At 43.9% G+C, this 288,358-nt stretch overlaps 1 protein-coding gene and 1 pseudogene across 3 annotated transcripts; both read left to right on the top strand.

Moving 5' to 3' along the window:
- The first annotated feature begins 144,280 nt into the window (after positions 1-144,280).
- SERTAD2 (SERTA domain containing 2) lies at positions 144,281-267,478 on the top strand. 3 transcript variants are annotated; one of them, XM_064268656.1, is made up of 3 exons: positions 242,606-242,823; positions 252,522-252,569; positions 262,199-267,478. In XM_064268656.1, exons 1-3 carry the CDS (start codon positions 242,819-242,821, stop codon positions 263,142-263,144), a joined length of 999 nt encoding a protein of 332 aa, XP_064124726.1. In that variant the 5' UTR covers positions 242,606-242,818; the 3' UTR covers positions 263,145-267,478. The 3 variants fall into 3 exon arrangements, with proteins under 3 accessions (XP_003413686.1, XP_064124726.1, XP_064124727.1); XM_003413638.4 differs by lacking the exons at positions 242,606-242,823; positions 252,522-252,569 and adding an exon at positions 144,281-144,865; XM_064268657.1 differs by lacking the exon at positions 252,522-252,569.
- Positions 253,897-262,192, top strand: LOC111751567 (suppressor of SWI4 1 homolog; annotated as a pseudogene).
- Positions 267,479-288,358: the final 20,880 nt, after the last annotated feature.

The raw sequence follows: 288,358 nt of genomic DNA, 5'->3' as shown, positions 1-288,358 counted from the left end.
AGATTCAGAGGTAGATGATTAGATTTACTGCTAATAAAAGCAGATGTAATTGGTAAATGTTGTTATTTACATATTTCTACAATCGAAAGAAAAAGATTATTGAGACTTGGCAATGAAAAATAAAAGTAGATAGAAGTTATTAACAGTAAAAATAATAAATGTGACTGTATTTGAGTCATGTGTCATGCTCTGGGGCCTTCCCTAGAACAGAGCACAGAACATGGGCAGAGAGTGTTTCAGGTCACTGTCTTTCCTGGGCCACTGGCTGTGCTGGGTGCTGTCTCCCAGAACTTCTCCGGCTCCACTTACAGGCTGACTCCTGGGCCATGTGGTCCCAGAAGGGCCAGGGCAGAGACTCAAAAGGCAGCTGTTCAAGGAAGAATCGACCCTACAAAGCTGCCCCTAGGTCTCCAACTGATGAAATTATTTTCAAAATAATGAAAATGCAGTTAGTGTAACTTGCCTGCTAGTTCCTCCCAAACTGTGACTTGGTTTAGTAAGTCTGTGGTTAGTTGTCAAACTCCTGGCAGGAAAGCCCATTTCTCTGTAATCAGATTGTAGAGGCCATGGGGGTGCTTCTGAAACAGGAAACAAACTCATTTCTGAGTGTTAATTTTATTTGTTGCACAGTTTAGCAGATCAAGCACCCGGGGGTGAGAGTTCTAAATATTTCTTCTGCGGGCCAAAAGGATTATTTTAATAAAGCCAAATTATTTATATAAAGTGTCTCCAGAGCTTTGGCTGATGAACCCCTCAAACACCAGCACGTGGCTCACTATTGCTGGCAGCCCGTCTTTACACATGGGGGTACTGGGGAGAGAGAGGAGTCCCTGAGCGCTGCAAACGGTTAATGTACTCTACGGCTAACTCAAAGGTTGGAGGTTCAAATCCACCCAGTGGTGCCTCAGAAGAGGGGCCTGGTGATCCGCTTCAAACAAATCAGCCATTGAAAGCCCTGAGGAGCACAGCTGTACTCTGACACAGATGGGGTTGCCATAAGTTGGAGGTGGAAATCGGCGCTGGTGGTAGTAGTAGGGCAAAAGAGCCAACAACAGCACAGGGGTCCCAAACCACGACCCTCAGACTGAACTGGCCCTCAGATGGGTTTTGTGTGGACATTTCACAAGGAAATTCAGGTTTCTGGCTCCTTTTGAAAAAAATGGGTAATCTGGCATCAGTGGGCACCCAACCCCACATGGCAACAAAGAGTAGCTGCTTCTGAGGGCTTTGCCAAAGTTGCCAACACCCCATTGTCTTATACTAGCCCACTTCACTTGTTTATGTTACTTGCCTGCCCCCCCACCATGAGGATTTGAATCTGTTCCCCCCGAAGTGGTGTGAGTCTCCCCCACAGAGTGCAAGATCCTGCAAATCGGAATGGTGTCCATTTCATTTCCTGCTCTATCCCTAGCAGTGGGTCCTCAAAAAACCCAAACCCAGTGCCGTCTAGTTGCTTCCAACTCCTAGCGACCCTATTGGACGGAGTAGAACTGCTTTATAAGGTTTCCAAGGAGTGGCTGGTGGATCGGAACTGCTGACCTTTTGATTAGCAGCTGAACTTTTAACCACTGCATAACCAGGGCTCCTTTTTCTTCCCTCATCTACTTTCCTCTTATGCGGCAGCGGCTCGAGCACCTCCTTCCTCAAGCCATCTTCTCTCTCCTAGGCAACCTGGTTTTCTTTTCTCCTCTTCTTCCTTATTCTCTCACATGGTCTTTATTACTAGGTCTGCTAATCCTCTTAAAGATAGTTGAGGAGGAGAGAAGAGAAACTGGGAAAGCTTGGTGAGCTGGGGGCAAGTAGGAAGTCTATAGATTTGACCACATTCATCATTTCAGTTAAGGTCCTTAGGTGGTACAAGTGGTTTGTGATCTGCTACTAACCTAAAGGTTTGTGGTTTGAACCTCCCCAGCAGTACCACAGAAGAAAGGCCTGGTGATCTGCTTTCATAAAGATCACAGCCCAGAAAACCGTTAGGGCAGTTCTACTGTCACATCGGGCTGCCGTGAGTCAGAGTCAACTAAACAGCAATGCGTTTGGGTTTTTTTTACATCATTTCAGTTGGGTCCACCTATACTAAGAAATTAAGAGGAAGCCTGTCTCCATCCCCTTTTTAGTTGTCAAATATATGTTATCTTCTCTTTGGTGCACTTCTGTTTTCTGTTTCATTCTCATCTTGACTCAACCCTCAGAAGCCTCAGCTCTAATCTCCAGCCACCCAGGAACCATGAAGAGGGCCGTCTGGGAGGCGGAGTTGCAGCTGAAGTTGGGGCAAGAAGAGCCTCCCAGCAGGTCACACATACCCCCAAAGACAGCCACAAGGAAATGAGGAGTGTTTCAAAAGCCCCTGCTACCACAGCTACCCAAGGGCCCAGACATCTGTGCTGACCCAGTGAGCACCCCTCTGCTTGTGGTTTGGGACTGAGCTTAGACATTGCCTAAACCCAAAGGATTCAGTACATTAGATGCAGTGGTGTGCTGCTGGTAAACTATTAATTAAAAAAAAAAAAAGAAGAAGAATTAAAAGCTTTGATATCTAGTGTTTGTCAATGACCGTGGTGTAAATATCTCAACCATGGTCAAACTCAAGCTACCAGTGTGAAGTCGCTGAACCCAGAAGTGGAAAGAGACACACATAATAGAAGGCATAGCTATTGGGTGTTATAAAGAATGCTGCCAAACTGCATGTACCCTGGGGCCCAAGAAACCAGGTGCTGGTCAGGACTAACCTTTATGGTCCTCCAGGAGGAGGCCGAGGTCTGTGTATCACCATTCAATTTTGCAAGTAGCACACACCAAGCCTTTTCCCAATGAATCTGTGACATTTTTTAAATGTCTTATTCAGCAAACCAGCTAATTTGTTTTTCTGAGAGCTATAAAAGAACTAAGCACCTATTATGGCCTATCCTCCTCCAGGATCATTCAGTGAAGGACCAAAAGAGGGGTCACTCAGCAATCCCACTCCTAGGTATATCCTCAAAAGAATGAAAAGCAGGGACACAAAGAGATACTTGCACACGAACGTTCACTGCAGCATTATTCACAATAGCCAAAAGGTGATGGGCACCCAGGTGTCCATCAGCTGATGCCTGGATAAACGAAATGTGGTATATCCATACAATGGAATATTATTCAGCCATAAAGAGAAATGAAGTCCTGACATATGTTACAACGTGGATGAACCTTGAAAACGTTGTTATTAGGTCATTTCCGACTCAGAGTGACCCTGTGTACGACAGACCAAAACACTGCCTGGTCTTGCACCACCCTCACAGTCATTGCTGTGCTTGAGTCCCTCGTTACAGCCACTGTGTCAATCCATCTCATTGAGGGTATTCCTCTCTTTCGCTGACCCTCTGCTTTACCAAGCACGATGTCCTTCGCCAGGGAATGGTCCCTTCTGATAACATGTCAAAAGTATGTGAGACAAAGTCTCGCCATCATCGCTTCTAAGGAGCATTCTTGTTTTACTTCTTCCAAGACAGATTTGTTCCTTCTGGCAGCTCATGGTGTAGTCAACATTCTTCACCGACACCATAATTCAAAGGCATCAATTCTTCTTCAGCCTTCCGTCTTCATTGTCCAGCTTTTATATGCACATGAGGTGACTGAAAAGGCCACGGCTTGGGTGAGGCGCACCTTAGTCCTCAAAGTAACATCTCTTTTTTTTTTTAACACTTTAAAGAGGTCTTTTGCAGCAGATTTGTCCAATGCACTATGTCATTTGATTTCTTGACTGCCTCCATGGGGGTTCACTGTGGAGCCAAGAAAAACGAAATCCTTGACAACTTCAATCTTTTAATTCTTTTTTATTATTGTACTTTAGATGAAGGTTTACAGAACAAGCTAGTTTCTCATTAAACAATTAGTACGATATTGTTTTGTGACATTGGTTACCAATCTCATGACATGTCAACACTCTAGCTTCTTGAACCTGGGTTCCCTATTACCAGCTTTCCTGTCCCCTCCTGACTTCTAGTCCTTCCTTGCCCCTGGTCTCGTGTGCCCTTTTAGTCTCATTTTGTACAAGTTCGATCTTTTCTCCATTTATCATGACTTTACTTATTGGTCCAGTTGTGAGAATTTTTGTTTTCTTTATGTTGAGGTGTAATCCATACTGAAGGCTGTGGTCTTTGATCTTCATCAGTAAGTGCTTCAAGTCCTCTTTGCTTTCAGCAAGCAAGGTTGTGTCATCTGCATATCACAGGCTGTTAATGAGTCTTCCTCCAAACCTGATGCCGAGTTCTTCTTCATATAGTCCAGCTACTCAGGTTATTTGCTCAGCATACAGGTTGAATAAGTGTGGTGAAAGGATACAACCCTGACGTATAACTTCCTTATTTTAAACTGCACAATATCTCATTGTTATGTTTGAACCTACCTCTTGGTCTATGTACAGGTTCCTCATGAGCACAATTAAGTGTTCTGGAATTCCCATTCTTTACAATGTTATTGATCATTTGTTATGATATACAGAGTGAAATGTCTTTGCGTTGTCAATAAAACACAGGTAAACAAACATCTTTCTGGTATTCTCTGCTTTCAGACAAGATCCATCTGACATCAGCAATGATGTCCCATGTTCCACATCCTCTTCTGAATCCAGCTTGAATTTCTGGCAGTTCCCTGTCAGTGTACTGCTGCAACCCCTTTTGAATTATTTTCAGAAATATTTTACTTGCATGTGATATTAATGATATTGTTTGATAATTTCCACATTCTGTTGGATCACCTTTCTTTGGAACGGACACGAATACGGACCTCGTCCAGTTGGTTGGCCAGGTAGCCGTCCTTCAAATTTCTTAGCATAGATGAGAGAGCACCTCCAGTGCTGCATCCGTTTGTTGAAACATCTCAATTGGTATTCCATCAATTTCTGGAGCCTTGTTTTTTGCCTTCAGTGCAGCTTGACCTTCTTCCTTCAGTATCGTTGGTTCTCGATCATATGCTACGTCCTGAAATGATCGAACATCAATCAGTTCTTTTTGGTACTGTGATTCTGTGTATTCCATCCATCTTCTTTTGATGCTCCCTGTGTCATTCAATATTTTGCCCATAGAATCCTTCAGTATTGCAACTTGAGGCTTGAATATTTTCTTCAGTTCTTTCAGCTTGAGAAATGCCAAGCATGTTCTTCCCTTTTGATTTTCTAACTCCAAGTCTTTGCACATTTCATTATAATACTTTGTCTTCTCGAGCCACCCTTTGAAATTTTCTGTTCAGCTCTTTTACTTCATTTCTTCCATTCACTTTAGCTGCTTTATATTCAAGGGCAAGTTTCAGAGTCTCTTCTGACATTCATTTTGGTCTTTTCTTTCTTCCTTGTCTTTTTAGTGATTTTTGCCATCTTCGTGTATGATTTCCTTGATGTCATTTCACAACACTGCATTGAGTGAAATAAGCCAGTCACAAGAAGGACAAATTCTGTATGACCCCACTTATATATAAAGTATCTAAAATAGGCAAATGCATAGAAACCAAAGTTTATTCATGGTTACCAGGGATGGGAGAGGAAAGGAAAGGGACAGCCTTAGCTTATGGGGCACTGAGTTTCTGTTATGGTGATGGAATAGTCTGGAAATGGGCAGTGGTGATGGTTGCATAACATGATGAATATAAGCAATGTCACTGAATCGTACATGTAAAAAATATTGAATTGCAACTGTCTTGCCATATATATTTTTATCACAATAAAATAACAAATGGGGTCACTTTTAGAAATCTGGGCCATAGTTGTATGTGTCATAATATTATCCACCCACATTTATCACCTGACTCCTCTGCACATGCCCTGTGCCGTTTCACATGGTCCTGTCCAGTCCTCTCAGCAGCCCCACACTGTAGCAAGTAGGTACCTGGATTTCATCACTGATTGTGCACTCAGCTACTAACTGAAAGGTTGACAGTTCAAATCCACCTAGAGGCACCTCAGAAGAAAGGCCTGGTGATCTACTTCCAAAATCAGCCATTGAAAACCCTATGGAGCACAGGCCTACTCTACAGGTATGGAATCGCCGTGAATTGGAATTGACTTAATGGCAATTTTCTTTTTTTTTAAGAAAGAAAAAAATGCTGGTTAGTTGACACAAGGATTTCTTAGCACTTAAAGAGTTTTTATTTTATACTTATTAAAAGAGCTCTTTCAGATTTATTTAAACATAGATGTTTGCCATGTATCACTCTTGTGCATTAAAAAAAAAAAAAATCAAACCTGTTGCCATCGAGTCTATTCCAACCCATAGTGACCCTACAGAACGGAGTAGAACTGCCCTATAGGGTTTCCAAGGAGTGCCTGGTGGATTCAAACTGCTGACCTTTTGGTTAGCAGCTGTAGCTCTTGACTACTACATCACCAGGGTTTCCCTCTTGTGCATAGATAGAAAGAAAATACACGTGAAATAAATTGGTTAAGGTATGCCTCCAAATGTCCCCACATTAGGGCCACCCTTCTGATCACGCTTTGGCTCCCAGTCATTGAGGCCCGTGTTCCCCCAACAATGTTGACAAGAGTCTTGGTGATGCAGCATTTCTGAAGGACGGCTCTGAGGTTTCTCCCAGGCTGCTGACACTCGGGCTGCAAGTGTGAGTGTGCGTGTCCAGGCAATGACAACAAAGGCACAAGTGACATCTGCCTGACATACCTTTTTAACCCAATTTAGAGATGTTAGCATGTGAAAGAGGTGTATCTTATAACTGTTGTAGTACAGTAGCACTCACTCGAATTATTCCCACGTTAGAGATGAGGCTCAGGAAGGTTTGGTAATTTTTCCAAGGTCACTCTAGCTCATAAGTGGCAGAATAGGGATTTGAACTTGACACGCTTGACTCCCTGTAGCCACCTTGCTGTACAGAGAGTCCTGGGTCGGGAGGAAGCCTCCAGGCCAGCACAGGTTACCCACTGCCTATGGACAGAATAGGGGAAGGAGGACCGCAGACTGCCTCATGTTGACCCAACGCACAGAGAATCCATATAGTTCATCACAAAGAGCAAGGACAAGAGGATGGCCATTTTCACCGCTCAAGAATAGATATAACACCATCTGTTGTTGTTATCAGGATACCCTGCCCTGGTGGTGTAGTGGTTAAGAGCTATGGCTGTTAACCAAAAGGTCAGCAGTTCAATTCCATCAGGTGCTCCTTGGAAACCATATGGGGCAGTTCTACTCTGTCCTATAGGGTCACTATGAGTCAGAATCAACTTGATGGCAACGGGTTTGGTTTTTTTTTTAGGTTGTTATTGTGTGCCATTGAGTCGATTTTTCGCTTATAGCAACCCCACGTGACACAGTAGGACTGTCCTATAGGGCTTTCTAGGCTGGGTAGTCTTTACTGAAGCAGGTCACCAGGTCTTCCTCATATGGAGCCTCTGGGTGGATTTGAACTGCCAGTCTTTTGATTAGTGGCCGAGCGCTTAACCGTTGCCACCAGGGCTCCTTTCAAACCCTCTAGGGTGTGTTTCTTGGTTTGGCTAGGATGGCTATCACTAAAAATAAAATTTTTAAAAAGACAAAAAATGAACAAGTGTCGATGAGGATGTAGAGAAATTGGAATCCTTGAATATTGCCGGTAGGAATGCAAAATGGTGCAGCCGCTTTGGAAAACAATCTGGCGGTTTGTCAAAAAGTTAGACATAGAACTACCGTGTGACCCAGTTGTCCCACTTCTAAGGACTCCTGGTGGTGTGACGGTTAAGTGCTCGGGTGCTAACTGAAATGTCAGTGGTTTGAACCTGCCAGTGACTCCGAGGGAGAAAGACTTGGTGATCTGCTCCCAGAAAGATTACAGCCTAGGGAACCCTACAGGACAGTTCTATTCTGTCACGTAGGGTCACTAGGAGTCAGAATCGACTCCATGCCATCTAACAGCAACAACGTCTCACTCCTAGAGGACAGAGAATAGCTGAGCAAAGTGAAAACATATTCATGCAAAAACTGGTACGTGAATGTTCACGCCAGCATTATTCGTAGTACCGAAATGTTCGTCCACTGATAAATGGGTAAACAAATGTGATATATTCGTACAATGGAATATTATTCACCCATAAAAAGGAACGGATACTAATAGATACTGTAACATGGATGAACCCTGAAAACGTTCTGCTAAGTGAAAGAAGCCAGTCACAAAAGACCAGGTGTTGTATGATCCCACTGACATCTTTTGTTGTCAGGTGCCATGGAGGCTGTTCCAACTCACAGCGACCCTATGCACAGCAGAAAGAAACACCGCCTGGTCCCGCACCATCTTCACAATCGTTATGCTTGAGCCCATTGTTGCGGACACTCTGTCAATCCCTCTCCTTGAGAGTCTTCCTCTTTTTCCCTGACCCTCTACTTTACCAAGCATGGTGTCCTTCTCCTGGGACTGGTCCCTCCTGACATGTCCAAATTACATGAAACAAAGTCTTACCATTCTTGCTTCTAAGGAGCATTCTGGCTGTACTTCTTCCAAGACAGATGTGTTCATTTTTCTGGCAGTCCAATATTCTTCACCAGCACCAGAACTCAAATGCATCAATTCTTGTTTGTTCTTTCCTATTCATTGTCCAGCTTTCACATGCCCCTGAGGCAATTGAAAATAGCCTGGCTTGGGTCAGGCACACCTTAGTCCTCAAAGTGACGTTTTTGCTTTTTAACACTTTAAAGAGGTCTTTTTGAGCAGATTTGCCCAATGCAATACGTCATTTGAGTTCTTGACTGCTATTTCCAAGGGTGTTGATTGTGGATTCAAGTAAGATGAAATCCTTGACAACTTCAGTGTTTTCTCCGTGATGTTGCTCATTGGTCCAGTTGTGAGGATTTTTGTTTTCTTTATGTTGAGGTGTAATCTATACTGAAGGCTGTGGTCTTTGATCTTCATGAGTAAGTGCTTCAAGTCCTCTTCACTTTCAGCAAGCAAGGCTGTGCATCTGCATAACACAAATTGTTAATGAGTCTTGCTGCAATCCTGATGCCCCGTTCTTCATAGAGCCCGGAATTGGCAAATCCATAGAGAAAGAAGGTAGATCGGTTGTTGCCCGGGGCTGGGAGTGTGCATCAGGGGAAGAGATGGTAACTGACTACTAATGGGTACTATTGTTGTCGCCTGCTGTCAAGTCGATTCCAACTCATAGCAACCCTACAGATCAGCGTAGAACTGCCCCATAGGGTTTCTTAGTCTGTAGTCTTTATGGAAGCAGATAGCCAGGTCTTTTCTCCCATGGAGCTGCTGGTGGGTTCCAATACCTGACCTTTCAGTTAGCAGCTGTGAGCTTAACCATTGAGCACTGGGGGGTTTCTTTTTGGGATGATGAAAATGTTCTAGAATTAGATAGTGGTGATGGTTCGTACAACGTAGCAAACGTACTAAAAACCACTAAATTGCACACTTTAACATGGTTAATTTTATGTTATGAGATTTATATGTCAATAAAAACATACTAAAAGAAAAAGGAGCAGATTCATTTCTGCCTCCACTCCCCTGTGGGATGTGGAATGTGTGATGGCGAACACCAACATGGGTTGGCCCCCGCTGGCAGGGGAGTTTCAACATTCAGCTTCCGTGTGACCTGCAAGGATCTCGTGAAAGCAGTGTTTGTTTCCCTTTCCGCACCTCCAGTCCTTTGCCATATTTTGATGTTGCTCTAAATTACAGGACCCAGAACTGGTCCTTAATTACAGAGTGCTTTCACAGGACTTGCTGGCAAATACTATGGAATTAAGGGGGCCGCTGATGAAATACACCATCGTTTTGTCTGTTCTCAGGTGGCAGCTTTTAAAATGCAATTAGTACCATGCAAGATATTTATTTGGGATTTTATCTCATTTATCCATTTCATCTCCAAATAAGTGTTGTACTGCCAGCTGCTTTTTACTCCTTCTCACGGGTATTTTCTCATTTTCAATCGACTCTTTTCTTCCCCCTTAGACTCCGGGTAGCCAGGATGCTGTGGCCTGGGGTACTATTAAGGGAAGCAAACAACTTAAAGATTTTCACCATCTCCCCCAACTCCCCAGCCCAGCTCTCCCCTCGCCAGGACAGAGGGAGGATTGAACACAGAAGAACCACGTCACGCCCTGAGCTAAAACTCTTGCGTGGAGCCCAAACATTGCCCTTCAGGAAAAAAGCCCAAATCCTTGGCAAGGCATGAAAAGTGCTCCACATCGTGGCTTCTCCCCTGCCGATGCTGGCTCCAGGCAGCTTTCTTTGCTAACCACTCCCCACTCTTGGAGAGGGCCTGGCATTTCCACTAGTAAAACCAGTTTCCACTTGAGTAACTTCCAATGCAGAGCAACCTCATATGTGTGTCAGAGTAGAACTGTGCTCCAGAGGGTTTTCGATGGCTGATTTTTCAGACACAGATCACCAGGGCTTTTTTCTGAGGCACCTCTCGGTAGGCTTGAATCTCCAACCTTTTGGTTGGTGGCTGAGTGCATTAACCATTCGCACCACCCAGGGACTCCAGGCGCTTCCACATCCCTCCACTTTTGCCTCAAATTCCTGCTTGAGTGTCACATCCCTCTATGAAGTCCTTCCTTGACTTCTCCCATCACCCCACCCACCTTCCCACCCCGAAACGGAGTCCATCATGGTAGTGGAATGATTCAGGAAAGGGTAGCAACAAAGGTTGTACAACATAAAGAATGGAGTCAATGTCACTGAATTGTACACGTGGAAATTGTTGAATAGGTGACGTTTTGTTGTGTATAATTTCATCGCATGTAAAAAAAAAAAATCAGAATTCATTCCTCCTGGGATCCCTTCTTCCATAGAGTGACACCCATCATGGTGCTCTGCATGGCTCTCAGCAGTGAGTGTGTGTCCCCCGAGTGGTGGGATCCGTGAGGGCAGAGGGATGGTGCCATTTTTGTATGGCCCAACACCACACCCTACATGCTGCGCAGAGTAAATCCTCCACACTTTTTGCTCAGTGAAATCACATCAAGGTAATTCTAAGTCTTTGCTATGCAAAGGAGCCATCAAAGAATCAGTGTCCCTTAAGCCTCTCCTTCTGCCTGAGAAAAACACTTAAGATTTAGGTGTCCAGGCTGTTTCTGAACAAGTAGAGATTGGCATCAGTTTAATAAGGTGCTAGGAGCAGTGGGTGTTGCAGCCTGGTCCCTGCCCTCAAAGACTTTATTATCCAGTAGTGGAAGATAAGACAAGCACCCGCACATTTATCACAGGATGTTGTTAGTTGCTGTCGCGTTGGCTCTGACCCATGGTGCCCTTGTGTGTAGCAGAATGAAACATTGCCCAGTCCTTGGCCGTCTTCATCATTGTTGATATGTTTGAGGCCATTGTTGCAGCTATTTCATTGTTGAGTGCCTTCCAACCTGGGGGGCTCATTATCCAGCACTAAAGTGGATAATACTCTGTTATGATCCATAAGGCTCTCACTGGCTAATTCTTGGAAGTATATTGCCAGGCCTTTGTTCCTAGTCTTTTTTAGCCTGGAAGATCCACTGAAACTTGTCCACCATGAGTGACCCTGCTGGTATTTGAAATACCAATGGCATAGCTTCAGCAGCACAGAAACACTCAAGGCGCCACAGCACAACAAAATGACATATGGGTGGTGGTATCATAGGATTACCAGTTGCCGTCGAGTCAGTTCCAACTCATCTCAACTCCGTGTATACCAGAGTAGAACTGAGCTCCACAGGATTTTTCAATGACTCAGTTTTTGGAAGTAGATCACCAGACCTTTGTTCCCAGGTACCTTTGGGTGGATTCAAACCTCCGACCTTTTGGTTAGCAGGCTGAATGTGTTAACCATTTGCACCACTCGGGGACTCCAGTATCACAGGATAGCAAGGACGAGAAGCTGAGTGTTTACGACCCACCTGCCTCCTAAGCTGAGCAGACTGTGTCCAGTGGAAGCCCTTGGCTGTTCTGAGTTCGTTGGTGGAAGCAGATATACAAGTTTAGGGAAAGGAATTGGAGAAACTGAATTTTCCTCCACCACTAAGGGAGAAAAATGTGGAGCTCCTCAAGTCATCCAGGAGGGAGGCCATCAAGGGCAGAATTGGAAGAAGGAGAAAGGAAAGCAAGTGGGCAAGGTGGCAGAAGGCTCAGTGGAATGACCCCATCCCTTAATCCCCACAGCACCAGTAGTCCATTTAACCAGGAGCTGTTTGTGTGGGGGGCTTTTTTTGTGGAAACCAGTGGAAGACCAAATTTCATATCTGATGTGACTTGTCAGAAAAAATTTAACTGCTCTTAGAAGTGGGAGCCTAAGGGGCATAAAGGGCCCTAAGAAATGAAACCACTTCCCTGCCCCCAGGAATCAGTAGAAATGGGGGTGAAGTGGGGGAGGGCTTTGGGATTGCCTTTGGAATCTATGCGTGTGTGAGGAGGGATATCGAGGTGATATTTATCTAGATCTCAAGGGAAAAGGAGCCTTCACCTGATATTTGAGTTATAATATAAAACAGAGTAAGATAAGTGTGAAAGGCCTTTTTCAGTATAGTCCCTTAGCACATTGAAACTGCTACAATGATGGTGATGATGATGATGATGATGGTGATGGCGATAAAGGCACACACGGGGAACTATGCCCTGCCCTTCCTCCCACCTCCCCTCTGTAGTCTTAGTGCTGAATTGACTTTTGGAGTCTCCTATATAGAGTGTCTTAGTCATCTAGTGCTGCTATAACAGAAATACCACAAGTGGATGGCTTTAACAAGCAAAAATTTGTTCTCTCACAGTTTAGGAGGCTAGAAGTCCAAATTCAGGGTGCCAGTTCCAGGGCAAGAGTTCTTTCCCTGTCAGCTCTGGGGGAAGGTCCTTATCGTCAATCTTCCCCTAGTCTAGGAGTTCTCAGCACAAAGACCCTGGGTCCAAAGGATATGCTCCGCTCCCAGCTTTTCTTTTTTGATGGTAATGAGGTCCCTCATTAAGGTACAACCTAATCCTGTAGATTGCAAAGCGCTGCCTCATTAACATAACTACCTCTAATCCTGCCTCATTGACATCATAGAGGTTAGGATTTATAACACATAGGAATATCAGATCACAAAATGGAGGACAACCACACAATACTGGGAATCATGGCCTAGCCAAGTTGACACACATTTTTGGGGGCCACAATTCAATCCATAACACTGAGGGATACTATAGGGTAGTGCTTAAGGAAACTCCTCTTTGTGGCCACTGGAAGGATGTTGTTGCGGACATTGGTTAGCCCTGTGTGTTGATGAGCAGAGCCATGATGAAGAACTAAGTCCCCATGGAAATGACTTGAAAGCAACAGGTTTTTTTTTTGTTTTTTTGTTTTTTTTTTAATTGGTTATGTGCATATTAGAACTGATCCAGGGCACAGTCGGGGCTGTATTCTCTAGTTGTATTCCTTCCGAGGAGGTAGAGCACACGGGGTGGCTCTACTCTCTCCTCTTTCCGGGTGGCCGTAGGACAAGCCAACGCCTCCTCTGAGCAGGCTCATTTGTGTCTTCTTTCTGAGTGGACTTCCTCTATCCTGGCAGCAGGCTACAAATGCAGTCTCCAAGGAATCCTAGGCCAGGCGGGCCCCAGGCACTGAAGGAAGCAGGCAGTCTCTTCCCCTGGCCCTAGTGGGAGTCCATTAGACCCTGATCCTGATCACAGGATAAGATCAGAATCTTATGTTGGGGTGCTGGACTGTGAAATTAGAGCACACTTCACAGGCCGCTTAGATCAGAGGTTATTTAGGCCTAACTGATTTAGGAAAGGGGGGCTGTACTAGGAACCAAACCCAGCTTCCTAGAGCTCTCTACAGTGGCCTTCGGGCCCGGCCCCAGATAATAGCATTACCTCTCATTTGCTCATTAGAGCCTTCTTGGCACATATATTCCTTGGGAACCTCATGGAGACAAACTGCTTGGGTTCAAATACCACTTACTAGCTGGATGTGTGGCCTTGGACAAATTACTCACACTTGCAGTACCTCACTTTTCTCATCTGTAAAATGAGAATATGTTGTTGCGTTAATGAGCTTACGCAGGTAAAGCACTTGTACCTCACTTGGTTCACACTATTATGGACTGAATTGTGTCCCCCTGAAATATGCGTTGTAAATCCTAACCCCTCGGAATCGACTCAATGGCAACCAGTTTTGGTATAGTGGTTATAATTCCATTTGGGAATGGGTTTTCTTTGTTACATTAATGAAGCAGTGTAAGTATTATCTTAAGTCAATATTTTTTGAGATATGATAGGAGTCCTGGTGGTGCAGTGGTTAAAACACTGGGCACTAACCAAAAGATCAGCAGTTTGAATCCACTAGCTGCTCCTGGTGACAAAGATGTGGCAGTCTGCTTCCATAGATTTACAGTCTCGGAAACCTTATGGGACAGTTCTACTCTGTCCTATAGGGTCTCTATGAGTCAGAATTGACTCCATGACAGTGCGTGGGTTTTGAGATATAAAAAAGCAGGATAAGAAAGCATCAACCAGGCAGAGATGGGAGAAGATGGATACCACACCACATGAAGACCAGTCACCAAGGAACCAAGAAACAAGAACCTTCCTCCTGAGCCCATAGAGAGAAAAAGCCTTCCCCTAGAGCCAGTGCCCTGAATTCGGATTTCTAGCCTCCTAAACTGTGAGAAAATAAGTTTCTGTTTGTTAAAGCCACCTACTTGTGGTGTTTCTGTTATAGCAGCACTAGATAACCAAGACACATGGTGCTATAACAGAAACACCACAAGTGGGTGGCTTTAATGAAGTGAAATCTATTCTCTCACAGTCTAGTAGGCTACAAGTCCAAATTCAGGACGTCAGCTCCAGAGAAGGGCTTTCTCTGGCAGCTCTGGAGGAAGGTCCGTGTCATCAATCTTTCCCTGGACTAGGAGCTTCTCTAAGCAAGAACCTCAGGTCCAAAGGACATGCTCTGCTCCCGGCACTGCTGTCTTGGTGGTATGAGGTCCCCATGTCTCTTTCCTCCTTCTCTCTTTTATATCTCAAAAGAGATTGGCTTAAGACACTATCTAATTTTGTAGATCTCATCAATATAACTGCCACTAATCCATCTCATTACCTCATAGTGATAGGATTTACCACACATAGGAAAATCTCATCAGATGACAAAATGTTAGACACTCACACAGTACTGGGAATCACGACCTAGCCAAATTGATAGATATCTTGTGAGACACAATTCAATCCATGGCACGTGGCTAGCACTCAGTTAATGTTAGCTGTAGTTTCTCCCTCCAGAACCCTGGCCCTGTCAGTGTTTAACCTCCTCCCCTCAGTGACTGCCCTGTCACAGTGGGTAGCACCCCCATTCAACCAGCTGAGTAAGCCATAACCCTAGCGGTCATGCTTGACACCCCCCCTCCCCCAAAACCATCATCAAGGCTCGACATCAACATCTCTTCCCTTGCTCCTTTCCATAACCTCTCACCAGAACTTGCTCAGTAGCCCCCCAACTGCAATACCCCAGCTCCCCACTAAACCCATTTTCACTCTGCAGCCAGAGTGACACTTTGAGATGCAAATCTGGTCATGTTATCTCCTCCCTGGACTCTCTCTGCTTAAACCCCATAATGCCTTCCCACTGTTCTTGGGTAAAGACCAAAATTCTAATGCTGGGCCTGACCGGATTTGTTACGGTGCTTTTGGCCTTGAGGATCAGAAAGCTCTACCAAAATGGGCTGAAAATATAAGGCAATTTACAAAGAATAACACACATAATTCAACCACGTATGAGATTAAATGGGCACACCAGCCCAAAAGCAAAGACAAGAAGCCTAGAGGTGACAGGAAAACTGGACAAATGGAAATGGGGAACCCGAGGTAGAGAAGGGGAAAGTGTTGACACATCATGGGGCTGGCAACCAATGTCAAAAACAATGTGCATATTAATAATTTAATGAGAAACCAATTTGCTCTGTAAACTTTCACCTAAAGCACAATAAAAAAAAAAATAATAAATATAAGGCAATTTATTACCTCCCTAACAGATTGATCAGGCATTGCATGACCGGGACTCTGGCGCCATTTTCTGCTAGCTCCTCTGCACTGCCTTCTTCCGTAGCTGTCAGCTTTACTCACAACCCAGCTTCCTTTTGACCAGCACCAAATGGAACAACACTTCCAGAGAGAAAAAAAGGAGAACGTCTTGCTTAGTTATGATTTGAAATTCCTTCCCTTCAGGCTGAATGAGCTAACTGAGCCCACGTGCCCATTCCTGATCCAAAATGATTCCTAGTTACGTACTTTGCACCAAGTCCCTCCATCCTCTGCACCTGGTGGAAAGGGGTCCTCAGTAAAATAACACATTGGAATCATGTTAAGGATACAACTACTGTTAAAAGCAGAAAGTTTTGCCTTAATGGTGATCAACTCTGAAGACTATGAAAGGGTTAACCATCAACCTTAAAGCTCCCCAGTGCCCTTGAGGAGGGATCTGGGAACAGTGGCCCCCAGGGCCTTGACCTGACAGTAATGGACAGCCAGAGCAGAGGGCTGGAATACATGGGGCTTCCCTCTTGGCCTCACCTGAGACAGACTCTGAACGGAGGGGATGGAAAAGGTAAGCAAATGGTGCTGTAGCACCTTCTGCACCCTGGGGGGGGTCTCAACTGGCTGATTGTTTCCTTCTGAAAATGGACTTCAGCAGCTCCTGTTTGCAGACACTGAAGGCACAGCAGAGGGGTGACAGAAGATTCTCAGAGAATTAGTGTTGATCAATGAGTAGTTGTAGGTTAAAGACACACTTTCAGGATCCACTTTCATTTTGTTCCCACTGCAGTGGTGGTGGTAGGGAGGATGATGGTGATGACGAGGAGGCTTGCCCGTAGACAGAGTGAACCCCTCCTGTCCCTGCACTAACTAATCTCCCCCTACACCCAGGTGCTCTGAATCACCACCAGGCTCATGAGCTGGGCGAGCTTCCTGCTCTGCCAGGAGGAAGCTAGAGGGTGGCCCAGGGGAGAGGTGGAGCGGGAGATCTCCTACCAGGCAGGAAAATAGCACGAGGTAGCTGAACAGTCCCTACCGTTTGAATGGAAAACATCTCTGTTGGACCTTGCTGTTGAGAGTCATCCCCTCCCCACCTCGTCCTGCCAGGAGGACGATGGTACAGCTGTTGCCAGTTGGGTCTGACTCATTGATTTATCATCTCTCCCCACCCCTTTCCCCAACCCACTCCCTCCAAACCCACCCACCCTGAAAATGCCTGAGCACAGTCGACTATTTTAAGAACTGAATTCCCTGTCGGCATGGCAACTTCCATAGCTGTACCTCTTGTCAGTTGCTGCCTGGGTGAAGAAAAGCCACCTTTCACCAGGCGTCCCAGCCAGACCCATGGCAGGGGCCATTTAGGATCCAGCAGGGCCAGAGAGTGGACCTCTATGTCACATACCTTCTTTGTGTGTCTGCTTGTTTTACAACCTTTAAAAAATGTAAAAAAAAAAAAAAAAAAAATCCTTAACTTGCCGGCCATGCAAAAAAACAGGCTACAGCCAGAATTGGCCCAAAGGCCATAGTTTGCTCAGCCCTGCTTGTAGGACCTTAGCAGGAGTGTTTCACACTGGCTGATTTCTCACTGCAGAAGTTTGAAAGGTTGGGAACAGGAAGAGGGCTGCTGGGAAGACATGGGAGGGGGTGTTGGAAGAAAGACAATGTGATTGAACTATGGTTTTCCAATATTTCCCCTTAAATATATACATTTTATTACACTTTAAAGGTTAATTTATTTTCTTCAAGGGCTTCAAAGTGAAAGTCTTAGGATAGGCCATCTTCTCCATATCCCCTCAAAAAAGATTGAGGATTACAATTTATGATTTCCATTTATACAAAAGGGTGTTTATCTGATAACCTCCCCCATATTCTTTGCAAACACCAGGTTTTCTCCAGAAATGTTAAAAAAAAAAAAAAAAAGAATGTTTTGAATGTTCCTTTATTTTTCCTTTCTTCTTTAATTTTTTTAATTATAGACAAATTCAAGCATAGTCATAAGTAGAAAAGAATAAATAAGCGGACCCCCATTCACCTGATATTACTGATTTCCTTTTAAGGGGTGTTTCTGTGTAAATTGGAGAAGTGTTTTGTCCTTTTTAAAAAAATTAATTGAGGCAGGAAAAATAAATAAAACAATACATTTGCAATTGGTGTTCTTACGGAATCCAGTTCTAGGTCATGCCTGAAAGTGACTGGTGAGGTAGCAGTGGGAGGGACATCTGTGGGAAAGAAAAGGGGGACACTCTTTGATGGTTACCATGGAAACCACTGAGTTAAGATGGTTGAGTTTGCTTCTGGGGCAGCCAGGTTCCTGCTAATGGACTGTGGGTCAGAACTACAGGAGAACCCTCAGGCTGGTCCCCATGGAGGCCCTTTATCCTTGCTGTCTCTATACTATAATTAGTCTGAGGATATTCTCATGCTGAATTTCTAGGGTTTGATTAAAAGAGAGACATTTTGTTACTCCATTTTAGGACTTCATTTTGTGTTGGGTAGGCCAAAGTGGTAATTTGCATATTCACTGAAGAGTTCTGGGATTTTAGAGCAGATAGCAACAATGCCAGAGCCCTGAGTGGAAGAACAACCAGAAGGACTTGTGCAGGTCTCAGGGTGCTGGTCCCCACATCAAAAGGCCCAAAGTTTAACCAGTGACAGGCACCCCAGCAGAGAAGAATCCTGTCTAAGCCAATAAGACTCAGCAAGCAGGGACTCACATTCCCTCTCCTGAAGGAAATAGACCCTGACATAGAACTTCCCCCGATTGCCCATGTCCAAGGCTTGATTATTTGCTGTAGATTATTTGTATATCAGTAAGAAGGTTCCCTGGATTTAGGTCCAACTACTCTACATTTTTTTTTTTTACTCTACATACCATTCCTTCTGTGACTACTCTCTGTAGCACTGACTGATGAGGTTGTGTGGAAGGCGTAAACAAGGTGCCATCACCCATAAAGGGTGTGCACGGTGGCAGAGGCGTGGCTGGAATTCATCACTGAGGGAGAAGCGTGTGCAAAGGGGCAGGAAGAAAGCAGCTGAGGACCAAGGGTCCTCCGGGTGCTGAGGCCCCAGCTCTGGGATCCCCAGGCTTTGGTCCCACCTGGGTGCGCTGCCTGTGCTCTGAAGGAAGACGGCGCAGGCTAGGAGTGGCCGCCAGGGGGCAGGAGCGGCCAGAATATCAAGAACCTGGGCTGTAAAAAACCAAACCAAACCCCTTGCTTTAGAGTCGATTTCGACTCATAGAGACCCTATAGGACAGAGTAGAACTGCCCCACAGAGTTTCCAAGGCGCTGCTGAGAACTGCCGACCATTTGGTTAGCAGCCGTAGCAGTTAACCACTACGTCACCAGGATTTCCAAGGTGTTACTTAAACCCACTGCCGACGAGTCGATTCCGACTCACAGAGTCCCGATAGGACAGAGTAGAACTGCCCCATAGGTGTTACTTAGCAAATGGTAACTACAGATACCCGGTGCGTAGCAGCTTACCTGTGGGTTGGTGGTGGTGGTAGCTCCTGTTGAGTCCCCCAAAGGAACCAGACACAGCTCTGTCCTGTGCCATCCCCATGATCGGTTGCACCTGGGAGTGTTGTGATCCATAAGGTTTTCACTGGCTGATTTGTGGCAGTAGGTCACAAGGTCTTTCTTCCTAGTCCGTCTCAGTCTGGTAGCTCCAGTGAAACCCGTTCAGCATCACGCGAGCCTCCAGTGACAGAAAGGTGGTGGCTAAGCACGAGGCGCCTTGGCTGGGAGTCGCATGGAAGGTGGATTCCAACCCTGAACCACCGTTGCTCCCACAACCGTTTGCTCTCACAAAATCAGAAGTTCCTTGAGGGCAGTGACTGTGTTTTAGTCCCTCTGCTTCCCGAGAGCGAGCGCCCAAACAACTTTGCTCCTATCCCAGGTTGGCTGAGCCCAGTCAAGCAAACACATTCTCCCTCTGGCAGGCGGGAAAGGAGAACCAGGAGGAGGGCTGTGGGCGCTGTGGGGACCCTCTAGAGAGCTGCTCTGGGAAGGAGTGGGAGAGCTTATATCCTCACCAAGGTGGAGCCCAAATGTTGAGAGGGAACTTGAACATGACCGACACGTGGAAACTCTGGAGTGAGGCCTAAGGGACAATTTAGGATTTGGTGAAGAAATAAGGCAGCAGTTCTCAAATTTCTCAGGACCTCTTTATACACTTAAATGTTATTGATGACCTCAAAGAGTTTTCTTGTGTGTAGGTTATACCTATCAATATTTACCATATTACAAATTACAACTGAGAATTATATATAAAAAAAATACTAATTAATTTAAAATTATGATAATAAACCTATTACCTGTTAACATCTGCCACACTTCTGTCAGTTTGTTGTATTGCGGTGACTTGCCTGTTGCTGTGATACTGGAAGCTGTGCCACCGGTATTTCAAACACTAGCAGGGTTGCCCATGACAGGCAGGTTTCAATGGAGCTTCCAGACTAAGACTAGGAAGAAGAACCTGGTGGCCTGCTTCTGAAAAAAGCTGGCCAGTGAAAAACCTTATGGATAGCCACAGAACGTTGTCTAATATACCGTCAGAACATGAGCCCTTCAGGCTAGAAAGCACTCAAAAGACAATTGAGGAAGAGCTGCCTCCTCAAAGTAGAGTCAACCTTAACGATATGGATGCACTCAGGTTTTCAGACCTTCATTTGCTCATGTGCCACGACTCAAAATTAGAAGAAATAGCTGCAACCATCCATTAATAATCAGAACATGGAATGTATGATGTATGAATGTAGGAAAACTAGAAGTTGTCAAAAATGAAAAGGAACATTTGAAGATAGATATCCTAAGCATTTTTTTTTTTTTTTTATCCTAAGCATTAGGGAGCTGGAATGGACTGGTATTGGCTATTTTGAATCAGACAATCACATGGTCTACTATGCCGGGAATGACAAATAGAAGAGGAATGGCATAGCATTCATTGTCAAAAAGAACATTTCAAGATCTGTTTTGAAGTCCAACAGAAGATTTCAAAGGGTGGCTCAAGAAGACAAAGTAAAGTATTATGATGAAATGTACAAAGACCTGGAGTTAGCAAACTAAAAGGGAACAACACGTTCGGCATTTCTCAAGCTGAAAGAGCTGAAGAAAGAATTCAAGCCTTGAGTAGCAATTTGGAAAGATTCTATGAGCAAAATATTCTAATGACACAAGAAGCATCAAAAGAAGATGGAAGGAACACACAGAGTCCCTGTACCAAGTAGAACTGGTCGATGTTCAATGATTTCAGGACGTAGCCTATGATCAAGAACCAACAGTACTGTAGGAAGGAGTCCAAGCTGCACCGAAGGCATTGGCCAAAAACAAGGATCCAGAGATGGACACAATACCAATTGCAGTGTTTCAACAAACAGTGCAGCACTGGAGGTGCTCACTCACCTACGACAAGAAATTTGGAAGAAGCTACCTAGCCAACTGGGTAGGTGAGTGAGCATTTTGTGCCATTCCAAAGACAGGTGATCCAACAGAACACAGAAATTATCCAACAATACCATTAATATAACAAAACCCACTGCTGTCGAGTCAATTCCAACTCATAGCGACCCTATAGAACAGAGTAGAACTGCCCCATAAAGTTTACAAGGAGTGGCTGGTGGATTTGAACTGCTGACCTTTTGGTTAGCAGCCAAACGCTTGACCACTGCACCACCGGGGCTCCTGTAATATCACACACAAGTAAAATTTTGTTGAAGATAATTCAAAAAAGGTTGCAGCAGTACATTGACAGGGAATTACCAGAATTTCAAGCTGGATTCAGAAGAGGATGTAGAACTAAGGATATCATTGCTGACGCCAGATGTATCTTGGCTGAAGGCAGAGAATACCAGAAAGATGTTTACCTGTGTTTTATTGACGATGCAAAGGCATTCAACTATGTGGATCATAACAAATTGTGGATAACACTGCAAAGAATAGAAATTCCAGAGCACTTAATTGTGCTCTTGGGAAGCCTGTACATAGACCAACAGGCAATCATTGGAACAAAATGACAGGATACTTCGTGGTTTAAAGTCAGGAAAGGTATGCATCAGGGTCGTATCCTTTCACCATATTTATTCAGTGTGCATGCTTAGCAAATTATGTGAGAAGCTGGACTATATGAAGAAGAATGTGGCATCAGGATTGGTGGATCACTCATTAACAACTTGTGATATGTAGATGACACAGCCTTGCTTGCTGAAAGCAAAAAGGACTTGAAACACTTACTGATAAAGATCAAAGACTACATCCTTCACCATGGATTGCACCTCAACACAAAGAAAACAAAAATCCTCACAACTGAACTGTCACGGATTGAATTATATCCCCCCCCCCCCCCAAAAAATGTGTGTATTCACTTGGTTAGGCCATGATTCCCAGTATTCTGTGGCTGTCCTCCATTTTGTGATTATAATTTTATGTTAAGAGGATTAGGGTAGGATTGTAACATTGTCCTTACTTGGGTCACCTCCCTAATCCAGTGCAAAGGGAGTTTCCCTCAGATGTGGCCTGCACCACCTTTTATCTCTCAGGAGATAAAAGGAAAAAGAAGCAAGCAGAGAGTTGGGGACCTCATACCACCAAGAAAGCAGCACCGGGAGCAGGGCATGTCCTTTGGACCTGGGGTCCCTACACCTGAGAAACCCCTTGACCAGGGGAAGACTGATGACAAGGAATCTTTCTCCAGAGCAGACAGAGAAACCCTGCCCCTGGAGCTGACACCCTGAATTTGGACTTGTAACCTACAAGACTGTGAGAGAATAAATTTCTCTTTGTTAAAGTCATCCACTTGTGGTATTTCTGTTATAGCCGAACTAGATGACTAAGACATAGACCAATAAACAACATCATGATAAATTAAGAAAAGATTAAAGTTGTCAGGTATTTCATTTTACTTGGATCCACAATCAATGCCCATGCAGGCAGCAGTCAAATCAAATGACATATTACATTGGGAAAATATGCTGCAAAAGACCTCTTTAAAGTGTTAAAAAGCAAAGATGTCACTTTGAGGACTAAGGTGCACGTAACCCAAGCCATGGCATTTTCAATTGCTTCGTATGCATGTGAAAGCCAGACAATGCATAAGGAAGACAGAAGAAGAATTGATGCCTTTGAATTGTGGTGTTGATGAAGAATATTGAATATAACATGGACTTCCAGAAGAAGGAACAAATCTGTCTTGGAAGAAATACAGCCAGAGTGCACCTTGGAAGCGAGGATGGCAAGACTTCATCTCACGTACTTTGGACATGTTATCAGGAGGGACCAGACCCTGGAGGAGGACGTCACACCTGGTAAAGTAGAGGGTCAGTGAAAAAGAGGAAGACCCTCACCGAGGTGGACTGACACAGTGGCTGCAACAATGGGATTAAACATAGCAACTGTTGCGAGGGTGTCACAGGATCGGGCAGTGTTTTGTTCTGTTGTACATAAGGTCACTATGAGTCGGAACTGACTCAACGGCACCTAACAACAACAACAACATGATAACATAAATAAATATTTTTTAAATAACTAGTTTTCAAAATGAAAAATGTTAGTGACATGTGTGACACTATTTTACATTTATGCAGTTTTTTAAATGTCTGATTTAATAAAGACAGGTGATGTCTCATATCTGCTTCTGCATTTGGTCTGTTTTGATATCAGACTGAGTTTTTCCAAAGCATGTAGCTTTGTATACTCATGAGAGAATGAGAATGACAGCCAAATAACATCTTAGGATCTGTTATGGATTGAATAGTGTCCACCAAAAATGTGTGTCACCTTGCCTATGCCATGATTTCCAGTGTTGAGTGGTTGCAAGATTAGAGGCAGTTATGTTAATGAGACAGGAGACAATCTACAGGATTAGGTTGTATCTTGAGTCAATCTCTTTTGAGATATAAAAGAGAGAATCGAGCAGAGAGGAGAGGGACCTCATTATCACCAAACAAGAAGAGTCAGGAGCAAAGCGTGTCCTTTGAACCCAGGGTCCCTGGGCTGAGAAGCTCCTATACCGGGGAAGATTGATGCCAAGGACCTTCCCCCAGAGCCAACTGAGAGAGAAAGCCTTCCCCTGGAGCTGGCACCCAGAATTCGGACGTCTGGCCTCCTAGACTGTGAGAGAATAAATTTCTGTTTGTTAAAGCCATCCACTTGTGGTATTTTTGTTATAGCAGCACTAGATGACTAAGACAACATCTATGAAAGTAATTTCAACCTTGCCAGCACTCTGCCCATTTTGATGTTAAGTAGCATATGAATTATATACAGTGTTATTTTTGGGTAAGGTTTGGGGTGCTTTTTGTAAAAGAAAGGTGCCTATGGATGAGGGCTGAGGGCCAAGTTGCCCTCAAGCTCACCCACTGGCAAAGACATGGGCTCCACAGCTAGCGGTGCTGGGAAGCAGAGCATCGCCTGGTGTAGATGTGCACGTGTGGTGTCTACCTGCAGCGTGTGAGTGATAGAACCATATTACAGCTGACTCCTCACTGCCTGCTGTCCTGGACTGCAGCCACTGAGTGGTGGCCAGATTCCCTCCCTTGAGACCACAAACATACCAGAAGGTTGATTTTCCCTCGGAGAAGTTCTTGTTTTTTCTGATTCAGATATTTTGCTGACTTTGAACCCATTTCAGTGGGTTCTTATAGATCAAAAAAATAATTCAACCCAGTGGTCTCTGAATTTCTATGGCCCTGAGGGAAGAACCCAGTGGTCAGAACTAATAGGTAATGTGAGGAGACCTCAAGTCCTAGTCACAGGTCAGGAAAGTTCCTTCCCAGTTAATTCCCTCCAAGGGCACCAAGCCTGAGTGATTATGGTGATCATCTGAGGAATGTCTTAAGAATCCTGATCCCAGAGCCCACCTCAGGTTGACCAGGAGCACAGCCCAGCTTCTAAAGCTCCCAGGTGATCCTGATACCCCCAGGTTTAGGTGCCACTTGTTTCCGCTATCCCATCTAACAACTCCACATCCTTAAAAAAAAATCAGAAACCAAAACATTTGCCTTTCAGTCAATTTCAACTCATGGTGACCCCATGTGTGTCAGAGTAGAACTGTGCTCCTTGGGTTTTCAGCGGCTGATTTTTCATCTCTGGTGGACTTGAACCACCAACCTTTTGGTTAGCAGCCGAGCATTTAGCTGTGCACTACCCAGTACCCTCTCCATTCTTTGGTGCCTTGGAATCACCTGCGAAACTTATTCAAAAATTTTAACTCCCCAGGCCCAGCTCCCAGAGTCTTGGTAGACCTGGGGTGAGGCCCAGGAATGTGTTTTTAACAAGCCACCCTGATGTAAATGGACAAGGACCACCCCTACGGCAACCTTAAGGGATGTAGCCTTAGCAGGCTTATTGCAGTTGTGTGCTACAAGTCACGCCACAGAGTGGCTTCATGGCCCAACCCAGGATCTATACAGCCTTAGGCTTACTCTCCTTATCAAGTGAGCAGACACATCTTAAGTGCCTACATTTAAACTCTTGGGTTTACAAATCCCATTTGTTGAAGGTGACACTCTTACTCCTACCCCAGAGCTATGTACTCCAAGAAGAGCCCTTTCTCCTCGAACTCCAACCTGCTTGCGGGCCTGCCTGAGCCTGGCTATGCCCACATTCCCCCACTTGCCCTCTCCACACTTTTCTACCAGCCTTTGGGCCAATGTGGTTGTGGATGTACACACGCATCTTCAAAGAGCCAACATAAAGCTGCAACAGGAACAAAGGCAGACTTATGAACTCAGCTTTCTCCATAGCAGGAGCCCATTCCCCCTTCTACCTCCTAATTTTGTAGATGAGACTTCAGTCCCACCATCACAGAGAGGACCCACACCCAAAACCACCAGTGTAAACAGCCACCTGTCTGACCAGCATGGATTTTTCTAACAGGACAGCTGGAGCTCTGACCTCCATGGGAACCCTCAGAGGAATTGGGGTCCTTCACTGTCAGCTTTAGAAGACTTAGTGCTGGGAGAGATGCCATGAAAATGATAAACATGCACAAATCTGGAGTCTCCCTAGTCAGAATACCTAGTCTTCTCCCGTGCCAATTATATCCCAATCCCTGGGCCCTGGGATTGCAGTCAGCAGCAAGGCTGAGGAGCACTGCCCTATTCCTAGTTCTTAGGAACACCTTCCCTTTGGCCCTAGTGGGTTGACTTGGTTTGGAAATCATCCAGAAGTTGGTCTCACCCATGAAAAAGAAAATCTATTGAAATGAAGTACTTATCCATTTGTTTGTTCATCAAACATTTATTGAGCACCTACCATGCTAGGCCCCGTGCTAAATTTTAGACATTAAAAAAAAAAAAGTTGCCTTCAGAGCTGATTCCAACTCATGGCAACCCCATGTGTATCAAAGTAGAACTGTGCTCCACAGGATTTTTAATGCCTGATTTTTTGGAAGTAGACTGCCAAGCGTTTCTTCCCAGGTCCCTCTTGGGTGGACTCGAACGTCCAACATTTTGGTTAGCAGCTGAGCACATTAACCATGTGCATCACCCAGGGAATCCCCAAGTTTTGGAGATACTAGATTGAAGATAAAGCGTAGGTGCTGGCCTCAGGATGAGTAGCGGGATGAGATAGGTAAACTAACAAGTATAGGGAGAGCTCAGTTTGATCCCCAGGATCCAGGCCCATCCTGGTGGACAGGGGCAGGAAGGGCTTCGGGAGTGACTGAGGGCATTTCGGGGCAACAAGTATTCATCCAAGGCAATTTATCAGCACCTACGGGAGGTGCAATTCAAGTACAACACAGGTTCTATGGCCTGTGAGTGCCAGCACTTTTAAGCACAAGCTGTTAAGTTCCTCACATTCTGCTTTACAGGCTCTGTGGGAGGCATGGAAACCCTGGTGGAGTAGTGGGTAAGTGCTACGGCTGCTAACCAAGAGGTCAGCAGTTCAAATCCGCCAGCCAGCTCCTTGGAAACTCTGTGGGGCAGTTCTACTCTGTCCTATAGGGTCGCTATGAGTCAGAATCAACTGGACGGCAGTGGGTTTGGTTTGGTTTTGGTGGAAGGCACGGCTATGACTCCCGTTTTAAAGATGAAGAAACAAACTCAGAGAGTTGAATTTGCTTGTGTGAGTCTGTCTGACTTCACTACCCTGACCCAGTGCTAGAGAGACGGGCTTCAATGAAGGAGCTGGAAAAAACCAGAAAGGGCCATTTTACTGACAGCTCAGTTGGGGCACTGTAAACGCCAGGTGCCATCACCACAGCAGGCAGCTGAGGCCTGGCAGTGACAGCAGTGGTAGGCAGGGGCTGTGAGACAGCTGCAGGAGATGGTGCTGGTGGCCTCGGTAGTCATGGTGGGCAACCAGCAATCGCCTCATGGGCATTAAAGCTGATATTTACTGGGCACTTGGAGTCTCTGCATGGCACTAATGGTTAAGTACCGGATAGCTAGCCAAAAGATTGGTGGTTTAAACCCACCCAGAACTAAGGCCTGGTGATCTGCTTCCGAAAGGTCACAGCCTTGTAAACCCTATGGAGCAGTTCTACTCTGTACACGTGGAGCCGCCATGAGATCAAACCGACTTGATAGCAACTAACAACATCGGGCACTTGCTGTGTTCCATTCACTGCCTAAGCACTTGATATGAATTAGCTTATTTGATACTCACAACAACCCTCAGTTTTATACATTAGGAAATTGAGGCACGGAGAGGTCAAAATGACTTACCTAGGGTCACATACCTGGCCAATGTCAAGCTGCGATTTGAACCTGGGCACTTTGACTACTGAGCTTGTACACCTAAGCACTATGCTAGGCTGCCTGTCTTTGTTGTGTATAAGAGCTATAATACTTTTTCATGTCTTTTATTGGTAACGTTACCCCGCAAAGAAGAGAGTGTGGCAGATTGCAACAATGGCCACAATACCTTGAAGCTCTTTCCATCAGAATGTTGATTACCCCAGTCCTTGAGTTTGGCCAGGCCTTATGACTTGCTTTGAACCAATAGGATGCAGCAGAAGTCAGGATGTGGCAGCTCCAAGCCTAGGCCTCAAGAGGTCTTGTAGCTTCAGCTCTTGCCCTCCCACCATGGGAACAGGCCAGGGCTAGGCTATCCTGTTAGATGAGAGGCACTTGGCCTAGTCATGCCTTCACCCCAGCGGACAGCCTGCCAAAGCATCAGATGAGACCATCCTAAGCCATCCAGCCCCCAGTCAACTTACCACCTCATCATGACACACAAGCGAGGTCAGCAAAGATTAGCCCAGCTGGCTCTGGCCAGAAGAACCACCCAGCTGACCCACAGAGTCCTGAGCAAACAAGTGTTCATTGTTTTAAGCCACTAAGTTTTGGGATGCCTTGTTATGTAACAATAGATACCTGATGCAGCAGGAAACAGCTCAAAGAGAAGGAAGATGTGAAGTTGGGGGAACTCTCACCAGATAGTACAGATAAGCAGACACCCTTCAGGCAGTAAAAAGAGGATTCAGAGGAAAGAGTGAAGTGGGGGCAGGGCCGGATCACCAAAAAGGTTTACTTGTGCATGTTAACTAATCTGTAGTGAACAATTTCACCTGTGAAATTGTGAAACCCATGTGAAATTGTTCAGTATAGATTAGTAAAACCACGAGTACCTTGCTTAATGTAGACTGGCACATGCCTTGCTTACTGGTTAGTCTGCCCCTGGGTCGGGGCAAAAGCTTTTCTGTGTTCTTCAGAGACCCAGGTCCCCCACCTCCTACAGCTTCAGCCAGCGGGAGGAGTGGTAAAAGGAGAGACACTCCACATAGACAGGAAGCTGAAAGCAGGGGTACTCTGCTGGCTTCTCATAGGGGACTTGGGAAGAAAGTACTCAACCAGCATAGGGTGACCTTCTCTTGACAGATACAGTGGTGTCTCATGTTGGGCAAAGAGAGGCCTTGAGAGAACCCCCTTGAATCTTCCTGGGGTCCTGTGTGCCATGGAAGAGGTACAAATATTTCCAGTGGCCCACCGCAGTAATCCAGACAATAAGATGTTTTGAGCCTAAATTTAAGCAGTGGCCGTGAGGATGAGAAGTGGAAAGACTGGAGAAATGTTAGAATGTACAAGGGGCCAGGAAGACTTGGAAACAACTGAAATGGAGAGTATGGCTGCTGGAGGTGGGCCACCCTAAAATAACACTGCTATTTAGAGCACCAAAGGATGCCCTGGGCAACTGTTCTTGCTGCTGTGTGCCCTTGAGTGGATTCCACTCATAGTGACCCTATAGGACAGAGTAGAATTGCCCCATAGGGTTCCCTAGGCTGGAATTTTATGGAGCAGATCACCAGGTCCTTTATCCTGAGGAGCGACTGGTACCAATAATCAGAGAAAAAAAATATTAGACATTACTTATTAAATATCATCACTCAATATAATGGGTTAATATAATATGTACATAGTATTTACGGTATAATCTCAGCTTTTTGTTGATGATATTGGTGATTTTCTAAAAAGGATAATAGCTAGCTTTTATTGACAGATTGTTGTTGTTGTTAGGTGCTGCTGAGTTGGTTCCAACACATGGTGATCCTATGAACAACAGAATGAAACAGTGCCCAGTCCGACACCATCCCCAAAGTCATTGTTATGCTTGAGCCCATTGTTGCAGCCACTGTGTCAATCCATCTCGTTGAGGTCTTCCTCTTTTTCACTGACCCTCTACTTCACCAAGTATGATGTCCTTCTCCAGGGACCCATCCCTCCTGATAACATGTCCAAAGTATGTGAGACATAGTCTCACCATCTCTGCTTCTAAGGAACATTCTGGTTGTACTTCTTCCAAGACAGATTTGTTTGTTCTCTTTGCAGTCCATGGTTTATTCAATATTCTTCACCAATACCACAATTCAAGGGCATCAGTGATTCTTCAGTCTTCCTTATTCATTGTCCAGCTTTTATATGCGTATGAAGTGACTGAAAATACCATGGCTTGGGTCAGGTGCAACTTAGTCTTTAGGGTAACATCTTTGCTTTTAACATTTTAAAGAGGTATTTTGCAGCAGATATGCCTAACGCAATATCTTATTTGATTTCTTGACCGCTGCTTCCATGGGTGTTGATTGGGGATCCAAGTAAAATGAAATCCTTGACAACTTTAATCTTTTCTCCATTTATCATAATGTTGCTTATTGGCCCTGTTATGAGAATTTGTGTTTCTGTACGCTGAGGTATACTCCGTACTGAAGGCTGTGGTCTTTGATCTTCATCAGTAAGTGCTTCAAATCATCTTTACTTTCAGCAACCAAGGTTGTCTCATCTGCAAAATGCAGGTTGTTAATGAGTCTTCCTCCAGGCCTGATGCCCAGTTCTTCTTCATATAGTCCTGCTTCTCAGATTATTTGCTCAGCGTACAGATCAAATAAGTATGGTGAAAGGATACAACCCTGGCACACACCTTTCCTGAATTTAAGCCACACAGTATCCCCTTGTTTTGTTCGAACTACTACCTCTTGGTCTATGTACAGGTTCCTCATGATGTTATAGGGAAAAAAATCACAAAGTTTAGTAAAGCAAAAGGAAAGTTTTATTTGGCATATATTCAAAAAGGCAAAAGTGGGAAGCGGACAAGTGTGTTGCCAGAGCTAATGTCTGCCTGAATCCAAGGAAATATTACAGAACAGACAAAAGTGGGCACATGGACAAGCATGCTGTCCCAGCCACGTCTGCCCGAGTCCGGGGAGGTTACAGCCTCATCAGCGTATATTAACATCACAGAATGGGTAGAATCATTGAAAGCTTCATCTTTTCACTGATTGGCTAAAAGCTGCTAGATCAATGTTATTCTACATTTTGAATCATCTTTCTTAATAATCATTGGTACAGGTTTCAGTAACAACAGTCAGGAGGGTCTTCATTTGTCTAACAATTTTCTATTCGCTAAATGCTAACAGAAAAAGATGAGTGAAAAGTCTTTGGTGTTCTGTTTGATCGGCTTAGGTGAAAAGTTCCCTAAAAGATATTTTTCTGCCCGAAATGATAATTTCCAAGATTATCCTAGCTATTGTCTTTATCTCAGGGCCCAGTTGATGGATCCTTGTGAGTCCTGTGAGCCCAGCTCCAGCTCGGTCACATTCTCTCTGCTCAAGGCAGGGAACAATGATTTCAATATTATTTCCTAAATCAATGAGCACAAATAAGTGTTCTGGGATTCCCATTCTTCAAAACGTTATCTATAATTTGTTATAATCCACGTAGTTATATGCCTTTGTATAGTTATTAAAACACAGGTAAACATCTTTCTGGCGTTCTCTGCTTTCAGCCAGAATCCACCTGACGTCAGCAATGATATTCCTTGTTCCACATCCTCTTCTGAATCTGGCTTGAATTTCTGGCAGTTCCTAGTCGATATACTGCTGCAGCCGCTTTTGCATGATCTTCAGCAAAATTTTACCTGGTGTGATATTAATGACAACAAAACAAAACCAAAACCACTGCTATCGAGTCAATTCCAACTCATAGCAACCCTATAAGACAGAGTAGAACTGCCCCACAGGGTTTCCAAGGAGCACCTGGTGCATTCTATCGTTCGGTAATTTCCGCATTCAGTTGGATCACCTTTCTTGAGAATAGGCATACATATGGATCTCTTCCAGTCAGTTGGCCAGGTAGCTGTCTTCCAAATTTCTTAGCATAAACGAGTGAACACTTCCAGTGCTGCATCCGTTTGTTGAAATATCTCGGTATTCCGTCAATTTCTGGAGCCTTGTTTTTCGCCAAGACCTTCAGTGCAGCTTGGACTTCTCCCCTCGGTATCACTGGTTCTTTATCATGTGCTACTTGCTGAAATGGTTGAACGTTGACTAACACTTTTTGGTACAGTGACTCTGTGTATTCCTTCTACCTTCTTTTGATGCTTCCTGCGTCGTTTCCTATTTTCCCCCTTGGAATCCTTCAATATTGCAACTCGAAGCTTGACTTTTTCCTTCAGTTCTTTCAGCTTGAGAAATGCCAAGGGTGTTCTTCCCTTTTGGTTTTCTAACTCCAGGTCTTTGCACGTTTCATTATAATACTTTAGTCTTCTCTAGCCACCCTTTTGAAATCTTCTGTTCAGTACTTTTACTTCATCATGTCTTCCTTTTGCTTTAGCTATTGGACATTACAAGACCAAGTTTCAGAGTCTCTTCTGACATTCATTTTGGTCTTTTCTTTCTTTCCTGTGTTTTTAATGACCTCTTGCTTTCTTCATGTATGACGTCCTTGATGCTATTCTACAACTCATCTGGTCTTCCGTCATTAGAGTTCAACGCGTCAGATCTATTCTTATGATGGTCTCTAAATTCAGGTGGGATATACTCAAGTTGGTACTTTGGTTCTCATGACCATTCTAATTCTCTTCAGTTTCAACTTGAACTTGCATATAAGCAGTTGATGGTCTGTTCCTCAGTTGGCCCCTGGCCTTGTTCTGACTGATGATATTGGGCTTTTCCATTGTCTGTTTCCACAGATATAGTCAATTTGATTCCTGTGTATTCTATCTGGCGGTGTCCACGTGTATAGTTGACGTTTATTGTTGGTGAAAAAAAGTAATTTGAGAGATTACTGTATGCTTCTGCTAGGCTCTATTCTAAGTACTTAACAACAGTGTATCTAGTCTTCACAACAATCCAGTGAAGTGGGTACTGTTATTCTCCTAATTTCACAGATGAAGGTGGTGACTAGATAGACAGATGATGGGTAGATAGAGAGATGGCCATTTGCCTTTATTTTAAAGGGTTACCCTTCCTTGAGACATTTTAATTTTAAGAAGAATCAAAGCCTACAGATAAAGGGATGAATCTTTATTTATAGAATTTCAGGTATCCATTGAAAGTGGAACTAAGATTTTTCTTTTAAGCTGTCCCCTTCCCTGGCCTCTTGGCCTAGCCACCAGTCAGGAAACCCAGACAGCGTTCCCCAGGACTTTGGCGTTGCGCATCTTTAATGCCTTTCCTCCAAACTTGTCCCAGGGTTTCTCAGACTTGAGGGGAGCGGGTCTCCCCAGGCTCTCTCTCCGGCTCTGGAGGATGGGGGAGCGGTGGAGCCCCGCGCGGCCGCCAGAGGGCGCTGCGCCGTCGCCCGGCACCCCGCGGCCGCCTGGGCGTGTGGCCTGGCGTGGGCATTTTTATGTTGCTTAAATGCCAGCGTTTACAGTTCACTGCTTTCCCAAACATGTTTCTAATTTTCCCGGTATCTTTCCTACGTGAAAAACTTAACGGAGGGGTTGGGAGGCGGAGGAAGGCCCGAACTGTAGAGTGCGAATTCCATCCGCATGCGTATTTTCCTTTAGTTCCAGGGTAGGCAAAAGGGATTTTGACACCAAAGGCAGTTTTGTTTCAGAATCCAGAAACCTTTGGAACTGGGGCAGAGCAACCAGCAAGGGACCCCAGGCCCCACTCTGTTTAGGACAGAGGCACACAGGAACGAGCACCGGAACGTAGCCGCCCTGAAAGTAATTCTCTTGCTAAAACCCAACGAGCCCGCGGGCTTCGCTTCCGGCCAGCCAGGCTTGGTGTCTGGGGCGGAGCAGAAGGACAAAGTCGCGCAGGACCGGCGGGCGCTCAGCGGGGGACCCACACCCGGGCCGAGCCGGCGGCCGCGCCCTGCGCGCGTGCGGCGCCTCCTGGGAGCGGAGACGCGTGGGCGGGGGCTCCCCAGAGTGACAGTGGGTGGGGGCAGGGGCCGGGCGCTCCGGGCCGCTGTGCCGGGCAGAGAGCGGGGTGGGGGGTGGGGGTGGGGGTGGGGGAGCAGGGGGCAGGGGGCAGCGGAGAGGGAGCGTCCCATCCGATGGGGAGGGTGGAGGGGGGCGCGGTTCCTCGTGCTTGGATCGGGTGGGAGCTAACCTGAGGTCACCAACAGGGGTAATCAGGGAAAAGACCTAAAGACATTTAGCAGCTGGGAGAGGCAGCTCCTGATCACCGGAGTGGGGGCTGTGGTGGGCTCCTTGGGATGGTGTCTGATTGGCCGCTAGGTTTCTGTTTTTCAGACAAGAAAAAAAAAAAAAAAAAAGCCCTGTCGCCTGGGGTGATTTCCCAGTCACTTCTCTCCAGCAGGAAGCTGCTTCTAGTCAAGCCTCCTGGGATTGGCAGAGTTAAAATCCTTTAACCCAGGATGCCTTGGGCCTTTTGTTCAGCCCTGACAATGGGATTGGGCGGAGGGGGCTGGGAAGGCAAGTAGCTGGGTCTGGGTGTCTCTGTGGGGTGGGGGTTTGTGAAGCTTGTGTTCAGTCACTGGGTGAATGAAAGCAATTTAATGGGGGGGGGAGATATAAGGAAGCCCAAGGGCACGGGGGCCCCAGGTCCTTAACACATGTATATGCCTGCCTGCTGTGCGCTCAGCAAATCCTTAATTACCCAGGGAGACCTTCTGAAACTGGGAACTCAATATTGGTCCCTAAAAGGTTAAAAAAGGTTAGGTAATGGGTTTTTCTTGCGTCTGAAATCCAAGAGGACCAATCTCTACCTCCCCTGGGCTCCCAGGTTCTAGATGTCTTTGTCTTCTAAAATTCTGGGCTCTCAGGGGAGAGCACTTAGTTAAGAACACTCAAAAATGCATACCCTTCAACCATATTACCCGCTGCCTTCGAGTCAGTTCTGACTCATAGCGACCCTACAGGACAGAGCAGAATTGCCCCACAGGGTTTCCAAGGAGCGCCTGGCGGATTTGAACTCCTGACCTTTTGGTTAGCAGCTGTAGCACTTAACCACTACACCACCAGGGTTTCCATTAACCATATTAATCACCCTATTAATCAGCCATATTAATCAACCATATTAATCACCCTAAAACCATTGCTTTGAATATGTCTTGTCCTTGATCATAATCCCCCACAGCACCCTGGTAACTCCTATGACGTGGAGTGACATTCAAGTACTCCCACCACACAGAATTTTCTCCCCCTACTCCCTTTTTTTTACTCCCTATGTGAATTCTCCTCTCTAGCCAGCCTGGCCCCTCACAGTCTTGGATATTGCTTGAGCTCTCCAGCCTCCGTGTCTCTAGTGGCTCCAGTCACATTTCTAGGACACCCCCTACCCTCTCCGTCTTTGAGATCTAGCCAGTCACATCCCTTCTCCATTCAGTCCTGGCGTCAGTCAGCCAGCATGCATTTGTTGAGAGCCCACTATGTGTAAGGCATGATCTGGGCCCTGGGAATGCATTAAAGGGCAAGACAAAGACTTGCCCTTAAAGATTGTATATTCTAACAGGGAACAGAAAGCAGATGAAGCCAATTTCACGTGCTGATCGGTGCTACAAAAAAAGCTAACCTAGAGTAATGTGATAGAGTTGAGGTGTGTGCTGGGCTTGTGGGTGCTGCTTTATTTAGCTAGGAAAGGCCTCTTTGAGGCGGTGACATTTGAGACCTTATGGGTGGGAAGGAAGCAACCATGTGATGATCTGGGGAAGAGTGCTCCAAGCAGAAGGGGTAAAAACAGTGACCGTCAACTCAATTCCAACTCATGGTGACCCATTGTGTGTCAGAGCAGAACTTTGTTCCACAGGGTTTTCAATGTCTGATTTTTCCGAAGTAGATCACCAGCTCTTTCTTCTAAGGCACAACTGGGTGGGCTGGAACTGAAAACCTTTTGTTAGCAGCTTGAGTGTGTTAATTGCACCACCTAGGACTCCAGCTGAAGGGATAGTAAGTGCAAAAGCCCTGAGGCAGAAATGTACTTGTTATGTTCAAGAGACAGTATGAAGGCCAGTGGGGCTGTGAACAAGGGGACTAGAGGAGCTCTGGGGATGTAGGCAGGGGCCAGATCATCTAAGCCTCATGGGCCAAGGTAAGAAGTGGGGGTTTGTCTTAGTTATCTAGTGCTGCTATAACAGAAATACCACAAATTGATAGCTTTAACAAAGAGAAATTTATTCTTTCATAGTCTAAGAGGCTAGAAGTCTGAATTCAGGGCACCTGTTCCAGGGGAAGTTTTTCTCTCTGTGGACTCTGAGGGAAGGTCATTGTCATCAATATTCCCCAGTCCAGGAGCTTCTCAGTACAGGGAACTCAGGTCCCAAGGATGTGCTTTCCTCCTGGTTCTTCATTCTTCATGGAATGAGGTCCCCCTCTCTCCCTGCTGGCTTCTCTCTCTCAAGAGAGATTGACTCAAATCACAGCCTAATCTTGTAGATTGAGTCCTGCCTCATTAACATAACTGCCTCTAATCCTGCCTCATTAACATCATAGAGGCAGGATTTACAACGCAAAGGAAAATCACATTAGATGACAAAATGGCGGACAATCACACAATACTGGCAATCATGGCCTAGCCAAGTTGATGCACATTTTTGGGGGACACAATTCAATCCATTGGGTTTTATTTTGGTTGCAGTGGTGGAGTAAATAGGTCTCATCTACCCTTTAGAACGAACATTCTTGCTGCAGTGCAGAGCATGGCTAGGAGCTGAGGAGGACAGCAAAGACACTGTTGCAGAAGTTCCGACAAGAGGACATAGGATCATGGTTGTGGCAATGGAGATGTCGAGGTGTGGTCCTGGTTTCTGGATGTACTTTGGACGGGGAGTAGACAGGACTTCCTGATGATCTAATTTAGTATGAAAGAACAGAGTCAATGATGACACCTCCACTTTTAGGCTGACTGGGTGGAGGGCATGGAAACCCTGGTGACATAGTGGTTAAATGCTATGGCTGCTAACCAAAAGGTCGCCAGTTCGAATCCACCAGGCGCTCCTTGGAAACCCTATGGGGCAGTTCTACTCTGTACTATAGGGTCGCTATGAGTCGGAATCGACTTGACGGCAACTGATTTGGGTTTTTTTGGTTTGCGTGGATGGCAGGTTCATGTTACGGGATCAGTGGTTGGGATTTGGCCATGCCAAATCAGGCATCAGGTGAAGATGTATAGACAGATCTGAGTCTGGAATTCCGGGGTATCTCACCCTCAGATTTAAATTTGAGAACCAGCATGTAGATGGTATTCAAAGCTATGGGCCTAGGTAATTCCACCTACAGATAGCGAGAATAGAAGAGAGCAGAGGGCTGAGACTGGAGCCACTCCAGCATTTAGAAATCTGGTGGAAGAAAATTCAGCAAAAGAGACTGAGAAAGAGCAGCCTGTTGAAGAAAAATCAAAAGATTGTGGTTACTAGGAAACTGAGCAAAGAAAGTATTTCAGAAGAAGGCTGTATCAGTCTGCTATTGCTGGGTAACAAACAAGCACTAAAATCCCAAAGGCATACAATAGTAAATATTTATTTTACTCATGCCTCTGGGGGTCAGCTAGACTAGGTGGGCCTTGGTTAGGCAGCTCTAAGCTGCAGTTGTATCTGAGTCAACTCTACATACATGTCCTTCACTCTCCTCAGGCCAGCAGGCCAGCTAGAGCGTGTTTTGCCCATGGTGATAACATAGGCACAAGCGATGCCTCCTTAGGCCCAGACTTGGAACTGGCACGTTACTTCCTCCCACATTCCATTGGCCAAAACAGGTCACACACCGAAGCCCAAGTCAAGGGCCAAGCAAATATACTCTGCCTCTAGTGGGAGGTTTTTTTTTTTTTTTTAGTGGGAGGGACTGCAAAGTCACATGGGAAGGGACATAGGGACAAGAAGGAGTCACAAAATTTGGGACCAATAATTAAGTCTGCCACAGAGGGAGTGGTCAAATGTGTTCAGTGTCACTCAGAGGCCAGATGAGGTGAGTACAGTGAACTGGCCAGAGATCTAGGCAAGATGTAGTTCCCTGGTGTGTTTGGTAAGATCTGTTGGCAGTCTGAATCCACCCAGAGGCAAAGGAAGAAAGGCCTGGTGGTCTGCCTACGAGAGATCACCAAAACAAAAGTTTTTGCTGTCGAGTCAATTCTGACTCATAGCAACCCTATAGGACACAGTGGAACTGCCCCACAGAGTTCCAAGGAGCTGCTGGTGGATTCAAACTGCTGACCTTTTGATTAGCAGCTGGATGCATAACCACTGTACCACCAGGACTCCCAAAAGGTCATAGCCATTGGGAACCATAGGGTCCTACTCTCAAATACACGGGGTTGCTATGAGTTGGAATCAACTTGATGGCAATAGGCTGTTTTGTTTTTAAGTCCTGTTTTATCTCAATGGGAAAGATGTAGTAGAGAGGGAGAAACTGATGATGCGGGAAAGAAGAAATCATTTCATTGGTGAAAGGGGATGGGTCTAGGCCACAGGTAGAAAGGTTGGCCACAAATCGGCGGAGGAAATACAGAGCTGCAGTCATTCTGTTGGCTTTGGTACGAAGATGAAGAAGTTGATCTGATTGTATCTGTTTTCTCTATGAAGGATAATCTGAGTTCAGACTGAGAGTGAAAGAGGAAGAGGTGTTGAAAATATATGGAGAGAGGAGAAAGTGTGAAATCATTGCAACATAGAAAGGGAAAATGAATTTTCTAAGAAACTATACTGGGATTGTCCGCAGTTCCAATGCCCATTTGAGATTTCTGGCCATAAATTTGAAGTGAGTCCATTCAGAGTGGCTGTGTGATCTTCTTCAATGGTGCTTCAGTGCAGATGCGAAGTAAACAGTTCGATTTAACCACAGTTGGGGTTGTACCAAGTGAATATAATGGAGAGAGAACAGTGTATGGAAGTTAAGAGTGTTTGCAAGAGAGAGTTCGTATGTTGGATCATGGACTCTAAGAAGTGAAGTGAAGACCTGAGGGGGGACAAGTAATGAAAAAGGTGAATTGCACTGGAGGTATCAGGTGGCAGAACTGCTAGAGTCGAAGAACTAGAATTCACAAGCTAGAGGGTTGGCAGATGATGGGATCTTTAAAATTTTTAGAGAAGATGTCATGTTTTAAGGTCTAGGGTATGACCAGAAGGCTGAGGTGGGCCAGAAGGAATATATTGCTAGGGCTATGGAAGTCAAAGGAGCCCTGGTGGCACAATGGTTAAGCAGCTTGTCTGCTAACCAAAAGGTTGGCCATTTGAACCCAGCCAGTGGCTCCATGGGAGAAAGACCTGGCAATCTCCCTAGAAAACCCTAGAAAATCACACAGGGTCACTATGAGGCAAAGATATACTCAACGGCACCTAACCACAAGATAGAAGTCAAGAGACTTATGGGCCAGGGTGTTGGGCGGGTCATCAACATAGATGTTGAGGTCACCAAGAATAATGACAGTGGAGAAAAAAGAACCTGGTAGTAAAGTCATCATGGGACGAGGGAAGTGACTAAGAAAATGATAGGTGACACTAACTGGGAGGAGTGGTGGGTGGTAAGCTCTGATGACATGCATTCCAAGGGAGCTGGGGTTTTGGAGGCAGCAGAAACAGGTTGGAAGCTTCAGTGGCCAGTGAGGAGGGTGTCTCCAGGCCCTGAGGTACATAGCCTGAGGGAGAAAAGCACCCTGTCTGGAAGGGCTATAGGGCTATATGGAGCCCTGGTGGTGCAGTGGTTAAGAGCTCAGGCTGCTAACCAAAAGGCTGGCAATTTGAATCCACCAGCTGCTCCTTGGAAGCTCTATGGGGCAGTTCTACTCTGTTCTATAGGGTTGCTATGAGTCGGAATCTACTGGACAACAGGGTTTACAGGCACAGCAGTGCCCTCAGGAAACAGATGGGTTTCAGGAAGAAGAAAGTGAGGGGTCTGGTCTTGGAGGAGACTGACAGTGGAGGAGGGCATACTTAGGGTTTGGGAGGGTAGGGAGGGGTGGAAATAGGATTGGCTACAGGATGTTCAGCAGTGTGGCTTGGATGATGCCTGGGATGTGAGTTGGCCATGAGGCATGATAGGACTGCTCTCCCTGATTATTTAAGACCTCAGGGCAGGTGACAGGCCCCAAAGGTGTCAAAGCAGCCACTTTCTGGGAAGCTTTCCAGATTGGGGTGATGGGGGAGGACTGAAAGAGAGGGGTTAAAAAGAAACTTCCTTTTCCAGGAACCCCTGCAACTTTGATTGGTCAGTATTCTCAGTTAGGCCTCAACAACTACTTCTGGGTGTCTGCCGCTATCTGCTTCCGCATGGATTTATTTCCTCAGTGAGATGTAAGTTTCAGGCAGGAATCCCAGGTATACCATTTTGTGCCCCTTCAGGTCCGACACAGCACCTGACAATGAGGGTTTACAAATGTTTGTTGATCGAAATGGATACAAATGAGGCTCTGGCTTCCCTTCACAGCCAAGAATCAGGCCCGCCTGTTCAGACGGGAGAGGGAGGCCTGCCAAGGCCCCCACCCTGGCCAGACGCCGCGCAGCCGCCGTCCCTGCAGCCCGAGGGACTCCGCTTCGCTCGGTCCGGAGCGTGTAACCGGATCCCTTCGCCCCCACCTCTCGCGGCCCGGCTCGGAGCGGCCAATGGCCGCGGGCCAGAGCTCGGCCGGCAGCAGGGCCCTCCCACCCCGCCTGCCGGGCTGGCCCCGGGGCAGTGGGGTCGAGGGGCCTGCCCAGCTCGGCTCTCCGCCCCTACGTGCTGTGCTGTTCCAGCCTCCGGGCCCTGCCCAGACACATCCCGGCTCTCCTCCTCAAAGCCAGCGAGGCCAGAGCCGCTGCTCCAGGGGACCCGGGAATCTACACTTTGCGGCACCCAGAGCGCCAGGCCAGGAGTCAGGACACCTGGGTTCTAGCCCGTGCCCCACCGTCTTACCGCCTGAGAAACCTTGAACGCTCGTTGAATCTCTAAGCCACAGTTTCCTCATCTAAGTCGAGGCTGGCATCTGTCCACCTCATGCATGGGGTGACGTGAGGACCCGTAGGAGTGATGGCTTTGAAAGTCCCCCAGTGCTACCTAGAAAAGGAGGGGCAAACCCCGGTTAGAGTGACTGCCCTGAGGCTAGCGCCCGTCCTGCAACAAAGAACTGAAGATCCTCCCATTGGGACCCTGCCCGAGAAGCCGTTTCTAGCTGAGGAAGCCCTAGTGCAGCCACGGCAACCCACCATCCAGGGAATTCCCTGGGCCCAAAGGAAGAGTCTAATTACTTTATCTTTCCTTAACACCCCCAGGATGGGGCATTTCCTGTAGCTCCTCACGCCCAGTGCAGAAATCAGCTGTTGGGTTTTAGTAATTCTAGGGGCGGGTGGTTGGAAAGATGTCCTGGGCTCCTGGGGTGGAGCACAAGCCAGTACCTTTTCACCTCTGTCTTCTGTACACTTACTAGAGGGTAAGGGCGTAAAGGGCAGCTGGGTGGTACAAATGGCTAAGTGCTCAAAAGGTTGGCCATTTGAACCCACCCAGAGGCACCTAAGACAGGCCTGACAATCTGCTTCTGAAAGGTCACACTGGAAAATTCTGTGGAACAGTTCTACTCTGCACACGTGAGGCTGCCATGGTCGGAATTGACTTGACGTCAACAAGCAACAACAACAAGCATAGAGGAAACCTTTATCGACAATGCCTTTTTCCTGCTCAGATGGTTACAGCTACTCGCTCCTGATCCAGTTACCTTCCAGAGCCTACAAATACCTGGATATTAATCCATAGCTTTGGTCATAAAAAAAAAAAAATTTTTTTTTTTTGGTCATGGAACTGAAAAGCAAAGCAAAGGAGAATTTAGGAAATAGATTATAGTCTAAAAGAGGAGAGAAGAGGGAAGTCTTTATCAGGATGCATTATTTTAACATTCACACCTGCCCCCCCAAACACCATCCTGCCCCCACCTCTGCCCCGGGATGGTCAGGCATGGGCCGTCTAGGGCAATGAAGACACATTTGGGGTTCTCCGATCCTTCACACCTGTGCCCATGTCCTCAACAGGCTCCAAGTTGGCACCTGGAACCTGCAGTCTTGGCTCATACCCACCTTTTCTCCGCAATGGGCTGGCAACCTTTGGGCATCCTGCCTGGGGCGCACTGTCATAAAGATAAACTGTTCTATATTCCCTGGGGCTTGGATACCAGAGCCTGGAAGCCCCTTGAGGACCCCTGTCTCTCCACTCCTTGCCGCCTTATTAATCCTGAGGCTGGAAGTGACTAGGGAGTTCACCAAGGGGGTCCCTGCACGGGAAGGGAGAAGCGCCCACCAGCTCAGGCCTGATGTGGTGCAGGTCCCCTGAATTCTTTCGCTTCCAGACTTTTTCAGCCTAGCCAAGCCCTGTGTGGAAAGATCAGGACAGCTGGAAATTTCTACCAGAAAAGTGCCAGGTGCTAAGCAGGTCCCAGTCTGACTTAGAAACAGTCGGGCCAGCGCCGTTTGGGGTTGGCATTCTTGGCCTTGCTTGGCCTAGCAGGCAGTGCAAACTGTTTGCTCTTGGAAGGCAGTGCCGCCACTGCTGGGCTGCAGCTGAAGTAAACTGAGGGCACAGGCTGGGGATGGAAACTGGCAGCCGCCTCCCTCTCTCCCAAGCACCAGGACAACACAAAGGCCTCTGCCGGCAGAGCAGGCGGGATGGGCTGACCGGGAGGGCCTGGGACTGTCACCAGTGCAGAGCTAGGCAGCTGCAAATGAAACCCAGGCTCAGACAGGCATTCCCTCTTTCCAGGGCCAAGAAATCCTGGCTACAAACCTGTCTACAGAGCAAGGAGAGGCACCGGGAAATACTTGAAACCAGGCAAGACCCCTGGTAATGTTGGACTCCTGACAAACAAGGAGGGGAGCCAAATGCTTTCTTCCCCCTCCCGGCCTGGCCCCAACACAGAAACTGAGTTGGCCAGAGAAGACCTGAGGGGGTGGCAGAGGATGCTGGGAGGGGGCCAGCAGGAAGAGGGAGGAAGGCAGGCAGGCAGCGGGTGGGTTTTACCCTGCTCAGACCTCAGAGCTTTAACACATGGCCAAGGCCACTCAGACCTGCAGGAGGCTCACACAAGGGGCTGTGGAAACGCCAGCGTGGCAGCATGGCCCTAGCTGAACCCCAGTGGCCAAGCAGAACGGGCCAACTTCCACTGGAGGAGGTGGAGTATGCAGGGAGGCTACAGGGGGCGATCAGCCCCCGCCCCGCATTGACCCCCACAGCGAGCTCAGTCCCTGCAGTTAGAGCTCAGCTTGCTTTATTTTAAATGACGTTGCACAGTCGCATGCTATGTGTAAAATTTATAAGCCTCCAAAAGAATATTCTTTTATTCATATTACTTATAATGTGTGGAGGGGTGTTACTTTAAAAAAAAATTCTAAAATTAAAAAGAGAAGTCATTCTGTTTTGAGGATGGGTTCAGTGTCTCAATTCTCTTTATCCTTTGCTAGATCTTGAGGGAAAAAAAGGAATAAAAGAAATATACCACAGTATGATGGCTTCTTCTTAAAAAAAAAGAGCGTTTTTTCTGAATATCAAAGTAGAAGCTACTCTATGAAAAGAAATTTAGACAAGAGGTATAAAGAAGGGAGCAAAAATCACCCATAATTCCACCACCCAGTGATCTCTCTGAGATAATTTTTATATATTTTTCTGTACTATTTTCTATGAAATCAGATGCGTTTTTACGTGAGACAAGATTGTTAACCTAAGAGCACTCTTAGCCTTCTTCCTTTTTCCTGCCCACTGAAGAAAATCCTGAATTTGCCTATTTGGTTTCTCTTCACTCCTTTCTTGCAGAGAGAGAAAGCCCTATTGCTAAGAAGAGCTAAGTTGTTCTGTGTGATAAAGGGATGGAATGGGGCAGAGACATTGTCCAGAGTGTGGAAAAGCCTTATGGACTGGAGTTTAGCAGGGTTTTTGGATCTGTCCCATTCAAGGCTCTGGAGCAGCTACGGGGTGGTAGGAAATTGGGCAGGGAGAGAGGGGCTTCTGAGAAGTGCTAAGGTGGTTGGGATCTGGAGCCCCTTTAATGTTCTTCCAGAGAAGTGATTAAAAAAAAACAAAAACACGAAAACCAGTTATTGTAGAGTCAACTCCAATTCATGGCAACCCCATTTGTGTCAGAGCAGAACTGGGCCCCATTGTTGTTAGGTGCCGTCAAGTCGCCTCCAGCTCATAGCAACCCTGTGCACAACAGAAAGAAACTGCCCAGTCCTGCGCCATCCTCACAATTGTTGCTGTGCTTGAGCCCCTTGTTGCAGCCACTTTGTCAGTCCATCTCATTAAGGGTCTTCCTCTTTTTTGCTGACCTTCTATTTTACCAAGCATGACATCCTTCTCCAGGGACTGATTCCTCCTGACAACATGTCCAAAGTAGGTGAGACGTAGTCTCGCCATCCTTGCTTCTAAGGAGCATTCTGGTTGTACTTCTTCCAAGACAGATGTATTCGTTCTTCTGGCAGTCCATGGTATATTCAATATTCTTCGCCAACACCACAATTCAAAGGCCACAATTCTTCTTTGGTCTTCCTTTTTCATCGTCCAGCTCTCACATACATATGAAGTGATTGAAAATACCATGGCTTGGGTCAGGCACACCTTAGTCCTCAAGGTAACATCTTTTGCTTTTCAACACTTTAAAGAGGTCTTTTGCAGGCTATTTGCCCAATGTGATGTGTCTTTTGATTTCTTGACACAGCTTCCGTGGGTGTTGATTGTGGATCCAAGTAAAATGAAATCCTTGACAGCCTCAATATTTTCTCCATTTATCATGATATTGCTTATTGGTCCAGTTGTGAGGATTTTTGTTTTATGTTGAGGTATAATCCATACTGAAGGCTGTAGTCTTTATCTTCATCAGTAAGTGCTTCAAGTCTCTTTCACTTTCAACAAGCAAGGTTGTGTCATCTGCATAACGCAGGTTGTTAATGGGTCTTCCTCCAATTCTGATGCCACTTTCTTCTTCATATAGTCCAGCTTCTCGGGTTATTTTTCTTTTTCTTTTTACTTTAATAACATTTTGTTTAACCCAGTTATAGGGTTTTCAATGACTGATTTTTTGGAAGTAAATCTCCACGCCTTTCTTCCAAGGCACCTCAAGATGGACTCGAACCTCCAGGCTTTCGATTAGCATTTATCTAGTCAGTTCTGACTCATAGTGACCCTCTAGGACAGAGTACAACTGCCCCATAGGGTTTCCAAGGCTATAAGCTTTACAGAAGCAGACTGTCACTTCTTTCTCTCACAGGGCAACTAGTGAGTTTGAACCACCAACCTTTGTTAGCAACGAAGTGCTTTAACCACGGCACCACCAGGGTTCCTTGTCCCCTTTCCATAGTAATCCCACAACTCTGGGTGGTGCTGACTTCATGCCTTCTCCTCCAACCCATCCTGGGTAACCACATGACTCATCAGAGGGCTCTGTACCCCTGGCTCAATAGGCACATGACCTAAGCCAGAGAGAAGTCTCCTGTCTTGCTCGCTATCCATCATGTAACACCAGAACTGGCAGTGGCTGTCTTCTCCCACTGCGTGGGGGCCCCTGAGAGGACAACCTCACTGAGCCCCAGGATGTAGCCATGTCTGAGCCCAGCAGCATTCATCCCCGAATTTTCAGTTACATAAACCCATACACCTTTCTCCCTCCTTTTTTTCTGAATTGTCCTTAGATTTTCCTTTTAGTTTTTTTAATTGAGGTAAAATTTACATAACATAAACTTGATCATTAACCTTTTTAAAGCCTACAATTCAGTGACATTTAGTACATTCGGAATGCCGTGTAGCCACTACCCATATCTAGTTCCAAGACATTTCGTTACCCCAGAGGAGACCCCATACTCATTAAGCAGTCACTCCCTGTCTTAGTCATCTAGTGCTGCCATACAGAAATACCAAAAGTGGATGGCTTTAACAAAGAGAAATTTATCTCCTCACAGTAAAAAAAATAAAGTAGGCTAAAAGTCCAAATTCAGGGCGTCAGCTCCAGGCGAAGGCTTTCTCTCTCTGTAGGCCTTCTCATTGCTCTTCCCCCAGACTAGGAGCTTCTCTGCGCAGGAATCCTGCGTCCAAAGGACACACTCAGCCCGTGGCACTGCTTTCTTGGTGGTATGAGGTACTGCTGTCTCTCTGCTCACTTCTTTTTTTTATATCTCGAGAGATTGCCTGAAGACACAATCCAATCCTGTAGGTTGAGTCCTGCCTCACTAACACAACTGCTGCCTATCCTCCCTCATTAACATCACAGAGGCAGGATTTACAACACAGAGGAAAATCACACAATACCAGGAATCATGGCCCAGCCAAAGTGATACACTTGTTTTGCGGTGGTGGAGGGGGGTGCATAATTCAATCCATGACGCTCCCCATTCCTTTCTCCCCACCCTCGGGCAACCACTTAGCTCTCTATGAATTTACCTATTCTGGAAGTTTCATATAAGTGGAATCATATACTATACGGCCTTTTGTGTCCGGCTTCTTTCACTTAGCATAATGTTTTCAAGGTTCATCCATGTGTTGTAGGGTAAAAATATCACAAAGTTTGGTAAAGCAAAAAAAGTTTTATTCTCCATCCAGGGCAACTGCAATCCATGTTTCTGCTTACTCTGAGAGCGTGTGGCCTGAGAGTCTTCTGGGTCAGCGTCGCTACCCCCGTGGGGTGGACTATGGATGCGGGAATATTCTATTCCATTCTATTCATGTGTACTGAGAGCCTTCTGTGTGTGTTGTGCACGGCAAGGTCCTAGGCAAGGCAGGAGGAGGAGATAGGAACATGGGTGATGAGGTGGAGGGCGAGAAAAATGAGTGAGACAAGACTCCTGGCCAGAGGAGCATGCAGCCCCGTGGGGAAGATACACTGGTACCCAGAGGAGGCAGGTGGGAGCATCAAGGAGAGTAGAAAAACAACAAAGGCAGAGACATTTGGTTTTCCAGTCTCCCCTTCCCCCACTTCTTTCCTTTCTGGAGCTCTTGCCCCATGCCCCCAGATTGGCTCCCAACTAGCTCCCCTTCTCCAGAAATATTTGCATTTTAAAATATTTATTTACTTATTTCAACATCTATTTTACAGTGTTAATCAAAGCCATATCTTTACATACCTTAAAAAGCCACCTAGCATACACAACGTTTGTAACAAACAGCTGCAGGTCCACGCCCACCCCTTCCTGCTCTGCCCTCCAGAGACAACTAATTTCAACTCTTTTAACTAGGTCTTTGGGCATTTACCTACATTTTTTGAATAGTGAGCATATGTTGCTACTTTTTGATTTATTGATTTTAGACATTATCAACTGATTTATTATGATCAATGATAACTTCTCTCTTAAACCCCCTCATCATCTCAATAACTATTTCACAATTTTTGGTTCAGCCAAATACTTTGTGTTTATGTTATCACAACTATGTAAATATTGTTGACTGATGAGCCAAATAGTGTACTATAATCACATTGCCTTTCTCTCGTGTAACTGTTTTTATTGGAATGAATGATTGCCTTGTTTTTGTTTTCTTTGGCTTAGTTTCTAGGTATTTATTGCTAATTCTACCCAAATGATCCAAGGGAGCTGTAAAGTTCCTCTCAATACTACACAGTCAAATGCATCAGATAATCCACCCCTGCCATGTTTCCCTCCTGGAAATTCCCTTTGCGGGGTCTTCTGCCCTCCTGCTCCACTGGGACTGGGTGCACTCAGGCCTTACCTGTCTTTTTGAGGTCTCCCTTTGCTGCTCCCCTGGCTGAAATCCTCAGTTTCTTAGATCTTTTGTGTTCCTTTTTTCTTGCTTTACTCTCTTATGTTGGTGAAGTGCATTCTGCAATAACTTTCTGATAAACGATGTATAAAAATGACACGATGGCATCAGACCAGATCATCTAGCTTCACAAGGGGGAGGAGACAGAATCAAGATCAACAGCAACAGCCCAAGAGTACGGCCCCCGGACACCCTTTTAACTCAGTACTGAAGTCATCCTGAGGTTCACTCTTCAGCGGAAGGTTAGACAGGCCCATTAAACAAACGATAACAGGAGTAGCTCCACCATGTATACAAGACTAAATGGGCACACCAGCCCAAAAGCAAAGAAGGAAGGCAGGAGGGGACTGGAAATCTGACTGAATGGATATGGGAACCTGAGTTCCAACAAGGGAAGAGTGTTGACACCTCGACTTCAATCTCACGAGAAACCCTGAACCAGAACCATCAAGCTAAGCTATTCCTGAACTCCTGACCCACAGAAACTGTGTGAGATAATAAACATTTATTATTATTTTAAGTGCTATTTTGGGGGTAATTTATTACACAATAGAGAAGTAACACATATTACTTACTATTACTTTCTTGGGGGGGTATCCCTGAGCAAACAAGCTGGAGCAGGAGATGCCCTGCCCAGCTGTGCTGTGGACAGACGCCCAGCTATGCTGTGGACAGGGCAATGCCCAAGGACCACCTTATTCCTTTGTTGTCTTAGTTTCTCAGGGCCGCTGTGAGAGAAATACTTCAAGTGGGTGGCTTTAAAGAACGGAAATTTATGTTCTCACAGTTTAGGAGCCTTAAAGGCCAAATTTAGGCACTGGTTCTAGTGGAAGGCCCTCTCGTTGTCATCTCTAGGGAAAAGTTCCTTGTCTCAGCTTCTGTAGCCCCAGAAATCCTCCGTTCCTTGGCTGTCTTCATGTGGCAGCCATCTTCCCCCCCGTTTGTGCTTACACGTTCGTGTGTCTACGCTGCGCCTTATAACCCTGGAAGTGATTAGGTTTGGGACACATTTTACACTGATGGGGCCTCATTAGCATAACAAAAATCCTTATTTCCAGACAGAATTACATCCTTAGGTATAGGGGTTAGTATTCCAACACATATTTTGAGGGGACACAATTCAACCCATACCAGTTGTATATACTATGGTAGACTAAAGATCGTCCGGCAGAGTTACAACACTTCCTGTGAAATGAATTCCAGTCCAATCTGCAGTGTTCTTCCAAGCCAGTGGTCCAGGGAGAATATTTCTGGGCTAGCAGACTCGTTCACCAACGACCTCAAGTGCTCAGGTGACAAACATCAGAACTATGGGGCTATTGACCTAATGCAGTTCCCACGGTTAGCAATTGATTGAGCATTTTCATTAGAAAAAGCAGGTCCCAACCGAAGGTTCATTTGGGTCAGGTTGCCAGCCTGTGGAAGCCCAGCCCTTCCAGTGAAAACACCATGACAGCCTCTGCAGTATTTCCCAGCAAATTGGCTTCTTTCCCTGGCCCCAGGAGCTAGAAGGAGCAGCGGGTACATGACAGCTGCATTTCATCAGCCAATGTGATCTCACCTTCAATAAGTCCCCACGAGGGGCAGGATAACCAGTAAGCAAGGTACGCCTGGGCTAACAGTATGCCAGGTAGGCATGGGCTTACCTGTGCCTACTTACTAGTCTGTAGCGCACAAATTCACAAGGGTTCATCAAAGATATGGCGAAACTCATGTGAAATTATGCACTACAGATTAGTAAGTAGGCACAATAAGTCCGTGCCTACCTTGCTCCCCACACTCTCCTTCTCTCTGTACCTGAGATTCTGGGAAATTGGCTCTATTTTTAGCCTCTGGGTTTTCCTTGTCATTACAAGCACTGAGCTCCTCAGAAACAGGTGGCCACAGGGAAGCTGAAAAAGAGGAAGTGGAAACTAGACCCACAGAGCCCCAAGGAGACAGCACTCAAACTGAAGACTCTGGAAACTTAGCACAAATCCTCTTCACAGTCCCGCCTTGAAGATATCAACTGTGAATACATTTGTAGCTTCTCTCAGGGACTGAACTGTCAAGCCACCTGAGCCTCCTTCCTTGAGAGAAGGTTTGCCCTAAAACATTTTAAAAGATTGTTTTAGGGGGAGCACTGAGCGTCTGTGAAGGGCGATGAAAAATTTGGAAACGGATAGTGGCGACTGATGTCACAGAACTGTACATGTAAAAAACGTTGAAATGGCAGGTGTTTTGTCATATATACTCACAACAATAAAAAAAAAAAAAAGAAGAAGAAGAAGAAAAGGCTTTAACCCTCTAGCATTTTTTTTTTTTTTTTTGGCTGTTCTTTCTTTCTTTTTTGATTTTGTTGTTTACCTGCTGCTTAGACACAGATCTTAAATTCAGTAATATCTGTCTCAGCACAGATATAAAAGGAATCGGTTGAGAAATGACCATATTCAACCAGCACATGTCCCTTGGGTTTTGAACTTTCTAAGGCCCGAGGTGTTTAGAAGTCGCCCCTCCTCCAGTTGAGGCCCATAGATAGCAAAGGAAACACACCCAGGCAACCTGGCCAGTTGGTTCCTTACAAGCCTTCCTTTAGCATTTGAGGAAGGGTATCTTTTGGATTAACCATTAAAATTGACTTCTTATTCCCAAAGGAAATGGAACATCCCCATGCACTGCCCAGAGTATAAATGAAGAAACTAATGATGCGCAGGTTAAATCTGGGTTTTTGGATATAACCCCAGTTTGCGTGGATGGGAGGGCTCCTTCAGTGTCTCTTTCTTGGCCTCTGCTCATGTCCTCCTTGAGTGGACGGTATCAGTGCACAGCTGAAGGGTCAATGGTGTGTGAATAAGGTTTCTCTGGTAGCAACTTTCGGCAAAGTTGGCAACAAAAGAAAAGCAGAAGTGAAATCGAAGTAAAATACTGCCGATGCTTTTATTGCAATTTGCATTGCATTACCCATAATGATTTGTAATTTTACTTTGAAAGCTATTATCTTTTGGCAGCCATCTTGACTTTAAATAAGTGTGTGTTACCCCGGGGGGCTGCAGCGAACTGTGTCTCGGATCTCACGACAGGATCCAGAGTGTGGCTATCCAGGCAGGCAGCACCCCAGCCTGAGTTTGCCCCTTCTTCCTTGGCACGAGGCTGCCCTAGGTTGGCACTTGTTTCGGTCACTACTTTAGTGACTGTCACCCTGCCAAGGCCTTTAGCTACCACCTTCGAGCTACTCCCATTTCTTCCTGCAGAGAAAGAATCTGGAATCTTGCTTTCACACCCTTGGGGTCCTAGGACTGTCTGGTGAGTGCACTAAAGGATCATCCCTCGGTCCCCGACATCTAGGAACCTACCTGTGCTTAAAAGCAGCAGAACAATCTCGAAAGAACTGCTCATGGAAGGATTTCAACTAGAATGCTCAGTGCCACCTCTCCAACCCCACACACCCTTAAGGGACAAGAGACTGAGGAGCATTGTGAGATTAGGACAAAATATCTGGTCCCTTTGTCAGAGCCTAAAAGCTCCTTGGAACAAATGACTAGACAGAAATTTGGTCAGAATGGAAGAACAGACAGTGCAAACTGAGGGGTCGGTTGGGAGCTATTTTTGCCCGGAACACATACTGAACACACTGATAGGTATTGTTATGGATTGAATTGTGTCCCCCAAAATATGTGTTGTAAATCCTGACCTCTATGCCTGTGGTTATAATCCCGTGTGGGAGTAATTTCTCTGTTAGGTTAATGAGGCAGTGTAGTGTGTGTCTTGAGTCAATCTCTTACACCATATAAAAGGAAGACATTAAGCAAGCTGAGAAGGGCAGGGGAGATAGATGCCAAGCCACAAGGAGACCTCCAGGAACCAGGAAACAGAAGTTGAAGAGATAAGGGCTTTCCCCCAGAGCTGAAACAGAGAGAAAGCCTGTCCCCAGAGCTGGTGCCTGAATTAGGACTTTTAGCCTCCTAAACTGTGAGAAAATAATGTTCTGTTTGTTAAAGCCATCCACTTGTGGTATTTCTGTTATAACCCAGTGCCGTCGAGTCGATTCTGACTCATAGCGACCCTATAGAACAAAGTAGAACTGCTCCATAGAGCTTCCAAGGAGCACCTGGTGGATTCAAACTGCCGACCCTCTGGTTAGCAGCTGTAGCACTTAACCACTATGCCACCAGGGTTTCCATTTCTGTTATAGCAGCACTAAATAACTAAGACAGGGACTAATATAGTTAAAAGATATAAGACAATTATATAAAGCATGGATGATTCAGTGGTAGGATTCTTGCCCTCCGAGAAGGAGACCTGCGTTTGACTCCCGGCCGATGCATCTCAGGCCCAGCCACCGTCTGTCTGTGAGCGGAGGTTTGCGTGTTGCTAGGATGCTGAACAGGTTTCAGCCGCGCTTCCAGCCTAAGATGAACTAAGAAGAAAGGCCTGGCAATGTACTTTCAAAAATCAGTCAGTGAAAACCCTGAAACCCTGTGGATCACAACCGCCTCATCCACAACTGATCGTGGGGATGGCGCAGGACCCAGCGGCGTTTCATCCCATTGTGCGTAAGGTCTCCATGAGTCCAGGACCAACTTCACCAAGCTAACAACAACTACACTTAGCCAGTGTCTGGTGCATAGCAGCTGTATTAGCTAGCTTTTTCTGTTCAACAAACCACACCAAAACTTAGTGGCTTAAAACTACAATTCTGCAGTTTGGCAATTTGGGCTCCACGGGCCTGGACATTTCTTCTGGTCTTGGCTGGGCTCGTTCCTGCTCTGAGGTCAACTGCTGGGTTGGGTGGGGACTAGCTGGGCTAGAATGGCCTCTGCTGGGACAGCTCCAGCTCCGCGAAGTCCCTCGTCCTCCAGCAGGCTAGCCCAGGCCTATTCACATGAGTTCCCAGAGAGAGAGAGATTGGAAGTGGGCAAACCCTCTTGAGGCCAGTGCTCAGAACTGTACAGTGAATGTCCCCTGCATTCTGTTGGCCAAAGCAAGTCAGTAGGGGCAGAGAACTAGCTGCACCCTCTGATGGGAGGAACTGCAGGTCATCTTGCAGAGGAGTGAGTGTTTGGGAGCAAGGAAAGACTGTGGCCATTTACAGCTAAACTACTGTATAATTTTTCAACCATTTACAAAAGGAATTATGTTGACATATCAGTTGACAAGCCTAACATGAAAAGATAGGACGGAAAGCAAGACCATAAGGCAGTCAGAGAAGGTGGTCAAAGGTGGCACATTTGTAATTTAATGTGCTTGCTTTCCCAAAAGCCCACCCCATAAAAGCCCCTCCTCTGGCCCAGGCTCATGCCCACCTTGATGTGGAGACCAGACCTGAGCCCTGTCCTCAGGACACTGTGGTTGTTAGCTGCCAATCTCTCCTCACAGCCATCCCATGCACAACTGAATGAAACACTGCCCAGTCCTGCACCATCCCTGTGATCGACCGAGGATCAGACCGTTGTGATCCACGGGATGTTCACTGGGTGATTTTTGGAAGGTTGTTGCCAGGCCTTTATTCCTAGTCCATCTTAGTCTGCAAGCTCCGCTGAAACCTCTTCAGGATAGCAGCAATACACAAGCCCCCACTGACAGGCAGGTGGTGCATGTGAGGTGCCTTGGCTGGGAATTGAAGCTGGGTCTCCAGCATGGAAGGTGAGAATTCTACCACTGAACCACTGCTGCCTTTCTCAGTACACTAGCATCCGATTAAGAGACTTTCTCCATCCTCTGTCTCCCAGTCCTGCGAGCCAATTGTCTTCTCAATGGAGTCATTTCAATCTCTTTAGGAGGAATCAAAGCTCTTCTCTGGGAGTGGGGGTTCCATTACCCTGATTTGGGGTGTTTATTTTCCTCTTATTCGGAAGTCAGCAAATGGCTAATAACATATGGCCAGTGTCAATGAGATCATCCCATTCTTCAAGCTATGGCTATTTGGGGACAAGTGTGAAGATACCCAGGCTTTGTCTCAATGTGGGCTGACTGGCTTCTGTCGCATTTTCAGGAAATCTATTTAGTGATTTCCCCTCAGGAATAGGAACTGTGCCTTGGGTTCCTTCTGATTCCTATGACCACTGCCATTACACATAGCCACTCACTGGGGCATTTGTTAGGAAAGCATTGTATTTCCTTAGCACAGCAGACACTGTTGGCTTCCCACCTTCATTCACAACCCCTTCCCCATAGTTACCTTCCAGCTAGAGGAGAGAAAGCCTGAAACACAACGCTGACCTACAAGATGTAGGCGAGTCAGCCAAGTGAGACTTCTGGCATGCCTTCCATTTTCTTCCTGACTGGAACATGCATGTGAGGCCAGGAAGTGCAGCAGCCATTTTGTGACACTGAGGATGGTATAGCAAATCCATAGAAAAAGCCTGGGTACTTGATGACTTATCTGAGCAGCTGTACCAGCCCTTCCATGGTGGTGTAGTGGTTAAGTGCTATGGCTTGCTAACCAAAAGGTCAGTAGTTCAAATCCACCAGGTGCTCCTTGGGAACTCTATGGGGCAGTTCTACTCTGTCCTAATGAGTCGAAATCAACACGATGCCAACGGTTTGGTTTTTTACCAGCCCTCAGGCTATATAATTTAGTGTAAGCCACTGTTGTTCAGATTTTCTTTTATTTGCACCTAATTTGCACCCACCCATACAGGCAGGATCCTTGGTGGTTTCAAAGGAAAGTGGATTCACAGAAATGTAACTGAGAGAGCTGAGTATTTCTAAAGATGTCCCAGGAATAAACTAGTCAGAGAAAGCATTGTCCGCTTCAGGCTGGGGCTTACTGTGACTTGCCTAGAAGGAAAATAAATCGGCATCAAGGAGGTCAGGATGCCATTACCTGAATCATATCACTGAGTTTGTTAAATCTCAGATGCCATTATTGTAAGGTGAAGCATTATTTTATGTATCACTAATAAAAAAAAATGCTGTCAAGATATAACACTGATTATAAGATGTATCCACCCTGATTTTAGAGCTGTTAAAAGGGGGGGGGATGGGCATCTTAGAATTCATGAAATATGACATACACTCGTCTACTTCCTTGATTACTGATTGCCTGCCATCCCCATCAGGTCAGAGCCCTCATCTGCCTTGCTTTCTGCCTAGTCCTCCATACTTAGAGTTGGGTCTGGTAGAGTGGGCTCCATAAATACTAGGTAAGAAATAAATCAGGGTTCTAGTCCTCGCTTTTCCACTAACTTCCTGTGCTACCTGGCTGAGCAACGTATTTCCCTCTCTTTGTGCCTCACGTCTCCAGAACGCAGTTCACCTGAACCTCACCAGAACACAAGAAATAAAAAACCCCATGTAAGTGCCGTGTTGACCCAGTCTCTGCATCACCATGGCGATGCCTCCCAGGGCCTCAGGGAGGCCTCGTTCTCCACCATCCCTGGAAATTTCTTTCTCCAGAGCCCAGCTCCTTCTAAAGCCCTGGGCTTAATCCTCCCCTGCCAAGCCTTTTCTAACACTCTGCCTGGGTTACTAAATGTCCTCCCTGCCAGTGGATTAGGGCCAAGGAAATGTGTAAGACCTTTTCAGTAAAGAGGTGGTGTTTTGTAACTTCCCTCTGCTTCTCCAGGAGGCCAGCATGCCCGTATGTCACCTCTCCAGAGCATTCTTAAGTAATATCAACCTACATCTCTCAGAAAGCCTTGCCTAACCAAAGTCACTGAGCTGGTGAGGAGCAGGGCTGTCTATGTGGCTGTGCCTGCTTGCTACACTAGCATATTATTCAGAGAAAACACAGATAATAATATTAGTGCGCAAACAGTGAATGACAAGCCCTTTGCATATGTTCCCTGATTTTATCCCCTCCAGAACTTTATAGGATAGGAAGTATTGTTACCTTTTTTTTTTTTGCAGGTAGGGAAACTGAGACACACAGATGTAAAGTCACAGTAGGTAGTGGAGCCTGGCTTTGAACTCCACTGGGATAACACCAGAGTCTGTGCTCTCAACAATTATACTTTACTGCCTTGTGTCTGCCTTACCCCAGACACTGAGGTCATGCCAGGCTCTGTGCTTGGCACTGAGGCACAGACAAGAACAAAGCCCAGGTCCTGCCCTGAAAGAGTCCATGCTGTAGTGGAGAAGACAGACCTGCTGGCAGAGATGGAGACACCAAGTGCCAGAGGAACACGAAAGAAAAAACAAAAAAGGCTGGTGCCTCTGGGCAATCAAGGAAGGCTTCTCAGGGGAGGTGGTGGCTTTGAGCAGGGCACTGAAGGGAAAGTAGAACCTTGTTAGGTAGGCAAAGGGGGACAGGGCATCCTAGGGAGCAGAAGCTTCATGGAGGCTGGATGTGGGGAAAAGGAGGAAGCGGAGGAACCAGCAGAAGGCAGGGTTGAACATAAGGGAAGGGGTCCCACAGGGAAGGAATTTACCTGCTGTGGTCAGGGAGCCCAAGAAGGACTCCAACGGTGGAAGGACACTTGCTTTGCATTTTAGAAAGAGCTCTCAGAGAGTTGCAGAGGGAGTGACGACAGGTGGGGAGAAAAAGAGAACTCTATTCTGAATGGACTATGAGTTTTGCACTCTGTATTAAGCTGACTTACCACCAATGAGGATGACATTGAAATGAAGAGTCCACAGACAGTCTTGGTCCCAAGAGTAGGAGGAAGTGAACAACTGTACCTACAAAAATCTCACTCAAATTGGGTAGGCCTCTCGTGTCTTCATGTGGAGGGTGAAGCGTCTTTGGCAAAGTCTCTACCCCCATTTCTAAAATACCAGAAAATCTCTGGAATGCCTGAAATTTCACCTCTGGAAATTATTCCTCTTCGTTAATGAGTCGGAATCTGCTTGACAGTAGTGGGCTTGTTTTTTTGTTTGTTTGTTTGGAAGCACTGATCTCTCCTTTCAAGAGTTTCTCTTTGCTTTTTCTGAAATGGTTCTTTTATTAATTTTAAAAAAATGTTTTTTTTTTTCAAATGTGACACATCCTTCTTACAGAAGAAGAAACCATAATAACATCTAGAAATGTCCTTTATCTCCTTCCTGCCCGTGGCTGAATTTCTGTGTGTCCCTCAATACCCATCTTCCCCTTCTTTTTCGGTAGCAGAACTTTGATTATATTCTGGGTGGCAGTGTACCACACACAAACAAAATGATTGTCATTTCCCAGCCTTTCTTGCATCGAGATGTGACAATATAACTAGATTCTGGCAATGATGTAAGTGGAAAGGTAGATTCCTGCTAAGGCTGCTTAGAGGGAACTGACTCAGCAGGGAGGGGGGCCCCTTTAGTCTTTCTTCCTTTCCACCCTCCAGCCTGCAACTCAATGTGATGTGATGACTGGTGCTTCAGCAGCCATTTTGGGCAATGAGATGACCTTGAGGATGGAAGTCACATACGGGGATAATGATCAAGAGGTTGCTATACCAGTCCTGAACTGCTTACCTCATACATGGGAAATAAATTTCTGGTTTGCTAAGCCAGTATTATTTTGGGTGTTCTGTCACATGTAGCTGAATTAATTCCTGCATCACATAACAACCACCTTCATCTTTTTAGAGAAACTGTACAAAGTGGCAACACTATGTACCTGTGACTCCCATCTCCCTTTAGTCATTTTCCTAAGTGGAAGAAGTGAAGGAGATGGCTAGCAGCTAACATGAGATTTAGGGGAGAGGGTGTTAAAGGTATGGGAAGTGGTTATGAAAAAGGGGATGAGACTAAGTCAGAAGCAGACCTGGTTGACCTCACAATTTAACTTAGGCCAAGACTAGTATGCAGAAACCTCTCACTACCCTTCAGTCTGCTAGGGGCTGGCTATAAAATTCCTGGAGATAGTTGTTCCAGAGGACAGGGTTACAACACAAAAGGTAAAGAATTAGCTGCAAATTTAGTATATTCAGACCAGGGTCTGTGATTCATAACTAATTCTGCAAAAATCCCAAGACTAATGTTTTGCTCTATCTAAAAGAGTACAAGGAGCCCTGGCGGCGCAGTTGTTAAAGCACTTGGCTGCTAACCAAAAGTTGGCAGTTTGAACCCACCAGCCACTTCAAGGGAGAAAGATGTAGAGTCTGCTTCCGTAAAGATTACAGCCTTGGAAACCCTACGGGGCAGTTCTACTCTGTCCTATAGGGTCGCTATGAGTTGGAATCGGCTCGACAGTGGTGGGTTTGGTTTGGTTAAGAAAGTATGGGGTTTCTTTATTCCATTGTACCAAAAACTTGCCACCCCACTCCTGAGTGGTTCCTCCCATCTTCCTATATTCCAGATGATAAGCTGCTAATTAATAGGAACGAAAACCAACATTCTTAGTTACTCACCAAAACAAGTAGCTTTTTAGATGGCTGGTTTTCAAGAAGAGCATCTCAAACACCTACACTCTTCAAGAGCCTCCAACAGCGAGTGCTGAAGCCAAATTTTTATTTACTCGTACTTATTTACACCCTTTTGCATTCCACAAAGGATCCCAGGAGGCTGCCAACTTTATGTGTCATCAGCATCATTACTCCAAACACACAATGAGCACTGGCTATGTGCATGGGGCTAGAAATACAACAAAGGCTAACACAAATGGACTGCTTACTATAGGCAAGGCCTTGTGCTACGTGATTGTTATGGATGGAATTGGGTCCCCCAAGATTTGTGTTGATATCCTAACTCCTGTACCTGGAAACATAACTCTACGCGGAAATCGGGATTTTTCTTTTGTTATGTTAATGAGGTCATGCCAGTGTAGTTGTTGGTATTCACCCTTGAGTCCATTCTGACTTATGGCAACTCCATGTGTGCAGAGTCGAACTGTTCAACAGGGTTATCAAGGCTGTAATCTTTTAGAAGAAGATGGTCAGGCTTGCCTGCCGAGGCGCCCCTGGGTGAATTCAAACCACTAACCTTTCAGCAGTAGAGGAGCACTTAATTGTTTGTACCATCCAGGGACGTCCCACTGTAGGGTAGAACCTAAAGCTAATAACTTCCGAGTTATACAAAGACCAGAATAGATACAGAGACACACAGGGGAAGACAGAGGACATATGAGGACCTGTCTACAAGATAAGGAACGTCAAGGATCACCAGCAGACACCAGAAACTAGGAGAGGCTCACAGAAGGAATCAACATGGCCAAGACCCTGATTTGGGCTTTTAGCTCCAGAATTGTGAGAAAATAAATGTCTATTATTTAAAGACACCCACGTGTGGTGTTTCTGTTAAGGCAGCACTGGGTGACTAAGACAGTGATCTACATAGATTGACTCACTTGACCCGTGAAGCGGTACTACCATGTGTCAGCAAATCAAAATTGTAAGTTGCACCATTATTTTACATACTTTGAAGATAGGGAAAAAAATCCTGTCAATTAACTGAAGATGCAGTACTAGTCAGGATAGGCTGGATTGTGCTGCCAAAAAAAAAAAAAAAAAGACCCCAAATCTCAATGGCTAAAAGAAGAAAAGTTATGGCTCTCCCCTTAAATGCCCACTGGCTGCAGTTTCTCCTTGGGATCCAGGCTGATGAAGCAGCCTCCATCTAGAGCTCTGCTGATCATTAGGGCGGATGAAAAAGAACCACAAGCTGCCTTTTAAAACTCCAGCCTGGAAGTAATGCATGTCACTTCCCTTCACACACCATTGGTCAGAGCAAGTCACATGGCCACATGCCTGAGGGCAACAGGTGGGATAAAAGCACCTCCTGCAGGCAGGGGCACTGCAACAAACAGTGATAACATGTAAAAAACCGTGTGTCCCAGAATGGAGGAAACAGGGAACTATCATCCCCACAGCATATAGGTGAGGAACCAAGGCCTAAGTGTTACCCGAAATCTTAGAGTGTTCAATATCTTAGACTGGCGGAGCTGGGGCTTGAACACAGGTATCACGGGCTTCACCTTTAACCACTTCTCATGTGTGGTAGGAATGAGCCCTCACTGAGGTGCCGTGATCTGTCAGGTGCTGGGCCCCCCGCCAAAATCACTCTTTATTTTAATTATATTGTGGTGAAATACATATAACAAAACATTTGCCGTTTCAGCCATTTTTATAAGTACAATTCAGTGACGTTAATTAAGTTCACCACGCTGGGCAACTATCACTACTATCTGTTTCCCAGTTTTTTCATCACCCTCAGTTGAAACTTAAATCCCCTTAAGCAGTAAGTCCTCCTTACTCCTGCCACCTACCCTTGGTAAGCACTGATCAACTTTGTGGTCTATACGTTTGCCTATTCTAGATATTTCATATAAACGGAATCATACAATATTTGTCCTCTTATGTCTGACTTAAGTATTTTAGTCAGCACGGTCTCAATGTTCAACCATGTAGCCAGTATCAGGGCTTTTTCTTTAGGGCTGAATAATATTCCATTGTCTGTATATAGCACGTTTTGTTTACCCATTCATCTGTTGATGGGCACTTCCACTTTTTCATCCACCCTAATGATCAGCAGAGTTCTAGATAGAGGCTTTGATAGAGTTATTCCCACCTTTTGGCTATTGTGAATAGTGCTACCATGAACATTGTTGTACAAGTGTCTGTTTGAGACTCTGCTTTCGAGTCTTTTGGGTTTATACCAAGGAGTGGAATTTCTGGGTCCTATGATAGTTCTGGAAACCCTAGTGATTAAGTGCAACAGCTGTGAACCAAAGGGTCAGCAGTTCAAATCCACCAGGCACTCCTTGGAAACTCTATGGGGCAGTTCTACTCTGTCCCATAGGGTCACTATGAGTTGGAATCGTCTCGACGGCACTGGGTTTGGTTTTTGGGTATGATAGTTCTATGTTTAACTTTCTGAGAAACCACTAAACTGTTTTCCAGAAGGGCTACACCATTTTACAATTCCACCAGCAATGGATAAGGATTTTTTTCTACACCTTTGCCAACACTTGTTTTCCATTTTTCTGATAATAGCTCTCCTAAGTTTTTTTTAAGTAAAAAGATTAAATAAAGTGGTGCCTCATTGTGGTTTTGATTTGCCCCTTTTTTTTTTTTTTTTTTAACTCTTTTATTGAACAGGGATTGAGCAAGCACAGTGCTAGGTACCACACGGTAGAATATGCCTCTAGTTCCCTTAAAGAAGGGTCAGCCACAGGTCAAAATGAAAGATTCACAGAGGTTAGTCATTAGCTTTGGCTTAGCAGCAAAATGTGAAGAGAGAGGAGTGCACTCAGGGTAAGATACACGTGACCCCTTCCAATACTGGGCTGGCCCTTGTCGTAAATCGTCCCATAAAGAGACAACTATTTACTTTAGGCAGAGGCCTGGTTGTTGTGAGTTCAGAGCCAAGCGGCGAGTGAGCTGGCCATTGGAATGTGCGTGTGGGTGAGTGGGTGGAAGTGGCCGCCAGCCTCCACTGAGTCACAGAGGGCGGCGGAGGGGAGGGCAGCAGGCTCCACCTGGGGTGGCAGGAAGAGCAAGGTCAGCAGGAGTCAGGGGCTGGGTGGGGCAGGCAAGAGAGGAGGGCTGTCTCAGGGCGGTGGCTGATCCCTGCAAACAGGCCCTTCATGCAAACATTGCCCAAAACAAACCACCCAGGCTCCAGTTGATGATCCAGAATGCTCCTTCATGGATGTGGATAGGGTTGCCATGAGAACTGCCTTTGGTTTGAAATTGAGAAGCTGTTGGCTGGGGAATCAAGTCCTGGTTCTGAAAAATAGAGATTTGAGGTCCTTTAGCTGCCACCCTTCCTCCCCAGACTGAGGGTCTCAACAGTGAGCAAGTTTTCAGACACTTTAAAGACAAGAAATAAGAGAAGAAAAAGGTTGGGGGAAGGATGCAGGAAGAACAGAACGGGTGCAAGGGAGATGCGAGCAAAGTAAAAAGATTAAATAAAGCCAGCTACAGGATGGCATCCCTGGTTAGTCCTGGTGAATCTGAGCGCACAGTCCAGGCTCTGCTTTGTAAGGTGGAAAAGGATTACCATCTGAGGCCGAAGTGTGCCTGAGGCCAGTGCGTGGGTCAGGCAGCTGCTGAGCTGGGCTCCAAGGCCAGGTTGTGGGTGCAGGGTCCCTAAAACTGTGGGCCCTGCCCCCATCAGCAGAAGCCCAAGCTCTGCTCCCAGGGATCCCTGGAGAGAAGGTTTACTCAGGGCGCTCCGCCCAGCTGCCCCCCAACCTCTGTATCCAACCTCCCACACCCACCCTTGGGCCTGTCTGGCCACCGCCCCCTCCTTATGTCTAACTAGAGACTTCCTTCATGTCCTCCTCCTTATCTGGGATCCCTCCCTCCTCTCCTTGGCCATCCTTCAAGGCCACGCTTCTGAATTACTTCAGCCCTCAGGTCTCCTTTAACTTCATGGGAGGGAATACTGACTTGAAGTAGCTAAAAGGAAAAGGGAGGGAATTTATTGGCTCATGTAACCATCTGAGGCACGTGGCAAGCTAGAGCTGTCCTTGGAGAGCCCTGGCAGACCAGGGTCTTAAACTCCATCTGTCTGTCCCTGCCTGGCTCTCCCGAGTGTGTTTTTATCTTTATGTTAGTTTTTCTCTTTCTGTTAGTTTCATTCTCTGAAGCTGGCTACCTCCAAGGCGGGAACATGGCCCCGGGCTGCTGGTTTCTCCCCTTGCAACCAGAGAGAGGAGCTCTGGTTAAGAGTTTGGGTGTTAACCAAAAAGGTTGTGAGTTTGAATCTACCAGCCACTCCTTGGAAACCCAATGGGGCAGTTCTACTCTGTCCTATGAGGTCATTATGACTGGGAATTGACTTGACAGCAATGGACTTGTTTGTTTGTTTAACCAGGGAGAAGCTACCTCTTTTTCTCTGGCTTTAGAGAGGATCATCTCAGGGAGGGACTCTAACTGTCTTGGCCTGAAGCACACCTCCACCCTGCTGGCTGGAGTGGTGAAGCCTTTGAGGAGAAGAATTTGGAGGGTACTGGTGCTGAGGTCCCTGGGTGGTGCAAATGGTTTGCACTTGACTGCTAACCTAAAGGTTGGAGGTTCTAAGCCATCCAGAGGCTCCTCGGAAGAAGAGCCTGGCGATCTGCTTTGATAAAGATGACAGCCAACGCATCCCTGTGGAGCAGTCCTACCTTGAAACACATGGGGTCATTGTGAGTGGGAACCACCTCAATGGCAACAAGTTTTTTTTTTTGTTTGTTTTGGGTGCTTGGAATACCAGAGCAGTCTGAGCCACAGAGATAAATATTGCCATACCATTTGCTAATCATTGCAAGTGGTAACCTTGGGGCCTCAACTGCAGTGTAAATCCTCACAAACAGGGATTGTCTCCTATGCTTGTTCTGGTGTCTCCCAGTAAGCCGACTTATGAACTCTCAAGATAAACAGACTGGTCAGAACATCTTCTCACTTAAAGAAACGACTAATCAGGGAGGCTCAGAGTGAATCCAGGGATCTTCAGATTCTTTCAGGATCTTCGGAAATCAAAGTAACCTGGGGGAATCCAGTCCCCTGGTGCTGCTGCGGATGCCAACAGCCAGCTCTCACCACCGCCCCAGCCTTCCCCTCCCAGTCCTCCCAGGACAGGGAAAGGCAGCTTTTGCAGGGAGGTCTCTGTGCAGTGCTCTAAGGATCCCTTGTTTTTTCCCCTCCGCACCAGAGATCCTGACCTTCGGGGCTGGGATAAAAATTGCCAGTGATGGGGGTGGAAGCAGACACTTTAGCAGAGATGATACTAAAAGTGTATCTTAGAAGACAGCCAAAGGGTTGTAATTTGTCATTTAAGGTGTCCGTTTGAGGGGTGATAATTTCAGTGCCTTTCAACGATATAAATGCTCTTGTTTCCCACCCCGAGACATCCTGGGGTTGCCCAGCAGTGCCTCTGTAGTTCAGATCAGCCTCCTCCTGAACATTCCTCTAGTCTGTCTGCAGACTCAAAAGTAGGGTGGGTTGTGCTCACTTGTCAGTCTGCGGAAATTTATTGATTAATCCATCCCTCAATAAGTACTTAGTGAGCATCTGTTGTGCGTATCAGTCATTGTGCTGGGGTCCGAGAAGACTCCTGAGAAGCGTAAAACTGGGGGCACTCCCAAACAGCTTGTGCCTGTGTGGGAACATCCCTGAAGAGAGATGAAACAAGACTGATGGTCTTGAAGGTTCTTTGAGGCACTAATATTACGTGGTTATACGCTGAAAATTGGATTTGGGCAAGGCCCTAATAGATGGATAGGGTGTGGATACCTGTTAGAAGGGGGATAACATTCCAAGAAGAGGGAGAGGTGAGGATGTGGGAAAGTTCAAGGTGTGTTCTTGGGTCGGGGGCATCATGTTTGGCCAAAGTGGAGTATTTTTGTGAAGAAATGATAGACGATCTACTGCAACATTGTTTAGAGTTAATGAGTATATAACGTATGCCATAGCCAAAAGAGACCCGGTGAAACAACAAAAAGAATTGCAAGAAGGAGTGCAGACAGAAGCCTCTACACCAGTGCTCACTGCAGCACTATTCATAATTGCCAAAAGGTGGAAACAACTGAAATGCCTATCAGCAGATGAATGGATAAACAAAATGTGGTGTATCCATAGAACGGACTATTACTCAGCCATGAAGAGAGTTGAAGCCCTGACACATGCTACAACATGGATGAACCTTGAAAACATTATATGCTGAGTGAGATAAGTCAATCGCAGAAAGACAAAGGTTGTATGACCCCAGTTATATGAAATCACCAAATGTATAGGAAGAACAAAGTTTATTATTGTTTTCCAGGGGTGGGGAGTGGTAGGGAAAGGAGGAATCATTGCTTAAGGTGCACTGAATTTCTGTTAATAGCTTCGGGATAATTTGGAAAAGATAGTGGCCATGGTGACACAACATGATGAACATGACTGATGCCACTGAATTGTGCGTGTCAGAGTTGTTGAATTGGCAAATGTTTTGTTATATATAGTTTTACCACAATTCAAGAGAGAGAGAGGAATTTTTGAGCAAGTAAGAATCTAAAGTTGAATAGTTTTTGTAATAACATCCTTCTTGCCCAGTGCCACCTCTCTGATGAACACTATTGTGACTTGGCAACCGTTCCCCACTACTCTCTTCATAACAGAGCTCCAATTTTGTTTCAGATCCACTCCTCCTCCATGCAGCTATGTGCCTCACAGGAAGCTCGTCACACTGCTTACTCCAGGAGTGGGTCTAATTGGTCTATCTCGCCAATAATTGGTTTTAGAGTGCGCAGTCCTGGTCAACGAAAAGTGAGGGGAAATCTACTAAGGGACTTCTGAGGAAGTATTTTTGTTTCTAAGGGTCACTCACAAAAAAAGGTGGTCTTTCTTCTTACTCTGAACACCATCATGTCTGGAGGTGGCCATTTTATCACCAATCTGAGGATGAAGCCAACATTGAATGTGGCAGATCAGAGAAATGAAAATAACTCGATTCTCTGATTACATTGTTGAGCCACTGAATCAGCCACTCTGAAACGTGCACTTCCTGTTATGCAACATAATATTCTTCCAAATTGTTTAAGTTAGAGTCAGGCTTTTTTGTTACTTGCAGCCCACAGCATCCTTACTGTTTTCCTCTTCACTCTTGAAATCCTTTTCCCCTTAAGCCCACTGTTATCCCACCAAAATATGTGTTGTAAATCCTAACCCCTATACCTATGGCTATACTCCCATTTGGGAATGGGTTTTCTTTGTTATGTTAATGAGGTAGTATTAGTATAAGTCCACCTCTTTTGAGATACAAAAAGAGGAGGTTGAGCAAGCAAGCATGGATCAGGGAAGATAGATGGTATGTTACATGAGATCTCCAAGGAACCGAGAAACAAGCTGAAAAGAGACAAGGACTTTCCCACAGAGCCGGTAGAGAGAGAAAGCCTTCCCCTAAAACTAGTGCCCTGAATCCAGACATTTAGGCTTCTAAACTGTGAGAAAATAAATTTGTTGTTAAAGCCACCCACATGTAGTATTTCTATTATAGCAGCGTTAGATAACTAAGATACCCACTCTTCACCACTGGGAACCTAATTCCATTATTCTTCCTGTTTCTTTAGTTCTATGCACTCTGTCCTGTCGTTACTATATTTCATGTCATCCCAGAATCCTTGCATAGTCATTCACCTTCACCCCTCTCTTCCCAGCTCCCTCCAAGCCTCACTCCTCACTCCCCCTTCCCAGCACGCTCATCTACTAAATCCCCAGTCATGGATCAATCCAACTCTGCCTTTGCTGATCCAACCCCTGAGCTGCCTTTGCTGCTTCTACACCTGGGCTAGGGTAACCAACTGTCTGGGTATACCTGGGTCTGAGGGGTTTCCTGGGACTTGGGACATGTAGTGCTAAAAATAAGAACCCCAAACCCAAAATACCCACTACCATCAAGTTGATTCCAACTCATCCAACTCATAGGATTTCCAAGGCTGTAAATCTCTACAGAAGCAGACTGCCACATCTTTCTCCCACACAGCTGCTGGTGGTTTTGAACCTCCACTTTCCAGTTAGCAGTCAATTGTTTTAACCACTGCACCACCAGGGCTCCTCAAAACTGGGACAATCCTGGGTAAATGGGGATGGTAGATCACCCTACCCTCGGCTGGTGAGGCTGCTGGGGAAAATCACTCAACCATGTAATCAGTGCTTGTCATTACCAACACCTCGTTTCCAATATTCACCAGGGCTTACCCCTGCATAAGGATTCCTGGTGGTGCAGTGGTTAAATCACTCAGCTACTAACTGAAATGTAGGTGCAAACTCACCAGCCACTCTGTGAAAGAAAGATATGACAGTCTGCTTCCATAAAGATTACAGCCTGGAAACCCTGTGGGGCAGTTCTTCTCTGTCCTGTAGAGTTGTTATGAGACCGAATTGTTTGTTTTCGGTTACCCCTGCTTGGCAGTCCTATTACCAACTCCTGGCTGGCCTGGCACCATTAGTGCCCTTCACCTTAGTGGTAGTATCATATCTTCACCATGGCCATTCAGCTGCCTACCCAGCTCCCACCTGACCCCTTTTGCATTTAACTTACTTCCAATTCCACAGAGAAAATAGAGGCTATGGGCCATAAATCCTGTGTCAACAAGTAAGAACACATACTCCATTAAAAATAAAAGCAAGAAGATTTATTGAAGGTTCAAGACAGTTTGACCACCGCAGGGTGTCGTGGATTGAATTGTGTCCTTCCAAAAATGTGTCAACTTGGTTAAGCAGTTAATTCCCAGTATTGTGTGGTTGTCTTCCATTTTGTGATTATAATTTTATGTTAAGGAGATTAGGGTGGGATTGTAACACCACCCTTACTCAGGTCATCTCCCTGATCCAGTGTAAAGGGAGCTTCCCTGGGGTGTGGCCTGCTCCACCTTTTATCTCTCAGGAGATAAAAGGAAAGGGAAGCAAGCTAAGAGTTGGGGACCTCATACCGCCAAGAAAGCAGCACTAGGAGCAGAGCACATCCTTTGGACACAGGGTCCCTGTGCCTGAGAAGCTTCTCAACCATGGCAAGATTGAGGACAAGGACCTTCTTCTGGAGCCGACAGAGAGAAAAGGCCTTTCCATAGAGCTAACACCATGAATTCGGACTTGTAACCTACTAGACTGTGAAAGAATAAATTTCTCTTTGTTAAAGCCATCCACTTGTGGTATTTCTGTTACAGCAGAGATGACTAACACACAGGGGAAATCCTTTGTTATATACTTAAGTCTAACAAAGAGTTTGACGATTGCAGAGGAAATAAGCAAAAGCTAAGATGGAGTCAGGCTCAGACCTGGGTTGATCATTCTGATACGAGTCAGATGCCTCAATTCTGGAACTCTCAGACATTCTCTCCTTTTGATTAAGGATTTTATTAGCATTGTTTGATCACCATTATGTGAATGCCTTCTTCTGCAGGGGCTTGCGATGATGACATGTGATTCCTTAGATTGGTGCTTACTTAGGTAAATCCTTAAGGCCCCTGACACTACTGTTTAGTAGTCAGGTGCCATCTGACCTCTTTGCCCTGTCATGGCTTAGCATTCAGCTTCTGTGATCTGATGAAGTTCTGCATGGAGTAAAGCCACATTTTAGAGGAACAGCTTGACTGTTGAAAAGACTGGCTCAGGGTGTGAGCTGGAGTGCATTTGGGAAATGGATCTCATCTATGTACACAATTGTCTTCATAATTCTTTCTCATAGGAGAATGATCTCATACTCATCAACAACACCACTGTGGAATCATCCAGTCTTTGCTTCAAACTCTCTTCCCCTACTTCTCAGCACCCTTCATTCTTGCTTTACATTCTCTTTGACCCTTTGAATGTCCCTCAAACCCTGTGGCATGGTTTCACCTACTTCTTGTACCTCGTATTTAGTGTTTCCTTTCTCCTTTCTGGATCCTTAGGAGACTGGGGAGCCATTCAGGAAACTTAGAGGTGGCTTAGGGTAGCTCTGCCCTTTTCAGACAGGGAAAGGGGTGCTGTGCTGAGGGCCACCCTACAGATGAACTCTATACTCTCTCTTTCTGCCATTAAGCAGCTACTTGAGTAGACATCACTTAAGTTTTTTTCTCTCTTCATTGGTATTCATTAGATATTTTTAAGTGTCTAATTGCGAGAGCGCCTTCTAAGAAGCTTGAATTTTCATGCCGAGGCATGAATTAGTGTCCTGTAACTCAGAGTCTGTCGGCTTCACTACTTAATTTAGAGATACGCTGGTTGGTGCAAGGCTTCTGGTGCCAAAAAATCTTTTATTTCTGAAGCCTCCTAGTCAAGCTCAATGAAAAATATGGCCATAAATACTCATTCCAACGACTCCCCAGACCATAGTCACAAAGCTTTTACACTGCATTCACCCAGGGCTCCCCAGCCAAAACCATCTCGCTCAATTCTTTTCCGCGGTTGTTGGAACGGTCCGTGTCCTCCCACCACCTGCCTAGCTGTGCATTCCCTTGCTTGTATTGCCCGGCCTGCAGTCCCTGCATCTAGATGCCAGGCTCAGGCTGTAGGCCCTATATTTTTTGTGGTTGCCGACCTCTGGCTCCTCAGCTCACCACATGGTGAGGATGCTCTGGCCAGAGACGATGAAGGTTGAAGCCTTGGGCTTTCGACTCTCATTATGGGAGGTGCCTCAGCTGAAGGGCCTTGCCACTAGGGTTTAGGTGTCTCAGGCATAACTGATGGATCATGAGCTGGTGGTCTGCAGGGTGGATTTACACAGCTGATTTGTATGGAGAAGGGAAAGTCTTGGAAAGGTAGAGACGGGAAGAAAGAGTGCTCACAAATCATAATGTCTCTCTTCTCTACCCCACAAATTGCCTAATTACCCCTAGGGTTCACTTAGTCCATGGAGTCCAGACCTGCTTCCAAAGGCCAAGTATCAACCAGAAAGACATAGTCAGTTTAGACCAGCCCAGATGCTTCCACCTATAAACCTTACTTAACTGGTATTTTTCAAACCCACATTCTTTTGAGATGTCATCATCGTAAAGCCAAGAATCCTTGCAGCTATTGTAAATGAAAGAAAGAACATATGACCCAATCACAATTTTACACCTCCGTCCCCCCGACTTCAAAAGGACCTGCCTTTGCTTAAATGGCAACTTTCCGGAACCTATTCCTTTTTCCCAATTGTCTTCCTCCAAGCTTCTTATAAAAATAAATCACTATCTTTCTCAAACTGAAGTCCCTGGCATCTCCTCTTGAGTACCAGACTTCCTTGCTGCAGCAATTCAGTTTACTCCCAAAGAAAATCTTTAATTTTTATAACTCAACTCCAGAATCTGACATTTAACACAGGGATAGAGCAGTCACTAGCCAGCCCCTATACAGACGTGCTGCAAGGTCCCCACTTGAGTTGATCACCTCTGGTCACACACTAAAGCTAACTGGAAAGCTTTAAAAATTACTGATGCTTAAAAATTAGGGAAAAGAAATCAAATACTTGGAAACTGAACAATACCCTGCTAAAAAAAGACTGGGTTATAGAAGACATTAAGGAGGGAATAAAGAAATTCATAGAATGCAATGAGAATGAAAATACTTCCTATCAAAACCTCTGGGACACAGCAAAAGCAGTGCTCAGAGGTCAATTTATATCCATAAATGCACACATACAAAAAGAAGAAAGAGCCAAAATCAGAGAACTGTCCCTATAACTTGAAGAAATAGAAAGCGAGCAACAAAAGAATCCATCAGGCACCAGAAGAAAACAAATAATAAAAATTAGAGCTGAACTAAATGAATTAGAGAACCGAAAAACAGTTGAAAGAATTAACAAAGCCAAAAGCTGGTTCTTTGAAAAAATTAACAAAATTGATAAACCATTGGCCAGACTTACTAAAGAAATACAAGAAAGGAAACAAATGACCCGAATAAGAAACGAGATGGGCCACATCACAACAGACCCAACTGAAATTAAAAGAATCATATCAGATTATTATGAAAAATTGTACTCTAACAAATTTGCAAACCTAGAAGAAATGGATGAATTTCTAGAAAAACACTACCTACTTAAACTAACACAATCAGAAGTAGAACAACTAAATAGACCCACAAGAAAAAAAGAGATTGAAACGGTAATTAAAAAACTCCCAAGAAAAAAAAGCCCTGGCCCAGATGGCTTTACTGCAGAGTTCTAGCAAACTTTCAGAGAAGAGTTAACACCACTACTACTAAAGGTATTTCAAAGCATAGAAAATGACAGAATACTGCCTAACTCATTCTATGAAGTCACCATATCCCTGATTCCAAAACCAGGTAAAGACTTCACAAAAAAAGAAAATTACAGACCTATATCCCTCCTGAACATAGAGGCAAAAATCCTCAACAAAATTCTAGCCAATAGAATTCAACAACATATCAAAAAAATAATCCACCACGACCAAGTGGGATTTATACCAGGTATGCAATGCTGGTTTAATATTAGAAAAACCGTTAACGTAATCCACCATATAAATAAAACAAAGGACTAAAACCACACGATCTTATCAATTGATGCAGAAAAGGCATTTGACAAAGTCCAACACCCATTTATGACAAAAACCCTCAGCAAAATAGGAATTGAAGGAAAATTCCTCAACATAATAAAGGGCATCTCTACAAAACCAACAGCTAACATCAGTCTAAATGGAGAGAGCCTGAAAGCATTTCCCTTGAGAACGGGAACCAGACAAGGATGCCCTTTATCACCACTCTTATTCAACATTGTGCTAGAGGTCCTAGCCAGAGCAATTAGGCTAGACAAAGAAATAAAGGGCATCCGGATTAGCAAGGAGGAAGTAAAATTATCTCTATTTGCAGATGACATGATCGTATACACAGAAAACCCTAAGGAATCCTCCAGAAAACTACTGAAACTAATAGAAGAGTTTGGCAGAGTCTCAGGTTATAAGATAAACATACAAAAATCACTTGGATTCCTCTACATCAACAAAAAGAACATCGAAGAGGAAATCACCAAATCAATACCATTCACAGTAGCCCCCAAGAAGATAAAATACTTAGGAATAAATCTTACCAAAGATGTAAAAGACCTATAGAAAGAAAACTACAAAGTACTACTACAAGAAACTAAAAAGGACCTACTTAAGTGGAAAAACATAACTTGCTCATGGATAGGAAGACATAGTAAAAATGTCTGTTCTACCAAAAGCCATCTATACATACAATGCACTTGTGATCCAAATTCCAAGACGTTTTTTAATGTGATGGAGAAACAAATCACCAACTTCATATGGAAGGGAAAGAAGCTCCAGATAAGTAAAGCATTACTGAAAAAGAAGAAGAAAGTGGGAGGCCTCACTCTTCCTGATTTCAGAACCTATTATACAGCCACAGTAGTCAAAACAGCCTGGTATTGGTACAACAACAGGCACATAGACCAATGGAACAGAATTGAGAACCCAGATATAAATCCATCCACATATGAGCAGCTGACATTTGACAAAGGCCCAGCGTCAGTTAATTGGGGAAAAGATAGTCTTTTTAACAAATGGTGCTGGCATAACTGGATATCCATTTGCAAAAAAATGAAACAGGACCCATACCTCACACCATGCACAAAAACTAACTCCAAGTGGATCAAAGACCTAAACATAAAGACTAAAAGGGTAAAGATCATGGAAGAAAAAATAGGCACAACGTTAGGAGCCCTAATACAAGGCATAAACAGAATACAAAACATTACCAAAAATGACGAAGAGAAACCAGATAACTGGGAACTCCTAAAAATCAAACACCTATGCTCATCTAAAGACTTCACCAAAAGCGTAAAAAGACCACCTACAGATTGGGAAAAAATTTTCAGCTATGACATCTCCAACCAGCGCCTGATCTCTAAAATCTATATGATTCTGTTAAAACTCAACCACAAAAAGACAAACAACCCAATCAAGAAGTGGGCAAAGGATATGAACACACACTTCACTAAAGAAGATATTCAGGCGGCTAACAGATACATGAGAAAATGCTCTCGATCATTAGCCATTAGAGAAATGCAAATTAAAACTACGATGAGATTCCATCTCACTCCAACAAGGCTGGCATTAATCCAAAAAACACAAAATAATAAATGTTGGAGAGGCTGCGGAGAGACTGGAACTCTTATACACTGCTGGTGGGAATGTCAATAATACAACCACTTTGGAAATCTATCTGGCGTTTTCTTAAAAAGTTAGAAATAGAACAACCATACAACCCAGAAATCCCACTCCTCGGAAAATACCCTAGAGAAATAAGAGCCTTCACACGAACAGATATATGCACACCCATGTTTATTGCAGCTCTGTTTACAATAGCAAAAAGGTGGAAGCAACCAAGGTGTCCATCAACGGATGAATGGTTAAATAAATTGTGGTATATTCACACAATGGAATACCATGCATCGATAAAGAACAGTGAGGAATCTGTGAAACATTTCATAACATGGAGGAACCTGGAAGGCATTATGCTGAGCGAAATTAGTCAGAGGCAAAAGGACAAATATTGTATAAGACCACTATTACATGTTCTCAAGAAATAGTATAAACTGAGAAGAACGCATACTTTTGTGGTTACGAGGTGGGGAGGGAGGGAGGGTGGGAGAAGGTTATTTACTGATTAGTTAGTAGATAAGAACTACTTTAGGTGAAGGGAAGGACAATACTCAATACACAGAAGGTCAGCTCAGCTGGACTGGACCAAAAGCAAAGAAGTTTCCTGGATAAACTGAATGCTTCAAAGGTCAGCGGAGCAAGGGCGGGGGTTTGGGGACTATGGCTTAAGGGGACTTCTAAGTCAATTGGCAAAATAATTCTATTATGAAAACATTCTGCATCCCACTTTGAAATGTGGCATCTGGGGTCTTAAATGCTAACAAGCGGCCATCTAAGATGCATCAGTGGGTCTCAATCCACCTGGATCAAAGGAGAATGAAGAACACCAAGGTCACACGATAACTAAGAGCCCAAGAGACAGAAAGAGCCACATGAAGCAGAGACTTACATCATCCTGAGACCAGAAGAACTAGATGGTGCCCGGCCACAAGTGATGACTGCCCTGACAGGAGCACAACAGAGAACCCCTGAGGGAGCAGGAGATCAGTGGGATGCAGACCCCAAATTCTCATAAAAAGACCAGACTTAATGGCCTGACTGAGACTAGAGGAATCCCGGCGGTCATGGTCCCCAAACCTTCTGTTGGCCCAGGATAGGAACCATTCCCGAAAACAACTCATCAGACATGGAAGGGACTGGACAATGGGTAGGAGAGAGATGCTGATGAAGAGTGAGCTACTTGTATCAAGTGGACACTTGAGACTGTGTTGGCATCTCCTGTCTGGAGGGGAGATAGGAGGGTAGAGAGGGTTAGAAACTGGCAAAGTTGTCACGAAAGGATAGACTGCAAGGGCTGACTCATTAGGGGGAGAGTAAGTGGGAGTATGGAGTAAGGTGTATATAAGCTTATATGTGACAGACTGACTTGATGTGTAAAAGTTCACTTAAAGCTCAATAAAAATTACTAAAAAAAAAAAAAAAATTACTGATACTTGAACTCCACTCCAAAAAAAAGATCAAACCTGTAGCCTTCTAGTTCATTCTGATACAAGAACCCCATGTATTACAGTAGGAGAGGGCCCTGCTGGAACCCTTTTGTTAAGTATCTGATGTTTTCCTCTTCTAAGAACTGTCTGCCTCCCTGAGAGCCACAAAAACAGTTTAGAACCAGTCTTGGCCAGTCCCAGGGCCCTCTTGGTGACCTATAGAGCATTAAGTGCCTCATGCATATTAACTCCTCTGCAACTAGGTGGAGTTTAGCTGCCATTTTTGGACATGTGACCTATTTAATAGCGCATAGCCCCCACTGCACCTGCGTAATATGACCCAGAATGTTGTTAATGTGAGTTACATGATCTTTTTCTTTGTCAGCCCTATAAAAGTAGCTTGTTCATGGAATACTACGCATCGATAAAGAACAGTGATGAATCTGTGAAACATTTCATAACATGAAGGAACCTGAAATTAGTCAGATGCAAAAGGACAAATATTGCAGAGGACCACTATTATAAGATCTTCAGAAATAGTTTAAACTGAGAAGAACACATTCTTTTGTGGTTATGGGGGGGAGGGTGGGAGAGGGTTATTTACTGATTAGATAGTAGATAAGAACTACTTTAGGTGAAGGGAAGGACAATACTCAATACACGGAAGGTCAGCTCAGCTGGACTGGACCAAAAGCAAAGAAGTTTCCTGGATAAACTAAATGCTTCGAAGGTCAGCAGAGCAAGGGCAGGGGTTTGGGGGCTATGGCTTCAGGAGACATCTAAGTCAATTGGCAAAATAAATTCTATTAAGAAAACATTCTGCATCCCACTTTGAAGTGTGGCGTCTGGGGTCTTAAATACTAACAAGTGGCCATCTAAGATGCATCAATGGGTCTCAACCCACCTGGATCAAAGGAGAATGAAGAACACCAAGGTCACAAGATAATTATGAGCCCAAGAGACAGAAAGAGCCACATGAACTAGAGACTTACATCATCCTGAGACCAGAAGAACTAGATGGTGCCCGGCCACAACCGATGACTGCCCTGACAGGGAGCACAACAGAGAACCCCTGAGGGAGCAGAAGAATAGTGGGATGCAGACCCCAAATTCTCATAAAAGGACCAGACTTAATGGTCTGACTGAGACTAGAAGAATCCCAGTGGTCACAGTCCCCAAACCTTCTGTTGGCCCAGGATAGGAACCATTCCCAAAGACAACTCATCAGACATGGAATGGACTGGACAATGGGTTGGAGAGAGATGCTGATGAGGAGTGAGCTACTTGTATCAGGTGGACACTTGAGACTGTGTTGGCATCTCCTGTCTGGAGGGGAGATGGGAGGGTAGAGAGGGTTAGAAACTGGCAAAGTTGTCACGAAAGGAGTGACTGGAAGCAGGGAGTGGGGTAACTCATTGGGGGAGAGTAAATGGGAGTATGTACTAAGGTATATATAAGTTTATATGTGAGAGACTGATTTGATTTGTAAACTTTCACTTAAAGCACAGTAAAAATTATTTAAAAAAAAATTAGCTTGTTCACTAGCCCTCGCAGAGCAGTATTGGAGACACTAGCCCCGAGTGTTTCTTTCCTTGCACAACAAAATAAAAGGCACCTTTCTGATCTCCCACCTCGGCCTCTTGTTTATTGGTTATGATGAGTCACACCGAGCAAAACCTGGGGTTCCCCACCCTGGGAACAACAGAGTAGAATTGCTCCATAGGGTTTTCTTGGCTGTAATCTTTATGTAGATCATCAGGCCTTTCTTGTCCAGTACCCTATGTGGGTTTGAACCACCAACTCTTAGGTTAGTAGTCAAGCACAAACGTTTTGTGCCACCAGGGAACCTTGAACCCCACTCTAAATCATTTCGTTGTAGAATCTCTTGGGGGTAAGTTCGGCTATTGGCATTATCCAATTTAGGTATGTTGAAGTGTAAAACATCACAAAGTTTCGTAAAGCAAAAAGAAAATTTTATTTGGTATATATTCAAAAAGGCAAAAGTAGGAAACGGACAAGCGTGCTGCTAAAGCAACTTCTGTCCGAGTCCAAGAAATATTACAGAATAGGCAAGGATGGGAAAATGGACACGCACGCTGCCACAGCCACGTCTGCCCCAGTCCGAGGAAGATTACAAAATCATCAGTGTAAATTAACGTTACAGAAGGGCAAAACCATTGAAAGCTTTACCTTTTCACAGACTGCCTAAAAACTGCTAGATCAACGTGATTCTACATTTTGAATCATCTTTCTTAATAATCATTGATACGGGTTTCAGTAAAGACAGTCAGGGGGGTCTTCATTGGTCTAACAAATCTTACTATTCACTAAAGGCTGATCAAAAAAAAGATAAACGTGGAAAGTATGTGGGCCTTTTGTGCTCTGTTTATGATTTGTTTATATGAAAAGTTCCCTAAAAGATGTTTTCTAAGATTGTCCTAGCTACTGTATTTATACCTCAGGGTTCAGTTGATGTGTCTTTGTGAGTCCTTATGAGTCCAGCTCCAGCTGGTTCACATTTTAGGACAGTGAATAATGGCTCCAGTATTATCTCCTAAATCAGGTATAACTTAAGATATATTGTTGCTGTTGTTGTTAGTTGCTGTCAAGTCGAGTCTGACTCATGGTCATCCGATGTGTTACAGAGTAGATCAGCTCCATAGGGTTCTCTTGGCCTCCTCCTGCCCCAACCTTAGCAGGCCCTAGAGGTACCCATGAGCTCATTGAGATCCGGGCCCTTGCAGCCAAAGCAAGCATAGGTATTGCCACTTCTACCAAAGCCTATAAAGGAGCTGAGATCCCAGCGAAGGCTGCTAGCCCTGGAGATGCCAGCTGCACTGCCTTTCTCCCCTGAGGCACCCCCCTTCCCTCCCCAAGAACCATGCGGTGTACCCCTTGGAGTGTCACATGGACCTCTCTCCAGTCCATGCACTACTTGAGGCCCACGTCCCACAGAGCCCCAAATCAGAACAGTATCCAGCCTCTGAAGTTCCAATCCCAGGCCTTTTCACATAGTGGTTGCCTGCCTAAGCAAAACAGATGTGTCTAAGCCAGGGAAGCGGCAATTTAAAGGTTTCCAACTGCTTTCTGGGCTTGGTGGAAGCAGGAAGTCATCTTGGAGCTGATTTTCTTTGTTCTGGGATTGGTATCAATACCAAATCAATACCAATACCAATCAATATCAAAACCAAGAGTGGCCCCTTTGGTTTTGTAAATGTAAAGACTAGGACATGCTCAGGGCCCTGGGGAAAGTCTGTAGCAAGGTCTTTTGGGGAACACAAAGGCCTATCCACCACCCTTAATATGCAAAGCTGTTCTCAGGGAAAAAAAAAAAAAAATTTTGCTAAGAGGTCCAAGAACTTCCTGGAGCTCGGGGATACTGGAGTGATTGATTAGAAAGTATGACTGAAACTTACACTGGAGCCCACCTCAAGAGAGGTAGCACTGGACAGTGACCTGCCTGGGCTTAATCAGGAGGTCTATAGGGCATGAGGGGTCATCTGATTCTGCTGCCTCACAGCTTCCCCAGCTGCTCTTCGAGGAGCCCTGGCTTTGAGAACAGGGACACAGGGCATGAGCCCCAGACCAACACTGCTGCTTGTTAGAATCAGCACAGACTGTCCGAAAGATATGGGTGCTGCATGAAGGAACCTTGGGACGGGCTGGAAGTGTGTTACACGGTTGGTTAAATAGGTGGATACACATGCAAACATTTGTTAAGCCTGTGAAAGAGCACTCTAAAACTGAGATGCTTGGTATGACTAAATGGCTGACACAGGTCTGAATCAGACTCCATTTGTTTTAAACTCCTACTACTGCTTGTAAAGTATGAGTACCGCTTCCTAGTAAACAAGTCTTGTTTTGCAAACAAGTTATGCTTGTTTGACTGTGATTTCAGGAAGTACGTGCAGATTGTTCTCATAAAAAATGTTTGTCCTCAGGTAGAAAGTGTTTGAAAATAGATTAACTGATATGAAGAAAGGTCAGTTTGTGGTTACATTCCTTTGTGAACGTTGGAGCATTTTGTAATTTCACTCAGTGCTGCCCAACTCAAGTTGTATTCTTCAATAAAACTTTATAATTTCTCTTCATACAGAGTTAGTGTTTTTTACACTTTTGACAAGCCATGTATCTATGGGGCAGCTGTACCCTGTCTTATAAAGTTGCTGTAAGTCAGAATCGACTCAATGGCAATGGTTTTTTTTTTTGGGGGGGGGGTGGGGGTAGTTTAGTAATCTTTATGGGAGCAGATCACTAGGTCTTTATCCTGCAGAGTCACTGGGAGGGTTGGATCTGCAAACCTTTTGGTTAGCATCCAAGTGTTTAACCGTTGCACCACCAGGGCTCCTTTGCAGTCTCTATAAAGGTCCATAAATGCAAAGTCAATCTTATGAAAACAAAAGTAAAGAGGAGGATCTACCCTATCAAACTCAGAGACTCTTCAGCATCCTCTCTGGGCTCAAATGACACATTTTTTCATTATGACTGTTCTTAGTGCTAACTTCAATGACCTGGGTTCTCTAAGGTTTTCTTCTCATCTGCTGGAGGTAATAGGGCTTTTTTAATGCACGTAAAGTCTTTCTTCAGTGTCTTGTTTTCAGATCAAATAATATTAACGGTAGCTAGTTTATTGAATAAGCTGTGTTGGCTCAGAGTTTAAAGTGCTCAGCTGCTAACCAAAAGATCGGCAGTTCAAACCCACCAGCCACTCCCACAGGAGAAAGATGTGGCAGTCTGCTTCTGTAAAGATTATTGTTTCCATTAAGTGCTGTGATGGTTAAGGTTGTATGATGGTTAAACTTGGCTGGGCCATGATGCTCAGTGGTTTGGCAGTTATAATATAGTCTGTAGCTATGTATTGATATAATCACCTCCATAATGAGATCTGATATAATGTGATCGCCTCCATGATGAAATCTGTTATGAGCAGCCAATCAGTTGAAAGGAAGTTTCCTTGGGGGGTGTGTCCTGCACCTAATATATGGATTTTCTGGCAAAGCTTGTGGGCTTTTGCTTGCTCTGGATCCTGCAGCTGAACCTGTTCAACCCACCTCCAGTTCTTGGGACTTGAGCTAGCAGCTTACCTGCCGATCTTGGGGTTTGTCAGCCTCCTCAGCCTGTGAGCCAGAGGCCTGCTGTCTGACCTGCTGATCTTGGGTTTGCCGACCCCTGCCATTTATGTGAGTCAGGAGAAACCTCCATCCTGACCTGTGGGCCTGGAACTTTCTAGCCTCTGCAGCTACGTAAGCCATTTCCTTATTATAAATCTCTCTATATACACATTATACGCTTCACTGGTTTTGCTTCTCTACAGAATTCAGCCTAAGATAGGTGCTGTCATGTCAGTTCCAACTCATAGTGACCCTGTGTACAACAGAACGAAACACTGCCTGGTCCTGTGCCGTCCTCACAATTGTTGCTGTGCTTGAGTCCATCATTGCAGCCATTGTGTTAATCCATCTCACTGAGGGTCTTCCTCTTTTCACTGACCCTCTGCTTTACCAAGCATAATGTCCTCATCCCAGCTGATAACATGTCCAAAGTACATGAGATGAAGTCTTTATCCTCGCTTCTAAGGAGCATTCTGGCTCTCCTTCTTCCAAGACACATTAGTTTGTACCTCTGGCAAAAAAAAAAAAAAAGCAGTCCATGGTATATTCCACATTCTTCATCAACATCGTAATTCGAAGGTATCAGTTTTTCTTTTGTCTTCATTATTCATTGTCCACTTTTCACATGCATATGAGGTGATTGAAAAGACCCTGGCTTGGGTCAGGTGCACCTTAGTCCTCAAAGTGACATTTTTGCTTTTTAACACTTGAAAGAGGACTTTTGCAGCAGATTTGCCCAATACAAAACTTAGTTTGATTTCGTGACTGCTGCTTCCATGGGCATTGATTGCGGATCCGCCATAAAGATTACAGCCTTGAAAACCCCAGTGGGCAGTTTTACTCTGTCCTATAGGGTCGCTATGAGTTGGAATCAGCTCAATGGCAATGGGTTTGGTTTAATTTAGTATTTACTGAGCATGTGTTATATACCAGGCACTTAAGTGCGTTATTTTAGAGTGGGGCAAATGTCAAGGCCTGGATGAAATGTGTGAAATTCAGCAATAATGCAATAATACACAGAGAACAAGCCCCAATCAGGTAGCTACCAAAGCCTGATGCTCTCATCTCCTGGCTCTGACCTTTCTGCCTGAGCCTCCTGGGAAAACAATTCCTCTGCCCTGGAGTCACATGACACCAGTCCCCTCTGCTCTCCCATCACTCACCGCCCCACCTCCCTGGGGAGTGGGGCAGGCTGCAGGCCTCTTTCTCAGAGACTCAACCAATGTTCCCCTTCCCCTCTGCTTCTTGTCTCCTCCCATAAACCAAACCCAAAACAAACCCATTGCCGTTGAGTCGATTCCAACTCATAGTGACTCTGTAGGACAGAGTAGAACTGCCCCATAGAGTTTCCAAGGAGCGCTGGTGGATTCGAACTGCCAACCTTCTAGTTAGCAGCCGCGGCACTTAACCACTAGGCCACCAGATTTTCCCTCCCACAGTCTCACTAATTCTTGTATGTGTAGATATAGGGACATCTGTTCTCAGTTTTTCCAATTCTACTATTTATGGCACAAACTTGATGCCTTCAGTTATTCAAAGCTTAAACTTTTGCAGTGCCAAAGCCCTCGTTCTTACCACTCCTATTTTACTGCTCTTCTGCCTTATCACTCCTCCCCTGAGGCAATAAATGCTACTGGCTGAAAGACGAAAAGAAAATATTATAGACTGAATGGGGAGAAAGGCAAAGGGCACTAGTAAATAAACATGTTGTATTTAGTTGCCAGGGAGTGGATTCCGACTCGTGGGGATACCAAGTGCAGAGGAGAACTGCTCCACAGGGTTTTTAAGGCTGTGAGCTTTCAAGAGCAAATCGCCAGGCCTGTCTTCTGAGGCGACTCTGAGTGGGTTCGAACTGCCAACTTTTTGGCTAGTAGTCCAGTGCTTAACCATCTGTGCCACGCAGAAAAAACCCAGTGCCACCCAGGGACTCCAATAAATGTAGGATTAAAGAAAAACTTTGAAAATTTCTCCAAATATTATCCTGTCACAATCTTATTTTATTCTCAAGGATCACTCTATGATACATTAAATATCTCTATGTGACAGATGAAGAAACTAAGCTATATTCTTCAAATTCTTTGCCAGGATACTTTTCAGTGTACTGTGGGCTGTTGAAGGAGCCCTGGTGGCACAGTATTTAAGCACTCGGCTGCTAACTGAAAGGTCAGCAACTTGAACCCACCAGCCCCTCCTCGGGAGAAGGATGTGGCAGCCTGCTTCCCTAAAGATTACAGCCTTGGAAACCCTAGGGGGCAGTTCTACTCTGTCCTATAAAGTCGCCGTAAGTCAGAATCAACTCAATGACAGCAGGTTTGGTGGGTTGTTTTTGTTAGGTGCCATCGAGCCGATTTCAACACATAGCAAACCCGCGTGACAGAGAAGAACTGCTCCATAGGCTTTAATCGTTACAAAAGCAGACGCCAGATCTTTCTTCCGCAGAGCGGCTGGGTGGGTTTGAACAGCCAGCCTTTCAGTTAGCAGCTGAGTGCTAAACCGTTTGCCACCAGGGGTAGAAGTAGTAAAAATCAATTTGAATTGATAAAAACTTAGAAAGAGGGATGATTATTTAAAAGACATTCATTATTATTATTTTTAAGCACTCACACAATATGAAATCTTGTCTAATGGAAGTCCTTTAACAAATAAGCAAGGCACACCTGAAATTTGTAAGTAAGCCTATCATTTAGAAATGCATAAAATAAAAGGTTTGAAAGCTATCCTCTTAATTAAGCTAAATTCCCTCTTGCAATCTCTTCCAATGATTAGCTTATTAGAAAAATCCTTTTGCTTACCAACAGTGTGAATGTCAGGCTTGCTTAATCATTCAATCAGTACTGATTGAGGCCATTTTGAGGCCCGTGTCTAAAAAATAATCAGGCTTTTTCCCCCCAGAGGGAGTTTTAATAATTTATTTCATTGTTGTTCTTGTTGTTGAGAATATACACAGCAAAACAAACACCGATCCAACAGTTTCTACATGGACACTTCAGTGACATTGCTTACATTCTTTGAGTTGTGCAACCATTCTCACGCTTTTTTTTCTGAGTTGCTCCTCCTCCATTAACATAAACTCACTGCCCCCTAAGGTTCTGTTTTTTTTTTAAATAATTTTTATTGAGCTTTAAGTGAACGTTTACAAATCTAGTCAGTCTGTCACATATAAGCTTATATACACCTTACTCCATACTCCCACTTACTCTCCCCCTAATGAGTCAGCCCTTCCGGTCTCTCCTTTTGTGACTATTTTGCCAGTTTCTAACCTTCTCTACCCTCCTATCTCCCCTCCAGACAGGAGATGCCAACGCAGTCTCAAGTGTCCACCTGATACAAGTAGCTCACTCTTCATCAGCATCTCTCTCCTACCCATTGTCCAGTCCCTTCCATGTCTGATGAGTTGTCTTTGGGAATGGTTTCTGTCCTGGGCCAACAGAAGATTTGGGGACCATGACCACCGGGATTCTTCTAGTCTCAGTCAGACCATTAAGTCTGGTCTTTTTATGAGAATTTGGGGTCTGCATCCCACTGATCTCCTGCTCCCTCAGGGGTTCTCTGTTGTGCTCCCTGCCAGGGCAGTCATCGGTTGTGGCCAGGCACCATCTAGTTCTTCTGGTCTCAGGATGATGTAAGTCTCTGCTTCATGTGGCCCTTTCTGTCTCTTGGGCTCATAGTTATCGTGTGACCTTGGTGTTCTTCTAAGGTTCTTATCTAATCTTTTGAGTTGCTGTTATCAATTTGATCCCATATAGATAGTTCTCAAAAGAGCAGAATGCTCAAGACAGACATCATTTACTAGTTAAGCTAAAGTACCGTTTGGTTTTAATTTGCAGCGTTAAGATTCTTTAAGCTGGCTTCTCCCCTCAAATTTAAAATCTTTCTCCAAAATTTAAGAGTGAAGTGTCTTTACTGGAGTATACTTGGTGCCAGGCACTGTGTGGGCACCGGGGAGGCAGGAAGTTCTGCTTTGGACGTGGGGTCTTGGAGTTTCACAGTGGAGAGAAGGTAGACTAGGCCAGGGAAGAGGCAGAGTGAGCAGGGGGCCAAAGTAGAGGCTGGCATGGGGCAGGCACCAATGAAATGTTTGGTGAATGAACGAAAGCTGCAGTGGCTGCTAAAAGAATGAAACACCCTCTCCAGACTGTCTTGGGAGCATAACTCAACTTTCATAGAACAGTCCTTCACTGTCCTCTCTTGACGGAACCTCGGTGCCCCACAATAGATGATAGGACTCTTCTTATGCCCCAGTGAACCATTCACACCTTAGTCTCAAAGCCCCTGCCAACACAGCTGCAGAAAGATTGGGGAAGCGGAGGACACACCAGCAGAGATGAACCAGACAAGAGAGTGCAGATTCCTCCTTGGGGAGGTTGGGTTCCTATAGAGGCAGCTGGTGGTGGCCGAGGCTGGGTGGCAGGTAAACATGGCTGGGGCCCTCATTTCTAAAAGTTATTTTTGAAGCTCACAGACCTTTGCTCAAAATTCCAAATAGCATTTATTAGAGACCCTCCAGAAAACTCCTAGCCTAGTTATCCCAGGGGCAGTTTCAACCAGGTTCCATCATGTTATAGTGGAAGAATCAGTCACTTCCCAAGAACTGATGCCTTCCAGGTTGAGTTGGTGACACCTCAGAAGTTTTGCAGGCATTGGGCTCAATGGATCCCAAGATGCTCACCTTTTGCTAGAAAAGATGACAACTTCCAGTGGGTAGTGAGATTGGGGCTCTTCTTGGGAGAACTTGGTGTACCCTGTGCCTGGACTCTTTATTAAGAGGTATCTAAGTGGTGTTGATATCCCTACTTATCTTCCTTTTCAAACACCTGAATCAGTAATGGTCATTTTCTAATGGTCGGGCAGGTTCATAATTAAGGTTGGAGGGGGTTGTAAAAGAAGGAATCAAGCAGATCTGGATTCCAACCCTGGCTTCCCTACTTTGTAGGTGCAGTAGATTAAAGATGGCTGCAAATTCTTTGCTACTCCTCCCATTGAGAGGGGAGTCTATCTCTCCTACCCTAACCCTCTAATCTGGGCTGGGCTTGTGATTCACTTTGACTGGTAGGCTGTAGCAGAAGTGGTGCTAGGACATACTAAGACTTGCAGCTTCTGGGTCTCTTAGGATGTTTGTTCTTGGGACACTCTCTCAGAGCACAACGGCCACATGGAGAGGCCACACGTAGGCATTCTGAATGACAACCTCTGTCAGCGTCTGTTCAACAAAGCTGTGCCACCAGGTGAGTGAACCTTCTTGGACATCCAGCTCAGCGTAACTTTCAGATGAGCGTAGCCACAGACAATATCTAACTGCACCTGTGTGGGAGACCCCAAGCAAGAGCCACCCAGCTGAGCCCTGTCGACCACACAATCATGATTGTTGCTTTAAGACACTATATTTGGGGTATGAACAGCATATTACCCCAGTTGAGATACTTAACCACTCTGAGGTTTAGCTCCCTTCTGCAAAACGGGCAAAATAATATCTACTTCATAGGCATTGTGATACAAATGTAATAATGGTAGAACTGCCTGGCATTGTGCCTGGCATACAGTAGGCCTTAAATAAGTGCCAGGCTCCTTCCTTCATCTTCCCTGAGAAGTTATATATCCCAGGTAAGAGTGAACCTTGGCCACTGCTCTCAACTCCCTGGGCAAACACCCAACTTTCCTTAAAAGGAATGCCTAGGATCAAATTTGAAAATGGGGTTGGAGAGTATTTGATATTTCTTTTTGGGGCAACATGTAACCCCTTCCTACTTTATATCAGAAAAATTGTATGTTGTTTTTTTTTTTTCTCAATTAAAGGGGTCAAGGAATTAAGTCTTCGCCTCTTTTTTTGTACAAGATATACGATTGCTCACGTTGAAAAGTACTGGCATGAAATGAAACAACTTCCCTTCTGTTTTCCAGTCAGCAGGCTCCCTTCAGCACCCCAGCCCTGAGAGCTGCAGAAGCACGGTGGTCAGACGTTGGGACAGATGAACAACTGCGGCTTAATCTGTTTCAAACCAAAAAAAATCCTGAAGCAATTGACAAACCAGAGGCTGAGGGCGGCGTGAGGAAAGAGTAAATGAGGCCAGATTGGGAAACGTTGAAATGGAAACCTCTTTGATCCCCTGTCCTGAATTGGGCATGTGAGTGATAAATCCGTTGCTGTCAAGTCGATTCCAACTCGTAGCGACCCTATAGGACAGAGTAGAACTGCCCTGTAGAGTATTCAAGAAGCTCCTGGTGGATTCCAACTGCCGACCTTTTGGTTAGCAGCTGCAACACTTAACCTCTATACCACCAGGGTTTCCACGTGAGTAATAGTCGGGACTAATCCTGCTGGGAATGGGTTGGAGGACCTCTTGGATGGCCTGGTATCTGGACTTAGGTTTTTATTATTATTGTTCAAAATTATGTCCCTTTTGAAATTTTGCGGGGGCATAACATATACATAGAAAAGTACACAACTTGTAAGTAGAGATGAATGAGCTTTTACAAACTGGACACATCCTGTAACCAGCACCCAGGTCAAGAAATAGAACATTAGCCATACCCTAGAGGCCTCCGTGTGGTGCCTTTCAGTTATCATCCCCCTCAGGGACAGTCACTCTCCTGACTTATAAGCTTGTTATTATTGTGTGTGCGTGTGGCAAAACACTTGCTATTTCAACCATCTTCACATTCGATGACATTAAACATGACCATCATGTTGTTCAACCTTCACCATATTGTTTTGTAATATCATATTGTTTTGTAACAGAGCACACAAATTCATGTGTGTTCCTCTAGAGACATTCCAGGCATATACAAGGATACACATGTGTTATGGATTGAATTGTGTCACCCAAAAATATGTGTTGTAAATCCTAACCTCTATGCCTGTGATTATAATCCCATTTGGGAATGGATTGTCTTTGTTATGTTAATGAGACATGGTTATTGTAGGATCTATCTTGAGTCAATCTCTTTTGAGATAGAAAAGAGATTAAACAACAGAGCAGAAGCAGAGATGGGGGAAGAGAGATGCCAAGCCACGTGAAGACCACCCAGGAACAAAAGCTCAAAGAGACAAGGACCTTCCCACAGAGCCCACAGAGACAGACAGCCTTCCCTCAGGGCCGGCACCCTGAATTCAGACTTCTAGCCTCCTAAACTGTGAGAAAATAAATTTCTGTTGATTAAAGACACCCACGTGTAGTATTTCTGTTATACCAGCTCTAGATCACTAAGACACACATGTTACTGGTTTACACTAATGTAGTAAAAGATATTTCATACCATATGTAGCATATTACCTAGACTGTTCTGCCTCTTGCTTTTTTTTCACATTTGTCTTGGTGATCACTCCATAGCAGAACATATAAAGCCACCAGGTTTCTTTAGTGATTACATACTTTTCCATCGTCTGCATGTACTATAATTTATTTAATTTTATTTGAAGGTGGAGAGGTAATGTCCAATCTTTTTGGAACTAGCTTAAAAAAGAAAGTAATTCTTGTGGTACCTTTATCGTCCTTTAGATTTGAGGTGGCAGCTGTGTACTGCTCTCTGGAGTCCCTTACTCCATTCTGAAATGCGTTGGGCGTGGTACCTCCTCCGGTGGTCGCCTGTTTTATTGCCTTGTCCTGTTAGGACTCAGTTGTTCCATGTTTGCATATGTAACCAGGAAGTGGAAATAATGTCCCTGACACCCCCACTTCCTTTTCTGGCAAATCAGTGTCCGGTAAAGCAATCCAATTACTCTCACCCACCCGCTTCCTTGCACAGCTGCTTGTCCGGCCTTGTCCCAGCTGAAATCTGGAGATTTCCAAAGGTGGACCTCAGGAGCTCTTCCGGACAGGACTAGTTGGAGGAACTATTGTTCATCTGATTAAATCAAGCCTTCCCTTTCTGCCTGCTTTTTCCTCCTTCTGTGGGGTCTTCTCCTGGCCTGCGTCCACCCCCAGTCCCAGCCCCTGTCTCTCCCTGTGCAGATTTCAGCTCTGAGAGTCATTTAGTCTGAGCGTGAGTTCTAGTCCGTGCCTACTTCTTTCTTCTGGTGGGATTTACTCTTTAAATCTCATATCTTCCATGATTATAGAACAAAAGGCTTTGTCTCCTTAAAGCATTTTGATTCCCCGCCAGCAGGAACAGTGACGTGGTTAGGGACTGGTGCCATCCGTCACCTCCCTCCTTTGCTATCAGAATCAAGCCTGTTCTTCCCACCCTCAGGGGTCAGGCCTGCAGGGGCAGGCCTGGCTGGTTCAGGACTGCAGGCAAGGCTGGAGTACCTCAGGGTCTGCTGCCTGCAGCAGAAGTGGAACGCCACAGGCTTGTGCAAAAGGGTGTTGAGTCAGAGCTACGGAAGCACCACCTGCATTGGCAGTGCCACAGGCAGGAATCAGGGGCCGCAGTGGCCCTAACTCAGTGCAAGAGGGGCTCGGCAAGGGGTGCGAAAGCCAGGCGCACTGGGAGGCCCCTTGGAACTGGCCTGAGAGAAGGTAATAATAGTAGCTGCTGTAGAGTTGTAATAAAGATTGCATGAGTTGATAAAAAAAAAAAAAAAATAGCCATGGTAAAAAAAAAAAAAAATTTTTTTTTTTTAGCAGTCTATAAACGTTAGCTGTCTTATCTGAGGTGGCCCTGACACAGCAGCTCCAGTTCCTGTTACCAGTGGCCAGGCTGGCTATCACTGCTCCATTTTCTCCTCCTCCTCTGACTTGCCTGCTCTCCCAACTTGGCCCCAGTGAACGGTTTCAAGCTCTTCCCACCTGAGCCATTTTCCTAGTCCCCGCAGACCCCTTTAACACCCCATTCTCGTGCCTTCTGCTCTAGCTAGGAAAGCCTCAAGTTCCCACTCCTCCTTCACAGAATCATCACTGCCTCACCCTTCCTTCCTCATGAGGAGGAAACTGTCCACAGCTCATCAGATAGAAAGCCAATCTTTTCCCTAGTGTTTGTGTGAGTCTTTCTGCTCCTAGTTTTTACATTGTCCAGGGGTCCCTGGGTGCCAGGCTTAAGCAATTGACTACTAGCCAAAAGGTTGGTGGTTCAAATCTACCCAGAGGCACTTCAGAAGACAGGTCTGGCAATTTGCTTCTGAAAGGTCACAGCTTTGAAAGCCCTGTGGAGCTGTTCTACCCTGGACACATGGGGTCGTCATGAGTTGGAATTGACTTGATGGCGGTAACAACTTTACCTTCTCCAGTCTCCTTCCAACCTCCCAACTCCAGTGTCTCTGCCCCACGCTTTCACATGTGCTGAGGACAAAGATTGGTGGTAGAAAAGGACTCTCCTGAGACCAATGATAGCTATATATCTCTACCTATGGCACCAGGCAGTGTTTCATTCTGTTGTACATGGTGTCACTATGAGTTGGAACCAACTCAACGGCACCTACAACAAAAATGGCACCTATATCTATGCAGGAAGGTAAAGGCAATGGAATTTAACACATCAACACTCGTCAAGACCCACCATGGACCTTGCTTGCTCCTAGGCATTTTACACTATTCTCTCGTTTAATTCTCATGGGAACCGCCTGACGTAGGTATTATTATCTCCACTCTACAGATTTTCAAACTGAGGCCAGAGCAGGTTCATATCAAGGTCCCATAGCTAATAAGTAGCAGAAATGGGATTTGAACCCAGGTCTGTCTGATCCAGAGCCCATGTATGTTAAAGAAAACTTGAGCCGCTAGAACTTCAGATAATAACATCTCCTATTCTATGTTATATTTGGGTCAACCGTTCCAGAAGCAATGTTTTCTACATTTAAACTTGGCATGCCCACTGTCTTAGCCCAGAATTGCAAGCTTTGTCTTGTCTGCACATAGATCTGATTTTGCAATAGCTAAATTGTAGCCATCCAAAACTAGCTCTGCCAAGACTCACATGACGTATTTTGTTTTCTCAAACTTCTGAAATACATTCTACTAAAAATAAACCTCCCAGAAGGTGAACAAGAATTAGCAAAGTGGTGTCCAGGGGCTCCCCACCTCCAGGCCAGGGGCTCAGCAGGACAGTAGTACTCTGGCCGGAAAACCAGTTGGTCGGAAATGATGCTACACCTGGTGAGCTTCTACAATGGCTTGAGTCTTTTATTCAAAGTGAGCAATTCTCACCTTCATGGTTGACCTAGAACAATAGCATCCAAAAGTGTTCGTTGGTAGCTCCAAAATTGCCAGAGATTTATGAAAGGGCATTGTTGTTGTTTTGGGGTGCCATTGAGTCGATTCTGACTCATAGTATCCCCATATGACAGAGTAGAACTGCCCCACAGGGTTTTCAAGGCTATAATCTTGACGAGACCAGAACCCCAGGCCTTTCTTCCCACAGAGTGGCTGGCGGGTTCAAACCTCTGAGCTTTTGGTTAGCAGCCTAGTGCTTAACCATTGTGCCACCAAAGCGCCTTACAGAAGGCTGTAGTGGAGGTTAAGTATTACCTTCTCCCTGATGTCTTCTCAACCTGTTCCCCTCAAGGATTAAATGATTCCTCCTCTGAATTTTTGCTTGAAGTCCTCAATTAAGCATAGTTTGCCTAATGATATCTCCAGTTTTTGAGTATTAAACAGAGGCACATTCACCTGGCTCTTTAAAAAGAGCTTCTTTTATTAATAACATTACTATGGTTTTTTTAAAATAATATTTTATCAAAATGTTATTTTTAATTCAATTTTAAATGTAATTTTTAATAACATTTCCATGTCTTGTCTTGAAATGAGGATCTCTGGACCTCAGTTTCCTCATCTAAGGATCACGTGAGGCATTAGTGGTCCAGTGGTAGAATTCTCACCTCCCATGAGGGAGATCCAGGTTTGATTCCCAGCAAATACACCTCATGCGTAGCCACCATCCATCGGTGGAGGTGTGTGTGTTGCTATGATGCTGAATAGGTTTCAGCAGAACTTCCAGACTAAGATAGACTAGGAAAAAAGGCCTGGCAACCTACTTCCAAAAGTCAGCCAACAAAAACCATCTGGATCACAAAGGTCCCATCCTCAGTGGATCATGGGGATGGCACAGGAACAAGCAGCCATTTCATTCCATTGTGTATGGAGGCTGAGTCAGGGCTGACTTGATGGTAGCCAACAACAACAAAAGATTGTGTATCAGGCAGTGATTAGTGCATCACAGTCCACCCCACTACTCAGTGGCATCAAGCAACGAGCATGTGGGTTGGCTGGGGGCTCTGCTCCATGTCTCTTGCTCTTCTGGGACCTACAGTCCTTCGTCCTCTTATGGCAACAGAAAACCCAAGTGGGGAAGTCTGAATGAGTCAGCACATTTAAAGCCTCTGCATGTGTTATGTCTGCTAACATATTTTTCGCTGAACCAAGTCACAAGGCCAAGTCCAACATCAATGGCAAATCACAGTGGGCGGGGAAAGGAGTGGAACAATAATCCCAACTATTTTTTTTTTTTTTATTACAGTTGGGGGAAACCCTGGTGGCGTAGTGGTTAAGTGGTACGGCTGCTAACCAAGAGGTCAGCAGTTCAAATCTGCCAGGTGCTCCTTGGAAACTCTATGGGGTAGCTCTACTCTGTCCTGCAGGGTCGCTATGAGTTGAAATCGACTCGACGACAGTGGGTTTGGTTTTTTTTTTTTTTGCTTTTACAGTTGGGATGATATCCACCTACAAGAGCTATTAAGAAGTTGATGTATGTATAACTAAACAAGTATAATAATTATGAACATTTCTCTTTTTATTGTACTTTAGATGAAGGTTTACAGAGCAAACTAGTTTCTCATTAAACAATTAACACACATATTGTTTTGTGACATGGGTTGCCAACCCCACGACATGTCAACACTCTTCCCTTCTTGACCTTGGTTTCCCCATTATCAGCTTTCCTGTCCCCTCTTGTCTTCTTACCATTGCCCCTGGGCTGGTGTGCCCATTTAGTTTCATTTTGTTTTATGGGCCTGTCTGATCTTTGGCTGAAGGGTGACCCTCAGGAGTGACCTCATTACTGAGCTATAAGGGTGTCTGGGGACCATACCCTTGGGGTTTCTCCAGTCTGTGTCAGGCCAGTAAGTTTGGTCTTTTTTTTAATTCTCAACATTTCTTGAATGCTTATTATATGGCAAAGTGCCTGGGCAGTGTAAACGGTTAATGTACTTGGCCGCTACCCTGAAAGGTTGGCGGTTCAAGTCCACCTAAAGGTACCTCAGAAGAGAGGCCTGGCAATCTACTTCTGAAAAATCAGGATCACAGCAGCACACAAGCCACCACAGTATGACAAACTGACAGATGGGTGGTAGACCCCTAGTGTACAGGCCGTGAAACTGTTGATTATTGAAGAAGAGGTTAGAGACCCTAGGAACCAGAGTCAAAGTAGGTGGAAGACGATGGCGGTGAGGAATTTAGAGAAAACAGAGACACTGGACACGAGGAACACAAAAGGCAAGGTTCACATTCATAATTGTTACTGCCATCCTGTCCCTTCATATCTGAGACAGCCATAGAGACAGAGTTAGGGATCTTATGAATGACAGGAAACCAGGTGCTAACATCATAGTCTCTAAAACAACATTTGTCTAACTTTTAAAAATTCAATTTGAAGCTTAACGAAACTACAGTAAAAGCTGTATTTTTCTGGCCATTATTAACTGGAAATCTCTGCTTTATGACACAGCCCTGGTGGCACAGTGGTTAAAGCACTCAGCTGCTAACTGGAACATCGGCCATTGGAACCCACCAGCCACTGCTACAATGGAGAAAGTTGTAGCAGTCTGCTTCAATGAAGATTGGAGCCTTGGAAATCCTATGAGGCAGTTCTACTCTGTCCTACAGGGTCGCTGTGAGTCGGAATCAATTCAACGGCAGTGAGTTTGGTTTTTGGCATTATTTTCCATGAGGATAAATTGTTCCTGGTGATGACCTGAGGCACTAATAGATTCTGAAGTGCTTTCCTGCTCTTCTCAGACTGCCTGAGTTCCAGGGCCACCAAAATGGGGTGTGAAGTACACATCGCCATGTATAAAGTCTTCAAAGAGTTGATCTTCATCAACCCAAATAATTGATGAACCTGAACATTCTCTAATCATGCCAGATAACAAACATTGATCATTTTTGGTGGTCAGGCTCAAATAGGAGGGATGAAAATGGAGAGAGAAAATTTCTGCCTCCCACTGCCCAAGTAAACCTTCATGCCGAATAAATCTCCCCAGGGCGGACTTCAGGTAAGTGATGTTAAAGCCAAAGCAAAGAGATGACCCTCCATAAAAACATATGGCCCTTTTCTATATACATTCATAGATGGATGTCTCAGGGAACTCAAGGAAATGCCCTCCTTTTTTTTTCCTCCCAAATACCAACTCCCCTACAATTTGTGGGCACTTCAGAATCAGTGTGCACTGCAGAGACTGAATTAAATTACTTCAGATGTATAGAAAACTGTACGCAAGCCTATCTCAGTATCAGCTTGTCTGATATTCAGGATTGTCCCAGCCGTGCAATAAATGATAGTTTATCCTTCCGGACATCACAGAGAGGCTAAATCCAGAGCCAATGTCCACCCAGAAGTTCTGAGTTTATTTGAATAACATTTTCATGTCGACAGGGAAATGAATGTCCGTGGTGAATGGACGTGTAGGAAATTGTTAAATGTTGGGGGGCCAGCTGCAGGATGGTGTAGTTGTTGTTGTTAGGTGCCATTGAGTCGGTTCTGACTCATAGCGACCCTATGTACAACAGAACTGAACCTTGCTAAAAACCAAACCAAACCCAGTGCCATCGAGTCGATTCTGACTCATAGCTGGAGGATAGTAGGGAGAAAAATGAAAAAAACCTCAACAAACAAGGAAGTCATCTCAGAGAATTAAGAAATCCAAATCTTTTCTTTTATAAGCCTCGAATCTTTCCGGGATTCCGTCCAACTTTTGTTTCTAACCCCTTGTCTTCTAGCAAAGGGTATAAAGACAGTTTTAAAGCTAAATTTGAGTCCTCTGGAAAAAGGCTAAATAAAGGACCTCTCTTCCCTTCTTTAGTCTGGTAGCAGAATTTTCATTTGCGCTATCAAAAATTGTGCGGCCACCTTTTCTCCCAAAACACACGGGGCTGCTGCATAACCCTTTTCCAAATAATTCATCTTTCCAGTGGAATCTTTCAAAGCCTCACGTTTCCTGTTATTTTATACAGCTGCAATTTGTAACTGGAGCTCCTGCCCAGTGTTCCATGGGCAAAATGCCAAATCCACCACACCTCACCTACCGAGGTGCCCCACACAAATCATCCTGAACCACAAGCTAAACAGTTAGGTCCTAAAAGAAAAGCCCAAGGAACAAAAGGCTTTTACCATATTGCAGTGTTGACGTTTTTGTGGATGCTCACAGCAGTTTGTTTCCTAGGATTGACATTTGGAAGTGTCACCCTGAGGCCGCAATAATAGAAGGTTTTTCGAAAACGCATTGTGTCCTGTGTTAAGCTAATATTTGTGAGTCATAAAAATAACCCCTTCTTAGTTATCTGGCAGCCAAAAAAATGGGAGTTGCTGTTTGTCAGACACACTTCATTTGCTTCTTTGTCAACATACTGAAAGACCAGAGGCAAGATTGGCTGGAGGGTAAGCAGAAAAAAAAAAAAGCAGAGGAGGTGGGATTTAAGGGGTAGGCATGTGACCCACCTGCTTCCGCCCCCCCCCCCCCATTTCCCCATCCCTCCACCTAAGTCTCTCTCCTCCAAGCTGCCCACGGACTGAAGTTCCCTCAGGACCTTGTGAAGTGGGGAGGTTCTGTTCTTCTCAAGAAGTATTGTGAGCCCTCTGCACTCCCTTAAACACCTCCTTACCCCACCACACGTATCTGCAGATGGCCTGCCTCCTACTTTTCAAAAATCGAGGCCATTGAACCAGATCCTCAACTTTCTGCTACAGCCCTCCTGCATCCTCCTTCCTTTCCTTCAGCCCCTTGGGGGGTGCTTTCTGCCCCACGGTCGGGCCTTTCTCCCCTTGGAAGCTCTGGTTGCACAGTGATTAAAAGCTTGGCTGCTAACTAAAAGATTGGCAGTTCCAATCCACTAGCTGCTCCAAGAGAGAAAGAGGTGGCAGTTTGCTTCCATAGAGATGACAGCCTTGGAAACCCTACGGGGCAGCTGCACTCTGTCCTATAGAGTCGCTATTAGTTGGAATCGACTTGATGGCCACGGGTACTTCTCCCCCTTAGTACTGCTCTGAGGTACAGTTTTCTGTGTAAACTTTCCGGAGAAGTCACGGAAACACACCTGATAACCAACTAGATTTTTTTTTTTTTTTTGCAGGTATGGGGTGCTGTGATGCAGTGACCAGAGTGGTAACATATAGTATTGCATTGCTTCACATCTTTCCTTTCCTCACTTCCTTTTTTCCTCACCCTCAGTGTCCTAGGCTTTCACCTCCCAAAGAAGTATCACCCTCAGTCTTTAGCTTGGAATTTACTTCTTAGAGGTCCCAGGCAAGACAAATGCTTAGGATAAAAACCAAAATTTTATCCAGCACTCTTTGTGGATTGGTTCCTGTCTACTTGTTTAGCCTTGTCTCACCTCCTACCTCTTTCCTGTCATTTTCACATCTCTAGATATGCTAGAGTGTTCTCTGTTCACACCAAGTCCTCACATGCCAGGAAATTTGTCTGGAAAACCTTTCCTCTCCACTCACCCCCTAGCTTCACCTGGCTAACTCCTCCTTCCCCACAAGATCTCAACTTCCATGGCATTTCCTTCACTTCTTTTGGAAGTGAACCCCCACGTGTCTGTCAGTTTGTCGTACTGTGGGGGCTTGTGTGTTGCTGTGATGCTGGAAGCTATGCCACCGGTATTCAGATACCAGCAGGGTCACCCATGGAGGACAGGTTTCAGCTGAGCTTCCAGACTAAGACAGAGTACGAAGAAGGGCCTGGCAGTCTACTTCTGAAAAGCATTAGCCAGTGAAAACCTTATGAATAGCAGCGGAACATTGTCTGAAATAGTGCTGGAAGATGAGCCCCCCAGGTTGGAAGGCACTCAAAAGATGACTGGGGAAGAGCTGCCTCCTCAAAGTAGAGTCGACCTTAATGACGTGGACGGAGTAAAGCTTTCGGGACCTTCATTTGCTGATGTGGCATGACTCAAAATGTGAAGAAACAGATGCAAACATCCATTAATAATCAGAACCTGGAATGTATGAAGTATGAATCTAGGAAAATTGGGAATCATCAAAAATGAAATGGAACTCATAAACATCGATATCCTAGGCATTAGTGAGCTGAAATGGACTGGTATTGGCCATTTTGAATTGGGACAACCATATAGTCTACTATGCTGGGAATGACAACTTGAAGAGGAATGGTGTTGCATTCATCATCAAAAAGAATGTTTCGAGATCTATCCTGAAGTATAACGCTGTCAGTGATAGGATAATATCCATACACCTACATGGAAGACCAGTTAATGCGACTATTATTCAAATTTATGCACCAACCACTAGGGCCAAAGATGAAGAAATAGAAGATTTTTATCAGCTGCTACAGTCTGAAATTGATCGAACATGCAATCAAGATGCATTGATAATTACTGGTGATTGGAATGCAAAAGTTGGAAACAAAGAAGAAGGATCAGTAGTTGGAAAATATGGCCTTGGTGATAGAAACAATGCTGGAGATCAAATGATAGAATTTTGCAAGACCAACAACTTCTTCATTGCAAATACCTTCTTTCACCAACATAAATGGCGACTATAAACACGGACCTCACCAGATGGAACACACAGAAATCAAATTGACTACATCTGTGGAAAGAGACGATGGAAAAACTCAATATCATCAGTCAGAACAAGGCCAGGGGCTGACTGTGGAACAGACCATCAATTGCTCATATGCAAGTTCAACCTGAAACTGAGGAAAATCAAAGCAAGTCCACGAGAGCCAAAATATGACCTTGAGTATATTCCACCTGAATTTAGAGACCATCTCAAGAATAGATTTGATGCATTGAACACTACTGACCGAAGACCAGACGAGTTGTGGAATGACATCAAGGACATCATCCATGAAGAAAGCAAGAGGTCACTGAAAAGACAGGAAAGAAAGAAGAGACCAAGGTGGATGTCAGAGGAGACTCTGAAACTTGCTCTTGAGCATCGAGCAGCTAAAGCAAAAGGAAGAATTGATGAAGTAAAAGAACTGAACAGAAGATTTCAAAGGGCCTCTCGAGAAGACAAAATAAAGTATTATAATAACATGTGCAAAGACCTGGAGATGGAAAACCAAAAGGGAAGAACACGCTCAGCATTTCTCAAGCTGAAAGAACTGAAGAAAAAAATTCAAGCCTCGAGTTGCAATAGTGAAGGATTCCATGGGGGAAAATATTAAACAATGCAGAAAGCATCAAAAGAAGATGGAAGGAATACACAGAGTCATTATACCAAAAAGAATTAGTCAATATTCAACCATTTCAAGAGGTGGCAATGGTACTGAAGGAAGAAGTCCAAGCTGCTCTGAAGGAATTGGTGAAAAACAAGGCTCCAGGAATTGGTGGAATATCAATTGAGCTGTTTCAACAAACAATTGCAGCGCTGGAGGTGCTCACTCATCTGTGCCAAGAAATATGGAAGACAGCTAGCTTCCTGGCCAACAGACTGGAAGAGATCCATATTTATGCCTATTCCCAAGAAAGGTGATCCAACTGAATGTGGAAATTATAGAACAATATCATTAATATCACACGCAAGCAAAATTTTGCTGAAGATCATTCAAAAGCGGCTGCAGCAGTATGTCGACAGGAAACTGCCAGAAATTCAGGCTGGTTTCAGAAGAGGACGTGGAACCAGGGATATCATTGCTGATGTCAGATGGATCCTGGCTGAAAGCAGAGAATACCAGAAGGATGTTTACCTGTGTTTTATTGACTATGCAAAGGCATTTGACTGTGTGGATCATAACAAACTATGGATAACACTGCGAAGAATGAGAATTCCAGAACACTTAATTGTGCTCATGAGGAACCTTTACATAGATCAAGAGGCAGTTGTTCAGACAGAACAAGGGGATACTGATTGGTTTAAAGTCAGGAAAGGTGTGCATCAGGGTTTTATTCTTTCACCACACCTATTTAATCTGTATGCTGAACAAATAATATGAGAAGCTGGACTATATGAAGAAGAATGGGGCATCAAGATTGGAGGGAGACTCCATTAACAACCTGCGTTATACAGATGACTCAACCTTGCTTGCTGAAAGTGAAGAGAGCTTGAAGCACTTACTAATGAAGAGCAAAGACCACAGCCTTCAGTGTGGATTATACCTCGACATAAAGAAAACAAAAATCCTCACAAATGGACCAATCAGCAACATCATGATAAACGGAGAAAAGATTGAAGTTGTCAAGGATTTCATTTTATTTGGATCCACAATCAACAGCCATGGAAGCAGCAGTTAAGAAATCAAAAGACGCATTGCATTGGGCAAATCTGCTGCAAAGGACCTCTTCAAAGTGTTGAAGAGCAAAGATGTCACCCTGAAGACTAAGTTGTGCCTGACCCAAGCCGTGGTATTTTCAGTCGCATCACATGCATGTGAAAGCTGGACAATGAATAAGGAAGACTGAAGAAGAGTTGATGCCTTTGAATGGTGGTGTTGGCGAAGAATATTGAATATACCATGGACTGCCAAAAGAACAAATAAATCTGCCTTGGAAGAAGTGCAGCCAGAATGCTCCTTAGAAGCAAGGATGGCGAGACTGCGTCTTACATACTTTGGACATGTTGTCAGGAGGGATCAGTTCCTGGAGAAGAACATCATGCTTGGCAGAGTATAGGGTCAGCAGAAAAGAGAAAGACCCTCAACGAGGTGGATTGACACAGTGGCTGCAACAATGAGCTCAAGCATAACAACGATTGTAAGGATGGCGCAGGACCGGGCAGTGTTTCGTTCTGTTGTGCATAGGGCTGCTATGAGTCGGCACCGACTTGATGGTACCTAACAACAACAACAACCTTCGGAAATCTTTCCTGCCTCTCTGCTTTCTCTTCCACATCTTCTACGTCCCTTTGTTAGGGACTCTCAATGATCTCTGCCTTGTTTCTTTAGAACTGGTAGCAATTCTAAGTGCAGTAATGTAATCATCTTAATAGTGTCTGCCCCTCCTCGCACTAGATTGTAAACTCCATGACAGCAGAGACTGTGTCTTCTTTTGCTCTCTGTTGCATTCCCAGCACCCAGCTCAGAGCCTAACACTCACTAAACATGTTGTTGTTAGCTGCCCTGGAGTTGTCTGGACTCACGGCGACCCCATGCACAATGGGAGGAAATGTTGCCCTGTCCTGCACCAACCCCATGATCACTTGCAGATCAGACAATGTTCTGCCATGATTCACAGGGTTTTCGTTGGCTGGTTTTCAGTAGTAGATTGCCAGGCCTTTCTTCCTAGCCCATCTCAGCCTGAAAACTCCACTGAAATCTATTCAGCATCATAGCGACACACCAGCATCCACTGAGGGAGTGTGGTGGGCTGTATATGAGGTGCATTGGCCAGCAATCAAATTTGGGTCTCCCACATGGAAGGCAAGACCTTTACCACTGAAGCACCACCACCCCCATCTATAAACATACACCGAATAAATGAACTCACAGGATCCAACATTGTGGTTAGTTGGAGAAACTAAGATCAAAGAGCTCCAGAGGTTCGTTCAAGATCAGACAGCCAGCTAGTAAGTGCTAGAGCTCAATTGTACCTTCTACCTTCTTTTTAAATTATGAATCATCCTTCTCATTTCTGAAAAAGACAGATAACAGGCAGATGAATGAAACGGAATGGAGGCTCCAGAAATAGACCTAAATATCTACTTCAACATATAAAAAGTGCTTAGCCTCATTCATAATGAAAAGAAATGCAAATTAAAAATAAGAAATGTCAAGTTTAAACTTTTGGATTGGCGAGATTCACAAAATTTGGTAATTTCCTCCCTCGATGAGACACTCAACAGTGAGGCGCCAAGTGTATGTCTGAGAGTGTTTATGGGAGCCTTAAATCGCATTCCTTCGTGGAGGGCACTTTGGCAATAGGTATTCGATTGCAACAGCTACCAAATCTCAAGTGCTTGTGTTCTCTGCAATTCAACCCCACAATTCAGTTTTTAGGTATTTATCCTACAGCTGTGCTTACACAGGTGGGAAATGATCAATGTACAAAGTTATTCATTACAGCACTATTTGTAATAGAAAAAATTTAATGTGCATCATTTAGGGACTGGTTATGTGCATAATTATAGTATTTTCATACAATGGACTATTACGTAGGTGGTAACAAAGAATGAAAAAATTTCAAAAGAGCACTGATGGTTGCATGAATTCTGAATGAAATTAATGTCATTGAGTTGTATGGTTCAAATGGCAAATTTTATGTTATATTTATTTACTACAAAAAAAAAGAATGAAGCAATTCTATTGCTATATATTCTAATATGGTACTCTCTCCAAAATTAATTAAGTAAAAAAGCAAAGTGCACAGTGGTTCTATAGCATGCCACAATTTGGGTTAAAAAAGAACAAAAACTGCAAATAAAACCAAGCAGATTGTAAAAGAAACTTAGTGAGGGCAGTTCCCTTCATATTTTGTCTTTCTCACATTGCACAGCAGATACACAATATGGTGCAATGGATCACTTTTGTGTGGAGTTGTAAGTGTGAAAGAGTAGGCTAAGGTGGAGGCACCGCTGGACTGGAGTACAGTGGCTGAACCTAAAGTCCCTTAAAAGTTTTGCTATGCTGATACCTCGTGAGGCTCAGAGTAAGGGAGCAATCTCCTCTCAGCTAAATCTTATCAGACACCAGAAAGGGTGAAGCCAAGATGACTTTTGGAGACACTGACAAGATCAGATGGATACCTGCAACAGGCCTGAATGGCTGCTACCTGAGTAATCTCTCCCTTAGGACTCTTTTCCACTTCAATGACTGTTTTGGACTGGTAAAATGATTGGGAGGGGCAAGTTATCCTCCAAATATGAAAGAACCATGGTTAGAAAAGCCAAGGTGTGGCCTGCGGTGCAATGGATCACTTCTGTGTGGCCTTTCTAGCCATGGTCTTATAACTCCCACCGAGCGATTGGTGGGACTGTGTGATAGGGTTATTGTGGTCCATCAAAGGGTTTGGTCAGTTTTGCCATCCCGCTGGGCTTGAAATGAGCCACCCAAGAGTTGGGAAAGAAGAGAGAATTCCAAATCACCACCAAGGAAGTTCAGAAGCCAGCATGTTCTTTGGACCCAGGATCCCTATGCTGAGAAGCTCCTGGAAGCAGGAGACTGAGAAAACAGAGAGCTCGAGAAGTGGTGGCAGAGACTCAGCAGCAGGATACTGTGTGTTGGGCTTCCTGGCCCACAGAGAGAGAAAGCTGAGTGTCTTTGGGCAGAGGCCTTGGGCCAGGGAGAGGAGTGTCTGCGAGTATGGCTGAGGAGAGGCTGTCCTGATAGAAGAACTGTATCCTTGAGTGTTCCTGAGCCTGCATTGTCAACTGTAACTTCCCTGATAAACCTTGTAATTGTGAGTATGGTCTGTGAGTTCTGTGTGGCCATTGCAATGAATTATCAAACCCAGCAGAGAAGTAGAGAATGCCGTGAGAGAAACTGTTGGTATCAGAATTGGTAAAGATGGCGGAGAGAGAAGACCTGTCTGACCTCCACCTCATAGGAATCAGCCTTGGCTGTTGATCTGGATTCTCCTTTCCCCTTGGGAAGTTAGAGCAGGTCAGACACTACCCCCATACCGTTTTTACACACAATAAATATTTGTCGATGAATTTCAGTATGAAGAAACGTCCTAAGTGATAAGCGACAAAGGAAAAATACTCAAGTAATCACTCTCTGTACTTGTTAGCCAGCTAGGTAAAATTTCTTCAAAGGAGAAAGTAGAATTTGAGAGTCAATATAATGGCTTTAGATCATCTGTGGATTTTTTGTTGTTGTTATTCTCCATGGATTAGTTAGCCATTCCTGTGAGAATTTAAGAGTTGTGTGTTCTTGATTGTATCAACTTCTTTCTGCCTCCACTAGAAAAGATGCTGTAAAGCATTGCCTCCCAAAAGCTGGTTCAGATCAGGTCTCTGTGATTTGCATGTCCTCACTACTCGATTAACCTGATTTCTCACTGTTATATCACATCAGGAAAATCAAATCAAAAGGTGCTCATGAATTGGCTGAGAGCTTTGCTCATGGTAAAGAAACAGGTATAATTTGATTAAAGCCAGCATTTCATATTGCTGCCTGCATGGTCTTTTGGAAGAAGCACGACTAGACAGCTCAGACCTGGGAAGTACTAACTGTGAAATCTTGCTGTTGCCAAAGGAAATATCTGCATGTTTTCCTGTCAAAATACTTAGTGCATGTGCTCGCTGTGCCTCAGTGGGGATGGCGCTGCTGCGTAGGAACTCCTGCTGTTTCTCCTTGATTTCAAGGCTTTTTTTCCCTCTAAATAATGTTAAACTGCATCAATACAGAAGTTGATTTCTAGTATGGCAAAGGCCCAATGATATCTATAACATAAGGAAGCTACTGTTTTCTTATCCTAAATTCACAATATTAAAGTCAATGAGAGTCTTGTCCACTCAGTAGAGAGTGGGCAATGGATGGACTCCTTGAAGGATTAGTCTTGACCCTTTGACCTCATCTCAAATATGACAAACAAACAAAAAAGAAAAAAACACACAAAAAAAAGCTACAACAGCATGGCCTTAACTAAGAAGAGCTATAGAATAAATACTATGTTTCACAGCCTCTCTTGCAGCTAGGTGTGTCTGAGCAACGATATGTAAGTGATATTGTTTTATGGGGTTTTCAAGAACCTAAAGGGAGATGGGCCTGCTGGGATCACTCCCTTTTCATCTTTTTGGGCTTGATGGCCTGTGTTAAGATGTTGGTGTCGTATAGAGAGAATAAGATATGGTCCTTATCCTCAAGATATTTACAATGAGTCATTCATTACACTAGAGGTATGTAGAAGAAAAAGGAATGAGTTCTGAGTGAAGAAAATTCAGACGGTTTCACGAAGAGGATAGTAACTAAGCTAGTCCTTAAACAATGAATTATAATAATAATAGTAACTAAGATTATTGAGAATTTATCATGTACCAGGCAGCGTGTGAAATGCTTTACAGGCATTATTTCATTTATTCTATATGATAATTCTATATTCTATGAGGTAGGTACTATTATCCCCATTTTACAGATGAAGGAACTGAGGGGCAAAGAGGTTAAATGATTTGCCTGGGATTAGAGAGCTAGTACGTGGCTGAGCCAAGTGCTGACCCTCAGCCCACCTGACCTCCCTGAAGCTGAAGTTCAACCACAGTGCTCGATGCTGAGGACTGCAATAGAGAGAGAGATGGGAAGCAATGTTTAAGCTACTCACTTTGATGATGCAGTCAAACAGTGGTCAGCAGACAATTCAATTCAAACTGATTGTTAGAACTTAAGCCAGGGTTTCCTAAAGTGTGTTAGTGTGTTGGCAGAAGGTTAATCTTTTGAGATGGCCTGGAAAAAAAATTAAAAGATGCACATACGTGCTCATACATAGACCTTCTAAAAAGGTCTATGGTATTAAAGCCAAGTTTTTCAAACTTATTTGACCACAACACACTTTTTTTTTTTAAGCTTTGTATTATAAAAAGTTTTTGAACCTAAATAACAGTGGAAAATATAAAAACATTTATGTACTCATCACCCTGATTCAACAACCCTCAATATTCGTTTCTACTTGTTAAATCTAACTCTGTCTTTTTGTTTCCTTTCCTTTTTTGCTGCAGTATTTGAAAGAAAGTTCCAGACAGCACATTATTCCACCCCTAAATACTTTAATGTGCATCTCCCAAAAAAGTAGCGATTATTTTACAGAAAATGTAATTATCACACCTAACAAGATTAAAATAATTCCTTAATATAATCTGATATCCAGTTCATATCCACTGTCCCTGATAATCTAAAATATCAGGATTTTTTTTTTTTAGTAAGGACCATTGGAACTCTTTGCTTATTATATTGATCCATTTTTACAACCAAGTACCGGTACCAAATAGTCACGCATTAGAAAAACTGGCAACAGTGATAGTTACTTTCTAGGACACTAGTATAAAGAGCTAAATTCCTGCTAATAATTCGGCCTGGAAAATACAAGGTGGAATACGTACAGTCCGACAACCACAAGGTGCCTCTTAACTAGTGAAGAGAATAATAACTTGGTCGTACGTTCCCCGCTCCCCGCCCCTTTTTTCCATTTGACTATCCAAACAGAAACAAAATAGAATTCATTTAACATCCCAGGAACGAGTGCTATGATGAATATGTTTTGAGAAACCTTTATTTAGACCAAGTAATCAGTGGACAGAAAACTTCACTGATGTGACACTTTGGGTGTTTGATGGTGATGGCTTTGGACTCAGCAAGCGTAGGTTTTTCTTTTTTAAAAAGCCATTACATTCTAGAAAGAAGTGCTTATCCATCCTGTTTGTGACTCCGAGCACATCTGTGATATTCATGCACACGTAAACACACGCACATGTGCACGCGTGCGCACACACCCACACATACAAAATACCGCAAGTCTTGAAACAATAAAGTAGAGTGGCTGTGAAGTTAAAATCAGGTCAAAACCATCTGAGGCAAACAACTAGGGTGATTCAAGATCTGTTTTAAGGAGCCTAATCTAAAAGAGATGTTTGTGGTCTGAATCTGCAAAGTGACGAAGTAATAAGCCATTCAGCCCAATAGCAATCTGGTTTCCCATCTACGATAGCAGCTAAAATAAACACTTTGTCCAAGGACGCCGCCAACCGTATCTTCTAAATTAAAGAACAGAAGAGATGATTTCATTAACGGATCCTTCAACGGCTAGCTAAATATTTATACACCCCACAAGCACTGTACTCAAAATTTACAGTAGCAAAGCAGCCTGAAGCAACCAAAATATTGATTGAGTCATAAAAACTCAAGGTTATTAACCCAAATATCTTCTTGCTTTGTATAAAGCTAATTGCTCGGCCAGGGAAGGCAATTTCTGAGACAATTACGAGGAATGGGGGCTTTAAGGACTTTGTCTTATTGTTTTGCATAAATAAATAGGAGCTGCCTGATCCAGGATACTGCATGAGTTTCCTTCTGCGTCTCGGAGTTAATCTAAAGCATCCCTTACCACGGCCCCAGGTGATTCTTTACCTGAGGTTATATCAGTGCACATTCCAAATTTAAAATCTGTGTTCCTGAAGCAGCGCGTGTCCTCTGGCAAACATCGGCACTCAATGACACATTATCAGTCGTAAAGTTGTGTGAAGGAAAACAAACATAAATGTAAGCCATCGAAGAATGAAATGTGTCTCTATCACCAACTCCCTACGGTAGTCATTTGCTAGTTTGACACTTCAAGCAGAAAGTAGAGTCAGCTTCTGGAGTTAGCTCTGGGAAGGAGTCTGGGGAGACTTTGTACTTCCGTGCTGTGTTTCCTGCCGGGAACTGGGCAACCCTTTCCCCACATACCTCAGGACATAGCCGGGCGTGGCTGAGTTCACTGCGGTAGGACGGGACGGACCAGGAGGAGTCAGGGCCTAGAAGCTAGCTTTCCACCTCCAGTGGGCAGGCCCTAGGAAGATAAAGCCAGCTGAAGGGGCAGTGACAGTAGAGCTTAGTATCTGGAGGGCATAATGACAGGCAAACTTTGGTAGTGCCAACAATAGTCGGCATTAAGGCAGTACCACACAGCAGTGAGGGTGTCCCAACAGGCAGGCAAAGTATGGCCATTGGTATTTCTGGACTTGGTGATATTCTGAAATCCAGATGTAGAATAATCATCTACAATGGGAAGGTTGATCAGCAGGAGCCAGGACCCAGGCATAGGCTGTGGGAAAGATTTACAGGTAGATAGATGCCCAGATCATCGAAACAAAAGAAGCCCAATGTTTCAGTTAGGATATAGAAGCAGTAGTTATGAAGTCAATTTCAACTCATGGCTACCCTATGTGTGTAAGAGTAGAACTGTGCTCCACAGGGTTTTCAATGGCTGAGCTTTCAAAAGTAGGCTGCCAGGCCTTTCTTACATGGTGCCTCTTGGTGAACTTGAACCTCCAACCTTTTGGTTAGCAGCCAAGTGAGTTGACCATTTGTACCACCAGGGACTCCAGTCTGGATATAAGCTACCTGCTATAAGAAGAGCTGACACAATGTGGTTGAAATCAGAAAGAACAGTAGGTATTCCTCTCTTATGTAGTACAGCAGGACAGGAGGGACACCCCCTGCTTTCATCTTTGTGTCTAGGTTATTGTCCTCTCCTCTTGGCCACAGCTGGCTGTGAGTTCCAGTTTGTGGGAAGGGGGAAAATAGCATAGAGAGCAAGAAACTTGACTTTGAAACTCAGGAAGCAGAAGTTAACACACATCCCTTCTACTCATTGGCTAAACATAGTCACATGGCTACTCCTAGCTTTAGGGGATGCTGGGAAACGTAGTCTGTCATATTTCCAGCTAAAAATTTAGGAAGGGGGCTTGTATTAGTTTCCTGTGGCTGCTATAACAAATCACAAACCTGTGAGAGCCAGAACTCAATGGGACTGCCTTGTTTTTCTGGATCACTCACAACTTTTCTGCTTTTGACAGGGTGCAGGCTTACCACTTTTCTATTGTTCTCTATTAGTAGAACGTATTTGAATTTTCCTTCTCTGACAGCTTTCTGCCTTACACATGTTCCGGCTTTTGCAGGTTTTACTGTACCACAAACTTTGTGGTGTAAAACAACAGAAATTTATTCTCTCACAGTTCTGGAGGCCAAAAGGTCAAAATCAGTATTAGGGAGCCGAAACCAAGAGTCAGCAAGGCCACACTCTCTCCTGAGACTGTGGGAGAGGATTTTTTCTATGCCCCTTCCAGCTTCTGGAAACTCAAGATATTTCTTGGTTTATAGCCAGATCACTCCAATCTCTGCCCAAACCCCCTCCCTTGCTCTGCTGACCTTCGAAGCCTTCAGTTTATCCCGGAAACTTCTTTGCTTTTGGTCCAGTCCAGATGAGCTGACCTTTCCTGTGTTGAGTATTGGCCTTCCCTTCACCTAAAGTAGTTCTTATCTACTAACTAATCAGTAAGTGGCTCCCTTTTGTAAGGATGTTTGTGATAAGACTCACTCGGATAATGCAGGATGGACTCCCCAACTCAAGATCCTTAACTTTTATGAGACCAAGTGGGCAACACCTGCCCAAAAGCAAAGACAAGAAGATAGGAAGGGACAGGAAACCTGGATGAAGGGACATGGGGAACGTGGGGTGCAAAGGGAAATGGGAAGAGTGCTGACACATTGCAAGGATTGCAACCAATGTCACAAAACAATATGTGTATAAATTTCTGAAAGAGAAACTAATTTGCGCTATGAATTTTCATCTAAAGCACAATAAAATAATGATGATGATAAAAATATTCTTAACTTAATTCTACTGCAAAGACTCTTTTTTCAAATAAAGTTAACACTTATAGTTTCCAAAGGAGCCTTGGTGGCACAGTGCTTAAGCACTTGGCTGCTAACCAAAAGGTCAGCAGTTCATACCCACCAGCCACTCCGTGGAAGAAAGATGTGGCAGTCTGCTTCCATAAAAATTAACAGCCTTGGAAACCCTATGGGGCAGTTTTACTCCGTCCTATGGGGTCACTATAAGTCAGAATTGACTCCCCGACAGTGGTTTTTTGGGTTATAGTTTCCAGGGATTCATACTTGGTATCTTTGGGGGCCATTATTCAGCCCACTACCCACCAAAACCCACTCCTGTCGAGTCGATTCCGACTCACAGAGACCTTACAGGACAGAGTAGAACTGCCCCATAGGGTTTCCAAGCCTGTACATATTTACAGAAGCAGACCGCCACATCTCACCGGCTGATGGGTTTGAACTGCTGACCTTTGGGTAAGCAACTGAGTGCTTTAACCATCGTACCACTAGGGCTCTTCAGCCTACTATACTCATTGCCATCAACTCAATTCTGACTCATACAAACCCTATAAGACAGAGTAGAGCTGCCCAACAGGGTTTCCAAGGAGTGGCTAGTGGATTCCAACTGCCGACATTTTGGTTCGTAGCCCAGTGCTTAACCCATCCGCCACCAGGGCTCCAGGCTCCGAGCTTACTATACAGGTGCTCAATTACTAAAGGAAGAAGGGGAAAATGGTCTCTACTGCATCCCGCAATCAGAATTAGGCAGCACACCTCACTTAGTTCTGACTACCAAAGAATTTGTTTCCAGTGCTTCAGATTTTCCCCGCCTGGGCTCTATGAGTCAGAATCAACTCAATGACAACAAGTGTGGTTTTTTGTTTGGGGTTCTGAATTCGCATGGCGCCTGGGGCAGAGCTATGCCCTGGCTGGGGCAGAATCGAGCAGTCAGCCCTGGCCATGGGGAAAGGAGGGCCATGGTGAGAAGGAGCCAGGCGGCCAAGCAGTCTGTGCCTGTGTACAGTACCACCCACAAGGCAAAGCTCAGTAAGTGTTACCCAGGACCCCCAGGACACTCTTGGACCAATAAGTAAGTACTAAGGTCTTAGCTATCCATGATCATGAGGATGGCGCAGGACCAGGCAGTGTTTCGTTCTATTATAGGTAATGTCACCATGAGTCAGAGCCACCTCCGTGGCACCTGACAACAACAGCAAGGCCTTGTGAAGCCCGATTTGCAAGTCACAGCCTCTTAAGACAGAAAGGATGCCCTGACCCCAAGTCTTTACCCTCCTTGCTACCCACCAAAAACAACAGCGCACATGCACACACACACATACAAACCCAGGCAAGCTAGTTAGTGAAATGGAGCGACCCTCTTTCATTGACTTCCCCAGTTTCACTCCCCAGTGCTAACCACGGTTAAAAGCTTGACCCTTGTGGACTTTTCTTTGTGTGTATAAAAGCACAGAGGGAAATATAGCAATTCTTCTTTACATAAATGGAATCATGCCATACATGTGTTTTATATTTTCACTTAATATGTCAGAGACATCATTGCCTGCTATAATAATCATAAATTTTGTGCCCACAATATGCCCAGAAGAATGCTGAACACATTGCAGGTTATCATCTCATTTCACACTCACAACTACCTTCTTAGGTAGGTACTATTATTTTCCACTTTTAACCATGACCAACAGTCACAGAGAACTTCATTGACTTGCCCAAGGTCACGTGGCTGGGGAGTGGCAGAGCTAGGATTTGAACACTGATTGCTGCTACATGGACTTCAATCTTTGCTAACACCCTTTTTTGCTATAGACATCTTTATAAGTCTCGTCGCACAGCTCTTCCACAGGGGACCTTGTCAGCTGTCGCACCACAAAAGCTCAGCTTTTACATCACCATCTCTTAGACTCCCCTGGACACCCACGTGGTCACCCTGGTTACTGAGCTGCCTGCTGCCTGCTGCCTGCTGCCTCGGTAGAGCCCTTGGCTTCAGCTGCCCCAGCTGCCTTGTGCTGGGAGGGAGCCCTCAATTCCATTCCAGAGGTTGCACCTGTTTTGGTCCCAACCCGTTGCCTAAGCTTTTCTTTGCCTCTAAATTTGTGCTCTTAAGCCCAATGAGTTTGGCCCAGCATCTACGGTCTCTGCTCAGATAAGCTGGCCTTGGCTGGCATCTTCTGCCTGAAAATCTAAAGTCATTAATGGTGGGTTTTGATTCCTCCCTGAGCTCCACCTGGACACTGCTCCCTTCTGCTCCTACAGCAAACACACAATCCTTGTAATTGTCATGGTCCAGTGTCAACATTTCCTCCAGGGTCTCCACATTTCCTCCGGGGTCTCCCCCTTGGCCTAGAGCAGTACCAGTGAGGGCCTGGTACCACTGAGACCTTTGTTCCCCTCTGGGTGTTGCCATGGAAACAGATACCACAGAGGGGCTGCATCCCCCTTCCTGTCTGCTCAGAGCCTTTTACCCTCTCCCATTCCCCAGGCAAAGTCCCTGGGCGATGCAAACGGTTAGAGCCCTCAGCTGCTAACTGAAAGGTTGGGGGTTCGAGTCCATCCAGAAGTGCCTTGGAGGAAATGCCAGGTGGTCTACTTCACAAACTCACACACTGAGAACTCTATGGAGCACGGTTCTACTCTGACACACCTGGGGTCACCATGAGTGGGAATGGACTCGTGGCAACTGGTTGTTTTATTCCCCAGGTGCCCACTTTTCTGAGTGGCTCTGTCCCTCCCCACCCTCTACTAGCCTACATTCCCATCATTAAAACCTTCTCTTAGGCACATGCAGGAGAAAAGGCTGGTAATGGGGGACTCTGAGGCCATAGCCTTCAGTCTCCCTCAAGAGAATGAGTACTCTGATGTGAGGGAGATGCTGGGGGTTCCTAGCAGATATGGGGAAGTTCCCTCCAGGGAATCCAGGGCTGGTATGTCCCATCCTGACTCTTTAGAGGCTAAAGACTCTTCCCCCAGGCAGGACCAAATGAACAGTTCTGAAGTACCAGAAGAGAAGACCTCAGCTGCCTCCCTGGTACAGCCCCTTTTGGTGAACATTGTTCTGGGTGCCGTGCTCCCCAAAGCTGCCTCCTGGTTTGTCACAGTGCAGCCTTCACTCCCCCACCCAATTGCAAAGGGAGATTTCCCAGGCCCCACCAGCCTGGGAGCAGAAAACACAGGGATTTCATCAACACTGTCCACAAAGGGACACCACAGTCTTGGACAAAGCCCAGACAGAGGCTCTAGGTGGTTCTTCTCGGGCCTACTGGCCCTGCTCACTGCTCCCTGGGTGAGCCTGGGCCCTGCTCCAGGCTCTGTAAGCCCCAGCGCCTGTCTCTCTCCGTGTCTTGGCAGAGAAGCTGTGAGCTGCAGGCAGCAAGCTTGAATGTCTCTGTGCCCTTGCTTTGTGGTGCTACCCACCCAGGCTGGACACCTCACTTATCCTGCTTGCTGCTCCGGGACCAGTGCACCTTTCAGGCAGGTGTGCTCCACTGCAGAGTAGGGAGGGGCCGCCCCTCAGCACTGAGGACACTGTCCTCGCCCTGCCGGGCCTCTATTGGGCCAGTGGGCACTTGACTTAAGCCCTCACCTGTACACTAGGCAAGTCCAAAGCCTGTGCCTGGATTGCCAGGAGCCTCTTGGGACTTAGGAAGTAGACTTAGATTCTCTCCACTTCTGGTTCTTGTGGCCCCTGCCTGTGTTTCAAACGCTTGGTCAAACCAGACATAAAGTTCTGAACCTTCACCCCATCTACAGGGGCTGCTTACCTCAAGCAGTTTGTGAATCTAGTCAACGTTCATGAAGGTGCAGGAGCCGTGAGCAGGGGTCACATGTTGAAGCCTTTTGGCCTCTCAGCAGTTCTTCTCGCTCGTTTACTTCCCTATTTATCAGTCCCTCCCAGATCAAGACCAGTCCCTCTCCTTGTTGCAGATAAGTGGTTTAGTATCCACTTTTGCTAACTGGAAACCCTGGTGGTGTAGTGGTTAAAGTGCTACAGCTGCTAACCATGAGGTCAGCAGTTCAAATCTGCCAGGTGCTCCTTGGAAACTCTGTGGGGCAGTTCTACTCTGTCCTATAGGGTCACTATGAGTCAGAATCAACTTGACGGCAGCGGGTTTGGTTTTTTGCTAACTGGCAAGTGCTCCTGGAGCCACTCTTCACTCCAAGATTTATCAGAGTACAGTAGTCCCCGTTTTCCTCGAGGAATACATTCGAAGGCCGCAGATAGTATCAAAACCTATATATGCTACATTTTATCCTATAGGTACAAACCTGTGATAAGGTTTAACTTATAAATTACACACAGTAAGTGATTAACAACAATAACTAATAATAAAATAGAACATTATAACAATGTACTGTAATAAAAGTTATGTGAATGACCAAGCGCGACGGCGAGAGATTTCATCACTCTACATACTCATTTAACATTTTTGGACCATGGCTGACTGCAGGTAACTGAAACCGCAGAAAGCGATATCGCAGATAAGGGGGCCTGCTATATTTCTTCCAAAGAAACACCGAGCTTTCCTTAGGAATTCTGATGAATAAAAATTTCTGTACTTCAATACAACTCCCGTTCCTGGACCTCCGAGATGGGGAGAAGCAAGGAAGATTTTATTCCTTCTTCCCAGCACTGTGGGCTCCCTGTCACAGTCCTCTAGATCAATGGTTCTCAAAGTGTGGTCCCCAGACCAGCAGCTTCAAAGTCATCTAGGAACTTGTGAGAAATGCAGATTCTCGGGCCCTGCTCCGGACCTCCTGAATCAGAGAACCACTATGCTAGACTTCTGATTCTCTCTCCCCTAGGAAGGAGCAGGCTCACCTCCCACCCCTCACAAGACTACTGTCATTTGAAGAAAGGCCGAGAAAACTAAAAGGCCTTTGGTAGGAGCTGCATGGTCTTGCTGGCTCTCTTGAAACCACCCCGTGGTGAGGAGGAAGGGTCCAGACTGTATAGTGCCTCACGTGTACATGCCACTCATCCTGAAGTCAGCCTTCTGTTAGCCGCAACCTTCCAGAACGCAGACGGGGTGGGAGTGGGAGTGGAAGCCAGGGGCCAGGTCATGAAGAGCCTTGAAAGCCATTTCTAAATGTTGAGCTTTATCCTGGAACAGTGAGCAAGCTGTGGAAGGCTTTTAGGTGTGAGAGTGCTGTGCTCAGACTGGAATGTAGGAGACAGCTGTGGCTTCCTCGCAAAGAATGAATTGGAGTAGGGCAGGGGTGAGGGGCAGAGACTATGAATGCCCTGAAACCAGCTAGGGGCACAGGTGAGAGATAATGGGGCACTGGAAGTTGGGGAAAGAAGCAGACTGACTGTCCTGATATTAAATATGGAGGGGAGGGGGAGGAGAAGAAAACACATAGCACCTGGCATGTGCCAGGCACTGTTGTAGGCACTTTACATTTAAAACTTATAATGGCAACTTTATGAGGTCTGACTATATTTTTAAAACTGTGGTAAATATATATGTAACAACACATTTGCCGTGGCAAGAATCTTCACATGTACAGTTCGGTGACAATAAATATGTCCATCATGTTGTTCAACCCTTACCCTTTCCCAAATTTTTCTACCACCCTTAACAGAAGCTCAGTGTCCCCTAGACATCTGTACTATTAGAATCCTCACTTTACAGATGAGGAAACTGAGGCACAAAGAAGGTAAATACCATGCCTGCCAATGAGTGGATGAGGGTGTGAGAGAGGGAAACAGGAGTAAAGGATGACGCCTGGGCTTCTGACATGAGAACTGGGTAAGTGTTGGTGCCATTTCTTGAAGTGGGGCCACAGGAGGAGAAGGAGGTTTTGGGGGAAGGAGATAATGAGTTTCCCCACGGATTTGTTGGGTTTGAAGGTGGAGATATCCAACTATTATCTCCTTAATATTCTCTTTTAAGACATCAGTACAATGCAATTTAGATGTTTTTATCAGGAGGGCTTGTGATGAAAAAATATTCAGGTGTTAGGAGGGGGTGAGCTTCAGGGGTCTGGATTCTTTTTAGGGCTCTAGGGTTTAGCCTAAGCATTGGGATTTTTATTCCTAAATCACGACAGATAAAGCTTTGTCTTTTCCTTAGTAGCCATTACCTCAGAGCATTGAATTCTCTGACTTTGCATGTAAAGCCACTTCTTTGGAAAAGAATTCTTCACCCAAGAGACCAGAAGGAATCAAGTAAATATATATTTAGGCAGTTTCTAAAAATCTGTAGTTTAACCCAAGAGGCCAGAAAGGTTCTGGCCTCCTAGGTAAACAGCAATTAAACAGTGTATTAAAATGAATATTATGTGCCCGGTTGGTCCATGGGGTAATTATGTATTTTAGGAATACTTGAACCCTTTCGTGTTTATGGGTTCCTCTAGGGTCCAAGTGCTTTTTCTGCCTCTGAAGGTTTATTTTACTATACTGTTGACAGTGCATGCAGCCGCAAGAAAAAATACAAAACCCATTGCTGTCAAGTTGATTCCAACTTTAAGCAACCCTATAGGACAAATAGAACTACCCCATGGGGTTTTCAAGGAGCAGCTGTAGCTCACCATAGCTCTTAAGCACTGTACCACCAGGGGTCTTGCAAGGCAGGGGCCTTTATGACTATTTGAAACCAGAGAAAACGGTGTATGCTGCAAATTACTGTTTTTACAGGGTATTGTATGAGGTTCTGAATTTTTCATAGGAAAAAGAAATTTTGAAAATTTTTATTTGTTACACAGATGTACCAATGGGCCCTGGTAGGGGCTCTGGGGTATAATGAGTGGTACTTCATATGTACCACTAAACACTTAGGATAAGCTTGTGGAAGGGGGCGAGAAAAAAAAGTCCACACTACCTACCAAAAACTCAGACACACTCAATGATTCAGCATACTTCCATTAATGAAAACACATGGTATAGACAGAAAATTCAAAGCAGAAAATAATTGGCTCACGAAAGGGTTAAAACATGTGTTGCACATATTTCAGCACCGTTTCAGTCCATCAAGTAACTGTATAGTTACAACATGTGTTCTGCATAGTAAGAATCCTTTCGCAAACCCCTCATTAAAGGGAACTAAACTAAAAGATATCAACTGCAGCCCATTTTTCGAAAGTGTTTATGCCAACCAGAAGTTGCCGTTGTTGTTGTTGTTGTTAGGTGCCGTCGAGTCGGTTCCGACGCATAGCGACCCTATGCACAACAGAACGAAACACTGCCCGGTCCTGAGCCATCCTTAAAATCGTTGTTAATGCTTGTGCTCATTGTTGCAGCCACTGTGTCAATCCACCTCGTTGAGGGTCTTCCTCTTTTCCGCTGACCCTATACTCTGCCAAGCATGATGTCCTTCTCCAGGGACTGATCCTTCCTGACAACATGTCCAAAGTATGTAAGACGCAGTCTCGCCATCCTTGTATCTAAGCAGCATTCTGGTTGTACTTCCTCCAAGACAGATTTGTTTTTTCTACCAAAAGTAGAAATGGAAAACAAAACCATAGAGACAGTCTTCCATCATGGACACCACGTCATTGACTGTGTGGTAACTCGGGGTGATGCTGGACCATATAGTCGACTTCAGGCTCATGTGGACGCCGTCTATAGTTAGACTGTGGTTTCTGTTAGCCATCGCCTGGATGGCCCCTGACTCATGGCAACCCCATGCACAACGGAATGAAACACTGCCCAGGCTTGTGCCATTCCCATGATCAATTGTGGACTGAACCACTGTGGTCCGTGGGGTTTTCATGGGTTGATTGTCAGAAGCCAGGTCTTTCTTCCTTTTTCATTTTAGTCTAGAACCTCTGCTGAATCCCACTCAACATCAAGGCAACACGCAAGCCTCCACTGACAGATGGGTGGCGGCTGCGTGTGAGGTGCATTGGCTGGGAATCGAAACCGGGTCTCCCACATGAAAGGCAAGAATTCTACCACTGAACCACCACTGCCCCCATAGTCAGACTAGAACACTTTAAAGTAAAGATTGGAGAGATGGGAGGCAGCAAAGGTTTTAGTCTGAAGGAAAAAATGATCACTTCCCCTAAAGAGAATGAAAAGAAGTTTTTTCTTTGCAGGTTTGCAATTAATAAGTAGCAGGCCAGGGTCCCAATGTCTTCTAATGTGTGGTGTTTGCCAAGGGAGAGCTACAGGGGAAGAGGTGAGCGGAGTTGGACTCTAGGGGTTCACAAGAGGAGGAGGGATGGCAGGACCCCCTAACAAACCTCAGAGAGGGTGTGTGTGTGGCTGTGACCATGGGCTAATGGGTTCTCCTGGGCAACCTGCAGTGGGTTGTCAACACCTGCCCAGCCTTCTGAACTCCCTTGGCCTTACCACCATTCTCAGTGAGACAGCTGCAGACAAGGCAATTCATTTTCCCTGATAGTTCAGTCTCCCTAAGGGGCCCTGGTGGTGCAGTGGTCAACCACTCAGCTACTGACCAAAAGGTCAGCAGTTCGAATCCACCAGCCGCTTCTTGGAAACCTTATGGGGCAGTTCTACTCTGTCCTATAGGGTCGCTGTCAGTCAGAATCGACTCAACGGCACCTAACAACAACAATCTTAAAAGGTTGCTGGGTGGTGCAAACTATTTGCACTCGGCTGCTACCCTGAAGGTTGGTGGTTTGAACCCACCCTGCAGTGCCTTGGAAGAGAGGCCTAGAGATTTGCTTCGGTAAAGATTGTTATTGTGGTTGTTGTTAGTTGCCATCAAGTTGATTCCAACTCATAACAACCCCACGTCGGAGCAGAACTGCCCCGAAGGATTTTCGAGGCTGTGATCTTTCAGAAACAGATGGCCAGGCCTCTGGGTGAGTTTTTAAATGCTAACCTTTCAGCTAATACTTGTGTGCGTAACTGTTTGCACCACCCAGGGACTCCTCCATAAAGATTACAGCCAACAAGGCCCTATGGAGCAGTTCTACGCTATATAACACATGGGGTCACCATGAGTCTGAATCAGCTCGACAGTGGCTGGTGAATTTGAACTGCCAAACTTTTGGTTAGCGGTCTGAGCTCTTAGCCACTGCGCCACCAGGGCTCCACTAAGCATGCCTTTATCCTAGTCCAAGAGTTTCCCTAAGCCCTTGGCCATGAAATAGAAGGAACAAAAAACCCAACCCATTGCTGTTGAGTCGATTCCAACTCATAGTGACCGTATAGGACAGGGTAGAACTGCCCCATAGAGTTTCCAAGGAGTGCCTGGTGGATTCAAACTGCTGACCTCCAGGTTAGCAGCCATAGCTCTTAACCATTATGCCACCAGGGCTTCCACTGAGGCTGCTTCTAAATATAGTGTTAAAGGGAGGTTAGGAGCTTCCTGAGCCGGGGTGCATGGACTGTATCTTAAGAGCCAGAAAAACGTGCAGGAGACAAGTTACTTAGCAAGTTAAGATCCCACGCAGAAGGACCAGGAGGCCGGAGAAGAAATAAAGTGATTCACAAAAGGCTAAACACACGAGGAAAAGAGAAAAGAAGAAGGAGAAAATAGCAGGGGAACAGGAAGGTGAATAATAGGGAGGAGTTAGAGGAAGTAATAACTGGAGGGGAGATTTTGGAATGCAAAGGGGAGGGAAGGAAAAGTAAAAAAATTCAGAGGGCAAGCCAGGCAGTGTCAAAATAGGAGCTTGCATGGGCTTGATCAATGATTTGCTTAGTTATTAAGTTTACCAGTGGTAGAGAAAATTTTTCCCCCATGTATGATACAGGAGAATTCACCCTGTCAGAAAATATGGCAGCGCCCCTCTTGTTTTAATTCTGGTTGTATCACAGCTCACAGCAGTGCCTATTATCTGGGAACTGGGGAATTCTTTTGGCATTATTTTTGGACCCCGTCCTAATCAGTTTTAAAGTATGACATAGATGCATTCTTCCAATGTTTAATATCTAAAGTCATTGGCGCTGCTGGACAAGGAAGGAAATGAGCTGCATCAGATGCCTGAGTGGGTCTTGGCAAGGCCTTACTACCTCAAGAAATAACTGTGTCCTCAGGGCCTTTGGCAGGTAAGGCTGCCAAGTGGCCCTGGGGCTTGTAATGGGTCAAATATCCATTATTATCAGTATGTGACTGCCCTGGAGGGGGCTGACATCACATCCACATGGACTAGCCATCACTTACTGAGCACATAGAATGCACAAGCATTACTGTGATGTCTCTTTATCATCATACCTGGTCTTTACAACCACCTTGCATGGTAGCTTTATCTGCTTCGTTTCACAAATGGGGGAAATCCCTCTTGTTGGCGCTGTCAGTGCCTTTACTCTTCAGCTCTGCCTGCATAATTAACTAGCAGCAGTGTCCTTGCTGAACTGTGTTTTGTTTTTTAATTGAGGTAAATATATATGTAAGGAGCCCTGGTGGTACGACTGTTAAGCGCTTGACTGCTAACCGAACGGTTGGTAGTTTGAACCCACCAAGTAACTCTGCAAGAGAAAGACCTGGCAATGTGCTTCTATAAAGATTCCAAACCAAAACCAAAACCAAACCCATTGCCACTGAGTCAGTTCCAGCTCCTAATGACCCTATAGGACAGAGTAGACGAGCCCTGGTGGCATAGTGGTTAAGAGCTTGGCTGCTCTAACAAGAAGTTAGCAGTTCAAATCCACCAGCTGCTCCTTGGAAACCCTATGGGGCAGTTCTACTCTGTCCTTGTTGTTGTTACGTGCTGTTCAGTTGGTTCCAACTCATAGTGACCCTGTAGGACAGAGTAGAACTGCCCCACAGGGTTTCACCTCAAGGATCAGCTGGCGGTGCCAACATTTAGGTTAGCAGCTGAGCTCTTAACCACTGTACCACCAGGACTCCCTGTAAAGATTACAGTCTAGGAAACCCTACAGAGCAGTTCTGCTCTGTCACATGGGGTCTCCATGAGTTGAAATTGACTCAACGGCACCTAACAACAACAATAAATATATATGTAACAAAACATTTGACATTTCCACAATCTTCACGTGTACAGCTCAGTGACACTAATTACTAATCCCTGCCCTTGTGGAACTTATAGTCTAATGAGACAGAAAGAAAATAACTGAAATGTCCTTGCTGAGCTGTTTTTTGCACTCATTCTTTATGGGACATCAGCTTGTCATCCATCCAGGCTGTATTCATGTCAGAGTGTAAGCATGACAGTAAGTTGTGGGCAGATAAGAGAGAAAAAGAGCCCTGGCGAGTCAAGTCCAGGATGCCAGAAAGACAGCCCACTCATCCAGGTCGGCTTGTCATCTGCCACACTCCTACACCTGCTGGTGCTCCAAGGCCATGAGGGAATCCCTATGTCCAAGGGGCTTATGTCTTATTCAGAAGACAAGTCATGAAAAACCAGTCAATCAGCAAACATTTATTGATCACCAACTGTGTTCTAGGCCCTGGGATACAGCAGTGAACGAAACACACAAAAATCCCTGCCCTCGTGGAACTTATAGTCTAATGAGACAGAAAGAAAACAACTGAAATACATAGGATGTTATATAGTGATAGGGCAGCTGTACTTCTTCTTAGACAGATTTGTTTGTTCTTCTGGCAGTCCATGGAATATTCAGATTCCTCACTAACACCATGATTCAAAGGCAACAATTCTTTTTTGGTCTTCTATAATCATCCTCCAGTTTTCGTCTGTATACCATGGCTTGGGTCAGGCACACCTTAGCCATCAAAGTGACATCTTTGCTTTTTAATACTTTAAAGAGGTCTATTGCAGCAGATTTGCCCAAAGCAGTATGTTGTTTGATTTCTAGAGTAAGAATTGCGAGACTTTGTCTCATATACTTTGAACATGTTATCAGGTGGGACCAATCCCTGGAGAAGGACATCATGCTTGGTACAGTAGAAGGTCAACAAAAAAGAGGAAGGCTCTCAATGAGATGAATTGTCACAGTGGCTGCAACAATGGGCTCAAGCATAGGAAAAATTGTGAGGATGGTGCAGGACCAGACAGCATTCTCTTTTGTCATACATAAGTCAGAGCTGACTCAGTAGCACCTAACAACAGAAACAAAATTTATGTTATTTTTAATGATACACAAACGTTGTTGTGAGATGTCTCAAGTCAATTTGGACTCATAGCCACCCATATAGATGGATGGATTGAAGGAGAAACCAGAAGTGGGAAACTTTGATAGCTATTTACATTATCTGTTTAAATTGAAGGAAAGAAAATATCTCACTCATTTATTATTAATTAGGTAGTGCGACAGTCAAATTAGAGGATTCAGGCCAAAATCCCACACTGTGACCCAGCATTTTGAAATTATTCATCTTCACCAAGCCAAAGTTACTAATTTCCCTCTCATATTATGCTGGGCATAAGGAAAAAAAAAAAAAAAAAGGATTCAATTGCAAAACCAGGTTACCATGTCAACAGTTTCAAAATCAATTTTTATAATTTAATGGCTGTTTTCCTCACAGTTCACCAAAACACGAGCTCTTGACTTATTTCTTTCATTTAGATACAATAAAAAGCTATAGAGAGTCTTGACCTATTCTACAATTTTAAGTGAGTTAAATGAGGTTTTTTTTTTTTTTCAATCTTTGATTATTCCACATGGCTATTCACAGTTCCTAGACATAGTCCTATTTGAACACCATTCATTCATTTTTTGCATAAACGCATATGAATTTAGAAATAAAAAGATCTTAAAAATAGATCATATTTTTGCACAAATAACTTACACCTTCTACATTTGTTTGCCAACTACGCCCTTCCCCCACGAGGCATTATCATAAGCATGCTATGCTATTTTTTTTTTTACAGAAAAATGTAAAAAAAAAAATTGGCATAGCAGCACTTATGAAAATACCTCATGGGTAGGAGGGTGTGGATGGCAAACAAACGTAGAAGGCATGTATTACTTGCATAAAAATACTGTAGTCCATATCAGTCTGAGTTTTAGAGGCTGCAAGTAACAGAAAAGAAACTTGAACCAACTTAGGCAAAAGAGGAAATTGACTGAAAGGACAAGCGAGTGTCTCACTTCACTGCTGATGGGTCTTAGAGACACCTGGAATTATGACCCAAATGCCACCAGAATGATCTCTGTCTTATCTCTGTTTTTTGTTGCATGTTAGCTTCTTAGCTTTCATAGGGTGGAAACAGGGCTGCCAAGTGGTTCTGGGCCTCTCTCCATACTGACTCACCACCAGAGGCACACCAACTGTCTATTCCAGTACCAGTTAAGCAAAAACTCCCAAGGAAGGATTCTGATTGGCCCAGCTTGGGTGAGGTGCCCACTTCTGGACCAATCAGCTGTGGCTAGGAAGGTGGTGTCATGTAATAAAAAGGCAGTCCCAATAGCTGGGGTATGGGAGGGAAAGAGCTCCCATAAGAAGGAAGGCATGATGTGCAGACCCCCTCTCCCCCCAAAAATGCACTCTATCTGATTTTACAGGCATGGGAATTTAGGCTCAGAGAAGTTAAATGACTTAGCCAAGGGTACGAACTGTACTTAAACTCCACTCTTCCGCCTCCTAGTCTAAAGCTTGGTATGTTCCCCAACACACCTGCTCATTCTGTGGAACCCTTGGGCTCTTGAGCCACAGGAAAGGCAGCAGGGGAGGAGAAATTAAAGGCCTTGTCCTATGCTTACGCTTCTACTCAGTCTTATGCTGGACTCCCAATTCCGCTAGTCTTCTTGTTGCCTGGTTTTGCTTTTTTTTTTTTTTTTTTTGTGGGAATGTACTGCCTGATGGGAATTCCCCTGTTGCCCTCCTGCCCTATCAGTTCCAGCAGGCTCACCCTGTGTCAAGCTGGGTGATTATAATAATAACAGCTGACATGGAGAAGGCTGACAGTGTGCCAGGGACTGCTCCAAGTGCTTTATATATATCTGCACATTTAACCCTCTCAATAGCCCTATGGGGGTGGCAGCAGTATTATTATCACCCCCATTTTGCAGGTCAGGAAACTGAGGCACAGAGAGGTTAATTAACCTATATAACGTCATGGAGTTAGGAAGGGGTGGAGGTGGGATTCAAACTGTAACAGGGTGGCTCCAGGGTCCTTGCTCTTAAACACTGGAATTCTGCTGCTTCCTCTTAGACAAGCACCTCCGGCCTGTGGCTGCCTGCACTGGGTAGTGCCTGGGATGAGCTGGTGTTGGCTCAGGCTGCATCTCTGGTGCTGCCGCCCACCTATTTCTGATCAGGGCCCTCTGAGCTCTATGTTTTTGCCACTGCTGCCTCTGCTTCCTGTCTTGCCTCTGCCTGTCCCATCATTGCTGACAGAGGCTGCTCCTGTTGGTGGATCTGCCCTCTTGCTGCCCCACGTGGATGGAGGCTTTGCACCCCAGGCTCAATGCCACGGCTCTGGGAGGAGGGCTTTTGCCCCTCGAGGAAACCTTGCTCTTCACCTTAGAAGAACCCATATCAAGTTCCACAAGGGCAAAGATGATTGTCACAGTGTTCCCTATGCAGATCGTGTTAGCCCCCATCAACACAGACCTGGGCCCCTGGGTGTTACACAGCCTCGTTGACTGTTCCCCGCCTCAGGATTAGTTCCTGGTGCCTGGTCCTCATGATTGGGACAGCCATTTTCTCTCCCCCTTGTGGAGATGGGTTCAGAGTTTAGGCTTTGGAGCTAGACTAGGGTTTGAGTCCTGGTTTACCACTCATTTGTGACCCCGGGCAAATAAGCTCTTAGCCACTACTCTGTCTTGATTTTCTCGTGTGTCAAATGACAGTGATAATACCTACCTTAAGGTCTTATTGTGGAGATTAAATGAGACACTATGTTAAAGGTTGCATCAGAGTGCCTAGCATAAATTTTAATAAATGATGGTTATTATTATGTTTCACCACCCATCTGTCAGTTTGTGGTACTGTGGTGGCTTGAGGGTTGCTGTGAAGCTGGAACTTATGTTATCAGTATTTCAAATACCAACAGGGCCACCCGTGGTGGAGAGGTTTCAGTGGAGCTTCCAGACTATGACAGAGTAAGAAGAAAGTCCTGGCAATCTACTTCTGAAAACTAGCCATGAAAACCTTATGGATCCCAACAGAAGACTGTCTGATATACAGCACTGGAAGCCCCCTAGGTTGGAAGGTGGTCACAACAATGACCTCAAACATACCAACGACTGGGAAGATAACTCAGGACAGGGCAGCACTTGGTTCTGTTGTACATGGGCTTGTCATAAATTGGAGCAGATTTGATGACAACTAACAAAATTACATTAGGGTCTTAACCTTGTGGCTGGGAACCTGACCTTTGGCCCCCAAATCTTTACAATTTTTTGAAGGACATGAGGGTGGTTTATGAGAACAGAATTGCATGTGACCTATAGCTTGCTTCTAATCTCCAGTCTAGGCCTTGGCTGGGGTAAGGCAAGGTTTGGCAACTCAGAAAGGCAGGGAGATGTGGCAGCAGGATGGAAGAGCATGTCCTCCCCCCACCCCCCACTCCCAGCCATCCACAGCTGGTGCTGACATCCACAGCTGGTGCCGACAAAGACAAACCTTCCGGTTACCGTCCTCCAGCCTCTCCGCGGTCAGGTGGCTCTTCCTCTCCTCTATCAAACCAAACCAAACCCGTTGCCTTCTAGTAGATTCCAACTCATAGTGACTTATGGGAGTAGAACTGCCGCAAAGTGTTTCCAACAAGCAACTAGTGGATTTGAACTGCTGACCTTTAGGTTAGCAACCAAGCTTTTAACCACTGCACCACCAGGACTCCTCTCTCCCTCTCTCTCTTCCTCCTGCTTTCTCTCTATATATGTATGTATAGTTTGCTCCTCTAGAGAACCCAAACTAAGACACACTATGTCCAGGCCCAGCCCAACCTGAGGGTCAGCCCCAGCAAAATTAATTTACTGCATCCTGGAAATTCATAAGGATGGCACAACCCCCTCTCCTACCTGACCCCTCAGCTACACACATCCATTCTCACCTCCAAATATTTTAGACACAAAGGTATGTTTCTTCTTAATATTTTAACCATTCTTTTGCTTACAGGGTTTTTTGTTTTTGTTTTTCAGGTTCCAAGACTAAGTACTTCTGCTTTGTGTGGTTGATAAAATGTTGTACTTTGTACTCCCAGACCAGGCTCAGAGGAAAGAGCAAAGTGGTCAGGCATTCCACAGATGGGGACAAGTGCAAAAAGATGACCAAGGAGATGATATTTCATGAGTGCAGGAAAGATGCCAGCATCCTGAACTTCAAGTATCATCTAATCAAAATTTTGCTTCAAAATACATGACGGTTGGGAAATCCCTATGCAGAGACCTAATTTGAAACTACTTTCTCCTGCATGTTTTGACTGTAAGCAAGCAGACAAGCACTCACGATATTACAGAGGTTTGTGATTTCTTCAGCTAAGATGGCTTGACCTACACACCCCTTGCAGTGGAGTCGATTCCGACTCACAGCAACCCTATAGGACAGAGTAGAACTGGCCCATAGGGCTTCCAAGGAGCGACTGGTAGATTCGAACTGCCCAACTGCCGACCTTTCAGTTAGCTGCCTCAACTCTTAACCACTGGGCCACCAGGATTTCTTGACCTACATAAATGTATAAAAATCCCGACAAATCCAGACTTCCTGAAAGTATAACCGCAACACATTTCCCTGAGATAATGCCTTGAAATTCTCTTGGTTTTTTTCCAGAAACCCTTGAGTCTTTAAGGGGACAGATCTTACAGCAGTGGAGAGAGAAAAAAATCATGCAGATGTGGTTACCTGTGAAAGAAAAACACACAGGAAAAAAGGAATTGGAGGGAACACAATTATGAGTGAGATCTAAATAAAATCAGCACAGAGAAAACAGCAGGGTATCCAAAAGCAGGCACCAATCAGAGGGAAGGAAGAACTGCAAGACCCCCCCCCCCGCCCCGCCCCAATCGTGCAAAAAAAAAAAAAAAAAAAAACCCATGCAAAGGGGACAAAACTTTTGTGGGGGATGGAGAGGGAGAAAGAGAGAGAACACAAGAGAGAGACTCAGGCAGAGTCTAGCTGAAGAACACGCTGGGGAAATCCCAAAACAATTTGTTTACAAAAGATAGACCGATGGAAATTCCAAAAGTGACTTTAGAAATTTAAATCCGAAATAAGAAAAAAAAAAAAAAAAGGAACCCAAATATACAAGCTGTGTGTATTTTGACCAACAGCTTATGTTCTATCTAGGCTAGAGGACATTCTTTATCTCTGGCCTTGGACACTTTCAGGGTTTACAGACCCAAATCAACGTCCACGTGGCATCCTACTGCGCCCCGGCGGCCGGGGGACAGCCGCGGTCCTGTTGGCCGCGGCCGAGCCCTCGCTCCAGCCCGGGAGACCCGCGAGAACGCGCCGTGCGCGGGGGCCGCCCCTTCACACGTCCTTTCTCATTGTCTGTGCCTGCCCGGTGTCTCGGCTTCCCAGGCGCGCTCAGGGTTATTGTTCTCCCTTCTCCAGCAGGGAGGAGGGGCGGGCAGGGGTGGGGGAAGCAGCCGGGAAATGAATGCGGCCGAGCTCGGCTGCCACCCGGGCAGGGGAGCCTTGGCACTTTGCGCCCCGCCTCACCGCTGCAGGCAGTGCGCCCAGGAATGGGTCTAACGCAGCGTGAGGCTCCGGCTTTTGCGCACGGCTGACCCACGCAGCCCAGGGGCCTCCGAGCGCCTCCCCGGGTCCAGACTCCGGCCCCGCCCGCCTCTCTTCTGCCCCTGGGAGGTAGCGGGGCGCCGACCGGCGCGCGAGCAGGAAGCCGGGGCGGGTGTCCAGCTGCCGTGCTCAAGCTCCCGCAGCCGCCGCGGCGCTTCCAGCTCGGGGAAGGGACGCTATGACGCACCCTCTCGGTATTAGAACACTTCACCTTCTATTTATAGACACTCCACCGACCGCAGACCTCGCTCGCCCTCGCTCTCCTTCCTTTCTCGCAAAGGAGGAATGAAAAGTCCTACCTAGAATGGAAGATCGTAATACTCAAACGATAGGGAAGAAGTCTATTTTGTGCATTCCTTTATAATTCCAAGCGATCGCTCATCTAATTATTAATTGCAGGTCTAATTCTCTCTCTCTGGCGTAGGAAATTCCCCCCAGTTTTCTGAAGGTTTAAAACTTACACTTCATGTTACATGCCTCCTAAAGATGTCAAATAAATTTATCTCCCTTGACTTCATGGAATATTCGCCAAAAATTTATTTGCTCAAGCTGGTTAAGATGCAAACCCACTGAATTCAGGGAAAGGATATTTCTAGCTGGCTTTCCGTATCTGCTAAAACTCAGCAATTTTCAACATCGAATTGATGGGGGAGAGGGCGCGTATAAAGAGAATATAGTGCAACATTTCAAACAAAAGCAAAGTTTATCTTAGGGCTTTTTTTTTTTTTTTAATTGTGGCTTTTGGATACTGACTTTATGCTTTTAGATTACGCTATACGTGTAATTACAGGTGATTAAAAATAATTCTTACCTAGTCACATCAACAGTTTCAGTAATTAAAACAGGGGATTTTTAAAAACTAATTTATTTCTCATAATTTGGTTGTTGTGCTGCAGTCGCTCTAAAGAGGAAGCCTGATGATTAGCTTTCATCTTGGTTTCTATTCAGTTTCACTTTCTAAACTCCAGAAACTCCAGAGTCAACCAAAGAAACATTACTTTTTAGATTTCTTAAGAACAAGGATTGGATATACTTATGTAGATAAACTGTAGGCCTGTTTTTAAAAGCCTTGCTAAACCACAGATTGGTTACCACGCAGGTAATTCTATGACCACAAAATGGAAGCAGGGTAATATACAATGTGCCTTCTTGCTAAGACCCAGTCTGTGAAATGGGGCTTGTCTGTTGTAACAGCACTACAGATGGTCTTGCTGGCAGGACTGTGCCCTAGGACTGTGTAAGTACTTAGTAAAGTTAAAGGACTACCACAATAGCAATTGTTACAGTGCCTTTTAAAATACCCTTTTGATGGTGTGACCCTGTAAAAGACAATTTGGCAATAGCCATCCAATTTTAAAATGCACTTGTACTTGGACCCAGCAATTCCGCTCCTGGAAGTGGAATGTAGTACACATGGGTGAAGTTATTGGTTGTTGGAGTGCTTATACTAGGAAAAGGTTAGAAATAATGTAAATGTCCTCCAGTTGTACATGGCACAACTGTAAATTGCATAGCCATGTAATCAACTATTATGTAGCCTGGTGAAGCGGCACTCCTTTGTACCCCTAGGGAAATGTCTCCAGGATATACTGTTAAGTGAACAAAGAAAAGTGTAGAAACAATACCAAATGTTACCATTTACATTTCAAAATAAATACACATGTATATATTAACTTGCATATATATTCAGATAGATGGAGAGGAAGGAAGGAAAAAAGGCAGGCAGGGAGGCAAGGAGGCAGGGAGGCAGGGAGACAGGCAGGCAGGCAAGAAACTGGCAACAATCTTTGCCTCTTGGGAGGGAACTAGGAAGCTAGGATAGGAGAGAAACTTGTTTTCTACTATGTACCCATTTGTACCTTTGAATTTTGTTCCATGACCATGCCTCACCCTTTTTTAATTAAACATTTTAACTAAAAATGCCCTTAAATTTCTTTCTGAGTTTACCCACCTATGATAGATGTCTCCACCTATGATAGATGTCTCTTTAAGGTATAGATGAAGTTAGTTTTTGGAGAGAAATCTTCACTATCTTCTTTTGCTTGACTGTGAGGGCCTGAGGGCACATAGTAGATACTCAATAAATATTTGTAGTAGTTTTGTATTTGGGATTAATGTCATTTGAAACATAATGAAGTTTACTGTGAAAACCTCCTGCCCCTGCCTTCTATGAATCACTACAGAGACACTTTGCCTGAAGTTTTACCAGCAATTTTTAAGTGGTTTTGTGTGTGTGTGTGTGTATTTGTTTGTTGTAGCTGCCAGCAAGTTGTCCGCCAATTCATGGCGACCACATGTGTTACAGAGTAGAACTTGCTCCATAGGGTTTTCTTGGCTGTAATCTTTATGGAAGATTGACAGGCCTTTCTTCTGTGGTGCTGCTGGGTGGGTTTGAACCGAACCGTCAACTTTTAGGTTAGTAGTCAAGTGCAAACCGTTTGCATCGTTCAGGGACTATGCGCATATATGTGTGTATAAAATATATATATATATATATATATATATATAATAAAGGAAAACATTTCACCAGCAATTTTTAAACAAGCCACTCTGTTGTTCAAGTTTTATTTTTCTCTATTCTTGTGGTATATTATCAATGGGATTAGTGGCAGAGTAAAGGTCTGTTGGGTGTGTATTATAAAATAGTTATTTAAAGAGATTTATAAGGCAACCATTTTATTTTCCACCAGACTATATTTATATTTCCTACAATGGGTTTCTAAACTAGACATCGGCTGGCTAGATTTAAAAATATTCCAGTGGGGTAACATCTACAGAGTGCTTCTCTGCAGAAGAAGTGAAGAAATGGAGGCAGTGAAGTAGACAAGGCTTGTGTACTACAAGAGCTATACCAGAAATAAGCCAAATTATTTATTTATGTTTTCAATTCCTTTGTAGGTATTTCTTACATAGGTTCATGTAAGTTCATGTCGTTACTCTTCACTGTCACGACAGGAATGGGTCAGGATTGATGTTGTCAAAGTGGTTTCCTTCAGAGGACCCAGCACTGATGCCCTGTGTTGATGATGATGATGGTAAAGACCAGGTGGAGGAGGAATATTTTTGAATAAATGGAAATATTGCTAGTTTACCTGTATGTAAACTAATGCTCACGGAGCACTTTGGTGGAGTCTGACAGAAAGTAAAGTCTGAAAATGGAATTGTAATGTTGGAATAAGATGAGGTTTACAGTAGTCTCTAGGGTCACAGGTCGTGTTTGGGGTCATACAGCCAACCAGCGCATGGCCCATATTCCACTTTCCAAAGAACTGAAAAAGTTCCTGCGCAACGTTTCTCACCTTCATGCACCACCAGAGTGAACCACTTTCACAGTGGCATCACTAGAATTGGTGTCACCCAGTGCAGTAAGTTATAGTGTCACCACCCCACCCCGTCTGGGATGGGTGGGGCTAGCTGGGGAACCTCTCCCTGGTGGGCAGAGAGGTCTGACCTCACCCTGCCCCTGCTCAGGGCTGAGCTCCAGCGCCCCGTGACCCTGCCCCCTCAGTGGAGGTGGGGGTCTTAGATAAGAACTTCCATGGTTAGACTTGTTCACTATGAGTTATATGACCTGATTTTGAAATGAAAGAAAAAAACCTACCAATATTATAAATCTAGTATGATAAACACAGGTAAACATCCTTCTGGTATTCTCTGCTTTCAGCCAGGATCTATCTGACATCAGCAATGATATCCCTGGTTCCACATCTTCTTTTGAAACCAGCCTGAATTTCTGGCAGTTCCCTGTCGATATACTCCCGCAGCCGCTTTTGAATGATCTTCAGCAAAATTTTGCTTGCGTGTGATATTAATGACATTGTTCTATAATTTCCACATTCGGTTGGATCACCTTTCTTGGGAATAGGCATAAATATGGATCTCTTCCAGTCATTTGGCTGGGAAGCTGTCTCCATATTTCTTGGCATAGACGAGTAAGCACCTCCAGCGCTGCATCTGTTTGTTGAAACATCTCAATTGATATCCCATCAATTCCTGGAGCCCTGTTTTTCGCCAATGCCTTCAGGGCAGCTTGGACTTCCTCCTTCAGTACCATCGGTTCCTGATCATATGCCACCTCTTGAAATGGTTGAACATCGACTAATTCTTTTTGGTATAATAACTCTGTGTATTCCTTCCTTCTTCTTTTGATGCTTCCTGCATCACTTAATATTTTCCCCATAGAATCCTTCACCATTGCAACTTGAGGCTTGATTTTTTTCTTCAGTTCTTTCAGCTTGAGAAACATCTGACTGTGTGGATCATAACAAATTATGGATAACATTGCGAAGAATGGGGATTCCAGAACACTTAATTGTGCTCATGAGGAACCTTTACATAGATCAAGAGGCAGTTGTTCGGACAGAACAAGGGGATACTGATTGGTTTAAAGTCAGGAAAGGTGTGCGTCAGGGCTGTATCCTTTCTCCATACCTATTCAATCTGTATGCTGAGCAAATAATACAAGAAGCTGGACTATATGAAGAAGAATGGGGCATCAAGATTGGAGGAAGACTCATTAACAACCTGCGTTATGCAGATGACACAGCCTTGCTTGCTGAAAGTGAAGAGGACTTGAAGCACTTACTAATGAAGATCAAAGACCACAGCCTTCAGTATGGATTACACCTCAAAATAAAGAAAACAAAAATCCTCACAACTGGACCAATGAGCAACATCATGATAAACGGAGAAAAGATTGAAGTTGCCAAGGATTTCACTTTACTTGGATCCATAATCAACAGCCACGGAAGCAGCCGTCAAGAAATCAAAAGACACATTGCACTGGTAAATCTGCTGCAAAGGACCTCTTTAAAGTGTTGAAGAGCAAAGATGTCACCTTGAAGACTAAGTTGTGCCTGACCCAAGCCATGGTATTTTCAGTAGCATCATATGCGTGTGAAAGCTGGACAATGAATAAAGAAGATAGAAGAAGAATTGATGCCTTTGAATTGTGGTGTTAGCGAAAAATATTGAATATACCATGGACTGCCAGAAGAACGAATAAATCTGTCTTGGAAGAAGTACAACCAGAATGCTCCTTAGAAGCAAGGATGGTGAGACTGCATCTTACATACTTTGGACATGTTGTCAGGAGGGATCAATCTCTGGAGAAGGACATCATGCTTGGCAAAGTACAAGGTCAGCGGAAAAGAGGAAGACCCTCAACAAGGAGGGTTGACACAATGGCTGCAACAATGGGGTCAAGCATAGCAACGATTGTAAGGATGGTGCAGGACCAGGCAGTGTTTCGTTCTGTTGTGCATAGGGTCACTATGAGTTGGAACCGAGTCGACGGCACCTAACAACAACAACAAGTGTGATAAACCCCAAAAAACCAAACCCACTGCTGTGGAGTCAATTCTGACTCACAGCGACCCCACAGGATTTCCAAGGCTATAAATCTCTACCGAAGCAGATGGCCACATCTTTCTCCCATGGAGCTACAGATGGTTTGGAACCACCTTCCGTTAGCAGTTGATCACTTTAACCACTGCACCACCAGGATATTGCCTGGTTATTTCAATTCAGAAAAAAAAAATTTTTTTTTTTTTTTTTTTTTCTGAAAGTGATACCTAAACACAAAAGCCTCACATCGCTTTGCAAACATCATCTGGACATTTGGTGTCAGGCTTTTATGAGAATGACTGCTCTTTTGTGTCCCCGTTTTACAGGCGCAGAATGAATCTGGGTTCTGAAGAGGACAGGGAGTGTGGCCTGTAGCCTGGTTCACCGTCAAGCAGAGCGCGGAGCCTAATATGACCTGACTTTGAAGCCAGGGGCTGGGGAGGCGCCGATGTGCCCGGGTGAGGGGTGGGCAGTGTGCTCACAGGGGCTTCTCTGAGACAGCCAGAGCCTGACAATCTTAAGTACGTGTAAAACCTGACCTTTGCTCCTTTGTCTCCACGTTCACCTTAGAACTTCACTGACATCCACCTCCTGAGCTCTGACCACCAATCAATTCTTGCTCATATCTCCAACAGCCAACTGGACTTTTTCATCCTGAGATTTCAAGGCCATCTCAGATTGGGCCCATCTGATCACAAACTGCTGCTTCCCCCAGGGCTGCTCCTACTGACTCCTGTCTTCATCAGTGAGATCATAATTCCCAGTCATTGCACACCAAGCTTTCATTCATCCTTGATGACTGCGGCCCTTTCCTTGGCTCCATAAATGTTCAGCTACCAAGTCCTGATGACCCTTCCTGTGTGATTTCTCTTGCACCCTGCTGGGATTCTTGAGTTTATTCCCTAACCAGACTCTCAGTTAACAGGTTCTTCTCTCCAGAATCCGTGGTACAAACCACCACCTAAGGTTCTCCTTAAAAAGCAAAGTTGTATTAAAAATCATTTTGTAGAAGCATATTCGATGGTGTGAGAGCCGTTTACCGTATGTTGTTGAATTTATAAATTTTGTGCATATGCGTTATAAAACACAAGTGGATCAAAATTTTAACAGTGGCTATCACTGGACAGTAGGGTTATGGGTAATTTAATTTTTTGTGATTTTCTATATTTTCCAAATTTTTAACAGATGACACATATTATTCATGTAATCAATTGCCTTGGGAGTGAAGTCTAGGTCTTCCCTGCTTTTATTTTCCAACCTCCCAGTGGTTCCTGGGGTATGACCTGGCAGAGCAGTGAGAACATGATGCACGACAGCAGGACACAGAGCCCCCTTTCTTAGGGACACATTCATATCCAGGGCCCTGGCTTTCTCTCCCACCATCATCTCAGCTGTGGTAGGATAGCCTGGCCCTTCAACCATTCTTCCACACACCAGCTTCACAGGTGTGTGGCCTGTGTAGTTGCACTCAGAAGGGCAAAAAGTTTGGCTTAATGTTCACAGGCTGTGCTTCTTGGGACATCCTGGGTGGTGCAAATGGTTAAGTGCTCAGCTATTAACCAAAAGACTGGTGGTTTGAATCCACCCAGGCACCTTGGAAGAAAGGCCTGGTGCTCTATTTCTGAAAAATCAGCCACTGAAAACCCCACGGAGGACAGTTTTACTCTGACACAACATGGAGTCGTCGTGAGTCAGAATCCACTTGACAACAACTGTTGTCTGTTTTGTTTTTGGTGCCTTCTCGAAAGTCTTAGTAATGTTTCTTTGAACCTATAGTTTATAAGTAAAGACTGATGGAACAATGGATCATGAGGAGGGGAATACATGTGAAGCGTATTCTGCCGTTGCTTGCTATCCCATGAGTACAGAATTCTAGTGGACACGTGATGCTTGGGAATTCAGTGAGATATAAGTGTACTACGTCTTTGATTGAGTAAGTGGGGGTGTTGACAGCCCTGAGAGACCACACTTTCCATTTAAACTAGAACTTGCTTTGAATGCAGACAGAAGGCAATAGCATTCTACGAAACATGAATGACCAAAGATTCCTATCATATCCTTTCTTACTTGTGATACTTCCTTGTATTAGGCAACCACTTACGCAGAAAATGAAGACAGAGAAGGACAGGGAAATGTAGGGCAATCTATAGTTCCTCTTCGGTTTGGTTTTTCTTTACTCATCAGTGAGTTGAAGGTAGAGAGAGTTGGTAGAATGTGCACGTATCAAGAAGTGAAATAAAAACAGTTGAAATCTTTTTGTACAGTGTTTCCACAGTTCCGGTAAGAATGAAATACACACACACATACAAACTACTAATTAGGAATTAGAATATTCCAGTGATTGCCCATATGAGTTAACTGCTCTTATATTTGCACTTCAACCTGATATTGCACAGCGTAAAAATGAATGGTAAAATGCAGGCTGGTGATTTAAAATCTCAATTTTTATTTATTTAGGTTGACATTAAATAACAAAGAAAAAGACAATGACACATTGAGGGAGAGACTGGGGAAGAAAGGGAAGGGCTTTTTATTTTAGTATTTTTAACAGCCCTTTTTTTCAGGGTCCCCCAAAGTATGTACTGGCCCTGCTGCCAAATCTATCATTTATGGTGCATTGTAGCTTATGAAAACCCAAAGCCTCTTCTCTAAATCTGTTGGCTCTGCTGTGAGTTCTTAAAGTCCATTTTGAAACCTGGAGGTCAAGAATTGACTCTTTCTTTTAAATCTCTGCTATGGAACATTTGTACCCTGGGGTATAAAACATGCCAGGGAAAAACACCTTGGTTAATAAATCAAAATACTACCCGTTATACTAAAATGAAAAACAGAACAAAAACCTCAAGACTATAAATTCCTGAAAGGCAAGGACCTTCTTGTTTCAGTCCTGCAGTGCTTACCATGGTGTTTTCCTCGCTTTCTTGTAATAAGGACTTAATAGTTATTGGTCCTTTTCTTTAATAAGTGTTTGTTCAATAAACTTAAAACACTCTCTTCATTAGGCTATTCCAGTACTCAGACACCCTCAGAGGCTCCCTATTGCCTTAGCCTATAAATTGAAGCAACTAGGAATTTAAGATTCTTCTACAATCTGGCCTCAATCTACTTTTCCAAGTACAACTCCCTGGAAGTCAGTAAGTAATTGTTGAGCAAATATGAAATGATGGATTACATAGCTCCCAGGAGTTACAGAGGCTACAGATGGATGAATCATTAGACCTTTTAGGGTTAGGGTTATGAAATAGATGCAAACTAATATTAAAACCAGTTGCCGTTGAGTTGATCCTGACTCATGGCAAACGAAGTATGTAAGAGCAGAACTGTGTTCCATAGGGTTTTTAATGGCTGGTTTTTTGGTAGTAGATCACCAGGCCTTTCTTCTGAGGTGCCCCTGGGTGGACTCATCCTACCAACTTTTCAGTTAGTTAAGTGGGTTAACTGTTTGCACCACCCGGAGACTCCAAGCTAACATTAATGCCCTGATATTGGGAGCTAGTGATGAGTGTAACAGGATCTAAATGGGAATCATAAGACGTGCAATCCTGGCAACAGTCATCTCTGTAGGATCATATTCTGCCTTCTGCAGAGTCCAGGGACCCAAAGCTAGTCAGTAAATTATCTGCAGCTGCTGCTCAGTCCACTGGAAAGGGGTGACGGCAGCTGGACCTCATCTCCTGTGCTACCCTGCAGAACTCCCTACTTGGCTCAGACAAGCTCCTGAATACCGGTGTTTGAGGGCCATGAAATCACAGCCAGTTACTAAGGGTCAGAACGTAGCATGCTGGTAATGAACGTTTAAGGAAAGCGTTGGAGAGAGAGAGGCTTTTAAGGCGGTATAATCCAAGCAGACGCATTCTCAGTGTACCTTTGCGGGAAACCATTAAGTTTTCAACGTGCCTGCTCTGAGGAGATTCATAAATGGACAGGGCTGAGAGAAATTCTGAGAGCTATTTCGTCCATTCTTCTGTCTTTCAATTAGAAAACTCTAAATCTTCTTGGACAACTATCCATCTATCCCAAAATCTTCCGGTGACTCGTTCAGGTGCTTATCAAACCTGATTTCAGGGAGCTATTTCTTATATCTAACCTAGATCTCCACAGCTAATTCCCTTTTTAAATCTCATCCCTTTCAGACAACTTTAAATGGCCTTTATGTCTGTACTGACACAAAGCTAACATTACAATTACCGTTATTGTTTCACCCTTATGCTTATTATTAGCACTAAAAGGTGTATAAAAATATATAAGCAAACACATTTTTAGGTCAGTCTTGAAAGAAAGCAACCTAAAAAGCCAGTAATGGGCCGCCAGGTGTTTCTAACGTGGTAATGGGGAAGTGGGCAGATGTGAGTGACAGAATGACAAGACTATTTCCTAGGTTTCTGACTGTGGCCCACTCCTCAAGAGCCATTGCACATCTCCCATCCAGGGTGGGAAGGAAACAGATTGGGGGAGCAGGGACGTAACAGGGATGCTGTAGTGGTATAAAGTGCAGGTGGGGAAGGCCGCAGAAGGAGTCACTGCCTCACGGGGGCCTGCATGCCAACCTACCACAACCTCATGTGAGAACGCAAAGGAAATATTCAAGTTAGAAATGTGTTGTGATAGTACCTTCCTTATTCTTCCCTCAAAGTGCCCCAGCTAAGACAGGAAATGAAAAACACAGAGATAGGCCCTATAATGAAAGACATTCCAAGGCCTGGGGCTTCCATGATCTTGTTCTGTTTCTTATCTTTTTTCAGAAACCCTGGTGGCATAGTGATTAAAAACTACAGCCGCTAACCAAAAGGTTGACAGTTCGAATCCATTAGGCGCTCCTTGGAAGTTTCACTCCTAACACATTTGAAAGATTTATCCATGTTGCTAAATGTACATTTAGTGCCTTACTTCCAAGAACTGCATGTTATTCCGTAACAGCCACTGAATTTTACTTACCCATCGTACTGGTGATGGATCCTGATGAGGGTTGCCCCGTATGCTGCTACCTCACGTCCTGCTGTGAGGAACGGCCTCAATTGTGCCCTCCCAGACTTGTGTGAGAATTTCTTAAACCAAAAAAAGCACCAAATCTGTTGCTGTCGAGTTGATTCCGACTCAAATCGACCCTATAGGACAGAGTAGAACTGCCTCATAGGGTTCCCAAGGCTATAAATCTTTGCGGAAGCAGACTGCCATATCTTTCTCCAGTGGAGCAGCTGGGGGGTTGAACCACCTGTACCACCAAGGCTTCTGAGAGTTTCTTAGGGGTATATATTCCCTGGAGTGGAACCTCTGGTTCATGGGGAAAATACATTCTATATTTCATTAAGTATTGCCAGATAACTCCAAAATAGCTGTACCAGGACTTAACTTCCACCAGCAAAGCATGAGGGTTCATGCTTCCTCCCATTCCAGGCAGTGCTTGGTATTATTCAACTTTGATATTTTTGCCTATTTAATGGGTGTAAAGAGGTGCCTTGTTATTTTAATATACATTTATCTGATCACCAGTGAGGTCGTGTGTCTCTGCATCTACTTGCTAGTCATTCAAGGTTCCCCTTCTGTAAATTTGCCTGTTCATATCCTTTGGCTATTTTTCTATTGCGTTTCCTTTTTTTTTTTTTTTTCTCAATGGTTTCAGGAATTCCTAGTATATTCTAGATATTAATCTTCTGTTGGTTTTAACCTTTGCAAGTATCTCCCAGTCTGTCAGCTTTCTCTTGTCTATGATGTTTTTCCTTTGTCTTATCATCTAGTGGTGCTGTAACAGAAATACCACAAGTGGATGGCTTTAACAAGGAGAAGTTTATCTTCTCACAGTAAAGTAGGCTAAAAGTCCAAATTCAGGCCATCAGCTCCAGGGGAAAGCTTTCTCTCTCCGTCAGCCTTTCATCAGTGTTCCCCTGGACTAGGAGTTTCTTCACGCAGGGACCCTGGGTACAAATGACACGCTCTGCTCCCAGCATTGCTTTCTTGGTGGTATGAGGTTCCCCTGTCTCTCTGCTTGCTTTCCTTTCCTTTTATTTTAAAAGATAAAAGGTGATGCAGACCACACCCCAGGGAAATTCCCTTTACGTTGGATCAGGGAGGCGACCTGAGTGAGGGTAGTGTTACAATCCCAACCTAATCCTCTCAACATAAAATTACGATCACAAAATGGAGGCCAATCACACAATACTGGGGATCATGGCCTAACCAAGTTGATATACACATTTTTGGGGGGACATAATTCAATCCATGACAACCTTGAACAGAAAGCTTTAATTTTAAAGTTGTCAGGTCTGTCATTCTTTTGGTTTTATGATTTATGCTTTCAGGGTCGGCCTTGTTTAAGAAGTCCTTTGCTATCCTAGAATTACGAAGATATTCTTCTATTTTTACTTTTCACTTTCAGGTTTTTAATTTATCTAGAGTTCTCTTTTGCATATGGTATGACATATGGATGCAACTTTATTTTTTTGCCACAGCGAACCAATTTTCCCAACATTATCTATGAAAAAAAAGCCTCTGTGGTAGGTTGGATAATTGTTTCCAATCCTTGGTGTCCCTCCTGCTATAGAATCATACCTAAATGCCCTTTGCCATGTGACTTTGCAGCACCTCCCAATGTTGATGTTGGGCTTGGCTCTGTGACTTGTTAGGCCAACAGAATGTAAGGGCTTGTGATGCGAGCAGAGACTTTAAAATGTGTTCGAGCAACTTGGCTTAACCTCTTGGGTGCTGTCATTGACAGAATGAGACATGCGGCAAAGACCTGAGCCTGACCTGTGCCTGGAGCCAAGCCCAGCTGAACTCAGCTGAGCCTAACCAAGTGTCGATGAGCCTAGAGGAGACCAGCTGAACCTCAGTGGACACACATGAGGGAGGAAAATAAATGACTTGTGAGCCAATGATATGTTGGGTTGTTTGTTATGCAGTATTATTATTTCAGCAGTAGCTGACTAACTCAACATCCTTTCCTTTTGGACCTGTGGTGTTCCCATTATCATGTACCAAATTCTCATAGGTAAATAAGTTGTTTCTGAGCTCTCTATTCTGTGTCACTCTTCTATATATCAGACCCCTGGTGGTGCAGTGGGTGAGTTATGGCTGCTAACCAAAAGGTCAGCAGTTCAAATCTACCAGCTGCTCCTTGGAAACCCTATGGGGCGGTTCTACTCTGTCCTTTAGGGTCGCTATGAGTCAGAATTGACTTGAGGGCAAGGAGAGCAGAACTTCTACACATCTGTTATTATGTAACTTATCATACGCCTTACTTATCTGGGAGAGTACATTTTTACATATCCAAATCTCCCATCTCTGGTTTACCTTTTAAAAAATGACCAGATTACAATGGATTTTAGTCTTCCATATGTATTTTAGAATAAGTTGAAGTACTGTAAATCCTGCTACAATTTTGAACGGAATTGCACTGAGTTTGTGAATAAATTTAAAGAGCATTGATATCTTTATAATGTTAAGTAATTCTATTCATAAATACTACATTGTTGTTAGATATAGTTGAGTCAGTTCTGAACTGTAGCGACTCTATGTACAACAGAACGAAACTCTGCCTGGTCCTGTGCCATCCTCACAATCATTGCTATATTTGAGGCCATTGTTGCAGCCACTGTGTCAATCCATCTTATTAAGAGTCTTCCTCTTTTTCGATGACCCTCTGTTTTACCAAGCATGATGTCTTTCTCCAGAGACTGGTCCCTCCTGATAACATGTCCAAAGGTATGGGAGACAAAGTCTTGCCATTCTCGCTTCTAATGAGCATTCTGGCTGTACTTCTTCCAAGATGAAATTGTTCATTCTGCTGGCAGTTTATGGTACATTCAGTATTCTTCACCAACACCATAATTCAAAGGCATCAGTTCTTCCATCTTCCTTATTCACCATTCAGCTTTCATATACATATGAGGTGATTGAAAAGACCATGGCTTGGGTCAGGTGCACCTTAGTCCTCAAAGTGACATCTTTGCTTTTTAAACCTTTGAAGAGGTCTTTTGAAGCAGATTTGCTCCATGCAATACATTAGAATTGAAGGAAGACTCATTAACAACCTTCGGTATTCAGATGACACAGCCTTACTTGCTGAAAGCGAGGAAGACTTGAGGTACCTGCTGATGAGGATCAAGAACTGCAGCCTTCAGGATGGATTACACCTCAACATACAGAAAACAAAAATCCTCACAATTGGACCAGTAAACAACATCATGATAAACAGAGAAAAGATTGAAATTTTCAAGGATTTCATTTTACTTGAATCCACAATCAGTACCCATGGAAGGAGCAGTCAAGAAATCAACACTAATACTATATATACCCCTATTTGGGTCTTCTTTGAAGTTCTTTAGTAGAATTTCAAATTTTTCTCCATACAGGTTTTGTGCATTCTTTCTTTGGTTAATTCCTGGACGCTTCATAGTTTTGTGGTTTTTGTAAACAGCATCTTAGTTTCTAGTTTATTAGTGCTAGTGTGTAGGAATGCTTTCAGTTTTCATAGATTTATTTTGTATTTGGGAAACTTCCTGTATCAGCTAGAATTAGGTTTGGTTATGAGTAACAACAAACACACACACACACACATAAACACAGACACAAAAAACACAACTGGTATAAACTAGACAGGTTTATTCGAAAAGTTCAAAAGGATTGGAAGTAAATACTTTCGGGCTGGTATATGTCAGGTTTCTTCTGTCTTGTTACTCTTCCCATGTGCGGCTTCATACCCAAGTTTGGCTCATGGTCTAAGATGACTTCTGAAGTTCCAGCCATTATATCTGCATTCCAGATGGTGAGAAAAAGGAAAATGGCACATCTTCTCCCCTTAAGGACACTTCTTAGAGCCTGCATACACCACTTCTGCTTATAATGCATTACGTGGAACATAGCAATAAAAAACCAAAAACCAAACCCATTGCTGTCAAGTCAATTACAACTCACCAACTCATAGCGACCCTATAGGACAGAGTAGAGCTGCCCCTTAGGGTTTCCAAGGCTGTATATCAGTAGACTGCCAGATCTTCCTCCCAACGATTGGCTGGTGGTTTGGAAATGCAGACTTTTTGGTTCACATCTGAGTGCTTTAACCACTGCGCCACTGCAAGGGAGGCCAGCAAATACAGTCTTTATTCTAGTTGGCCATATACCCTGCTGAAAAAAATCTAGTATTATGGAAGAAGAGAACGGCATCTCTGTCACCTTTTGGAACTATTATTAATTCTGTTTATTATTTCTATTGGGTGCTTTATATGGTTGATTATACTACTTTAAACAAACCCAGTTTTGTCTCTTTCCTTCCAATTCTTCTATTTGATTTCTTTTTACTTTTCAAAATCTTATTCTGTTAGCCAGTACATTCAATACCATGTTAAATAGTAGTAGCAATACTGCCTTGATCTCTATCTTAAATGGAGTGTGTCTAAAATTAATCCATTAATTAATATCTTTGCTATGCATTTTTGCTCCTTTATAAAATTAAGTAAACTTCCTTCTCTTCGTAGTATACTGAAAGCTTTTATTAATAATAGGCGATGGACTTCCTCAAATACTTTTTCTCCTTAGTCTTTCTGCAATTAATTACATTCATAGATTTTCTGATGTTAAACCATACTTGAATTTCTGGAATAAACCTTTCTTGATTTTATCATGTTTTCATGACAGATGACTAGAGGGATAGACAGGTAAATGATTCTCAAAAGTTTCTCTAGCTCACTGAAGTAAGGATGTTGAATTCACTTAGCTAATATTTTAATCAGAATTTTAACATCTTCAAAAGTGAAATAGGTCAATTCTCCTCTTAAACTGTTCTTTTTAAGATTTAGAATACAATTCTGCTGCTTATTGTCTCGGCGTCTTGCTCCTGAGGGTTTCTTCTTTATTTATTTTATAGTTTGGAGTGTGAGCTCGTGTTTGCTTGGGCTCTCTGTGGAAATTCTTCGAGGCCGGGGTTGAAGGATTTCTTTTTGCTTCCTGGTCCACGTAAGTAGTATACATTCAAACCTATTTTTTTCTTTTCTTTTTCTTTTTTTTTAATAATTTTTTTTGAGCTTTAAGTGAACGTTTACAAATCAAGTCAGTCTGTCACATATAAGCTTATATACTCCTTACTCCATACTCCCACTTACTCTCCCCCTAATGAGTCAGCCCTTTCAGTCTCTCCTTTCGTGACAATTTTGCCAATTTCTAACCCTCTCTACCCTCCTATCTCCCCTCCAGACAGGAGATGCCAACACAGTCTCAAGTGTCCACCTGATACAAGTAACTCACTCTTCGTCAGCCTCTCTCTCCAACCCATTGTCCAGTCCATTCCATGTCTGATGAGTTGTTTTCGGGAATGGTTCCTGTCCTGGGCCAACAGAAGGTTTGGGGACCATGACCGCCGGGATTCCTCTAGTCTCAGTCAGACCATTAAGTCTGGTCTTTTTATGAGAATTTGAGGTCTGCATCCCACTGATCTCCTGCTCCCTCAGGGGTTCTCTGTTGTGCTCCCTGTCAGGGCAGTCATCGATTGTGGCCGGGCACCATCTAGTTCTTCTGGTCTCAGGATGGTGTAAGTCTCTGGTTCATGTGGCCCTTTCTGTCTCTTGGGCTCATAGTTGTCATGTGACCTTGGTGTTCTTGTTCTTCATTCTCCTTTGATCCAGATGGGTTGAGACAAATTGATGCATCTAGATGGCCACGTGTTAGCATTTAAGATCCCGGATGCCACATTTCAAAGTGGGATGCAGAATGTTTTCGTAACAGTATTATTTTGCCAATTGACTTAGAAGTTCCCTTAAGCCATAGTCCCCAAGCCCCTGCCCTTGCTCCGCTGACCTTTGAAGCATTCAGTTTATCTAAGAAACTTCTTTGCTTTTGGTCCAGTCCATTTGAGCTGACCTTCCGTGTATTGAGTATTGTCCTTCCCTTCACCTAAAGTAGTTCTTATCTAGTAACTAATCAGTAAATAGCCCTCTTCCACCCTCCCTCCCTCCCCTCCTGGTAACCACAAAAGTATGTGTTCTTCTCAGTTTATACTATTTCTCGAGATCTTAGAATAGTGGTCTTATACAATATTTGTCCTTTTGCCTCTGACTAATTTCGCTCAGCATAATGCCTTCCAGGTTCCTCCACGTTATGAAATGTCAAACCTATTTTTAAGGAGCACATACTCTAACTGAGAAGATCAGATTTACTCACATAAATACTTAAATAATAGTAAAAAGAAAATATTTTATCATGTATTGTATAATTTCTTTATCTTAGATTTTTAAAAATTATACATCTAGTTCATAATCACAACAGAAGATTAGAAAGTATAGATAAGCAAAAGAAGAACTAGATAAAAAAACTAGATAAAAATTGCTTATCTCTGGCAAATATACTTAGTCTTTCCAAGTTTTCTCTGGTTGTTATTGAAATGTTGCATATGTATACTTTTGAGCTTCTCAACTAAATTGTAAGCTCTTTGAGAGAAAATAATCTTACATGGTACTTTTTTTTTTTTTAAATAACCATCATAGTTTTTCTCACATTAGTCTGGTTCCACTGTTTGGAAGAAAAATATAGTAAGAACATAAATGTATTATTCGCATGTTGAAATTTGCATTTTGAAATCTGGCTCCCACATATGATAAATTCTCTGTGTATTTTGAAACCACAAACTAATAAGCTTCACAAAGATTGTAGATTCACATATAACATTGATTACAGTGATGGTTTTTTAGGCTGATAAAATTTTTATTTGACTTTCCTATTTTTTCCCTATGCTTTTCAGTGTTGTTCAGTGTTGCAGTATAAACCACACCTCCATGGCAAGGAAAATGGTACCCTTCAGACAGAGCACTAGGTTGAGATAACTTTTATTTTATATTAAATTCCCCTAAACATTAAAATGATTGACTACGCAGGTACAGATTCTCTTGTAAATATTCAACGGAAAGCAAATTCTTATGCGCTTGTTGACTTACTGCTCTTCAGGTCCTGAACCTGTGGCTTTGTACTAATTAGCATGACAAGTCTGGCCTTTCTAGATACTTGGGTTCCTGCCCTCTCTCTTATTTTTCTTCCTTCTCCCAGTAGTCTCTCTCACCTTTAAAATTTTTTCTGCTAAAAGTTTTTTTATTATAAAAGTTTCCAAACATACACAAAAGAGACGGGATAATGAATCCCCATATAACTATCTCAGATTCACTAATTACGAACCTTTGCTAACCTTACTTGACCTATTTTCTTTTTTTTTATAGCTATAATTTTAAAAAACAACTCCCTGACATTCTGTCATTTATCCCTATTCTGTAAAAAATAAGCACATTTTCTTTAAACACAATAGCATTTTTTACACAGAACAAAATGAGTAATAATTCCACAATGACCTCTATGACCTGACCTAGATTCAAATTTCCTTGATTTTCTTCAAGTATTGGTTTGTTTGGGTCGAAATCCAACAAAGTCCACTCATTTCATTGGATTCAATTCTATTTTGATTTTTATATTTCTCCCTTACCTCTCGGTTTCCAGCGTCTTTCTCTTTATGCTCTTCTTTACTGTTTTACTGTTACCCCTGCCCTCATTTCTCTATTGCCATTTATTTGTCTTGCTGACCTTTTAATCCCTGCCCCCCGCCCCCCCCGCCCCCTCAGACTAAATTCCATTTAGGCTTCTATTTGTGTCTTACTTTGCTTAAACATTATAAAGGGAAAGAAAATCACGGAAGAGAGTGTGAACGCGTGAGAGCACTGAGCAAAGTCTATGATAAAACTCAAAAACCAAACAGTTGCCGTTGAGTCGATTCCGACTCATAGCGACCCTATAGGACAGAGTACAACTGCCCCCTAGGGTTTCCAAGGAGCGGCTGGTAGATTTGAACTGCCGACCTTTCAGTTGGCAGATGAGCTATTAACCACTACGCCACCAGGGCTCCAAAGACTATGACAGACCCTGAATATCTGAAATTATTTTATACATTAAGCTTTTCAAAATGGTGGCTTCTTTCAAAGTCAGACAAAAGAGGTATGCTGATAGCATTCATGAAGGAATTTATTGGCTTCATCCTCCTTCTAACGGATCGCTTTGCCAGTATATAACGCAGGCATGTATACAAGAAATGTAGAAAGGCAAGTGACCACACAAATGAAAAATAGAAGCAATGTGAGAGTAAGGAAATACATGTGGGAGAAAGGAAAAGAAGAGGAAGAAAGGAAGTTATAAACAGAGGTTCTCAAATTTTAGTATTTAAGTCACTCACCTGGGGTATATGTTTAAAAAGCAGATTTTCAGGACCAGCTTACAGAAATGATGACTCACCAGGTCTGAGCAGACCCAGGAATCTGGGTGGGCCTTAGACAACCATTTAAGAAATACTGGAATAGGGAGGGCACAGAATTAGAAAATGACACATGGTGGGGATGGGAGGCGGGCCAACAACAACTGACGACGAGGCAACTTCTGCCACAGGATGCTAACCCTGGGTATTTGGAGAGCCTCTGAAAGATACTAACGTGTGTCTAGACTCGAAATCTACTTCTGTGTTATTAGCACTGACCGCAGTACATAAAATAATACTTTCACCAACAGCATTCACCTGGGCCACAAAATGACATCAGAGTGGAAGAATAAAACAAGGGCTTTCTAAAGAGTATCATTAAACCAAACCCATTGCTGTTGAGTCGATTCCAACTCATAGCGACCGTATAGGACAGGGTAAAACTGGCCCATAAGATTTCCAAGGAGCAGCTGATGGAGTCCAACTGCTGACCTTTTGGTTAGCAGCCAAGCTCTTAACCAGTGCGCCACCAGGGCTCCAAAAGAGTTATCCTTAGCACATTCTTAAATGTACTATTACAACCCACATTAGAAACGGAGCAAATTTTCCCCACATGAGGGATCTAGTCCGTTTAGATTATCACAGGGTGATCTGGCTAAGGGAACACTGCCCATCTCTTACGGATCACCTTGTCCCAGGATGAGGACACTGGCCTCTTTGCACTGAGGAACTCCAAAGGAGTTTCAACAGACCGCGGAACACACACACACAAGCTGGGTGCTGCTGGAAGTTTGCAGCACAGTCCATTTCGGTAAGTGGACCCAAGACTACACACTGAAATCATGGAATAGGACTAAAATCAGAAAGGGGAGAGGGAAGAGGTGTCAGGCTGAGCATTATAACTAAAGACCAGGGACGTTCTCTATCCTGAAATGACAACAGAGAAAGTCCTAATATGATTAAATGAGTTTGCAAGTTCATTTAGTATCTCTCTTTGAATTCCAGACCATGTAGATTTTAATCTAATAATTATAAAAGAGCAAAACAAACAAAAACAGTTGACCTTTTCAAGACCCTAAGTCAGTCCTACGGTGTCTCTAGTTTTGTACATGGAAAACGGATGTTAGGTATTCTAAGTGGACTTGAAAATATCTTTTTGTAGGGATACGATGTTTGATTTGCATTTCCTTGGCTTCTTAATAAGAAGCAATTTCCTAAGTTTCAAATAATGTGCAGAAATGCATCGTGCAGGGAAGATGGTGCATTTTTGCAGTGTCTTTGCTTATGTGGACATCTCTATTCAGGTTTATTGGTGATTGTAGTTACTTCCAAGTACAAGTGCAGGGAAAGGGTTAAGACCTGTAAAATGATTACTGGACAGCAGCCAGGAAATTGAGACAAACCATGGCTCCTGGGAATCAGCAGTGAGAAGCTCTAGCAGTGGGCTCTCCGGGGCATTGCTGTCGGGTACAAGTAGATGAGGGTGGGCAAAAAGTGGGAGAAAGAGGGGTGCGGGAGGGAGGGTTGGAGAAAGATAAGATATATATATGTATTTAAAAAGCGGAGCCCATACAGCATCGCTCATATCAGGTTAAGAAGTGTCTTTTCCAGAAACTCAATAAAGAAACGGTATGTGTTCAGGAGCTGTTTCAACCTGCCCACACCCTATTCTGACTTCCCCAGAAAACAGGCAAGCAAGGGGGCAAATGCCATTCACTGCCAAGTCTCCCGTCTCCTGTTTCCAGCCTCCTCAGATCCCAGAGGCGGCCCCAAAGCACAGGCCAACACGACTTCACACGGAGCTGTCTCCAAGAGCGGGGCGAAGTTTCGATCTGATTCACTCCACATCTGGTGCACTCCCGGGAGCGGGGTTTGGTGGCAGGGGCTCTCCGGCAGCGCAAGGTAGCGGCTGAGCAGCGGCAGCCGCCTGCAGGCTGAGTAAGGAGCCGGCCTCCGCCGCCGCCTCCTCCTGCCGGCGCGGAGTCGGCAGCACAGCCAGTCCCCATCGCTGTCACGCAGCCAGCAGCGCGGCCCTCCGCGCCCCCCCGCGCGGCCCCAGCCCTCACACTGTTATTTGCGTGACTGACCCGAAGCGGGCGGGGGACCCGGCAGGCGGACGGAGGGCGGGCGTGGGCCCGCCTACTCTTTCCCCTCTGGCTCGCTGCTGGAGCCTTCTCCTCGTCATTGGTCACAGGCCTGCGTCCATCACCGCTACGCGGCGCTCCGATTGGCAGAAGCAGCGCTTATGGGAGCGAGGGGGCAGAGTGACTCCGCCGGTCTCCGGCGCCTCTTTTTTCCCTCCACCCCCCACTTCCATGTCCACCCACCTCTTCCCACCCCCCACTCCACTTCCCCCGCCCCATTCGCCGCTGTGTCCTCAGAAGACTCATTGGGCAAGGGGCGAAGCCAGCCGCCTTGCGAGCCGCACTGTCATTGGCCGACGCTCACGCCCATCGGAGCGGCGGGCTTCGCCATTGGGTGGCTCCGCTCCGCTCCCCGCCCCGCAAGGCCTCGCCCTCCCTGTCGCCTCCTCGCCTCCCGGCTCCTCCTCGGCCCCCTTTCCCCGCCAGTCCCCGCCGCCTCTCCCGTGTCCGGCTGGGCGGGGACTGCTGTAGGACTCTGTAAAGTCTGTGAGTCACTGCACAACCCATCAATCCAATTAAATGTCCTGAGCGAGCGGAGCAGGCGGTGCTGCCGCCCGCCGCTCGCCCCGCCGCGACCGCCCCTGCCCGCAGCGCCCCTCCGATCCATGGCTGTCTGTTTGTACTCGTTACCGTGTAGCATCCTCCGCCTTCTCCCCAGGAGCGGCTGCAACTTCCCCCAGCCGGCCTCCTCCTCCGCCCGGGGACTGCAGAGGCATGGGATAGACCCAGAGCCACTTCCCTCTGTCTCCCCTCCGGCCCTCGCTCAGTCCGCCTCCCTAAAAATTAAAGTCAGTTCCTCGCTCCTCGTCGTTTTACAGATTTGTCTGTCAGTCTATTATTTCCCTTGATTTTCCTCCCCCGGGGCGGGGGTCGCGGGGGCCGGTGGGTGTTTCTGGGAGGGGGCTCCCCGGTTTCTCCTCCTCCTTTCCGGCCGTGACTTGGTTTCCCCGCTCGTCTGGCTCCCACCCCGCGAACTCACCGTCCTGCACGCGGGTGACGCACCGACACCCCCGCCCACAGCCCAGACGTCCCTCCCTGCTGCCACCCGACCCGTCTCGGAGCTGGACCGGGTGCCGACTTCTTCGCAGAAGGGTGAGTCCTGTGTTGGGTCTTGGGGATCCGGGGAAATGTGGTAGTCGGTCGACTTTGGGGAGGGCAGGGATCCCGGCGTGGACTGGAGGTTCCCGGTCCGGCGTGGCTTTGGGGTGGCGACTCCCTCCTTCCCTCGCTCCCTCTTCCCCCGCCCCTCGACTCCTTATTCACCAGCTGTGCTGTATTTGTAGGTATTGCCAGACTTCCCCCATCGAGTCGTTACAGTGCTTATAAAACAAGTGGTAATGGCACGCTTTCTGCCTTTAGGATGCTTAGCGAGCGGTTATAATCAGCGACGTGATCTGACATAGACTCTGTGACCTGCACAAAGTGTAAAACGCCTAATAGGTACATTTTCCTCCAAATCAAAGTTAAACTTTTATTCAATAAAGGCGAAGCAAAAGGTATTTTAAATGTGTCTTGTGATAGCGCAAGGAAAGACAGCTTGCCTAGTGGCGTCTCCTACTATTTTTATTTTAAATAGTTTTATGGGTTCTCTTTAAAAAAAAAAAAAGAATGAATTCAGCATTAAAGTAAAGGTTATGAAGTCTTTGAACCTGTTGGAGGAAAGCAAGGTAAGATGGAAATCCAATTTGACACTTCATCTTCGGCTCACCTCTGTTCTAGCAAGGCATTACAACACAGGATATTTCCTTTTTTCAGTTACTGGATGCAGTGGGGTGTGTTAAGGACCCAAGAGAAATATGAATTTTTTTCTTTTGATATCCATCTTTTGTTCAAGTGATTGTTCTGTCAACAATGCCATGCTACAGAATTTTGGTAACAATTTTAATTTAGTTCTTGATTGTCGGTAGGTAAAAGCACATATGCCTGTGCATATACCAATTATGAGAATCTTGCCTTCTGCATCTTTAATATTTAATTTGAGATAAAAGTAAAAATTAAGAGAGATAGTTGCTTTGAATCTGCTTCTGAGGTTGCTTTTGAGAATGCAGCCTTTTTTCAGTGGTATTACTCTTTTGAATCAAGTTCTGGACTAGTTGTCCACAAGATTCAAATTAGGCCAAAGCAAACATGTTTTGAAATATTAAAGTACAGGAAAGGCCTCTTCGTAGTTCTTTCCCTCCTTCCCTTTCAGACTAAGCAGAATAAGCTGTTACTAAATTTAATTTTAAAGAATAGAGTGTTCCCTGTACTGAAATCTGCCAAGTTGCTACAGAAAAACTTTTTTTTTTTTGGTACAGAGTAGAAATCTGTTTATGATCAGCCCAAAATAGTAAAGTTGAAAGGTGAACCAAATGTAAATGCCGTCTTAAGGAAATGCTTGTCGCAAACCCCCAAAGCTTGCAGAGTGTTTCAGGCAGACTTATACAACGGCTTTTTGAATTGTTTAGTGTCATCAGGTGGCCTTTTTCATGAGTTTAAGACTGAATCATTGAGAGGCGTCATAGCACAGGCGAGCCATGCTGCCTGAGTTTGAATCTTGCCACCACCCCTCACTGGCTCCGTGACCTTGGACAGGTTTCTAATCAGGCCTGTGGCAGGTTTCTCGTGGAAATGGAATGAGTGATCTCTCCTCAACAAGTTCTCGTGAAGATAAATGAGAGTGCACGTCACAGAGCACTCAGAGTTCGGTGCCCTCTTGTCGACCCTGTTCTCAGAGAGGCTGTCCAGCGTAGTGGTTAAGAGTGATGAGTCTGGAAGCAGGCTTGCTCTGTAGGTTCAAGTCCCAGAACTGCCTCTTGAAATCTCTCTAACCTTGGACAAGTAACTTAACCTCTTTATACTTAAGATTCCTCATCTGTAAAATGGGTTAATAGCTTTGTAGGGATATTGTGAGGACAGAATGAGTTAATATATGTAAAGATCTTAAACAGTGGGTACTACATCTTTTCAAGTTTAATTCTCTGTTATGCTCCTTGTGTGTTTTGTAATATGGGTCACTTTTTTCTTAGCACACTTAGAAGTAGATTTTTTTGTAAAGATAAAGAATTATTGTTGTCAGTAAAATAAGTTGAATTTTTATAAATATGTATGATGTTTTATGGGATTTATACTTTTAAACTAGAGTTAATATGAGTCTTTCAAAAACTTAGCTATAGGATGAGTTGAGTGGGCCACTCCCTGTCAGGTTGAACTGTAATGTAATGTACACACCTCTACTGTAGTTGTAAGACCTATCACACATTTGCTGTCACCTGTGGTTTTCTCCCTTCTAAACAGAAAGCTCTTTGAGGGTAAGAATAGTATTTCATTCATAATTTAGTCTCTGATTCCTAGCAGAGTGCTTGGCACAGAAGGAAGCTTAATGAATGCTTCTGAAATGAATTAAATAATATGCTTCTCAAGTTATTTATAAATATCTCAATGAACATCGTAAGTGATATTGTGACGAATATTGTTACTTGTATAGTTGAATTAAATTTTCACTTTCCCAATTATTAATTTTGCGAACAGGAAAAATGGGGGGAATTATAGTACCATTAACTGTTTATTAAGGAAATATTTTTCATTTTGAAGATTAAAAATAGCCTGAAAAATACAAATCTAATAGCATCCTTTGACCCCTGATATGCTCGTTTATTTTTGTAGGACTTTATTTCTGAATCTCAAACTTTCTGTCACTAAATTGGATGTTATTGTAATTAATTTGAGTCAGACAAATTAGATTTTGAATGTCCCCAATGATTGTGTGATATCATTACCTCTTTTAGAATTAATAACGAAGAGAATTTATCAAACTAATGCTGTGAACATATAGGTACATCATTTCCTTAATGATCAAAGCTTTATTTCTCTTTCCATTCAAGAGTGGGAACGATTTCTCTTGAGCAATCTTAGTAATTAGCTGTTGACATAGCTGCAGTAAATAGTGTAATAGGGATCCTACAGGAGGTATATGTAATTAGTAAATAAAGCCCTTCAACTTCAAATTTCACCACACACTTAATAGGCTTTCCATACGTGGGGAATTTTTTTTTTTTAAGTAAGTAAAGTTGATGAGGCCTACCTGCTTCACTGGTAGAATCAGTCTTTCACTTGTCAATAAATCTAGTTTAATTATTGTGCCCTCTGAAGTTTTTAAAATTCGAGAAGTGCCTTTCATGAAAGTAGTATCCCCAGCAACAAACATCTGCATACTCATCTGCTCAGAAGTGTTACAGAGTTCCATAACACTGGAAAACTTTCAGGTACCTGAAGTTTCTATTACAATGTGGATAATCTTGCGTACACAATCCTGTTTAACTAAATCATCAGTTGAATAGTCTGCATTTTTATTGGCTAAAACAATTTAGAAAATTTGCCCTTTTTTGTTTATGTAATTTTAAAGCAGCTAATCTGAAATGATTTTTTAAAAAAAACTTATAAGCATTTAGAAACTGCACTTAAGTGTCTGGTCTGCAAGAGAGATGGAAGGTCACTTATTACTTCACTTGACACATTTTAGCATGACGTTGTTTTCATGGCTCGCATCTTTCCTTTAACCTTTTTTGTGAGGAAAGGTATTCAGGTTTTACAGGCACACATGATGTCTCCAACTTTTTTTAAAAAAGTAACATTTATGATGAATCGTTTTGAAATAATAGGAAAGAGGGAGGGAAACAAACTTTTAGGGCTTGAGATTTTTTTTCTTGTCTTCTAGCGTCAGGAAAATGGATAACTATATACTGTGTCAGTGATCAGAAGTTGCGGGGGGGAGTAGTGTATGTATTGTCTATGAACATAAACTCAGAATTAAGGCTCAGGGAGGTCTAGACTGAGGGATGATACTTACTGGCAGGTGGCTTTGAGCATTACACTTAACCTCCAAGACTCTCCATAAGCCCCTCCCATCCAGTGGGAAGACGGAAGGCAGTTACCCTGCCCTCACTCACAAGAGGAAGTTATAGGGGTCACTTACAAGTGCTTTCTACAAGCATTTCAGAAGGGCAAAATGCAAGCAAATACAAAGTAACATTAGCATTTAGAAATAGAGATTTATTTATTATTGTTTAAAAATTATGACCTTTTCGTTTTTTATTTGAAGGGCATTTTTCATTTTCATTTTATATTTGGATGGACTTCTTTATTGGTATGTTCACAAAAATGTATAAAGTGCCTTTTTAAAGAGGCAGGGGACTTTAAGTGACTGAGGTTTTAAATGTTAACACCGAGTTTTGGTGCAGCCTGGGCTATGACGGATGCTGATGTTGTCAGAACAAACTTTATGTAAGTAGGAGAGAATCTGTTTTATTAAGTTGAAGCTTATAAAACTTGTGCTGCAGGAAAAGATGTTCAGACATCAGATTGCATTAGAAGTGGAGAAAATTAATTGTATTATTTACTTTTAAATTTCAAAGGGATTACTTGGCTGTAGGACCCCTCCTTATATCCATTTGCCTTGTGCCTTGGGTGCAGTGAAATACACGCATTTCAGAATCTAGTGGCTTGGAGAATTTTATTCATTCCAGCTAATCTTTTATGAAGGAAGGTGAGTGAAGGCTCCGCGTGGAAAAGCCTGCATTGTAAGAAACTAATTCTTTTCTCTCTTGTTCCTAAAAATGAGATAAACCAAAAACCAAACCCGGTTGCTGTCGAGTCAATTCCGACTCACAGGGACACTATAGGACGGAGTAGAGCTGCCCCATAGGATTTCCAAGGAGCGCCTGGTGGATTTGAACTGCCGACCTTTTGGTTAGCCACCATAGCTTTTACCCACTATGCCACCAGGGTTTCCAAAAACGAGATAGGAGTCTTTAAAAAAAAGTCAAAGGCCCCAGAGTAAGTAAATTTTTTAAGTAAATTTCTTTAAATTCAGCTTCACCCTTATACCTTACTGGAAGAGTTGTTATAACCTCACGATGTAATATAACTCACTTTTTGAAGTGGAATGAAATTCTGTGGTACTGAGAGTAAGATCTATTAAAACCAGTGAGTCATACAAATCAATATTATTTACTCTAACAAATATTAAGGACAGCGATGAACTAGTTGTGGTCAAGTCAACTCCAACTCATGATAACCCCATGTGTGTGTCAGAGGAGAGCTGTGCTCCATAGGGTTTTTAATGGCTGATTTTTTTGGAAGTAGATCACCAGGCCTTTCTTCCAAGGTGCCTCTGGGTGCACTTGAACTGCCCACCGTATGGTTAACAGCTGAGTGTGCTAACCATTTGCATCATCCAGGAATTCCAAGGTTAGTGATAAAATACTCATACCCGTTGCCGATGAGTTGATTCCGACTCTTAGTGACCCTGTAGGACAGAGGAGACCCGCTCCATAGGGTTTCCAAGGAGCTGCTGATGGATTTGAACTGCTGACCTTTTGGTTAGCAGCCAAGCCCTTAACCCCTTAACCCCTGTGCCACCAGAGCTCCAAGGATAGTGATCCTGAAATGTGAGGTTCCTAAGCAAAAAGCAACTTGTAAAAATACATTGTCCTTTGGTCCCTATTGTTCAACAGCCAACAGCCTAAAGCTAAGAACAATCAGGTGTCTTCTGTACTTTCGAATTTAAAGTCCACATTGATGTTCATAATGACTTATGTGGTGATTTGCTTTTAAACATATCAAACAAAATGGCCGAAGTAGTTCACCTTTTATTTAAATTTTATGTTTTTCACAGCTTTCCTTTTGTTCTACCATTGTTTTCTTAACATTTCTTTATGAATTTGTCTTTTCTTTTTAGGCAGTGTCTTTCTTATTTTTCCGTATCTTCGTCTTGCGTTGGGATTCTTAATCATAGTAGCTTTTTTTCTTTAACTCTCTCTTGTATTTCCCTCTATACAAGATGTGGAGTAGGGTTTCATTTACTTCAGCTTGCTTTTATGAGGCTGAGGCAGAGGCCCTCAGTATGGAAGATTTGCTTTGCCTTAATCTCAAAAGATGAGCTTTTTGTACACTTTATCTACCCAAAACTGAAGGGGCCGTTGTACACCTAAGAATAAGGTTTATTTAGCTTATGTGAGATGATGAAAAGCGAAAACTGCTACGTGCTTATTATTTACTGCTTTTCTTTTAATCTCTTTTATGGGGGAGCCTACAGAATTGATTCTGTTCACGTTACCTTGAAACGTCTCAAACATTCAATATGTGTTTGCTCTATGCCCGGTGCTCCCACAAACTGAGGAGGCTATTTCAACAAGGAGCAGCTCCACCTGCCCACGTTGGGGGTGGCCAGCCTGAGGACATTGGGGTGGACAGAATGAGCAGTTCCTTTGTTTTGCTTTTAACTCTTTAAGACCAGACAGAACATCAGACCATGCCTGCTGAGAGGGCTTCCAGGGTTCACCATTGTTTGAATGATTAATGGTTTCTGGTGAAGTAACCATCAGCTTTATTGTCTTCCATGGCTTCAACTCCAATGAAATGCATCCCTTTGGGCTGATTTTGATTTTAGGAAAATCAAAGAGTATGAAAATGAGTATGTATTTTTAAACAAAAATAAAGATTTGGAAAAAAATCTTGTGAGTCAAAATTATTCCTCAAGACCAAAGTTCATTGATTTAGAGAGAATGTTTAATAGCTTCTCAGAATACCTGGTATCATTCAGGTATCAGTAGGAGAAAACCTTTAAATTAGGTTAAACAAAATGAATCCTCCTTTTCATTTGGAAAACAAACAATCCATTGTTACTTTTTCTTTAAACGATTTAAATATAAAATTAGGTAAACTACACTTGGAATTAATTAAATAAGGAATTTTCCAGAAGTTGTACCTTATAAAATCTATGCCTTATGAGGGGGCCCTGGTAACACAGTGGTAAAGCGTTTGGATTAGACCATTGCGATCCACAGGGTTTTCATTGGCTTATTTTTGGAAGTAGATTACCAAGCCTTTCTTCCAAGTCCATCTTAGCCTGGAAGCCCTGCTGAAACCCCTTCGGCATCCTAGCAACATGCAGGCCCCCACTGACAGATGTGTGGTGGCAGTGCTTGAGGTGCATCGGCCAGAAATTGAACCCAGGTCACCCGTGTGAAAGACGAGGATTCTATCACTGAATCCCCAAATTTATGCTTGTCTGTTAGATTTGAATTAAAAAACAAACAAAAAACCAAAGCCTCGATGTTTATTTTATCTGCACATGAAAGTATCTGAACACTTGTGTGGAGACTTTTTTTTTTTAATAACAATCTCTATCGACAGTTTATTTCCCTGAAAACTGTCCCTGTGACAGAACCATCACACATCTGTTTGACTCGAAAGGCCACCTCTGGTAGATATGTTCATTGTCCTGACTGTGGTGATGGTTGTGAGGGTGTCAAAACCTATCAAATTATACATTTTAAATATATGCATTTATTGTATATCAATAAAGCTGTCTAAAAAAAAAAGCCCCCTAGGTTGTAAAATACTATTTCTAGGTAAAATCTGTATTATAAGAATGATATTTTTAAAGCTTGTCATTTTTTTCCTCTCTTTTATCTACCATTGATTCGCCTATATTCCATATACATGCATTTCCAGTAAGAATGACAGATAGAACCAAGGAGGCCTGTGCACAGGCTAAGATTTAGGTATACTGATGAGTATGAGTATAGAGCCATAGAGTTTTTTCTCCATGTGAAGTATCTTTAAGCCATTTGCACAAACGTGGATTTGGAGAACTGGAGTGTGTATTCTTCAAGGGGAAAGCTCAGGTGGTGCAGAGATTAAGTGTTTGGCTGCTAACCAACATGGTGGTGATTTGAACCCACCAGCTGTTCCTTGAGAAAAAGGCTGTGGAGCCTGCTTCTGTAAAGATTACAGCCTTGGAAACTCTATGGGGCAGTTCTGCTCTGTCGTACGGGTCACTGTGGGTTTGGATTTTGGTATTGTTTTGGTTACCTAGTGCTGCTATAACAGAAATACCACAAGTGGATGGCTTCCACAAACAGAAGTTTATTCTCTCACAGTCTCGTAGGCTAGAAGTCCAAATTCAGGGTGTCAGCTCCAGGGGAAGGCTTTTTCTCTCTGTCGGCTCTGGAGGAAGGTCCTTGTCATCAATCTCCCCCTGATCTTGGAGCTTCTCAGGCACAGGGATCCCGGATCTAAAGGATGTGCTCTGCTCCCGGAGCTGCTTTTGTGGTGGTATGAGATCCCTGTCTCTCAGCTTGCTTCTCTGTTTTATATCTCAAAAGAGGTTGGCTTAAATTGTAGATTAATTTTGTAAATTGAGTCTATAAAACTGCCACTAATCCCATCTCATTAACATCATAGAGATTTACAAAGCATAGGAAAATCACATCAGATGACAAAATGGTAGACAGTTACACAATACTGGAAATCATGACCTAGCCACGTTGACAGATATTTTGGGGGGACACAATTCAATCCATGACAGGTGTTCTGCAAGGAATCCTCGTTTCCTTATAGTTTAAGAGATTATGACTCATCTTTGGTATGAAGTAAAGAGCGAGATTTTAGTAGGCTTTTTTTTTTTTTTAAGTGGTTAAATGGCTTGATGGTACTCTTCATGTATTGTTTTGTTTTTTTACATTTTTGTAAATTAAATTTTGACATGTTAGGCTATGGACTACTATGAATAGATTTGTTTAGGGAGGAACTAAATCTGTTTCATTCTTCTTGTCCCATGGTCTTGAGCACAGCACAGAAGGCTTAATGTAAGGTTAAAGGATTGGTATTTGAGTCATCAGGAAATTTATTATTTCACAACGAACCCAGAGGCAGTGCAGGCTCCAGGGCAGATACTATTGGTTGAGTATTCCTTTTGCCACCCAATGTATATTTCAGAGAAATGTCTTCATTGTTGGAATTAATGCCTCCGTTAGGTTGAAAACATTGGCAGTCTTTCATGAATAATAGTCTAGAAAACCTTTCAGAGTTGGCTTTCTGGGGTTGACTATCAAGGTGTTAATGAGTTGTGACTTTTAACAGCTCAAGGTTGTTTCTGCCATACCAGTGGGGCATATTAGAATATCCATGCCCTGGCTGCAACCCAGGGGTGACCCCTGGCTTCAGTATTTTTAAAAGCCCCCAGGTTATTCTAATGTACAGCCACTCTGTACTTCACAGCGCTGTCTTCCCAAACCATGCATTCCCCCATACCTAAAGTTCCTATTATAAAACTTTTCAAACACGTAGAAGACTTGAAAGAATAATTTAATGAACACCCATATTCCCTCCACCCAGACTGAGTAATTATTAAGCTTTTGCTATATTTGCTTTATGACTCTGTGTGTGTTTTTTTCTGTACTTTGTGAAAGTAAGGTTCAGACATCACGAATCTTTACTGTTAGATGCTTCAGTGTGTGTCTCCCCAGAATAAGGGCATTCACCTGTGTAGCAACCACAATACCATTGTCTTACTTAAGAAAATTAATAATAACTTGAAATACTTTTCGAAGGCTCAATTTCATTTATTAAAGCCATATGAATTGGGTTTATCTCTTTATCTACTGAAAATGAAATGCATATGAAGTGAGAAGTTTTGCAGAATATGAGATTCTGAGAATTTTTGCTAAAGGCATGTGTTTCTTCTCTGTGTTTACACGTAAGGCCATTTCTTCAAGCATTTGCATGAGGAATGCATTTTCTTATGTATGGTGAGGTCAGATCCTGCCTAGCTGTAACATCGCATAATCATATCATGAGAAAGAACATTTATCAAAGTTTATGCCACAGTGTGGTTTAGTGGCAAAAGCTTAGGTTTTGCCCAAAACGATGTTGGTTCAAATACTTGCTCTGCCACTTGCTGCAGGTGACCTTAGAGAAGTTAAATTCTTTTATCAGGATGCTTTCAGAAACCACACTCGAGCTGGCAGGAATCATCAGGGAATTTATTATTTCACAGCAAACCCAGAGGTAGGGCAGGCTCCAGGGTTGGCTGGTTCAGTAGCTCAGCTTCTCACATCTTCCTACTGTGCCAGACACCTTGTTGACTCCCCGTTCCATTTTGACTCCTTCCTCAAACTGGTTCACATACGTATATGACAGTATTCAGAGGAAGACAGATACTGCACAGGCGATGTCTGTCTGTCTGTCTGATTGGGCATCTCTGCCCACCTGTGGACCAGTTGCCATCTTCATAGGAATACCATGCCCTACCCTAGAGAGCTAGGGATGGGGTTCTTCTAGGGAGGGAAGGAAGGGATAGACATTGGGTATGCCACTAACTAGCAGGTGGCCATTGCACCTCTCTGCGCCTGTTTTCTCTACTGTAAAATGGAAGGAGTGACGTCTGCTTCTTTGGTTGTTGTTGTTAGGTGCTGTTGAGTCAGCTTTGACTCATGGCGACCTTATGTGTAGCAGGACAACATGTTGCCCGGTGTTGCGCCACGGGTATGTTTGAGTGCATTGTTGCAGCTATTGTGTAGTACCTTCCAGCCTAGAGGACTTGCCTTCCAGCACTGTATTGTACAGTATTCTGTTATGATCCATAAGGTTTTCATTGACTGGTTTTCAGAAGAAGATTGTCAGGCCCTTCTGCCTAGTCTGCTTAGTCTGGAAGCTCCGCTGAAACCTCTTCACTATGGGTGACCCTGTTGGTATTTGAAATCCTGGAGACATAGCTCCCAGCATCTTAGCAACATGCAAGCCACCACAGTACAACAAACTGACAGATGGGTTGTGCACCTCTGTAATTAATAACATATAAAAATATGTAAAGCACCAGACACAAAGCTGATACTTAATAAATGCTAATTTGCATTTTTTCTTCTCTCCTTTCCATCTTATACAAAATTCTATCTTCCTTTGATGCCAACACACTCCACACTAATAATATCACATGGAAGTGATTCTCCTTGTTGTTGTTAAGTGCCTTCGAGTCAATTTTCCACTCCTAGTGTCCCCATGTGACAGAGTAGAACTGCCTTATTGGGCTTTGTAGGCTGTAATCTGTACGGGAGCAGATCGCCAAGTCCCTTGCTGAGCAGCTGGGTAGGTTTGAACCACCAGCCTTCTTGTTAGCAGCTAAGCATTTAACGGTTAGACCACCAGGGCTCCTTGGCTCTTCTTAGGCGGTGTCTTACCTGTCCTCTCACCTCAGTCTGTAGGCACAGCATTTCCCGTGAACTTTTGCAGATTGGTCAGATAGCCTCCATTAATCCATCTTGGTCCATCTTACTCTTTCTTAGGTATTTCAACTCCACTTTATATTATTCCAAAGCCTGGGAAAGGACACTGTCAACAGTGTGTATGTATTTATCAACATTCAAATCAAATACAAACAAGACACTTTAATTTCATTACCCATAAAAACAACCATGTTGATAGAGATTTTCCTCTTTTTTTAAAAGAAAAGCACCATGACCTGTGAAAAAGTTAGCAAAATAAAATGCTGTATTTTGAAATATTTTGAAATAAAACGCTGTATCTTAGGCTAGGTTTTTGATGCTTTGGGGACTTCTAGGCTTACCACTGTAGTTTAGCTGCCCTGGTTTCTCCAGAACTTACTTTCTAAAAAGAATGGTGTCAAACTTACCAGCAAATCTTTTTGGATTGTTTTGTCTTGAACCCTATCACACCCAACCTGAAAAAGTCGTCTTCCAAAGGCGTGTTTTCCAATATGTGTGAACAATGAAGCGTTTTTGTTCAGGCATGCCCTTTTCAAAATACATAGAAAAAGATTGTCATATTTTTCCCCTCTGGAATTTCGAAAGCACTGCCAAAACACCTGTGAAGTCTTGCAAAGTGATCATAACAAAATCACACGGGAGTATCTTCACCTTTTTCTGAGTTTTCTTCCTAATGATGGGAGTCACTCTTAAAGGAGAGCTATTGCTTCTTCTGAAGTGCTCTAAATAGAATGCTACTGTATTTCATTGCTGCCAGCCTCCACGGCAAGGGAATAGAAGAAGGGTAAAAAGCCTGGTGTCTCTCTTGATTTGGGAGATTCTAAGCCCTGGTTTGTCCCCTTTCAGTCAGAATTTTTTTCCCTTTGCCTTTAATTTTTAGATTTAGTGAAGATAAGAGACCTATCAGTCTGTGCATATGGAAAATACCTACTCAGATTTTGAATGGTTCCATCCATAGTTCAAAGCTTCTGCTGGTATGAATTGCTTGAGCCAGGGGGATATTTTTTTATAATGGAACTACTTACACACATGTTGATGTTGCTTATACATCTCAAATGGAAGTTCTGTAATGTGGGATTAGAAAGCAGCACAACGAAATCAAAACTCTGAAATAAATTATGGTTTTGTTTTAAAAGCCAAAGAAGGAATACTGAGGATACTGTGGTTATAGTTTTAGTTGAAAATACTAGCGTTTGGTAGGGGCCGGGGGGTAGGGATTGGGCAGTTTGAAATCAGTACTGCGTTTCCTTGAAGTGATATTGATTACTTTTCACAAGAGTCAGGTTTGATTATAACTTAGAAAGCTTGGTTTTGTTTGGGAAAAATTTAAATTTTAGTACCTTGCAGAGAAGTTTCATGAACCAGATTCCCTTTGCTTTGTAACAAATGGTTTTACTGTTGAGCTGATGTTTGCTACCAGTGGCTCAGAGACTGAAATGAAAAGTGGATTGGCTGTTTTTTCCCAGCTAACCAGATTTTTTGATTTCCACTACCTGTCAGTTAAAAAAAAGAACCAAAAATAAAGCAAAGATTAAGATCCAAAAGCTCAAAGTAAAATTTAATTTCCCAATTAGAATAAAGCCTGGCTTTGCCATGATGTAAAAAGTCCTACCTAGGAAACAAACGTTCGAAGCTCTATAGTTAACCAGGATTCCCTGGGCGGTGCAAACAGTTAACGTGCATGGCTGCTAACTGAAAGGCTGGCAATTCCAGTCCACCCAGAGGCACCTGAGAAGATAGACTTGCCAATCGGCTTTGGAAAATTCAGCCACTGAAAACCCTATGGCGCACAGTTCTACTCTGATACACATGGGGTCACCATGAGCCGGACGAAGACAACTTTTTTTTTTTTAATATAGTTGACAACTGATTGCTGGGATTAGTAAAGGTAGTCCCCGACTTATGATGGGGTTCTCTTCTGATGATGTCAGTAAGTTGGTTCTGACATAAGTCAAATACCTTTTTTTTTTTAGCCTTTATTATTATTGCCTTTTATTATCAGTGTCTTTATAAATCTGATCTTTGAACATCTGAGAATGATAACATCAGAAATTACACACTACAACACTGTATGTAGTACATATTATTACCAATAAGATGTAAAAAAAAAAAAACGGCCATAAGTGCAGTTGTTGTAAGTCGGGTGCGACTTAAGTCCGGACTATCTGTAGTTGCATCAGGGTGTATACTTGTCCTCAGACACTCAGTCAGGCAGGTAAAATACAAGAATAAGGAGCGGGGACTGACTCAATGTCTTTTTTTCCTCCCTACAGAAGCTTCAACTGTGCTTCTTGCCCCTACTTGTAGTTACCTACTTTTAGTTACCTAAGTGAACGGACCAAAAATCTAAGTGACAAGGGACATAATCCCCCTGTTGTTACTGAAGACTCGTACCCTAATAACAGAGTCATTGCTGGAGCTTTGTCTTTGTATTTGCTTATTTCTTGATTCTAAAATTCCTGTGTTCTGTCTTGGAGCTTCTCATGGGTCTACAACATCAAGTTCTGTGGAACGGATTCTAAGGACAAACTGCTTTCCTCCTAGGTTTTTTATTGTTTTCACTTTTCTCTAAGGAGTTCTTTATTTTCACTGAAAATTGCAGAATGACCAATGAAAAATTGTTGACCAGTACAAGGACTAGCTACGAAAAGTATATTTCCAGTAGCTTAAAAAAAAATTATTTGGAAAGAATGATTCTTGTTATTATTTCTGAAAGACCCAATACCATGGAGAAGCTGTAGGGCCATGAATCCATTTTGCTGTACTAAGCATTGTGCCGTTCAGTTTGTGCACCTTCAACTATTGCTGTGACTGAGTCACGGAGCACTCAGTGACACTAGTTAGCTTGAGTTTTGAGAGGTAATTTTTTTTTCCTTAATAATTTGCAGCTGGGCAAAAACAGAGGCTAGTTTGAAGGTGTTATGGGAATTGTATTATGGTTGAAAAATTTGACTGGCAGAGAGTTTGTCTGTAATTTGGCAAGAAATAGTTCTGCAAAGCCCATAGCTGTAAATTAGTTTTATTGTAAATCAAGCCACGGACTCTGCAGGTGATGCTGAGTCCATCTTTCCTATCTTGGCAAGAAAATCTTGTGGTGGTGGGCACTGCCGTCTTCTCAGCCCTCTTGTTTGGTTCCTCTACAGCTAATTGTTCTTGTCATTAACACTGGGACTACTGAGTGCTACATGCACTAGGTTGACATGAGTCATGAATTTTTAGTTTAGTTTTGGTTTTTTTTGCAATACTTATGCATCCTAAGAACAATGTCATGAAGACAGGTTTAAAAATCCATCTGAAAAGCATTTTCTGTTTTGGCTCATTTAGGGTGATTGATAGAGACATAAAGGCGCTTGGCCGCTCTTTTCAGTTTTGCTCTCACGTGGTGATCGGACAGGGAGATGGGCAAAGAATCTCTAGAGAGGGTGGGGATGGAGGAGAGGTGCTTGTTTCCATCAGTTTGTGGTCACCTGTGTGATCATTAATCATTTCATATGGCCTCTGGTGACTTAAGCTTCACATCTTTTGGAGAAAATGTGACTTTTATTTTTTAATAATTATCTGAATAAGAGAGTGGTTGTTTTGTTTTGTGATGGATTTCCTAAGTGTGGACAAACTCATAAAGGCCTTTTCTTTGGTTCTCTTGCTTCATCTTAGGTTAGCCATTTGGAGACTTATAGGCATTGTTGGTATGAGAATTACTCTTTTAAATAGCTTTCAAATTGTTAAATAGTCCAAGTTGCTGAAATCCCAGCTAGCAGTATCCCAACCTTTTACCTTAGAAACACAAATAAGATGCACATGGGAATATTTATCCTTTAACGTTTGAATACTGGATGCAGATATCAGTGCAACCTCAGTACACCTTTATGTAATGAGAAGAAAATTAGGCATGTTGATAAGTAGGGATAAGTTCTTGGCAAAGAGAAGTCCTGTCCTCTTCAGTCAGCTACTGAAATGGAATTCAGTGTCTTGTTAGGCATGTCTTTGAAGTTGAAATGATTCAGTAGTCACCCGTGAGAGTTCCTGAAGTGAGTTCTTGGAAGCCTTTGCGCTCCCAAGGAGGCAGTTTATGAAGCAAATGTGTAGTGAGCGAGTATCTTCTGACTTTTCTAGATGGCGTACCATAGAACAGAGGCTGTTTTGGTATAGTGGAGTGCACCAGTTAAGCCATGAAGTGTCAAGTGGAAACTCAGGCGCTTGGTCAATCCAGTTATACGTTTCTACTCATCGTATGTCCTTCTGTTTTCTCTGTGTGCATTTATAATTATCTTATAGTGATCCTGTCAATTTGACAAGCAAGAAGGGTAAGGAAAATCCAGTCCAAATAGTCAATTTTAGAGTTTTAAGTATGTTGGATAGGGGATGGTATTACATATGGGGACTGCCATCAATTTGGCTTCTCATACTGTTCCTTTTGCTGACTGCTGGGACCGACAACTGGACTGCTTTACTTTATGTCAGGTTTTATTCCTGTTAAAGATAAAGCTTATGAACTTTGTACTAGCACAAGGATGTGTGAAGCTCTGCTCTAACGATTGCTCTGTTCAGTCTGTAAAGTTTCTGGGCATTGAACACATCCCTGGCTGAACACTATTAATGTTCCTCACTGCTGTCATCGTATCACTGTTTTGCATCATCATTGACTTGTGTGTTCAGGTATCCCTTACCACATGAAAGGATGAAGCTGTTAACAGCCGCTTTCATGTATGATATAAAGCTACTTCCGTATTTCTCTACAAGGTTTTCTGGCATTCTTTTTTTTTTTTAGCATTCATGTTGAGGAAGAGCCCTGCAAGGACCTTTCAGGTTTCCTGATGATGGTTTTTTTGTTGATGAGTTTGTCACTTGTGAGAACTGGCCCTGGCAAAGTTGAACTGGTGCCATGTTTTTCATTCTACTGTTGTGTCTCATTATAGTATGAAGGAAGAGCTAATAACACCTCCTATTTGCTTAGCACATTTTCCTCCCCAGATCTCAAAGGGCTTGCCCATTTTCAGTCTATTTCCCAGCCCGTTTTTCTCCTCTTCTAATTCCTATCATGTAATGTTGCATGAGACTTTCACTCATTAATCTGTTTTTTTTTTTCTATGTTCTCCCAATAATTGGAAAATAGTGTTATCATCCCCATTTCTCAGATACTGAGAATAGGGTGCATCTCGGCTATGTCTTTGACCTAGGATTATACTGTAATCAGCCACACAGCCAAAAGCAGAATTCAGGATTCTTCCTCAGCGTCGTTTTATTATTGAGCCATAATTTCTCTCCTTTTCAGTTATACTTACAACAGGACCAAAGAAAACACATTTCCAGGCACCAGAAAATATTTCCCATGTCTCCTCTTCAGTGTTCCAGTGTTAGATTTACACTAGATTTATTGTCTGAAGTAAAGTTTCAGTGCCAGTTATGAACATGATCTGCTACCATATTATTTCTGATTTGACTGCTATCCCAGAAGGTGATGGATAGTTGAAGAAAGATTATAATGAATGCAGCCCCTATTTTCTTTTTGCCCTTCTAAATTTGATTTAACAGTTTGCTTTCTGCCAGGAAATTTCATGAATGAGCAAATGTTAATAAGCCAGGTTTTTTTTTTCCTTTATAGTAATAAATTTAACAAAATATCTCCCCAAAGTAGATTCAGTTAGACTCGGTCAGTGCTTGAGCGAGTGCTTCCCGAATTTCCAGAAAGAAGCAACTTCAGCCACTCTGAAAACAAAGTTATTCCTATAGAACTTGGCTTCTCTAGTCTGAAGATATCTTATGCTTTGAAATAGATCTTCCATGATTCCGTTTGTGGGTGAATGCCTGTAGGACTTGTGGAGAATTCTGTACATTTTAGAAGAATTGACTGTTCTGCTTTTTTAAAAATGCTTTTAAAAAATCAAACTGAGGCAGAAGTTTCTGAGAATGGCAGTTTTTTTCCCCTTCAGAGTAACAAAAGTGAAAGTCGCATTTCGATCAATTTCGCTTCGTCTTCTTAGTGAAAACTTTGAAGACCCAAGGCGTGTGCTGGTGTGCACACACAAAGCCGTCTTCTTGTTTAGGCGCCCCCCCCCCCCGCACGTGAACCGCTGCGTGTGCACACATGCCGCACATAAAGAGGCCATTCTTGCTCACACACGGCCAGAGGAGCTGGCCACCACGGGCTTAGGCTCAGTAGAAATTGGCAGCCTTTCTTCTCCTGTAAACAACAGTCTGACGTCACCCCGTGCAGCAGTGATCGCGGACCCACTTCACAGAGGCTCCTTGGCAGAACCGTTGACGACCTGTCACTGGCTTTGATCATCTTCAGTCACACTTGAGTAAATGCAATGCAGAGAAATTTGTTAGTGTTGGAAATACCAGGGTAGCCCTTTAAGACCGCTTTTAAAATGCTTATCCACGAATTTCCACATACAATCCTAACAGCAAACCTGTGTGATGAGCAGAAGAGCTGTGGTTATTTCCATTTTAGAAATGAGCTAACTGAAGTCTAGAGAATTGAAAAGTTAGTATGCGGTAGAGCTGTGATTTAGAGTCAAGTCTTCTAAACACTGTGTTGGCTCCCTTTTTACTTATTAAATAACTGGGATACTAATTGTTAATTGTTCTAGTCTGTTACTTCCTCTCCCATTTAAAATATGTGGGATGATGATTTATGAGGTTTTTTTTTTCCAGTTAAGACATCTGTGTATTAGACTCAGTCTTGGTTGCATTTGGGAACTCCTAGACAATAGGGTAACCCACTCCCTTGCCTCTGAGAGAAAACCTTTTGAAAAATCTAGTAAAAACCTACACTCACCAGCTTAATTGGAAAGATTTATTAACATAATCATCCAAAGAGATGATCCTGTTGTTCGTTTGGCCCCTGAAAGCTACATAAAATGGAGAGAATGAATGATACGCATTCACTTGTGTTGTTGACTGTTCTGGGCTGAAACTGACATGAAAGGAGTGTGCTATTTAGGTAGGAGTCTGAATTTTATTGGGAGGGTTCAAGAGCCACATGGTTAAAAAATAACTTACTTGTTATACAAAATTGTTCTTTTGTGCCGGCTCCTAGTTTATTTTCAGGTAGTTATAAAAAGAGTGAAAAAAGAACAATTATTTTCCACGATTTATAGTTGCAGGTATGATTTGGAAATACCTCAGGCTGTACATAACTCTTGGTTTTCTGTTTGTGTCTCTGACCTTGGCTGTCGACGTGGCGTCAAGAAGAGGCAGGAGTGGTGTTTAGACATGTGTGGGTTATCCACAGTAAATTACGTGGGCCCTAACTTCTCTGCTGGGCACTCCTACAGGAGCCAGCTCACCAGATTCTGAGGTGTGTATATATGGGATGCAAGCTTATTTGACATTCGCTTACCCCTGACAGAAAATGTGTTGAAATTCCTATATATTAAAAAGGCTAATTTAAAAAATATAAAACTGCTTTCTAAAAATGTACTTTTGCGTACAGTAAACCTATTGCAGTTGAGTTTATTCTGACTCATAGTGACCCTATAGGACAAAGTAAAACTGCCTCATAGGGTTTCCGAGGAGCAGCTGGCGGATTCAAACTGCTGACCTTCTGGTTAATAGCCAATCTCTTACCCACTGTACCACCAGGGCTCCTTTGCACACAGTAGGCACTCAAAAATGTTTTTTAAATGAAGCGGTAATAAACAGACGTTAACTGTGTTAGCAGCCTCACTAAGCCTATACAGAATTTGACTAAAATATAACCGAGGGAAAAAAAGTGCATTGTGGGTGAAAGAAACTTATTTTAATGAAAACCATAAAATGAACAAAAAAGCTGTTAATTTTGCATTTCATTTCATTAAAAGCAAGTTTGGCCTTTAACGAAGATTCTACCGGTCTTAAAAATTACAGCAAGGTGAAAGGACGGAGGTGAAGTAGTACATAAAGCCGGCTTTAACAAAGAAAACAAGTTACTGCCTTCTCACCATCTTTCGCTTCTTTCTGTCAGTGACAAAGGATAAGGAGCAAGTAACAGCTGCCGGCCAAAGCCTCTCACTTCCTCTTTGCAGTGGAGGCTGAGTCTGGTCAGCTACCAGGAGCGGCCGAGCAGTGTGTGGGCCTCAGCCGGGCTTCCCTGACACTGCCTGAGGGAACCCACGCCCACAGGGCTGGTGGCAGCGGTCATTCCAACCCAGCTTTAACTTATAACTGACTCCTCAAGTGTCCTAAAGTGTCCCTGTTTACCATTTAACCAGTGAGGAGTTTCTGATCGCTACGTGAAGCAGTTTGTAATTGTAAACAAATAGTAGCTAGGGCAGAGGACAGATGTGTGAGCGTGTTGTGTTAGATAACTGAAGTCGATGGTGGCCTGGTGGGAGAGCCGGTTGGGCTTGCATTTCAACTTTTAAGTAAGTTGTCTTGCTGACCATTCCGCAGTGGATATAACATGAGCAGAAAAGGGAGTAGAATTTTAATTTAAAATTTTAATCCTTCGTGAAAGCATTTGCTTTTTATTTGAACACTTCAGAGTTTGCAGGAACATGCCATTTTGGCAGGTTTGTTACAAGGAATAATACCGCCGAAAGTTTGTGTGGTGTGTTGCGATATATAAGTGCTCTCGTGAGCACTATCCCGTTTAACACTCACAGCCACCTTGTGAGATAATTGCCATTTTCATTTTACAGGTGAAGAAACAATCCTGAGAGTTTAGGATTTGTCTAAGGGCTCATGGCTAGTAAGAGCAGAGCTGTGACTGGAGTCCCTTGTCTTTTGACTCTTGCTCTAGACTTCCTTTCAGCAAACTAGGAATAAGGAGTATTTGATGACACCTAGCTTCCTGGTCTTCCCCCCACCTATCTCTCTCTCTCTTGCTCTCCCTGGCTTTCTTTGGCGTGTCTGCACAGAAGAACACAGTCAGCAAATCCGCCTTAGTGACCACTCCATGTTGCCCACAATAGGAGCGTATGTATCATCAAAGGGAGCTTCTTGCTTGACTTTAAAGTTAGTAATCTTATTATAAGGGGGGGTGGGGGCCAGCCTTTTTACTTTTTGCATAGAATCAGGATAGTAGTGCAGACTGAACTTTAGAGACCATTCAGTCTTAATATAGATAAAATATACATTTTTAAAAAATTTAGGGTAAAACCCTTCATAAGGAAAGTGAAACTCCAGTTAACTGCAGAGACCAGGACCCACTTCCCCAGGCTCAGTCCAGTGTGCCCTGTCTTTTAAAGGACACCTCCCTAAACTGAGGCTACAGTTCTTGTCCTAGGAGCTCATTTGGCTTGGACTTCCAGCACACATTCCTGAGTATCTGCCTTCTGCAAAGCCTGTGCTGGAACCATCTTGCAGGACTTCAGGATCTAGTCGGGGAGACAAGCTAGGGTAAAATGCCCCAAGTACTAAGTGTTCACTGTTTGAAAGACTAAGATGTCGGAGATAGACTCATAGATTACCCTAATTTGGTCTCAGTCCTCAGGAAGCGTTTATGAAGAAGCCCTTTCTTGTGTATTCTTCTATGACTTCTTATTTGTATGAAAAACGCAAGTTGGCCACTTTGGAGCTTTTCAGAATAATGCCACCCATCCCTGAGAAGCTGAAGTGTGAAGATTCAAAGCAAATAAAATTGTGGCTTTTAGTACCAGGTTTCTCTTTAGGCACTGTCCCTAGATGTTTTAACTGAGATAATCACATACTTGTGCCTTGTTATAAAAGCTCTGGTAGTAACTTTTAACTCCTTGGAGTTCCTGTTCAATGAGTGGGTGACAGGCGAGCCACATGGTTCCTGGCCTTCTGTGAGCATGGTTCTGCTGAGAACCTGGAGGACCTTTCTGGATGGACCCCTGATAATTTGGACAGCCTCCAAGTCAAGCTGAATTGATAGGGAATGCAGAGTTGATCAGAATAATTACAAGTTCCATTATATAAGAGAGATCACTTTGCCAACAGACACTCACAGAATGCCATTATAGATCTTAGCTTGCACCAGAATTAAACTTGCCTTTTTCAGCCGCTGCACCCAAAGCTGCACAAACCGCATTGTGTAAATGTTCAGGTGTACACAAAGGCAGTCAGGTTGCAAATTTCAAGGGCAAACTAGCCTGCAGTAGAGCAGGTATTGGAGGAGGCTGTATTATATTCTTAGATGCAGAGAAATTTCTCTTTTTCTCTTTAATTTAAAAGCTGCGTTCAGGTCCCTGTCTCCTGGCTTAGACTGTACATACCTCTGTCAGCTCCAGGTTCTGCTCTTCAGCCAACCTCTCTTCATTCTCTCCTGTTTCTGCCTCTAAATCCTTAAACCACACTCAGGAGCACAGGGCCGAAGATCTTGATGGAATGAATTTGGACCAGCTTTAAAAAAATAAACAGCCCATTGACAAAGGTCTGGGCAGTGCCTTTCTACCATGTGTCTCAGTGGCCTCAAATCAGACCAAAGACAGAGACAAAATATTATAAATGGTGTACAGATATGTGAACTTCCCTGAAGCATCCTACCTCCACTTACCGTGATGCATTCCTTTTACATGTTTACCCCCAAATAGTCTTTATTTTATTAAAGTAGTGAAGACCAAAGTTGAATTTCAATAACAACATCTTTTTATAACTTTTTATGAGTTGTGCCAATTTTCCCTCTTATGTGATATGTGAGGGGAGAGTGCCATAGATTTCCAAATACAACTTATTTTATTATTTTTATTGTTGTTATTGAGTATTCCATAGATTTTGAGGCAGTAACCTGGTCCATTATTCATCAGGGTTGAAATTTTCAATTCATCACTTCAGCTCCAAGACTTAAGGAGAAAAAAAAGCATTGCATATGTATTTGTTTGACTGCAAGAGTCAGAAACCTGTCAAACCAATTTAGGAAAAAAGAGGGACTTATTGGCTTACAGAATCCAAGAAGAGCTTGGGCCACCAAACTGTGGGAAGAACAGGAATGTAGCTGGCCTCAGGACGGCCAGAGTGTTCTTTCCATCTTTCAGCTCTTCCTCTTTCTGCATATTGGTTTCATTTCTTTCTCGTGGCAGGAGACACGGCCACCAGCAGTTTATTTTACAGCTTCTGTCACTGAAATGCTCACTGGGTGCCAAGTTAAAAATCATGAGCAAGGAACTCATCAGATCAATATGGGACAGCTGTCCATCCTGGGTCCGTCAGCAGGGGTCGAGGTGGTGGGGGTCACGTAGAAATGTGGGGACACGTGTGTTTCACCATATGGCAGTGGATGGGTGGGTAGGTATTTCCCAGGATTAGAGAAGGTTGCTGGGAAGAAAATTCCCCAGAATGTGTGCTTAGTACAATATGCCAAACAACCTGCTGCCACTGAGTCGATTCCAGACTCATAGTGACCTTACAGGACAGAGTAGAACCGCCCCATAGGGTTTCTGAGGCTGTAATCTTTATAAAAAGCAAACTGCCACATCTTTCTCCCGTGGAGCAGCTGGTACCTTCGAACCACTGACCTTTCAGTTAGCAGCTGAGCGCTTAATGCTTGCGCTACCAGGGATCCTCAACTAGTGCCTTCCAAATGTTTTGACAGAAACTCGTAATAAGAAATACTTTTTACATCGAGCTACACATACACACGTTTAATTGAAAAACATCTTAGGAAACAATATTCATCCTCATGATGTGCAAGATGTATTTTCTATTACATTCTATTCTAGTTCATTAAAAAAAGGCTGATTGTAACTCACTTAATTGATTTCATGACTCATGAATAGATAATTTGTAGTTTGAAAAATACTGTGCTAGACATTAAAAGTAACAGGTAGGTTAGTTCCTGTGTCAACAGGTATTTGAGCATGGGCATATATTGGGTCTTGTTGAAAAAAGAACTTTCTAGAAAGAGGCTAGGGTCTCATAGAGTGACAAATGCGTGACATGAATGCCAACACTCCCCTTTCCAGCTTCCGTGGTGGATATGACAGCACCTTCCCAACTGAGGAATATTCTGGAGCCACTCCTGAGCCCTTTTAGAAGTACAGTTAGTAAAACAAGTACCATATGCAATCAGCTGCATTCTATTCAGTTTTGGACTTACCATTTGCTGAGAAATACTGTGGATCTAGAAAACTTTCCAAAGTGCTTTCAGTTCTGCCTCAGAACAAAACATCAACACCATTTTCCTGAAAGCTCTATAGTAGAAGCATGAAGCACGGCTTTCCTGATCGCTATAATTCTATAAAAGGATGGATGGTATCTTTACCTGCACTGGAGTCAATTGATAAAGTAAGGTCTCTTGTCCTTGGTCCCCCAGTGGTTAAGAGCTTGGCTGCTAACCAAAAGGTCAGCATTTCGAATCCACCAGCCACTCCTTGGAAACCATATGGGGCAGTTCTACTTTGTCCTGTAGGGTCGCTATGAGTCAGAATCAACTCTGTAGCAGCAGGTTTTTGTTTTTTTACTGAAATGTGTGAATCTCTAGCCCCCTGTCTCTTGCATTGAGATGACCCCTTATCTCTTGCAGTGAGAGATTCACATGGAAATAACAACATTGTAGAATAACTACTGAATGAGACATATGAAAATGCAGAGAAGAGCTGTACAGTTCCTTACTGCAGATAGTCAAAAGCCCAGAGATCCTAAATAACTGAGGAGCATATAGTGCCCTGGCTCCAACTGTGAAATGCAAAGCAGTAAAGCTTTTAGAAGATGGTATTGGAGCAAGGAGCCCCAGTGGCACAGTGGTTAAGAGCTCGGCTACTAGCCAAAAGGTCAGCAGTTTGAATCTACCAGCTGCTCCTTGGAAACCCTATGGGCAGTTCTGCTCTGTCCTACAAGGTTGCTGTGAGCTGAAATCAACTTGACAGCAACAGGTTTTTTGGGTTATATTGGGACATGATAGAGTTAGGAATAGGGAAAGACTTCATAAACAAGACATAGAAAAAGATTGGTCAATTTAACTACTGTTGATGAATTTTCATTTATTAAAAGACAGATTGGGAAAAGTATTTAGAATACATATAACAGACAAAGGGCTTGTTATAGATTGAATTTTGTCCCCCCAAAATATGTGTCAACTTGATTAGGCTATGATTGCCAGGATTGTGTGCTGTCCTACATTTTGTGGTTGTAATTTAATGTTAAAGAGGATTAGGGTGGGATTGTAACACCCTTACCCAGGTCACATTCCTGATCCAGCGTAAAGGGAGTTTCCCTGGGGTGTGGCCGTGCACCACCTTTTGTCTTTCAAGGAATTAAAAGGAAAGGATAGCAAATAGAGAGGGGGGACCTCATACTACCTAGAAAGCAGTGCCAGGAGCTGAGTGCATCCTTTGGACCCAAGGTTCCTGCGCAGAGGAGCTCCTATTCTGGGGGGAAGATTGATGAGAAGGCCGACAGAGAAAACCTTCCCCTGGAGCTGACACCCTGAATTTGGACTTTTAGCCTACTTTACTGTGAAGAAATAAATTTCTCTTTGTTAAAGCCATCCACTTGTGGTATTTCTGTTATAGCAGTACTAGATAACTAAGACAGGGCTCATATTCAGAATATACGAAGAACTACTGGTCAGAGTGTAAATTGGTACAACCATGTTAGGAAAAAGTTTGGTGGTAGCTAGTAAAGCTGAAGATAAGATTCCCTGTGGCCCAGCAATTTCACTCCTAGATTTGTACCCTAGAGCAACAGTTCCTCAAACTTTTTAATCTTAGGAACCCATTATACTTTAAAAATTTTTTGAAAACCTCAAAGAACTTTTGTGTATGTATATTATATCTGTCTGTATTTACCTTCCACCACCAATCTGTTAGTATGTCATACTGTGGAAGTCTGCATGTTACTGTGATGCTGGAAGCTATACCACCGAGATTTCAAATGCCAGCAAGGTCACCCAGGAGGAGAGATTTCAGTAGAGCTTCTAGGCTAAGACTAGGAAGAAAGGCCTGGTGATCTACTTCCAAAAATTAGCCAGCAAAAACCTTATGGGTCACAACAGAGCATTGTTCAACTCACTTGCCTTGGACACATTATCAGGGGAGATCATCGCTGGAGGAGGACATCATGTTTGTTGAAGCAGAGGGCCAGCAAAGGTGAGGGAGACCATCTGTGAGATAGATTGGCACAGTAGCTGCAACAACGGACTCAGACGTGCTGTAGGTCATGAGGACGTTGCAGACCGGGCCGTGTTCTGCTCTGCTGTACGTAAGGTATCCGTGAGTCAGAGTCAACTCGACAGTGCCCAGCTAGCGATCTCTGTAGTTACCCTATTATAAAATAAAACTGAGAAATTAAAAAAAAAAAAATTATTCATTTGAAAATTACATGTTAAGGTAGGTAACTTTTGTAATAAAAAATAAATTTTTCCCAAACCAAAAAATAAAATAGTAACAAGAGTGGCTTTGTTTTACATTTCAGCAAATCTGTTTGATGTCTGGCTTAACTGAGCAACTGTATTCTCATACCTGCTTCTGTGTTCAGTCTGCTGTGATATGTTTTGGTTGAAGTATATGAAGAAAATTTGGCCTCACACAGATATGTAGTTGCAAAAAGGAGTAGTATTTTAATAACCTTTTCAGATGATTGTGGATATTTTTCTTTGGTACTACACCAATACTTGACAAATGGTAGTTTTTTAAAGGTTGGTTGCAATGTGAAATTTGAAACCATATCAATGAACTGTAGTACTCTGTTACATTAAATCTTTGATTTATCTTGCATTCTGAATACGTTTTTACTCATGTTGATTTTGTAACATCATACATTGATCATTGAGAAAATATTGGATCACTGAGTCATACAGAGCTTTCAATTATTGACATATTTGATTATACAACATTAAAATATCACGTTCTTTAGTTTTGCTACTAATCTCATTAAGAACGGCTAAGTATTGGGATGCTGTCAAACTCATAATGGTGGATACAAGTTTCCCAAAATTCTGATTTTCACTTGAAGCCCAAATCTTATCCCTGGCACCGAAGGCTGTCAGCTCTTTTCCTCCTTAAGTGTCAGGCTCACTTGTCTGCCGGATGCTTAAGTCTGAATAGTTTGTCTGACTGTCGTTCTTTCAAGTGAAAATGGTGTCCCAGGAAAAAAGTGGCAACTTCAGCTCTGAGGCAAACAATTGCCCACGTGCTTTTCCTCCGGGCAGCCTTGGGACCTTAGTATGCTGTGGGAGTGCCTTATCACACAGGATATTAAAAAGACACGTACTCAAGGGTAAAGATTTAATAGAATTAATTGTTTTTACTGCTTCACCAAAGACATTTTAAAGTGAAGTTGGCACATTTTCTGTAGTGTGTGGAGGTGAGGAATACAAGACTGCTTAGTACAGTTTGGGGAAACCCTGGTGGTGTAGTGATTAAGAGCTACAGCTGTTGACCAAAGGTCGGCAGTTCGAATCCAGCAGGTGCTCCTTGGAGACTGTATGGAACAGTTCTACTCTGTCCTATTGGGTCGCTGTGAGTTGGAATTGACTCAATGGCAACAGGTTTGGGATTTTTTGGTTTATTTCAGTTTGGAGCCCTGGCGGTGTCGTGGTTGAGAGCTCAGTTGCTAACCATAAAGGTCGGCAGTTTGAATCCACCAATGGCTCCTTGGAAGCCCTGTGGAAACCCTAAGAGCTCTACTCTGCCCTATAGGGTTGCTGTGAGTCAGAATCGGCTTGATGGCAACGAGTTTGGTGCTAGCACAGTTTGGTGCTATTGCCTTTATTCACGATTTCATTCACAATGAAAAAGGCAAATAACACCTTAGAATTATTATGAAAGTAGTTTTGACTTTGTCAGCCCCCTGAAGCGGCCATTTCCAGAGCTGCTGCTCTAGAAATGGCAGGCTCTCGGGTACCAGGGTACATGGGTGGTGGGTGGAGGGGAGTATTACTGGGAGGGGGCGGTGTTTCTGGGATTGTGATAAGTTCTATTTCTTCACCTGGGTGGGAACATCTGTTCTGTAGTATGTTTCGCTGTCTACTTATTTTATGCACTATTCTACATGTCCGTTATACTCTAACTTTTAAAACGTAAAGATCAGATTCTTTGACTTGTCCTAGTGTTGTTAGTTGCTGGTTTCGTGATATAAAGTGTTTAGAAGGCAGGAACCGTCCTCTGGGGCTTCTCTCTTTGCATTGCATGCATGACCTATTTGTTGAATCCTTTTTGTTTTTTTGGCAGTGGTTCCTTTGGTTATATTTCATTTGGGGTAGGAATTGAAGTACTTACTTCTATATGCGTTCCCCTAGCCTCCAATAGTTACTGACATGTCAAAGGCAGTGAAGAGTTATGAGGAGGAAGCTTTATATTCTAAACTTTACATAAACCCATTGCTGTCAAGTCAATTCCAACTCATAGCGACTCTACAGGACAGAGTAGAACTGCCCCAGAGGGTTTCTAAGGAGCGGCTGGTGGATTCGAACTGCCAACCTTTTGGCTGCTAACCAAAACTTGACATAGTTTTTAGTAATTTAAGACTTAGGACCTTACCGGAGAAGCTTTTCCCATATCCTTATTTTCTGTAAGGGGAACAAAAAGAAAAGTGACAAGGAAGGGTAGAAAATAGAGAATTAAACCATTTCTGACTTCCTAGTTTTCCATTCTAGAACTACAGTGGCTTTGTAGATGAAATAAATGGTAATTAGATCTTTCTTGGTCATCCTTTTAGAATTTTAGAACATTTCACGGTAGTTGTTTCACATTATCTCTGTAACACTATGCATTAAGCATAGTTAGGAAAACTGAATTTTATAGGTAGGACCACTGAGGCACAGAAAAGGTAAGTGATTTACACATAACTAATTCAGTAGCAAAGTCAGGACTGCTAGTCAAGATTTCGTGACTCCCAGCATTTGCTTTCCCACGAAGCTAGTTTAATTGTAAGGCATTCAAGGTATTCATCAAAATCGGGACATTTTTGTCCCTGCCTTGTTGGTCAGAAATGTGAGTCTGTTCATGCTGCCCTACGCTCTGAGACCTGGAATGAGAACATTTAGAAAATCACAGAAACTCAAGTTAAATTTCGGTTTCGTCTGTTAAAAACTGAGGACGTTGAGATGTGCAGTCTATGGTACTAATCATTGCCTGCAACATGAAGCTACATGCCAGGGGCAAGAGGAGGGCTTGCTTACTGCCTTCAGGATGACTGGAAAGTGATGGGGCTAAACTTCGGAGGAAAGGGACGAACGTTCAGACCTGGTCTCTGAGCGGGAGCATCCTCTTGTGTTCCTTGGCAGAGCTTCACACCCTCGGGCTGGGTGTGTGCAGGGGAGTAGGCGCTAAGAGAACAGAATTATCCCAGCTTGGTTGCAATGGATTAGGCCAAGATTGCCTGGACTGTGGAGACTGTGGAATGGCATGTTTGTAGAACGAGGTGGTATTTAAATAGACACGTGAATGTCTTCACTAAAGCTGGCTAAGAATCTGGGAGCAGTGAGATGATCAGAAAATAAAGTAAGGCCCTTCTTACAGTGTGTCCAAACTATTTTTGTTGTTGTTGTTATTTTAAGTGAGGTTTACCTTTATTAAATGTTAGTATCCCTGAGTAAATAAAACATTTTTTAATAGTATAGGGCTTGTACTTTACAACTAGATCCATGTTCACTAAACACTTTTCTCAGTAAACCCTACCAGGGTATTGTATATAAGACATAAGATCTTAATCCAAGTTTTTTCACAAATGAAATATAGTAGAAATCTAATAAATGAAGCTACTAATTGCATTTTTCCTGATGCGTCTCCAGTAGAGCAGTCTCTAATTATAAGCAACCCCTGCATACAAACAGCTGCTGCTCTTGCCCCAGTTTTTCCTTCTAAGCAGTCCCAGATGCTGCTGCCACAGAAGGCATCGTCAGTGCTTGCAGAGAATCTGAGGGTCAGAGGGGAGGAAGGAGGAAAAGCGGTGGAAACAGCAACCAGGGGAGCAGGCCACAGGAGCAGGGCCCACCTGGCTGTACTGTGGCACTTCCCATCCCACCAGCAGAGTTCTTTTTCCTGTCTCTTGTCCAGTGTCACTGAATGGAAGAACACGTTTAGAGTAACAAGTATTGTTTAACGTGTAATGAGGTAGTTAGAAGCCTGAGCTCTGGAGTCTGACACTTCCGACTTCATATTGAGCTTCCACCTGTGTCACCTGTGGGCAGGTTATTTTACCTCACCTGCTGCTGCTGCTGCGGCGGCGGCGCTTACTTTGTCTTCTGTGAGTGGGGATAATCCTACCTACCTCACAGGGTTAGCCTAAGGATTAAAGGAAGACTTGCATATGGACAGTGTGCATGACCCCATGCCTAGGACGTGATAAGCTCTCAGTAAATGGTAGTGCTTATCATTCGTGCAAATACTGAACAAAGGTTCATTAATAGTCCACTCGGCGTAAATTATTTTTATGACAATGCTTTTTTCAGCGTATCTCGTTGAACTTTACTCCCTGGAGGAAATGACATTCTGAGAAGAGTGGCACAGCAGGGAACTTTTCAACATGGAGATGCTAGGGAAGAGCAGGTCGAGTTGAGAAATTCAGCAGATCTAGGGTATCACGGAGCCCTGGTGGTGCAGTGGTTAAGAGCCCAACAGCTAACCAAAAGGTCGGCAGTTTGAACCCACCAGCCAGCCTCTTCTTGGAAGCCCTGTGGGTCAGTCCTATTCTGTCCCGTAGGGTCACTGTGAGTTGGAATCGACTCGACGGCAACCGGTTTCAGTTTTGTCCCTGAATGGCACAAATGGTTAAGCACTGGGCTGCTAACTGAAGGGTTGGCAGTTTGAACTCACCCAGGGGTGCTTCAGAAGAAAAGCCGGGTGATCTGCTTCCCAAGGGTCACAACCATGAAAATGCTGTGGAGTGGTTCCACTCTGATGCACATGGAGTCACCGTGGCTCCACTCTGATACACATGGAGTCACCGTGGTTCCACTCTGACACACATGGAGTCACCACGAGTTGGAACCCACTCAACAGCACCTGGGTTTGCTTTGTTTTAGGGAATCATTAGAGGTCCTGGGAAATGAGGAGGGAATACTAAAAAGTAGGAGTGGGTTCATTCTTCTCCCAGAAAAGGAGAATTCTTTCCCTTCTTCCTCCCTGTTGAACTACGTATTCATTGCTGCTAGGACTTCAAACTCAGGCTGCCAACAGTTAATACCGTGGCTGTCCTCTGGCTTCACCATCAGTCACTGTGGATCTTAAAAAACAATACCTGTGCTTAGGCCCTGTCCCAGCCCCTGAAGTATGAATCTCTGGGTGTGAGGGCCAGATGGTACCCTAGGTAGCTGATGTTCTTAAGGTGGAGAGATAAAGTTTACTCACAAGTAGCTATAAAATTTCCATGATATTATCAATGCCGTAATAGAGGTACAACTTAGAGTAGAAGTTTAAAAGAAGTACAAAATATCTTAATAGTGCTAGCAGGAAGGCTTTTTGGAGGGAATGTCCTTTGAACCGGATCTTAAAGGATGAATGGGGTTTTGAACAATGAAGACGAAGAGAGGAAAGGCTTTTCAGAGTGGAAATGTTGTGAGCAAAGACTTGGAGATAGAAAAGCCCAAGTCATGTGTTTGTTGTTTGTTGCCATCTAGGTGGCTTGAACTCATGGTGACCCCATGTACAACAGAATGAACGGCTGCCCAGCCCGGTACCATCTTCACAATCGATGGTATGTTTGAGCCCATTGTTATGGCCACTGTGCATTTTGGGTGCCTTCCAACCCAAGGGGCTCATCTTCCAGCACTATATCATACAGTCTTCTGCTGTGATCCATAGGGTTTTCATTGGCTAATTTTTGGAAGTAGATCACCAGGCCTTTATGCCTAGTCTGCCTTAGTCTGGAAGCTCTGCTGAAACCTGTCCACCATGGGTGACCCTGCTGGTATTTGAAATACTTGGCAGAGCTTCCAGCATCATAACAATATATAAGCCAATACAGAATGACACACTGACAGATGGTTGGTGGAAGTCATATATAGGAAGTAGTTACTCATTCTTGTGGTTGAAGCAGAGAGAACATGAAGGGGAGAAATTTTCAATATAAAGGAGGGACAACAGATAGACCAGAATGGGGAATGACTTGAAGATTGTGCCAAGGAATTTGGCCGGTTATTGCAGGTTGTGAAGAGGAGCGTGATGTGGATTGAGCTGAAGCTGATTTTGATGGCAGTCTGAGGGGAGAGGACCGGAAGCGGCTCTGTTTGCATGGACATATGTCTTTGCTGAAGAAAAGAGGCTGTGTGAAGGAGTAAGGGAGCTGTGCTTGCTGAACAATGAACAGTGGTGGTGGGATGACGTGGAAGAGAATGGGAAATGGGGGAGGGGAGGCGGCTGGATCAGAGGAGAGGAAACTCATTCTTCTACTGAACTCTCCGTTGCCCATGTCTACATTTTCTGTGAGATCTGTGTTGGCCCATTTCAAATCACTGGGTTATTCTTAGGGATGGGAAGGCACAGAAAAAAAAAAATGGAAAAATTTTTTGACAAACTACTTTTTTTCCTGATAATTTTTCTGAAATTGAGCCGAGAAATACTGGAAAATCTGGTTAAGAGAAGGTGTTTCTGTTGCAGCCTGCTCCTAACTGTGATACCTCCCAAGTTATTTCTAAAATCCTGGTGGTAGGAAGACTTTTGGAAAACGGTTTGCAGCTCTTACTTCCTGAATCTCATTCGCTCTTTGTCAGGCATTCTGATCTAACGACCCAGATAAAATGAGCTCTTTTGGAGACTCTGGGTGCATTTCCACTTGATTTAGAAATAGGAAGAGTTTTGTCATAAGCAGCCCATGCAGCCACAGAACGTTGGAATCCAGAGATCAAGAAAGGAGCGTGCATCTGCCTGTGTTAACCCTGGACTCAGTCTTAGAAGGGATAGCCATTTATTCCAGTCAGTATGAATATGAAGAACAAGAAGGAAGGCTACTGTTCCTGCTACCTTAGAAATGAGGCTGTTAGGCGACGTCTTACGTGGCGGAAGTTAGAATCAGTGAGATTAGAGGGAGGCAGGTGGCTTTCTCTTAGGAAGTTTCGTCTGCTTTAAAGAAACTGAAGAAGGATAGATATAAAGACAGTAAAATGACAGTAGAACATTAAGTTTTTTTTATTTTAAAAAAGAGACCCATCACCATTCTTATTTTTGCCATTTGCCTTATCCCCTGTATTTATGTTTTTACATAGATATAAATGGTATGCATATAATTATGTATTCTGGAATTTGTACTTAAAAAGTAACAGCCACTTTCTTGTATTTCTGTATCATTTTTATAATTGAAATCACCGTAATATTATAAATATTTTATCATGTTTATAAGTCATAATTTATCAAGCAGCTCTAAAGCTGGGTTGTTAGATTGGTTCTTGTTTTGGGGTGTTGGAGAAACTCCTCAGTGTGTGTCTTCTCCATATGTCTTTTTGCTTTTATTCAGTTGCTTCGCTAGAATAAATTCCTGAGAGATTTATTGAATCAAAGCTCATAATATCTTTATGGCACACATCTCGGCTCCTTTCTGAAAAGTGAGTACTTCATCTGTTGAACACTCTAAGGATAATAAATCTAGAAAATATAATGTTTTACCACAATTTTGATTTTTGTTTTTAACCTCAAATTTAGCACCTTACAATTACATTGACATCTGTAATATAAATAAAAAGTGAGTTCAGTTGAAGTTATAATGATCCTAAATAAATTATATCCTTTGTTACACACATACACACAAAATCCCCGCACTGTCATCTTCTCTTTTCTTCAGTATTTCCAGGAAGTTTCTATCACTAGTTTGCCAAAACTATGAATCCCTATAAAATCCTGATTTTTTTTTCCTTCGTAATGTGCGAACATTGAATAAACCATGGACTGCTAAAAGAACGAACAAATCTGTCTTGGAAGAAGTACAAGCAAAATGCTCCTTAGAAGCTAGAATGGTGAGACTACATCTGACATACTTTGGACATGTTATCAGGAGGGATGAGTCCCTGGAGAAGGACATCATGTTTGGTAAAGTAGAGGGTCAGTGAAAAAGGGAAAGACCCTAAATGAGATGGATTGACACAGTGGCTGCAACAATGGGCTCAAGCATAACAATGATTGTGAGGATGGCGCAGGAATGGGCAGTGTTGCCTTCTGTTGTACAAGGGGTCGCTATGAGTTGGAACCTAACACCCCCACCACCACCAGCAACATGCTAAGTCAATTCAATCATATTTGTGTGCCTACTATGCCTGGGTTTACTTTATAAAACGTGATATTCATGCATACATGTATATGTTTCTTTTGTTAATTTTAAAAGGAACAATCCAAATTTTATTTGAACTAGTATAGATAGGTCTAGAATATTAAAATACGCGTTCCTGCAAGCTGCAGGTCATTTTGTGTTCAGGTAGATCTTTTTCCAAGGACTTATTTTCTGTGTGTTTGATATATAGCCGTGTTAAGACTAAAATAAGCTTTGTGGCTTTATAATAGTCTCTGACCAGTTGGTCTCTGCCACACTTTTCCTTCACCTCCAGCCTGTCCTATTCATTATTCCCAGATTAATTTTCCTAAAACACCACTTACCGAAAAACCTCACTGAAAAACCTTAATTGACTCCCTATTTCTAGATGATTTGAGCATAAACTTTTCACCTTGGCCTTGAAGACCTATGACACAACGTGCCTTTGCAGGCTCTTGAGAACCACTGGCGAGATGTAGTGTGCACCATGGTTCCCCACCCCAGATTTACCTAGTCAGAAACCTCTAGGAGTAGGACCCTCAAGCTCACTCTCTGTCCCCAGGTGAACCACTACCAGCCAGAGGTGACAAACTCTGGCGTTGGAAATGAGCAGACACAGGTTCATGTCTTGGTTCTACCACTCACCAGTGTGGGCCTGAGCCTCTCTAAGCTTCGGTTTCTTCTCCTGTAAAACGGGGTCAAATTCTATCTAGTGCGAGTAATAATTGTATAATAATTGGTACCGAGTAAGCACTACACAAATGTTAACTGCTACTGCTTTGTTGTTGTTGATGTAGTAGTAGTAGTTACCAGTTGCCGTCAAGTTGACTCTGACTCCGGTGCTCCATAAGGTTTCCAATGGCTGCATTTTTGGAAGTAGATCGCCAGGTCTTTCTTTGAAGACGGCTATAGGTGGACTCAAACCGCCAACCTTTCGGTTAGCAGTTGAGCGTGTTAACCATTTGCATCACCTAGGGACTCTATTGCAGTAGTAGTAAAAGTCACAAGCTTTGAATTCAGGCAGATGTGGGCTCAAATCACAACCGCATTCCTCCTCTCTTTAGATCTTATCCAAGTAACGGAATTTACGAATCCTTGGTTTCTTTGTCTGTGAACAGGGCTAGTAATGCCGACCTTATTTGACGTATTAAATATTGGCACATTGTTGTTGTTGCTACATGTCGTTGTGTGCTGTCGAGTCAATTCCAACTCATCATGACCCTATAAGGACAGAGTAGAGCTGCCCCATAGGATTTTCTAGGCTGTAATAGCCAGGTTATTTCTCTCACAGAGCCACTGGTGGGTTTGAACCGTGGACCTTTTAGTTAGCAGCCGAACGCTTAACCATTGTGCCACCAGGGCTCCTTTTCTGCTACATAGTATTATAGCAGAAGTTTTATTATGTGCTAGGCACTGTTCTAAACTCCTTGTTTTTAATCGCTCTTCTCATCAACCCTATGAGATGGTGCCACTATTATCATTATTTTACAGATGAAGAAACTAAGATGCAGAGAATTTAACTGACTTGCCCAAGGTCACTCAGCAAGGAAGTCATGGATTTGGACTTAGTCCTCTGACTCCAGAGCCCACACTAACCACCATGCTGAGCTACGTCTCAGTATTGTATTACATTGCTGTTGACCTGCTTTATTCCCCCCACCCCTGCCCTGCCACGCACACACATACTCCTATCAACATTAGCTCCTTCAGGGTAGGAGGTAGTCACTTTTTATATCCCCTACAACACCCAGCAACTGCTTCATATATAGAAGACACTCAACAAATGTGCGTCCAATTCAGCCTAATGAACTTATCCGTTTCTCACAGTTAGTCTCAAGAAAACTACTACTATTGGTGTTCCCCTTCTAGGCAACTGTCTTCTGGCAGACTATCTTTATCCTCAAATGGGAGATTCTAGTTTGCCCTTTTAACTTCTTTCAGGGGCTCTTCTGTCTGAGCTTTTAAAGTCTGTGCCCTCAGGAGTGTAGGATGGGAAGGTGGATAATAGGATTTGGTTGGAACTCTCTGGAACTACCAGGCATCTGGAAGGCAACCTAGTTGAGCTGTGGTGGAAGGTAAGAGCCAGGCTAAGAGACAGCTGTCTTAGGAGACGGCAGGTTTAGCCTCCACCAAGCGTTGGCTTCCCCTGTGGCTGCGCTGGGAAGGAGCACCACCTCCTGTGTGGTATTTACAGTTAACCCTTAGACATCCCCCTTCAGAGAGACGTTCCATTTATTCCCCAAAGTATGGCCTTCTTGTTTTGACCTGCGGTTTTAAAGGGGTTGTTTCTGAGGTTGTTGTCTTCTCTGACCTCTTTCCCATTCTCTCTGCATAAGAGTATCAATTCTCTTTTTTTTTCCACTACAGTTCCTCTTATGGATTTCACACTTTAAAAGACCCTTTTCTTTTAGGGTTCACCAAAGGAGAAATTTGGTGTACGTCTTCCTTTATTTTATTTCTAATATTTTGAAAATTTAGAGATTTAATTGAAATTCCTCTCTCCCTGAGTAATCTGAAACTCTGTATTAGAATCATGGTTGTTTTTCTTTGATACTGAAATTTTATCAGAGTCTTTTATTCTATTTTTCTATTACTATTTTTCATAACACTTGCTGTCAGTTTTCTCTCATTACGAAATCAATATATATTTATTGTAGAAAACTGTAAAATGCAGAGAAGAGTAAGCTCAGAATATAAAAACTATGCTGCATTCTGCTACTTAGTGTTATTTTCTTTGTGTGTGTGTGTTTAAAATGTACACAATATAAAATTTGCGATGTTACCATTTTCAGGTGTGTAATCCAGTGGCATTAATCACACTCACAATGTTGTGCAACCATCACCAGTAATATTTGCTTTTAACATTTTGGTAAATGCCCTTCCTGTGTTTTTGCAATGAATACACACACCGCCACACACAGATATGTATATAACATCAATGTCCATGTATAATGCACACACACATAGATACCTTTCATAAACTTACGATCCATCCACACATACTGTATCTTAGTTTTCTTTTGTTGTATGATTTTCGAATATTTTTCTTTGGCTTATTTTTAAAAAGTAGAAATGAATAAAAAGGAGACTTGGTATCCGTGGCCGACAATCAACACGAGGCATTTATTACTAAAGTAGTTCTTTTACGAGGCAGCCTTTGTCTGAGCTCCATTTGGAAGTCTGTCTCAGTAGTGTGAGTGGCTGAAGGAAAAGGAGCCTGACGGCGCATTTTGAGGTGGTTCCCTGTGTGGCTGGCAGGCGCTGGCCTTCACCCTGCCATTTGAGTCCTGTTCATGAAAACAAAGCTGGCTTTGGACTGTGCACTACTGTATGTGGTACTTGATTCTATATGCCTTGGTTTTCCACATGCCTTGCCAAATTGGTTTCCTGACCATGACCTTGTAGTTCAGCATTTCCCTTTCCCTCCACCCGTTTCCTGCCTTTACTTTTGATCATCAGGATTTTTTTGCACAAAATCCCACGGTAGTAATGTAGTATTTAGATCAACCGTCAGGAGACCCCACCCTTGGTCTCCTGAAATTCTTTTTGGAAAAGTACATTTTACAGATCTCTACCCAGTAACTGAAATATGAAACCACCAGCCAGTGTAAAAATATATTTTTCTTTCTAATTTTAATGGTAAACTTTGGAATAGATGAACCTTTTTTTTTCTTCATTAGTCCTCAACATTGCTCTTAAGGAAAGTATTCAGCTGTCACCTGTGTGCGCAGGACTCCCATGTCTTTTCCAGCCCTCCTCACAAGTGCTTCCTTCTGCTCTGGATCTGTATTTCTGTATACATTTAGGACATCTCAGGTTAAGTGTAATGTTGTCACTTGAAACTCCACTTGTCTAAAATGGACCTCATTATCTTGCATACAAACCTGTTTCAACTACTTGTTTATTTTTTCCCTCTTTCAGCCTTGTGGAGTATTGACTTAGTTAACTAAGTTAACTAAGCTGCTATAACAGAATACTGCAAGTGGATGGATTTAAATTAAAGCGAAGTTTATTCTCTCACAGTCTAGGAGGCTAACAGTCTGAATTCCGGGCACCAGCTTCAGGGGAAAGCTTTCTGTCTCTGTCAGTTTTGGGGGAAGGTCCTTGTCATCAATCTTCCCCAGTTGAGGAGATTCTCAGTACCGGGACCCTGGGTCCAAAGGACGCGCTATACTGGTGGCTCTTGTTTCTTGGTGGTATGAGATCCCTCTGTCTCTCTGCTTATTTCTCTCTTTGATATCTCAAAAGAGATTGACTCAAGATACCACTTAATCTTGTAGACTGAGTCCTGCCTCATTAGCATAACTGTCTCTAATCCTGTCTCATTAACATCATAGTGGTAGGATTTACAACACACAGGAAAATCACATCAGATAACAAAATGGTGGACAATCACACGATACTGGGAATCATGGCCTAGCCAAGTTGACACATATTTTAGGGGGATGCAATTCAATCCATGACAGGTATAAGTTGTTAAGAACTAATAAGAGAAAATAGTAAGGTGGCCAGATGCAAGGTAAGTATACAAAAGACCAAAACTTTCCTATACATCAACAGTGTATCATGAAATACAGAAATATAAAGCCCTAATCACTATGGCAATTAAAGCTATAATAAAACACTAAGGAAAAAAATTAATAATTCTAAAAGATTTTTTTTTTTTTTATCTGAAAAACTACAAATACATAGACAAACATATATTCCTAGATGGGAAGGTGCCAGTTCTCCCCCAAAGAAATCTGTAGATTCAGTGCAATTTCAACCAAAAGTCCCAAGGAATTTTTAAGAGAATCTGATAAGTTGGTTTTACTGTATCTAAAAATTTGAATAAAGGAGAATGAGAGGAATAATCCTACCAGGAATAACCTTAAAAAAAACCATTGCAGTTGAGTCAATTCCAACTCATAGCAAGCCTATAGGACAGAGTAGAACTGCTCCATAGAGTTTCCAAGGGGTGCCTGGTGGATTCGAACTGTAGACTTTTTGGTTAGCAGCTGTAGCTCTTAACCACTATGCCACCAGGGTTTCCACCAGGAATAAAAGCATACCTTAAATCTAGTATAATTAAAACATTGTGTCATTGGCACACAGGAAGAGACAAACAGATCAATGGAACAGAGTAGAATTCAGAAAAAAAGACTTAGAACCAAAATTATTGTTATTAACTGCTGTTGAGTTGGCCCCCAGTTGATGGGGACCTCATGCATGGCTGGATTGGACAGTTGTGATCCATAGGGTTTTTCACTGGCAGATGTTTTGGAAGTAGATCGCTAGGCATTCTTTCTAGTCCATTTTAGTCTGGAAGCTACACTGAAACCTGTTCCGCATCATAGCAATACGCAAGACTCCACTGACAGACAGGTGGTGGCTGTGCAAGAGGTGTGTTAGCCAGAAACTGAACCCGGGTCTACTACAATGGAAGGCAAGAACTCTATCACTGAACCACCACTACCCTCAGAACCAAAGTTAGTATATGATAAACACACCATTTAAAATCAGAGGGAAGAGAGGGCAAGAAGAACACTGCAAAGGGCTTGAGGTGAGAGAGCAGGCATGGTACATCTCTTGGAGCAAGAAATGCCACTTGACTGGAAGGCAGAGTAGGGAAGAAGTGGTGTTAAAGAGGTAAGCAAGGGTCAGACCCTGTATGCTCTTCTAAAGAGACTGGACTTTGATTCAAGTGCCTTTTCCACCCTGTACCCCTACAAAAAAAAAAAAAAAACATTGCTGCCAAGTCAATTTGGGCTCATAGTGACCTCATTCCCAGGTTTGTAAAAATATTCTCATATATTTTCTACCAAGTGCTTTTATGGACTCATTTTTATTTTCATTTGCATCTTTTAGATTATCTGGAATTTATACCTGTTCACTATATGAGGAGAGGGTGCAACTTTTTTTCCTAACTTGATAGCCAGTTTCCCCACCTCCACTTATTGAATAGCATACCCTTTCACTGATTGTAAGTGCTGCTTAAATGTCATCATATGTAAAAAAATATTTTTTTCTGAACCCTATTCTGTTCTATAAATCTGTTGGTCTATTCCCGTGCTTGGGTTAACTGCCACCACCTTGAATAGTTTTGAGCATCATAGTAACGTGATCAAATTTGCATTTGTAGAGAGATCATGCTGGCCATTTAGGATTCTGTTCTGGTAAAGTTTAAGCGATAGCCTCAACCTGAACTGAACAGAAGCAATTGGGATGGAAGGGGCAGAACTTGGTGCTTGCTGGAATGTGGTGGGTTTAGGACGAGAATATGAGGGTGATGCCCAGGTTCTGGCTGGGAAAATGGGAAGGATTGTTGATGATGATGATGTCGTTTACTGAAAAAGAGGAAGAGAACCAGGTTTGGGGACAGGTATAGAGAGGAGGATTAGGTCAGTTTGGGACATATTGAATTTAAAATACCCGTAAGACTTCTCACAGAAGCAATAGACTAGGGATTTGAATTCGCAGATTTGAATCTCATTAAAGACCTGGGTGGAGATATGTTTATGTGGCATCTGCCCATAATTGATGGCATGGGAGTGTATGGGGGTTATGTAAGTGAATAGGTGAGGACAGCATCCTGAGGAAGGCTTTGAGGAAGAGGAGCCTCCAAAAGAGACTGAGACTGAGTGGCCAGAAAAATAGGGGAGAATTGAGATGATGTGTTTTTAGAAGCCAGAGAAAGGGAACGTTTTTAAAAACATGGAATGGATAGTGGTGTACAGTGCAGAGAGATCCGGAAGGCTAAGGGCTGAAAGGCTTCCGTGGATTTAGGAACCAGAAGGCCTTTGCCGGCCATGACAAGAGCCAATTGGATGGAGTGGTGGTGTGGAAGCTTGGTTGCAGTGAGTTGAGCAGTGAGTGGGGAGGGGAGAAGGTGAATGTAGACAACTTGTTAAGAATTCTGGCTGTAAAGAGAAGAGAGACTGTGGTACTTGAGAGAGTATGTGGAGCTGAATATTTTTCCGAGTTTCTTTTGTTGAAAATGGGAAAGGCTTGAACATGCTTAGAACCTGACTGGAAGGATCCAGAAGGGGAAAAGAAAATAATTGGTAGGTCCCGGTCTCCATGGAGGCTGAAAACAAGGGTGCCCCACTGGGGGTGGGTGCAAAGAAGGTACATGTGTAGGTGACTTGGTCAGGGTGGGGTCCAGTTAAGAGAATCTGACGGTTTCTGTTTTCTCTGTGAAGTAGGAACAATCTTTTCTGCTGAGAACAAGGAGAGATGTGGTAGAATGAGGGGTCTGAGGAAAACGCAGCAAGTTTGAAATAGCCCCTGTGGGGAATGAGGAGAGAGACAACTAGCTCAGTGTGACCATTGTGGGCCTATGGAGTTTAAATTCCAGAGAGACAGGTTCTCTGTGCAATGAGAGTTCAAGATTAGATATGCAGATTTGGGATGGTTAGAAAACCTTAAATTAAGGGTTGGGTGGAGAATTAAAAATGGACAGAGCAAACGGAATCATAGAAAGAGACTCAGAGAAGGATAGTGAGGAACTGTTGGGAAATGGAAATGCCCATCGAGTACAGAATCATGACAACCCAGAGTTTCAGTAGAGAGGGCGAGTTAATGAGTGAAGTCAATGTTGTAGGGCAGTGGTTCTCAACGCTGGCTGCACGTTAGAATCACTTGAGGAGCTGTCGACAGTACCCAGGCCTCTGCCAACACAGGACCAGTTAAATTGGAATCCGTGGGTAGGGCCCTGACACCAGTATTTATTTTATCTTATTTTTTTACTGCAAGCTTCTAATTTGTAGTCCGAATGGAGAATCATTGCTGTAGAGAGATGGGGTATGATGAAGTCTGAGAAGCGACTGGACTTGGCAACCAGGTCACCAGCGGCTTTGAGAGAGCGGTTCCAGTGAAGTGATGAGAATAGATTTCCATTCGCAGCAGGAGGGGTTGGATGAGGGTACAGAAGAATTTTGTGGTGAAAGTAAAGTAAATGGAGAAATTTCATTCTATGTCATCCCCATCTTCCTATGAAGTGTCGTTGCCAGCTACCACCTGTGAGTGAGGTGTGGATCTATTTGAGACTGTGGAGAGTAGGGGAAGATCTGAACAGATACCCTGAGGAGGACAAGTGACTGCAAAGCACTGCAATGGCTTAGATGAGCACGAATTGCATTTTGTAATTATCTGGGCTCTGTTACTCCCTGTTATTGGAGTGATGTGTACCATGCTGATGCGCAGAGTGAGGCAGGAGATAGGCTGCGAAGTCAGCGTGGAAGGCAGCAGTCGCACTTGGTCACAGTTGCTCTTGTAAATCCCTCAGGAAGGTGCACGGTGGGACCGACATTCTGCCCCTCCCCGGACAGCCAGTTTTCTCCTGCAACAGTGGAGTCATCAGTGTTCTTTCATTTGCGCACCAGAGGAAATAGTTGGCTTGCATACAACTAAGGTTAGATGAAAAATGTGACTCCACACTAAAACCACATTCAGCTTAATTAAATGTTCTCATTAAGGAGGAATACTCAAGTCATGGAGGCACCTGGTGGCACAGTAGTAAATGCGCTCAGCTGCTAACTGAAAGGTCAGCAGTTCGAACCCACCAGCTGCATTAAGAAGTGGATACTTGAGTGCAGAAGTCTACTGAGTGTATAAAAAAATTGGCTTCCCATCTCTGTCCTTCTGGGTATATGATGAATAAAATGGGAGACTCACCTATGCAACCTAAATTGTTATTTTCAGATTTCTTTTTTTTTTTTTAATTGAGCAGATATAGCTGAATTGGAGTAAGTTCAATACATATGATATAACTCACACAACTGTATTTTTGTTTCTTGCTTGTCCCAAGTCATGTTGGCATGATATCTTTCACCCTCTGGATTTTTGAGCATAGTGGTTAAGAGCATTGGCCCTGGGCTCAGACCACCTGGGTTCAGATTATGTCACTGTCACTCACAATATGTGTGACCTTGGGCAAGTTGCTTAATCTCTCTTTTCCTCAGATTTTCCATCTGAAGAGCCAGCGTGAGAATGGGACCTGCCTCATAGGGTTCTGTGAGGACTAGGTGAGTGTATACCTGTAAAGCTGTATCAGTGTGGGTTAGAAAGTATGCTTGTTAGTAGCAGTAACTGTGGTGTGTGACAATTTGTAAGTCTGATTTTGATGTCAGACTAGGACTTTTACCAGAGGATGATGTGGCCCCAATAGACTATGTTTGCCTTTCAAATCAGGACCAGATAAAAGAGTTGCTCTGGCAAAGTTTAGATGTTTCCGTACAAAAAAAAGAAGAGGCTTATTTACGATGTTTAAATAATTGAACCTGCCCCAAAAGGGCCTCTCTCAAAACTCAGAACAAAACAAAAATACCAGTGAAAATACAAAATCGTGGTCTTTGGACTAACTAAGATAAATGATATTTTGGGATGGAGCAGATTTCTTACAAATGTAAGTTTTCTAGGATGTCTCTACCAAAACCAGTGGGTCTGTGTGTTACAGATAGATTCTTTTAGGTGCAGATATGATGAGTTGGCCAAATTTTAGGCTCGTGAATTTTTGCAAAAAAAGAAAGATTTATTTTAAAAGAGCATCCCTATTGAAAACAAAAACACTTTGCTTTGGAGTCGATTCTGACTCAAAGTGACACCAAAGGCAGAGTAGAACTGCCCCATAGGGTTTCCAAGGAGTGTCTGGTGGATTCAAACTGCTGACCTTTTGGTTAGCAGCCGTAGCTCTTAACCACTAAGCCAACAGGGTTTCCTTACTAAAAGGGGCAGTGAAATGAAGTCTAATGATATGTTAATGAAATTAAGAGACGGCTAAAAATGGAATGATGAAGAAAGTAAAAAGAAAGAAGCTTCCTTTTGATAGGGTGGGGAATAACAGCATCTAAGATTAAAGCATGTTTTAGTACTAGGCTATCCATCTAGTTGGATTTTGCAATGGTCTCTTTCAGATTCATAGTGATTACTGGCCTAGTTAACTCCTGATTACCACTTCTTTGAAGTATAGGTGTCGTGCTTGCAATGACTTCTTTTAGAATGAAACCTGTAGTTGATAAACATACCCACTTTTAGACATTGTCTATTTGAAAAAACAAGTTACCACACTTTGGCTCAGAAGATAAATAATTAGATTAAACCTCAGAGCTCTTTGGAGCAATTGTACTGTATAACCTTATGAATAACATTTAGTTAGCACACAGTTTAATTGTATCTCAAAAAATTAAGATTTATTATTCACCACTTTCTCTTTTAAGTCAGAACCATAATGAATTGAATTATAAATGCCTCGAATGTAAATTTAGTTTGGTTAGTTTCATGACTATCCCAAAGCGTTAGAATACTGGTATCATTTGCCCCATTATCAGAATAACAACAAAGACGCAAACCCACTGCCGTTGAGTCCGTTCCGACTCATAGTGACCCTGAAGGACAGAGTAGAAATGCCCCATAGGGTTTCCAAGGCTGTACATCTTTATGGTAGGAGACTGTTACATATTTCTCCCATGGAGTGGCTGGTGGGTTCACACAACTGACCTTTCGGTTGGCAACCCAGTTCTTAACCACTGCACCACCAGGGCTCCTTAGTAATCAGAATTGCTAATATTTATTGTGTGTTCTCTGTGCCAGGCACTGTTTAAATACTGTATGTGTATTAACTCATTTAATCATTGCAACTCTATGAAATAGGTGTTACTGTTACATCCATTTTGTAGATGAAGAAACTGACATGCAAGATTTTACTGCCCAAGATTTTACTGCTATTATATGGCAGCCCTTGTGGTGCAGTGGTTAAAGTACTCACCTACTAACTGAAAGGTTGGTGGTTCGAACCAACTAGCTGCTCTGAGGGAAAAAGATGTGGCAGTCTACTTCCGAAAAGATTATAGCCTTGGAAACCCGATGGGGCAGTTCTGCTCCATTCTATAGGGTCTCTGTGAGTTGGAATCAACTTGACAGCAGTGGGTTTGGGTTTTTTTTGGAAGTGGCAGAGCTGAGATTTGTAGTCATGGTGTCCAACTCCAGGGCCTTAACCACTGTACTAGGCTACCTACACTTGAATACATAAATTCTAAGATGAAGTTTAAAATACTTGAATTCCCATATATCTTAATTTTCAAAGAAGGGAGGGTTTATAAAATTAACTTGGATTTACTGTACTAGTTAAGACACCCTGTAGAGCAGTTACCCTTTCAAAGGTAGAATTCTTGAGAATTTAGGTTATTGCATTAAAACAAGACTTTCAGATATTCTGGTCATCCTGTATATACTGTGGTAGACTGAAAGCTTGCATTACATTACCTTTTCCTGGTCTCAATCTTGCCTTGTATATTACACGCCAACATTTAACTTTACTGTTTGTTAAACTGATTGTATGTCTGAGATTTGGGGATAAGTAGGGGGTGGGTGGAGCCCCGGTGACACAGTGGTTAAGAGCTCCGATGCTAACCAAAAGATCAGCAGTTCGAATCTACCAGATGCTCCTTGGAAACCCTGTGGGACAGTTCTACTCCGTCCTGTAGGGTTGCCCTGAGTAGGAGCTGACTCAATGGCACCAGGTTTGGTGGTAGGTGGGTATGTTTGAATTGCAGCATGTCCAGAGATATTCTGGTGGTTGTTGGACAAAAGAATTTCATTACATTTTGAATGTTTTCAAGTGTAGTTTTTCTAACTGGTCAGAATTATGCAGTGACCATCTGAACAGCTCCTGAGGGCCTTGGTTCACTCCCTCGGAGTTCTTCAGTCTCCTTTGCTTTTGTGTTAAATTCAGAAGAGTATCATGTATAAGATAAGACAGGTTCCTTTCTCAGGATTCTTCATCTTGATAGCTTCTGTAGCTTAGGCCTCTCCAGTGGGTCTTAGACCTCTGGAATGAAAAGGGGGGATTTTACTCTCTATTAGACCAATGTGGTAAATGTTTAGGCTTACATTGCCCTCATGAGAAGATTAAGATTTTCTTATCTCTGAACTGACTCCACACTCAATTGAACTTTTGGAAATTGCCCTGATTCTGTACCTGTGTGTACATGTGTGTGGTTTTTATTATTACTTAGTGGGTTTATAGAAATAAATAATTTTATGTAAATGAAGTCATACTGTAGATGGTGTTTTGATTTCTAGTATTTTTATTTGTGGGGCTCTTTTCATGTCGGCATAGATTATGTTTTGAAATGACAACATAGTATTCCATTGTGAATGGATGTATGCACTCATGTATTCAGTAAACCACTTTTGTCAGACAGTTGTGTTTTTTGTTTCTGTGCGCTTGTAAGCAGCGTGCTGCTGGGGACATCACATACATTTTGCACACTTTTCTACTTTTCTCTGTAGGATAAATTTGTGGGTATAGGCTTGTTGAGTCTGACAGAACGTAGATGAAAACCTTTTCTAATGTTGCCAGTAATTTGTTCTCCCAGAGTCTGTACCCGGTGTGCCCGTGCTAACAGCACATGACAAGTCCTGTTTCGTTATGCCCAGTTTCTTCCTAATCCGATTCATTCATTTATTTAATAAACTTTTTGAGTACCTACTGTGTGCCAGTTGCTAGGGTTTCAATATAGAAATGGTTTTTGCCTTCTCAGGATTTGTTTGGGGAGGCTAGTATCTTTCTCTCTGTGTGTTTTTTAATCTTCCTTTATTACCTTCTCATTATTATCTCTTTCTGTACATGTTGACTAACATTCTTCTTCTGTGAAGTGAATAGTCACATACTTTACTTTTCTGTCTCAGATTGCTATGTATGCGGTCACAGCCCTCTCTGTAGGCAGTCCTTCTCCGCCTTAAGATTGGAAAATTGTTAGCCCGTTGGACTAGCCCGGGGCCTTTGCTGCAGAAACAGAAACTGACTCTGATCAAAAATGGTGTCAGGTGCTCGCAGAGTTCCCAAGAAAGCTGGAAACAAGGAGTCCAGGGGAGCTGGGTGGCCCGCATCAGAGTGAGGCCGCGTGTCAGGGTAAGGCCAACCATCCCCAGCCCCAACCCTGCTGCTGCTCAAATAAGAGTAACAGGAATGTGTAGTCTTGCTACTTCTTTTCATTGCTTTCCCCTGTGGTGTCCTCATTCTTAGGTATATTGTCCCCATACGGTAGTAGAGACAGCCAGAGGTGAAAGCCCCATCCCCAGCAGAAAGAAGGCGCCTTTTCCCCGACACCTGGCGCCTTTTCCCCGACACCTGGCGCAGAGCTTTTGGCATCGAACATCATTGGCCTGTCTTGGGACATGCATGCGGGGTGGGGGTGGGGGTGGGGGTGGAATGTTTTGATTGGCCAGGCCTCAGTCATGTGCCCATCCCAGGAGCTGAGAGTAGAATCAGTTGTACTGAGGAAAGGGAGGGACAGTTCTCAAAGAAAAGTGAGTGCCATTATGGAAGAAGGGACGCACCGAAAACAACAGATGTCCTCTGTAACCTGGTATATGACATTTTTAATATTCTACTGGATTCTGTATTCTTTCAGTAGAGCAGAATGCCACTAGGCAATTTATTGTTTCAGAAAATTAAAAATGTCTTTTTTAAAGCAGTCCTTTCCCACTGCACACAAGTCACTAGGTAGAGGAAATAGCAACATCCCAGTGAGGAAAGTAAGTTTCATTCTTCATTTTTGAATGAAATATACCAAATGAAAGAAAACTTCGCAGAGGAGTAAAGCATTGCTTCTTTTGCATTGTATACATGGAATGTGGATTCTTAAGTACGAGTGAGTCATACGTGGTGAAGATGCACGTTTTACGACTGAAGGCTTCCATTACTGAAACCTGAGATAGTGCTACAAATGTGTTTGGCCATCCAGATAGTGGCTTGTAGTAGGAAAGCCAAAAATATAAAACTGAAAAAAAAAAAAAAAAAAAGACAAACCCTCAATCACACGGCATGAAAAGCCACTGCTGTGTGTTACAGGACAGTCCCACAATTATTCAAAACTGTTTTCCCCATTTGAGTCAATACTTGCTCAATATGTTTTCTCTCACGAATGTTGGTAAGATGTCCTTTGACCAGACAGAAAAATATCCAGAAACAGCGTAGTGTCGTGAAACAAACATGGGTTTGGGGGTCAGCCAAACTTGGGTCTGAATCTGTTCTTAAATGATGTGACCTTGAGTTTGTGTCCCACCTGTAAAATGGCATATATACATTTGGGTTTAAGGATTAAATGAGATGGTTTATTTAACAATGGTAACTACTATCCTTATTATTGCCATTTGGAACTATTAGGAAGAAAGTAACATTCTTTTGGAAATTCGTTTGTATCAAGTAGCACGTTCAGAAATAGTTGTGTATATGAAAGAAGTATGGTGCATTTCCAAATGGGTACTAGGGTTTTCTTTTGATATCTGCAGTTTTAGTGTAACCGTGTGAGGCCTTTGGGGGTAAGAAGGTTGATTTACGAAAGATAGACTGCGATGTGCTAGGTTAGATTATTCCGTAATGTTTAAGGGCCTGCCCTTGTCCAGCCAGCCCTTTCTGTACATTTTTAGCTGTAAGAAAGAGCAGCTTTGGCCTGATGTGCCTGGTCACTGCACACTGGCCTGGAACCCCCAGAACTGAATGTGTTCCCTCTGGGGTTAGCTCCGCCCGCCTAGCCCAGTGGCACTTGAACAATGGGCCACACTTGAATTTGATTAACACTTGCACTTATTGATGGCCTTGTTGTTTTGGCACTTTGCAACTGAATGATTTCTACAAAAGCTTTATCCTTGGGGCAAAGCATATATTTGTTGTCTACAGAGTTTAGCATCCAATAATTTTGTGACAGACCACATTTGGCATGCCTAGTTATTCAGGGAATTTTCAAAGAACTGTAGTGGGACTTTTTAGTCACACATCCTCTCTGTTCTTAGTCATCCATTCCTTTTATGGTAGTCATTAGCAAATATCTCTCAACCTCTCTATAATGTTTAACAGTCAGCGTAAGCTCTCTGTAGTGTTGGCTGTTCTGAGCTCTGTATACTTAATTACAAGACAGTCAGTATATACGTGTGAAAACATAAACTAAATGTCGGTATATTTTCTACATGGTCTCTTTTTACAGAACTGCAGTTGTTACTACGCATATTAAACTATTTCAAAATCAGTCATCAAAAGGTTTTCCTTATATACACCTTTTTGGGTGTTGTCTTTTCACTGTAGTCCCCAGGGAATATATTTCTTTGCAGCCAGTTTCTCTTCCAGTTGTACCACTTACTTAAGTATAATTGATTGCATTCAGAATTAAGGAGCAAGAGAACTGAAAGTAGTGTGATTTGAGATTTTGCTCTGATGCATCGGAAAGCAGGTATTTTCACATTCTGGCTCATCAGAAGCACCTTGTACATTTAACTACTTGACCCCAGCGTCCTGGTCAAATTCCAGTGTTGCACAATTGCATTCTCCCTTCCCTAATACCTAGTAAATTCCATTGTTTGGCTACCGCCTATTCCCTTAACTTTTAAAAACTCCTTGTAGGCTGTGTTCTTATACAGGTAGGCCAGAAACAGTACTTGTCACCTTTTTTAAAAGTTTGGTAATTTTCACTCCAACCTCTAACTCTTCTCCTTTCTCCCCAGACTCAAAGACACATTTCCCAAAACATATTCAGTGTTTCTTTTTCATACATCCCAAAGACATTGGACACATGGCTTGAAAACAGCACTGAGGGTAATAATTTATTAAGGCAAGAAAACAAAGATTTTGGCAAGTGGGTTGATGAGTCAGATATAATGGTAAGACCTTTCTCCTGATCTGCAGTGAGGGATTACAAAGTACTTTTCTCAATGTCTTGTAGGCCCTGAGTCAGCCAGTCCTTAGTGAGACTTGTTATTGCTCCCCAGCCCCCAGCTCGCTTCTGAATTCTCTGTCTCCCGTTGTGACGTCTCTCTCCATCCTTTAATCATCTAAGCTGGAAACCCAGCTCTGTTCCTCACATTCCATATCCAGTTCCCTCAGCCCTTGGGGTGATCCGTGGGCCTGGGCTGCCGAAGTCACTTGGGCTGCCTCCAGCCCAAGCAGGCTCATCTATCACTGTAGTATGCTTTATAGATAATTGTTTTCTTTGTGTGCCGTGGTGTGAAAACGTTTGGAAAGTATTGCTCTCCAAGATAAAATACACATGTCCATCAAGGCTGTGCCAAAAATGACCAGGTGACTTTCCAACTGCATCTCGTCCCACCTTCCAAGGACATTTTTCTGTTATAACCTCATCAAGCAAGTCTCAGTACCTTAAACACACTTTGCCATTTTATTTGACCTTCGCAACAACCCTATGAGGGAGATACTATTGTATCCATTTAACTGATGAGGAAACTGAGGCATAGAGAGGTTAAGTAACTTGCCTAAGGCCTCTTCTAGTCAGAGGAGGAACGAGAGCTTGAACCCAGGTAGTCTGGCTGCAGATACTTGCTCTTAACCACCACACCAGGTTGCCACGTAGTAGGTTCTTAATTGACTCAACGGCACTGGGGAGTTTCTTAATATCTGGTGACACAAATAAGTGAGTGAGATTCAGATAAACAGGCATGTGGGAGAGAGTGTTATGAGATGGTCTTGGTGAAAGAGGTGTGGGCTAGGAGTTAGAAAAAAAATTGTCTAATTGAATAAGAGAAAACGTTGATAAATAATAACATCGGGGTAATCAGTATTAGTGACCGTGGATGGCTGGTCCTTTGCAGATGCATGAAAAACTGTTTCTTGAGTTGGAATGCTCCTGGATTGCAAAAAAACCTTTTTATCGCAGATTAGCTCAGTTTATACCCACATTAAGATAAATTATGAGGAAGATTTCATTTTCCACCACTATAGAGTAATTGGTTCTGGTCTTGTGCTCCTGCCATAAATAACTAGATAACTGAACAAAATGTACGAGAGAACTTTTTTCAAATACTGGGCAACAGGGGGTGCAAAACTGTGATCTCTCAGAGAGGGAGGCGGGGTAAGCCCTGGGGTCATCACAGGTTACTGTGTAGTCACATGGGCACCCTCTGCCTGGCATATACCAAAATTCTAGACTCCCAGAAAGAAAGCAGGTGCTCAGCATAAACCATATTGTTTGTACAAATACCATATTTTTACGCAAATGATGGACCTCCTGCGTTTGTTTGCCAGCCACACCCTCCCTGCTGTGAGGTATTTTCGTAAGTGTGCTATGTGAAAGTTTACAGAGCAGATTAGCTTCCCATCTGATGGTTTGTACATAAAGTGTTTCATGACCTTGGTCTCATTCCCCACAATGTATCAGCACTCTCCCCATTTCCGCCCCTGGTTCCCCATTTCCTTTTGTCCTGCTTTTCTCCCCCTTCCTGCCTTGTCTTCTTTGCACTTGGGCAGATAGTGCCCTTTAGATCTGTGTAATTGATTGTTCTTAGGAGCATGTTCCTCTCGCATGTTATTGTTTATCTTGTGGGCTTGTCTATTGTTTGGCTGTGAAGTGTCAGTTCCAGGTCAGATGAACGTCTCAGAGCCATAGTCTCTGGGGTTCCTCCAGACTCTATCAGACCAGAAAGTCTGGTCTTTTTTTGTGAATTTGATTTTTCATTCTACAGTGTTCTCCTGCTCTGTCCAGGACCCTTTGTTGTGATCCCAGTCAGAGTGGTTGGTAGTGGTAGCTGGGCACCATCTAGTTCTTCTGTTCTCAGGGGTTGTGTAGGCTGTGGTTCACGTGGTCCATTAGTCCTTTGGACTAATTGCTCCCTTGAGTCTTTGGTTTTCTTCAATCTCATTTGCTCTGGACAGGAAGAGACTAATAGTTGTATCTTAGATGGCTGCTCACAATCTTTTAAGACCCCAGACACTACTCACCACATTAGGATGCAGAACATTGTCTTTATGAATTATGTTGTGCCAATTGACGTAGATATCCCCCGAGTCTGTGGTTCTTTGTCTTCTAGCCTAGGAACTTCATCCTGAGAGGTGTTTGGTTATGTTTAAGAGTTTTCCCTGTCTGTACCTCTTGTGGGAAACCTTGGTGGTGTAGTAGTTAAGAGCTATGGCAGCTAACCAAAAGGTCAGCAATTCAAATCCACCAGGCGCTCATTGGAAACTCTATGGGGCAGTTCTACTCTATTCTAAAGGGTGGCTATGAGTTGAAATCGACTTGACGGCAATGGGTTTTTTTTGGTTTATACCCATTGTGTGCTGTATATGAGCTGTAAAATGCATGTAAAATTATGCTGAAGATAATTAAAAAACAGTTGCAGCAGTACATCAACAGGGAACTGCTGGAAATTGAAGCCGGATTCAGAAGAGGATGTGGAATGAGTGATATCATTGCTGATGTCAGATGGATTTTGGCTGAAAGCAGAGAATACCAGAAAGATGTTTTTCAGTGTTTTATTGATTACACAAAGGCATTCAACTGTGTAGATCATAACAAATTATGGACATTGCAAAGAACAAGAATTACAGAACACTTAATTGTGCTCACATAGAACCTGTACATAGACCAAGAGGCAGTTGTTCGAACATAACGAGGCTATACTGCATGGTTTAAAGTTAGGAAAGATGTACATGAGAGTTGTAGTCTTTCACCATACTTATTCAATCTGTATGCTGAGCAAATAATTCAGGAAGCTGGACTATATGAAGAATGGGGCATCAGGATTGGAGGGAGACTCATTACCAACCTGTAATATGCAGATGACACAGCCTTGCTTGCTGAAAGTGAGGAGGACTTGAAGCACTCACTGATGAAGATCAAAGACTACAACCTTCAGTATGGATTGCACCTCAATATAAATAAAACAAAAATGCTCACAAATGGACCAATAAGCAACATCATGATAAATGGAGAAAATACTGAAGTTGTAAAGGATTTCGTTTTATTTGGACCTACAATCAGTACCTGTGGGAGCAACAGTCAAGAAATTAAACAGCGTACTGCATTGGGCAAATCTGCTGCAAATGATCTCTTTAAAGTGTTAAAAAGCAAAGATGACATCTTGAGGACTAAGGTGCACCTGACCCAAACCATGGTATTTTCAATCAAATGCATGTGAAAGCTGGACAATGAATAAGGAAGACCAAAGAGGAATTGGTGTCTTTGAATTGTGGTGTTGGTGAAGAATATTGAATATACCATGGACTGCCAGAAGAACAAACAAATCTGTCTTGGAATAAGTACAGCCAAACTGCTCTTTATAAGCAAGGATAGTGAGACTTCGTCTCGCTTACTTTGAACATGTTATTGGGGAGACCAGCCCCTACAGAAGGACATCATGTTTGGTAAAGTAGAGGGTCAGTGAAAAATGGGAAGACCCTCAATGAGATGGATTGGCATAGTGGCTACAACAATGGGCTCAAACATAGCAACCGTTGTGAGGGTAGCGCAGGGCCAGGCAAAGTGTCGTTCTGTTGTAAATGGCATTGCTCTGAGTCAGAACCTGCTCGACAGTACCCAACAACAACAACAAGGCTGCACAGCCAATTATTGTAAGTGCCATCAATAAGTTGTACACCTGTAAAAAGCTGAATTGGCAAAAGTTGTGTGAAAAAATAGAAAAAAAAATTGAGGAAAAAAAAATAGAGTAGCTGCTGAGGCTGCTTATGTACAACCAAACTCCTCATGGGATTTGGTTCCTTGATTTGGAGGTTTAGAGCTATGGTTTCATAGGACATCCCAGTTATTTGGCCTAATACAGTGTTAAGTGCTTCTGTTCTACCTCCCAGTTTGTTAAGGGGTCTTAAAAGCTTGCGGGTTGCCATCCAAGGCACAACAATTGGTCTCTAATTGCCTGGAGCAACAGAGGAAAGAGAATCAGGAACAGGAGGAGGATATGCAATGGGTGGCCTCCAGGAATAACTACCTCCTTTGCTATTTTAGAAAAGAAGAACTTGATGGTGCCTGGCTACCATTCCTGAACTTTTTTTTTTTTTTTATATACTTTAGATGAAGGTTTATGGAACAAAGTAGCTTCTCATTAAACAATTAGTACACATATTGCTTTGTGACATTGGTTACCAACCCCATGGCATGTTAACACTCTCACCTTCTCAATCTTCAGTTCCCTATTACCAGCTTTCCTATTCCCTCCAGCCTTCTAGTCCTTGCCCCTAGGCTGATGTGTCCCTTTAGTCTCATTTTTTTTATGGGACTATCTAATCTTTGGCTGAAGAGTGAACCTCAGGAGTGACTTCATTACTGAGCTAAAAGGGTGTCCAGAGGCCATTACTGAACACTTTGATCATAGATTCTATGGAAGAACCCTGATCCAAAGGTGAAAAATGCAGAATAGAATTTCAGATTCTCATGGATTGTAGACTTTCTAGAGCCGTGGAGGCTGGATGAACCCTTGAAACTATTGCTCTGAGATAATTTGTAAGCCTTAAACTAAGGTATCCACTGAAGTATTTTTAAAAGCAAACAATAGTTTAGTTTAGCTAGTAAAAAATATCTACCTTGAGCATTAATGTCTTTTAAGAACTATCTATATGGAATCAAATTGACAACAGCAACTTGGAAGATTAGATAGGAAACTTAGGAGCAGTGAATTTCTGTTAATGGAAGAGGAGCAACTAAGAAAAGAAGGGAGAGAATGGTTGCACAACTCAAAGAATGTAATCAATGTCACTGAATTCTACGTGTAGAAACTGTTGAATTGGTGTATGCTTTGTTATGTATATTCTCAACAACAAAAAAAATAAAATTAGAAAATATTTTAATTAAAAAAGCTATCTTTTTTAACTGTTTAAAGCAAAAATAATAGCAATGTATTGTGGGATTTATAACTTATAAATAAAACATGGCAACAGTAGTACCAAGAATGTTTCTTATATGTGAAATAGTTTGATATTATGTGAAAATTTACTGTGTTAAGTTACAAATGGATATAGCAAATAATAATGCCAAACCAAAACCAAACCCACTGCCAGCAAGTTGTTTTCTACTCATAGTGACCTTATAGTACAGAGTAGAACTGCCTCATGGGTCTCTAAGGCTGTAAATCTTTACCAGAGCAGACTGCCACATCCCTCTCCCGTGGAGCAGCTGGTGGGTTCAAACCAGTGACCTTTTGGTTAGCAGCCAAGCTTGCAACCACTGCACCACCAAGGCTCCACTGTGCCACCGGGGCTCCTTAAATAATAAAGAAATAAAGAGGTATAGCTAATACACAAATGGAAGAGAGAAAATGAAATAGTAAAAGCTATTGAGCCCAGAACAAGGGACAAAAAGGAAAAACAGAACAAAGGACAGATGGGACAAGTAGAAAAGAAATATCAAGACGTTAGACTTAGAGCCAACCTATATCAATAACTAAATGTAAGTGGTTTAAACATTCCAATTGAAAGGAGTCAGACTGCATATAAACAAACAAAATGAAACAGACAAGACAACTATATATCCTGTCTACAAGCAGGGCCCCAGTATACACCGTCTACAGTTACATGTTATCTATGCACTTGAAATACAAAGACACAGATAGGTTAAAAGTAAAAGGATCAAGAACAATATATCATGCAAACAGTAGTCACAAGAAAACTGTAATGGCTATATTAACTCATTGCCGTCGAGTTGATTCCAACCCTATAGGAAAGAGTAGAACTGCCCCATACAGTTTCCAAAGAGCGCCTGGTGGATTTGAACTGCCGACCTTTTAGTTAGCAGCTGTAGCTCTTAACCGCTACGCCACCAGTTTTTACAATGGCTATATTCGTATTTGGAAGCCCTGGTGGTGTAGTGATTAAGCACTACAGCTGCTAACCGAAGGGTCAGCAGTTCAAATCCGCCAGGTGCTTCTTGGAAACTCTATGGGGCAGTTCTACGCTGTCCTATAGGGATGCTATGAGTCGGAATCAACTCGATGGCACTGGGTTTGGTTTTTTGGTTTTGTTTATATTAGTATTAAACAAATAGACTTTGGAATAAGGAATATTATCAGGGATAAAGAGAAACATTTCATAATTATTATAGTAGTTTTAAAATATGTCCACAAATTGATACTCCTCCCTTTGAGAGACGGAGCCTAATTACCCTCCCGTTGAATGTATGTTGGACTCTGTGACTCACAAAGAAAATGTGACGGAAGGGATGAAAGTTATTGTGGCTTCCAGCTTGATTGTTCTCTGTTGGATCATTGGCTCTCGGAGATGTCACATGCCACGTCATGAAGAAAGTCCACATGGTGAGGAACCAAAGTCTCCAACTAACAGCCATGTGAGTGAATCATCTTGAGAGCAGATCCTTCGGCCCCAGTCAGGCCTTCAGATGACTGCAGCCCCCGCCAGTATCTTAACTGCCACCTTATGAAAGACCTCGTGCCAGAACTACCCAGCTAAACTGCCCCTGGATTCCTAACCCATAGGACCTGTGTGAGATAATGAATATTTGTTGTTCTGAGCTGTTAAGTTCTGGGATAATTTGTTACACACCAGCAGATATCTAATACAATGATAAAAGGGAGATTCAAATCTTAAGTCTGTATGCACCCAATAACAGAGCTTCAAAATAAGTGAATAAAAACTGACAGAACTAAAAACAGAGATAAACCTGTAATTAGAGCTGGAGACTTCAATACTCTCCACTGAGTAACCGATAGTACAAATTGACAAAAAATCAGAAAGGATGTGAAAGACTTGAAAAACACTGTCAGCCAACCTGGCTTCATTGCTTTTTATAGAACACTTTACCCAGTAGCAGCAGAATACACATTCTTTTTGAGCATACAAAAAAATTCACCAATACTCTGGACTATGAAACAGATCTCAGTATATCTAAAAGGATTGAAATCACAAAGAGTATGTTCTCTGACCACAATGGAATCAAACTGGAAATCAATAAAAGAATTTTATCTGGAAAATTCTTCCAAACACTTGTAAATTAAACACCACCTTTTAAATAACATATGTTTCAAAGAAGAAATCACAAGGGAAAGTAGGAAATGTTTTGGGAACTGAATGAAAATGAGACCACAGTGTGTTAAAATTTGTAGTATGCAGTTAAAGCAGTGCTTGAGGGAAATTTATAGCTTTAAACCCTTTACAATAGAAAGGAAAAAATTGTCCAAAATCAATGATCTGAGTTTCCACCTGAAGAAACTAGAGAAAGAAGAGCCAATTAAACCCAAAGTGGGTAGAAGAAAGGAAATAATAAAGAAGGGAAATCAATAAAATAGAAAAAGGATGAAAAAACACAGAAAATCTATGAAACAAAAAAATTGGTTCTTTGCAAAGAACAGTAAAATTAATAAAATCTGTTATGAGTCTGATTCATTTTGCATCCTTGGAACACAATACAGTACAATGTTGAAATGAATTTTAGGAAACCAAAAAGCTGAATCCTTATTGTCCTTTATTTGAGGTACACGATCTTGTTTTGAGATCTGAGTATTAACTACAGTAAATTGTTTAAACAAGAGGCAGTTACACACGTACAGTTATAATAAATTGAATTTTTTTGTCCAAATATTTCAGAAAGATTTCTTTGAAAGATAATTAGTTGTGCTTATGAACAAATAACATTTGGGGGAAAACCCCTACAATTTCTGGGTTATAGTCTCTATTTTGGAAACCCTGGTGGCCTAGTGGTTAAGTGCTACGGCTGCTAACCAAAAGGTCGGCAGTTCGAATCTGCCAGGTGCTCCTCGGAAACTCTACGGGGCAGTTCTACTCTGTCCTATAGGGTCGCTATGAGTCGGAATCGACTCAACGGCAGTGGGTTTGGTTTGGTTTGGGTAGTCTCTATTTTGTCTTCAGTTTTGAATACAGAAAGGTATGTAAAGTAGGCAGGGAAAAGCTTCAGCTCATGAGTGATAATATACGTTCCAGAAAAATTCAGTTAAAGATGTTGAAAAATACATTCTAGACATTTGCACATTTCATTTGCCAGAACCATGTTTTGTTTTTTATAGTACATGGCACTTACTGGGAATTTTTGTTCAGATACCATAAATTATGGAAACCCTGGTGGCGTAGTGGTTAAGACCTACTACGGCTGCTAACCAAAACGTTGGCAGTTCAAATCCACCAGGCGCTCTGTGAAAACCCTATGGGAAAGTTCTGCTCTGTCCTGTAGGGTTGCTATGAGTCAGAAATCAACTCCACCGCGGTGGGTTTTGACTAATGCCTGCTGAAAGAAATAAAACCATACAGAAACTAAAGCACCAACATACCAAATGATAACGGGCAATTTTAATAGTTGATCTCTTCAGTTATCAAACCCATTGATAAATAACCTGTGCCTCTGTTTGCGGTTTTTACACAGCAGCAGAATATTATAATAGAGATGAAGCCAGGTAATATATGTAAGGAATCATTTTGTTCTTAGCGAAAGTGATCCCAGATATTTGAATTTACTCGGCTTGTAAGATAATCAACAACTTAATTGTGCTGCTCACCAAATACTGAATACAAACCTGAGGAAAAAAATAAAATCAAGTAAAATTCTCTTTGTCACTAGGGTATTTGGTAAATTAACATCCTTTCTTGATTATTCATTATCTGATTATTTGGTTCATGGATTATACACGTTTTCTGTTTTGCTTATAAAATCTTAGAATCAAAGAACATAAGCCAGCTCTCTCATTCCGTTTACTTTGCTTTTTCGTCTTTTGAAACACTTCACTGATTATGTGCCTCCCAGATACAGGAAGAAATACTTAAAACCAAACCAGTCAGTTCTGCTACATTCTAATAGTGTTTTAAAAAGGTGTCTTCGTGTGGGGCGTGGAGATGGGGGTGGGGGAAGGATATGCAATGGTAAAAGAACTAAAATTAGGCTTTTACCATTAGAGGTGGAATTCAACTTTAAATTTTAAGGTTTAGTGTCATTCAGTCATCTCACAGTTTATAATATGCTTGTCTGTCTACTTCTTAAGAGTGCTTTCTGTTTTTTATTATCTTTTTTCTGAAGTATGAATTTGCACCCAGGGAGAAGATTTAGAGTTACTAGTTTGTATGAAGGATCCAAGGAAAATGCTGTAAGGATTCATTTTTCTGAGGGAATGTTGATGGTTTGGTTAGGTAGGGTACAATTAGAAGGAAGCTTTTGGTTGTCCCAGGGCAGAACCAGCTTTAAGGATAGGAGTGCCATCCTGCCTGTCTGTTGTACTGTTTCAGCCACCAGGAATTCTCTATGTGCTGTGAATCCCAGGGATTAAGTGAGGCAGAGTCCTAATTACCCCATAGTTGTTGGGAATTGCTTGCACTCTTGTTTCCTATATGCGTGTCCTCCTTGCACAGTTTTGGAATGTGCAACATTTGACAGCTATCGCATCAGTGGCATTCTTACAGCTTTAATTAAATAGGATGTGATATAGCTGTAACTGTATTTTCTGTCACTTTCTCTTTTTTATTTGAGTAGGAGATTTTTGTTTGTTTGTTTGTGGCTGTATTTATTAAAATAGTAGGAAGTAAACACCAGACAAAGTTGAATCCTAAGATATATTGTTGCAGAGAAGTCTAAAGCCATCATAAATTACCAGAGAGCGAAAATGAGTAAGTGCCATCATCTGCTCTCAGTTTCCTTTTTGACTTGTTACAATGAGTGTTTCTGTGTTCCGAATTCAAGTTCTCTACTTACGCTTTCCCTCTTCCTTACTATTAAAGTCTTTTGCCTAGATGTCTCCTCCTGGGCTAGGTACTTCTTGGTCATTTCTTCTCAGAGCTGGATCTTTTGTACATAAAAAAAAAAGGCATGACCTTCCTAGAACCTAGCTTTTCTTACCAAGACTTATTTGGGAGATAGCATTTTTAAAATGAGTATTGCAAGATCTGTACATTGTCCAGTAAAATAATAACTTTCTGCCATAGTGGACGTTCAATAAATACTTGTTGCTTTAATTAAAGGTGCTTAGGTTTAATGCTGAATTGAGAAATACCAGATTATTGGACTCCCCAGAAAGGGGTCAATTAATCCCAGGAGACTGAAGACAAAGATTGTATGTCCCCAGTGGTTTTGTAATTCTGCAGAGTCAGATAACAGTGAACCCCTAGTTACTGGGTCACATTGTTTAGGAAGAGGAGTGTGCCATTCATTCAACATAGTTTATTTAATACCTGTCCTGGTGCTGGGATATGGTGGTAAACCAAGGTAGAACTTGTCTTGTCCTTGGGGAGTTGACATTCCAAGTTCCCCTAGAAGGTTGCTGCCTAGCTAGAGGGTGTCCTGTCTCACCTGTCTCCCCCTTCTCTCTCTTATTTTTTTTCCTCAAACAAGGTCTAGAAGCTTCTTTTTTTTCTTTTCTCTATGATTCTGTTGTACTGTTACATTCCGTAACATCATTATCTCTTTACCGTTAATTCCTTACATGCTGTGAATCCCAGGAATTAAGTGAGTCAGAGACACAGTTACACTGTTATTGCTGGGAATTGTATCTTACATATTGTTAGGAATAATATAGTTTATATCACAGGATGGAAACCCTGGTGGTGTAGTGGTTAAGTGCTATGGCCGCTAACCAAAAGGTCGGCAGTTTGAATCCGCCAGGCGCTCCTTGGAAACTCTATGGGCCAGTTCTACTCCGTTCTGTAGGGTCGCTATGAGTCGGAATTGACTCGACGGCACTGGGTTTGGTTTGGTTTTGGTTCTATCACAGGATACTGTAATCCCTTATAGCAGGGGCAGATTGCCTAGTAAGCAAGGAATGCACAAAGATGTGGTGAAACCCATCTGAAATTGTTCACTACAGATGAATAAGTAAACACAATTAAACCCGTGCATACCTTGCTTACTGTAAACTGGAACATAGCATGCTTACTGGTTCATCTGCCCCTGCTTATGTATCTGTTTTTCCAGCTTCTACGGGACTGTGTCTTCCCAGTTATGTTGCCCCAGTACCAGGCAGAGTGGAAGGCCATATGGCTGGTGCCAAGATACGTTCACTGAATAAGTCACACTAAAATAGCGCTTCACAATGTTTTTCATGTTATGGCACATGGGAAATACTGAAGAGTCGACCCTTGTGGAGGCAGCTGGCTTGGGGGTTTTCACTGCCCCCAGCCCTCTGCAGCTATGCTAGGGACTGAGGGATGGGCAGCTCAGCAGACCTGCCACCATTCGTGGCTCATTGCAGACCCTACAGAGCTCAGCTCTGGGCAGCACTGTGTGCTTCTGGAGATCTTTGAATCTGGAGGTTGTAGTTGGAGGGAACAGGGAAGGAGCAAGTGGATGGCTAGGGGCCTTGAGGGCAGACTCGTTTAAGAATAAAGACTGAAAAAGAATCTCGGAATTTTAGCCAGTTGCCTGAAGGAGAACACACTTTGAAAAGTTCCTGTAGGTTGGCTTTGGAAGCTGTGATTTGAGCTTTTGAAAGGGCGCTACTTTCTGTGAAAGCCCCTCCTTCTATCCTCTCTCCAACCCGGCCTCTCAGAACACCGAGCGCGAAGAGCTGTTGGTCGTACGATTCTGTGACTGTACTAACCCACTGAATCCTACCCTTCAAAGGGGTGAGTTGTGTGTTATGCAAATTATATCTCAATAAAGGCTTTAAAAATATGTCTGCCGGATTTGAGGTTTGTTTTTTTTTTCAATGAATCTGGAGAGAGAGAGAGAGAGAAAAAAAAAAGCAGTGGTTCTTCCTTCTGTGACGGAGTTTACTTAACCCTTACTTAGGGAATGGAATTCCCAAGATATGAATATTTAAATCAACAATACTTAAAATTTTTCCAAATGTGAACATTTAGAAATTGACCTGTTATTATTGATATCTCTCCTGAATTTTATAACATTTTATGTTTCATAGATAGAATTTGATCTTGAGTTGTAATCAAGATACTATTTTATTTGGGTGGAAAGGAGTAGGAAATCTTTCTGGCTATGTAACATAGATTATTACTTTCATATGAAATCATAAGTTCTAAAAGATCTGCATACAATTAATTATTTGGGCACTTTGCTAGCACCTAAATTATAGCCATAAACGAAGTTATTGTCATACTCTGGATAATGTATTCCTTTTATTTTTTCATAAAGACTACCTACAAGTTTCTAGTATGCATAAAAGTAGCAAAACCATGAAATGAAATTTATGTGTGTCTATTTGAAATCATGATTTGTTACCATCGATAGTTATATTTGGTATATCTGTGTTAGTTTTCTGTTGCTGCATAACAGACTACTCCAAAATTTAACAGCTTAAAACAACAAACATTTGTGATCTTGGTTTCTGTGAGTCAAGAATCCAGGTGCTGCCTCTTTGGGTGCCTCTGCCTCAGTGTCTCTTCAAAAGGCCGCAATCAAAGTGTCAGGTGGGGCTTCGATCTCATGTGCAGGCTCCACTGAGGGAGGATTTGCTTCTTATCTCACTCACGTGGTTACAAGCAGAATTCATTTCCTTATAGGCTGCTGGACTGAGGAACTCCGTTCCTTCCTGGCTGTTGCCTGGAGGCCTCCCTTGGTTCTTTAACACGTGGGTCTTTCCATAAGAATGGCTCACAGCATGGTACCTGGCTTCCCTCAGAGTGAGACAGCAAGAGGGGGTGAACAAGATGGAAGCCACAGTCTTCTGAAAAACTGAGGTTTGAAAGCAGTGTCCCATCACTTTTGCTGCCTTCTATTTTTTAGACATGAGTCACTATATCAGCCCATAAGGAAGGGGATTTCACAAGGGCTTGAATACCAGAAGGCAGGAATCATTGGGGGCCATCTTAGGGGCTGCCTAGTACACAACATTCCTCTCAGAAAGTTCTATGTAATATGTATTTTAAATTAGAATTCATTTTTTACTAAGAAATGTGTGATAGCTCTTGAAAAAAAATTAGTGATACCTGAAGATGTAATAGATAAAGGGGAACAATATACTATCTCTGTTGTCGTATCACTTCCTCTCTTGTTCTGCTATCCCTGGAGCCTGACTGCTATCCCTGGAGTCTGTGGCTCAACATCCACTGGAACAGCCAGTGGAACGGGAAAATTGGCGGGGGCGGGGGGGGGGGACCAGAGATGGGCACCACCCAAAAGTTGCAGCTATCACTTTGGCTTATATTCCATTTGCCAGAACATAGTCATATGGCCATGCCCTGCTACAAAAAAAAAAAAAAAACCTCGTTGCTGTCGAGTCGATTCCAACTCATAGCGACCCTACAGGACAGAGTAAAACTGCCCTATAGTGTTTCCAAGGAGTACCTGGTAGATTTGAACTGCTGACCTTTTGGTTAGTAGCCAAAGCACTTAACCACTATGCCACCAGGGTTTTCCAGCTGCAGAAGAGGCTAGGAAATTTATTTGGTTGGGCAGTCATGGGTTCAGCTAAAAATTACATTATTATGGAAGAAAAGGAGGATATATATTGAGAGGAAAGCTAGAAGCCTCTGCCAGAGGCTTTCAGTAGCATTAAGATGGATGTCACACAACCATGTACTAATGCATTTTACTCAAAGGTAAGTAAAATCATGTCCTCATTCGAAGCCTCTTACTCTTAATTTGGACAGAATTCCTATTAACTTGGTTATAGGGCTTCCCAAACCACTGCAGGTTAAGAGGAAATGCAGTGAGAAGCAGGCATCTTGACAGCTGCAGAAATGGAGAGCAGAATGTCCAGTAACAAATAAGGACATACACAAGGTCAAGGCAGCAGTTCAGAGGACTTGGATAGAGGGGCAAACAGTCTCGTGAACTTTAGTAGTCCCACAGCATTGCTCATTTAAAAACAAACCACAGAGTAAAATACTTAGGTTTAGTAATGATGATCCAGAGTCTTCCCTTGTGGTTAAAAAAGAAGACCTTTTGGCCCTCTGAAAGAGGTAAACTTCATCAATTATCTGGCACATTCATTGATGTGGGACGTTCCATGCAAATGATTCTGTCAAATAAAGGAGAGGCCCCTCTGTTGGCAGTGATCTTCACCTTTATCTAATTACCTAATTATTTGTAGCAGAAAATCCTTTCCGAAATCTGTTTCTGGAGAGGGGCTGAGACTGATAAATTCTTTAAGGAAAGTGCCTATATTAGCCAATCCTCAAATATTTTAAATTGGAAACATAGAGCAATTACTCCCCGTTTCCACCAGTTCTCATAGTTTTTAAGCTAACTGGTACCATTGTTGTGGGGCGGCTCTACTCTGTCCTATAGGGTGGCTGTGAGTCAGAATCAACTCGAAGGCAATGGGTTTTTATGGGCAACATTGCTACCGTTGCAGTTCTGACACATTAACATTGAATATCCTTTCCCATTTCTCCAGCTGGTGAGCCCTTACTCTTTCAAGACCCAGGTACATCACTAAACTGTATTACATGTGTAACACATGAACCATAAAAGGAAAAATTAGCGAATTCGATAATCAAAGTTTAGAAGCTTGCTCTATGAAAGACCATGCCAAGAACATCAAAAGACAATCCACAGACTGAGAGAAAATATTTGTAAACCTCATATCTGACAGAGCACTAGTATCTAGAATATATAAGGAACTCTCAAAACTCAACAGTTAAAAAAGACAACCCAGTTAGAAAATAAGCAAAGACATGAAAAGACATATCAATGACGTGAATATATGTATAGACAGAGAGATGGCAAACAGATGTTCAGTATTATTAGCCATTAGGGAAATGCAGATTAAAACCACAGTGAGATACACAGCTATCAGAGTAGCTAAAATAAATGGCGACACCACCAAATGCTGGCAAGGGTGCAGAGAAACTAGGATGTAAAATGATACAGCTACTCTGGAAAACAGTTTGGCAGTTTCTTAAAAAAAGAGAAAAATTAACAAGTACCTCCATAAAAAAAGAAAAAAAACTTTTTTTTTTTTATGCTGCAGCAATTGCACTCCTGGTCCTATATCCCAGAGAAATGGAAACTTTAAGTTCATACAAAAACTTGTACACAAATGTTTATAGCAGTTTTCTTTGTAACAGTCGAAAAGTAGAAACAACCCAAATGTCCTTTGATGAGCGCATGGACTACCCAGCAATGAAAAGGAACCAACTAACGATGCATGACACAACCTGGATGAATTATGCTGAGTGAAAAAAGCTAATCCCCAAAGGTTGCATATTGTACGATTTCATGTATGTAGCCTTCTTGAAATGACAAAAATTATAGAAATGGAGAAGAGACTAGTGGTTGTCACTAAGTGGGGGTGTTACTTAAGAAGGGGGTGGGAGAGGGAGGAAGTGGGTGTGTATATAGCAGGGCACCATGAGGTGTTGGAAATGTTCCGGATCTCGGCTGAGTCAATGTCAATGTCCTGGTTGTGATGTTGTACTGTAGTTTTACAAGACGTTATTACCTTTGGTGGAAACTAGGTAGAGGGCACAACTCTTGGTAAGGTGGTACATGGTGTCTCTCGGTGGTGTTTCTTATAACTGTGAATATACAACTATCTCAAAATAAAGAGTTTAATTTGAAAAAGAAAGAAATTATGAATTCCCTAGAACTCTGTTTTGGACTTTGAACTCCATGAGGGAAGGATGTACCCAGCAGCCAGTGTATGGCTTGCCTTGAGTGAGAAAAGCTGAACCTTTTAAGGTAGCTGCATTCAACACCCATAACTGACACCAAAATTCATTGCTCTCTAGTCTCTTCCAACTCATAGAGACCGTATAGGATGGAGTAGAACTGCTGCATAGGGTTTCCAAGGAGTAGTTAGTGGATTCCAGCTGCCGACCTTTTGGTTAGCAGCCAAGGTCTTAACCACTGCACCACCAGGACTCCCATAACTGATAGTACAGCCCCAAATGAAGGACACCTCTCTGCTGACCTGTTTATTCAAAAACATTTATTGAACATCTACTTTATGCTAGTCGTTGTCCCACGTGTTAGAAATACAGCAGTGAACAAAATCGGGGGAAAATCCTGCTTTCATAGAGCTTACATTTTAACTGGGGCAGAAGACAATAAACAGAATACATGAATTTTGTAATATGATAACTAAAAAACCCAGTGCCGTCGAGTCGATTCCAACTCATAGTGACCCTATAGGATAGAGTAGAACTGCCCCATAGAGTTTCCAAGGAGCACCTGGTGGATTTGAACTGCCAACCCTTTGGTTAGCAGCCGTAGCACTTAACCACTACGCCACCAGGGTTTCATAGGAGGTGATATTGTATTATAAAACTAGGAGGTTATAATATGTTAGGAGATGATAAGAGCCCTGGTGGCGCAGTGGTTAAGAGATACAGCTGTAACCAAAAGGTCAGCAGCTCAGATCCACCAGCTGCTCCTTGGCAACCCTATGAGGCAGTTCTTCTCTGTCCTATAGGGTTTCCAGGAAGTGCCTGGTGGATTTGAACTGCCAACCTTTTGGTTATTAGCAGCCGGACTATTAACCGCTATGCCACCAGGGTTTCCAGCAACGGGTATAGGAGGTAATAAGTGCTATGGAAAAAAAATTTAAAAAACAGTGTTTAGGGGTTGAAGATAGATATGGGTTGCAATTTTAAACAGAATTTGAAGACAAAGGGACAGTGTCATTTGAGCAAGGTCTTGAAGGAAGTAGGGGAGAAAACCATGCAGATGTATGGGGGAAGAGAGTTCCAGGCAAAAGGAGCAGCCCGTGTAAAGGTTTGAGGTGGAAGCATATCTAATGTGTCTAAGGACTAGCAAGTAGGTGAAGCCGGTGTTGGTGGAACACGAATTAGTGAGAGAGACAGTAGTTTGATGATAAAATCAGAGGGACAATGAGAGTGTAGAACATGGAGAGCCTCATCGGGTGTTGCAAAGTCTACTTTGAGTGAAATGGGGAGCCATGGAGGTTTTAGAGTGGAAGAGTGACATGACCTGAACTATATTTTAAAACAATCACTCTGGCTGCTGTGTTGAGTAGCAGAACAAGGGTGAAGCACGGAAGAGTACTGTGGAAGCTATTTCAGTACTCCAGAGAAGAGATAATGGTGATTTGGACCAGGTGGTAGCAGGGGAGTGGTGAGATGTACTCTAGTTGTGTTTAGATTTTGAAAGTAGAGCCAACAGGATTTCCCCTCAGATTGAATGTGGGATGTGAGGGAAAGAGGAATCGAGGATGACTTCAAGGCTTTAAGGCTGAAGAACTGGACAAATGATGTTGACATTAACTGAGATAGAAAAAACGGGGAGGGGCAGCTTTGGGAGGAAGTTGAGGAGTGCATTATGACATGTTCAGTGTGAGACCTTGGAGTGGAGATGTTGAAAAGGCAGTTGAATATTTGAGTATGGAGTTCAGAGGAGAGGTATACAAGAATCCAGACTTTCTGGAGCCATTGAGGCTAGATGAATCCCTAAAACTATTGCCCTGAGATAATCTTTAAACCTTAAACCAAAACTATCCCCTGAAGTCTTCTTTAAACCAAACAATAGCTTAACTAGTAAAGAATGTCTGCCCTGAGCATTGTGCCCTTTCAAAGAGCTGTCTGTGTGAGATCAAATTGACAGTAACAACTCGAAAGATTAGATAGGAACCTTAGGTTTATGATAATGGTGAAGGAACAACTCAGAAAAGGCGAGTGAGAATGGTTGCATAACTTGAAAAATGTAATCAATATCCCTGAATTGTACATGTAGAAATTGTTGAATTGGTACATATTCTGCTGTGTACATTTTCAGTTAACAACAACAAAAATAAATTATTAAAAAAAATTGGAAGTTGTCAGCATTTATATGGTATTTAAGACCATGAAACTAGATGAGATCTTCAAGGGAGAAATACAGTGAAGAAACCCGAAGATTGGGCTCTGGGGACAACCCTTTAGAGTTTTAGAGGTCGGGAGAGGGAGAGCAACCAGCAGAGGCAGAGAAGGTGTTGCTGGAAGAGAGGAAGAAAACCAAGCCCGTAGGGTCTTGGAAGCCAGAGTGAATAAAGTGTTTCCTGGAGGAGGGAGTGAGCAGATGATCTGTGTGTAGGTCAAGTAAGATAAAGACTGAGAATGGACCACTGAGCTTAGCAAAGTGAAGTCAACTGATGACCCCCACACAGCAGAGAGAAAGAATTTTTGGCTGTTAAGCTACCCAGTGGCTCATTAAAGAAAAAAAAAAAAAAGAACACGTTGCAGTTGAGTCGATTCCAACTCATAGTGACCCTATAGGACAAGAGTAGAGCTGCCCCATAGGGTTCCCAAGGAGCACCTGGTGGATTCGAACTGCCGATTTATGGTTAGCAGCTGAACGCTTAACCGCTGTGCCACTAGGGCTCCAAATGGCTCATTACAAGGACACAACTGAGTTTTAAAAGATTTGTTTTAAAATGCTATTTATCATTTATTTCTGATGTAAGACCTAGTTTGTTTTAGCCATTATCTACGACTTGATTTTCGTTGTAGGCCCTTTAGTACCTATTTCTTACATGCCTTTCCTAATGGCTCAAGCCTTAGTCATTGCAGCTCAAGGAGCTATTGTCCGCTTTTAAAGGTCTTTTTCTCATTGCTGGAAAGACAGGAGAGAAGTCAGTTGTCACCGAATTATCCAACATTTTGGAGAAGAGCAAATCTTTAAAATTATATATCCTCATTCAGGAAAACCATTCTCTCTCTCATATTGTGATAATTGAACATAATTTTCCTTGAATGCACGTCTAAATAATTTCCCTGCTAAAACCCAGCATTTTTGATAATTCTACAAAGCTGATATAGAGAAAACCTTTCGTATCGGAAGGTTCTGTGGTGCAGTGTATTTAATAACCGTGACAACTCAAGAATTTTAAGCAGACTGGCCTCCTTGTCTGGGATCTGCCGGCACCAGTGTGTCTCCCCTGGCCAGCCCTGAAAAGTACTGTTTCAGCCAAAGCTGCTAATAATGGTCGACCAAATTTTAACAGGGTATTTTTAAGTCTTGATATTCTCAGCTTCTCAAAGAAAAAAAAAAAAAAACTTTCCCCCATTCCTTTCAAAAGCTGCCACTCTAAAATATGTGGCAAATTAAAAAAAAAAGAAAGGTCTGAAATTGCTTTACAGCCTAGATGAAACAAAGCCTGGTGTGTTGGTGTGGCCGCCAGGAGCTCTGTGCTGCGTTTGTACAATTTCCGAGGTGAGTTTAGATGGCTGGAAGATAGATGGGTGCCAGATGCAGTTTGACATAGATTCAGGCAGCTGCTCCTGGGCTAGGTTTCATTAGCTGGTAAGTACGCCAGCAGAAGCAGCAGAGCGAGGCCCCAAATGCCAAAATGACAGTGAGAGCAGTGGAACAATACAATATTCACTAAGTGATTTTAATCTCAGAGATTAAATGTCACCCAATCACTTTCCAGGTTTTCAAAACCAACGCAGTGTATGAAGCCTTTACGGGGCCCAAGTCTTCCTTCAACCATTGGGGGGAAAAGTTTTACATTTGGCCGGGGAGGAGGGGTTGGTTAGTTTTAAAGCAAAAAAAAGGCATTGTAAACCAGTGTCAGTAATATACCATTAAGAATCGTGTCCGCCTCCCCAAGACACACGCCACAGTCAAAGAAATGTATTCATTATCGCGACCAGACCAGTATTCCTCAACAAATGGTACTAATGTCTGTCTGCATCTATCTACCTACCTACCTACCTACTTTCAAAGACTCTAAATGACATTTATAAAGGACAAATTAACATGGGTAATGTTTCCGAATGCATGTTCAGAGGTATATACTGACACCTTTTTTTGGTTTGTTATAGATCCCCATGTAAATAAAACTTGGATCTCTTTCTTATAATAACCTGTGAACTTAAGCCTGATGTGTTTGAGAAACAGCAGCCAGTGTGGCGTCAGCAGTGGGAAGGCCTGAGTTCCCCTGTTGGCTGTCACTAGTCTCTATGACCTTGAGCATTAATTCACTTCTCTGGGCCTCCATTTCTTCGTCTTAAAACGAAAGGCTGGGATTCCCTCTCCAGGTCCTCTCCTAGCTTTTAAAGTTCTTCCTACCCTGCCACGACCATACCTATTCTTCCTCAAAGAAAAGAAGTCTCAAAAAGGGAGAGCATATTTATTTGGTTTTGAGACCTTATGACCTGCATAGCTAGTGGTGAATACGTACCCAAACACATGATTGTGAATTTAAAAACAATCTGGTCCTATGAAGAATTTTTGCTCTTATTACTAGTGGCTTCATAAGTAATTACAAACTGACTCCCGAACTCCCCCTATTTTATTTCAACTCAGGTGTTTTCTCTACCCAGAAGGGGGACCATTTGCACTCACTAAACTTACCTTGGCTTTTCTGAAAAGAGTGTTATGATCTAATTCACCAGTGATGCAACCATTTCATTTGGGGTAATTTTTTGTTGTTAGGTATTAACACAAAATAAATAATTCATTGGACACGTACATATTTGCAATCTGTAAATTTAACCAGTTTCTGAGCTTTCCTTAGTCTTAGGAAGCTAATGCATCACTTAGCTCTGAGACAAGACAGTGTTCTCTTTTTTTTCTTCTCCAAATGGGTGTTCAGCTCTCTTAATAACAATGGGAGTTGTATTATGTGCTCAGAGAAGAATAGCTTCCATTGGGTTTTAGTATTTTTAGTATTTTGCTTAGTAATAATGTTGTAATACTACTTTTTTCCCAAGCCTCCAGAATGGCTGAAGATTTGGAAATCAGCACTCTTTTGGTTAGAAATTTCATATGCCCAAGTACAAATTATAATGTTAATTAATGACTATAATATACCCTACTGAGTTTGAATTGGTAACCCTAGCAGTGGAGTGGTTAAGGGCTACGGCTGCTATCCAAAAGGTCAGCAGTTCAAATCTGCCAGGCGCTCCTTGGAAACCCTATGAGGCAGTTCTACCCTGACCTATAGGGTTGCTATGAGTCGGAATTGACTCAACGGCAGTTGGGTTTGGGAGTTTGAATATGTTCTGGACTTGTATATGTTGCATACGTATTCTCTGCAAGTTTAATTTCTTTGAGGCAAAGCTACCCATCTGTGAACTTACATTGAATTAAAGGAATAATATCTTAGGTGACATGGCTTTGTTGGTGTCAGTTACTGTTGGGTTGATTCCAACTCATGTCAACCCCAGATGTGCAGAATAGAACTGCTCCATAGGGTTTTCAAGGCTGTGTCCTTTCAGAAGCAGATCACCAGGGCTGTCATCTGAGGCACCTCTGGGTGGGTTCAAACCGCCAACCTTTCAGCTAGTCGTTGAGCACTTAACCTTTTGTGCTACCCAGGGACATGGCTCTAGTCCATCTCAGTCTTTGGGAGTTGTTTCTTAGTGACCAAAGCTTCCCTTCCCTCATTTTCTCCCTGCCTTCCTTGTTTGGTCTGACACTTTGACCTCGTTGACCTAGATGTTGAGACTTTTTTTTCTGTTTCACTGTACATACCACTCACAGAGCTACGCTTGCAGACCTCTTTGAGAAGAGGAGGGGATTGGGTTAATGACGAGCCCGTTCAGCACATTCAGTCTTGGTGAACCTAAGTAGATTCAAGTTACATTTCTTTTGAACAGCCTTTGAAAGCCTGTATAAATTTTCTTCATCCCTGAATTTACATAATTTCTCTGACCCACTTTGTGTTAGTTCCAACCAGGGATCTGGTCCTCGTCAATCTTAAAGAGATATTATGAGAATACAGTGAATGTGGTGGAAGAAAGCCTAGGATTTGGAGCCTTCCATCTCCAAAGCTTCTTCACAGCCCAGTGAGAGCCAGGTCTGCCTCATGGGGTTGCTGCGAGGGTTAAACGAGGTAGTGTGTGTAACACATCTAGCGTAGTACTTGGCACAAGGGCTCATCCTGTATTTGTTTCTTTCCTTTACCTTAGGCAGATGTTCTTAGGACAAGCTCTCATTTAATCTTGTGAAAAAAGTTAGTATGGGTCGAAAGCATATGGACATACATCCTCAGAGAACAGTCTTATATAAGTCCAAGATACCATTGTGGTTGTTACTTTTAATTACTAGCCAGTACAAAGTCATTTCAGTTGTTAATAATAATTTGACATTTTGATTCATTTTTCCCACAATAAAATAATAAATTGTAGTCAGTCTCTCACCACTCACAGTAAATTCTATTATTTATGCTACACCTGCTCCCCCTGCTCCCCATTTTACCTTAAGGGAACCCTGATTTTATTTGGGGGTAGCTAAAATACTTGATGTCCTGGGCCCTTAGAGCTGAGGTGGCTACAGTCTGCATCTGTTCTGGCCTGTGAGATACAGGTAGATGTCTATGGGTAGGATAGCCCTTCTTGAATAAAAAGACAAAGCCTCATGAAGACAAGACTTTTGACTTTATTCTTACCTGGAATGTGGATGAAATATATGGTGAGTAGCAGCCTTCTTGTGACCCTGAGGACAATGAGGATGGTAGAGTCGGGTACCTTTGAGCCATCTTACTAGTCTTGGTCTGCCAAATTCCAGACTTCTAATTTCTTTGTTTGTTTTTCAGGCTTCTAATTTTATGGACTAAACTCTTAGTCATTTAAGCCACTGGTAGTCAGTATTTCTTTATTCCCAAACAAATATAAATCCAGATACCCCCTTCAAGACCCATATTCCATTAACCTGGGGTTAGGAATATGGGCCAGAGGAGATATTGGTGCCCATAAATAGCACCAATCTCTTTGAGAACAACTCAGAGCCTGAGATTTTAGCTGCACAGTGGTATAACAGGAACTAAGGAAAGATAGGTACATTTACTCCAAATGAGGCTTAAAGCTCTCTACATTTTTCGTGTACATTCTCTCTTTCTGTGAGTTCACTTGCCAAATATTACTGACATTTTTTAGTTGGAAAAAGAAAGTATTGTAGCAGAATTACAGCAATGAAAGTAGGAAGAGGCATGCTGGTTGCTTACCTTTTGAAGCCATTGAAGAACATCGCTGATCTTTCCTGGTCTTTATTATGTCGTGTTATGCCCACATTTCCCATCGTAATATACTTACAGCAAAAGGTCAAGGAGGGAAAAAAAAAAAAAAGGGATCACAAATCATTAACAATCCAGAGGGTTGACACCATCTTAGTTATTTGTGAGAGAATCTTTTCATAAGCTTATCCTGGGGCCTGTCACTGTGGACATTCAGTAAATGTTAGAGAAGAAAAAGTGGGGTTAGTTTTATATTGAATTTCAGGGACAGAGGTACATTTTGAATGTGAGTCAGTTGATGAGATTTATTCAATAACAGTGTCATTCTCCTGCACTCCAGTCTGACCTAAAGCCTGAAGAGAGTGGTGCTCCATCTAATCTCTGGTGTACTGTAATGTGTATCGCAGACCCTTACATAAGATTCATTGCAGTTGGCAGAGCTGGCTGGGGCTGCTGGGGATTAGCGGGGGAGCTCGTCTTCCAAGGCTAGTGACCACCGGCACAGTATTGAATTTAATGAGCATTCTATGATTAAGTAATTCTTAATCACAAAAATAGCTACCATTTAGGAATCATTCTCTGTGTTAGAGGCTGTGCTGACGTCTTTACATACATGATCTCATTCAACCCTCATGAAACCTCCATGCTGCAGGTGATGCCCCTGTCCCCTTGCTGCAGATGAGGAAATTGAGGCTTATGCCAGCAGTCCAGGATCAAATAGCCAACACTTGGCCATGAAACATGCTGGCTGTCTTTTAGCTCCTAGGACCGTTTGACTCCAAAGTCATCCTTCTCAGGCATGCCAGAAAATGTTGACATAGCTTATTAAACCAAAACCAAACCGATTCCGACCCATAGTGACCTATAGGACAGAGCAGAACTGCCACATAGGGTTTCCAAGGGGTGGCTGATGGATTTGCGCTGCCGACCTTTTGGTTAGCAAGCTGAGAATCTCAAAATACTCTGTATTTTGTACATTAGTTTCTCTGCAAAGGAACCAAACCAAAACCAAAAACCAAACCCATTGCTGTGGAGTCGATTCCGACTCATAGCGACCCTATAGGACAGAGTAGAACTGCCCCATAGAGTTTCGAAGGAGCGCCTGGTGGATTTGAACTGCCGACCTTTTGGTTAGGAGCCGTAGAATTTAGCCACTACACCACCAGGATGGCCAAACGTCTAGTGAGCATTTATATTATTGTTAATGTAGAAAAGATGGTTTCTGACTAAGCATGCCTTTATGTAGTCCCTTTGATTTACTTCATTTTTACTGCATGCTTCTCCGTCAGGTAGGAGGGTGGGTCAGAGGTGGAAGAATATGCTTTGCTGGAGTTGCACGCAGTGCATGGTGGGGGCAGAAGTGAATGACTGTACTTTTGCTGGAGTTGCACGCAGTGCATGGTGGGGGCAGAAGTGAATGACTGTACTTTTGCTGGAGTTGCACGCAGTGCATGGTGGGGGCAGAAGCGAGTGACTGTACGTTACGCTGAGTGAAGCTTCACACCCAGCAGGTACATCACTGAGCTGCATGACAGCCTGGGATGAATCACAGCATCTTAGGCGCTGTGTGTGTCATCAGCGCTCGTGGGTTGAAATAGCACGGAAACGTAGTAGTTTGCTAAAAATATAAATAAAAGTAAAACAAACCACTGGAGTAACTGCAGTATTTCATCTAGTGACCAAATGCTCAAGAGATTTGTACATTTTGAAGGTTTTTTTTTTCCTTCCCTTTTCAGAGCTAATGCTTTTGTTTACTAGCTAAGACCAACTTAGCGTTTTCTATTTCAGTGTTTGAGATTTAGTCATAAAATTTCAAAGTTAAAGCTGTTTATAGAAACGTAGCCAGGGTGTGAGCATATTAAAAAGAAAAAAATAAGATGTTAAGAAAATTAATTTTTTTTTTATTTGTGCCACTTTATAAAGACAAATCACCATACTTAAAAGTTCCCATTTGAGTTTCTTTATAGAAACATCCTTTGGCAGAGTCTGCCAGAGACTCTTTAAGTGAAGTGGTATTTACTAAATGATATAAATTTGAAAATGAGAATTGGGTCTTGAGTCAGGTCTGGGTTCTAGGCTGGGCGTCACCACTTGGTCATGTGGCATTTTGAGAAAGTTTTCTCTGCGCCTCAGTTCTTTACATGTACAGAGTAGTAGCAGCTCTCAGGGCTCAGGGAGGAGCAAGCAAGATGATTTCAACGAGCCTTATAATCTAAACGCTATATTGTTGTCATGTGTCATCGAGTGGATTCCAACTCATAGTGACCTTAAAGGACAGAATAGAACTGCCTCATAGTGTTTCCTAGGGTGTAATCTTTATGGGAGCAAATCGCCAGGTCTTTTCTCCCGAGGAGCAGCTGGTGGGCTTGTATTGCTGACCTTTCAGTTAGTAGCCAAGCGCCTAACCATTGCACCACCAGGGTTCCTTGTAAAATGCTATATACACTTTTTAAAAAGTAATTATACGAATTTAGAGGTGTGGTATCGTTATCATGTACTCCACAGCAGGTAGAGAGATGGATGATTTATCATCATCCTTCATCCATGACGGTGACAATGTCGATTTCAGTCTCCCAAATAACAGATTTATTGAGCTCTTATGATGTGTGAGAACTTCGGTCCACATCAGCAGAACTTCTGTGTAAATTTACAACAGCTATCTTTTATACTGGAAACCCTGGTAGTGTAGTGGTTAAGTGCTGTGGCTGCTAACCAAGAGGTCAGTAGTTCGAATCTGCCAGGTGCTCCTTGGGAACTCTTTTGGGTAGTTCTACTCTGTCCTTTATAGGGTCGCTATGAATTGGAATCGGCTGGACAGCAGTGGGTTCGGTTCGTTGGTTTATCTTTCATACCTAGGACAAAGATGTGGCAGTCTGCTTCTGTGACGATTACAGCCTCGGAAACCCTATGAGGGCAGTCCTAAACTGTCCTATAGGGTCGCTATGAGTCAGAATTGACTCAACAGCAGTGGGTTTTGGGTATTGTTTATACAGTGATATGTCATTTATAGGACGTGATATGCTAGCATTCTAGGATTCTGTACACATGAATTTCGTATGCGGCTAAAGTTTATCTCTTTGAACACCCAAACATATTTAATGTGAGCTTGTTCGATATAAATCTGTCCCCATATGATTATCATTGTTGATTTTATTATTACATTTTTCCACAGAGAGCATAATAATACCTTTTGTTCATGAGTCAGGATAATTTAGATTGTTAAGTTGTTCTATTAAAATACAGACTCCTTTAGGGCTAGTGAAGTGCATGTTGCCATTTTCCCCTGCTTTAAATGATCCCAGATTACTAAATTTTTTAAATTCTTGCGTCAACATCTTTTAATCCTCCCTCCTCCATCTCGTTATGAATTGTCGTTTTTTTTTTTTTTTTTTTTTGCTGCTGTCATTGTGCTTGTGTCTTCTAATCCATGTGTCCCTCTAAATTCCCATTTACAATCTGTGGTTTGGGGAAAGCCAAATATATTAAAATGATCTTTAAATTAAGATTAAATAGGCATTTAGGGAATACTTGCTAATGCAGGAGCTGTAGTATGTGGGCTTGTGATTCCTTTTTTTTTGTTTTCCTTCAAGGACTTTTTGCTTACTTTGTAAATTCAGTGGTTCTTAATCAGAGATTGTAGCTTGATCTCTTGGGGAGTTTATTCAACCATACATGCCTGGTTCCTATACCGGGATATCCTGATCCTGTAAGTCTGTGGCAGGACCCCCCAGACACCAAACCAAACCCAGGGCTGTCGAATCGATTCTGACTCATGGCGACCCTATAGGACAGAGTAGAACTGTCCCCTAGGGTTCCCAAAACTGTGATCTTTACAGAAGCAGACTGCCCATCTTTCTCCCACGGAGCAGCTGGTGGGTTCAAACTGCCAACCTTTTGTTGGCAGCCGAGTGCTTTAACCGCTGCTCCACCAAGGACCCAAGTATGTATAATTTAGAAAAAGGTCTCAGATGATTCTAAGATGTACAACTTTCCCCTACCCTAGCCTCCATCCTCCTACCCACTCCCGTTGAGAAGCACTGGGTTTGTTAAGATGCTTTCACCTGCAGGTTGCACAGAAGTCAACAAACAACGGCTGAAACCTTTCTCAGTGACTCCATAATCAACTGGTGTGGTAGGGAGAATAATGCCCCCTCATCCCCCGTGTTACCTTTTGTGGTAAAAGGGACTTTGTACATGTGATTTAATTAAGGACCTTGAGGTGGGCAGATTTTCCTGGACCGTCGTGGTGGGCTCAGTGTAGTCATAAAGATCCTTAGAGAGGCAAGAAGGTCAAAGGCAGAAGAAGAAGAGGTGACGATGGAAGCAGAGGTTGGAATGATGTGCTTTGAAAATGGAGGAAGTGGCCAGGAACCAAGAAATGCAGGTGGCCTCTAGAAACTAGAAAGACAAGGAAGAACAGGCTCTCCCCAGAAGCCTTCAGAAGGAACACAGCTCTACTAACACCTTGATTCCAGACTTCTGATCAGAACTGTAAGAGAATGAATTTGTGTTATTTTAAGCCACTAAGTTTATGGTATTTTGTTACAGCAGAAATAGGAAACTAATACAACTGGGAAGTATAAAGTGTAGATTCTTTGTACCCAGCCCCTCTGAGATAATGTTTTAGAAGAGCTTGGTGGGCTCCAGCGCTCTGTGTTTTAAGTCTCTGGGGGATTCAGTGGCCTATGGTCCTTGGACTACACTTTCAAAGTTACAAACATAGCCATAAGGACATTTATTGTTTCCCTCAAAATTCTGGAGGTGGGTGGTATCATCAAGGACCCAGGCTCCACCTTGACCTTCGCCCGATCACTTTCAGCATGTTGGATTTTCATCCTCAGGCTTTGTGGTGTCACGATCACAAGATGGCTGCCACAGTTCCAGGCATCATGTCCTCGTGCAGCCAGGAAGGGAAGAGAGACTTCTCCCTGCATGCCTGTGTAGCCCTCACTTTTGATCAAGGAGGGAAAAGTCTTTCCCAGATCTCCAGCTGACATCCCTTACATCTGACTAACCAGAACTACACTGCCTGGCCACCTCCAGCTGCATAGAAGGCTGGACAGCAAGAAACATCGAGTAACATCTTAAAACAGTGTCCTGTTAATCTCCTCCTCCCCAGGAAACCTTTGCATCTCCTCAAACAACACTTATCTCTCATCCAGCTGTTCCCACCCTCCTCTAGGATGGTCATTTAGTGCCAGGCTTCTGTATCTTTTCAACTCATACGTACCACCAGTAGCACCGCTCACTTTGAAAAAAATGCATCATCCTACTTAATCTTTATAACACCGTGGGGTGAGTCATATTCTCCCCTTTTTCACAGTTCCAGTTCAGAGGTTGGGAAGCATACCCAGGATCCCATAGCTCGCAGGTGGCAGGTCTGCTTTAATCATAACGCTTGAACTCTTACCCGTTATACCAGCCTGGTGCTTCTCAGTTGTTTAGTGTTGGTGGCACATTTTCCAATATTAGAATTTTTGGCACACTGGAAGAGACAAAAAAAATCAAAGCTAAACTGAAGAAATCATCAATAATTAGAAAGAATCCAGTCATCATCTTTCATCACTGAAGGGACATGATCTGACTTTTAACGGGATCACTGGTCTCTGTATCGAGAATATGCGGTAGGGGTCTAAGGTATTGCAATAATTTCTCCCCATCTCGCTCAGAGTAAAAGCCAAAGTTGGTCCTAAGGCCCTGCACAACCTGCCCCCCACAACCTCGTCTCTACCCACTCTCCACCTCCTGCACCCCTCTCCGCCATATTGGCATCTTCCAGCCTACAGGCATGCATGCGCCTTACTCCAGACGTGCTTGCATTTGTTCTCTCTGTCAGGAAAGCTCTTCTGCCTGGTAGCTGCGTGGCCACGTCCTCACCACCTTCAGGTCATTACTCAAATGCCATCTAAGAGAGGCTTTCCTTGACTACCTCCTTAAAATTTTACCCCCACCCCTCACATACATACCAAAGCACATATTCCCCATCTTCCTTCCCTGCTTTCTAAATATACTAACGTTGTTGTTGTTGTTAGGTGCCGTCGAGTCGGTTCTGACTCAAAGCGACCCAGTGCACAACAGAACGAGACACTGCCCCGTCCTGAGCCATCCTTATAATCGTTGTTATGCTTGAGCTCATTGTTGCTGCCACTGTGTCAGTCCACCTCATTGAGGGTCTTCCTCTTTTCCACTGACCCTGTACTCTGCCAAGCATGATGTCCTTCTCCAGGATCTGATCCCTCCTGACAACATGTCCAAAGTATGTGAGACGCAGTCTTGCCATCCTTCCCTCTAAGGAGCATTCTGGCAGCACTTCTTCCAAGACAGATTTGTTCATTCTTTTGGCAGTCCATGGTATATTCAATATTCTTCGCCAACACCACAATTCAAAGGCATCAACTCTTCTTCGGTCTTCCTTATTCGTTGCCCAGCTGTCACATGCATATGATGTGACTGAAAATACCATGGTTTGGGTCAGGTGCACCTTAGTCTTCCGGGTGACATCTTTGCTCTTCAGCACTTCGAAGAGGTCATTTGCAGCAGATTTGCCCAATGCAATGTGTCTTTTGATTTCTTAACTGCTGCTTCCATGGCTGTTGATTGTGGATCCAGGTAGAATGAAATCCTTGACAACTTCAATCTTTTCTCCATTTATCATGAAATACTAACATAGAATGTGCTGTATTAGTATATTAATATCTAATATACTATAGAATTGACTAATCTATACTATCTACTCACTGCCTCCCTCCCCCCGCCCGCCGCCTGTCAACCACCGCCGAATATAAGACCTGAGAGAACAGGGATTTGGGTGTGTTTAATTCACTGCTCCCAGAACCTGAACACAGTAGGCATTCAATAAATACTTGTCGGATGAATGCATTCTTTGTACACAGTGCTGATTAGCTCTATGGGGTAAAGCCCTAAAAATAAAATTGCCTCATTACAGGATATGGACATTTTAAAGGTTCTTGATATACATTGCCCAAACTCTATCCTTCCCCAAGGTTGAATCAATTTGCTAAACGCCCGTCAGTAGACAGGAGACACATCGGTCCAGTGTACCCTCACATTTTTGTTGTTGTCGACGAAAAACCAAACCTGTTGCCACAGAGTTGATTCCAACTCATAGTGACCCTATAGGACAGAGTAGAACTGCCCCATAGGCTTTCCAAGGCTGTAAATTGACAGAAGCAGACTGCCACACTTTTCTACCATGGAGCAGTTGGCGGGCTTGAACCACCAACCTTTTGGTTAGCAGCCGAGTGCTTAACCACTGCGCATGAGTTGCTGTTGAGTCGGCTCTGACTTATGGTGACCCCGTGTACAACATAATGAAGTGGTGCCCAGTCCTGCACTATCTTCATGATGGTTGGTATGTTTATGTCCATTGTTGTAGCCACTGTGTATATTGAGTTCCTTCCAACCTACGGGGCTAATCTCCAGCACAGACAATATCCTGTTGTGATCCATAGGTTCACTGGCTAATTTTCAGAAGTAGATTGCCAGGCCTTTCTTCCTAGTCTGTCTTAGTCTGGAAGTGCTACTGAAACCTGTTCACTGTGATTGACCCTGCTGGTATCTGTAGTACTGATGGCATAGCTTCCAGGATCACAGCAACACACAAGCCACCACAGTATGACACACTGACGGATGGGTAGTGATTCACATTGTTAGCAGTTCAAATCATCTCTAGCCAGTCTGGCATGTGAAAATTGTATTTCTTTTTAATTTGTATTGCTTTGGTTAGGTGAATTTGTATTTTCATGTATTTCTTGCTTTGGAAATCATTAGCTTGTATCCATTTTTCTAGTGCTTTCTCATTTAGTATGGTGTTTTCCTACTTGATTCATAAGATCGCTTTAGTTTGTAAGGTTCACTAACTCTTTGTTATCTGTGTTGCATATATCCTAGTTTTTCTTTTAATTTTGCTTATGATTTTCTTTTATATATTGTTTTCTTTTTAGTGTAGTCAACTTTTTGGTTTTGTTTTATGTTTGGAAAGGTCTTGTCTACTTCTAAGATCAAGTATTCACCTGTAATTTATTTTAGTTCTCTTATTTATGATTAATTACTCTTAAGTAGTTATTCCTAATTAAGCATCTTTTAATTAAAGTGCCTCTTCAGTTAATCTATGTTTTATCATATTGTGTGAGGAAGAGTCTAACATCCATTTCCCCCTGTAAATAGTAAACTATATTACCTATGCCTTCCTTTTCCCACTAACTGGAGATGATGTCTTTATCATATACTAACCCTTTACTGGAAACCCTGGTGGTGTAGTGTTTAAGAGCTACAGCTGCTAATCAAAAGGTCGGAGGTTAGAATCCACCAGGTGCTCCTTGGAAACTCTGTGGGGGAACTCTGTGTCCTATACAGTCCCTGTGAGTCAGAATTGACTCAGCGGCAACAGGTTTTTGGGTTTTTTCTTTAAGCCTTTATCTGGGGGCAGTGGTAGTTCAGTGGTGAAATTCTTGCCTTTCACGCAGGAGGCCCAAGTTTGATTCCCAGCCAGTGCATCTCGTGCACAGCCTCCACCTGTCTGTCAGTGGAGGCTTGTGTGTTGCTATGATGTTGAACAGGTTTCAACGGAGCTTCCAGACTAAGAGAGACTAGGAAGAAAGGCCTGGCAATCTACTTCCAATCCGCAATCATGGGGATGGCGCAGGACCAGGCATCTTTCATTGCATTGTGCATGGGATTACCATCAGTTGGGGGCCAACTCAACAGCAGCTAAGAAAAACATCAAATCTTTATACTAAGGTCTGTTTTAGGTTTTTCAATTCAGGTTCACTCTTATTTTTCTTTTGCCAGAACTCAACCCTGTTAATTATTGCAGCTTTTTAATATGTTTGATCTCTTTTAAACCTTTTTTTCACCTCATTTTTTATTATTATAAATAAATTTTAGGATCATTTTGTCAAGTTCAGGAATAGTTGTGGAGTTAATGTCCTAAAATGCAAATCAGATCAGCCAAACTCCCCCATGAAAAATCTTTTCACAACTCCTTATGGCCTTCAGAATGTGAAGGCCAAACTCCTTGAGGTGGTATGCGCGTTTTCCTGGACCTGCCCTGGCCAAACTCTAGTCTTACGGGTAGCTAACTATGCCTGCAACTTACAGTCCACATCTGCATCCATGTCACACGCCGGTTCTCATCTCCCTGCCTTCTCTCATGCTATTCCATCTGCCTTTGAGAACCTTAACCTACCCTACATCTTCTTTCTTCACTTAACTAGCTCCCTTTTACCGTTAAATCCATCACCACTTCTCTGACCACTTCCACCCCAGCCAGGGTCCATTGCCATTCACGTGTGTCATGTCACCACGTGACTCATTGCATCACAACATGAATTTGTCTTCCCTGTGAGCTCGATGGGAGCATCCCATGTTCATCTCTGTGTTTCCAGTACCTGGTATGCTACCTGGCACGTGGCAGGTGATATGAAGGATGGGTCAGAGGGGAATATTCAAGGCTAGAAGTAGGGAGACAGATTGTCACCATAACCAAAGCAGAGATAATTTACGGTCTGGACTAGGGCAGTGATGGGAGAAATAGAGAGGAGGGGACATATTTGAAAGATATTTAAGAGGTAGAATTGGCAGAACTTTGTGTCTGGTTCAATATGAGAGCAAGAGAGAGGGAAGATACTTTGAATTTTAGATTTCCAACGTAGACACCCAGGTGGATGATGGTGCCTTAATCATATTTGGACATTCGGGAGGACAGATGGGCTTAAGGAGGATACGATTAGGACAATTTTCAATGATGTGAGTTGGAGATGCCTTTATGCTATCCAGTGAAGATGTCTAATAGGTTATATACTTTTATTATTCAAACCAGAATCTTTTGAGAGTGTGAGAATTGTGTAGTCTAGTAGCGTCAGACTTGTCTGCATTTATGAGGTGGGATGAAAATCGCCATCAGTCCAAAGCTGATTCCTAGGAGGTGGAGGTCAGATATACCTCCTCTCTCCAACTTCTTTACCAGTTCTGACACCAGCCCTCCCCTCCCCGGCACTCTCTACTCTGCTGGGCTCTCTGCAATGGCCACACAGAACTCAGAGACCGTACTCAATGGTTATGGGATTTATTAGGGAAGTGACAGGCTACAACTCAAGATTAGGATCAACTTGGAAGTAAGACGAACAACTCAGGAGAGAGGATACTGTTCGTCAATCAGGACAGCTTCCAACCAAGATAGCTCTCAGCTCCTTCTCAGCCATGCCTGTAGGCAGGCCATAATTCTAGGCTGGTCTAGCCTCCTCTTGGCCAGGCTAACCTCCTCTCAGCTGTGCCAGCCAGTGGCCTCTGCTGCCAGGCCCCTCTTGGCCTCTAGCCTGCTCAGGCAAGTGTTACAACTTTTTAGCTCTGCTGACAAGTACTCGGAGGCACCTCACTCTGCTGGCAAGCCTCCTGCCTGAAGGTGCTCAGCTTTCCTGCTCCGTGGGTCGGCAAGCCCACTCCAGTCACCTCGTTCCAAGGACTGGGAAGCCCACCGCAGCCATCTTGTGCCGGTCTCCCAGTTCCCACCACTCATACTACTGCACCGTCTCTCAGCATCTTCAGTGTTACAGCTCTCTCTCTCCTGTGTCTGGGAGGTTCTCAGTGCAGAGACCCCAGGTCCAAAAGATGTGGTCTGCTCCAGGCTCTTCTTCTTGATGGTAGTGAGGTCTCCCTCAACCTCTGGGATTGGCCCTTTTATAAGCCTACTCCTCCCACCAAGACCATGAACTGACCAATCATTTAGGTAGGCCACAGTCTCCTAATTTGCATAGCAGTTGACCAATCCCACAAGGGTTTTGCAGGCCTTATTGGCATAGTAAGCTGTCCAATCCCTGCAAGGTTGTGGCCTAGCAAATCATCTTGGCAGAACTATAAACCCAGGGCCAGAAAGGCCCTACATAAAGAGAAACTCATTACACTGCAGGGTGCTATTAACTATTACGCCAGGACAACCCGTGTAAACCAGAACGCCCCTGATAAGCTGGGAGTATGTGCTGCCTACACATAAGGGTCAGATCTTAAGCTCAGAGAGAAAGATTAATGCTCCGTGAGTCATTCATGTGTAGGTGCCCTGAAAGTGAGTGCCAAGGGAGAGTTTATAGGGTGAGAAGAAGAGGGGGCAAAGATAAATCACAGGGAACATGTACATTTAGGCAGTGATTGATTATCAACTGGGAAGCATTTCAGAACACTCATGCCCTCAAATTTTCCTCAAGATTCAGCTATCCTACCCAACCATCCCCACCCTCTATCCACTCCCATTCACCTGCCAGGCTCCAAATTGCAACTGGAGATGATTTTTAAAAAGGTAAGAACTACAGGTTTATAGGGTGACTAGAGGAAGAGGAGTCAGCAAAGGAAAGGAAACTGAGAGTGGCCAGAGAGATAAGGACCAGGAGACTATAGTTTGACCAAAGTTACTGAAAGAAACAGTTGGAGGAAGAAGGAGGTGGTCAGTAATGTCAAATGCTACCAAACGTTAAGGCTAAGTCACACAAGGAATTGGGACGTGTCCACTGCGGTGGCCAGTACAGTTGTCTGCAGAAGCTGGAGGAAGCAGGAGGAAGAAGAAAGCTATAAAGGATAGACAAGCATTCCTGCTGGATTAGAATGGGGGAGGATCGTTTCCCCTTTTAAAATCGAGGATAGGGCTTTGGGTGTGTAATTTATTGGCACAGGAAGGAGCCAGTAGAGAGGGCAAGGCTGAATGGACAGGAGAAGGAAGAAATACCAGACTGCAGTCATACAGAAGCCATCTTGCTCAGGCCCACTCTTTGGTCAGGAGTTCCTGTGCTGTGACATAGTTGAATGCCATCAATCCGGTCCAGCAAGAATTACTCTGACTTTGAAAATCACCATCCGTATATCTTTCTATTTGGTTGGCTTGGGATCTAGATTTTTCTCCCTCGTTTTCTGAAGACTGAAGATGGGAGCCTTTGAGTAGAATACAAGTTTGGCTTCTTCTAGATGCACTGACTTGTTGAAATGTCACTGCTAAAGTGTTGATAACCTAATAGTTTAGACTTATGGATTGAAATGATATATCCTTGTGGGTAGATTTAGAAATGGCTGCAAGTAACTATATTCCTTTAGAACGTGTGTGTGTGTTTCCGTAGTTGTGTATATTAGATGAAAAAGTGAGCTTTTAAACTGAGAATTTTTTTTCCTTGAGAAGCTCCATTTACCCCCCCCCAAAAAAAAAAGTCAGAATAGAAGCTGTTCCGTTTTCAGAGCTGGCTACCTCATAGTTAACAAGTTGTAAGGTTAACTTCCTCTGAGAGAAGAAGGCAGAGACACCAAGAAAAGGGAAAGAAAGGTTAGATTGCCCTATGAAGGCCCAAACATGCTCTGAAAAGTAAAGATTTCAGGCTTAATGTGCACGGAACAAAAGGCCGTTGTGAACTGTGTACAAGAGTTGGTGAGAGTTTGTATTCTGCCCGTTTTTTCTGTGGGAGTTATTTCCTGTTGTTGACTAGGGTTCTTTATTTAGAACCACCTAGCTTCAGAATGCCTGCTAGCTCACAGCAAAGTGTGTACTTAAAACATAGGCTTGTTTCAAGACAATGTCTTTGGAAAAGGGTCGCCCTACGCCTGCATTGAGGCAACATCTTGTCCCCAAAGGTCGAAAGAGTATGTGGGCTTTATTCCCCTGACCCCCGATATCAGGACACACAACAAGAAAGAATCCGAACTGCGTTTGGTGTAACAGTCGGTAGTCACCTGAACAGAGTGAAAGATATTTCATGGGGAAAATGTGTTTCCTTTTTTAAAGTAAGATTTCACTTTTCAATGTTAAATGATTTCTTTAGCATATTAAAAATGTAACAAAAATCCTTCCATATTCTGTGTGGAAACTTTTATCCTTTACAGCATGATAGAAGCTAGTTTGGCAGGTGAGAAGTATACTAAAAACGCAGGTTTTAAACCAATTGTTCTCTTAAAACTGGCCCTGTCAGCTGGGCCTCCCATTAAGAATTTTAGGTTATTTTAGCATCATCATTGGGTTTTACAGTCTATGTTAAGAGAGAGAGAGAAGACAGATAATATATCAAACTGAGTGAAAGGAATAAATTGTTTATTACTGAAATCATGGGGACTAAATAAATGCCTGAAATACTAATATTGTCTAATGCTTTATTAAAAAAAAAAAATGGAAATTGTAGGAAAAAAAACTTATGAAGCTCTACTTCATGGGAACCATAGAAAGAAAGAAAAGAAAACGTATTTTTTTAATCTAATGAAACGTAAAATAATAAAATAGTTTATTGCAACATTTATTTACTTCTGATGTTTTTAAAAAAGAAATTTAAAGATACAATAGAAGCTACTGGTATGTCTTTCCTTGGTTCCATTTTTCCCTCCCTTTCCCTGAGGCACTTGCCTGAATTTGTTGTGGTTTTTGTTTTAATTCTTAGTATATTTTTAAGGAGCCCTAGTGGCACATTGGTTAAGTGCTTGGCTCTTAGTTAACCAAGAGGTTGGCAGTTTGAATCCACTAGCCGCTCTGTGGGAGGAAGACTTGGTGATTTAATCCCACAAAGATTTCAGTCTAGGAAACCCTGTGGGGCAGTTCCATTCTGACATATAGGGTGGCTGTGAGTCAGTATCGACTTGACAGCACACAACGACATTTTTATTCTATAATTGCATACATTGCTCTCATTAGGTGCCATCAAGTCAATTCCGATTCATAGCGACCCTGTGTACAATAGAACGAAACACTGCCCGGTCCTCTGTTATCCTCACAGTCGTTGTTATGCTTCAGCCCATAATTGCGGCCACTGTGTCAATCCATCTCATTGAGGGTCTTCCTCTTTTTTGCTGACCTTCTACTTTATCAAGCATGATTTCCTTCTCCAGTGACTGGATCCCTCCTGATAACATGTCCAAAGTATGTGAAACGAAGTCTCGCCATCCTTGCTTCTAAGGAGCATTCTGGTTGTACTTCTTCCAAGACAAATTTGTTGTTCTTTTGGCAGTCTGCGGTATATTCAATATTCTTCAACACACCATAATTCAAAGGCATCAATTCTTAGTCGATCTTCCTTATTCATTACCTAGCTTTCGCATGCATATGAGGCGATTAAGAACACCATGGCTTGGGTCAGGTGCATCTTAGTCTTCATGGTAACATCCTTGCATTTTAACACTTTTGAAGAGGTCTATTGCAGCACATTTGCCCCATGCAGTGTGTTTTGATTTCTTGACTGCTTTCTTCCGTGGGTGTTGATTGTGGATCCAAGTAAAATGAAATCTTGACAACTTCAATCTTTTCTCCATTTATCATGATGTTGGAAACCCTGGTGGCGTACTGGTTAAGTGCTACGGCTGCTACCAAAGGGTCGGCAGTTCAAATCTGCCAGGCGCTCCTTGGAAACTCTATGGGGCAGTTCTACTCTGTCCTATAGGGTCGCTATGAGTCAGAATAGACTTGATGGCACTGGGTTTGGTTTTGGTTTTTTATCATGATGTTGCTTATTGGTCCAGCTGTGAGGATTTTGGCTTTCTTTATGTTGAAGTGTAATCCATACTGAAGGCTGTATACATAGATATCTGTAAATAATACATAGCGGTATTTTTCATGTTTTAAAATATTTTATATGAATGATATTATACTGTGTATATTTCACAGTTTGCTTTTTTTAACTCAGTGTTATGTTTTTGAGATTTAACCATGTTGATATACGTAGCTTTAGTTCCTTTTAATCCCTATAGTTTTCAAGTGTATCAATTCATTCTCATCTTCATGAACATTTAGGTTATTCGTAATTTTTTTTGCATTACAAACAGTGCTGCCACAAACATTTTTCTCTGTCTCCAAGGGGATAAAAACAAGAGTTTCTTTAGATTCTAGACTTAGCCCTTTTGCATCCAGAATTCCTCAAGAGAATTAAGGCCCAACGTCCGAAGGCATCCATTGTATGTAATGAATTGACTTCTGTCCTGTGCATCTAGAATTGTTCGAGTGGTGGGCTGGAGCTAGAAACCGTTACCTACTCCTAAGAGCAATTGTGCGCATCTCTTCCCACATATGAGATCACTTGGGAGGCTTGGAACCAGCCTTGGTGAGAGAGTTTGCCAGAAGAAATGGCAAATATTTACCAGCATACCACTGGTTTTAACTCTATGCCATCCCTGGTGTAATTGAGGAAATTGGCACTGAATCATTTTCTGTAGCGCTTCATTTTCTCACAGAACCCAAGCTGAGAAAGACGGCATTATGTGGAAGGGTACGCGCGTCTCCAGCTTTACAAGATAATGCCTCACTATCTCCAAAGTAGGTGCACCAACTTACATCCCCACCAACGGCTTATGAGAGTTTCTCTTTTATCTACAGTCTCATCAGTATTTGATATTGTCAGGGTTTAGTTTTCGTCAGTCTGATAGCTGTGAAATATCTCTTTATAATTTGCATTTTTCTTATTACCAATGGGGTCGAGTATTTTTTTCTCATGTTTATTGGACATTTGAATTTCTTCTTTTACCATTTTTTTTGTATTGGGTTTCTATGTCTTTTTTAAAAATAGATTCAGAAGAGTTCTTGGTTAATGCTGGATGTTCATCTTTTAATGAGTCACATATATCTTCCACAGTCTTTAGCTTGCCTTTAACTTATTTGTAGTAGATTTTGTTTAGCAGATATTTAATAGATGTTAAATTTTTAATGTAATCAAACGTATCGATCTTTTTTTTATGGTTCGTGCATTGGGTATCTTTTTTCTTAATAGAATATCGGCAGGAAACAGAATTCCACTCAAGTGATTCAACTTAAGTGACTTTAATAAAGGGACTTTTTACAGAGACATAACAAAAGTTAAAGGATCCGAGACTAACAACGGTGGGAAGCTGTTACTATCCCTAGGCCTAAAGGGGCAGGGAGAGGAAATGGTGTTGCTGGAACCCACTGGGAGCTGGAGCCCTGAAGGGGTCACCTGGCAGGAGCTGTGATGTAGAGGGATGGGTACTGCCAGAGGTGGGTGCCAAAGCAGGAAAGAGCAGGGAAAAAATACCCCAGTTTCTCTTTCCTGACCCACTGGTCTCCTTCTGGTGCCTTCTTTGATGGAACCCAATTGGAAGCCAGTTGGCAGGGGAACATGGGTGATATAGTCCCTAAAAAAACAAACCCGTTGCCGTCGAGAGGATTCCGACGCATAGAGACCCTGTAGGACAGGGTAGAGCTGCCCCATAGAGTTTCCAAGGAGCACCTGGGGGATTTCAACTGCTGACCTTTTGGTTAGCAGCCATAGCACTTAACTACCACACCACCAGGGTTTCTAATACAGTCCGGAAGGGTCAGCATTTCAAGGTACAAGGCAATGGATCTCAGTGGAGAATGGATCTCAGAAGGCAAACAAAATAGTCCACACACATTCCTTATTGTGAGGCCATAAACATTTTCTCCTATAAGTTTTAATGTTTTCATATTTCAATTGTAATCTACCTGAAATGTATTTTTTGAGTAAATACCATTGTTACTGTTAGGTGCCATTGAGTCAATTCTGAATCATAGCCACACTGTGTACAACACAATGAAACACTGCCCAGTCCTGCACCATCCTCACAATCCTTGCCGTGCTCGAGCCCGTCGTTGTAGCCACTGTGTCAGTCCATCTCATTGAGGGTCTTCCTCTTTTTCACTGACCCTCTACTTTTCAAGCATGATGTTCTTCTCCAGGGACTGGTCCCTCCTGATAACACAGTATTAACCACAACGAAAACCAAACTCATTGCCGTTGAGTCGATTCCGACTCAAATCAACCCTATAGGACAGAGTAGAACCTTCCCGTAGAGTTTCCGAGGAGCGGCTAGTGGATTCCAAATGCTGACCTTTTGGTTAGCAGCCGAGCTCTTACCACTACACTGCCAGGGCTCTGAAGATAATATTAGGGACCTGATTTTATTTAGTTATTTTTTATGCAAATAACCAGGTGACCCTGAGCCATTTTTTGTGTAGTCCATTCTGTCCCCACCAATATGTAATTTCATCTTTGTCATACATCACATTTTTTATATATATGTCTGTCTATTTCTGGACTGTCAGTTCTGGGCTCTCAGTGGATGGATCTGTTTATCTGTCCCTATGCCAACACCACTCTGTTTTAATTATGAGAGCTTTACAGTAAGCCTTGATATCTGATAGCACACGTTCCTCGTCTTGTTCTTTAAAATTATTACTGCTATCCTTGGCCCTTTGCTATTCCAGATGAATTTTAGGATTAACTTGCTAAGTTCCGTGAAAACAAAACCCACGGGGATTTAACTTGGAATTGCATCTAATTTATGGAGAAGTTTGGTGAGAATTGACATGTATATTCTTGTCCATAAAGTGGTATGGCTGTCCATTAATTCTCATCTTTTCTTCTGATGAACTTTGTGAAACGTGTTTATTTTCTCGGCCTCCATATCTGGCAGTAATGTGAAAATAGTGACTCTGGGCTCTTTGTCCTTATAGCTGTTAATTTTTATCACTAAAACTGAGGCATGGTGTCTGCCAGCTCTAAGTGGTAGCAGATCAGAATGAATTGAAAATAAGTATCTGATTAATTGGAAAAAATCCTAATACTTTTCTTTCATAATTGGGGCTTTAATTTCCTACAGGAAGTTAAAAGGAAATGTAAGTGGTATTGAAATTACTAGTATTATTCCTACAAAAGCTATTTATCTGCAGACCTGGTACTGGGTTATACTGACCTCTGTGTAATGGGGCCAAAGGAATTAGTCAGGGAACCCGGCACTTTTTAAGTGACATTTTTGTTTTGATGTGACCCTATCAGATATATGTTTTATTTTAAAAGAATCATTTTTGGGGACAAGTAAAAACACGCGTTGTTTGAGCGAATCCAGGATCGTAGAGTACGCGTTTATTTGTACAAGAACAGAGAGGCAGTGGGCGTCTGCACTATAGATGATGTTCTCGTGGTATTTGCTGCCATCCACTCTCCTTTCTAAATTTGGTGTCACAGACTCAACTTCTGTTTTTAAAAAGGGAAGTTGCATAAAGATCATTCACACTATTATTTTTTCCTTAAACCCAGTCTCCCCGATAATTGCCCATTTAAGGAGTTTCATATAGCCCAAACAAGACTTCTTTATTAAAATGGTTTTGAAACTTCAATATTAGTTAGCAAGATTAAATCTTTTGTTCAACATTTAAAACATGTTTAAAGAAACAATCGACTGATTTACACGAGTGGATCTAATATGGTGTTGGTGTTTATCTGAGATGCTTGCTCTAGTTTCTTCCTACTTGACTTCACTCTGTGCATTTCTGAATTTTTAAATACACATTGCACGAAAGGGATGACTATTATTGGACTGTTATTGTGTAATTCTGAAAAAGTCTTGTCGTTTGTTCCGGCAACAGGTCTTTAAAAGACAGTTCTGCATCAGTGACTAAAAGAAAAGGAAAAAATCTATACTATCTTACCTAAGTGTTACCTCTTTTGCAGAAAACCAGTAAAAATTCAAGATGGCAAAGAGCTGATGCCTTTTTAGTTGTGTATGGTGTCTACATTTAAACTGTATCCTCTGTTATTTCTTATTTTTAGTGACCTTGTAGAGCCCTGGCAGCATACTGGTTAAGAGCTCGGCTGCTAACCAAAAGGTCAGCAGTTGGAATCCACCAGGCACTCCTTGGAAACCCTGGGGGGCAGTGCTACTCTGTCCTAGAGGGTCACTATGAGTCGAAACCAACTCAACAGCAATGGGTTTGGATTTTTTTGGTTTAGTGATATCTCATAGCCCGGATTTAGAGGCATTTTCTGGGCACCTATGCTCATTAAGGTATACACTCACTGGATTTTTTTAACTTCTTAAAGTAGAATTTTTATAGCTGAAATCTTTAAAAATGGTATAAAATATATTGTTTTCATTACAAAATCACCATACTTCTCTTTAAACCTCTCTACTCATAAGTGGTTGAAAGGTGCACAATCCTAGGTGGTTCTGACAATAGATGTAAGAATATGTGTAACAGAAAAGAGAGTCTAGTCTTCCGGGTCGTATACCTTTGCTTGATTTTGAGACGTAAAGGACACCTGGCACTAGAATAATACTTTTGGGAGAAAAATATGTATTTTTCCTATCATCATTTTGCCAAGCGATCCTGGGAATTTAATATTGATTGATGACATTCACGTGACCAAGAGGGCATGAAGGTTACACTAATAGGTGGTCATGTGAACTATTCATGTATTCCCTTGAAAATTTTCATTAGGCAAAGAGGGTTTTTTTTGTTTTTTTCTTTAAACTTACGTCAAGGTTGATGGCCTAAGTGTACACTTTGGTTTTCTCCAGCCTCTATCAGGTTTCTTTGCCTATAACTCTCAAATGGCTACTGTGTTTTTAAATATGATTTAACTGGGATTTATAATTCTTAAAGGAAAGTAGGGAGAGGAAATCCTGGTTGAAGAAGTTCAGAATGGTGGGATTATGGCAACAGTTTGGTGTTTATCTCCAAGATTGGTCCCCAAGTAGTAAGACCGTCTAGACTAACTCTTAACAATACATTACTTTGTGAGTGCCCACTAGTCCTTGTAACTATGTGAAACACAAATGGCATCTTTTAGAAATGCTAAAAAGGCAGTTATAATTACAAAAATATGTCACTCACAGTGATCCCTTTCATTATGGAGGTTCCAAAAGACTGCTTAAACAATGTATGTGTGTAGTTACTCATATGGACATACAGCGCAGCTCAGTGAAAAGGTAGTGAGAAGAAAATCTTAACAGGAAAGATTACCCCTTGAGTTCATGAAGTTGATATAAACTTTTCAGCACTCCTTATTTGTTCATTCATTCAGTGAGTACATATCGAATGTCTACTGTGTATCAGGTACCGTTCTAGAGGTTAGAGATGGATAATAAACAAGAATACAGGGTTCCCCTGCTATGTGAACACAGAGCATTCCTGTGACTCCTTTCGAAGCCAAAATGGCATAAAGCGAAGACACAGTTACCATTAATTTATAGTGGAAAGTTTTTGGGCATTGCCAGACCCAAAAAATAACCTACTAAACAATATGTAAAATGCTTAGGGGCTCTCTTAGGCTTTTCTGATACCTTAGGACACATCTTGCTGACGGATGCACAAAATAAATAGAGAGAAAGCGCAGATGCTCATAGGTCCAAACCTATGGCAGCTTTGAGATGCTGAGTGTAGGTCCTGGGGAAGGAGCTTGGCAACGCCACTCTCGATACTCACCGCCTCTTTAAAGGCTGTCTGCAAAACAAACGCTGACCTGACCGCTATTTCTGCTTTTCGCCTTTTTTTCCATAAAACCAAAAATCCTCTTTGAATTTCTCTTGGTTAGTGCAAACGGGTACTAATGTAGGTCTTTTGTAAAAGCGAAGTGGCACAAAGCGAGCTTTCAAAAAGCAGGGGATACCTGTAACAGCTTTATGAACCATGCTGGAAATGAATGAGGGGCCAGAGGTTGTGATAGGTTTTCTTTTCTGCTTGTGGTAGTTGTAGGTTGTTAATCTGTGGGCGATGATGTGGTGCTAACAAGGCGAGTGACAGGCAGGATTAGAACTCTTTGTGTAAAAAATAGATTTGTTGTTATCCCATGACTCTAGTACATTCAGTGTAGTGGTTAAGAGCTACGGCTGCTAACCAAAAGGTCAGCAATTCAAATCCACCAGGTGCTCCTTGAAAACCCTATGGGGCAGTTCTACTCTGTCCTATAAGGTCGCTGTGAGTCAGAATCAACTCGATGGCAGCGGGTTTGGTTTGGTCTAGTACACTTGAAGCAAAGTGTCCCAAGATCCCAGCACAGCACTAGCCTTCTTTTGGTCTCTATATGTTGACTCTGTACTCCCTGTCTGTAAACAGTTCACTATTCTGAAGGAGTTTATACTCTTCTCAAGACACTCCGCACCCCTGGCTTCATAAAAATCTCAATGAATGTTAGAAATCACCCCACCTCCCTCTGTCCCTGGGAATCAACCTGGTAAAGTAAAGAGTCAACTGGCAAGTCCTTCTCTAAGCCTCTGTTTACTCATCTGTAATATGTGGGTAGAAGTACCTGCCCTGCCAATGACACAGAGGTTTTATGAAGAGAAGACAAGTGAATCCATGTGAAAGGGTCTTGTAAACTGCTGTGCTCCTATGTGCATGTTTTTGCGTGCTGCCGAGTCAATTCCGACTCATAGTGATCCTATAGGACAGCCTCATGGGGTTTCCTAGGCTATAATCTTTACTGGAGCAGATTGCCAGGTCTTTTCTCCCAAAGAGTGGCTGGTGAGTTCCAATAGTCAGTTAACAGCTGAGCGCTTAACCGTTGCACCACCAGGGCTCCATTATACAGATGTAGAAGGGGGTATTATAGACTTCACAGCTAGGCTTGAACCACAGTGGGTAACAGATCCAGGACAATATGGATACGTCAGCTTAAATCCATCTTTTGGACATGAAAAATAATGTGGTATTTCTAGACCTTTCTTTTAGAAATGTGTGAATGTGAATTTGGTGGCAGGTTACAAAACTCTTATATTTTATCTCATTTGAGCCCTAAAGCTCTGCCATTCGGGTAGTTACTGTTGTAATTGTTTTTCCATAGACTCCTAGCTCTGTGGAGGGGACATGGGAATCTTTGAGCCCACGCCCCTCCTTTTGAGAGGTGCGGAAGCAGGCTCAGCCATGTCAAGGGTCTGATTCAGGCTCACTACTGTCTGTGGCAGAGGGGCTGGACTCACCACGTCCATTGCTCTTCCCACCAGAACCCGGTGCCGATCCTCAATCTGTGACAGGGTAGATTTAGGAAGTAAAACCTCACGGATTAATCATAGTGAAGTGATTAATTTTTGCAAGGTCTTCACACATGTAGTCCAGAACTCTGCCTCTCACCAGGTTGATTCCCAGGGACAGAGAAGGCCTGGAAGCGGTGTGATTTCTCACATTTCGTGAAATTTACCGTGGAAGCCAGGAGTGCCTAATGTCTTGAGAAGAGTATCAACTTCTCAAGAAGGCGGATGGCTTATAGACAGGAAATACAGAGTCAACGTGTAGAGACCAACAGGAGGTAGTGCTGGGGACGAGCAGAGATGTTTCTGAGAAGCCACCAACACTCGGTCTGGGAGCAGCATCCCAGCAGGAAGGGAGCACTGGAGCTGCCTGAGTCTCCAGGGGAGGCCATTATGGTGGAGCTGAGGAGAGGGTGAAAGCAAAGGTGGAAGTCCCTGGGGAGGGCTGCTCCAAAGGGGGATCTCACAAGTTACTGGAGGGTTTTCGTGGAAAATACTGGGAAATGGAACAAGAAGGAAGCAAATGTCCAACAGAAGCCATCTTCTCTAGTAATGGTTAGAAGAGACGAATCAAAAATGCTAGGAAAAAAAAAAGGGTTTAAAAGCATTTTCTTCAAATTTACCTTTAAGATTTTGTCCCCAATTAGGATTTAAATATTTTCAATTTTTTAAAGAGGAAAAGGCAGATCTCAAACAGAAGTCTGAAACCTCTCTCGGCACATAGGAGTCATTGCAAAGCAGTCCAGTAACAGTATGGGAAGCTTTGCAGAAGGAGCCTATCAGTGGAGCTGAAGTTGATACGTGTGTGAAGTGTGACTTCAGGGGGAAAAAAAACCTGACAAAGTAGGTGGAAGAAGAGAGGAAGAATTTGTAGAAGTGGAAGAGATAACTTGCTCCCTTGGCTGGATGAAGTTTTAAATTGCTCATGGCTGAAAGGTACTGAAAGGAGCCCTGGTGGTGCAGTGGTTAAAGCGCTCACCTGCTAACCAAAAGGTCAGTGGTTCGAACCCACCAGCCGCTCTGCAGGAGAAAGATATGACGGTCTGCTTCTGTAAAGATTACAGCCTTAGAAACTCTATGGGGCAGCTCTACTCTGTCCTGTATAGAGTCACTGTGAGTCAGAATTGACTCGATGGTAATGGGTTTTTAACCGAAAGGTACTGAACCTGTCGGTGTCATCTTTCTGAGCGGTGTTTAGTTCTGTAAATCCTTTATCTGGTGTCAGCAACTCCTTCATGATCAGTTAGGTGATGTGACTTCTATAACTATTTTGAAGACTTATTCCAAGTTTTCAATTATCAGGGAATTGGAGGTTAGCATTCAGTCAACATCTCTGTTTTTTCCATGGAAAGATTACCTAGCCCTGCTGGCCATATACAATTTGTTTAATAACTGAACTGTTTATGTTGTTTGCCATAAAACCACTAAGACCAATATTTTGCAAGGTAGATAGGTGGATGATAACGACCAAGTATTTCAGGTGGAACCTGAAAGACATAATAAAGGAGCAAAGAAAAATTCAGCTCATTAAAGTTTGAGAACCATTTTAAAGTCTTTGTTTCTCAGTTTACATATCCAGCTTGTCCCTGTGTCATTTCTTTGGTGCATGCTAATAAAGAAGTGCTAAAAGTGGCCTTCCGTTAGTACGGTAGCCTACTAGTCTGCAAGCTGTGATGGCACAGACGTTTTCAAAAGAGAAGCAGCAGAGTGTGAACTAGTACCCAGAACTACAAAACGATGCTAAGAAATAAAAGAAATACTTGTCTGAAATTACTCTCATGAGTGTTTTTAAAAATTACCATCACAGTTTTATAGTTACAAAATGAATGCTTCTTTTCTCTCTAAACAAATGTTTCTGCTGGTTAGATGGGGATGACTGGCCTAATTTCTTAAAACAGTTCTAAAGTTATGTGAACTTGAGAGGGAGAAACTACATTCTGAATGGGGCCCTGAGAGTAGAATTTTTTCAGTGGTCTTTTAAATGTCCCAACGAGTGACTGTTCATTCAGCATTTCTGTCCATTTGCTAGGCATAAGCAATAGTTTTTAAAAAGCATGCTGACTGCATCTTATTCTTGTGGACCTGGACTCCTAGGGCCCGGCTGGGCTTGCTGTGCTGGCCTGTGAGTGACTCTGCCCGAGGCGAGGGCTCACCACCTGGTGCTGGGCCACAGCAGCAGCTGTCGAAGCCTCCACTTCTTGCCCTGACTTCTTGGTCAAAGATGCCAGAATCTAAAAGGGGGGTGGGGGGGTGGGGAGGAGGGAGTTGTGTGCAATCCATGCATTGATAAGGTGTGTTACAGCCTTCAAAACTGCAGAAAGAGGTAAACCATTTCAACCCAAACTCAGACTGCCCCGCTAAGAGCTCAAACCTCTACTGAGCACACACAGAATACATACTTAAGCAGAATCACGCCTCCACCCTGGAGACACAAAAATTGTCATTTTGGGTTTTTTTGTTCTTTTTTACAGGAACACTACATTTAGTAATCCATTTGCTAGAAAATACTCAAATGTCACAAAAATTCTGCAAATCTAACTTTCTGCTGACTTCGATTAATGAATGCCATTTAAAGTTCATTTTAATTCAACAGAGCTAATGCCTCTGGCCTCCCCTACCAAGATATCACAGGAAGAGATTATCGCAGCTTCTATTTCAGTGACTTTTCCTTCAAGTGAGTGCTGAAAGTATAAGTGAGTGGGTGGTTAGGAAACTGTTAGTAGTTCATGTCTTCTCTGAAATGCAGAACTCTGGAAATAAAAAACCTTGGCTTCACAGAAAAATGTCTGAATATTATGCCACCCAGGCATCAACTGAGCAAGGGCTGTGAGCACTACTTCACTATTACAATGAAACTTTCTAAAAGGTAACTTTGCAAAAATAAATCCACAATTAGTTTTTGGCATTAGCTATAATTAAAGAAAAATCTATGTAAGATTTTAACCAAACTGAGATTCCAGTAAAAACCTTTTTCATTCCCCTTAAAGATGAAACAAGAAACATTGTCCAAGTTTAATTTCAATAAGATCATCAATTTGACTGATAATCAATACAGGACAGTTTGAATAGATCTAAACTTGTCTTGATGTTAACGACTTATAATCGCCTCTATGTTAGGTCTTAAAGCTTTATTATCCTTAAATACAAGTAGCATAGTGGACCATTAAATGCCAGAGTGATCTGAGATTACGTTGATTGGGGTGACAGCCAAAATCTTAAGGTTCCTGAATTACTTTTTATAATACCTTTACACTGAGCGAGCATGTAATTTAAAGAATAATAATTAATATTCTCTTAGAGCTGTCTCTGGTCTCTCAGTTCTTTTAAATTCACACCATTTAGGCACACACACACACACCCCTCCCAACTAGTATAATTTTCCCTGCTAAATATAAGTAGTTCAAAGTCTAAGTTTTCTTAAGGAGAGGGAAAAGACTATCAGCATGAAATCTCCGGACAGAGGACGGCGCCTCGGACACCCCTGCGTCTCCAAGCCTGACTGCCCCACCTGCGTGGGCCCTGCGGGGGCGGGCGGCCGCCGGGTCTGCACCGCGGCGCAGCTGGCCATGGAGGGTGCAGCTCGGCCCCCTCCTGCTCCCAAAGAACTGTTGACTTGGTGACCCGTTTCGACTCTTTGGCTGTGGCCACCGCGCTCACGGCGCTGGCCATGAGGACATCTCAGTGGGCTCCTCTTGGGTCCCCAGAGCGGGGGGCGGGGGGTGGGGGGTGTCCCTGCTGCGGACACTGCCCCCTCCCCCCCTTTTCCGGGGCGCCTGTCTGGCGACCGCCGCGAACAACGTGAACGCAGCGCCTCGGGGCCAGATGTTTGCCCCCCACCCCTCGCAGGGACCCTGCCCGCCCTGCTGACCGGCCCCAAGTTGCCGAATAGCTCAGATGTTTGTCATATTTGCGGTCGCGCGACTCAGCGGGCTGTGCGCGCACTGCACTCGCCGCCTCCTCTGCCTTTGTCACCAGCGGCTTCGTCATTTGCATGAGTGTTTTCTGGAGTGCGGGGGATTACTGGTGGTAGTTCTGGTCCTCTGGCCACTGTGTCCTTTTCTCTCCTCTTTTAAGCCTTTCCCTAAGAGAAAATAAAGGGCGCGCCGGGCGGACCCGGAGCCGTGGGGCGGCGCTGCCACCGGCGCCTCGCGTGCTCCGCCTGCTCCTTCCTGCTCCTCCGGCGGCCGCGGCCGAGCCTGGCATTGATTGCGCCTCCCGGGACCGCCGGGGGAGGGGGCGGGGCGGGGCGGGGCGGGGCCGGGCGGAGGGGCGGGGCGGGGCCGGGGCGGAGGGGCGGGGCGGGGCGGGGCCTGCGGAGCCCGGGGCTGGAGCTCGCGGGAGGCTCGCTGGCCGCACGTCACTCCCGCACGGCGAGTGCTGGAGCACGAGCTGCCGCTGGCTCCGTCAGGGCGCCCCCTCCGTCCGCCTCCTGCTTCCTCCTCCTCCGCCGCCCGCCGCCCGCCGCCCGCCGCCGCCTCCTCCTCCTCCATTGTATAATGCTCCGAGCGCGCAGGCGGAGGACGGCGGAGTCTTAGCCCGGGTCTCGCCTCCTGCCCGCTCCCCGGCGCCACCCTCGGGCCCCCGGAGCGGGGGACTCCGCATGGAGCGGGAGTAGCTTGAGGAGTGGGCGGAAACCCCTCCTGATGCGCTAGTTCCCAGGTGGAGCTGCATGTGGTAAGTTCTCCCGGCGCCGGGCTGGAGGGGCTCCTCGGGGGCGCCGGGCTGGAGGGGCTGGGGGCCGGCGTGGGGGGGCGGCTCGGCCCCAGCGACGGGAGCCGGGGCAGGTACGCGGAGGGCGCGGCCTGGGACCCCCGGCTCCGGGCCGGGAGCCCGCGGCGGCCGCGGCAGGTCTGCGGGGGGAAGGGCCGGGCCGGCGGTCCGGGGCCGGGTCAGGAGGGGGTCGGCGCTGAGGCGGAGGGAGAGCCGGGCGGCGGGGCGGAGGGAGCCGGCGGCCGGGCGGAGGGAGCCGGCGGCCGGGCGGAGGAGCCGGGGCTGTGGCCCGCCGCAGCGGCCGTGGGGAGCTGTGGCCGCCGTGTTGTAGCGAACGTGCCAGAGCCTTTCCCAGGGCTGGGCTTGCCGGCCCGAAGGCTGCTTCACCTCGGAGTTCCGCGGCCGGCTTTGCAGTCGGCTTGCCCTGGAGCGTGTCCCTGTGAGTTTCCCTTGTGTTATTATTCGCTTGGAAGCATCCTTCCCCACTACCTGTCCCCTCCTCGCCCATCGCGCTGTTTCGCCCTCCGCGCCCGAGTAAATTGATTTTGGATATATGTGTGTATTGAACTTGGAGGCTCGTTGGTTTTTAGATTAGAATTCTACAAGTCATCTCGGTGGTGACCGCCTGTGACTAAAAGGGAGGGGGGCTGCGGGGAGCCAGCTGTCCCATGCCCTGGACTTTGTACCGTGAAGACAGGAGGGGGCCACTGCGTGGAGAGAAAGTCATAAATTGTTCCTTCTTATTTTTTTCTTGGCCATGAAATAGTTACGTTGTACTAATAGATTGAGATGGGAGTACAGCTCCTAGTTTTAAGCTAAGATTAGATATAGTTTGTCTTAGAATAATTTTTTGCTTGCAAGCTGGGTAGTTTCAGGATAAAGAAAGTAGCTTTTTACAAGCACTGAGTTGGGGAGGAATCAGCAGGGTGAGACATCCAGTCTCAGACTTTAGCTGTGTTTATTTGAATAGAATCGGGCAGCCCCAGTTGGTCTTCAAGAAGATAATAAATGTTTTCAAACTTAGTTCGTGAAATACCTTTTTGATTTCCCTGGGTATGTTAAGAAATGTCCGTAAGGTGTGTAAAAGAGCTTAGAAGTCGTAGCCAACAATGGAATCACTGAGGACTTCTGTCTTCAAAGTGACCTTTTATAATTAGTGACTAGTTAGTGCTTGACTAGAGTGAAGTGTGGGCTCTTGGCTCCACTCAGCCCCCAGAGGAGGGACCACCTGAGAGTGCATCCCGTTTGTTTTGCTCATCTGGGCAGTTGCTCAGCTAACCAGAGAGGCATAGCTCACCCCGGGAGCTCCCATTCCCCCCCTCCTTTTTTTTTGTACCTATCTATTCTGATTTGAGGGTGCTAGGGAGTGCTGTGAGGATGAAAATACCCACCCTAAGTTCCATTTTCTGGGACGAGCTTCTGGCTCATTCATGGATCTTTGCTTTCCTGTTCATTTTATGAATTTTGTCAAGGAAAAAAAAATATTAAAAAAGTTCTCCTTTAGCTTCAGTGATTTACTTAGACATTTTATATGCTATTATAAAATTGTTCATGTTGTTCATCAAATTTGGAACCCTTTAAACTAATTTTACTCCTTTCCCCTACTCCCTTTAATAAGGGATTTTTTAAATAATGTGTAACCATGTTGCTTTCAGGGGAGAGATCTTACGAAGTGGATTTGACAGCCTTTTTTTTTTTTTTTAAATAATGTTCAGCTGTATTCCTTGCTTTATTACAACAGGTAGGAGAGAGGACCTGCATTTTATAATGCCAACCAAGCATACCCAGGAGGTGTCCTAGGGAATAGTTTTCTTGTCAGGCAAGTGTCAGAGCTTCTTAGGTAAGAGCTGCTGAGGCTTGTTTCCCTTAAATAACTAAGAGAAGGATATTAACTCAGATTTAGAAAATCTTTAGACTACCACTTGCTGGTTTGCCCCCCTTTAAAGCTTTTTTATTTGATTGAGAAGCTGAAATGTAAATTTCACCAAGTTGCCCCACACTGAATTATTAATGAGTGTGGTAAAATAGCATATATTTTGATATTTTAAAACTCACTAGAATTTGTGTGGAGACTGATAGCGTATGCATTTGCTATTTTAAACAGAGCTCCAAAGGCAAGATAAAAGTTACAACACTATTTTAGAAAGGGGTTAGTATACACACAGAAAAGGCACGGGAGGGTTGAGGATGTCCGAAGGCAAATATATAAACTTACTTCTAGCAGTAACTAAAGTCGCAGAGTACAAATTATTAGTATCAAATTATACTACCAGCTTACCCTCAAATCAGAGTATTTTAAACTTCAGTACCTAAGGAAGGTGAAAGCTGCAACAGATAGAAACTTCCAGGGGTTTCTTTTGCCGTGATCTCTTATTAAAGAGCACTGGTAAAGTATGAAGCTTTATTTCATTTTTTCGTTTATATCAGAAAACTCAAGACCATTTGTCAATATTATTTATAAATAAAGACATGCATAGATAAATACCAGTATTTAAAGGTAGTTAATTCACTTGTAGAATTTTTAAGACTTTGTTGCTACAGAAATCTCATGTTTGTTGTCATGGCATAGCCTGCAGGAGAGAGCGCTCCAGTTGCAATAGTTTCTTGGCAAAAAAAAAAAAAGAGAGAGCGCGTTGTCTCTGATTACTGAGTCCAAAGATCAGGTCCTGAGCTAAAGGAGCCAGAGGGCAAGCTCCACTTGAAGTGGAAATGGCCTGGTAATAAAGGTAACACACTCACCCTCTCAGATCTTTCCACTAATTAATATTGACCCACAGAACATGGAGATGTAAAAATGCTGTGGCCACCACATTTGCACAAGTCACATACTTTCTACCTACTGCCGGTAGTTATTCCTGAAAACAGTTGACAGATAAACCTAAACTCTGAGTCCTGTTTAAGATGCTTGTGGATACTTTAGTCTTAATATTTCTGAAGGAAACAGCTAGTAGCCAAAGTTGGGCGTGTCTTTTTAGAAAATGGTTGCCTCAGATGGGCAGCGCAGTTGGTATTAAAGGCAAGCTTCTGCCCTTGGTGCAGGTGCCGGGAAACCCCTGTGAATAGGACTGTCCCCCGGAGTGCCCATCTCTCTTGTGTGGAGCGGTGTCTTTCTCCATTAGCGCTGCGTGGCAGTTCTTCTTTGTATGAGTCTGTGAATGGCATATGTCAGGCCAGTAAGAAGACATTCCTATTCTGGGTAATAAATAGATGCCTTGTTTTTTTCTTTTTTTTTTCTCCTTGAAGATCATGAGACAAAAAAAAAAAAAAAAAATGCTTGGCTGTCAAAGAAAAAAGTTTTTGAAATACAAATAAAATTTTCAAAGTAAAAACGTCACAACATATTTTAAACCCTAGGACTCCTGATGGAATAAGACAGATACTAGTCATCCACACATGTGCACACCGGACAATGCAGACACTCCCTTTTGGAAATGTTGTTGTCTTTTGTGGTCTGAGGGGTCCTAAAGCTGGGAAGTGCTATTTACCTTTTCTCGGGAATCTTTTGTCTGTCATCTGAACTTAACTGCCAGAATTTGCTGAAGCAAACACCAAAATTTGATAAATTGTCTGTTTTAGAAACCCAGCATCATGTAAGTTGTATTCTGCACCCATTGCAGTTTGGGGTTCAGAATGGAGCCGCCCTCTGCCCTCTTGCCCAGCCTCCCCTCCCACTGGCAGGCTGTGTGTCCAGGACTGGCTCTGTACAGACAGGGATGGCAGGATGAGAGCTGAGCGAGCCTGGCCCAGCACCGCCCCAGGAGCCAGCTATGTGGCGGGGGCTGGGGGACAGGGAGGGCATAGCTGAAGCCACCGAACTGCTGCAGCAGGTCTAACTAGTATTACTTGCCCAAAGGCAGCTTTGTTTCTCTGTAGTTTAGTAACTCCAGGTAGCAGCAAACTTAAGTTCTTATTCATGTCTGCATTACTGTCTTTTTGTCTCTCTGCAAAACCTGTAACTTTGCAGAGGTAGTAATTAATTCTAAGATTCCCCCCCCCCCAAAAAAAAAGCCTTCATCACTGGAAAGAAGAAGCTAAGCTAAATATTCATGTTTCTGAGGAGTTTCACGCAGACTGTTGAAGAAGGGAAGGGTTCCTGGCTCTTATATAAGGGCATGATATATATACACACTCTCTTCGGGTGGCCTGTATCAACTTGTTGGGCAAAAGTAAAATGTATTGCTTGTATGTGCCATGGTCAGAAAATTAAATGCTGTAATGAAATGTCACTTGCTGCAGCTCAACCTTTGGCCCCTTGCTTTCCTCTCTGGCTGGTTGCTTATCATTCCACACCATGCAGCCACAGGGGCTTCCAGCAGGCTGCTGGAGTACCCCACCCTTGTGTTGAAAAGTGTTGTGAGAGCTAAACTCGGGGCATCCGAAAGTCCCAAGGACATCTCTGCCCTAGAACAGGTTTGCCTAAGATTCTAGCTAAAGAGATAAGGAGGTAGCAACTGTCTTAAACTGATCTCCCTTGAATGGTTATCCCAGTTTATAACACATGATACAGATTTGCTTTTCAGATTTCTGTACTTTTTTTGAGGAAGCTCCGTGTGCTGGTGTACTTCTGTGTTTCTCCCAGCTCACAGAAAACCCATCTGGTATGGGAATTTGAGCCCTGTGGTCTGCAGCTGAAGAAGAAATTTCTCTGCCTCTCTGTGATTAACCTGGTGTTGGTCTTCTCTGGACAGTTGTTAAAATAAACTGATTATTATTATTATTTTTTTTTACCATGTCTGAAAAAATAAAATAGATGTCACCTAGTATTTTTTAGTAATGATTCTTAGCTGGCTGACAGAAGTTGGTTTACAGATTCAAAATGTGGATTCCTCAGCTGACACCTGCCTTCTTCCAAAGCCCCTGAAGATAGGGTGGCATGAATAGAATGTTACAAGATGGCCTAGCTGGGTAGTAGTAGAAAGACTTTTCCTAAAGATAATTGAAACAAATTTTAAGAGGTAGTGTCCTTCGAAAATAAATATTCACCACATTTAGTGCAGTACTCTGATTACTTTGTACATGACTGATTAACTGCATAAAACCCAAAAAATTATCCATACACAGAAATCCTCTGTTAAAAATGCATTTTATCTAAAAATAGTCTCAAAATAATTACAGGCAGTCCCTGGATCAGGCACGAGTACCATCCCTAAGTCTGTCTTTAAGTCAAATTGGTACGTAAGTCGGAACAGTTAGGTACAGTTTGTATGTAATGTCAGTTAGCCCAAGGTTTGTCTTAGTATGTAGTATGTAATGTACTTTTCTATGTATAAAAAACATTAAAGAAACACTTCCAGATACACTAAAACATCTTTAACATAATACAGTAATAATGTGTTCGTGTCACCAGGTAGCCCATTTGTTATTATGAACCATTCTACATACCTCAAATTTTTAAGATAATATGCTTTATGGGGTTGGTTCCTAACTATGGGTTGTATGTAAGTCTGACCTTTGTAACCAGGGGAATGCCTGTATTAAAAAAAAAAAAAAAAATGGTTGCCCTATTTACAAAGTATCGTTCCTTGCCCCCAAGTTTAATTTGTATCCTTATTTCCATTTTCTACTTTGTGATTTATTCCAGTGTATAAAGTTTAAATTGGCTTTGTAAAACCTTATTACTAGCTTGTCTGATTCTTAGGAGTAGCTAAAATAAACATTCTGAATATGTATGTTACTTACATGGAATAGTATTTACATATTAATGAAATATTTTCTCCCTCTTACATGTCTCTGAGTATATCTTTATTATACTATACCTTATACATTTTTGTACTCATATGTCAGGCTGCAGAAATGTGATTTTTTTTTTGTTGTTAAGGAATCCAGATTTAGACCCTACAGGGTTTAGTTTTACTGAGTAAGTAGATAAAGAAATATTATTTTTCTAATTTTCCTGTTCAGATTGTATGTGGAAGTTAAAAGATGAAATGTGTTCTGTATTTGTGAGGACTATTTTGTAGCAGGTCTTCTTTTAAGTGATTTTTCCACTTTGAAAAATTGAGAAGCAAAGAAGATTAAAAACTAGTCATAACTTTTAAGAAACACTCCATAAAAACATTTCCTGATGTAGCACACTCAATTTTTATTCCTTTTAGTAGCAAGTAATGGGTTAACAAAGAAAACCTAGAGGGCAGCCTTTTGCTTCAACCAAGATACAGTTTTATCTTTCACAGAATTGTCTACAGATTACACTTACCTGTTGTAGTGTGACTTTTATAAATCTGATGGTCATCGTTTTTTAAAAGTTGTCACATACCTTTAGCCAAGGCTTTGGTTTCTAAGCAAAGCCTTTTTTTTTTTCTTTCCTGACAGTGTTTATTGAGGGTCTCTAGTTTTAGTGTGAGGGGAAAAACAAAGTATCTTTGGGGAAAAGATGGTAGGAGAGAGTTGAAACAAGGATCCCATCCAAGCAATTATAAATACAGGAGAGAAAAATAGTCCCCTTATGCATGGGGCATGACGGTGGGGGCCGGCACACAATCTTTTGGGAAAGAAGTTTAAATGTAAGAATTCCTCGCCTGAATGTTAATGAGGCTTTAAATTCTGAATGGAAAAGAGGTGCGCCTGACACCAAATTATTATGAAGTAGCATGATTATTTAAATAATTATATATAAAAATAGTATTATGTTCTTAGTTACCAAATTTCAGAGGGAAAGGTTGGTGAAAATAGCTCATGTGTTATCAGCATTATTATTGAACATACGTCATACAACCTTAACTTGTAATTTGAATAAAAAGAATTCCAGCAAGTTGTTGCACAGTAACTTGTTTCATTATCTCTCTAAGGCTAATTGCATTACATTTTACAATTAAATGGCTCCTCCCCAACATTCTTTATGAAAACGTTTCCCACATAACTGCCTGAAGCGCAGTGTCTGTTCAGGGTGGAGGTAATTTGCCACACTAAGAAGCAATGAAATTATTGAAGGCTTCTATCCTAGGAAAATTCTTAGTGCTGAACTGGAGACTCACTGAGTCCTTGGGAGTCAACTTGAGGAACCCCCACTGGAAACTCTGAACTGTTGGCTTCCCCACGTCCACACCTCTTGACTTGGACTGTATGTTTGTTGTGTGTGTGTTCTCACTTCAGGAATCCTCTGAGGGTTTTAACCACAGTTTTTGAACCATCAGTGTTAACTTCTATAATGGTAACAAACTTGACTACATACAGTATTTCCAGAGTTTGAACTGTAGCTTAATATAATTTAGTTTGATCTTGGCAAGGCTCCCAGCTTGCTTAGCAGTGGCCTGTGGAGACCTGAATTTGGGAACAATCTTGGAAATTTGTATACAACGAGAGATCAGTTGGTAGAAATTGTATTGAAGGATCTGACTGAGGGGTGCCTTGTTGCTCTATCGCGCCCCCTTGTGGCTGGTGATGCTGCATGGTCTTGCAGAGTTTAAAGACAGTTCCTACTTGTACTGGGTGAGCTTGTTTACATAGAGCCCTACTAGCTTTCTTCTGTGTTAAAAAAAAAAAAAGCCAAGTTTATAGTTCTCATTGATGATATAAATAATTGTGCTTATTTTTTTAATTCACAGAATTAAAAAAATATGTATTGATAGGTTGTGTGTTTCAACTTTTTGTTACGGAAAACTCTAAACATACTCAAAAGTAAAGAGAGTACAACGAGCCCCCTTGCACTGATTACCCGGCTTGAACTCTGCATTTATCAGCCTGTCAATCTGGTTTCATCTACATGGCCTTTCCTCTTTTTTCCTGGAGTATTTTTAAGCAAATTCCAGGCATCGCATCATATTGGGTATGTTTTTGTTAAACTTAGATTGTGTAATTCTTCTCAACCTTTTAAGTGTGCAGTGTTTTTAGCCAGAACCCTTAGGTAAAGTGTAAGACTTGCTTGCATTTCCACTGTTGCTGAAAAAGGATGGCTGGTGTGCCTAGCTTGGCAAGAGTTAGGATTAAAACCTAAAATTACCGACAATAGAAGGATCAGTAAGTCAGGATATTGGAAACACTGTATACTACTTAACAGTTACTCTATAAAAAGCCTGTTTTTCTTACCAGAGGTTTATTAACAAGGCCATAATTTATTCCAAAGAAATATTTACTTGAAAAATTCCTTCCCAGAATCTGACTCGATTTTGCTTATTAAATGCAGTTGTCGACATTTAAAAAATATATTTTCTTCTCCCGGAAGATTATATTCAACAAGTGAATAGTGTTAGAAATTGTCTTCAGTTTAATAGGAGCATGTAAAAATCCCGAGAAAGAAAGCTCAACTTTCTAAAAAGGTGGACTTCAGAAAACAACCCCAAACAGTAAAACTTTCTTTTTCCCCTTAATTTACTTAGAGATTAACTTCCTAGGTGAACTTCAGTTATCTCTAGGCTTGAAGACGCTGTCAAGAAAGTAAAGAGGGTTGTCGTTGTCGCTCTCTGTCAGAGCGCTGTGTCTGATCTTTAATAAACAGCCCGGCTGCGTCGCCCTTCGGGCCTCCAATTGCCGGGGTGCAGCAGGGGAGAGCTGGAGGAGGCTCGGGGAAGCAGACAGTGGTGTCAGGTTACAGGTTCGGACTCTCGCTGGAGCACAGTTCACTGGCTTTATAATTACATTGCTGATTTGTTAGGGAAGGCTTTGTCTTACTTACCAATTAGCATGGATGTTACTGCGGGGACCTCAGAAATCCTGGATGAGCTTTGATTTAAAAAAAAAAAAAAAGGCTTCCCTGAGTGGGTGGCTTTAGGTGTTCTGCCCCTGACACTCGCCCTTGTCTTCTAGGAGCCCTTACTCCTTCAGTAAATAAGCAGAGAGGCCATCTCCCCATTGGAATTTGGCCGTGTTTCAGCCATTTCCCTGGGCCGAGGCAGACACTCTGGGTGCTCAGATGCCCCTGCACCAAGCAATGCCACCCTGAGGCTGGGCGCACGGCCACCCTTCCTGTGCCGGGGACAGCCCCGGCTGAGGATTTGGCCTGTTTTTATTAGCTTTCCTCCCGGATCCCACCAGCATCACCAACTACGTCCTTTTCAGGGTGGCATTCTTGTTCTCTTGCGTTTTGTTGTTACTTGTGGGGAGGGACAGTGTTAAAGCACGGGCTTTATCAGATGTCTTAGTCATGGGTGTTTTTAAGGTGTAATGTTTTATCAGTGTAAAAAGTTGCCTGAGCAAGCTGTGGCTTCCCCCCATTGAAGTAGGATCGGGCTTTTCCTTCCTGCTTGGGAGCTGCTGTGTCACCGCCTGACACTAGACCATGGGGAAGCAGCTCGCTGCTCGCTTATGAGAGAGTCAGTCACTTCTTAGAGCCCCTTCCGCATGGCTGGTGGGAGGGGTCTTCTTGTTTTGCACAGAGGCTCTCCGTTTGAACCACCTCAACAGCAGGATCCAAAACCCATCTTAAAGCCAGTGTGCCAGCGAAGAGAAACAGAAACAAGTGTTCTGTGTTTCAGAAATTGTCTCAAAACAATTTCTGGCCCCGCTTTGAGCCAGCCTCTCTTTTTGTCCCCTACATTTGTTACACAGTAATTTTGCCGAGGATGCTTCTTTCTTCACCACTACCTCCAAAAGGACCTGAATGTATGTGTTTCTAGTTAAGGGCTGTGGGTTGTGGCCTCACAGGATGTCAGCAAGCCTCCACTGGCCGCCTTTTAAGACACTGGCCGCGTATCTTCTCTTACTTTCTTTTTTTTTTCCTTTAAAAGTGGTAGATCCGTGAAGACAAGTCGCTGCTCCGAATTGTTGGCGTTAATGTAAGTGCCCCCTCTGATGGAGTTTGATGTCAGCGTTGCCCTTATGGGTGGAGTCCCCACTCTGCTGGGCTGTTCAGCAACCAGCGGTCACGTTAGGCAGTGTAGTTAAAGAGATTGGGGGCATGGCTTCTTAAAGCTCCTTTTGAAATTCATATCCTTTTTCTTGAGAGCTATTCACTCATTTTTCTAAAAACGATTTTTAGTAAGTATAGCGCACATACTGAAATGTGCATGGATTCCAAGTGCCCATGCCGGGGACTTGTCACAAAGCAAACACTGGTGTATTCACCACCCAGCTGACAAAATAGACCCAAGAAGCTGTGGGCCCCTCCAGTAACTATCCTCTTCCCCAACTGCTGCCACAAAGTTCAGTTCTGCCTTGTTAATGAAATTAAAACAACAACAACACAGCACTAACTTGTGAAACCTGCTGCACCCCTGAGAAGGGAAAGCCCTGGGTTTCTATTTGTCGTTATCTACTAGTCCAAAAGGAAATTGCATCACACTCTTGACAATGTAAACAAGATATGACCCGATTGGTTTTAGGTGGTTGGAAGTGTGTCCCTAATTTCTGTGGCAACAAGTGTCCCTCTACCTGTGTTGTACTGTTTTCTGAGCCACGTGTCCACCTGTGCTCCTGCAGGTGTGGAACCAGCTTCCTCCACTCACTCACCCTCTGCTGCCTTTTTGGTCATGCAGTCAGTCACACCTTCTCCAGTTGTTATTTCTCAGAAATGGGGCTGAGCTGTCAATTTTGATCCCCTCTTAAAGAGATTCTGTAGTGTTATCTACCTTTCTCTGGATAGTGAGCAGGAAAGTCCGTCAATGATGGAGGTTTTCCTTCTCTCTGGGATCACGACTGTTGTTTGGAATGAGTTGAGTTAAAACATCATGCAGACGTTGACATCACTTTTTGATTGGCACAGAGTCAGAAAGTGTCTTCACCAGAAAGCCAGCCCCTGTGGAACACTGGGGGGACACTGATGGTTCCATGGAAGGATTCTCCTCCTCTGTGTGGGAGACCTGGGTTTGATTCCCGGACAACACACTTTACATGTAGCCACCACTCGTCTGTCAGTGGAGGTTTGCATGTTGCTCTGATGATGAACAGGTTTCAACGGAGCTTCCAGACTAAGACTGACTAGGAAGAAAGGCCTGGTGATCTCCTTCTGAAAATCAGCCAGTGACAACCCTGTGGACCACAGTGGTGCCGTCTGAAACTGATCCTGGCAATGGCACGGGACTGGGCAGCATTTCCTTCCGTTGTGAACGGGGTAGCCATGAGTCAGGGGCAGGCTCTTAAGTGGTGGGCTAAGGAGGACCCCCCATGCAGGCCTCCCACAAAGCCCTAGCAGAGCGTGTCGCCAGCAGGGGCAGCACAGCCCCTCCCTTGGGTGCAGCCAGTCAGCACCCTCCAGGCTCTGGGATGCCAGGAAGCCCTGAGCACCGAGGAGGACATCCTAGTGAGCCTGCAGGCTAAAGCAGTGATTTAGTGGGAATGGCAGAAGTGGTAGTTTGGAAAGTGGACTTGATGTTTTAATTTCTAAACTCATTAACATTTACTTTATTTCAATATTTCAAATAACGTCAAAGAAGAATGTGATTTTCAAAAAATCTTTCAAAAGAGGTATAGCTTTTAAATAGTTGAAAAACAGTGAGTTAAAGAGAACTTTTTTGATTTGCTTGTTTTTGTGTGTATGTGTTTGCATTTCTTTAATACCTTAAAAACAAAAGCTATGAAACGTTACCCTTTTTAAGCCCTGGTACTGTTTCAGCTCTTTTTGGACCTTGGGCATAAAGGCCTCACTGCCGTTCACTCTAAGACACAGCACAAAGAGTCTGGCCACAGTGGGCCGGCGGGATCTCCAGTATCAATCTGAGAAGCCAAACTTTATCTTTGAAATTGAGCTTAAAACATCTTAATTGTGCACATACTATATTTTAAATTGTCAGTTGTCAGTTACCATCACAAAAATGCTGTTGATGTCCTTTTTTCCTACTTGCTTAAACACAGATACAGAAAACCTTAGAACTCACGATTGAATAAAGATATTCCCCGGCTTAAACATTAAAAGACCAGATGGGGAAAAGCCTAAGTTGAGGTTCTCAAAATATGGTCTCCAGGCCAGCATCACCTGGGAGCTTGTTGGAAATGCAGATTCCAGGCCCGCTGCAGACCTGCTGAAGGAGAAACGCTGGGAGTGGGGCCCAGCAATCTGTGTGACCAGCCCTCCAGCCGATTCAAATGCTTGCCTGAGTTTGAGAACTAAATAATAAGAGACGTTTTCACAGAGGGACTTTCTGAGCTGGAGCTTCCCTGCCTAGCCTCTGTACCTCAGATCCTAGTGCTTTTTGTTACCCAGGACCTGCCCTGTCAAGCTGTCTGCCTCTGAGGTCTGTTCAGTCCTCCCCTTCTGGCACTTCCCTCCCATATCACACACACACACACACACACACACACACACACACACACACACACACCCCTTTGATCTTACAGTTCTTCCCTGGCTGTCCCATCAGTCTTCTTCATTCTTTGCATTTACCATTGATTTATTCAGTAACTATTTATGGAACGTCTTCCGTGCGTCAGTTCTGCCCTACACAGGGAATACAGAGATGCAGGAAACACACAGCCTGTGCCCTCAAGGGGCTTACTGTCAGGGGTGGGACAGACATTAAGAGACAGCCACACCCTAGATACAAATGTTAAATGGTGGCACTACAAATCCTATTTCGAGGAGTCTTCCCTGAGCGCCCTATCCCATGATGATCCTTTCTGTGGGTGCCACTCAGTCTGGAATTGGCAGAACTCAGTAGTGATATAAACCACGGCCTTCTGTTTCTCTGGTCCTCTGTCTTCTGAGGACCTTTGTTAACGGCCCTCAGGTCAGATCTGACTCATGGCGTCTCCATGTACAACAGCATGAAATGATGCCTGGGCCTGTGCCGCCTTTGTGATTGTTGGTATTCCCAAGTTCATTGCAGCCGCTGTGTGTTTTGAGTGCCTTCCGACCTACAGGGCTCATCTTACAGCACCGTATAGGACAGTATCTTGTTGTGATCCACAGGGTTTTCACTGGCTGATTTTCAGAAGTAGGTCACCAGGCCTTTCTTCCTAGTCTGTCTTAGTCTGGAAGCTCCACCGAAACCTGTCCACTATGGGTGACCCTGCTGGAATTTGAAATACTGGTGGCATAGCTTCCAGCATCACAGCAACACACAAGCCACCACAGTACGGTGAATCGAAAGACTGGGGGAGGACCTTTGTCCTACCTTGTGAAGTTTGTTACTTTTGATATCTTTTAACACCATCTCCCCAATAAAGTGTAGCTTTCAAGGGTAGGGTCCTTCCTAATGGAAAGCTGTGCACTTGAAAGTCAGGTGTGGAGAACGGAGAGTTTTATTCAATATTAAACTTTCTGGAAAACTCTGTAAGAGAAGTTTTCATTCCTGTTCCTACCAATAAGTTTTGTTCTTCATTTCCAAAACTTAGTTTGCTGCAGTTAGTATTTCCTAAAATTTATGCTAAGAAAATCAGAGTGCATCGAGTTTGTTTCTAACAAGTTTATGGGGGCAGGAGGGTGTTTTGTTCGAATCTTAAATTAAGAGCTGATGAATATTCAGTAGAAACGTGGCTGTGGTTAGTTGTATCTGCAGAAGAGGGAGGGAGCACTGCTGTAGTGGCCTGAGGGGACGTGAGTGTCTGTCCTCCTAACTCCTCCATGGGGAGGTGGGGGTCTCTAGCCCAGCCCTGAAGCTCAGGGTCCCTTTGCGTCTTTGGAAAGTTGGAGAGAAGACATGGATTTTGGGGCTTGGGTCTTCCCAGGCTGAAGGAAGAGACAAAGTGGGGTGTCAGAGCCTTGGGGTAACGTAGGATCCCATTGAGTCACAAACCTAACCCTTCTGTGAATTCCAGGCCCACCTCCTGGTGTGCATGTCCCTCAGCCTCAGAGAAGCAGAAAGAAGGCTCCCTTCCCCAGTGTGAGCTCAGCCACTGCTTCCTCTTCCAGCTGCATCCTAGTGAGGCCCTTTAAAAGGTCACGTGCCTCCCGGTGTCTCTCTTAAAGCCCTATTATTATTTTCTTAGAGTGGCTGAGGGAAAAAAGGCTCCTGAGGCGACAGCAGAGAGACCCCAGGAAGGGCTGGTGCGTTGTTGGACTGCTTGCCCACAGGTTCTTAAGATGCATGTATTTTCTTCTTTAAATTGTGCCTTAAAACAAAGCCCTGAGTGATAAGATTTAGTCTCACTACCCTCCACTCTGGCTCAAACGCCCTCAAGCCTGGGAGTTTGAGGCCCTTCCTGACCACCCCTTGGTGGGAGGCATTACTCTGTAAACATTAGTGTGTTAAACGGACTTTGGGAAAACTTGACTTCATTTTTAAGTAAAAATGTGAGGTAGATTTTATGATGTTGTATTTTATTCCTCTCTATACATTTTTTCAATAGAATTAGATTTAAATTCAAGATTTTGTGTGCTTTGCAATCTCAGTGGGTATGTAGAACTAGTTTTGCCTCATGACATATATAGGAGAAATGAAGACAAACCTGCTTTGAGACAAACTGTGTCATGGGTCCTTTATACACTTGAAAAGCATAAGATTGGATTTGTGTATCTGTTCCTGCTCACAGATTTTGCTTACAAGGGCCCGCCTTCCTGCCCTTCTGGGCAGCATTACAAATGTCTTATCAGGCTTTTTCTAAATCATTAGGATTACCACACAGCTACAGGCACCTGGGCCATTCTAATTGGAAATTAGTGCTTCTCATATTGGAATCTCTCTGAAAGTACCTCCACACACCTCTTTTTAGCTACTGGATTTCCGCTAAATACGATAGTATTGCCTGACCCCATGAGCTTTTTTAAATATTTGAGTTCTGTATATTCAGTGATTATTTCTAGAGAAAGGTAAGTTATTGAAAAAGTCCGTTGCAGCAACGCATTTTTAAATGACAGTTCTACATAGTGACTAAAAGAAAAGTTTACACTATATTACCTCTCCCCTAGAAAACCAATAAAAAGTCAAGGCGGTGATGAGCTGATTCGGTTTTAGTTGTTTATTACGTTTACATTTTAGAACAGTGTTTCTCAAACTGTGATGAGGGACCTTTTTTTTTTTTTTTTTTTCAATCCTTCATGGACTAATACGCTTATAAAACAGAATAATTACAAGAAAAACAAAATAAACACATGAAGATGTGGAGAATATGAGCCCCCCCCGCCTTTTTTTTATTTTAATTCAGTGGGCGTACAATTTGTCAGTTTACTATAAAATTTTCTAAATTCTGCAGTATCTGTACTTACCCCATTATGGGCTGGTAACAGCCCACAGACAAGCACCATTTAGGGACCCCATTTAGAGAAATGCTGTTTTTAAGAGTGTGTATGTATGTGTTTGTTTATGTATGCACACACACACTCATGGACTCACACTCACTTTTAAATGAGTCAGGCATGATCACATTATTTTGCAACAGCTTTATGTGAGAATTAAATGCACTCGATAAGCACTTTGGCAATGTGGATTTTTTTCTGGAAGTATTTAAATGATTGTAAGCAAATACGGATAGTATAATTGTGAATACAATTATCTGTTTCAAAACACAATTGTCCTGTAACACATAAAGTAGAAAGTGTTTTGTAACGTGGAGTGAAACCACCTCAACTCGTAATTCACTCTCAAGTTTAATTGGGCAGAGATACTTTACAGAGGAAAGGTTCTATGCAAAGTATATACACAAATGAGACTTTTACCACTAAACAGTAGGAAGTATTTCTGTCATGTGAAGTGTTAGATACGTGAGTTGTTTATTATACCTTCCTTATATTAGAGAACAGTTAATTACTTGACTCATCTTTGGTCCTAGTGATTGACAGCCATTTTCTTACTGTTTACAAAATGGGAGAGAGTGTTTCATACAAGTAACTCCGTATTCTTCCTACACATTAGCGAAGTCTCAAGCTAATTTTGACGTTGGTAGATTGCAGCATTCTACATATTTCTTTCCTGAAGTCTGAGGCCAGTGGAGTTGGTCACCACAGTTAGTTGGGGTTCAGTGCCAGGCAGGCTCCATGACCACCCTGGCTTCTGCATGTGTACCTTGAGTGGCAGCGTGGCTTTCTTGGAGGGAAGTTTTGTGAAGTTTATAATATGTTTGGCCTTATTCTTTTAGGATGAGATTCGTAATTCAAATTCATAATGAGGTGTAGCCAGAAAACCAAACCTGTTGCCGTCGAGTCGATTCCTACTCATAGCAACCTTATAGCAATCCAGTGAGACAGAGTAGAACCTCCCATAGGGTTTCCAAGGCTGTAATCTTTATGGGAACAGACTGCTACATCTTTCTCCCATGGAGCAGCTGGTAGGTTCGAACCACATACCTTTTGGTTAGCAAACAAGTACTTAACCACTGCGCTAACAGGGCTCCTTATAGTGAGTTGCAGGAGGAGATATTTAGCCCCTTGAAGGTGGTTTTATGCATCTGAGGGACACCCCATAGTGTCTAAGACAGCATAGATTGGGAGTGAGTTAAAGAGTGAGGCATGACCAAAATCAGCTGTAGCAATTCAGTAAGAGATCAGTAGAGTTTGGAAGAAAAATAGGATAATTGCAAAGCAATGACTTAGATATATGGTCAGGTGCTGCATAACATCCAGGCAGCGTCCAATTGCACATACGTCTGTGGCCCAGCGTGCGCCCTCCAGGGGATGCCCATCTGCCCTTCCTGGTGCTCAGCAGCTTCAGCCCCTTGTGGCACGCATGTGAAGCCCATGCCACTGTGTTCCAGAGCCTTTTACCCTCCATTGACATGCACAAGGCAAACCCGAACACCATCAAGCACTGCCTCCTCACCAACTACAACCCCCACTCCCAGGAGCTGCGCTTCTGCCATTACAGTATCAAAGCTGTTCCCGTGGGCACAAGTCACAAGATGAAGAAGCTTCTCCAGAAGAAGTTCCCCAATACGAGCCACCTGCAAGACATCAGTGAGGTGCTGGCCACAGGCATGGGGCTGTCAGAGAGCGAGGGGGAGCCCAAAGGCCCCAGGACGACACTGTGGAGCTGCCCCAGGTCATCGCCATGTGCAGCAACCATCGGGCCCAGCAGAGTGCTATGTGGCTCACCGAGATCTGTCCTGGGATGGCGCTGCAGACCGTCAAGATCCAGGAGGGTGCCAGGGAGGGGAATATGCTATCCACAGTTCATGCACAAGAGAGAGGAAGAAGAGGCTGCACCTGAAGGCCCAGAGGCAGGACCAGCAGGCCCACAACGTGTAGCACAACTGGGAGCAAGGAGGGGCCCGCGACAAGAAGAGCCTGGTGGGCGTGAAGAAGGCATGGGAAGAGGCTGATGAGGATAGTGATGCCGAGGACCTGGGCCCCGCCAGAGGCCAAGGGGGCTGACTGACCTGAGGAGGAGGAGGATGAAGCTCAGTATTTCTACCAGGCGGTGAGCCAGGAGCCTGACAAGGACTTGTTCCCTGGGCTGACCAAGCAAAGCCAGCCTGCTGGGCCTCCGTTCAAGAAGCGACAGGTTAAAGGATCAGATGTCTCCAAAGCCTAAGGGCAGGTCCTGCGAAGCCAGGCCAAGCTGGTGCCCAGAAGGGCTGCCCAGGCCATGTGCAGGGCTGGGTGTGGCCACCTAAGAGAGGGGCTGGACCTTGAGCCCCAGCAAGACCTACTGACTGCCCCAGATTGGGACTGAGAGACACTGCTCTGGGGCTCCAGGTGCAGCCTTTGGTTTCTGTTTGTAAAGGAGCTTTTTCCCTAACTCCACCTCCACTCCCACTGTAAATGACTGATACTCCTAAAAAGAGAAGGAAAAAGAAAAAACCTTTCTCTTTCTTTCTCCGGGGTCTGCCTACAGCCCCAGCAGGCAGTGAGCCTGCCCCACAGACCCTCACCCTCAGGAACTGGTGCCCCTGCCGCTGGGAGGAGTGGGCGCCTGACCCTGTTCTGGAGCACCCAAGGGCGGCAGGTATGGCGGGGCCTGGCCTGGGCAGAGGTGCTGGTTCTCCAAGACCACTCCCCTGCTGCCTGGGCTTGTGCCCGATGGGACCCGCCAAGGGCTCACCTGAGGCACCTGCAGCAGAAGCTGCCAGGGCCCCACGCTGCACAGCAGCCACCAGGCCCCCTGTATCCGGGAGCCTGGGCTGGGCCCCATGGACCCAGGTGTTCGCACAGCATCCAAATCACACAACGTGCCGTTTCACAGAACGCATGGTGGATATTAGGCAACACATACCTGTCTATGAAGAAATCAGAAAGAGTGAGTCACACTGAGGAGAGTATTAACATGCTCTGAGTGTAAGCGTTGCAGAGAGGGTGAGGGAGCAGGCATTAGTTGTTGTTAGTTGCTGTCGAGTCAGCTCTCAGTCACCTTATGTGTAACAGAACGAAGTGTTGCCTGATCCTACGCCATCTTCGTGATCGCTGGTACGTTTGCCTGGCTTCGTTAGAGCCACGGATCCTGGTTGGACAACGGAAGAACTGTCTTGATGAAATGGTTAGAAAGTAAGGTCTGTGGGGCAAAGGCTGGTGGACTTGATTGAGATTGTTCTGTGCAGGGCAGAGGAATTCTGAAAGGCAGTGGTGGCGAAGTAACTTGGAGAGGAAGAAAGCCCACTGTCCAGAAGATGACAACCAGCTGGTGGGTGTCTTCACCAAAACCAGAGGTAGAGAGAAGTTGGCTGTGGGAGTCAGGAGAGATGAGGAGGCAGAAGTTCTTTGTGGCGGCTTTAAAATTCAGTCCATTACCACATTCACGGGGTCTGAGACAGGAGGCCGCTGTTTATTTGAGATACATCTGTATCTCTGGAATCACAGTGGGTATTTTGTTATGAAATTTCTCTCAAGTACCCAAACAGCAATGCTCGTAATCAGAGCAAATTACTTTTAAATTAATCCAGTTGCATTCAGACATAACTGTATGCAATGAAACTGGGCCAAGGAGAAACTTGGGCTGGAAAATACACATTCCTGCACCTGATTCTAGAATGAAACACGGTAGCAGCTCAGTCGCTGTGGTCATTTCACGCAGGCCAAGTGCTTCACCACACGTCACCAAACAGGCAGAAAGGCTTTGTGAATAATGAGGGAGGAGAGAGTGTTTTGAAAGCACTCACAGCTCTGCCAACGTTGTACATGTTCCCCCTTCTGTAACTGGGTTCTTTGAATTGTTCACGACGTGTCCAGGCTGTGATTTGTGACACACATATCTGTGTGGGTCATAGCCTTGTAAGCGTTCTCTCGGGCTTTAAAAATAAGTGTATTTGGGGGAGGGAAATTGAACCTGCATGTTAATCTTAGGCATGCGAACGCAAGCACATGAGCTGAGAAAGTCAAAATCACCGTTTCCATGGTAACTCTTAACTTGTCTGTGTTGTACACATTTCTCAAGAAACACATTTACCAGACGACCTAGTGATAAAAATTGCTCCACGGGCCTTGGAAGGTAGATGGTCCAATTCTCTCATCTGAAAGGTCTTCCCCCAATTGATTCATCTGTTCTAAATAACACGGGATGAGGAACTGAAGTCTAAGACCTGACCTCTAAATAAGCTCCTTATTTTTGTTTTGGAAATTCGTCTTCGGGTGACTAATTCCATTTTCTTCCTCTCTCCTTTACAGATATATGTTGGGTAAAGGAGGAAAACGGAAGTTTGATGAGCATGAAGATGGGCTGGAAGGCAAAATTGTGTCTCCCTCTGACGGTCCATCTAAGGTGTCCTACACCTTACAGCGCCAGACTGTCTTCAACATTTCCCTTATGAAGCTCTACAACCACAGGCCCCTGACAGAGCCCAGCCTTCAGAAGACTGTTTTAATTAACAACATGTTGAGGCGGATCCAGGAGGAACTCAAACAGGAAGGCAGCCTGAGGCCCGTGTTTGCCCCCTCTTCTCAGCCAAGCGACTCGCTTAGCGACAGCTACCGAGAGACCCCGCCTGCCTTCAGCCACCCTGCATCCCCACCCACCCACCCCTGTGACCTCGGAAGCACTACGCCCCTGGAGGCCTGCCTCACCCCAGCCTCACTGCTCGAGGACGACGATGACACTTTTTGCACTGCCCAGGCTGCGCCTGTGGTGCCCACCAAACTCTCACCTCCAGCTCTCCCGCCGGAAAAGGACAGCTTCTCCTCGGCCTTGGATGAGATCGAGGAGCTCTGTCCCACATCTACCTCCACAGAGGCCACAGCAGCCGTGACTGACAGCTCAAAGGGGAGTTCTAGTGAGCCCAGTGCCCTGAAACCCGAGGGGCTCCCTGAGGGCCGGACAGACGACTCGAAGCTGATGGACTCTCTGCCTGGGAACTTTGAAATAACCACGTCCACGGGGTTTCTGACAGACTTGACCCTGGATGACATCCTGTTTGCTGACATTGACACGTCGATGTATGATTTTGACCCCTGCACGTCTGCGTCAGGGTCAGCCTCCAAAATGGCCCCAGTGTCGGCCGACGACCTCCTCAAGACTCTTGCCCCTTACAGCAGTCAGCCGGTTGCCCCGAGTCAGCCTTTCAAGATGGACCTCACGGAACTGGACCACATCATGGAGGTGCTTGTGGGGTCCTAAGACTGAGGGGCTTGGTGACATCTGTGCCCACCCAAACCCCATGAGTGCTCCCACGGCCCCTACAATCTCCGCACTGTGCATGCACCCTGGCTTGCCTTTTTCAGAGAAAAAGAAAATTTTACAAAAAGATCACACTAGTTTTTGCTTTGAGCAGAGTTGGAGTGCCTTCATCCAAGTATGACCACTTTTAATATGCGTTTTTTTGAGTGGTTCCTCAGAGACCTTCTTCCCTGGTGTAGGAAAGAACACATTCGAAGACAATGCTATTATGTCGAATGACATGAACGAACAGTCCAAGTGAAGCACAAGGATTAAGTTGGGAAAGCTGTACATTGCATGTGCATATTTGTCTATTTTTTCTATAAGTTTTATTGCAAGAGGCAAAAAAAAAAAAAAAAAAGAAAATATATATATATATATATTATTTAGATAATCTCAGTACCTTTTCTGACATTTTCGCCCTGTATAGGTTGACTTGGCAATTCAGCCTTTTTAGAGGCATTAACTACTCCTCGTAAGTGTTGCATTTACATGGCTGTTTAGAAACTGCTGCCCAAATTTATTTTATATTTTTGTACAGATTCTGCAGTTTATGATATTGTTTTTCTAAAAACAAATGCTGTTTATACATAGGAGATAGCTATTTTGATAGGATGTGCTCACATCGTTCCTGCAAACTTCAGATGTACAAGTTGCCCTTGTACTTTTATAGAATTGTAATGTTTTATATGTGTATGGTGCAAAGAGAAAATTGGATCAAATCAGTCTGCAGTTGATGTCCCCAAATGCAAACACAGACACACACAGACACACACACACACACACACACACTGCGTTAAGAAAGGGCCAGACGATATCACACCCAAGTTTCACAAGTACCAACCCCCTGGCACAAACACCTGCCAGTACTGAGATTCCCAAGGCCAGAGCCCGTCTGCTCATCAAACTTGCGTTAAGCAGTAGACGGGAGATGGCTGTGGAGCTCGAAGGTTGAGTGATGGCTCTCTTTGGCTTCCTCTTTTGAGCGGAAGGCTACTGAGTAGCTCACTTAAGTGTGTATGTATGCCAAGTTTGTGCTTTTTTTTTTCCCTAAATCAAACCCAAGTCTTTCTCTGTGGCATATTTGTTATTATGAACTGAAATTTTACATCTGAACAAAATTGTTTTAAAAGCAACCAAGCTTTTCATGGAACTAAAGCCCTCTTGCAATGCTCAGGGCTCTTAAAAAAGAAAATCTCCCCAGAAGGCATCCATCATGTTGCCGAATTGTCTTTTCAGCTCCCCTTCCCTAGAGCTTCTGTCCCCTCTGTTGCTAAGTGCTGAACATGGCATCTCCACCATCACCACAGTGAGCCCAGCTCACCTCCACCGACCCAGAGCACACTCTCATTGTGACGTCGGTGGCTCCCGAACCTGGAGCTTGTCACATTACGTCACAGCTTCCAACCTGGTTGCTTTCTTGAATCAGCTGCTTTAACTACATCACGTTTTACAAGGCCATCTTACCCAAATACACCGACAAGACTTTCTATGCATGTTCCTCCTTTCTCCCATCCCCTCCCCCAACACTTGAGAAGTAGTTTTTTATTCTAGTGGTGTACATTTAATTTTAAAACGTTTGCAATCTATCATGCTTGTTGCCGAAACTGTTTATGGCCTTTTGGTTTCAGGTTTTTTTCCTTTCTTCCAATGGTACTTTAGCTGTTGCGTGCAGGTTACAACCTATATTGTTGAAATGCAGATGGCTTCTTTAGAAATAACTTTTATATTTATTTAAAAAAAATTTTTTTTAAATTATGGGGTTTTGTTTTTGTTGTTGTTTTTGTTGTTGGTCATTTGTCAATATTCAGTCACCAATTCTGCTCACTTCTTGCCATGGATAAAATTGGGCCTTTCTGGCCAATTTAAAGAGACAACTTGACAAAATGGCACTTTAAACAAGCCATAGTTTTATTTTTATAATGCACATGGCAAAGCAAATACATTTGTGATGAAGGAACTGCTTGTCTAGGCAAAAGGTTTTGTGTATGATCTAATTAAATCTTTCTACGTTCTAATTTACTTTTTTCCCACTTGAATATGTCTTAAAGGCTGATTACCAGCTCAGCAGAGCATGAGACCCTGATCAAATTGTACTTGTTCTCCTAGGAGAATCCTCCCCATGACTCCTCTGTCTGTGCAGATGTGCTGTCTCCTCTGACAGGACTAGGGACCACATAGTTAAGGTGACGGTTGCTGTGGGTGCAGCCGGTGTCACTGTCTGTCAGTTCTGAGGGCTTTCCTTCCTTGTCGAGAACAAGTCTGCCCCAGACTCCACGGTGTTGATAACCGGAGGACGCGGGGAGGTCGTCACATGCTGCACACACATACATACACCATAGTGTTGACTATGCCGAACAATGACATGGTAAAGCAGTTGATTTACCATTGTTAAAAACCGATTTACAGTAACTTAGAACAACTGTACTTTCGTTGGATTAGCAAATCGTGTGTTTAAACAAATCCCATATGTTGGGCAACAGTTCAAATAAGCAGAGAGAAGTGTTGCCTAAAAGTGGTTCTCTGATTCTCTTGTATTTGTAAGGCTGGACTGCAAAATCAAAACAAAAACCCCAACAACAGCAGGCAAATGCTTTTTTAAACCCTGGACACCCTTGCTGTAAATTCTTGCTATTCAGAGTCTCACGAGGAAGACCTGGGGAATGAGTGGGCCCATTTTCCAAAAAGGCAAAACCACCAAGTGTTCAAATCATCTGGTGTCTTATTTTTATAGAGTGATGTCCCGACAGGGGAGAGTCTGTGCCCCAGCGTGGTCTCCAAGTCCCCATCGGACTGGGGGACGTGCTTCCAGACCCCAGTTGGCAGCCGTGCCTTCCTCCCCTTTGTAAGGGACGTCACGTGGCACCCGGAGCCGAGCAGGCAGTCTGAGGTGCCTTTATGAGAAGACAGGCGGGCTGGGGCTGGGAGGGGTGGTTATTGACAGTGATGTGCAATGAAGTGACAGGATGAGAGCAGAATAGTAAGAGCTTTGAATTTGAAGTGATTTTTTTCCCCCATAAGTTATTTATTCCTTTTTTTTTCTGTGTAAATATATTTATTGTACTATGGAGCTCTAACAACATCTGGGTCGTAACATGTGCAGAATGTATGGTAGGAATGTATTCTTCTGTAGGAATGTAAATTTGTATTAAAAAAGGGGTCCGAGCCAGACCCCTGGGTCTTCTCATTGTGCGCACAGTCCACGTGCGTTTTTACTCTCTTCTCTACTATGGGTCTATTTGAAATATGCAAAAGGTATGGACGAAGAATGTTTCAATACCTCCAAATTTTTAAGAAAATCAAGCATCAAAAGGTTGATATTTTTAAAGTTTTTTTAGTAGCACTTTCTCTTTATGACAGAAGGGGCACCCACATTGACACCCTCCTTCATACCAAAGGGTGAGAAGTAGCCAGAGCCTCCGCTGCACCTTGAGTGTCTTTATCATTGAGCTTTTTATTGCCATAGCCCCTTGGAGCGCCCCAACTGCCCTGAGGTCAGTCAAGGAAATTTTCTTAAATAAATAAACAACAAAGAGCCAAAGTATCAACGTAAGGATCGTTTTTAAAGTTTAAATTTATTAGCCACCTTTGTGGCACACAATGAATTATGAATACCACAGGGCAGCCTTCTTAAATGACAGGTGTAAAAAAAAAAAAAAAAACCAAGAGACTCTACTCTGTGCAGCGATTGTTACTGTATATTAATTGTCTTAATTTCAAAACCTTGCTGTTGTGAATTGGACCTTATACGTTTTCTGAGAATACTGGGAAGAGTGTATCTAACCGATGGGCCGTCGGGGGTTGACGCACCATAACTGCGTGCACCTGGACGGCGGAGAAGGCTGTGCGGTTCTGCTCCTGTACAGGTGCCGTCAGTGCTTCTAAGAACGAGTCCAAATGGTTCTTGAAGATTAGCCGGGATCAAATGCTACTGCAAACAAAGCCAATAGAATTTTTGGACTTCCTCTGGGGATAACAGATTCGGAAGAGAAGTGCAGTCTGTACATGCAAGCAACCGTGATTTTGGAAAAGCTGTAAATAGTGACATGTTTGGTGCATGGTTTTTGAGGAGGGCTTTTTGTCCAAAAGAAGGTGTAACCTTTTCCCCCACAGACCTGAGAGCTGTGCCTTTTCTATGCAATATTACAGACGTTACATCGGAACCCAGATGGCTGTATTCACATGTAGGTTTGGGCTGTAATCTAAACAATTGGACAGATTAAATGTACATGGAAATGAGCAGTCTTACTTTTGTAGTTTTATATTATACAATAAACAGTTAAAAGATGAGCAAAGTGTCGATGCAGTGTTTTCTTCGGACCAGAGCATACCCAGCTAATATGTTATAATTTGCTTATGTTAAGGAACAGTCCCTTGGTGGTGCAAATGGTTAAGTGCTCAACTACCTTAACCAAAAAGTTGACGGTTTGAACCCATCCAAAGGTGCCTCAGAAGACAGGCTGGTGATCTGCTTCTGAAAGGTCACAGCTTTGAAAACCCTGTGGAGTCGTTCTATTCTGCACACACACGGTCTCTGAGTTGGAATCGACTCGACAGCAACTAACAACAAAGGACGGTCTAGGTGACCAGGTGACCTCTGCAGGAGTTAGTGCTGTTGACCTTCCCACCTGAACTCATCCTTCTCGGACTTGTGACACGTTTCTCTCCTGGCTCTCCCCTTGCTTCTTGGACCCCTCAGGTCTATACCTCCAGATCTTTCTAAACACTTTTTTTCCAGGGTCTGGTCTGTGACCAGCTCTTTGCCAAGGCCTGCTCATTCTACCGCTAGCTTTCCTGAGGTGGCATAATCCACCCAGGACTCAAAGTTTATTTCCAGCTCCTGCCTCTCTCCTGAGCTGTAGGCTTCACGTATCTACCAAGATCGACCATCTCAAACTCAGCATGTCCAAAACAGCCTTTTTCTCCCACAAGAGCTGATCCTTCTCCTGCGGACCTCTCGCTGGCCTCATCACCCTTCTCTCAGGCCTGAGTTGGCTGCCAACATGCAGCCTGTCATCCAGCCAGCCACTCAAGTGTCCCCTCCCTCTGCCGCATCCTTTGCCTCTCCACCACAGTTTGCCTAACTCAGACCCTCTTCCCCTGCTTGCCTGTAATTATTGCACCTGCTTCCTAACTAGTCCTCCTGCCACAGTCATTTCTGTAGCATTCCTGATGCTGGAGTTGGCCTTCTAGAACAGTGGTTCCCGCAATTCCTCTGCTCCACACCTTCCAGTTGTGTGCTGTCAGGTCAGTGCAGACTCGAAGTGACCCTATAGCACAGAGTAGAACTGCCCCATAGGGTTTCATCTTCCAGTACGCCCCCTGATTTATACAATCCAGACCCTTGCTTTTATCCTTAGAACTGTGCCTGGCACATAGCAGGCACTCAAAACATTTGTTGAATTAAAAGGGGGGAAATTGTGTAGTTGACCCTACTGTACAGAATGAGAGAAGCACAAGACTCCATGTCCGGGCCCAGGTCCACCCCGATGCTCACCCTTGGATACTGCCCTTCCGCAGCACACACTGCACTGCCCCTCCTGCGCTCTTGCTTGGACCTACCCCCGTCCTGTTTGTGGAAACTTCACCCATCATTTCAAGGTCATGCTCAAATGCCTGGTCATCCATGAAGCCTTCTCTGAATATACCCCGCACCCCGTCAGAGCCAGCCTCTTCCTCTTCTCGGCTCTTGCAGGGCTCGGTGTCCCTGCACACACACATAGCAGGTGGCTGGGTTAGCTGTGCCCGCGCATTTGCTCAGCTACCCTTTGCTGTTCTTCAGAGCAGCCAACCTGGGGTGTCCATCTTTGCCAGCGATCGGCAAACTACGGCCCCCGGACTAAACCCTGCTCACTGCCTGCTTCTGTAAGTAAAGTCTTATTGGAATACGGCCACACTCATTTATTTATGTATTGTTTTTTATGGAGAAGGACATCATACTTGGAAATGTAGAGGGTCAGCGAAAAAGAACATGACTCTCAAGATGGCTTGGCACCATGGCTACCACAATGGACTCAAACATAACAGTGATTGTGAGCATGGCTCAGGACCGGGCAGTGTTTTGTGCTGTTGTACATAGGGTCGCTATGAGTCGGAACTAACTTGATGGCACCTAACAACAATGTGGCTGCATCATGCTATGATGGCATAGTTAAGCAGTTGTAATGGAGACCAAATGGCCCTCAGACAGAGACCAATCTAGCCCTTTACAGGAAATGTTTGCCAAACCCAGATCTTTGCAACCCACACAATGCTTCAGACAGTATCTGACCATAGTGGGGACAGGACACAGTCCTTGTGCTTAGGGGCTTACGTAGACTGGGGACATACACGTCTGGAAAGATGAATACAGGTACAATGGCAGTCACGATGGCACTGGGTGCCGGAGGTGGAGGTGCAGGGGCCAAAGGGATAAAACAATCAAATACATCACAGAAAAGTAAACATCTTCAATGAGCTTAAGACCTGGGAGGAACCTTAGAGATAGATCCTTTGGTCAAAGGGCCCCATTTTACAGACATGAAAACTGAGACCCAGAGTGATGAAGTGGCCAGAGACCATTTATTGGGATTCAGAATTTCGCTGAGTTTGAATTCTGACTCCACCTTTTACAGCGTGTAACCTTGGGCAAGTTCTCAAATCTCTTGGTGCCTCAGCTTCCTCATCTATAAAATGGGGTCATCACTGAACTTATCTCATGGAGGGGTAGAGATGAAGTGAATCAACACACGTAAAGCCCTTAGGACTGTTCTGGCACATCATAAAGTGCCTACAAATGTTAGCTACAGTGGTCAGGACAACCGGCAAGGCCACAAACCAGGTCTCCACTCTCAGCGTGGTGTTGTAGGTGAGGCCTTAGAGCAAAGCTGGGGTACCTCAATGCTGCACTTTTAGGGACATCATGATTTCTGAACACCATGCTTGTCATGATAGTGGTCAGCTATTTCTTTACTGAGAACACTGTTCTCTGAGCTTGCATGGCAATCTAAGGTCCCATGTCTCCATTGCCCCTTCTGTTTGCTTTTAATGTCCCTGTGGCTTCTCTTGGAAGGGAATCCTTGACTGAATAGGGGTAACGGTCTCCAGGGTTACCACTTCCTGAGCACACAAGTGTGTCAGACAGTGCTAAGTGCCTGTGTGCATGAACTCATAGACAGTTTGCCCCAGCCTTCGAGGTCTATCTTGCCACCTCTTCTTGACAGAGGGACCCAGGCTCAGAGAGGTTAAGCAACTTCCCCCAGGCCACACAGCGGCAGGTGCCAGAGCTGGGATTGTAGTCAGCCCTCTCTCTGGTCTGCTATCAGTGCCCTCAGGTCACTGGGTTCACAGCAGGTTACTCCTGGAGGATGAACAAAGTCAGGAGACCTGTTCTACTCCTTGGATGAGTTGCTTCACCACTGGTCCTCTTCATAACCAAAAAAAAAAAAAACCAAACCTGTTGCCTGGAGTCAATTCCAACTCGTGGCGACCCCGTGTGTTACAGAGTAGAACTGCTCCATAGGGTTTTCTTGGCTGTAATCTTTACGGAAGCAGATCTCCAGGACTTTCTCCTTGATATCACTGGGTGGGTTCAAGCTGCTTGTACCCCCCCGTATTTCACTCTTCTTCATAGGGGTGTGGATTCCGCCTGCCACAACAGCAGCATTGCTTTGAGAAACAAGAGGAGGAAGCTGCTCCGTGGGACCAGCAGTGAGCCAGGGCTGGGTGGCTATACAGGGCTGACCACCCCATGTTTTCTCATCCAGCTCTGTGTGACCTTTGGCCAGCCCTTCCCCTCTCTGGGCCTCAGTTGGCTCAGTAGCAAAAAAAGGAGGCAGGAATACCTGCTGCAGCTGCAGGCAGTAGTTCTCCTTCCTGACCATACTTGAGTGATCTAGGGGCTCCTCCTGCATCTCTGGGGTGGGCCCGGGGCTCAGGGATTTAACAAACGCTTCCGGGAGGGAGAGGAAAGGCGGCGCTAAGTTCTCCAGTGCCAGCTTCTAAGGATCCTGGGACTGCAAGGCCACCAGGGGTGACCAGGGCGCACACACGCCGGGAACCCCCTTTCACAGCGGCCTGGCTGACCCCGCCCCACAGCCGCCAGGGGCGTCCCCTCCCCTCCCCCTGCCCGCCCCTCGGAAGGCCCCAGGCAGGGCGGCCGGGCTGCCAGCTGCGAGCAGGGCCTATTGTTCGGCAGTGACAAGAAATGGCTGCGGGCACACAGGCCGGAGAAAAGGAGAAGGGGAGGGGAGGGGCGGGCGAGCTGGGGAACCGGCTCCCGACCCCCTGGGACCCGGCTGGCTGTGGGGGATTTGGCCGGAGCACAAACAGATCCCGCGGCCCGGCCTCTCCCACCTTCCTTAGGGCCTGACCACCTTCTGCCTTGTTCTCGGTGGTCGTCTTGGGGGTGGACCCCGTGTCCGTTAGCGCGCAGAGTCGGGCCTCCTCTAGAGAAGGATTTATGGTCGCTTATCTCTGAGCTGAGTGCCTGAAAGCGGGGCCAGGTGGCCGCGTGCTTTGAAATGGTGTTGTTCTAAGTCAACCCAATCCATACGCTCGTGTGGAATGCCACTTCCCCTGGCCTGGAGCCGTTCCAGCGACGGTGATAATAGTCCTTGACGTTTGTGTGTAGCTCAATGGTGTATGAAGCGTTTCGCATACACTCGCTGGATACACTTGCTGGATTCGGTTCCCGTGGCGAGTCTGGAGGGGGGCCCTGTCGGGAGGCCGAGCCGGTTTGAGGAAACCGGGGTGCAGAGAAGGGAGCATGTCCACTACAGGAAGGAACCGGAGCAGCACCAAACTCCAGGCTCCTACCTTTACGGCCCTTCGGTACTTTGAGGCTTAAAGAAACTGGCTGGGGTTTTTAGTTATGAAAAATAAGGGTCAATAGGAGTGCTGGGGGCGTAGTGGTGAAGTGCTCTGCTGCTAACTAAAAGGTTGGTGGTTCCAACCCACCAGCCTGTCTGTGGGAGAAAGATGTGGCAGTCTGCTTCCATAAAGATTACAGCTTGGAAACCTGTGGGGCAGTTCTACTCTGTCCTGTTGGATCTCCATGAGTCGGAATCCAATTGACTGGATGGTAATGGTTAAGGTGGCTTAAGGTTTTAAGGGTCAATATTGAGCCATGGAGTCAGGAGTCATGTACCCCCCCCCCAGCCTTGTCACAGGACTCAGTGGTTACGAAGCCATTCAGAGCTTTCTGTCCCTGAGATCCTCCTTTTTCCTCCCCAGACACACACCCTCAGCCTGAGTTGAGAGGTGTGGAGGAGGGGCAGCCACAGCCCTTCCCTAGTTACGGGTAGTTGAAGCCCAGGCCTCATTGCTACCCGTGAAGCCACCCAAAAACATACTCAACCAAAGAAGTTGGGCATCGCTGTGCAAATCCAGTTTTGAGACAAATTGTGCGTTTTCTTCCAACCAGGTTGCTGCCCCTAAGCCTTGCCAATGTAGAAATTCTGCAACCACCCTGCCGGCCAGTCTTTCTCCCTGTCCCTCACTGCCCCCTCCTCCACCCCCTGCCCCTAATCTCTGACTCTGTCAGTCTCTCTGTCTCTGCCTCCTGCATTCTTACTTGGAGGCTAGCTTCACTGTCACAGAGTGGCTGAGTCTGACCAGAAAGCTAAATGACACGGGCCTCTCTACCCTCAGGTCATCTCCCATCTCCAAGGTTCTAGTTTTCCATACTGGGAGAGCTGGGCTCCAGCTCCGGGGCTTTGAGGTGGCGTGGTGGGGGGCTGGGCAACTGCTGGGTTCAGGCTCCTTGAGGCCTGGGGACCTCTGAGTCACTGTGAGAGGGTCTGAGGGGAGGTCGCCTGCTGCTCGAGGACCTTGGGTCTGTGCACGCCTCCCCACGCCCCGCCAAGTACCCAGCTTTCCCTTCTGGCACTGCCCAGCCCCCAGCTGTGGGTCAGTTCGGTAGAGGTTTTCTGTTTTCAGGGTTGGCCCAATGCAGCTCTGTGTACAATTGGCCTGTAGGTGTGGAGGGAGGTTCTAGGCAGCAGAGAGGGGCTCCAGGACTGGGCTGACTGGGCTGGTGGGGTGTCAGGGCCAGAGAAGGTGGGCTCTGAGGAGAGGCATCCACCTGGGAGGGGGGTGGAAGCCGGGGTGCTGACAGGGAGTAGGGTGCAGAAGTGTTGGATCTGCTCTAAGTAGCCTTTGAACCGACTGTAGGGCCCGGGTAAGGGCTGCTTGAGACCCCCAAGTGAGGGCTGAGAGCCTGTGCCCTTGGAGAGACTGGGGCTGGAGGGAGGGCAGGACCACGATTTGTGAAGCACTTTCTCCTGGGCACTAGGCTGGATCCTCTCACCCATTATCACTCTCACACTGACCTGGAAAGGGAGATCTGTAATTATGCTCCTGGTAGAGTTGTGGAGAGGAGCCCTGGTGGCGCAGTGGTTAAGAGCTACAGCTCCTAACGAAAATGTTGGCAGGTTGGATCCACCAGCTGCTCCTTGGAAACCCTATAGGTCGCTGTGAGTCGGAAGCGATTTGATGGCAATGGGTTTGGTTTATAGTTGTGGAAACATAGGCCCAGAAGGGTTAGGCATTGCCCAAGGTGGTGCAGCTGGTAACTGAGGGAGCCGGACTCAGTGCGGCTGTAGGACTCTGTTCTGCCCCACGTGGACGTGGTGCTGCTGTCAGGGAGCCCTGGGCCACACTGGGACCACTGTGGAGATGCCACTATGCAGAGAGCTCAGGCATGACCCCTGTCTGTCTCGGGTGCTGGTTCAGAGGGGAACGAGGGGCCAGGAGCAGGCTCTGGTCCCCAAATTCAGCAGTTTTCATCCCCACCTGCCAGACTCCTTAGCTTGGCTACAGGAAGAATGGGACAGGCAAGAGAGGACATTTGGAGGGCAGAGGGCTCACAGCCACAGAGACCAGTCCCCACAGGTCATAACAGACCAGGAAATAGGACCTTTCTAGCTAGAACAGACCCATGGGCTCATCTGATGCCAGAAAAGCTGTGGGTTAGGGAGCCCTTGTGGTTCACTCATTCATTCATTCACCTGACATTGACTGGCTCATTCCCCAGTGTTCCCCAGCCATAGAAGGTACCACCATTCACCTAACTGATGAAGGTTTTGATGAGGTTGAAACCCTTGGAGTCATTCTTTTTTTTTTAGCACTTTATTGTGCTTTAGGAGAAAGTTTGCATAGCCAATTAATTTCCCAATCAATGATTCTTGCACAAATTGTTTCATTGTTCATCCTTCTGGAAGTCCATGGTGTATTCAATATTGTTCACCAACATCAAAGGCATCGATTCTTCTTCAGTCTTCCTTATTCATCGTCCAGCGATTACATATGTTCCACCTAAGACGTCCCACTCCTTCTCATCCTCCAAATCTCAGCTCAAAAGGCCACCTCCTCAGAGAGGCCTTCCCTGACCACTCCGTCCCCAGTCAGCATGCGTACCACCATGAGTCATCTCACTTATTCATTTGTGTCCTTGTTTCTTATCTGGTTCCCCTCCCCTAGCATATAAACTCCCTGACAGCAGGGACCTTGTCTTGGTCAGCAATCACCTCAGAGACCAGATGGGCTGGGGACCACAGATACTCATACCACCTGGGGAGGGGGACCCTATCCCCTCCTTAAACTTGACTGACATATTTCTGACCAGCTGTTTGGTTGAGAACTGATTAGAATAAGGAAACATGATATTCCTGCTCCTAAGTATTGAGGACTAGATTTATAACTTCCAGTTGTGTGGTTGAGCTGTAGCATGGATTGCTCAGAAAAAGGATTCTGTTGGAGGCAGAGAGGACTGGGTGGGAATTAGCTCTGCCTCACAACTCTTATTTGTCTCCTTGGCTACCCCTCCTCTAGCCTGTCCCACACTCAACAACAGCTAGCTTTCCTTACGTCCCATCATATTCCTCTGGCCCACAATCTTTAGTGGCTCCCTATTACCAACAGAAAATATGCAAACCCCTTCCAGGCCTACAAGGCCTGCTCTCTCCTGCCCCACTGCCCCTTACCTGAGCCTCCTGACTAGGATGCAGTTATGGATTGAATTGTGTCCCCCCAAACTATGGGCCCATTTGGCTAGGCCATGATTCTTCGTATTATGTAGTTATCCTCCATTGTGTGATCTGATGTAATTATCTTCCATTTTATGATCTGATGTAATTATCCTATGTGCTGTAAATCCTAACCTCTATGATGTTAATGAGGCAGGATTAGAGGTAGTTATGTTAATGAGACAGGATACAATCTACAGGATTAGGTTGTATTTTGAGTCAATCTCTGAGATATAAAAGAGATTAAACAAGCAAGCAGAGAGAGGAAGCCACTACCACCAAGAAAGAAGAGCCGGGAGCAGAGTGTATCATTTGGACCAGAGGTTCCTGCACTGAGAACCTCCTAGACCCAGGGGAATACTGATGCCAAGACACATGGAGCTCTCCAAGGAATGCTGGACCCACAGATGTTGAAAGGTGACAAGGACCTTCCTCCAGAGTCAACAGACAGAGAAAGCCTTTCCCTAGAGCCAGTACCCTGAATTCAGACTTCTAGCCTCCTAAACTATGAGACGATAAATTTCTGTTTGCCAAAACCACCCACTTATGGTATTTCTATTATAGCAGCACTAGATAACTAAGACAGATGCCCTCCTGCCCTCCCACCCTCCCTACATTTGGAGCCCAGGGTTAGCTCTGCCTCCTCCAGGAAGCCTTCCCTGTCTGCCTGCTGACACTTGTTCCACGGTCCTCCTGTCAGTGCCCCCATTAGTCCGCTCAGCTCACAGGGGTTCTTTTGAGGATTGCTGAGGCCTGTTTTAAAGCTCAGGCTCCTGAAGAACAGGGACTGAGTCCAGAAGGCTGTGAGCGCCGGCTGGCCAAGTGTGACTCGTTAGGAAGGGAAAGGGGGGAGGCTGAGGAGCCTCCCAGCCCGAGAGGACCTTTGTGGACTCTGTCTCCTCTTTGGTGGAGCCAGACCTCCAAGAGCACACCAGCTCAGCGCCCTGGAGGGGGAATCCATGCAGCAGCTCCTCCCTGCTTCCTTGTCTCCCTCCCCCAAATGTGGAGCTCGCAGCGTTGACTCAAGTGGCAGAAAAAATATCCCCCCCTTCCAAGCTGCTGCACATCTGTGCCCAGACAAAGCCAGCTATTAATCCTAGCCTTTGTGTGAGTGTTTGGGTGTTGAATTCCACTTGGATCTGCTGGCTTTTGGAAGGGGAGATTGGACGGGATTTAGCAACAACAAAAGGAGCCCACAGAGGGGAATGGTGGTGGTGTGGGGTGGGGGGGTGGGGGTGCTAAGAAAACCAAGTGCATTCACTCTGAGCCTGGTGAGGGCCCTGGGAGCCCAACTTCAGCCAGAGCTGAGCAGGGTTCCCAAATTCTCAGGGTTTGAGTCACAAAAAGGGGCCACTCCCCCAGATAAAAACAGCAGCCTTGCTGAGCCTGACAGGGGCCTGCCTTTCACTCCAGATGCTGCCTGCAGCAGATGACAGGGGCTGGGCTGCCCTGATACTGCCCCTCCCAGACTGGGGAAGCCCATTGCCCAGAGGAATCCAAGGTGGGAGACAAGGACCAGGCAGAAGATTGGAGCTCCAGGGATTGAGTCCAGATCAGGGAGAGAGTCTCAAAGCCACCAGGAGTCTGCAGCTGAGTCAGCAACACAGCAACCAGGCCAGAGGGCCTGAGGCAATATGGCTGCCATGAGGCCTGGCTTGGGCTCCCTGGAGGGGGAGTTCATGGACGTCAGGTCCCAGCCACAGGCTCAAGTTCCAGGAGATCTACTCCACATAAGCCTCCATACAAGCCATAGCTCGGGCTCAAGCAACAAACACTCAGGACAGGGTCATAGAGGTGTGTGTGTGTGTGTGTGTGTGTGTGTGTGTGTGTGTGTGTGTGTATCTTAGAATGTCAGGCAATTCTGAGGGAGAAAACCTGCAGCTCAGACAGGTGCTATCTGATGAGCTTCCATAGCAGACGCTCTGGTCTGGTTACCACTTTGCTAGGAAAGCAGCCTGGGTGTGAGCTCAAACCCCCTAATCCACCCACAACCCTCTTGCTTTGTTATTTTCATTTTTTTCTGCAATTCGCCATGTGTGGGAGCATGACTAGAGGCTCAGGCGAGTTGTCAAGTCACACCAAGGAGCACAATGGCTCCGTGAAGGTGTGGAGACATACTCCCAAAGCTTTCTCCCCTCTTCACCTATTTTCCCAGAATATCCATCATTCTTTTCTGGTTTAGCTGCTGAGAAGTAAATGCAAAATGTGGCCATTTACTGATATGCCTGCACTCAACAAAACTTCCGGGCTAAACTATTTCTAATGGCTGTTAGCACATCAAGGGGGTTTTGTTCTCTCACTGCGTTAACTAACTCTAGGAATAAAAGAGTATACTGAGATCATTCATCTATCCATTCAACCACCCATCCATTCCCCCACGCACCCATCCACCCACCCACCCATCCATCCATCCATCCATCCATCCATTCATCCATCCACCGATTCATCCACCCACCCATTCGTCACATCTCTCACTGAAGGCAAGGCCGGCCCCACCAGGTCCTCTGCACTAAAAATCTCAAATGTTCCTCCAGCTCTCTCTTGACTTTCACGGAAAGGACTTTGGGAATCATAGGTGCACAATCTTCTGCTATAACAGGCTCTTCTCCTAACACTGCTCCTGAGGTCCTGGCCCAGGCAGCCCCGTGCCCAGGTGCAGGAAGCAGTGGAGCTAGTCCTGCCCCCATTCCCAGACGGGGCCTTGTAGAAGACCTTAAAGCTGCTTCTGTTTCTGTTGTCAGAGGACAGCTACAGTGTCACTGAGGAGCCTGCATATGCCTGGGTGACTTGGTAGGGATCCGCCCCTCTGGGCTGACAGTGAGGGGCTTAGAGGGACAGAGATGATCATGGGGAGGTGAGGAGATGGGTGAGTGTAGGTGGTGTATAATCCCCAAGTGCACAGTGTTGTAAGGGGTGAGGGGGGATGAGTAGTGACAAGTTGAGTTCAGAGGCCTTGAGCTTCTCTGACCCACCACCAACGGAATTACAGTGGGAGGAAGGGTCAAGAGGGGGCAACAGGTTCTGGGGACATGTATGGGATGGTGTGACAAGCTGCATGGGGAAGGGGCTGGGGTCAGGAGCTCTAATCAAGCGTGGCCTTCCAGATGCTGGTTCAGGCGAAGAGTCCAGGAGTCCATGGCTTGGGGGATTGGATGCTCTCTTCAGCTTCCCTCCCAGGACAGCCACAGATGGGCTTGATGAGGGTCACGATCTTCACTGCTTTGAGGCTCCCTGTGTGGATCTGCCCAGCCTTTGGGTAGGGAAGGATCTGATTCCCCAAACCAAAACCAATCATAAGTACCATTTTCTGAGCACTGTGTGCCAGGTGGAAACCCTGTTGGCGTAGTGGTTAAGTGCTGCAGCTGCTAACCAAAGGATCGGCGCTTTGAATCCTCCAGGCGCTCCCTGGAAACTCTATTGGGCAGTTCTACCCTGTCCTATAGGGTCGCTGTGAGTCAAAATTGACTCGATGGCAATAGGTTTGGTTTTTTTCTTATGTGCCAGGTGGAGCCCTGATGGCACAGTGGTTAAGAGCTTGGCTAGTAACCAAAAGTTCAGCAGTTGGAATCCAGCAGCTGCTCCTTGGAAGCCCTGTGGGGCAGTTCTTCCCTGTCCTACAGCTTGGCTATGAGTTGGAATCGACTTGACAGCAGTGGGTTGAGCTCTAGGCGGCCTTTATGGTGCATTATCTCAGTAAAGAGATGTTGTTGTTAGTTGATTCTGACTCATGGCGACCCCATGTGTGCAGAGTAGAACTGCTCCCTATGGTTTTTAAGAATGCGACCTTTTGGAAGTAGATCACTAGGCCTGTCTTCTGAGGCGCTTCTAGGTGGGTTCGAACTGCTAACCTTTTGGCGAGTAGTCGAGCGCTTAACCATTTGTAAAGAGATAATCTCCCATTTTATAGCTGTTCTTACTGATGTTTAGAGAGGTTAAGGGGACTGGCTCCAGGCCGCATGGCTAAACAGAGGTGGAGCCAGGTCTTCAACGCTTGGGGTCTTCTCGCCTGCGACGGGGATCGCTCAGACCCCTGGATCACCCTCATCCTCCCCAACTCCACCACCCTCAGCCATGTCACAGCCCAACAAGGTGGAAAGGGCATAGAAGAGAAGGGAAAATCCAGCCTGTGGCTCTGTTTTGGCTGTTTGGTCAAAGGAGACACAGGAGTGAGGATGACAGGGAATCTAAGGATTTCATCACTCCCTGATGTCGACCCCTCCCCTCCAGGAGAAGACAGACTAGAAAACAACATTTTTAATGAAAAATAATTTGTTCCCTTTTGACAAAAGCAAGTATGTCTTATGTAGGGAAAAACCAGGAAATACCAAGAAGGAAAAAGAAAAATATACTCACCTTTGTAGTACGCAGAGGTGATGCCTGCTAACACCTTGTATGTTGTTGTCGTTGTGTGCTGTTGAGTCAGATTCTGACTCATAATGATGCCATGTGACAGAGTAGAACCACCTCATAGGGTTTTCTTGGCTATAATCTTTATGGAAGCAGATCGCCTGGTCTTTTCTTCTGTGGAGTCACTGGTGGGTCCAAACTGCCAATATTTTGGTTAGTGGCCAAGCACTTACCCATTGAGCCACCAGCCTTAATGCCTTGTATACAGACACATCTATGCATACACACACACACACACACACACACACACATGCTTTTTCATACTCTTTATTTAAAACAAAAACAAATCCAAAAATGTGAACATGATTATTGGAAACTTGTTTTTTTGCCTCAGTAATTTATCTGAGCATCTCCCCGAGTCAGGACATATTTATTCACTCTACCATATTCAACGGCTATGTGGCATTGCATTCTATAGTTCTATAATTCACTGAACCACTCACCTGACGTCAGTGATTTAGGGATTTCAAGTTTTCGTCCCTGCTACGATGAGCAGCTCTACTTAAATCTCAGTACCTCCTTACCTGGATCCTTGGCGTGAAATTCCTGCATCAAAAGTGTGTACCTCATGTCCAGGTTTCCTCAAGAAAGGTTGTAGCCATTTGTTCTCATTAACGGTATTGGAGACCCTCACACACACAAACATACCCTTGTTATTCTTGGGAATTTCCTTTCATTGAGAAAAAAAAAAGGTTGACAATTTGATACATGAAATGTTATCTCATTATTGTTTTATTTAGCATTTCCTTAATTATTCATCAGGGTCAATAGGTTTGCATTGCGCCTATTAGCCATTTTTGTTTCTTCCCTGTGAATTGCTTATTCGGGTCCTTTGTCCCTTTTGCTATTGGGTATTCTTCTTTGAAACACAGGTGTCTTATTTTAGATGAATTCTCAGTTTTGGGATATTAAACACATTTTGGAAAACAGCAAAGGTGAGGGCGGAGGGGAGGCCTCATCCCAGGTCATATATTTGGAGGGTCTGGGCATCCAATTTTATTTAACATATCCTGGTGTTTGTAATTTGGAGCCATGGTTGAGAACCACTGTTAGAAATTAAATTTCTCTCACCCCCTGGCTCAAAATGTGTTCATCGCAGAATCTACTTCCCATTTCCTTGACACAGTTTTCTCTTGTAAACAACAGGCAGCAGAACTGCTAAGCCACACAGCGCCCCCCTCTCAAATTCTGTGAGTCCCATGGAGGAGGCGGGTTTCAGGAAGGAGGGCGAGGCAGACGCTGTGGTCAGGCGCTTTGCCAGGTGGATTGGAAAAAATTAATAGAGCTTGCTCAGGCAATTAGACTTTCCCTGCAGATAGCGTGAGCTCTAAGAGGAGGGGGTAAATAAAGCCCGGGTTTTACGGACTATGTTTGCGTCTCTGTTTTGCCTGTCTTCAGATACACAGCAATTTTGCCCCCTCTCTGGAACTTGGAGACTGAAGATTAGTCTTATCTAAGGCATTTTATCTCCTTTCAGATGGCACCTTGAGAGCAAGGAGGGATCAGGCTGAGGAATTGGGCTCTCCAGGGGAAGCACCCCCTGGTCTCTGGTACAGGAGGTATCCCGGGTGGTACAGGGGTAACCTTTACCACCTTTAGTCCTCTCAAGGGGTTTATGACCTCCTCAAAGCAAACTTGAATTCATTTCAGTGAAAGACCAAAGGATATGTTCCCCTTTCTCTCCACTTCTGCTCCACCCTGGTATAAGCTGCGAGGGTCACGCCTGGAGGACAGGATGGGATGGAAGGGTCTTTCTGGTGATTCAGTCAGGAAGGTCCCTGGAAACCCCCTGGCTGGCACAGTGCCACTCCAGGTCAGGGACTGCTTAGAGATTGCTCAAGACCAAACACAGCTCCCACAGGTGCGGCCGCGCCCCAAATGTGGAAGAACCCGTTCTGTGGCAGTGGAAAGAAGTTTTGGCTTGAATTCTAGTCCGTTTCGTGCTAGTGTGTGATCCCCAGCTCAGTTTCTTCATCTATAAAATGGAGAGAGTAAGACTGATGTTCAGGGTTGCTGAAAGGACTCAAAGTCCTCTATGTGGCACATCGCAGAGCTGCAGTAAATGCCAGGGGTAGTCTGCAGAAACCCCTTCTCACCCTTTCCCTACCCTCACCAGTCAGGGCTAAGGGCTGAGTTCAGCTCTGAAATTGCCATCCTCTTTTCATCCCCACTGTCCCCTACTTACGGAGTCCCTGGGTGAAGCAAACAGTTAAGAACTTGGCTGTTAACCGAAAGGTTGACCTTTGCAATCCAACCAGAGGCTCCTTGGAAGAAAAGGCCTGGAAATCTGCTTCTGAAAGGGCACAGCCAAGAAAACCCTGTGGAGAATAGTTCTACTCTGAAACACCTGAGGTTGCCCTGAGTTGGAATCGACTCCATGGCAACTAGGTTGGTTTTGGTTCTGGTCCCCCACTTATTCAGTTACTCAGGGGCAGAGGAGGCAGCTCCTGCCTAAACGGGCTCCCAGACAGCAGGCCACATCTCACCCCCCACCCTGTTGACCTCAGTGCCTCAGTCCCAGCCCCAGCGCTGAGCCAAGCCTAGACGGGAAGCCCTCGGCCTGCGCCCTGGCCTCCCACAGCCTCCCTTTTCCTGTGAGCCCCATCCTCCTTGTACCGGCTCCCCTTAGCCCTTGCACTCTCCCACCCAGACTCACTGAAAAAATATTATTGTATTTTAAAATATTATCGTAAATCTTTTTTTTCTTGTGCCAGGGACCATGCTTCTCCATTCACTTATGAATTGCCCACAGAAACATTTTTATTCTTCCTATTTTACAGATGAAGGAAACAGACGAGTTCAACATAACTTGTCCAAAGTCCCATGGCATTAGGGAGCAACACCCGCCTGGACGCTGGCCCCACCACGCTCTTCTACGCACGGTTTGTATTTTATACTCGGACCTCGTCCTACAGGCCCACTCTCTGGGGGTTTAAGTCCCAGCGGGTGTTCTTGCTCCCTCCCCTGGGTGCCCACTGCAGCTTGCCCCTCTCTTTGGCATTTATTCCCCCAACCCCATGGGGGTTTTAGCTGTTGTTAGTTGCCCTGGAATCAAGTCTAACTCAGGGCTACTTTGCGGTGTTCCAGAACTGAACGTTGCCCCATCCTGGGCCATCTTCATGATCGTTGGTATGTTTCAGTCTATTGTTGTAACTATTGTGTCAATTCATCTCATGGAGGCAGGGGTGGATTATCACCATTTCACCTCAGATCAGTAAGTAAACACAAATAAGCCCATGCTTACCTTGCTTACTGGGTCATCTGCCCCTGTCAGGGATTGTAAATTTGAAAAGAGGCTTTGATTCTGTAGGAAGGTGCTATGGGGTTGGGATAGAGTCAGATGCCAGCCATACCTAGAAGCAGAATCTTTGATGTGGTGAAAAAATGTGGAATTGTTCACTACAGATGATCTGGTAAGCAAGGTAAGCACCATGCTTACCTTACTTATTTCATAATCTGCCCCTGTGTGGAGAGTTTCCCTCATTTTTACTGACCCTCTACTTTACCAAATATGATGTCCTTTTCTAGTGATTGGTCATTACTGATGACATGTTCAAAGGAAGCAAGTAGAAGTCTCGCCATCCTTGTGTCTAAGGAGCATTCTGGTTGTATTTCTTCTAAGACTGGTTTGTTCCTTCTTTTGGTAGCCCATGACATATTCAGTATCTTTTGCAGCACCACAGATGAAATGCATCGATTTTTCAGGTCTACTTCTTTGACCATGGGTTCTCCCAGGGCAGGAAATGTGTCTTTATATCTTAGTCATCTTTGAGTCTGGCACAATGCTTTGGACATTGTAGGTTCTTAAATTATTTTCTAATTCTAAACACATGCACACTATAGAAAAAATGAAAAGTACAGAAAAAGAAGAAAACAAATATCTTAGGATCCTACCACCCAGAAAAAAACATTGTCAATATTTTGCTGAATTTCCTTCCAGTCCTTTTTTTTTTTTTTTAAGTTTTATTGTGTTTTAGATGAAAGCTTATAGCACAAATTTAGTTTTTCATCCAAAATTTTATACACAAATTGTTTTGTGACATTGGTTGCCATCCCCACAGTTCTCTCCCCCTTTCCCTTTCCACCCTCGATTCTCTGTGTCCATCCATCCAGGTTTTGCTGTCCTTTCCTGCCTTCTTGTCTTTGGTTTTGGGCAGATATTCCCCATTTGGTCTCATATTCTTGATTGAACTAAGAAGCACGTTTCTCAAGTGTGTTATTGTTTTACAGGCCTATCTAATCTTTGGCTAAAAGGTGGACTTTGGGAGTGGCTTCAGTCCTGAGTTAGCAGGGTGTCTGGGGGGGCATAATCTTGGGGGTTCCTCCAGTCTCTGGCAGATCAGTAAGCCTAGTCTTTTTTGTGAATTTGAATTTTGGTTTACAGGACCCTGTATTGTGATCCCTGTCAGAGGTGTGGTAGCCAGGCACTATCTTGTCCTTTTTTTTTTTTTTTTAATATATAATTTTTGCTTAGACAAACAATAAGTATTTTGCATAAAATAAAAAAAATAGATATCATAAAATGCCATTTCCTATCCTGCCTTTTCACCTCGTATCATGAGCAATTCACTACGTCATTAGGAATTCTTTGAGAATGAGATTTTTGATGACTGTGGACTGTTCTCTCATACGGCAGTACCCTACTTGTTTAAACCACCCATATTGTTATTGTTCATTTAAGGCTTCTCTGATTATTCCCATAGGAGAAACCCCTGAGGTAGATTTGCTGGGACCAAGAAAAGGGGTATTTCCAAGGCTCTTGACACCTCACAGTTGGCTCTGAATAACCACTGCTCTGTCAAACCCTCCCCCACCTCCCCCAACCCAGGTGCACACCCACAGGCCAGCTAGAAAACCTCGTCCTCTATCACCCTTCATCCCAAGCCCTGCCCTTGCAAACACTCAGAAACACGTGGGAGGGTCACCTGGGAGGTAGAAGTTGAGGGACCTGACCAGGCCAGTCTACAACCAAATCTCCCCTTCTCTCTAATCTGGACTCTACCATCATAATTACTCCCTTGGGGTAAGGACAAAGGTTGTTGGCTGTCAAACGGAAGCATGCTTCATCAGGCCAATAGTCCTCCACTGGGTTAACCTACTCTGCCGCTAGCTTAACAGCAGGGACTGGGGGCCTTGGGGGATCAGACACGTTACAAGTTTATGTGTGAGTTTTAAATATGATTGAAAATATTATGTAAAAGTATTAAAGAATATTCTGGGAAAAACAGGACAAAGAGTCATGGTCCCATCTTTTTTGCTTTTCCACATTGTTCTAGGTCAGGAAAGTAGTCCTTTCTTATGATGTGGGAATAACCCTTAACCCATTGCCATCAAGTCGATTCCGACTCACAGTGACTTTTAGTGAGCCATAAATCCATATTCATAAATATATCCAAAGCCTTCTTGGATAGAATTCCATTCAGCCTATAAGTGACACCCATAAAGCAATGGCCCATGTTTCTCTACAGAAGGCTGAATAAATAAATAAATCACACAAAATGCTGTGAGCCGCACAGATGCCATCAACAACCCATCTCCCACAGAGACTCTGGGGTTTGGGGGTTTTATCTAAACCGATGTTAAATGGATCAGTCCTTTAAAGAAATCTAGTCACTCCTGGTCATCATCCCTAAAAGACAATTTTTATTAAATAACCTCAGGGCTTCTCCCTGTCCCGCCCATCAATAATCAGCAGAGGAGAAGGGCTGTGCAGAGCACCCTGCTAACTGAGGGGCATGTGGACAGCGAAGATGGGGTCCCTGTCCTCAGGGAGCACACAGTCTCCCCTGGCAGACAGGAGCTGGCTGAGGCGGAGCCCCAGAGCTGTGGGTCTCAAACTGCAGCCTCCAGGAGCACACCTTGCAGGGTTGTTTAACCCAGCTTCCTGGGCCCACTCCCAGAGATTCTGCTTTGGTAGGTCTAGGGTGGGCAGAGAATTTGCATTCCCAGCAAGTTTCTAGGGGATGGTGATGCTGCTGGTCTGGGATCATACCTTGAGGAGCGCTGGTCGAGAAAAGAGAGACCCCCCACATGGCCCAGGGATGATGCCCAGGGGAGATGGAACTGGCTCAGATCAGAGGTGGAGGCTGAGAGTGAGTGTGGAAGGCAGGGGTGGGGCGTGAGCACCAGGTCTGGGGGAATGAGGAGAGGGGACCAGGCCCAGTCTGGGCCACTGTGCTGCTTTGTGTATAGTGCTGCTGCCCAGACGGTTCGGGCTGTGCAGACAGCCGCCGCCCAAAGCGTTAAGCACAAGGGCACCTCATGGGCTGCAGGGCAGTGGCGGGGTGGGCTCTGCTGAGTGAAGGACCAGCAGGGCCTCCTCCCGCCAATGGCCCCTCTCCCTTACCCCCACCCAGACCCCAGCTGGGGGTTCCCCTGGGCTTCCCAGTCCCCTTGAGCTCATCTGGAAAGAAGGGAGAGCTGGGAGCCTGAGGCGTAGGTGCAAGGAGGGCCTGTAAGCTGAGGCCAGTCACTCCTTTCCCTCCAGAATGTCCAGGCTGACTGGGCCCCTGACTCTCAAACTCCTCCTCTTCCCCAGCTTCCTGTTACTAGAGCACAGGGCTCCCCTCCTTGTCCACAGGAAGAAATAAAAGGCTTCGAATGTACATCCTCCCCAAAGAGCACTGGGCCTGGGTCTAGGGGCCTGTGTTTCCTCCCCTCAACTCTGCTGCTCACAACTGTGTGCCCTTTAACAGCTCATGTTACCTCCCTGGCCTCAGTTTCTCTTTCTGTAAAGCAGCTGAGTGGGCCTGGATGGTTTCTGAGGCTCCTTCCAGACAGTAGGACACAGTTTGGTGCAGGAAGAAGACAGGCAGTGAAAACTGCAGGGCTCTGAGGCGGGTGGAAAAAGGAAAGGGGGGATACCTTCGCTAGCCTCCCGGGTGTGCCTAGGCCCCGCAGTCTTGGCAACCATGAGGGTCCTGGCAGAGCCTCCACCGCCTACACCCGCCCAAAGCCCCCATGGGAATCCCCTCACTGGGTGAGCGCGTGGGTTTCAGCCAAATGTTTGCCGGGGGACCAGGGAAGGAACAGGAAAAAACGTGTAGGCTCGACTGGAAAATCCAGCTGGGCAGGAGACAGCCTGCAGCTCTTCCTTGCTCTGGGGGCTGAGGCCTCGCTTGGCCCTGCCCACAAGTCATATGCTGTGCTGGATCCCGGGAGCCCCATCCAGGCAAGTGGTTGCCACCGGACTGGGAGCTGGGTACAAAGTCCAGTAGCTGTTAGCTTTGGGGTCACACACGTGTGCCTCCAAGACTGTGTAGAAATGGCATTTTCAACTTAAATTCATTTTCCTGTAGATTTATTGAATGGGTTCAAAGACACTGGGTCTTAATTTATAAGCTTGACAGCAGCTTCCAGTCTATTAATCCAAAGGCCTTCATGTCCTCCCCAGCCCACCCCTGCCCCTTTCTGCAGGAGAGGAAGGTTCCACAAAATGTCCAGATGGTTCAGAGAAGTATATGAGACAGTCTGGGGTGTAAGTGACAGAAATGCCCTCTAAGTAGCTTAAAGAAATGTATATATATAAAACCTGTTGCCTTCGAGTCATTTCCAACTCATAGCGACCCTATAGGACAGAGTAGAACTGCTGCATAGGGTTTCCAAGGGGCAGCTGGTGGATTCGAACTGCAGACTTTCTGGTTAGCAGGCGAATTTGCTTAACCACTGTGCCGTATATATATTTCCTCCCCCTCACAGAATCCAGGCCAGGATTAAATAATTAGCAGGAAGGGCAGGGATGTGGCTGAGTCCCGAAAGCACGAGAACTCTCTGATCGCAGCTCTCAAACTTAACAACTTAAAGCTTCACCTCAACTTCTCTCCATAAACACAGAGCAAGGGAATTGATAGCTCAGCTTGACTTAAAGGCTGACCTGCTGATCAGCCAACTGTGGCGGAGAAGTTGGGGTGCTGTGACTGAAGGTGCCTAAGTCAGGTGCTCATTCCTGGACCCATCACCAGGGCTCGGGGGTTGGATTGTGTTACACTGCTGCTTCCACACTAATGGGTTTTGGGAAGTGGAGGCTGGCAGGCAGTCCCAGGGGTCACTGCAAAAGCCCAAACTACGCTACCTGGACTCTGGGGTTGGGCAGAGGTTCCTCTGGACCTGAGCCGGGGAGGGACACAGGGGTCTGCCTGCTTTCTGATAACTGCTCCAAGAAACAAAGACCCCTACCCCCAGGAGCTGATGTTGTTAGGTGCTGTCAGTAGGCTCTGACCCATAGCAATCCCATGTGTCTTAGTCATGTAGACTGCTGCTATAACAAAAATATCACGAACAAATTTATTCTCTCACAATCTAGGAGACTAGAAGTCCAAATTCAGGGTGCCAGCTGCAGAGGAATTCTTTCTCTCTGTGTTGGGTCTGGAGGAAAATCCTTGTCACCAATCTTCCCCTGGTCTAGGAGCTTCTCAGCAAAGGGACCCCAGACCCAAAGGTCATGCTCTGCTTCTGGCACTTTCTTGGTGGAATATGGTCCCCTGTCTCTCTGCTCACTTCTCTTTTATATCTCAAAAGAGATTGACTGAAGATACAACCTAATCTTGTAGATTGAGTCCTGCCTAATTAACATTAACTGCCTCTAATCCTGCCTTATTAACATCATAGAGGGAAGATTTACAACACAGGAAAATCACATCAGATGACAAAATGGTGGACAATCACAATAATGGGAATCGTGGCCTAGCCCAGTTGACACACATTTCTGGGGGACACAGTTCAACCCATAACACCATGTATAACAGAATTAAATGTTGCCTGATC

The sequence above is a fragment of the Loxodonta africana genome, chromosome 15 (genome assembly GCF_030014295.1).
Source record: "Loxodonta africana isolate mLoxAfr1 chromosome 15, mLoxAfr1.hap2, whole genome shotgun sequence".
Lineage (NCBI taxonomy): Eukaryota > Metazoa > Chordata > Mammalia > Proboscidea > Elephantidae > Loxodonta > Loxodonta africana.
Note: the sequence above shows the minus strand (reverse complement) of the source record. Positions and strands in the feature narration are given on the sequence as shown.

Excerpts from the sequence above, each read along its gene's own strand:
- SERTAD2 (XM_064268656.1), top strand. Across the intron at positions 252,570-262,198 it reads TCCGAATTGTTGGCGTTAAT|ATATATGTTGGGTAAAGGAG; the intron begins GTAAGTGCCCCC and ends TCTCCTTTACAG.